Source organism: Panthera tigris, chromosome C1, assembly GCF_018350195.1.
Source record: "Panthera tigris isolate Pti1 chromosome C1, P.tigris_Pti1_mat1.1, whole genome shotgun sequence".
Lineage (NCBI taxonomy): Eukaryota > Metazoa > Chordata > Mammalia > Carnivora > Felidae > Panthera > Panthera tigris.
Genome location: NC_056667.1, coordinates 176,484,328 through 176,772,685, shown reverse-complemented (window position 1 = coordinate 176,772,685; position 288,358 = coordinate 176,484,328). Strand labels below are relative to the sequence as shown.

At 41.4% G+C, this 288,358-nt stretch overlaps 1 protein-coding gene across 4 annotated transcripts; it reads right to left on the bottom strand.

Moving 5' to 3' along the window:
- Nucleotides 1-86,362: 86,362 nt before the first annotated feature.
- On the bottom strand, nucleotides 86,363-273,947 carry MYO1B (myosin IB). Of its 4 annotated transcripts, none has more exons than XM_042994938.1 (31): nucleotides 273,725-273,947; nucleotides 239,207-239,350; nucleotides 219,193-219,308; nucleotides 187,514-187,608; nucleotides 170,780-170,884; nucleotides 166,560-166,606; nucleotides 160,599-160,662; nucleotides 148,947-149,045; nucleotides 147,473-147,576; nucleotides 145,343-145,490; nucleotides 144,945-145,063; nucleotides 138,808-138,894; nucleotides 138,115-138,180; nucleotides 128,751-128,855; nucleotides 125,840-125,902; nucleotides 122,113-122,313; nucleotides 120,734-120,960; nucleotides 117,600-117,800; nucleotides 115,869-115,962; nucleotides 114,860-115,009; nucleotides 111,623-111,691; nucleotides 109,804-109,890; nucleotides 109,471-109,557; nucleotides 107,586-107,672; nucleotides 103,868-103,942; nucleotides 102,401-102,535; nucleotides 99,225-99,331; nucleotides 96,340-96,472; nucleotides 95,831-95,983; nucleotides 93,450-93,577; nucleotides 86,363-87,669 (listed from the first exon to the last, which is right to left on the bottom strand). In XM_042994938.1, exons 2-31 carry the CDS (start codon nucleotides 239,339-239,341, stop codon nucleotides 87,546-87,548), a joined length of 3,411 nt encoding a protein of 1,136 aa, XP_042850872.1. In that variant the 5' UTR covers nucleotides 239,342-239,350; nucleotides 273,725-273,947; the 3' UTR covers nucleotides 86,363-87,545. The 4 variants fall into 4 exon arrangements, with proteins under 4 accessions (XP_042850872.1, XP_007094763.1, XP_042850873.1 ...); XM_007094701.3 differs by lacking the exon at nucleotides 273,725-273,947 and adding an exon at nucleotides 254,493-254,511; XM_042994939.1 differs by lacking the exon at nucleotides 109,471-109,557.
- Nucleotides 273,948-288,358: the final 14,411 nt, after the last annotated feature.

The window sequence follows — 288,358 nt, the reverse complement described above, 5'->3', positions numbered from 1 at the left end:
TCATTAATTTCTCCAACAAATACTTACTGAATGCTGATTACATACCAGACATTTTGCTAGATACAACAGGATTCAATAGTGAGCAAAACTAAGCATGCTCCCTGCCCTCATGACCCCTCAGAAATAGAACATCCTGGGTATACCAGCAGGCTTATAACACATCTAAGAAAGTGACCTGTAAGATGCATTTTTTTCCCAACGTATACATCCCTTATGTTCCTTCAAGAAATAGCATCCTATGACTGCTGGTCCTAATTCTCAAGGGTATAAATCCCTCTAAGAGGAAACTTTCCACATTTTGGACATCACCTGGAGGTGGAGTTTTGCTGGGTGTTGTACATCACTGCCCTGCAGTGGGAAATTTATAAAAGGATGTTCAGGGTCTCATTCTTAGTGTCAATAGTCACTTACGAGGTCACCTTCACTCCTGAAGAGGGAATGCTCCCATTAATATGTCTGAGAAGTGTTCTTCCAGCTTCAAAGGAATACATTTACCTCCAAAAACATATCACTCCCCAAAGTAGATTTTCCCTGATGGCATCATGCCAATTATTCAGAATTACTTGCCCTTAGTGAACATAGTATAATAAAATGACAGATTTCCTTAGGTTGACATTTATCATTTTCCATATCCTGGTCATGGACCTCACTGAATTTCCTCAATCAACTCTACCAAACAAGTAGAATTAGATTCATAATGTTTGAAAAGGCATCATGATTACAGTAATCATATAGAAGAAAATGAGGGGAAAAATGGTCAAGAAAAAAAACATAAAAAAATTTTTTTAAATCAATCCCAAATCCAGTTCCCAGCCAATCCAAAAGACAATTAAACAGAAACAAAGAGATAATATTTAAAAAGTTTTAACTCTGATTTCAGTTCAAATCAAGGGAGAGAAGATTGGGAGGGAAAAAAAAGTTCAGTTAAAGCAATTGGAGGATATTTGTTAAGATTACATAATTCCTAAATAAGCACAGGACCTGGCTGAGGGCCTAATTGTGCCTCATGCCTGCACGAAATCACTATTAAATTCTCCTTTGTCAAAACCTCAGGTGAAAACACTAGAGTCTTAAGGAAAAAATCTAGGGGAAATGAAGGAATTATTTAGTACTGAGTGATTTTACTTTAAAAGAAATCTCCAAGTGCACTCTTAAAAAAAATAGTCTATATCCTGCCAACACAAATATGCATTCTATAAGCCATTAGTCTGTGTTATTTGAAAGCACTTAATTTTCATCATGCCATTTGAACTTTTTATCCATTTAGCCACAATCTCAATAAGGCAGATAATTATTAGACCAAACATAAAGATAGATGTACTTCTGCAAGTCAAGAAGCAACGTTTTTTTCCACTGAATAAATATTTTTTTCTTCCAAAATTTTATTTAAATTCCAGTTAACATACAGTGTAATATTAGTTTCAGGTTTAGAATTTAGTGATTCGTCACTTACATGCAACACTCAGTGTTCATCAAAACAAATGCCCCCTTAGTGCCCATCACCCATTTAGCCCCTTCCCCTCCCACCTCCCTCCAGCAACCCTCAGTTTGTTCTCTATAGTTAAGAGTTTGTTTCTTGGTTTGCCTCTCTTTTTTTCCTCCCATGTTCATTTGTTTTGTTTCTTAAATTCCACATATGAGTGAAATCGTATGGTATTTGTCTTTCTCTGATTGACTTATTTCGCTTAGCATTATACTCTCTAGCTCCATCCAGGTCATTGCAAATGGCAAGATTTCATTCTTTATGGCTGAATAATAGTCCTTTGAATATACAGACCCCATCTTCTTTATCCATTCATCAGTCAGTGAACATTTGGGTTCTTTCCATAATTTGGCTATTGTTGATAATGCTGCCATAAACCTCAGGATGCATGTATCCCTTCAAATCAGCATTTTTTTATCCTTTGGGTAAATACCTAGTAGTGTGAATGCTGGATCATAGAGTAGCTCTATTCTTAACTTTTTGAGAGACTCCATACTGTTTTCCAGAGTGGCTGCACCAGTCTGCATTCCCACCAACAGTGTGACAGGGTTCCCCTTTCTCCACATCCTCGCCAACATCTGTTGTTTCCTGAGTTAGCATGGGTTTTCTGTTGTTTCCTAATTACTATGGGTTAGCCATTTTGACTGGTGCAAAGTGAGATCTCATTGCAGTTCCAATATGTATTCCCCTGATGATGAGTGATGTTAAGCATTTTTCATGTGTCTGTTAGCTATCTGTATGTCTTCTTTAGAAAGATGTCTATTCATGTCTTCTGACTATTCTTTAACTGGATTGTTTTTTGGGTGTTGAGTTTGATAAGTTCTTTATGTATTTTAGATACTAACCCTCAATGAGATATGTCATTTGCAAATATCTTCTCCCATTCCATCGGTTGCCTCTTAGTTTTGCTGATCGTTTCCCTTGCTGGGCAGAAGCTTGTCAGTTTGATGAAGTCCCAATAGTTTATTTTTGCTTTTGTTTCCCTTGCCTCAGACCTATCTAATAAGAAGTTGCTGTGGCCGATGCCAAAGAGGTTCTGCCTGTGTTCTCATCTAGGATTTTGATGGTGTCCTGTCTCACATTTAGGTCTTTAATCCATTTTGAATTGATTTTTGTGTATGGTGTAAGAAATTGGTCCAGTTTCATTCTTTTGCATGTACGAAGCAATAAAAAGCAACTAACTTTTTGCATTTGATTCTGGGTTTTCATTTTAACATGCAATGTAGAGATTTAAACACCAGAGGACAGTGTGTGAATGAAAACAAAGTTCAATTACTATTCATCTAATTCAATTCATTTACTTAGTACATCAAAGAAAAATCTTAATTTTAAGTTCTTTTCCCCAAAGACATTTTATGTCATTTCATGCTCCAGAAATTAAAAGTAGAGGTTGATAGAAATGTGAATCATGAGACCAACTAATCAAGTTAATTTGAATCATAATGGAAATTAGAAAGATTAATTTCATAAGCAATCATTAATAATAGAAGCTCTCATGTACGAATAATCAAAACTTTAAGTATTATATGGTAATTAATTCATTACTATGGGTTGCATATTTTAAAATAGCTCAAATCTTCTTTTCTTTGGTGTACTTATTAATAGCAATCCTGAGGGAAGTAAAGCTAAAAGGTTTCTTTAGAAAAGTTTTTTCCATGTGTCTTTAAATGGGCAAGAGATAAAGACGAGTTGAATGATATAACAAACAGGCTTGCTCTTTGGTAATTTGCCTCCAACCAGAGACAAAGTCAGTTGTCAGCCCTTATGAAAGAGGAGAGAATTGTGTTCTTGATGAAGAGATGGCCTAAGGTGGAGGAACAATCACATTATTTATTGTCCCATAGTGAAACCCACATTTTGTATGTTTCATTTCATTTAAAAAATGCATTTGATTTGGGGCTTGACTTGGAAAGTGGTCTGGTATGCGCTCACCATTTGCCACCATATATGTTACAAAATTAGCTTGATAGTTAGATTTTCTCATTCGCCATGCCCCTGCAATTTTCCCACATTCGAATTCACAAATTCCCATAATCAAATACACAAAACACTTGCTATTATGAGTTATTCATGCAAAAATCAAGGCACAAATGTGCTTGGAATGTACTTTTAAACGTTACTCCTTATCGTTAGGAATATTTTAGTGTTGTCTTAAAAGAGTTGTGAAAAGTATTATATAGTTCCTTGGGGATAGTGTGAGCTCTAGTATATAAGATATTCCTATCGTATGTTAAGATATTTTATATATAAAAACCTTCTTATGGGTAAATAGACCTGACCTTGTTTTCTACATTTTCTTCCTCCATTTTGATGAGTTTTCTGGGTGATCCAGATTTGTCCTGGTCTTGATGACACTTGACTATAATATGTGACTTCTGTCATGCTAACTATATCCTTTCCTTCAGCCAACAAGTATTTATCGAGTGTCCACATCATTCTAGTCACCCTTTCTGGTACTGGAGATATCAGGGCAAATACGACTAGATCCAGCAGAAGAGTTCTGGGCAGAGGTTTGTAAAGGCTCTGTGTTTCTGAGCGTCTGGAAGGAACCTATTCTGACCAACTGACTGAAATACATGAAGGAGAAAGTGACAGAACCTGTCAGGTACCATAGGGTCTTGGCAGACGAGGTAAGGGGCTTGGAAGTTTTTCTAACTGCCGTGGGAAGCCACTGGAGGGAAATGATTCGACCTGATTTATCTTTTCAAAGCATCATGCTGTCAAGGAGGCAAGGGGAGAGGCCATTGAAAAGATAGGATTGGTTGGACTAGGATGGTAACATTGGAAAGGAGGGAAGCAGATAGATTTAGGACATATTTGAGCGTTAGAACTGACAGGGATTTCTGGTGGACTGGCCATAGTGTGTAAGGGAGAGAGCAGAGTTAAGGATGGCTCCTGGATTTTCAGTCAAGAAACCTGGTAGTGGAGAAGCCTGAGTGAGAAGCAGGTTTTGTTGAGGAGGAAGCATTGTTTCGGCCATGATAAATTTGAGGAGATTAATAAATATTCAAGTAGAAAAATTGAGTTAGCAATTGGATACAGGACTCTGAAGCTCAAAGAAGAGGTTGGGGCTAGACAGCTAGCTATACACTCATGAAACTTAATAACTAATGGGAGGAGAGAGAGATTAAGCAAATAATATAAACAAGAGGTCTTCTGGAAAGGACAGTGCAGCAGGAGAACCGTATTTAAATGAAGGGACGGTGTCTTTGACAGCTGAAGTCTCTGAAGACTGATTTCTTCAACAGCGTCATCTTAAAGGGTTAAAGATCTTAGGTTACAGACAGGACCTTTACCTACCAAATGATAATTGCTTAGGGAAATAGATCCATAATTACACATGCTTTCTAATCTGCAGTAGCACCCAAGACCACTTTCCTACCAATTACAAAGATTATCCCTCATAAATATTATATGGAGCATATGCTTCCACAATGGGTTATGACCAAGGAGCTAAGCCCTTGTTTCAATTCTTTTATTTTTCTCTTATTTATAACTCTTTGTAGAAGAAAGAGGGGAACACAGCATCAATGAATAAGGAATGATGTATATATTGAAGTAGCTTATATCATGTGTCTTACCTCTCCCTCCTAGACCTCTCAAAATTCCAAGTTTGCTTTTCCACTCCGAATGCCCATTATTACAAATTAAAGCCAATATGTCAACCTCATTTTTCCGATTTCTCCTTTCTTTGGGAGACTTAAGCAAAGCTCTTACCGCAGGGGATGTCATACTGGTAACAGGTAACAGAACTCTCATGTGGCAGGAATTACAAAAGAACAACTTGCTAAACTTCAGCTGCCACATAATTTATTATCAGTATTTTTTATCTTTTTCCTCTGGAATAAGAAGTTTTCCCCCAGGGGGAAAAAAAAGAAGACTATTTCAAATAATAGTTCATAATTCCTCTTTAAACTCCAATCTTGGGGGGCGCCTGGGTGGCTCGGTCGGTTAAGCGTCCGACTTCGGCTCAGGTCATGATCTCACAGTCCGAGGGTTCGAGCCCCACGTTGGGCTCTATGCTGACAGCTCAGAGCCTGGAGCCTGTTTCAGATTCTGTGTCTCCCTCTCTCTGTGACCCTCCCCCATTCATGCTCTGTCTCTCTCTGTCTCAAAAATAAATAAACGTTAAAAAAAAAAAAAACTCCAATCTTGGTGAAGTGCAGACTGCCATTTTCAAACTAAAAGAGTTCCTTCTCACCTGGAAATTAATGAATGAGCATGCACACAAAAATACATAAACATGCATTTGTACCACTAAATAGTATGTGTGTATTTTTAGGTTTTAGTTTATACTGTCCCTAGAAGCTGTCTCAAAGGAACTAGTTGAACAAAAGAAATACTGGGTATGTGATTGTTCTTACAGTTATTCTTACAGTATGTTACTTTTACAGAGTTGGTGGAAGCAACTAGTTTGTCGCCTCAGATTCTAGCAAATCTACTGAGATGCTCTTTATCTGGTACTCAAATACTTTTTTCATTAATCTTAATTTGTCTTTCATTCATGAATACTAGTATTAAGCCATAAAATTTGACTGTAATTTCTTTCTTTTTTGAGTCCTTGGATTAAACCCTAGCTCTGGACCAGATCACTTCTCACACAACACCCGTCTGCTTAACCTCCAGCCTCCAGACCCTTTCTGATGCAATCCTTCCTGCCCAGCTCCAACAGATTGCACTTGCTCAATTACCACGTCACTCCCCTGCTCCAACATGTTGATGGTTCACTACGTGCCTACGAAATCCAGATTTCTAATGTGATACCAACTAATGCATCTCTCATACACAGACTCTGCAGGCCAGCTAAGCCCAGTGACCCCAGGGCTGTGCCTTATTTGAGGACTCTCCCTCCACACTTTTGTTAAAGTATTAGACTTCATTTAAGGTACAACTGAAATGGCATCTTCAAGATTATCTCCCCAGCCACCAAATCTCTAAAACTCTCTTATATTCTCTGTAGCTATGAGTAGATGGCCCACAAGGCACCACTTATCACACATCATGTACCCTTGTACTGTAGATGCTGCTTTGCAAAGATTTTTGGGTTGTTGTCTTTCTGTGTTTTGGTTTTTGAGCGTTTGGGTTTTGTGGCGTGTGTGTGTGTGTGTGTGTGTGTGTGTGTGTTGTTTAGTTTAGTTTGGTTTGGTTTTTGTGTTTTTTGAGACCTATGGAACGTAAGGTCTTTGAAGGCAGCCCCTCTTTCTTTGTTCGTCACAAGCACACCCAAGCAAACAATTGACGGTCAATAAATATTTGTTAACCTGAATTATAAAGACTGTAACTTTAGTAGTGACATTAATTTCATCCTGATCCAAAAGATAACTGGCTTTAGATTATTTATATAGAAAGGATGATCTTTCCTATTTTCTCTTCCAATACTTCTCTTATTAATGGAAAAAATTTTTTTGTGGTTTATGCATGCATTTTCATATTTGCTTCCTATTTTCATGCATTCCATGAAAACAAGCAGGCTGTCTGTTTTAATAAAAAGAGAACCGTGCCTGGGAGGTTTTCACCTGGATCTTCAGCGCCACTTTCCAGTAAACCAATAGTTAAGCAATAGGAACATTGAGACCTGCTCTTCAGTCTATAGATATTCTATTTCTACCCAGTGCAGGATTTACCTTGAGTCATGAGAAGAATTTACCTGTTTCCTTAAGGTTCTCTAGCCAATAATGTTATCCATGACATCTTTTTACAGCCTTGAGTGTGATTCAAGACACAAACGAGCATCCAGTCACTACTTTTGCAAAACCAAGTTAGTAGACCCATGGCGGCCACACTTGTTAAAATTTACATCAGATTTCTCTCACCTGAGTACTTTTTAGAGCCTCCACAAAGGACTGCTAGTGTCACATTCGCCCAAAGTGAAACCACAATCTGGCATTCTTGTAATAATCCGTGTTCTTCTCCTTCACCCTCCCTCTCATCGATGAGTAGTTTAACCGCCCCCACTCTAATTTCCCATTTAAGTGCCAATTACATCAATGCCCAGCAGGAAGCACTTCTCACTTGTATTCTTTATTTTTCTACGAGGTGTGCTGGGTTTATGTGGCAACAAAGGATAATGAACTAGGCACCAATTTCAAATTTGAGAGTTTTGAGAACAAGAGGTTTAAAAACCGTGTTCACTACGGAAAAAATCACTGTTTCCAGCCTTGAAAAAGAAGCACTGTTGCTCTGGGGATGGTTGGGTAGCTCAACTCAAGGGGGCAAACAACAGAACCTGAGGGAATTTGAGAGGCTTTAAACCAGCGAGTACAATTCTTGAATTTTCAAATCTTTTTTTTTTTTTTTTTTTTTTTAAGTATGCCATTTCACTCCTGAGGGATCAGCTCTTACCTAGCTGTCACCATTGCTGTTGACACAGCTGGTGGGCTCTCCTTATGAGGGATGAGAGGCAGCTTGCAGCCAGCCCCAGGCGACCAGCCCCTCCACCCACACACCTTCATAAACCATTCAGATATTTCTCTGCTCAATTATGTGCGCATATACCTCTATGTAATGACCAGTCTTCCAACCAGATGTTATCGCGGATCATCTCAATAGCACTGTTATGATAAACTAGGAACAAGACATAGGGGCTCAGCCAGGATTGCACAAGAGGGTCTTGGCAACAGATCTTGTCTTGAAGCCAAGAGTGATTATTACTATTACTAATAGCTATCATTTATTAAATTCCACCAGGTGCCAGCTGCTTTCTATATGAAATAATGACAAGAGGTAACATTTCTTGAGGGGTTTAGATGCTAGGCACTGTTATAGATTCTTTATATGTATTTTCTCATTTAACCCCCCTCCAGCCACTCTATTAGCAGACACTGATTTTTTAGCACCAGTGGATACGTAAGGCACCTGGGGTGCAGGCAGAACCTGCCTAAGACACGAGAGTAGTAAATTCTGGAGTTGGCGGACCTGACGTCTGGAAGCGTGATGTCCACAAGCTCCAACCACCATGCCCTTGACCATCATGTTATTTTGTCTTCCCTGTTCAGCCACTTTCACCCTTATAACAACTCTACTGTTATACTTAGTTGGCAGGTGAAGAAACTGAGGGCCAGCACTGTTCATTAATATAGGTAGTGGCTGGGGCCCTCCCCAGGTCCTCTGGACTCCAAAGCCTTGGTGCCTGGGAACAAAACTCAATGACCCCAGAAACCCCAGTGAGTGTCTGGCCTTGGACAAAAGTGCTAAATCACTGACGTTTTCTCCAAAAACTGCCACCTTCTCTCTTCTCCATTCTCTACCCTCATTTCACCTCTGAACTCCTGCTACCACCCATTTCCCCCTCCCTACCAACCCCCAGGCCCCCCATCATCATAAAACTACTCTCTCCTTTGTCTACTTGGGAGGGGCTACAGAAGGGAGCTAATAATTTGTTTATTCCTTTCTAATTTTTCATGGTCAAATGTAGCACTCTAGAGTGAAAACTGAAATCCCAAACCTGACTGAAAACACAAATCCCAGGCCCCAAACATAGTGGTTCTGATGAGGTAGAACTGAACGGGGCTCAGGGATTCACATTTTCAGTAAGGGTCCCATGAGTCAGATGCCGGCAACCCAGTCTCATTTACACGAGTTCAATATGTCGCTACTTTCTGGACACATACTTGCATTGTAGAGAGGGATTTTCCAGTGGGAATTTCAGGGTAGGGTGGGTGAGATATTTTAGAGCAGAATGGCCTTTGTGTTCTCCTTCTGCTATCATATAGGTCAGTCTTACCTATTGATTTTATTTATGTAGATTTTATTTATTTATCTATTTATTTCATTTATTTTTAGAGAGAGAGCTCGAGCATGCATGAGTGAGAGGGGCAGAGAGAGAGAGAGAGAGAGAGAGAATCTTAAGCAGTCTCCAAGTCACAAGGCTCATTCCCACAACCATGAAATCATGACCCGAGCCGAAATCAAGAGTTGGACACTTAACTGACTGAGCCACCCAGGCGCTCCTTATTTACGTAGATCTTAAAGCAAGGGTCTTTCAAGTACTCTTGCACTAAATTCAAAGAATTGATATTCAAAAAGAACAAAAATAGGGACCCCTGGGTAGCTCAGTCAGTTGAGCACCTCTTTCGGCTGAGGTCATGATCCCAGGGTCATAGGATCAAGTCCCATTTTGGGCTCCACACTAGGTGTAAAGCCTGCTTAAGATTCTCTCTCCCTCTCTCTCTGCCCTTCCCCTGCTCATGCTCTCTCTCTTAAAGAAAGAAATAAACATTTTTTAAAAAGAACAAAAATAAAACCTCGCAGATTCATTACCACTGCATCCCAAATAATTCTTTTAATAAATAATAATAAACTTACAAATCACAATGTTTCCTTTTTGATTGTTAGATAAATACATACCTCACTTACGTGAAATAAACGGTGTTAGGGGCGCCTGGGTGGCGCAGTCGGTTAAGCGTCCGACTTCAGCCAGGTCACGATCTCGCGGTCCGTGAGTTCGAGCCCCGCTTCAGGCTCTGGGCTGATGGCTCAGAGCCTGGAGCCTGTTTCCGATTCTGTGTCTCCCTCTCTCTCTGCCCCTCCCCCGTTCATGCTCTGTCTCTCTCTGTCCCAAAAATAAATAAAAAACGTTGAAAAAAAAAATTAAAAAAAAAAAAAAAAAAAGAAAGAAACGGTGTTGGAGTTCATCCTTACTTTGAATCAGGCTTCTTTCCCCAATACTCCCAAAGGGTATACACTGAGGAAGAATGCAGTTTTGTAAGACAGGCTTTCTTCACCAATACCCTAAAAGTTTTGTTTTGAAATAATTGAGCATGTTTCTCTATATTTCCATGCACCTTCCCCCCATAATATTCAACATAAAAAAGCTAAAAATACTGATGATAAGGAAAATGCATAGCAGAAAAAATAAAGGATTAATGCTTAATGCTAATAGAAGGTTGAACATTAAGCATTTTGGACCATCAGACAACATACAAAAGATGAAGAGACTCATTCCAAGGAGACTTAACAGCTGACAAGGACAATCTTCGTATCATAAATAAATTAAGCTAGAATAAATACTAATGTATGCCCTACCTCTTTTATTTTGAGTGCAGAGCTTTCTCACAAGATTATTATTAGTTAATAAATTCTCTATGCTACCATGGTGACCTTATAGTTTAAAATGCTCAGTTATTTTTTTCAGCCAACTTTGGATGTGTTCTGAAGGTTTTATCTGAACTTTTTTTTTTTCCCAGATACTCCTCTGGTTGACATTTGCATAGTCATTTGCATAATGTTATTCCTGATAAAGCTCTGGTTCTCTGAAGAAGAAAATTAGCAATTATTATTTTGCCACGGAATGAATGATAGCACGCGTTGCTAGCTACCAACCTCGCTTCAAAACTTTTGAAACAGGGCATAAAAAGAACAGGGAGATACACAGTATTAAAAACATTACCATCCCATCACACATGGCACAGACTTCTCTTTCAGTGATGAATGGTGTCCACTGGAGGTCTGTGGGGAGCGGGCAAGGGGAGGAGTTGTCAGTTGCTAGAAAGGCAGGGAGAGCAGGCAAATTATTCCGAGCAAACCATTTAATGAGGGCTTTGTTAGCACGGAGGACTGCCATGCTGCATGACAGCTGGCACTTAAGAGTCACGTTATTAAGGCAACGTAATTCTGTCCATCTGCAGCTCGGCAAAAGGGGCAGTTAATGGCCCACGATAGCCCAGAGCAACACTTGCTTTTGATTACAATTTTCCCGTATTGAAAAACACTATATACATACAGGCTCCACACACCCACACGCACATACACTTTTGTTTAGAAACAAGGGAAGATCTTTTATCACCCCAACACATCTTTTCTGTTACTCCACATTTTCTCTTGGCCGTCAGAAAAGACCTCTCCTGTTCCCTGAGAAAGACGTGTCCAGCTGTGCTCTCTCCCCAAGTTATGGGGACAGGCATCAAGTCACATCACTAGCAGGACGGCCAAGGACAATGGGGTGAGGGAGAGGGCTGCAGCAAAAGCTCATCAGCGTGGTGGCGCACACCAAAAATATTGAACAGCTTTAGCGTTTCTAGTGGGTTAAAAAAAACCAGGGTCACCAACACGATTTATAAATGGGACGATAGCAAACTCTTTAATAAAAGGACTCCTAAAAATAAGTTTAGATGTTTCTCTTATAACTGAAGTTACAGAACACTTAGAAAATGAGATGAAAAACTTCACTGAAAGGAAAAAAAGTTATAATTTCATCACCAAAGACAAAGGGTAATAATCTTTCAATGGTATCTTTTTATTCTATATTCTGTCTAGCCATCTATCTATCTATAACTTATTAAATGGTAGTATTATACTGTGATAATGGTTTGTAACCTGCTTTTTTACAATATAATAATATTCTGCGAATATACATATTTTCCTTGTCATTCATTATTTTACTACACAACCAGCTTTTCAATGACTGCCTAATGTTCTAAGTATAAGAACTTAGCATCTGTTATTTAACCAGGCCTCTAATGCTGTAATGTTAGGCTTTTAGTTTGTTTCCTTTCTTTCTTTTTTCTTTCTTTCTTCTTTTTTTTTTTTTTTTTGCTATTATGCAAACCCTTTCTTCAACATAAAAAGAAATGATCAGATATCCACATGACAACAGTCATACTTCTAGTATCTCACTGAAGACTTTTCTAGAAACAAAAGGCTACTATTAATATAGCAGTACTTATCAATGAATTTGTATTTTATTAATCACAATGGTACCTATGCCCATTTAACAAGTAGTGACACCTGCAAACAAGTAGAAAAACTATTCAGTACCCGCATCATTCCCAAACATAAAACTGCGAAGCTAACTGGGGGCGTCTAGCCCGCAGGTAGAAAGATTTAGCCACAGCACGCATCTGGGAAGAATATTCCAGGACGAGGCATGGAAAAGCAGCATTAGCGTTACCTCCGATTTTAGAACCCCAGTGTTCTTGGCCCCTTAAAATAAAAGGCAAGCATTGTTTTCAGCAGTCTGTATTTGTTTTATGCAATGTTTGAGAAAAATCCTTAAGCTTCAGGATTCAAGATCATAATTTCAAACTGGGCACCTCAGAGAAGAGGTCATCTGAAGGAAGGAAAGGGGAGGAGAGAGGTTTTGAGCCAAGTGCTCTGACTAATGCGTTCACATATTTTAACACGGGTCCGTGTGTCTGTTTGTGTGACAGCTAATATTTAAGATCAATGTTTTGCATTAAAAAAGGTAAAGAGTTTGCATCTACCAAGATAATTTATCTATATCCATCTTAAAATATAGTAAGCTAGCCTCATGGCCTAAGGCAGGCTCGTAACTGGTCTTAACTCTTGCCTCCAAAAGTTGAAGAATAATGTGGAAGAGGAAAATAGATTTTGAAGAAAAAACAAAAACAGAACAAAACAAAACAACCACACCAATCTGTTTTAATCGTCCACGCCAATTAAATTCAGCTCAATAAATCTACTTTGAGGTGTTAGCACATTTTATGCAGCTTAACTATTTCAAATTCAAGGGGTTAAGTCATTAGCTATTTCAGCATTTAGTTGTTTATAGGTACACAATAAAAATTAAATATGTGTCCAAACCCCCACTCAAATGAATTTATAAGGGCCATACAAATATCTTTTACTATCATCTAGAGTAGCGGTCCTGTAAACTTTTGTTTGGTATTTTTGAATTGAAATAGGCTGTAACTCATTATAAAGTGTTTAAGATTTCAGATCTAGATAGACTATATTTTTTTAAACATGAAAATGCTTATGATGTATAGGGGGAAAAAACAGTGCATAAAACTATGCCCACTGTCATGGCAATTATTTTTCATTATATCAGTGGAAACCAAGTGTCGGTTTTATTTAAATCTTACCATTCTGTCTATCAGATTTAAGTAAAATTGTTGCTGCCTCCTTTCTAAATCTCAGTGGGAGTTTGGGGCCATCTCTAAAATTCCCGAGCATTCTGGGTTTTACTTTCTTAGTTATTTGTGGTGTCAGGTTTCTTCTACTGAACTTTGGATCTCACCCAAGCATCGGGCACTGTGGCATTTCTCTATCACTTCCTCCACACCGACCTAGTTGTAGAATTCAGCCATTTTCATGTCCCCCAAAACACACACACACAAGGCACTGGGGTGTGACGCAAGACAACACAGATTTGAGGTGACCAAAGAGGATCATATATCTCATAAGTTTAAACTGAAGTCTTAGATGTCCTTGTTCCTCATTCATAAAAGTCGTTTGATCGCCTTGCTGTAGGAATTTCTCATTTGTAACTCAGGCGTAGCTTCCTGCCTTGCCACCCTGCTCGCTTTCCATCTTCCTTCTTTCCTCCTCTCTTCTTCTCTTCCCATAACTACAGTCCTGTTCACTTCACAGGCAAGACAATTTCACTGTCTGTCTGCTGTTTCCTTCCAAACATGCTCCAGAGCCTCATTTTCTGTGTACAAGAGACTTGTTAAGCACTTTTTCTCAACAACTACAATTTCGTTCTACCACCTTCTCTCTCCTTCTCCCTCCCTCTCTCTCTCTCTCTCAGACACACACACACACACACACACACACACACTCAGGTACACATAGGTAATGTGGAAAATGTTAAGTTTTTTATTATATAAAATTACTTTTATAGTCAGAATCATTTAAAACATATAAACATATATTTTGAAATAGTAACTTCACAGGCTTTCTTCTCTCTGTGGGTCTGGAAACTGCTGGCAAATGTGCTTGGGGAATGCCCACTGTCAGACCAAAACATAAAGTGAGGGTACTAAATACTGTTTAATCTTTATAATTCCCTAAGATAAGAAAAGTTGAATTCATAAGGGTTTTCCCTCTCTCCTTTCTAAGAGGTGTTTCATTCAAAGTTCCTATAGGTGTTGAGTATGGTTATTTCTGCCAAGTTGCATGCCAAATGGTTGAGAGGGGGTCTGGACTGTAAATAGGATCCTTAAATGATTTTCAAAAAAGAAAGTATATCCACACATAATTACATGTAGCAGACATTGCTTGCTAACACAACAGCCAGCCCCTCCCCTTGTTTTAAATAATGGCAGGACCCCTATTTTATTCCAGAGGTTATTCCTCTCCCATATGACTGAAGGATGAACCCTGATTGGTTTAATCATGGAGGGTACGATTTCTCTCAACAGTGATTGTTTTAAACATGGACATGTAATCTAGTCCTGGCCAATAAGCTATGAGCAAATACCTACTAGGGGAATGTTGGGAAGTGTTTCCTTCACTCATCGTGGGGAGGAAAAAAGCCTAAGGAAGAGATAGTCTCTTCTTCTATTTGATGTTTTCATGTCTGCATGTAATACCTGGAGCCACAGCAGCCATCTTGTGGCTATGAGGACATTAAGCTAGCAGATGAGACTGTCAGAATGAGATGGCTGAGTGAAAACACAGAGAGAACCTGAATTCTTGATGATATCCTTTTATCTCTGAATTAACCAACCTTGGAACTGCCTCAGCACTTATTTTTTTCTGAGAGAAAATAAATTGCCCCCTTATTTAGCCTGTTGAGCATCCTGATCTGCTGTGCTCAAACCCATTGACTAAAACTAAACATAATATTTACACTAATTTGAACACAGTATTTACACTAAGTCAGTGTGAGCTGCTATCAGAGGCTGTCATTTTCATCTTCACGCTTAAAGATGCCTGCTCTGGTTCACCAGCCACTCTGGAATTGCTCTGTGTTTATGCTGCCTTCTTGGCAATTAATACCAGCTGTTCCCACTCAGAAAAATGACTATCGGACCCCATGGTTTCTTCTCCATTACACCAGATGCTCTTTGAAAGAAGGGTGCCGTAGGAGCCAGAGATTAGTCACGTCACAGGAATGGCTGCTCTCCACTCAAAGACAGATTGATGAGAAAAGGAATCACCAAGGTAATCGAGGTTCTAGAATTTGATGGAGCATCTCACAGTGTCTCTTCATCCCACCTCTATGTGTAGACCTAGATTCGGATCACGATAGTAGAGTGACATTTTATAGAGGTATAGACAAAGGCTGCACCGTGAAGTTTTAAAAGACTGACTTGTTTCAAAAGAGCCTCTGTCACCCCCGTTTCTCGCTGTCTAGCCCCAGGGGTTTCCAGATCAGCAAAGCAGCTTTGTTATGTCATGTCCGTGCTGGCGTGTAGTGTGTCTCACACAGTCAATAGGGCGGGTGTGGCTGGAAGTGCTAATGGAGCAAAAATGACATGAGGCAGTCATCCCCACCTCCTGACATCTGGGTCCCAACTCCCCTTTGTGGCATGACTGACGTCTCTCTATTATTAATCATAACTATGCCAGATTTTAAAGTTTAATTTAACCTGGCAGATAATTACAAAATATGATCGACCCACATCATTTACAAGTCCAATATCTTCAAAATATTTTGATAGAAAAAAAAAAACCTATTATATATTTCTCAGCTCATCTCCCAAAGCCCAAACTTTGGGAACGCATTCAATGTGTGCTTTTGTTATTCTTTATTTCACAGTTTCCACTTATGATCATTGACAGTAATCCAATTTAAACTTCAGCAATTGGTTGTGTGATCTTAAGCAAGTATGGAAACCTCTTTAAGCCTCAGTTTCCTACTAAAATCAGACTAATGATTTTATTGCCAAGAGTAAGTGATATAATTCAGATGAACTGCTTGGCCGGCGACTGGGCAAGGAGCAAACAATCAATTAATAGGAAGTATTATTGTCTTGTGTCATTGTTGATGACAATTCCGCAAAGAACTTTGGACTTCGGTCTAGGAGACATAACTTTAGTTTCATCACGGTCCTCTTTTCCTTTCTTGACCACAAAATGGAGAGAAAACGTCAGGCTAACATTGAAGAGTTAAATAATTTTAAACCAACGCTAAATCTTTAAGCATTTGATTTTACAGGCAAAATTTTGGCACGGCAAAGTGTTAGATTAAAAGTTTATTTCATAATGCCTGTTCAATTCAGAAAATTAAAGCTTTTGCTTTAATAATTACAATAATGCTTCCTTTTCTTGTGTAAGGAAAGGCAATGGAGAGAAAAGGCAACAGGAAGTTCCCAATAGTCTCACTCTGTACATTCTGTACAGCCAAGAGATGAGAGTAAATCCACAAGGGGGAGATAGGTACATGTTAAATTTCCTCAGGAAAATAGGAAAGAGAAGAGAAGAGAAGAGAAGAGAAGAGAAGAGAAGAGAAGAGAAGAGAAGAGAAAAAAGGAGAGAAAGAAAGAAAGAAGAAAGAGGGAGGGAGGGAGGGGTGGGAGGAAGGAAAGAAGGAAGGAAGGGAGGGAGGGAAGAAGAAAGAATGGGAATTAAAGTATGATTCTGTTCAAGAACTTCTCGATATTTCTAAGATGTTTTAGGTTTAGTTATTTTTTTTAAGAATATTAGTTTTCTACTCTATGAAGTAAAATAATCTTAGAACAATTTAGCAAATTTGTGAATACGTACATAGTTGTCTACACACCCAAAAGTCTGCTGGGTGATTCAATTAAAAATACAGTGTGAGGGGAGTGCCTGGGTGGCTCAGTAAGTTAAGCGACTGACTCTTGATTCAATTCGGGTCATGATCTCATGGCTCCTGAGTTCGAGCCCCGAGTAGGGGCTCTGCACTGACAGCGTGAAAGGTAAAAATGCTTTAACCAAATCCCAGCGTGCAGGGCCAACCAGTCATAGTCCCAAGGCTAATGTTGCCTCCACCGTGCTCTGCTGCCTACAGGCCCTGCAGTCTGGCCCATCCCCCAGCCCCATCCGGCAGGAGGGACCTAGGTAAGTGCCTCCATTGACCAGGCTTAGCACCTAGAGATACGGGACTTCACATGCCATCCCTTCTTCCTCTCCATCTGCCCTTAGCCACTTTGCAGGGTCTCTCCTGCCTCCAGAACTGAAGTTTCTCCTGTTGACCTGACATCATCTGTTTCTACTCACCAAGGATGGAGACACGTCCCTCTGGGTCTGAGATAGTTCCCATTGTTCCTTCTGGCCCCCTGCCCTAAGGGTCAGTCTGGGTACACCTTCCCTGGTATCTTACCTTTCAATTGGCCATCGGGGAAAGGGGTCCTGTCTAGAAGGAGACATAATTGAAACCTAGTCCCCAAGCAGACTTTTTAGCAAAGGCCATGCCCATCTCTCATCAGCCTTTGCTCCTCCAGCCTGGCATAGGGCATCCCCACCCCACCAAACCGCCTCCTGCTTGCTCTGAGCTTCCACGGGCACTCGTTCCCTGTTCTCCAGCTGGGCCCTCCTCCTTCACCCTGGGGCAGGACCTCAGCCAGGGGCCTGGAGGGCAGCAGGGGAGGAAGTGAGGCCACCACCACTTGCCTGTCTGTTTTCTGTTAGGCCCTTGGCAGCCTGTGTGTCTTCCCTGCTGGAAGGAGATCAGGAGGTAGAGGAGGAGAGACCCGAGCATAGCGGTATTCCCCAGGATATGAGCAATAACCCCAGTCTGGCTCTGCCTCACTGAGCGTGGCCTGCTTCTCCAACAGCTATAATTTGCTTTGTTTGGGTGTGCCAGAGTGGGTATGCCCACCATGGGGGGGAGGGTGATTCATTTTGGGGTAGTCTCCACAGTTCCCAGAAACCTCCACCCTTCAAGCCGCGGCAGTGTGTGCATCTCTGATGAAGGTCAGTACGCTCAGGGCTGCAGAAGGAGCCTTTCTTGCTTTACCGCTCCCGGGCTGTGGGGCTCTGGCCTCGGCTTCCCCATTTGTTACGTGGGGACAGTGACACGTGGTCTTCAGACTATCGAAAAGGTCAAATAAAGGAGGTTAGACACGTCACGGATTTTCAGATCCTTGATCTGATTGGTCTTACATAGCTGATTGGTCTTACATACAAGAGTTCGACTCTTTGGAGTAGAATCTTCCTCTTCCTTCATATGTCCTTATATGCCAATAGGCTTTCAGGTTGGAGTTTTTTTCTTTTCTTTTTTTTTTAATGATTATTTATTTTTGAGAGAGAGAGAGCACGCGCACAAACAGGAGCAGAGAGAGAGAGAGGGAGACACAGAATCCGAAGCAGGCTCCAGGCTCCGAGCTGTCAGCACAGGGCCCGACGCGGGCTGGAACCCACAAACCCCGAGATCATGACCTGAGCCGAAGTCGGACGCTTAACCGACTGAGCCACCCAGGCGCCCCAGGCTGGAGTTTCTAATCACTAGTCCTATGCAGCCTTTTTCAAAGTGGGCTTCCCTAAAGCCACAATGGGGTTTGGATCCCCCAGTGTTACACCTACCTCGCCCAATCCCTAATGGGACAGAGCAGAACCATTCTTATCTGTCTTACGTTTTAATGTGATTCTGAGTAACATTGATGGGGGAGTGGGGAGCAGTCTAATGCTTTCAAATGGCCTGAGAAGCCCCTGGCAGAGGGCATCTGAAACCACTCAAATGAGCGGTACTGATGTGTGATGCCCAAAAGACATGGGGGCTGCGAGCAAGAATTGGCTGCGTCAAGTGCACTCGGCTTGTTGGCACGGGGTGCAAAATACTTCTCGGTCCAAAGACTTACCACTTGTCAGTGACCTGGGACTGTTCCTTGGCTCATGTCAGCTTCAAGAAGGAAGCCGTTAGGCTTGAGCCAGAACATCACATGTCTAGGGGGAAGCAGCTTTAGGAGGGGCGAGTACAGAAGCCAGGATGGCAGAGGGCACCTCCCACCCGCAGCCAGCCCTGCCTCTGATGGGCGAGACGGTCTGCTGGTGTCAACTCTCTACGCCACTGTGCCCTGCGAGTGACAGAGAGTCTCCTCCTCAACTGTGGACACACAACACACGATGCTCACATGCGCCACATGTTCCCACATGTGCACCTAGGTCCGTGGGCACAGACTTCATGTGGTAACAGCTTATCTCCAGGGATTCTTACTGAGTAAAAATTTGGTTTATTTATCTCTTCCCATCTAGAACTCTCTTGTTATTTATTTATTTTATTTTATTTTATTTTATTTAGATTTTAAATGCTTATATCACAAGACCCAAACGGTGGAAACCATCCAAATGTCTATCGAGGGATGAGTGGATAAACACAAGATAGAATGCCCACACAATGGAATAGCATTCAGCCTTAAAATAAAGGGTGGGGGGTGTGAAATTCTGACATACAGCTACAATGTAGATGAATCTACGAACCTTGCGGACATTATTTTAAGTGAAATAAGTGAGTATCATGAGGATGAATATGAGGCATCTAGAGCAGTCAGATTCATAGACACAGAGTCAGCAGTTGCCAGGACCTGGGGAAAGGGGGGAGTTGGAAGTTAGTGTTTACTGTGTACAGCATTTCAGATTGGGATAAGGAAAAATGTTCTGTTGTATTGTATACTTGAAAGTTGCTAAGAGATCTTAAAAGTTCTCACGACAAGAAAAAAACTTGTAACTATGTGCTGGACTTATTGAGGTAATCATTCTGCAATAGTCACATATATCAAATCATGACGTTGTACACCGAAAACTAATACAATGTATATGTCAATTACATCTCAATAAAAGTGGCCGAGAGTTCCGAAGACGGGTGGATGATGGTAATGGCCGCACAATGATGTGAACACACTCAATGCCGCTAAAGCATACACTTAAAAATGGTTGTAAGCGTGCAATTTTGTTATGTATATTTTACCATGACATTTTTAAATGTTCAATTATGAAATATTTTCATAAAAGTACACAAAAAAAGCCATTTCCAATAAGCTCCTGCACTTAATAAATGCTTACATTTTGCCATGTTTGTTTCATTTTTTTGAAAAGAAATAAATAATCACAAGTGTGGCTAAACTTCCCCTGTCACCCCATTCATTTCCTTACTGTTTCTCCTCCAGAGAGGTAACCACCCTTGTGTATATCCTTCCCGTGTATATTTCAACATTTTATTACATAAGAACATATAATGTTGTTTTATGTGGTGTTGAAATTAGACAAAAGATAACTGTCTTTGCAACTTGCATTTTTACCCATTTTGTGGGGGGAGATTTGCCACACTGACCTAGTCTGTTTTTTTTTTATTTTTTTGAAAGTTTATTTATTATTTTTGAGAGAGAGAGAGACAAGAGTGCGAGCAGGGGAGGGGCGGAGAGAGGGAGACATAGAATATGAAGCCAACTCCAGGCTCCAAGCTGTCAGCGCAGAGCCCGTCATGGGACCTGAACCCACAGAATGTGAGATCGTGACCTAAAGTAAAGTCGATGCTTAACCAAGTGAGCCACCCGGCCCCATTCTGTTTATTTTTAAATCCTGAATACTAATCCGTCATTTGAACCCTCCACTGGTGGACATTTATGTCGCTTCTACTCGCTTGCTGTCAGGACCGGTGCTGCTGCGAACATTCGGCGCACGCGGCCCAGAGAGCATATGTGACAGTTTCTCTGGCACACGGTCGTTCGTACCAGCAGAACTTTGGGATGCAAGGGAACGCACGTGTTCCACTTCACCGGATATCATCAGGCTGGTCTCCAGAGTGGTGCACAAATTAAATTCCCACTTTCACTGGAAAAAGACCTATTGACTTCCCCGTTGTCCTCACCAAACTTGGGTCTTATTACCCTCCCCCCACCCAATCTGACGGGAGTGAAGTGATTTCTCATTGTGAGTTTAATTTGGATTTCCCCCCATCAGTGGGATTCTTCTTTTATAAACTGCTTGCTTCTTACCCTGCAATGTCCATGAGGAGAGGGACAGTCTGCATTATTCACGGTGCGCACTCCTCACCTAGCAAGTTATAGGTGGCCATGACTATTTGCTGGACAAATGAATAAATGAATGGCCGAGCCCTCTGACAGGTGCTACGGAGAAGCATTATTTTAACAAGGTTAATACTAGTAGGTGCTATAATTACTCCTGACCTTGAAGTTCGGGACGGTAAGTGATTTGCCAAGTCCCCACAGCTAATAAATGCTGAAAGCTGGACTCAAACCTGGTCTGTCTCATGCCAGAATTCACACACTTCACAGTTCAGCATCCTGCCTCCCTTCGAAACTCAGCTGGGAAGACAGAAGAACAATGATCAAACGTACAAAGGAGCCTTAATTCTGTTAATAACTCTTTGTCTTACCTTAGCTACCTTATCTTGATTAAATCTTCCATAAAAAATGTGTTTTAATGTCTGAAAAATGCGTTTAATGTGTTTTAATGACATTTGCTTTTGGAAAGCATCAAAGGACTTTATTAATTTGGAGACCCTGCAGCGGCGGGGGGGTGGGGGGGGTGGAGGGGGAATAACCTCCTATTTCCAGCAAAGCCGCTGCCAGCTGCTGCTTCCACTGGGAGACCATTTACATCTGTTGCCCATACACTTCACCCAGGTTGTAGGCTTATACACCCAACTGCCCATGAGATATTTATTTCTTCTTGATATCTAAAAGGCATCTCAGACTTGCCTCTCCGAAATTGAACTTCTGCTCCTTGCCCCCTGCCTCCCAATCCATTCCACCCACAGCCTTCCCAGCCGGTGGTGACAGCCCTATCCTTCCAGCTGCAAAGCAGAAACCTTGGAGTCATCTTTGCTGTGCTCTTTCATTCCCCATTCACAGCCCTTCCGTTCCTGGCTCTGCCTTAACAATACATGGCAGGCTGGACCACGGCTCACCATCCTCCACCGTGTCACCCCGGCCCTATTGCCTTTGCCTCTGCCTAACAGGTACCCCTATTTCCCTCTCTGGCCACCAACAGGCGATTCTCGACACAGCAGTCAGAGTGATCTTCAGATAACTCCGGTCACGTTCCCCCTCTGCTCAAAAGCCTACAAAAGCTCTCCATTTCACCGTCTCGACACAAGAGTCCTTAAAGTGGCCACGGGCCCCACGAATTCCTTCACCGAACTCACCTTCTGCCACTCCGCCTCACTCTTCTCCAGTCACATCAACCTCCTTGCCCACACAGAACACTCCTGCCCGAACACCTTTGCCCCAGCTGCTCCCGGTCTCTGGCTCGCAGTTCCCAGGGCACTGGCTCTCCTCCCCTTTGCTGAAATTTCCCTTTTTCAAGAAGTCCATCTAAACCTTCCTTCCACCTCAAACTCCTACATTCCTAATCCCCTGCTGTAATTTTTCTCTTTCCTGTGTCACTTAACCACATTCTACATGACACATATTAGTACTATAAACCCATTAATGATGCCTCCCCCCACCCCAACTAGAACGTAATCTCCTCAAAGGCAAGAATACTTTTTGCTTGGTTCACCGAGATATCTCAAGCCACTAGAAAAGTGTTACGCCCAACTGTGTAGTTAGTGCCCAAGTATTTGAATAAATAAATATTGTTTGCCTACCCAACAACTTTTCCCCTCGTACGTTCCTAAGAGACTCTCAGTTTGGGTAAAAAGAAAATGCTCACCCCAAAGAATGAATCACAGTCTTCTTGCCAAATAATTGGTGTTGACATATGCATGTGGCTCCAGTTTTGGAAACTGAAAAGTCAACTTCAAAGATGCTTTTGCAGTTAGGATAGAGGCATATGACCTTGGTTTGACTAAGTGGATGTAACAGTATTAGAATTAGATTGTGTACATAGCACCATGGCTCATATTCTGGCATCTAGGGAGATAAAAGCATCTGATTCTTTTTTTTTTTTTTTTAATGTTTATTTATTTCTGAGAGAGAGAGAGACAGAGCACAAGCAGGGGAGGGGCAGAGAGAGGGAGACACAGAATCCGAAGCAGGCTCCAGGCTCTGAGCTGTCAGCCCAGAGCCTGATGCAAGACTCAAACTCACAAACTGTGAAATCATGACCTGAGCTGAAGTCAGACGCTTAACCAATTGAGCCACCCGGGCACCCTGATAAGAGCATCTGATTCTTACCAATCAGCTATGGTAGGGCTCTGGTATCATCAGTGCTGCAAGGTGGCAATCTTAGTCACGTTTCATCTATAACAGCCTAAGGTTTGATAGGTCATTGTTCAGTTGCATTGTTTTTGGTTAGAAAGTCTGTTCTTCTGGCTTTCTAAAAAATTCTGTGAACTATTTACTATTCCTTAATATACCATTTTCTGATTAGAGTGGATTTGGATGTCTGGCTTTAAGAAATGTGACCAATACAAGCTCTCTTCTTTATTTTGTCTCCTTACTACTTTCCCTCCTTTGAACACTATTTTGTAAAAAGATGTTATGTCCAGTGATATAGCAGCCATCTTGCAACCACGAGGTAATGTGTATGAGGAAGAAAGCTAGACTCTGAGGTTAGCACCATTGAAAACATCATTAAACTATCAGATTAACCCTGGGACCGATCACTTCCATATTTCTTGCAATGTACTAATTAACGTCATAGTGGTTTAACAGTTACTGTATTTTCTGGTACTTTCAGTTGAACATGTACAGTTTTAAGCTCTCCACAGTTCTTCAGTTATATAAAAGATCTTCATGTACTCTTGTTTTGTTTTATTTTTTTACTAAGAAAAATAAGAGCCCCTAACCATGGCCTGGATGTGTGAGAATGGGACAGATAAAGAGCTAGATTTTTCTGCCTAATCAAATTGGACCTGGCATTTCTGTTGATACCTTGAAGTGAGGGGGAAGCAAGAGAATCGGAAAGAAGTGAGAAATGTATGGAGGTTATATAAAGAGAAAGGAAATGGTACTTCTGTGTAGATTGTATAAAGATTATGGAGAGCGTCACGTCAACTGCCACAATAACAAGAAAAAGCTGCATAAACTGCAAAATCAAATTTCTCTTGAACCCATCATATAGCTGAATTCACAGTTAACCAATTAACCTAAAATCTAAGAAAAGACAGGCCCCTCCAAGGAGACGAGCAGCAAGCACTGGCTCAAGCCAGAGCAAGGAGAGACACTAGATGCCATATACACAAATAAGAAGAATACAGATAAATGTTTAATAAATTCCTAAATGCCAAGGGTGACTCCAGGAATTCCAGAGACACCAAAGAAGTCTGCACCTACTCACAGTCTCCACAAACATCCACCTGACTCCAAGTACTATCAAGAAAGATGGGCAGGGCAGGAGACCTGAGCAAGCTGGTGGATGTCTAGAGGAGAGAGTAGCTACCATAGTGGGAAAACACAAACCCCACTGGGACCCATCTCCCCACTAGAACAAAAGCCATAAGCTTCTGGGGAAATAGAAGAAAATCTGTCTCTCCCAGGGCATAGGTGAAGACCCACGAGGGTGGGGGAACGGAAGAGACAAACCTCTCCCCTAGATACAGTGTGGGCCCAGGCCTTCTACCACTGGGGGAGAGGCAGGGAATTCTCTCCCTTGTAATCCCCTTCAAAAATACAAAGTAGAGTCTGCCTGCCAGTGGGAGAAGAGGCAGGAGCACTGAAAAATATTGGCCCCCCAGATTCAGTGAGGCAAGGTTTACCTAAGAGTGAAGTTGGATCAAGACATTAGAGGACCACTCTCTGATTCCCACCTTTGGTGGGCTAGTAGGCACCTAATAACAAGCAACAGCCATTTACTGGTGAGGGAGGAGTAAGGGCATGAATCGACCTACCTAGGATACAGATACTCAATGATATAAACTAAGGGTGGAAAAAAAAAGAGCACTAAGAAATACCCACTAGCCGTCCAAATGTCCACCCTAAGCACAAGGTAAGGCTAAAGGAATTCAAGGTTGGTGCCATACTAAAGGTAACCACAGCAATGATACAACACAAAGCCATCAAACTCTGACTAAGATTGCCTCAAATCGCCACATGAATGGCCTTAGTAGAAAAGGCACGTTCATTTTCAGGCATGAATTCAATTTACCTCCGTCTTTCCTGTTCTATACATTATATCTAGAATTCAGTAAAAAATTACAAGGTTGTGTGTGGGGGGGAGGGGGGTGAAGCAAGGGAAAACAATCTCAAGGCAAAGTAATCAAAGCCAGACTCAAAGATGACATGGAATATTGGACAGGGAATTTAAAATAACTGTGATCAATATGTCAAAGCATCTAGTGATAAAGATGAATAAATAGATGGAGACTCAGCAGAGATGAGAAAACTATTGAAACAAATGGAAATACAAGGAATAGAAAACACAGTGTCAGAAATGTAGAGTAACATCAGTGGGCTATCTCCATAGACACAATGCAACTAAGGAAAGAATAAATGAATTTGGAGAAAGAGTGACAGAATTTGCCCAAACTGACACACAAAAATATAACCGAAAAAAAAAATATTGGCAAACTGAATCTAGCAATAAGAAGAATACATTATACCAAGTAGGGTTTATCTCAGAAATACAATTCAATATTTCAAAACCAATCATGGTATTCACCATATTAAATGACTAAGTAAGAGAAACACATGATCATTTTAATAGATTCGGATAAAGCATTTGACAAAATTACTATTCATGTGCAAAACTCTCAGCAAGCTAAGAATAGAGCAGAACTTCTTTAATCTGATAAAGGGCATCATTTAGAAACCTTCAGCTAATATATTTAACCGAAAGACGGATTGCTTTCCCTCTAAGATCAGGAAGAAGGCAAGGATATTTGCTCTCACCACTCCTACCAGTATCCTGCTGGTGATTCTAGGCACTACAGTAAGGCAAGAAGAAAAGTGGCATACACATTGGAAAGGAAGAAATAAAGCTATCTCTATCTGCAGACATGATTGTCTACATAGAAAATCCCCCAAAAGTCTCCAAATATGCCCTATACATAAGTGAGTTTAGCAAGGTTGCACTTTATACAAGGTCAACACATAAAAACAACATTCTTGAATATACTAACAATGACCAATTGGAAGTTGAATTTTTTACATGTGCCACTTATAAATGTATTGAAAAACATGAAAGACTTAGGTATAAATCTAACAAAAATTGTGGAGCATTTGTATATTAGAAACTATAAAGCACTGATGAAAGAAATTAAAGAAGACTTAAGTAAATAGAGAAATTACTGTGCTCATGGATTCAAACACTCGATATTGTTAAGTAATTAATTCTCCCCAAATTTAGCTAAAGAGACAACCTAAATCAAAATCACAGCGAGATATTCTATAAAAATAGACAAACTGATGCTAAAATTTGTATGTAAAAGCCAAGAAACTAGAAAAGCTAAAACAATTTTGAAAAGAACAAAGTTGTACTTCTCTCTGATTTTTAGAATTAATTTATAAAGTAACATTAATCAAGACTATGTCGTATGGTGAAAGGAGAAAAATTGATAAATTAGAATTAATCAAAATTTTAAACTTCTCTCTAAGAGACACAATTAAGACATGTTCTGTTCAATGGGACAAAATAGAGTCCAGAAATGGAGCCACACGTATATGGTCAATTGAGTATTGGCAAAAATTCCAAGGTCATCGGGATAGTTAAATTTATGTGTTAACTTGACTGGGCCAGGAGATGCCCAGAAATCATGTTAAATGTTATTTCTAGGTGTGTGTGAGGAAAATTTGGGAAGAGATCAGCTTTTGAATTGGTAGACTGAGTAATGGGTGAGCATCATCCAATCCACTGAGGGCCAGAATGAACAAAAAGGCAGATGAAGGGAGAATTTTCCTCCTCCTCTGCCTGAGCACTTGAGTTGAAACATCTGCTCTCAGACTGGGGCTTAACAACATCTGCGTCCCTGGTTCTCAGGCCTTTGGACTTGGACTAGAATTATACTACCAGATTCCCCAGAGCTCCAGCTTACAGACAGCAGATGGTGGTACTTCTCAGCCTCCATAATTGAATTAGCCAATTCCGCATAAGAAATAATTATATTTATATAATAATTATACACACACACACACACACACACACATATATATATATATATATATATCCTATTGGTTCTGAGTCTTTGGAAAACCTTGACTAATACAGTAATTTAAGTGAGAAAGGACAGTATTTTCAACAAATTGGGATAGAATGATTGGATCTCCACATGAAAAAACAATAATAATAAAGCTTAACCCATATCTTGAGCCATCTACAAAAATGGATCTAAACCTAAATGTCAGCCCAATACTATAAAGTTGCTAGAAGAAAACTAGTGGGAAATCTTTGTGACCTTGAGTTGGGTAAAATATTCTTACATACCACACTAAAAGTATGATCCATAAAGGAAAAAAAATGATAAATTAGAATTCATCAACATTTAAAATTTCCGTTGAGAGACACAGTAAGGAAATTAATAGACAAACCACACATTGGGAGAAATATTTGCAAAACACATCTGATGAAGCACTTATTTTTACAAAGAATTTACAAAGAACCTTGAAAACTCAATATTAAGAAAACAAACCATCCAATTTTCTTAAATGGGCAATTTGGACGCTTCCCCCAAAAAGACGTATGGGTGGCATATAAGCTCATGAAAAGATGTTTAAAAGTATTAGTCACGAGGAAAATCAAATTAAAAAGCACAATAAGACACCACTGTTAGAATTGCTTGGAGAACACCTGACAGTTCCAAGTGCTGATAAGGATAGAATGCAACTGGAAATTTTATACATTGCTGATGGGAATGCAGTATAATACAGCCACTTCTGAAACCTGCGTGTCAGTTTCTTATAAAGTTAAACACATACTTATCCCATGATTCAGTAATCTCATCCCTAAGTACTCGCCCAAGAGAGATGAAGACTTACATTCACATGTAAACCGTATGTGTATGTTTATAGTGACTTTATTTACAAATATCCCAAATGGGAAACAATTCAAATGTCTTTCAACTGGCAAATGGGTTTAAAGAAAAAACTGCGGTACACTCATCCATGGAGTATTACTCAGCATAGGAACAAACAAACCACTGATTCACATAAAACCATGAATGAATCTCAAATAGATGATGCTAAGTAAATAAAGCCATATACTGTATGGTTCCCTTTTAACTCCTTTTTTATGACATTCTCAAAAAGATAAAGATAGAGAGACTGAAAACATCAGTCAGTGGTAGCCAAGTGCTGGGGGTGAGGTGAGTGGGTGTCTAGAAGGGACTATATGGAATCTGGGTGGGGGGGGGTCAAGGAAATGTTCTTTGTTTGATTGCAGGGACGGTTACACAAGTGTAGCATTTGTCAAAAGTCATGAAACTGTTGCTCACTAAACAGAGTGAATTTTACCATATGTAAGTTGCACCTGAACATACTCAACTTTTAAAAAAGAGGGGAAGAAAAGGGGCAAAGAAGATAGAGGTAATTCAAGGCTGTGACGAGGTTAGGAATTTCCCATGGTAAAATGGCGAAGGAATTTTGAGAGTAATATCTACATCTCATCTGTATCCTCAGCTAATCCAGCTCGTAAAAAACAAGTCTTTTTCCCCCAACACCAACAGCACAGTAGGAAATTCAGGAACAGAATAATGAAGTCAAATGTGGCAGCCTTGCCTGGAGCCCCACTCAGCTGAGGCCAGAGACAGCAGCATGATATCAAGGGGGGATGCCAGAATCCTCAGGGACCAGGATTCAGGTAAGTGGGGGCCCAAGTGAATGGTGCAGCAGGGCACATCAGACAAGTGGGCTGGTTTGGACCAACCCTGGAGCAAAAATGAAGCAAGCTCCCTTTCCTCCAAAAGTACCAGAGAAGATAATCCCTGAATGGATATTGGCAGACACTTGGATTATAATTCCCAAAGAACAATCCAGACTCAAATTTTTCCTCTACTACATATCATCAAGTTGTGTTGAATTAATGTTTTACAACAGAAGTATGAAGACAGCCCTAATTCCAGAATTTGCTTGTTGTTTTTCTGCTTTGTGAATTATCACCACTATAGCGGAGACATTAAACATTTGTTGCACTAAAGTTATGAAAACATCAAAATCCACCTTTGCATGGCTAACAAATATGATGGCAATGCTCTTGGCTCATTTTATTAAAAAATGAATAGCGTCTTTTCATTTTTAGTTTTTAAAATGATATCAGGTTCAACTTGGACAAGAGTTCAATGCTGCTTTTTAGAAATATTCTTTTTTACAAATTAGATAGGCTCAGGATTTTATTTGATTTGGATCAGCTTTTCACAAATACCCTAAGTATAACCTTTCTACTCTGTAAGCTTAAAAACAGAGAAAAGAAGGTAGGGGAGGAGGAAGAAGAGGAGGAGGAGAGTGGTCAAATCAGTTGGGAAAATCTGGCACAGAATTTCCCTGTGGTATTCACAATGCATATTGGTATTGTAGAGGCCCTCAAGAATCTTCCAGAAAGGAAGCCTATTTAACTGTGCTGGGACCAGGTATATTTTTCTCTGCGTGCAGCACAGCTCCTGATACAGGGAAGCCCTCTGTCACTTTTTTTGAAAGAAGCAGTATTTCTCACACTTTCTTTGATCAGAGAATCCTTTCTTCTGAAACATCTGTTCAACAAACTGCCCTATCAGTGTTCTCAGGAACCGCTGATTTAGCTCGTTAAAAAAAATTAAAGCAATGCACAGTTTTAAAATCACAATTTGCATTGCCCAATAAAGAAGAAAAGAGGGAGGGGCGCCTGGGTGGCTCAGTCAGTTGGGCAATCGACTTCAGCTCCGGTTGGTGGTTGGTCGTGTCACCGTTTGTGAGTTCAAGCTCCACATGGGCTCTGTGCTGACAGCTCAGAGCCTAGAGCCTGCTTCACATTCTGTGTCTCCATCTCTCTCTGCCAATGCTCTCCCTCTCCTGCTCTCTCTCTCTCTCTCAAAAATAAATAAAAACATTTTAAAAAAGAAAAGAGGGAGATTTTTATTTAAAAAATCACTTGATGTCCTACTGTCAGACGTAGTCACACCCTTCCTCTGCCACTTAGAGTTCAGCTAAAATGTGGAGAGTTGAGCAGTTTTCAAATTTGAGGACTTTTGTCTTAGACACCAGGAAGTTCATTAAAATGATATTCTGACTTTTTACCACCATCATTTCATGTTTTTTAAATGACAGGGCAAAGAAATAATAATGTGAGAAGCTACAAATTATGTATTTTATAGGGGTTGGAAGAGTTCAGTTAATCACAGTCCTTTTAAGATTGATTTTCACAACGTATCTAGTCCCGGAAGGGTCTGGAAATAGGAACTGTCAAGATAGATTAAGGAAGCCAGTCTTCAGCTCTGTAGATCAATTAGACAACAAGGATATCAAGTCTTAGAGTACAGCTCAGTTCTTTGCATAGAGGTAAGCAGCAAGAGAGTGTTGGGGTGATTGCAAGATCTGGGAAAGCCTTTCGGATGCTAGAAGCTTTGTTCCCACAGGCAGACCCACCAGGATGTATGGCTCTCAGCTTCCCTTATCCCCTTGACTATCCTTTGCTGTCAGAGTTAGGGACTCCTTCTTCACCCGAGGAGTCTTACAGGGAGGTGCCCACAACATGTATTTGCCTGCACACAGCGAAAGCACTTCCTGGTTCCCCTGCTGCCCCTCTGGTTTCCTGGTGGATTACCAAATTCAGGGAGAGGCCAGTGCATTGGCCTGCCCCAGGCTCCTCCTGGAGACCCAGCATGAAGCACTCAGGATTCAGCCAGAGGTGCAATCACTCTTCTACAGGATAAAGGAGCTCTTCTAGGAATTGGTGGGAGGGGCTGGGCAAGTGATGTGAAAGAGCCAGTGAGTTGGAAAAGGCGGGAAGGAGTCATCAACTAGTCAAATAGAAGAATCAGCTCATTCCAGCGTTCCAGAGGCTGAAGGGGGACTTCGAGGTGGGGCCGTGAAGACATCTACGGGAAGCTCTTGTGTCTGCTGCTTCTTCGGTCTTTAGCCGAGGAGCTGGTGGCGGGCTTAGGGCTGCTGTCGGTCAGCAGGGTCAGTGGGCTGGAAGGACGGGATGCAGAGCGGAGTGAGGATAAGCTTTGCCCATCGGTCACCGTAGATAGCTCCGAAAAGACCTTCCGAAAGTAATGGCCACCACCTCTCTCTTCTGCTTTTCAAACCTCATGCGGCTTCCACTTCTGGCCAACTCTAAGCTGGCTCATGCACGGAGGGGGATTTGGGGAAACAAAGTTCCAAGATGAGATAAATTGACGGAGCACAACCCACCACACAGTCTGTATACTTGGCAGGCTGAAAGGATGCCATATGCATGAAGCCCCTCTGGCCAACATGGCCAGGTCACGCTCAAACTCCATACAGATCTGTAATTCCTCTGTTCGTGGTCTTTCTGTTCCTGTCAGTTGCAGGATGGCACTGGAGGCATTGTCTTTGTTCAATGTCACTGATGATCAGAATACTGCCAGACCTCAGAAGGGGAGTCAACAGAGTGTCATTCATTAAAAAAAATATATATATACATTCTCTTCTCTCTAATTACTCTGTGCCAGACTATCAGATGCCCATGGAGACATCCATGTAGCTTCCACAGCAAAAGCCCTGGACTCAGACATCAGTCTAGTCTTTTTATTAACAAACCAAGTTACCTGGTCTCCCTGTCTTAGTTTCTCTCTGTATAATTTGAGAAGATGAAGATTATCCCTAAGGAAATTTCTAGTTCTAACATTCTATAATTCTACATTTGTGGAAATGTTATGTCTGGAGAGGCAAGTCCGCTGCTTCTTGCAGAGGAGGAAAATCAGCCAAAGAAAACCTCCAGCTTGTGGAAAAGAAAAGGCAGTAGTCATCTTTTCTCATTAGCAGCACCAGATTCCGCTACCTCAGCTGGATGCTGGTTAGTCGCCTCCAGTAATAACCTTCATCTCAGCTCCAAGCTGTTGCCTGGGCTCAGGCTGAAGTCTGTGGTTATGAGTCACAAGCTCTGAGAGCCAGGAGTCGCAAGGAGACCACAAAAGGCAATTTGCCTTCCATAGCTGGCTTCCTAAGAACGGATTTCTTCCCCAAAGAGAAAATAGTATCTGTGGTGTACGAAATATCACACAGTAGTTCCTCCTAAACTCATGGCTCCAGAAATGAGTTCTGATCCTCCAACTGGAAAAACTTAGATTTTGGTTTCAGTTATTATTATCAGTTGCTGGATCCACAGCTCCTTCATGGGACATTAAGTCTTAGCAAATGCAGTGCTCAACAGAATACAATCATTGATACAATCTGCTCCCATCTGGGAAGTCTGAGGCCGCTTGTCCTTTGGCGTTTTCCCTTTGCTAAATGTTAAGGCGTGGGTTCAGGCAAGGCTTTGCAACAGCAGCATACGCCTAAGGCCGGACTTCCCTCCCCAACAGGTATGCTCACCTTATCTCCTCGCTGGGCTCCTATTAGGTGTCTCATAAATACTCATGGAGAGTCCTCTCCCTGCTGCTACTATATGAGAAGTCAGGAAGGAGGTGATGCCAGCCCGACTTTTCGCTTACCACACCCAGGTCAGCCTACACTGCCTAACTTCCAAGTTTGAGAGGAAACAGGAAATGCAAGTTGCAGACTATAAAAAGAGCTTGGAGAGGATCAAAGGTTGGATCGAAATGGAAACCCAAGTGGTGTCTTCTGCAGAGCAAGCACAATGGGCCCCAGGGAATGGGGGGGAAGTGGCTGCATGGACAGTGTCACTGCCAGAATTTGGCTAAGGGAGATAAAGGGCAAGGCTGAGGGTGGGAGTGTGATCCTGGGAATTCGGAATGAGTACATAAGAGGTTAGAAACACAGAAAAGAATGAGGGAGGAGGCCATGGAGAGGTGAGGAAGAGCACAAAGACGCAGGGCAGGATTTGAAATCAAGCAAGATGCTACATGATTAGTGAGTGTTCTTGCTTACAGCCTAGGACGCAGTTTCTTCTCAGACGTCCCACAGGAAAGGGAGAGGGGTGGGAAGGTTTTCCCAGAAGATCAATTTCCCTTCCATCTTCCCAAGGCGGGGGTGGGGGGGACATCGTGTTGGCCTCAAAGACTACGTTGGAGTGAGTTACTGATTCCGCACAGCCTAGGAAACCAGACTGCTGGGCTCCAGCCTGTCCCCACTGTGTACTGATTGTTTCATCTTTGACCTAGCCGTGCCTCAGTTTCCACATCTAGGAAATTCATTCACTCAACAAACCTTTGCTGAGTACCGCAATGTACCAGGTAGCAACCCGGTGAATAAAAGAGACAGAAAGTGCTCCCCGCCGTGTACATTTTAGTGGATGAGAATAATACTAATACCTACCTCATGGGGTTGTCTTGAAGATTAAGGAGCAAACACATGTCAAGTGCATGAAAGAGTGACACCATATAATAGATGCTCAACGCTAGCTATTATTATTATTTTATTATTATTGACAGCCCCTGACTTCTAATGGTTCAACTTAACATTTTTTAACTTTATGATGACGAGAAAGCGATATGCATTCAGTGGAAATCGTGCTTCAAATTTTGAATTTTAATCTTTTGTTGGCTTAGCGATATGTGGTGTGGTCCTCTGTCATGATGCTGGGCGGTAGCAGAAAGAAGTCGTTCCTACTCAACCAGACGATTATGAGGGTAAAAAAGCCATACCCATACCACCACTGTTTTTCACGTTCAGTACAGTATTCAATAAATTACATGAGATATTTAACACTTTATTATAAAACAAGGCTTGTGTTAATGATTTTGCCGAACTATAGGCCAATGTGAGTGTTCTGGGCACATTTATGGTAGGCCAGGTGGAGCTGTGATGTTCATTAGGAGGTTAGGAGTATTGAATGCATTTTTGACTTGTGATATTTTCAACTTACAATGGCCTTATCGGGATGTCATCCTATTGTAAGTCAAGGAAGACCTGTAGTATTTTTGTTGTTGCTGCTGTTATAGCAAGACGGTGAGGGCATTCCATTCAGAGGTGAGTATGAAAAAAGCAAGAATTATGGCCATCTGAGTGGGCACCTGGGGTAAAGATACTTAGATAGTTGATTTAGGAGCGCTATTCCCTGACCCCCCCCCCCCCGTACTCCCTGTGTATCTCTGTGTATCTCAAGAGGCATCAGGGCTTAGGCCTTGGAGTTTGAATCTCAGATCTATCACTCACTAACCTGCTTACTATGAGATCTTCAGAAGTAGCTGGAGCTCTCTGTGCCTCTGTTTCCTTCCTCATCTGTATAATGTTCATATAAGATTTATTTCATAAAGCTGGTGAAGGATTAAGCAAATTAATATTCGTTAAGCTCTTAGAAACTTGCTGTCATAATTCAGGAAGCATTTAATAAATCTAAGGTACAGTTAATCATTGTCATTATTATTATTTCTATCATTTGCCTCAACTCTCCAGTTTACCCAAAAGTACTATATTTTCCTTGCTCTATGCCTTTCTTTCCTTCTATTTCCAACACAACTCGCCAGGAAGCTTAGCTTTTCCCTGCATCGGAACACTCCCTTTCTTTCGCAGGGCTTCTTTTCCAGTCTAGTCTCTCACCGTTTAGTTTCAAGGATTTCGTTTCAAGGATAGTTGAAGTCTAGTCTCTCCCCGTTTAGTTTTCCAGTTGACTTCTTTTTCTTAAGCTCTCCTTTGTCCCCGTCTGTTTTTTACAAAGCTGCCAGGAAAAAAAGAAATTTCTTTTTTTAAAAAATTTCTTTAACATTTATTAATTTTTAGAGACAGAGAGAGAGACAGAGACAGAGCATGAGTAGGGGAGGGGCAGAGAGAGGGGGAGACACAGAATCTGAAGCAGGCTGAAGGCTCAAGGGCAGGGTGTGATTATCACAACCTAGAGGAAGGTGGCTGTATGGAAAGGGCTATTTGACATGAATTGTGACCCTTCAGTAGAGGGTCAACTCATAGTGACATAGCAAGAAAGAGATGATTCCGCTTCACATTCCTTTTGCCCCCTGTCTGTGAATACAATCAAAAACCAGAAAACAAGGCAGCCCGTTGGGGCAATTCACACAGGTCTACTTCTTAGGACTCAGAGCAAGGAAGGGTGGGAAAGGGGACCAGGAGAAGCAAATGGCAGTCACTCAACAGGATTGTGAGTATAAATTTAAATCTACGATGTCCCTACTTTTGCACAATAAATAACTTGCACAGCCAAACGCAGCAACTCTAATGCCACACTGTGGCCCGGATTACCTCCACCTCTAACTACATTACACTCCCACCGTAGTAACCTTCACCACCAAAGCCAGTGCTTGACTCAAGGAAGTCTTAGTGCCAATTAGAAAAAAGTATGCCTTTTTCAAGACACTTGACTTTTATCTGATGAAAGGTTTTGGAACATTCTGAGTTTGTTAGAATAAGATATCTTACAGCCATCTGCTAGACAATGTTTATTATTGTGAACACACAAATCTATATCTGCAGTGGGAATGAGGTCCCTCACTTTGGGATGGCAGCCGGAGGAGCCCCACCAACCCCTGCTCCAGAGAGACAAACAAACGGGTAAAAACTATTGAAACAACAACAATAGCACTTCAAGTCTCTGGAAGTTGTCCTCAGGGCATATGGCAGTTGAAGAAACCTTTATTCAAGAAAATGTACTAAAATCCTATTTCAAAACAGAAAGATCCTATAGTATTTGAACCACAACCCACTTTCTTCACCTCCACTACCATCCCCACTTCCCCTGTAGCTCAACTGGATGGAAACAACACTCTGGGCAGGTAGGGTCAACAAGATGGGGCTCCCTCTCCCCTCAGCTCTCGGTTAGGGGTTAACCATATCTCACCAGGAGAAGCAGACCACCAGCTTATCATTTCTTATCTCCTCCAGCTCTGAGTGGAAGAGGCTACATGCCTGGTGAGGGCAGCTGAGAAGATGAGGGCTGTCTTCTGCAACCCAGCTGCCACTCACAGGAGGGGCTGTACCTGCCGCATGGAAGGTCAGGAATCCTGGGACCTGATCGTCCACACCCCAACTCGCTCCTACAGCAGAGGCTCTACCCCAGAAGAGGCAAGCTGAGAAGACTGGAGGCTGTCACCCCACCCAGCACCCAGTATAGTGGCTTTGAGATTTTGACCAGGGACAAAGTCCTCAAGAAAAGGAAGCTGCAATGTTCTTCCCAAAGAAGTTGACTTTCTAAAGGAACGAAGTATAGGAAAGTCCAGCTTTAAGTGTGTTCTTGGAAGCAATAGCTCCTTTAAATTAAGAGCAACAAGCTAAACCATAGATCACGTAGTTCGCCACAGGACCAAGGAAAGAGACAGCTAAAAAGAGTGTTCCCGGGACTAGAACAAACCTCAAAAACTACCCGTGTCAAAGGGCCCAAATTTTATTGGATCAGAATGCTGAATAATTTACACTCCGAGGACTGTTGGGAAAGAATACATCAATCAACCGGTAGACAGTGGACCTTTACAGCTGAGTATGATACCAAATGAGGCAGGCATCTTCAGAGGGAGATCAGAGAAAGAGACAGAGATCCCCACCAAAAGCACCGTCATTCCAGGGTGATCGTGTACACACCTGTCTTCACTCTCTGAAGAGCAACACCAACAGAGGGTGAAACAGAGAGGGAACAGACTTCACTCAAATAGTCCAGCCAAGTCACTAAATAAGTAAAAAAGCAAATTACAGAAATGATCCCCAGAGATGAGGGAAGGGAATCAGGATCCAAAGTTGCTATAATACAGAACCTAAAATATCCAGTCTTCAACAGAAAATTATAAGACAGGCAAAGAAAGAGGAAAGTATAACCCGTACATAGAGGGGGAAAAAGCAGACAACAAGAATTGCCTTTGATAGAACCCAGATGTTGAATCTAATAGAGATTTCAAAACAACTATTATATGGATATTCAAAGAGCTAAAGGAAACCACATTTAAAGAAGGATGCCTATGTCTCATCAAATACAGAATATTAATAAAGAGACAGAAACTATTCAAAAAGAACTAAGTGTAAATTCTCAGGTTGATTTGAGCTGGGAGAATAAAGAATCAGCAAACTTGAACTTAAATGGACAGAGATTATTCAATCCAAAAAGAGAAAAACTAGAATGCAGAAAAATTGATAGAGCCTCAGAGAAATGTGACACACCCTTAAGTGCACCAACATATGCATAATGGGAGTACAAGAAAGGGAGGAGAGAAAAAGCAGCAGAAGAAATAATGTCTGAAAACTTCCCAATGTGAATGATACATCTTGTGTGGTGCACAACACACACAGCCCTACATGGCAGTCTGAGTTCATGGCCACACCCACCACCACCATCACTATCTCTTCACCCCTTTTTAGTCTTCGAGAGAGCAATTCTGCTCTAGTCAAGTCAGTCTCCTTAACTGTCACCTATACTTATCTGAGTCATTCTAGGCTACACAACGTTTCCCTTGACATGTCCTGTTGTTGGATGATCCTTCTGGTTTCTTTTTATCAGTACAAACCCATCATTTCTCCCAAGCCCCCAAGCTCTTGTATTTTTATCTAATTACTTATATTGCTTACATGTTTGTCTTATAGTTGCTCTATCACTTTACTTAGATGCTACAAGTATTTATCAAAAGTCTGTTATATTTCAGGCATCCTGCCAGGCACTAACAAAGAACAATTCAAAGATTCTCTTCTCGCTCACCAAACTCCACACCCAAAAAACAAATAACCCAGTGAAGAAATGGGCAGAAAACATGAATAGACACTTCTCTAAAGAAGACATCCGGATGGCCAACAGGCACATGAAAAGATGTTCAACGTCACTCCTTATCAGGGAAATACAAATCAAAACCACACTCAGATATCACCTCACGCCAGTCAGAGTGGCCAAAATGAACAAATCAGGAGACTATAGATGCTGGCGAGGATGTGGAGAAACGGGAACCCTCTTGCAATGTTGGTGGGAATGCAAATTGGTGCAGCCGCTCTGGAAAGCAGTGTGGAGGTTCCTCAGAAAATTAAAAATAGACCTACCCTATGACCCAGCAATAGCACTGCTAGGAATTTACCCAAGGGATACAGGAGTACTGATGCATAGGGGCACTCGTACCCCAATGTTTATAGCAGCACTCTCAACAACAGCCAAATTATGGAAAGAGCCTAAATGTCCATCAACTGATGAATGGATAAAGAAATTGCGGTTTATATACACAGTGGAATACTACGTGGCAATGAGAAAGAATGAAATATGGCCTTTTGTAGCAACGTGGATGGAACTGGAGAGTGTGATGCTAAGTGAAATAAGCCATACAGAGAAAGACAGATACCATATGGTTTCACTCTTATGTGGATCCTGAGAAACTTAACAGAAACCCATGGGGGAGGGGAAGGAAAAAAAAAAAAAAAAAAGAGGTTAGAGTGGGAGAGAGCCAAAGCATAAGAGACTGTTAAAAACTGAGAACAAACTGAGGGTTGATGGGGGGTGGGAGGGAGGGGAGGGTGGGTGATGGGTATTGAGGAGGGTACCTGTGGGATGAGCACTGGGTGTTGTATGGAAACCAATCTGACAATAAATTTCATATATTAAAAAAAAAAAAACAAAAAACAAAGATTCTATTCTCATTAGCCTATATACAAATAAGTAAGATAATAGTAGTATAGATAGCAATAGGTGCTGTGTGAATGTAAAGTTGGGTGGCAGAGATGACCTGGGGAAGGAGAGCTCTTCCAGATAGTGTCCAAGGAAGGTCTGACTAATATTTAGGCAGAAAACTAAATGAAGACCAGGGCCAGCCAGGTAAGACCATAGAAGAAGGACTTGCCAGTTAGGGGAAACTACAGGGGTGAAGGCCTTGGGGCAGGGACATTCATGGTGGGTATGGAGAAGAGTGAATAAGGACACTGTGATTGGAAGGTAGTAAACCAGTAGGAAGGGGGTGGGAGGTTGGGTAGAGGGGTAATGGAGAGGTCCATCATGTAGGGCCATACTTGGGATGGCTCTTCTTGGGATGTTCTCCTTGGGATGTTAGTCTAGGATTGTAAGCCATTTCCTGGAACACTCAAGTTCTAACTTCATTCTCTGACCAGGCCCAGGACGGCCAGGGAAAGACGGGTAATTTCCATACCCAGGTGTCAGAGTCCCCATTCTGAAAACTGTTAGAGCTAAGATTGACTGAGGAACAGAAGGAGGGGATAAAGAATGATGGGTCTCCCAGCAAGGTGACAGAATACATTTATTGTAATATTGCTTACTGCACACTTAATCTGTGTCAAGCCCTCTATGTACACAGTGCCATTTAAACTTGACCACAACCCCGTGACATTGGCATTACTATCCTATTTTACACAGGACAAAACTGAGACACAAACACGTTAAGTAGCTTGTCACCACCCTGTTGGTAGTAAAGCTAGTTTGGCCATCTGCCTCCAAAGACAGACTTTTAATCAGCCTCTACCACTACCCACTGGAATCTCAAAGATTTAACAAGAGAACCACGGGAAAGAGAGAAGGAGAGAAAGAAAGAAAGAAAGAAAGAAAGAAAGAAAGAAAGAAAGAGATTTAACAGGAAGAATTCCTCAATTCCTATGACCTGATACTGTCTAGACAACATAAATAAATAATGTTGTTTATGGTTAACATAAGTAAGCAATCAAGTAAGAATTGACTTGAGGATATGGAGACCAAATCAGAGACTTTTAATTTTAAAACCAGCAAAAAGGTTTTTAAATTTCTTTCTTGTGTTTTCTTTGTTTGTTTTAGTTTAGAAAACACAGAAAAGGATAAAGAAGAAAATTTAAATCACATAGAGAACATACATTTAATGTAAGTGCTGACTTGAAGGTTTAGAATCTTCCGGGACCTCACTGTAAATTCTTAGGAGAATCTGATTGGATCAGCTCGGATCACATGTGTCCCTTGATCCAGTCACCTGCAGCCAGGGAGGGTTAGGATCATATCTTAGTTGCAGGGACCCACCTCTTTGGGTTTTTAGAGAAGAAGGTCATCAAGGACCCAAAAGGGGTCAATTAAATCTGGTTTGAGAAGACTGTCTCTGATAGCAATGTGGGAAATGGATTGGGGTGCACAGGACTGGAGACAGAGACATGGGTTTTGGGCTGTTGCCGTGATCTAGGCTGGAAAAGAGGCTCCTGAACTAAGTAGTATCTGTGGGATGGAGAGCTGCAGAAACATCTGAGAGAAAATTAAGAAGGGGAATCAACCGTCTTTGGTGAGTAATTTGATACCGGAGATGAGAGTGGGTTTAGGTAAGAGGATGTGAGAATTGGTGACAAGATCTTGATTTTGAGGTGCCTGTGGGACATCTAAGCAGACATGTCTGATAGGCAGTTATGTGCCTTTAGACCTTAGGAGGTGACCTGGGTTGGAGCGAGGTGGTATTAAAGCCAGGGACAAGGATCAGATAACCAGGGAGAATGTGTGGAGGGAAGAGAAGGCTGAGGCTAGAACCCAGCGAGGAACCGTTCATGTGTAAGGGACCGGTAAACCAGGGACGTGCCACCCACAAAGGAGGCTGAGGTGTGACTGGGGAGGCAGGAGAACCAGGATGGAGTGCTGTCATGGAAACCAGCATGGAGTGCTGCCGGGAAGTTAACAGAAAATGCTGCAGCCAAATCAATAACACAGCTCCTGAAAAGAGCCTATTCAACTTAGCAGCAAGGTGGATTCACGGGAGAGGGGAGGGACAGAGGATGGAGCCCGGCCGCAGGAGTGACTGTGCAGTGAGAATGGAGCTGACATTAGGGATGCTTGACCTCAAGGGAAGAAGAGAGAGTAAGGCAGAAGCAGGAATGAAAGGGATCCAGAGGGAGGGGCGTATGTGGGAGAGAGAGAGAGAGAGAGAGGAATGCGGTTCGGTGAATTTAAGAAGCCTCATCAAGGGTAGGATGCCGGAGATGGAACCCTGAGAACAAGGGGGAAAAGATGTATCCAGTGCTGTAGACAGAAAAGGAAGAGAGATGAATGTAAGTGCAGCTAACTGTATAGCGAGAGGAGCCGCAGGCTGAGGGATATTTGCCTGGTGGCCTCCATTTGCTCAGTAAGACCCAGTCATCTGCTGAGAAGGTGGGAGGAAGGTGGAGAGGACCTGGGCAGCGTGAATTCTTTGCATTGTGAATTGGGGACATTGAGAGACGTCCCCTACTGCTGTCGGAACCCATGATCTGAGCAGCAGGATTTCTCTGTAAAACTCAGCATCTGGGCCAGAAGGGAAAAACCCCACACAAAGAGGTTGGTCTGGTTCGGGGTTTTGCTGAGTGTGGGGACAACATCAAAGGGGAAAAACGGGTGAAGCGATATGGCATGGGCAAGGTGTGACCGAGACTGAGGACAGCGCTCATGTGACTGAAAAAAATCTACTTTCTCCAACCATGTGTGATTGTGTTACAACAGCTGACAAAGCCTTGACTCTTTTGCCTTAATGTTGTCACTCTGTATTAGGCTTAGACAGTCTGTCGGTTGGCTAAGGGTTCTCCTTCCCACAGGGATAGTAATAAAATCATAATAAACATTTCTTAGACCTTCAGAACATTCGTGCTAGCGGCTTCTCACATTTTACATTATCTAATTCCCATGATGATCTTGTCCTTATGTCTGGTATTGCCCTCATTTACAGACGATATTTGGACTCAGAGCTTAATTAACTCCAAATTCACGTGAGCTTGGCTGATTTTTTAAAATAGCCCCTTGCCCCAAGTCAACTCCAAATGGGGTGTTTGCTTCAGCTTTTGAACATTCTACTAGAGCTCCTGACGACCGCATGTGTCTCCAAATAGCCCCAAATAAATAAAGAAATCTCAAAGAATACAAATTTCAATTTCCATGAATTGAAGGAACCTGGAGAGAAGTGGTCCTTAAGGCTATGGGGACAGGGCAGGGAAGCAGGGGAAGGGGCAGGAGAGTGAACACTCTCAGAGTGCTGAGCATGCCCCCAGAATTGCAGATCCTGGACCAGTGTATCTGGCAGGAAAGCCCCTGAATGCTGAAAATCTTGAACCCTTTGATCAGAGGCTTTTCTGAAAACTGTTCCTCCCTCCGCCTGCCAGCCACGTGGAGGACTGAGAAATCTTATTAAAGGCCTTTCAAAAAAGCTCCATGTCATGGAGCATCTGCCTCTGGTGTGCGAGAGATTACACACGAGTGATCTTGGCCAGGGGGACCCAGGCAGCTCCAGGCTTTGCCAGGGAGACAGGACTTCAAAAGGGAGGCACTCAATTAAGGAAGCAGCCTTTCCTGGTCGTGGGTCTGAATCTCATTTCCAGCACAGGCTCCTCTGGTAAATGATAAGAAGCCAGGGATAAGAGCCTGCTTGTCGCCTGAATGGCTTCCTTCCTGAGGGAGAAGAGAAAAAGGAAAGAAAAAAGATTAGCACAAGCATCAGGCTCCTGATTTAGCTTCCATTCTGAAAAAAAAAGAAAAAAAAAAAGAAATTACAAAGAGCCCTTTACCGTCTGAGGCTGTTTGGATTTCTCTTCTTGCACTGCCCCATTTAGGTTGTGTTTTATTTCTTATGGTTGACCCTGTGCATTGTGAGGCATTGTGTCCTTTTTCTATGGAAGGCACTTAATGGATTAAACCTGAAAAAAGTCAATGGTAACCAGACATCCATTAGAAGGGTCTATTTACATGCAGTCACTCCTGCAGTTTTTAAAAAGCACAGAATTAAAAGAAAAAATTGCTGGAAAATACAATCATTAGAGTCCTTTGTCCCTCTTGGTTCCTCCCCTTCTTACCCCCTATCTGTCAAGGAGGAGGGGAAGGTATCCAGTAACTTCTTTGAGATGGGACCTTGGGAGCAAGGGCACGGCTTCTGGAGCAAAAAGAACACTCAGGACCAACGAGGAAGAATGGGCCTCTGGATCTTAACATTTTCCATTCTGCTCCTGCTGTATCTGAGGATCTTTCCCCCCTAAGGTCATAGAAAATGTCTTGAACAATTTGATTCAGGACAACTTCTAAAATTCTTTACAAAAAGCAATGGGCCTGATTTGAAATTTCAGATTCAAGCCTATTTTATATCAACAGAGTCCTGGGCCAGAGAGTAACTGACAGGGAAGTTCAGAAATTTCACATCTCTCACTCCATGGAGTATTTGCACCTGTGAATCCTTCCTCGAAAGGACTATTATTATTTGTAATTTTTTTAAGTTTATGTATTTTGAGAGACACAGAGAGATAGCGCATGTGCACATGCAAGGAAGCAGGAGAGGGACAGAAAGAAAAGGAAAGAAGGAGAAGGAAAGAGAATCTCAAGCTGTCAGCGCAGAGTCCAATGTGGGCCTTGAACTCGCACGAGATCATGTGACCATGAGATCATGATCTGAGCCGAAATCAAAGAGTCGGATGCTTAACTGACTAAGCCACTCAGGTGCCCTTATTTATAAAGTTTTTTAAATCTACACATTCAGAACTTGGTCATTTTTTGCTTTCGGCGTGCTTTGTGATCTTCACATGGCTAGCATCGTTGTTAGCAGAACACATCTTACTCGCTAATGGAGAAGGCTGGTAGCAAACACCCGATAAACATCTTTTCCATTCAGTATGGATACAAAAAGGTTTCTTTGATTTAAAGCACATAGCTCACAAAAAATGCAGCATCAAGATTCTCCTTTGGTAAAATATAAATTGAGGCACGTTAAAAAATTTTAAGAGTCTATTTGAGCAAATATTGATTTGAATCAGGAAGCATCCATCTGGCAGAAAGAAAGGAGCTCCAAGAAGCTGTACAGAATGAAAGACTTTTATAGCCAGAAGGGAGCAGAAACAAGGAAGTTCTACTAGGCAAAACGTGGGTTCCTTGATGCACTTTCCTTTAGGGAAGGGCAGGGGTCTATTGGGCAGATTACCTAACTCCTGCTGATCAGGCGACTCCTGATTGACTGGTTTAAGGTTTTATTAATGGGAGAGTTACTTCTCGGTTTGATGACTCAGGGCTTAGTATAAGGGACTCCACTTGGGGCCTGTTGTCTTGCTAACACATCTCAAATTACTTTTTAAAGTAGAAAACCTTGGGGCACCTTGGTGGCTCAGTAGATTAAGCCTCTGACTTCGGCTCAGCATGATCTGGTGGTTCCTGAGTTTAAGTCCTGCACTGGGCTCCATGCGGACAGCTCAGAGCCTGGAGGCTGGTTCAGATTCTAGGTCTCCCTGTCTCTCCGCCCCTCCCCTGCTCATGCTCTGTCTCTCAAAAATAAACATTTAAAAAAATTTTTTTAAATAATGTAGAAAAGCTTAAGGGTTATAGAACATAAAAATAAAAATTCAGAAAGTTTTTGTTGTGTTGACAGCCTAAAACAAAATGCAAAACGAAAATCAATTCAACAAGTATTTATTGACCAACTACGCTAGATGCTTCTAGGAATACAAAGATAAATTTAACACGAATGAATGTCAAGTCCTACATTTAGTTTCAGTCAGTTGCGTAAGCTCACGTTACATGGTACATGGGTGAATTAATTAAAAGTTGATGTAAAATAAGCTTTGAACCTTTGTTGTGACTGGAAAACAGCTGATGAAGACGTGCCTTCTCCAATCGAAGCACAGTATCTAGTATATCTAGTATGAAAGCGGACTTTTTTTTATTTTTACAGTTTGTTTATTTATTTTGAGAGAGACAGAGAGAGTGCACTCAAGTGCTCGAAAGCGGGGAGGGGCAGAGAGAGAGAGAGGGAGAAAGAGAGAGAGAGAGAGAGAGAATCCCAAGCAGGCTCCTTGCCCAGCACAGAGCCTGATGTGGGGCTCCGAACTGTGAGATCATGACCTTAGCAGAGATCAAGGGTAGAGGTCAAGAGTCAGATGCTTAACCGACTGAGCCACCCAGGTGCCCCCAAAAGGGGGCATTTTAAAGCAGACTTTTACAAAGCAGAATCCATGCAAAGGGAGACACATGTGTGGTTAAAGGTCTTGGGAAACATATAATGTGAGGAACACTTGAGGGAATGGAGACTGTTTACCCTCGAGAGGATCAGAGGTAGGAAAGAGCTAGAATCACAGAATTGACAAGAGAGAATGACCAATTTTGCACTTTTTTTGTCTAACCCCTGTCTTTTACAGATGCAAAATCAGGCCCAGAAAAGGGAAATGCTTTGCTGATCTCCATCTACAGCCTTGCCTAAACCTGCTAGTTTTGTTTCTGTAGTACCAAGGTACTGATCCCAGTACTCATTATATAGCTCGGTTTATGCTTCCAGTCGACTGTTGGTTGATTCCTGTTGTCAGAAAGGATGGACCTTCCTTGCCCTCAAAGCCATTTGAGTGTTGGAAAGAAGAGGAAGCCAAGAGTCCAATTCTTTCATCATCCGCCTGGCAAACACCTTCTTATCCTGAAAGGCAGCTCAAATATCATCTCTTCTCTGAGCCCTCACTTACAGTTCTGCAGTAAAAATTAATGACTCTCTCCTCTCATTTCCCCCATCTGGAAATAAGTCACTGTAGCATCTTTCACACTGAATTGTAATTATTTATCATAATTACTTGTACATTCATCTTTCCATTAGACTCTGAGGGCCCGATCTAGCATGTCTCAAAAACCAGGCCTGGCTGACACCATCCCCTGGCATTCCATACAATGTCTCAGTTTAACCATGGCATCCTCACAGCATGACTATCTGAGGGCACTCAGGCTCCAAGAGCAGGTTCCAGTGAGCAAGGCAGTAGCTAGTGGCCTTTTGTGACCTTGCTTCAGAAGTCATTCTCGCCAGGCCTGCCAAGATTCAAAGAGTGGGGCATAGACCCTACTTCTCTATGAGAAAAGTGCCAAAGAATTCGCAGCCATGTTTTAAAACTTCCACAGGTTGATAGGAAACAAACTAAAAAATATGTAAAATACTGTATATAATGTCTAATGGCAATACATTTTATTAAGAAGGAAAGAGTAAAAAAGGCAGATAGAGAATACTGTGACTTGAGGAATTAGGAGTGAAATTCCAGGTAAGAGGAAATTCTGGTAAAAGAAAGCCTTACTGATAAGTTCGAGCAAATGTTTTTCACTGTTTGATCTTTAACCCATATGTTCAACCATCTTTCCCTTTCGTCCATATCTTTAGGCCATGTTCTGATTGACTTCACAGTACTCAAAGTTGTTCCGGCCATAGACTTTTTAAGATTTTACTTTTATGGCATTGTCTATCACAGTCTGTAATGTGAATTCCTTTCTGCCTATTGCACAAGACATGTCACATACAATCCTTGTTTTACACGACACTGTGTTAACAGAAACTCGTGCATTTCAGAATTGTGTCCTTGCTGAGATATGTCATTACTACAGAATCATGCAAGGGAGCAGACAGTTTCTTCCTATCTGCATGAGTATCAATTAACATGATACTCTGTAAAGCAAAAAAATACCTGTCTTCTTTCTTTTTTTTTTTTAAGGTTTTATTTATTTTTGAGACAGAGAGAGACAGAGCATGAACAGGGAAGGGGCAGAGAGAGAGGGAGACATAGAATCGGAAGCAGGCTCCAGGCTCTGAGCCAACAGCCCAGAGCCCGACGCAGGGCTCGAACTCACGGACCGCGAGATTGTGACCTGAGCCGAAGTCGGAGGCTTAACCGACTGAGCCACCCAGGCGCCCCCTTCTTTCATTTTTTAAAAAACACATTAGGGACGCCTGGGTGTCTCAGGCAGTTAAGTGTCTGACTCTTGATTCCAGCTCAGGTCCTGATCTCAGGGTTGTGGGATCCAGCCCTGTGTTGGGCTCCAGGCTAAGCATGGAGCCTGCTTGGGATTCTCTCTCTCTCTCTCTCTCTCTGTCTCTCTCTGCTCCTCTCCCATTCGTGCTCTCTCTCTGTCTCTCTCAAAATAAATCAACATTAAAAAAATTTTTTTAAGTTATTATTTCAAAGCTTCTCTTGAATACTTAAATAGTGCTCCTTTGCAGGCACTGCTTGACATTTTTGAGCCAGGATACTTAGGTGTTTGGGATGTCGAATAAGTGTTTTCAAAGATAGAAAAGTTCACAAGTGAAAGTAAGGTAAAACACAATGCGAGCTAAGGTAGCTGGTGGACGTTGTGTGCATGTGTGCACTTTGGGTGTTCCTATGGGCTCAGCTGGTTGCGGTTTTATGCATTTACCTAATATTTCTCACAGACGACGTTGCACATAAGCAAAAGCAAGATTAGTGTCATGCCTAAATTATTCCCTGGTGTATCAATCATGTGGAAACAAACCCACAATTTCAAAATACGTGTTATAGCAGAACTGATTGTATTGACTTTGAGACTCCTATTGTCATACAAGTAGAGATATTGAAGGAGATATTTGTCTCAAACTCAAGGAAGAGATCAAAGTTAGATATACAAATTAAAAGGCCATCGATGCCTACACTTATAAGTAAGGAAAATAAATTAATAAGTCATTGGTTTATACATGTATTTAAATCCATGAGATCAAACAGAGATTGAATATATCAGGGAATATTGAGAATATTGAGATATTGGGAATATCAGACTGAGATATTCCAAAATACAAGGGTTAAAGGGAAGAGGTTGCTCTTTTGCAACCAGCAAAGGAGACTCAAAAAGAACAGCTGTGATGTAGGAGTAAAACTGAAGATTATTTTAGAAACAAGATGAAAAATGTGTTTTCAAGGAGAAGAGAATGATCAGCTTTGTCCAGTTCTGCTGGTTAACCAAACAAGATGGGGACAGAGATTTAATCATTGATGGAGCAGTAGGAGCCAAAGACTAACTGCAGAGGGTTCCAGAGAGAAAGGAAGGAAAGTAATTGGAGACAGCAAGTGTAGACAACTCTACCAGCATTTTTGCTCCATCAGGGAGAGTAGAGAAGTGGGGTAGTCATTAGTCTGGGATATAAGGTCACAAGAGATTTTTTTGAGATTTTTTTTTAAGATGGGAGAAATTATAGCAGACTTGGATGCTGATAGAAATGGAAAGGGGAAAAGGAAAATTTGATGATGCCCTAGGGAGAAGAAATAACTGACAGAGGTAAGTCCCTCAGTATGAAGGAGGGGATGCAGGTGATTCAGCACCCAAGTAGGGCTCCTTTTTTTCTCTTAGTAAAATAACAAGCAAGCTCATCAACTGAGTAAAGATGGGAGGAATGGAGAGATTGAGAAAAGCCATGAAGGCGTAAAACAGTTATCTGAGAGGTAGGAATAAACTAGGGAAATGTGGGTAGATGGCTGGGTGGCAGTAAGTGGCCCAGTGGAGATTAGTGCTCATGAGATGATCAGTTAGGTAACAATCATATGAAGAGCTTGGAACAGTGCCTGACACATCGTAATGGTGCTGTCGCTGGTAGCCATTTGTTGTTTTTGTTATTACTGTTGTTAATATTATATCACACCTTTTACTCTTAAGAAATTTTAAGCCATCTTAAAAAGAGAGGAGAGGAATTTAATATTGAACTAATATAGCCTCGTTGTAAGAATTTTCCATTACCATTTCCTAGCACAAGGCTCTGCTTTTAAGGAGATCAGGGTTGGTCTACCAAAGCAGTCACTTCCTCTAGGGCTGCTGTACCGATGGTGCAGGGAACTCCAGGAGTGTCATTCGGATTCACTATGACCTAAGTTGGGCCATCACAGAACGCTGTGACCCTGGGAACCGTGGTCAGTCTCATGGTAGATCATGACCCAATGATATTCTTCCCCTATATTGCTATATAAAATTGAGAGCAGGAGAATTTTCTTTCTTTTGGGTTGGCTAAACTGGGACATGCTCTACACCATTGTCTAGTAGATGCTTTCAACTGATCACTGATGTGTCTCCAACAGATGGTGTCCATCCCTTCAGAATGCACTGAGTAATACCCACAGCACTTTCATTACTCACTTGTGGCTTCTAGAATACAGTCTCATTTTCTCATTTCTCCTCCTATTGGTCCAGTTGTATTTCTATCAAAAGTCGATTGCATTTGTTTCCAAACCTGCTTATAACACCTGTTCTTTCCTCTAATTATGTAACATGGTGGGGCACCTGGGTGGCTCAGTCGGTTAAGCGTCCCACTTGGGCTCAGATCGTGATCTCACAGTTTGTGAGTTCGAGCCCCGCATTGGGCTCTGTGCTGACAGCTCGGAGGTTGGAGTTTGCTTTGGATGTTGTGTCTCCTCTTTCTCTCTCCACCTCATGTTCTGTCTCTCTCTCTCTCAAAAAATAAATAAACACTGAAAAAAATTTTTTAATTATGTAACACAGTGTATGCTGTATAAATCAATGATGTATTCAAAGAGACTTAGACCCATGAAGACAAAGGTAAATGCTGAGGAAAGACTTGAGAAAAGCAAAGCACTATACAAAATATTGTTACAAATTTATGTGTGGGCATATAAAATATAAAAGATTGAAAGAATCATAAACTTCAGGTTTAAAAGCATCTTTAGGTTCTCCTTCCATTATAAAGAAACCAACACTAAAAATAATACACAGTGGAATAGTTTACGCAAGAGAGACAACTCAGAACTGTAATCAGAGAGAACTTGGCCCTTTATGGAGAAGTTGGTAAATAAATGTATATTAAAATATTTTAGGTTAAAATAGAATGTTTAAAATAACTACATATCCTTTTTATGATTTTATATGGTAATCAACTTTTTAAATTTACTTACCATCTCCCAGACCTGATCCCATAGGATGAGCATAATTTGATAGCTACTTTTGAAAGCTCTGTCTTTCCAAATATACTAGGAGGTGAAATATAGACAGTGGAGGGTTTCATTAAATAAATTACATGCAAGAGTAAGCACTGAACGGAGAAGGAAGCTTAGGTCAAAGTCCGATCAGAAGTCCAGTTTAAATTTGTGTCAGGGGTGTTCATTGGTGCTCCCAGAGATCTAACTGGGAAAGAAAACAGTTTGCAAGAATTTAACAAAAGCAGGAGGACAAGTGTTTCCAAGAACGATATGTAGAGGTAGGAGGTGATGAGACAGGCTGATGGGTCTAGAGTCAGGATTCCCAAGTCGTGAAGCAAAGACCAGGCATGGAGGGGAGCACAGACCCTAAGGGAGAGGCTTTTTTGCTGTCTGCTCCATTTTATGCTGTTAATGGAACCTACTAACCATGGGCCTCAAGCTGCTATCCAGAGTCAGAAGGATGTTAGAAGACCTCAAGGTGAATCTTGACCAATTTGAGGAAGAGCTGGAGACACTGAGATTAATTCACACTGTGAAAGATTTGGGCACTAATTTTTAATGTGTAGACTTGTTGAACAGAATTATTTGAAGTAGGAAAGCAAAACGTTTTCTATTTTGGAAAAAGTATTCCAGGCATTATTCATGACTGACATTTTTCTCTTCTTAAAGACAAGTGCATATATACTCAATGCCAGCAGGCCTAAGAAAGAATTCCTTTTCAGATGCCATATTAAGACAGCATACCTCATGTACCCACCTTGTACTTCCTTGTTGTCTCTAGAGATAAATCAAAAATGGTTACAGGCTTTAAAGTCCTGATCGCTTTTACTAAAAAGCCAAAGGCCCCTTGACGTTTTGAGAAGATATCATAAAGCTAGGTTGATGACTAATACCATATAAGTCTAAGTTGAATTTTTCACTATTTCAAGATTAACTCTCCAGAGTTTTATTAGGCTTTCTTAGACAATTTTGCCACTAGTCAGGTATAACTGTATTTAGCAATAAATTATTACTTTTCTGAAGACATCCATTCGCTATGCATCAAATTAGATAGTAACTGTGAGATCTAAGTTTCTTCTGTTTCAACAAACGATTTAGCAATCATGTATGTTCCATTTTCTTGGACAGATACTAACATGCTGAACTTCCTATGCTATTAACACTTGTTTAGTGCCCTAATATTTATCTAAGCCTCTGTGAAGTCAAGTTTTTCATCTGCAGAAGAAAATGACTATAATAAATAAAGAAGGATCTGGAGGTGTAACAGACTAAGTCCTCCTAGTGCCCAGTGTATTTGGATTCACTTCTCAATGGAAATCTGGCAACATAATTCAGAGGACAAGTGACAAATTCAATCTAAGGAAGCTTCATAATGATCTTAAGACTGTAATTAAATGTTTTGGGGGCAGTTAAGTTGTAACCTTTCATTCATTCATTCATTCATTGGTTTTCTTCCTTCAACATTAAACATATCTAAAGGTTATATATGCAAGATGTAAAGACAAGATACATATTTATATGGAGGCTTAGAACAGTGCTCAATAACATAAAAACCAAGTAGCAACAAGGTAGTCCATTTTCAATTGCTAGTCATGTGGTATTGGTCGGTGAGTGTTGTGAATCAGAAGAAGGAAGGAATCTCAGAAGCCAATGTGCAGGGTAACACCCTGGGACTTGAGCAGGGTCTTGAAGGATACACTGGAATCAAGTAGGTGAATGGATCCTATGCATATAGGATGAATGAGGGGAAGGAGGGAACAAGGTGTGGGCATGGAAATGACCATGCTTGCTTAGACTGCATGGGCTAGTCCAGCCCATCTGCCTGTGGTAGATGTCTAATATATTTTTGTTGAATTTAACTGCTGAAGCATTGGAGGAGAGTCCTGGGTGCTGGCCTGCAGTAACGGAACGTCTGAAGTCTCTTGAGCCAGGGCTTGGCAGGATGAAATTAGTTAAGTGTAGTTCAGGAATAATATAACAAGAGCTTGGAGTAGCTTAATCAGTGCATCGGTCATAGACATTGGTTGAGGAAAATGGAAATATGTATCAAATTTTTCCATTCAAAGTAAATCCAGGGGCACCTGGGTGGCTCAGTCAGTTAAGCTTCTGACACTTGATTTTGGCTCAGGTCATGATCTCAGAGTTTGTGAGATCAAGGCCTATGTTAGGCTCTGTGCTGGGCATGGAGCCTGTTTGGAATTCTCTCTCTCTCCCTCTCTTTCTCCACCCCTCTCCCACTGGCGCGCATGTGCGAACTATCTCTCCCTCCCTGTCTCTCTCTCTCTCTCTCAAAACAAACAAACAAACAAACAAACAAACATTAAACAAAAAAAAAGTGGGAGCACCTGGCTGGCTCAGTTGTTTAAGCGTTAGACTTTAGCTCAGGCCATGAGCTTGTGGTTCATGGGTCCAAGCCCCATGTAGGGCTCTGTGCTGACAGCTCAGAGCTTGAAGCCAGCTTCAGATTCTGTCTCCATCTCTCTCTCTCTCTGCCCTTCCCTGTCTTGCACTCTGTCTCTGTCTCTCTTTCTCTCTCAAAAATAAACATTAAAAAATAATTTAAAATTTTTTTAAAAAACCAAAGTGAATCCCAGCATTTTTGTGTAATGTCTAGAAGACAAATAAGTCTCTGTTGTGATATAGTTCTGGACAATGAAAAATAAACTAAAGCTTTGACAAGGGGCTCCCAAAAAAACTCCTTTAAAGGTAAGATTCAATAAGCATACACCATTTTTGCCCTTTTTGCTTTTTCCTTAATTCCTGGAAGTGGAAGCTCTGACTGGAGCCATGAAAAAAGGGCCAAGAGGCTCACTGCAACCTTGGCCTTGATGATTTTGAACCACCCAACCCACAACAGCAAATACCTATCCATCTCCTACTTATCACATGAGAAAAAGTAATGTTTACCCTGTTTAAACCACTGTTGAGTTTTCTGCTGCATACAACTAATTTCACCTCTGCTAACTTCTCTTCCTTAATTTTTCAACCTTAAATTTCCAATTCTCCCCCAATCCCATTCCCTTAACCTGCCCTTGCACTTCTCCTGTCAGTAGCACACAATTTTCCGTTTCCCCAACAAGCCGTGTCCGCTCACCTGTAGGCCTTGTATATGCTCTTTCTCCTATTTCTTCTCTCTCCCTCAAACTCTTCTCTTCAAAGTCAATCTTTACGTCTCCCTATAGATGGCATTTCTCCCTTGATCACCCCCACCCCCACCCCCATCCAGATTTGAAGCCTTCCTGTGTATTCCAAAGCACATGTTATTCTCCATTAGAAAAACAACACATCAAAGGGGCTCCTTTGAGAATGCCACGCCTTTCAATATGCTCAACATATGGGAATTACGAGGACCCAAGGCTTCCACATCCATGTTAGCCGTCTACTTTTGGCCTTTCCCAGAGAGCCTCATGGCCTGACAACCTGCCAGAGAACATGTGAAATACTGGATTCCATCACGCCCAAGAGAAGATCTTTTATCCAATGGAGTGGAGAGAAAAAAAAAATGGAGCCACTTCGTTCTTATTTTTTATCATATAGATCTAATAGTCAATTCAAAACATAGGCAGGGTTGGCTTATCCATTTTTTCCTGGTAATTGAGTACGAAGCTTGCTCTATCATGCTGTGATGTAAACATCCAGCAGATTCTGACCTGTTCTACCTTGGTTCCAATATTTATATCACTTTATTTTCCATCTAAAAAATAGTGCTTGTGAATAGATACTTTTCTCCACCTATATTCTTTCCTTCTCTCTCCCTTCTATTCAGGAAATAGCTCCATTCTCATGGCTTTAGGTAGGTTTTGTAGCAGGGCTGGAACAGAAGCAGCTTAGAGAAAGGTCCGGCTTTGTCTTACAAAAGCCTGAATCTTAAGGAAGAGCTCCGTAGCTCTCTTGCCCTCTCTCCCCAGATGAGAAAAGGATCTCTTGGTCTGTTTGTGGGAAGAAAGTGAGAGAGAAAGCAAGTGAGCATGAGAGATGCAGACGGAGGCGAAGTCTGAGAGAGTGAGATCCATAAGCAGAGGGCAACTATGCTGCTCTTTGCAGAAGCTCTGAGGGGAAATGGCTGCACGGGGCATGTGGGCAAAGGACCACGGGCTTCTGAACCAACATCTTCAGCCCCTAAGCATGTAATGGAAACAACAGAGGGCCACTGGGCCTGCAACAATAAACAGACAAGAACGATGGACATCAGAAGGCCACATGTATGGACAACCAGAAGGTGTTTCCCCACTCTCCCACCTCCCCCTCCTGAGGTCTTGGAAATTCACAGAATCCAAACTATGGCACTTACCCAACAGAACTGGGGAGAAGCCCAAGAAAGACGAAGGTTGTCAGGACTACCACACCTGCATGCATTTGTTGCATCTCAAACAAAAGTGCCCGGTCAAAGGGCGAACGTGCAGGCCGGGAGAATCCCATGTGTTCTCTGCACCCCAAGCCCTGCACCTAGAGAAAGACGGTTTTTGTGATTTTTCTACCCTTAAGCTACCCAGAAGAGGTGCTTTGGGAAATTGTTAGCGGAGCCCTGAAAGTTTACTCCTACCAACCCAGAGTCAAAAATTAATGTGAATCTTAGACAAGCTCTAGTCTTCCATACCTAAACTCTACATGAGATCCATAGCCACTATATAATGTTTGCCAGGCCTGCCTGATAGATCACCGAGAATATCAAATGAGGAAATACATATGGAGAAAGTGTTTGAAAACTGATGACATGCGCACCAGCTTAGCGCATTATTATCAACAGCTTTGAGCTTTCGGGCCAGAACATTTCTTTTTGTGTATGATTCACGTGATCAGTATAAAATATCTCATTTCTCTTGGTTGTGTGTTATTTGGAAGTGTGAAGGAAGGGCTAAGCCTAGAAAACTGCATGTGTACTTCATACCATTGCATTTGGCTTGTGGAATGGTCATTCTACGTCCTTAGATCATTTATTTGTTTAGCAGAGACAATGTTATGTTCTATGCACTATTAAATAAAATTGATGATGGTAACACTAAAATTAAAAATGTAAAGCACCATGAATCGCAGTGCAATTGTTCTTAAAGGACTCTGAAAAGCAAACTTCCACAAGGCCAAAATAATTTCCTCTGTTGGAACACCAGACCACGTTTAAAATGAAAATACGGCATGCATATAAAGCTACATGGTTTTGCCCTATATTGTCACAGCAAGATCTGAACCTGGGGACTCTATTTTTGAAATGGAATCCAATAAAACTTCTATTTTGGCCTCGTAAAGGCCTTTCCTTCTTTCCTGTTCCTGCCTCATTTTGTTTTTTAAACTATAACTAAAATGACTTAGAAAAAATGTTTTGAGACATGTGAATTCATTTAGAAAGCAGTTCTGCTGTAAAATATCTTTTTGGCATCATTTTCAATGAGCTCACTCTCCCCTTTTCCTTTTGTTTAAAGACGATGGAAACTGGTAGGAGGAAAGACTAATAGCCGGGGAGGGGGGTGGGGGGGATGGTTGGAGCCCTCAGGACAGCCCGTGACAGGAAGTCCCAGTGGAACAACCCACAGTCACAGGAAGTGAGGAGCCTTTCTTCCCAGAGTCTTCTGCAGCTGTGTGGCTCGAGGAGGCCACATTCCTGGACCGACCTCCACTTAATTACTCTGACCAACAAAGCCCCAAAGTCTGTCCTCAAAGTTGTAAGAGTATTTTCCGATTTAAAAAAAAATGTTTTGACTCCTCACCTCTTCCAGGCCAGCCACTGCTGTGGGCTCCACCCCCAGAAGCGCCTTGGAGCCTCTTCTCCCTGAGTAAACTATCTCCTGGGACTGTTCCCAGGCACTGGGTGGAAGAGCTTGGTAAGACCAACCAGGCTTTAAAGAAAGTCTATCCGGGTGCCTGGGTGGCTCAGCGGGTTAAGCGTCCGCCTTGGCTCGGGTCATGATCCCGCTCAGACCATGACTGGCTCAGGTCAGGTCATGATCTCGAAGTTTCTGAGTTCAGGCACTGCCTCGGCTCAGTGCTGACAGCTCAGAGCCTGAAGCCTGCCTTGGATTCTGTGTCTCCCTCTCTCTCTGCCCCTCCCCCCTTCCTGTGCGCGTGTGTGCGCGCGCGCGCGCGCGCGCGCTCTCTCTCTCTCTCTCAAAAATTAATAAACATTAAAAATAAATTAATTAATTAAAAATAAATAACAAATAAAGAGCATCAAACTGAGAGTCTGCCCAATGTTACACATTCTTACTATCTTCTGTTTTCTCTCAGTAAAAATGTGATATCTCAGGAAATTCCAACCAGTGTTGATAAAAACTTGTATTAATAACTTCTTTTAATGTTCACTAGTTGGAAGAAACAAAAGTTATTGACCCAGAGTCTGAAGTTACCTATATTAGTCATTTTATTGTTTGACCTCTCTAATACCCTGGGCAGGATAAAATGTCCCAGCACGATACGTTTGCTTTTGACCTTCAGAGAAGAAATGGGATTTCAAACCTTTTCAATAGGAGAAATACCCTTAAGCAAAAAGAAACACACTAAGTTGAGAGCAGAATGTGATGTTCCTAAAATTCTCGCCTCTGTTTCCTACATTACAGTGCCCAACTACCAAATAAATTAGGGCCTTTGGGGAAGCCATAAAAACTCATCATTTAAAGGCACATTAATTCTTCTAGGTCACTGGGTGTCATTAAGTAAATCACTGGCCCAAAACATCTTAAGGTGCCTTTGGGGCCTGAAGGAATATATATGCTTTCCTCAAAGAAGGACTCGGTCACTGAGAGCTGGCCTGCCTGCCCTTCTTCCTGGGAAAATCAGGACCAGTCTATTTGAAACTCCTATTTAATTCTAAGAAGTTGCTCTATGCCAACGCTGGGAGCCAGCTTTTGCTGAATTGCAACTGTGTGCTTTGTATAAGGGCTTAATACACTGATTCTTCACCCTGAAAGTTTCCTAACGTTAGACCAGTGCTCCTCGAACTTTTTTTTCATTATTGCTCCCATAAGGAGCCTTTTTTGACATTTTTCCCCCCTATTTTTCTACTCTCCTCCCCAGGAAATTAAATACCAAAGAAGTGAGGAGTACGATTTTTGTCAGGTAGGGTAAGGTTGAGCCATTGTAATACTTAAGTTACTATCCTTGTTGAGAATATAGGCTTTAGACCAGTTCCTCAGCCTTGCCACTGTTGATATCTGAGGCCAGATAATCCTTTGGTGGTGCAGGCGGGGGCGGGGCGGTGCAGGTGACGCACACAGAGTAGAACGTTCAGAGCATCCCTGGCTCTACCCACTAGATGCCTGGAGTTCTCCACTCTTCAGTTCCAGTGTGACAACCAAAAAGATCTCCAAACACTCCCAAATGTCCCTAGAAGACGAAACTGCCCCCATCTGAGAACTGTCAAATTAGACATATAAACTAGAAGGAGATATGTCCATGTGTACGAAAAGTCAGAAGAGCATTTTGGACAAAATTCAGGAGAGACAGTTTTTAAACCGAGAGCTTAGGGGAAGACTGGGACCCAGAAGGTGAAATACAGACGACAACAGTGAGAAAGGTGAAGTGCAAAAGGCAATGCTGTGGTTTGGGGGGGCGGCAAGGGGGAAGGAGTGCAGGCAAAGGGAGCAGGTGGAAAATGAGACCTGGTCACTATTTGTCCTGGAGGGTTGCACACTGATCTCATTCTCCTCACCCATTCTGCCTCCTCTGCTCTCGGGCTCCCAACACGTTGAAGGCCTGATGGCAGTTTGTTGATTTATGTTTTATTTATAACTCTGTGGATCAGTTTCTTGACTTTTAATCATTAACTCTGCAACTTTTAGTGGCAGAGTCTGGGGGACGTATTGGCAGAGTTTGTCCTGGATTGGACTGAGTTGTGAGGCAACCAGGCCTCCGTTTATAGCTGAAGTTAACTGAAGAGAATAAGAATCTTGACTTCCTTGCCAAATCCCTTTTCGTAATCTGTAGTTCTCATCCCCTATTAACTGATTCTCAGCAAGTAAAGTGATGATTTAGACCTGCCTAGAGCCTCACCCTGGCTTCATTCAGTAAAATTGGCCTTTGATCTGTTTGAGGTACACTCACAAGATTTTATCTGAAGAAATAATTCCTCCACTTAAAATGAAAGCATCGATCATTTAGAAACTGTGAATGAGATCTTAGAACCTCACTTTGTACGCAGGGCTGAGACAAGAGCTAAAGGTACCAGAGCAAGCACCAATAAAGTGCTATACACCTGCTTTATTACCTCTTATCCCAAGAATTCCAATAATCTGAGAAATACCTTTTGAAAAGGATGGACATTAATGGTTTAGCATCACCTAGAACATCCCTATTTAGATTGGTGTGAGTAGATTTCATCTCTACCTATAAAACTTGTAGAAGACTGAGAAGGTTTAGAGAAGTACAGCAGAAATGTGTAACAAATAAAAACCAGAAGGAAAAGGTTAAAGAATGTCCATTTTCTTGAAAGAGAAGGCCAAGAGATGATTTAATATAGAAAAGGAGGAAGATAATTAATAGTTTCAATGCTTTCTAGATATTATGAATCTTAGTAATTTAATCTTTACAATAAACTAGTGAGGAAGGCTACTATTTGCTCCTAAGATTCATTCTTTCCTTCTTCCATGGTAATAAAATTTTCAACAGGGCTCATAGCTCTTCAAAGCTAACACTCCATTTTCCGGTCATGGTGTAGATGGCTATTTATCTGAGTTCTAGTGATTGGGATAAATATTTTGGGTCAGACTTTGAGACTGCTTCTCTCTCTCTCTCTGCTTATTCCGTCATTGCTGTTGGCCGGAGAGTAGACATAGTAGCTAGAGCAGGAACTTTAGATGGAACTTTAGATGAACTTGGTAATGAAGCCTTCTACAGACAGAGTCATAAGATGAAAGGAGCCAAGCCTGGGTCCCTAACAGCATGGAATACCATACCCACTCTAGACCAACCTCCAGACTTATTCATGAAAGATAAATAAACTTTTATCTTGTTTGATGCTTTATTATTTGGGATTTTTCTGTCACTCCCAATTCTTTACCCAATTTCAACTAAAAAACCTAGATATGGCCATTTATCATCCTTTCAGATTAGGAAATTGAGTCTCAGAGGTGTTAAATAACTCAATGCCATCTAGCTAATAAAGTTCATAGTACTCTGTCCAACTCCAAAGTCGGTGAGCTTTGTATTATACTGCATTTAAACTACCATATAAATTTAGTGTCGGACAGGTCTTTAGGTAGAATGAAGAATATTTATTGCTGTTCTCCATATCAGGACAGAAAAGTATGGGTTTATCTTATAGTAAAAGCTTAGTATACCTATCCTATTGCCTGATCCCTACTCAGAAGTCAAACTCACATCGTTGAACTTACATCTATAGTTTAGGTATAGACTTGCTTGACAAAGGAATAATCCACATTTAGTCTTTTTTGAACAAATGTCCAATGAACTTCTTCTAACTGCCAGGCACTGTTCTGGCACTGGGGAAAGAACAATGAACAAAAGAGAAAAAACTCTTGCCCTCATGAAGCTCGTTTTTCCCCCATGGAGGTAGATAATAAACAAAAGAGTAAAATGATATTTTAGATGGTGGTGAGTATTATGAAGAAAACTACAACAAAAAATGGAAGTGAGGAATGCCAGTGGAGATAGTGGGGAGGAGAGGAGGGTGCATTTCAAATCGAATGGTCAGGGAGGGGCTCACCGAGAAGGTGACATTTGATTCAGACCTGAAGGAAATGAGGGAGTATGCAGGGTGGATATCTGAAGGAAGAGAGAATGGCCAGGACTAAGGCCTCGAGACAGGAGTGTATCTCTTGTGTGTTAGCACAGCAAGAAGGCAAGCGTACCTAGAGCAGAACATGAGATACAGTTAGCAGGATAAGGAGGGAGCCAGATGGTGGAGCACCTTGTAGGTCATTATAAAGAATTTGGCTTTCATTCTAAATGTAGTCATAAATAAATAAAGGGTTCTAACCAGAAAAGTGAAGCGATATAACATAACTAGTAAAAGGCAACATTGGGCTCCCAGGTAGAAAACAGACTGAAGGGGCAAGAGTACGAGTGAGGAGACCAATTAGGTGGCCGTTGCTCTACTCTAGGGAAGAAACGATGGCAGTTTCTGGTTCCAGGAGTGGCAGGGTAACATGTATCAGACTCAAGCTGTCACAGATCACAAGTGTAAAACTCCGGACAAAATATTTTTTAAAAATCTAAGACACTGTCAAGTGATCAGAAACAGACAGAAGAAACTGGAGAGAACAAAACCCTTGAAAGAAAAGAATCATGATGAGTGAGATTGTGGCTTTTCACTGCACAACAGGCTCCAGTCTGTATAATGGGGGCAGCTAGAACCCCCTCAGAAAGCACAGTCTCACTGGCTTGAAGAGTCAGAGGACAGAACTTGGGGACTGCAAGAGCAGCTGGAACTTGAGCAGAAAAATCGCAGAAAAATCCACAGAGTGGGGAGCCCAGAAATCTATATATAAATTCCACTCCACTCCCCGAGTGACCCCTGAACTGTAAACATACGGGGTGAAAAAGCCCAGGGGAAAACAAAGGAAGAAGACCGTAACAACCAACCAGAGATGGTAACTACCGCTCACAGAAGGGGAGGCAAGCTTAAAGTTTAAGTTCAGCCAAGCGAATTGTTTACTAGAATAACTGGATAACAGAACCAAAGAGTGTGAGATATATCATCCACAACGTCTAGCTGGAAATCCAAATTACTAGATGTGAAAAAAAAAAAAAAAGATGAAAATGTGACTCGTGGCCAAGACAAAAAGCTATCAGTGGAAACCAGCTCTGACCAGATACTGGAATTAACAAAAAACAAACTCATTACAGCTATTCTCACTGTGCTCAAGCCCTTGAAGGAAAATGTGGTCATAATTATTGGTGAACCTCCACAGAAAAATGGAAACTTGTTAAAGGAGGGAAGAGGTTCTAGAACTGAAAAGTATAATATCTCAAATGAAAAATTCACTGAATGGGCTTAACGGTAGACAAGAGAGCAGAAGGAAGAGTCTCTGACTTTCAAGATAGAAATTACAACAATCCATAGAGCAGAAAGAAATTAATAGAAATTATCTAATCTAAGAAACAGAAAGAATAAAGCTTTAAAAAAATAGAGTTTAAATGACCTGCGGGACAGTATCAGGTGGTCTAATATCTGTGTACTTGGCGCTCCAGAAGGAGAAGAGAAAAATTTTTATTTTTCCAAAATGGAGAGAAAGGACAGCAGATGAAAACAGATTTGCAGGAAGAAATAAAAAGCACTGAAATGGTAAATACGTGGGTTCAAAATAAAAGGCCATCTTTTTTTTCTCAATTTATTTTAAAGACTGCTCACTTTTTCAAGCAAAGAGTATGTTGCATTATTGTATTATAGGATTTATAACATATGTAGATATAAAACGAGGCGATAATCCAATTAAGCATCAAAATATATCATGAAAGTAACAAAATGGAACACAATGGATATGTCCACAAGTTCCTACTGACTTAAACAAACACATAATACAAAAACAAATGGGAAGATAGGGAATTTCTTCTGCACAGAATGTTGGCAACTAATAAATGTAGAGATGGCGCATTTTGAAAATCATCAACAGAAGCCCAAACGAGTGGTGAAAGTTTGATGAGAACAGCGTCATCATATATTGTCTTAAACATCTCCCTCCAGATGATTTATTAATTATAAAGGGAAAATTTACCTATTAATTATAAACTTAATTGTAACTTAACACTGAAAAAACAGGTAGATACCACTTTAATCAAGGTTCAGAATAAAATTTATGTATATGTATTTGTGTGTGTGTGTGTGTGTGTGTGTGTGTGTGTGTGATGTTTGTGTGTTTGAGAGAGGGAAGAAAAGAAAGATAAGTGAATGATAAAGTCATTGAAAAATGTAAAACATTAATGACTCTGGGCAATGGGTATATGGGAGTTCTTTATACAGTTTTGGCAACTGTTTTATATGTTTGAAATTATATTGAAATAAAAGGAAATGATGGCAGCTTAAGCCACAGTGGTAGGCATGCATAAGAAATCATCAGATTTCTGAATATATATATATATATATTTTTTTTTTTTTTGAGAGAGAGAGAGAGAGAGAGAGAGAAGAAGAGGGGCAGAGGGAGATGGAGAAGGAAAGAGAGAATCTTAAACAGGCTCCATGCTCAGCACAGAGACCTGTGCGGGTCTCAGTGCCACAACCATGAGATTATGACCTGAGCCAAAATCAAGAATCACACACTTCACCAATGGAGCCGCCCAGGTGCCCCAGATTTCTGAGTATATTTTGAAAATAGTACGTGATGATATTTTGATGATAGATTGGCTATGGGGTGTGAGAGACAGAGAGGTGTCAAGAATGACCCCAAGATTTGGGATTAAGGCAGTTGGAGGGAAGAAGCAGCTGTATGTTGAGATGGGAAAACTGTGGGTGGAGACAGTTTGTAGAGTTGGAAATCGGGGTTTTGGTCTGGGACGTAATAAGTTTGAGATGCCTATTAGGCCTCCAAGTAGAGCTATTCAGTAGGCTATTCGAATTTCTATGTGGACATCAGGGGAGAGGTCTGGGCTGCAGATATAAATGTGATAGTCATCAGTTTAATTAAAGCCAAGAGATGATGCAGGGGATTAACATAGAAGACTGACTTCTGAGAAACTCTGGCTGAAGACCTTCCTGCCCTAAAGCTACAAACAGCACATAAGTCCACAGTCTGTGTTTAACTATGTGCATACTCATGGTGCAGTTTAATATGTTCTTTTGTCTAATTTATTCACTTAAACTTTATAAAACATTTGTTGAGTTTCTTCAGTATGCAAGGCACTGTCTCCATATACCTCTAGTGCAAGTACCAACGTGTTTAAAAGGGTCCACCTAGGTAATATGAATTAGTAGGCACTGAACATAAATAAACAATCCAGAGTCATGTATCTTGTCAGGTGGCCTAATTGGTTCACAGAAATTTATTGCCCTGATAAATTACAAAGATGTTTTAGGTAATATTAAGCAATGCATCTGCAAGAGAAAACACATAACTCTATTTTCTCACCGCTTCTGGGAGAGCAAGGGACAAAGCTTATCACTGTTTTGTTTACTTGTTTTTAAAAATAAACCTATTGCTCATGAAAGGTTACAATAAATTGGAGGAAACTTAACCCAAAGTCCCCTAGAAGCAAGTTTTCTATGTCAGATCAACCCTTGACCTCTGTAAGGCATCGCCTTGCCAAACTAACAGTTATGGAAAAATTCGCTCGGTCTTTTGGTTATTTTGGCTTCTTTCTTTTTCATCTCCTTTTCAATTTTTTTTTTTAATTTTTTTTTTTTAACGTTTATTCATTTTTGAGACAGAGAGAGACAGAGCATGAACGGGGGAGGGTCAGAGAGAGGGAGACACAGAATCTGAAACAGGCTCCAGGCTCTGAGCCGTCAGCACAGAGCCCGACGCGGGGCTTGAACTCACTGACCACGAGATCATGACCTGAGCCGAAGTCGGCCGCTTAACCGACTGAGCCACCCAGACGCCCCTCCTTTTCAATTTTATTGTAAAATAAGACACTAATACAGAAAACCACACACAGCAAATGTATGGCTTTGTGAATCATTAGAAGGCCAACACTTCTAAGGTCATGAAACAGAATTTCATCAGTCACCCCAGAAGCCCTTCAACATGCCCCTCCTTTCCCCATAAGCTGCAAAAATGATGACTGACAAGAAAAAGTTTTAAAAATTATGCAAAGAATGTCTGACTACTGTTCACCTAGTTTCCCTAAATGTTAACATCTTGCATATTAATAGTACAAGTCTCAAAATCAGGAAATTAACAGTGATGTAACTCTGTTATCTAATCTACAGACCTCGCTTAAATTTCATGAGTTGTTCTGCTAATATCCTTTCTCCTACTTGAGATTCAGTCCAGCATCACACATTGCATTTGGATGTTTGTCTCTTTAGTCTCCTTTACCTTTGAACAATCCCTCCATCTTTCATTATCTTTAGTATTTTTGAAGAATATTGGCCACTTATTTTCTAGACTGTACTCAGTTTGGGCTTATCTGATGGTTCCTCACAGTTAAATTTACTTCAGGATATCTCAGTTTTGGCACTATTGACATTTTGGGCCATAAAATTCTTTATCAAAGGAGCCTGTTCTCTGCGTTGTATTTGTTGTATGTTTAAGGGCCCCCTTCACCTTGGCCTGCTTGATGCCAGGAACACTCTTCCAGTCTTGACAATCAAAAATATTTCCAGACAGGTGAGAGGGAAGGGAGGGTGGGGTGGGAGGGAGGGGAGGGTGGGTGACGGGTATTGAGGAGGGCACCTGTTGGGATGAGCACTGGGTGTTGTATGGAAACCAATTTGACAATAAATTTCATATATTAAAAAAAAATATTTCCAGACATTTTCAAAAGCCCCTTGAGTGTGAGAAGGAATCAATTTCAGCTGAGAGCCACTAATATAAGTTACGTATTTGGGGCAAGGATACCACACAAGCGATAGGTGTTCTCATAACATCGCATCAGGAGGCACGCTTTGTTCCATTACTGGTGATGTTAACTCTTGATCACTTCATTAAGGTGGTTCTGTCAAAATTCTCCACTGTAAATTTAATATTTTACCCTTTATAAAAATAATATGTGTCATGTAAGATCATAGTATATAGTGTTTCTCATGATACTTTCACCTACTAATTTTGGCATCCATTGATGATTTTTGCCTGAAACAATTACTACCATAGTTTTTGCCAACATTTCCTTCTACAGTTACTACTTATACTGCCACTTTAAGAAAGTGTTTCCCTTTTCCTCCATTTATTTCTTCATCTATGCTTATTCTTATTGGTAATTTGTTACCATCCTCACGCATTTTATTGCTCAAATTGTCCCTAATATGGCCACTGGGAGCCCCAGAAGTTGACTTTTTTAAAAACTTAACTAAGTTTATTGATGTCTAAAATGTAACCCAAGAAAAAGAAAAGGCGATTTCTCAATCCCCTCCCTTGATTGCTGTCTCCAGTCTCTTCCATGTGGGCATTCTGCAGCTGTCCTGCTGCCAGGCTCTGAGGTTTGGACTTTGTTCAGTCGGTGAAGGTGATGAGAGTCTTCTTCTTTTTTTTTTTTTTTTTAATGTCAAAAGCCAGTTGATCTGGTCTGCAGACCAGAAAACATGGCGCTGAGAGAAGGCAACCACACTCTAGCAAGCGGAGTGAGCACAGAGAGAGGGGGTTGTTTTGAGAGAAGGGAGGTGCTGCATTGCTTAGGTGCAATGAAGAGAGGTCTGTGATATCACATAACACCCAGAGGAAATGCACGTGGAGGTCTCGCTGTGCACCAGGTGCTCTGCTAAACAGCATCTCACCTGTTCTTCCAAGAAACCTGTGAATTCAGTATGATCAGCAGCCTCGCCAAGCACAGCCACCTCAGATGTTTGCCCTGGCACCCTGGGTTTTAGACTCCCTGCAGCAGGAGATTCAAATAATCTCTAATGGGCCTTGAACCTTGCACTGGTCCCCCAAAGGCCCCAAATTCCATGAGTGTCCGGGTCACTGTGAAGGTCCTCTGACCACGATATAGCTTTCAGAGAGGAAAAAAATATCTGCTGCTTTTTACCTTCGGTGGTGGGTCCTGCCTTACTACTTTCTTGTATTTCCCTCTAAATAGAAAAGGTGTTTGGAGGCTGGGCAGCTAAAATGACAAGTTCATAAACTGAAATTGTAGATAACAATGAAAGCAATAGCTCAATGCTTATTGCTTACAGAATTTTTGGAATTGGTATGGCATATTGTATAAGTATATATATATATATATATATATACACACACTCCCTTCCCAAAGGATTATACCAACTTGCACTTAGTGTTTGATGCCATAAACTGGTTGATCCAACAGTAATTTTCAACCTCTTCCTCTCTTGCTACTTTCTGTTATAAAGGCTGGAAGAACAAAGCATTTGATTTTTCTAGTGCTACAGTAGTGACTTTGAGATACAGTTTGTGATGTAAATAAAGATGTGGTTTATACATAGAATGGAATACTCCCGGGGCACCTGGGTGGCTCAGTTGGTTGAGCGTCCGACTTTGGCTCAGGTCATGATCTCGCAGTTCGTGAGTTCAAGCCCCGCATCGGGCTCTGTGCAGATAGCTCAGAGCCTGCTTCAGATTCTCTGTCTCCCTCTCTCTGCCCCTTCCCCACTCATGCGCTGTCTCTCTCTATCTCTCAAAAATGAATAAAAGTTAAAAAAATTTTTTAAAAGAATTTGGCAATGAGAAAGAATGAAATCCTGCCATTTACAGGAACGTGAATGGAACTGGAGGGTATTATGCTAAGTGAAATAAGTCAGTCAGAGAAAGACAGATATCGTATGTTTTCACTCATATGTGGAAGTTGAGAAACTTAACAGAAGACCATGGGGGAAGGGAAGGGGAAAAAATAGCTACAAATAGAGAGAGAGGGAGGCAAACCATAAGAGACTCTTAAATACAGAAAACAAACTGAGAGTTGATGGGGGAGGGGGGTGGGAAATGGGTGATAGGCATTGAGAAGGGCACTTGTTGGGATGAGCACTGGGTATCGTATATGTGATGAACCACAGGAATCTACCCCCCAAACCAAGAGCACACTATATACACTGTATGTTAGTCAACTTGACAATAAATTATGTTAAAAAAAAAAAAGATTATAGGAAGGATTTTGGAAGTCTTTGTTTTCTTAATATCGTCCCAATTTTTTTTTTCCTTTCTGTCTTGAATACATGCATGATATCTGGAGACACAGCATCTACTTTGCAACCACATGGCAGTAAGCATGAGGGAAAGGCCCAGAAAATCCCAGACACACTGCTGTGACATCACCAGTGAACCCAAATCAGCACCTACCTGTCTCCAGACATCTGTGAGAAAATAAACCCTTGTGTGTTTTTGGTTTTTGTTTTTGAAAATATACCTTTCTTGATCTAATTTACTAAACAGAGAAACAGAACCAATAGGATGTGTATGTATATAGAAAGAGGCTTATTTTGAAGAAACTGGTTCACACGATTATAGAGGCTGGCAAGTCCAGAATCTGCAGGATGGCCAGACCCAGGGCAATGTTGATGTTGTGGTTCAAGTCCCAAGGCCATCTGCTGGTAGAATTCCCTCTTGCTCAGAGGACAAGGTCAATCTTTGCTCTGTCAAGTCCTTCAGTTGATTGGATAAAGCCCACTCCATTATGGAGGGCAATCTGCTTCACTCAAAGTCTACCAATTTAAATGTTGATCTCATCCAAAAACACCCCCACAGGAACATACAGAATAATATTGGACCAAATATCTGGATAGCATGACCTGGTCAAGTTGACACATAAAATGATTTAACCAACACAATCACTATAATTCAAATTTGTGTTATTTGTGGCATTCCTCATAATAGTGCTATTTGAAATCTCTAAAATGACTTAGGTATTCAAACATTTCTCATCCTAGTTAACCCCAGTCCCAACCACACAAATTATTTCCCTGCTCTGTCTTTACTTATTCTTCAACCTCCTACAGTCTCGACCAAGATCTGTGCCTCTGAGAATCCTACCACTCCACTGTGTATCAAAGGCCTTAAGAAACACTGGTAAGTATCTCCATATTTTTAGACAGAGGATTAATTTTTTTCTCACTTTTGTTCAAATATTAAGACTGTGGTAATGCATAGGCCTCTGATACAGTAACCACTAGCTATTTATAGGAAGTGAGCATTTAAAATATGGGTAGTTTAGGGGCGCCTGGGTGGCTCAGTCAGCTAAGTGTCTGACTTCGGCTCAGGTCATGATCTCATAGTTCATGAGTTCAAGCCCTATGTCAGGCTCTGTGCTGACAGCTCAGAGCCTGGAGCCTGCTTCAAATTCTGTGTCTCCCTCTCTCTCTGTTCCTCCCCTGCTCACACTCTGTCTCTCTCTCTCAAAAGAAATGAAGATTAAAAAAAATTAAATATAGGTAGTTTGAATTGAGATATGCTATAAGTGTAAAATACATATTGAATTTTGAAACTTTAATTCAAGAAAAAAATGTGAAATATATCTAATTTTTTACACTGATTTCATATTGGAATTGTAAGATTTTGGATATGGGGGTCAAATAAAATGTATTAAATACATTGTTAAAATTAATTTCACTTGATTCTTTTTACCTATTTAATGTGGCTACTAAAAAATTTTAAACTACATATGCAAATTGCATTTGTGGCTCACATCATATTTCCATTGGGCAGGGCTGGTATATATAAATTCTTTTTTTTTTTTTAATATTTATTTCTTTTTGAGAGAGACAGAGACAGAGCGTGAGCAGGGGAGGGGCAGAGATGGAAACAAAGACTCTGAAGCAGGCTCCAGTCTCCGAGCTGTCAACATAGAGCCCGAAACAGGGCTTGAACTCACAGACCACAAGATCATAACCTGAGCTGAACTTGGACGCCTAAACAACTGAGCCAGCCAGGTGCCCCAGGGCTGGCATATATACATAAAAGGATTTTCTGGAAAATTCACTTATTAACTTGTCAATATTGTATGTACATTTTATTTGGATTTAAAATTTTATTTAAAAATATAAATTGGCTTGTTTTATTTTTTTTAATGGGTAGCTGTAGCATTGTTCAAAGTTCAGAAGAATAAGAATTATAATGAAAAATCCTATGTGTAATGAAAGGTTTATAACAGAAAATCAGCACTTTCTGTCCAAAAAGTTTAACAATTTTCCCAGCTAACTGAATTGTGGGAACTCGGCTTTTCCAGGGAATAAATATGCTATTTTTAACATTTTTATTATACAATTTGTCACAGGCTGTCTCATGAGAGTATCAACAATCAGTTTCAAACAGAATCCAACCACAAACACTTCTCCACATGTGACTTGGAACATCTGGCCTGCTCAAGTCCCCATCTATATCAGGCGAGTGCCGGTCTGACTTTGATTCTTAGGCTCCTGAAACCCTTTGTCCCACTTCCCACACTGGGAATGAGGTAGGGTGAAACCATCTTCAAGGGGCCAGCCCGAAGCAAGTCTGAGTGCCAGGCTTGTGTTTCCCCTCACTGATGACCGCAGGCCCTTTCCGAGGGAGGCACGCACTGCGTTCCAGCGATATCACGAAGCAGTAATCTATGTGGCCTTTTCCCTAACGGGCTGAGAGAAAGCTTTTTTTTTAGAAGAACTTTAGCCAGCGCCTCCTAGCTGGATTATAATGCCTGCGCTGAGCAGAATGCTTGAGGCAGGAGGTAAAAATTCTTAAGAGGTACAGGGCTGCTGTGTTGACTATACTTCCAAGGAATGATGAAAAGGCTCATGACAGGAAAAAGGAAGAAAGAAAATGTGCTCACTGAGTCAGGGGCGCTAAAGCAATGAAAGACACCAAAACAGGGTGTTCTAGGTGGATGGAAGAATTATGGAAAGGGAACGTAGGAGTCTTATCTCCCTTTTAAGCAGTATCAGTCTTTCTGAAAGTTGGAAACTCACTATTAAAAATTCACTGATGTTGTTGGCCATCTAAAAAAAGTCCCATAGGAAGGAATCCTTAAGGAAGCAAAACTATCCCTAAATTATATTTTCCAAGTACAGGTATCCATACCAGTTTTTCTCTCTCTTTTTTTTTTAATTTTTTTTTAATGTTTAATTATTTCTGAGACAGAGAGAGACAGAGCATGAGTGGGGGAGGGGCAGAGAGAGAGGGAGACACAGAATCGGAAGCAGGCTCCAGGCTCTGAGCTGTCAGCACAGAGCCCGACGAGGGGCTTGAACTCACAAACCGTGAGATCATGACCTGAGCCGAAGTCGGTCGCTCAACCGACTGAACCACCCAGGCGCCCCCATACCAGTTTTTCTTTAAGTGAGGTGTGCATATAGAAGGTTCCAGTTCATAGAAGAGAAGACTGTTCAGAATAGCACATACTTACAAGTAAATGTTTTGACACATAGGCTTACCCGTATTCACACTATGCCACTCATTACACCATAATTCATGTGAGCATATATACACTTAGGTGTTTTCAGCAATGTTAGCAAGACTCAAAAAGCGTTTGCCGGAGCAGGAAAACAGATTTTGTTTTCAACAGGGTCTTTATCAAAGAATTTGAGAAAATACTTAAGCAGAATTCCTATGCATAAGAAACGTACTGTAGAATTAAATACATTTGAATGAATATATGCCATTCCTTCATTATCTTAAATATAGACATACGTGTTGCCTTTTGCCACACTCAGAATTGTATGCAATAAATCAGAAGATAGTGAAAGCTTCAACCTGAGTTAGGCTCAATTTAAGATTATTGCTACCGTAACTTTTAAATTCAGTCTTGTAACTTTAATGACAATGGAACATGCAGCATATGTATATAGTTTGTGCACAGAGCACAATTTTTATTTTCTGACTTTTATGGGGAGTATTATACCACCTTTTATGCTGTTACATAGTCTTCATAATATTCCTGAGTTTTTGAAAAACAAATGAATAAATCAACTAAAAGGAAGCAATAATGCAGGAAAATAAAGAAAAAAGAAATTCTGCAAAATCAATACAGCATTTTCATTGGGAGACACTGTTCACAATATGCCTTTAAATTTTAATACCTGACAAGAATTCATGTGATTTGTTGGAAAGGTTCGCTACCTCTTCTAGTTGATGAATGGTATTCCACATCAACAGAGGTGACAGAAGTGGTGTTTGTGTTGGTTTTTGCCTTTGGAAGAGTACAAGTCTGGGTCACGGATAGCCAGGAATCGGGGAAGGAGACATAGGACTAACAAACACCTGTGTTGCAGAGTCACTGCCAAGTTCTTCCTCTTAATAGTAATATTATTGGGGCAATGAGTAGATAAAATACTTGCATCTGTTTTTTAAAAAGCCAGGTTACTAGGGGCGCCTGGGTGGCTCAGTCAGTTGAGTGACTTTGGCTCAGGCCATGATCTCACCGTTCGTGGGTTCGAGCCCCACCCTGGGCTCTGTGCTGACAGCTCAGAGCCTGGAGCCTGCTTTGGATTCTGTGTCTCCCTCGTTCTCTGCCCCTCCCCCACTCATGTTCTGTCTCTCTCTTTCTCTCTCAAAAATAAATAAACATTTAAAAAAAAAGCCAGGTTATTAACACTCTGCAATGTTTCTTTCAACATTTCATTGGGTTTGGCCCATGCTGAAATCCCATCTAATCATGCATTGACTATATTTCAGGAGTTAAGTTCATTATGAGACAACTGAATATATTTTCTTATAAAGGTTGTTCTAAATGATAGTTGGGTTCCTATGCTCATAGCCAAAGCTTATTCATATTATAATGTGGCTGACACCACCACATTTGTAACAATGCCGAGTTGAAAATAATAGTATGCAATATTAATCATTAAGAGGAAAAATAATGAAGTAAAAAAGGAACTATTTCCACTTGAAACTGGCACATAAGAGAGATTTAACTGGAAAAAGATGAGGCGATAGAATGTTTATTTTTCAAGGATTTTAGATCTTGATCATACTGGTTTTTTATGATGTCTACTTTTAGTTGCTTTTTCTTTCTCTTAAATGAAGATAATTTGATGCATTTTTCATTTAGAATATAAGCTTCAGGAGCTTTTATTTGTCTATTTTATTGGTCATCATATCCCCAGCACCTAGGTCAGTATTTGACATATAGTAGGTGCTCAGTAAATATTACAAACATTCATCCATTCACTGATTCAGCAAATGTTATTGAGTAGCCACCATGCGCCGGCGACTATATAGAAGCTGGGAGTATTTTTTAAAAAGGAGTGAGAAAAATCAGTCTCTTCTAGGGGAGAGAGAAACTCACAAAAGAATCTCACTAATGAATGTAATGTAAACATTTAAAGACAGCTAAGCACTCTTAAAGGAAAGAGTTACTTTGCCATTATTAGCACACATTTTTGCTCATAAATGTCATAAAGATGGGGGCGCCTGGGTGGCTCAGTCGGTTAAGCGTCCGACTTCGGCTCAGGTCATGATCTCACAGTTTGTGAGTTCAAGCCCCGCGTCGGGCTCTGTGCTGACAGCTCAGAGCCTGGAGCCTGTTTCGGATTCTGTGTCTCCCTCTCTCTCTGCTCCTCCCCCACTCATGCTCCGTCTCTCTCTGTCTCTCAAAAATAAAATAAAACATTAAAAAAAATGTTTTAAAGGTTCCCACGTTGTCTTTCTGAAAAGTTAATTTAATGATTCAGACAAATTATTTCTGATTTAATAAAATTATTTCTATAATTGAATTCTGGAAGGCTAATTGGAAGGAGAAATATAAGGACATAGTTGACACTATATTAATTAGAGAGCATGGCATCCAACTCGAATCGCCTCTGTCGTCACAGCAAGGTTTCCTCCCGCTTGTCACCAGTCCAAACCGGCAGTCTTATCCCAGGTAGCCCTAACTTGCCTGCCGCTCTCTTCACACAGCTTGACCACGTCCTGTCGCTATCTCCATGATGTCATCGTTGCTTCTCCCATCTATCTTACCCTTTCCTCCATTGCTTTGTCAGAATGCCCTAGAGCCACACAGGCCAACACACTGGTCCACCCTGTGGAGACTGGATGGAGCATCACTGTTTTCTTTTTTCTTTTTTAACGTTTATTTATTTTTTTGAGACAGAGACAGAGCATGAACAGGGGAGGGTCAGAGAGAGAGGGAGACACAGAATCTGAAACAGGCTCCAGGCTCTGAGCTGTCGGCACAGATCCTGACACGGGGCTTGAACTTACAGACCGTGAGATCATGACCTGAGCCGAAGTCGGACGCTCAACCGACTGAGCCACCCAGGTGCCCCTTTATCTCTCTTTTTTTTAAGTTTATGTATTTATTTTGAGAGAGACAGAGACAGTGTGAGAAGGGGAGGGGCAGAATGGGGGGGGGAGAGAGAGAGAGAGAGAGAGAGAGAGAGAGAATCCCAAGTTTGATACGGGGTTCGAACCCACGAACCATAAGATCATGACTTGAGCTGAAACCAAGAGTCAAACCAAGAGTCGGATGTTTAATCGTCTGAGCCACCCAGGTGCCCCATGATGGGACATCTTTCTGATGGCATGAAAGGAAACTGCATTTTTTCCAGTAGCAGGGAAGGAATTACAATGACCTCTAGGGGCCTGGCATCTGGGACTTTGGTCGAAGATGGTGGATATAGTCCAAGCCAGAATCATGGAATTCTATTTTGTTCTTTTGCTTTTTAAAATTTTAACCCAAGTGTTATGATCTTTGAGGAACAGGACGTGTTGTTTTCAAGGGAAGCAGAAAGATGCAGCTTTATGTTGCAAAACAGTTACAAAAATATCTCCAGTACTTCCTGATTAGATGCATCACAGATGAGATCTGCCTGTTTGCAAGATGAGGTTAAAGTTCAAAGAAGCAAGCATGAAGCAAAGGTTTTGTGTGTGTGTGTGTGTGTGTGTGTGCGCACGCATGGGTGTGTTTTAATGTAAACCCATGTGCATATGCACGAGGGTGTACACACACACACCCATTCAGAACTGAGGATTCTAGATACTTACTATTTTGGAAAGCAAGTTATCCACAAGAGAGACGGAGTCGTATGGTTTCAAGGAATAATCTACATTTGATTGTTTTAAATATCCGTCTGTCAGTCACAAGCACATGGAACTCTTATGAACAATGCTGCCAAGTCAAGAAAGGCCCCATATTTAAAATTTAAATGCAAATAAGGCTTCCCTGTTGAATAAGGGCCAGAAATAGAAGCAGTAAGAGTCTATGCAGTTAGCTTCTTTAACGTCTGAGCCCCAAGGCTTTAAAGGGGAACAGTGGTAGCAAGCTATTCCCTACAAATCTTAAGTGAAGCATAAATTAAGCTCTGCAGATGCAGTTATTTCTCTTTATGGTCCAAAGCACCAGCTGGGTGGGTTCAAGGGCCATTTGGTGCTCAGGCAACAGTTTGCCATTCTGTGTCCTCTGTGAGCTGTCGTTCACACCAAGTGCCGAAGGACATGCTCAAGATGCTACAACCACTGTTCTCCTACTTCATGCTTGAGGAGTTGAAAAAAATATTTTCAAAGCTGTAGCTATTTTAGCTTATAGAACACAAATCTGATCATGCTATGCCAATTTTCTGCTGCTGCAGAGTCATTTTATTACGGGGGTCTCGAAAATGAAAGGGATCCGACAAAGAGAATCATGCCTTACTTCTTTTTTGTTAAAAAAAACACACAAAACCCGTGTGCTATGCAGAATATAATCATCAATGACAAAATCTATCCCCAGGAGGATAATACAAACATGTCCTTCTTAGGCATGTTCTGGAAAGTTCAGCATTTTTGCCGATTTTATTTCTCATTTTATTATTCTTTGAGAGTTTATTTATTTTTAAATGTTTATTTATTTTTGAGAGAGAGAGACAGAAGAGAGAGCAGGCAGAGAGAGAGAGAGAGAGAGAGAGAGAATCCCAAGCAGGCTCCACACTGACAACGCAGAGCCTGACACGGGGCTCGACCCCATCACTGTGAGATCATGACATGAGCCGGAATCAAGAATCAGACACTTAACCAACTGAGCCACCCGGATGCCCCTAAGATTTTATTTTTAAGTAATCTCTACGCCCAACATGGGGCTCAAACTCCACTCACTGAGCCAGCCAATCACCTCTCATCATTGTACTTTTTAAATTTCTTTTTGATGGCTTTTGTGATTTTTCTCTAACTGGAAGCGGCTTCAAACACGTCAGCTCTTCCGGGGCTGCAGAACCCTGGGTTGTCACATTCAAGAGCACTGTGGGTAGGTCTGGGGCTGCGTTTTCAGAAGGCGGCTGACTGCCTTGCATGAGGGGACCCTAGGGCCAGGATTCATACCATATTTGGGTGAAGGAAGAGGGACGCTGTTGCAGTTTGAAGACAGGCTTCCCCAGAGTTGCTTTAGACGAGAGCCCAGGTGGAATTTACGGTGGCAGTTTTCACAGTAGCTCTCCAGCCAAACTTGCATCTGAAGCACATGTTACTGTGTGCCCTTTGAATCTTCATCAATTTATTCTCAATTTCCCCAAATTATGAATTTTGAATTTCTAATTTCTTGTGAGAAAATTGTGAGCAATCCTCCTTACGTATCTCAGGACTGCTTCAGGGGCAAACTCCAGTGGGGATAATTTGGGCTCCTGCTTTGCACCCGTCCTGAGGAAGCTGCGAGATGGAGGGATTAGAGAGGTTGACACAAGCGAGGGGACTAACAGAGCACGGTGAGCATTAGCGAAGGTTTGTCCTTAAAAAACAAACGTGGGTCAGTGTGTGCTACCGAAGCCCTGGGCTGTGTGTGTGTTTATAAACCGAGGTGAAGACCTAATGGAGCTGACCGACGGTAGCAGGAGCTTCTAAACAGCTCTAAGATGCTCTTCCTAAAAGATAAAACAATGTTAGAGCCTCCGAGTCTAAGCAGGGCAAATCTGTACAAATACCCATCACTACTTTGCTTATCAGAGGTAGCAGGCACTGGTTTATTTCAGGCTCTTGAAATGCTGTCAGTTTCCCTGATCCTTCTTGTGAAATAAATGGCACGTTGCTAGCAGCCACAATTGTTCTTTTTTTTAACGTGTTAATTTATTTTTGAGACAGAGAGAGACAGAGCATGAATGGGGGAGGGTCAGAGAGAGAGGAGACACAGAATCTGAAACAGGCTCCAGGCTCTGAGCGGTCAGCGCAGAGCCCGATGTGGGGCTCGAACTCACAGACTGTGAGATCATGACCTGAACCGAAGTCGGACGCTTAACGGACTGAACCACCCAGGCGCCCCGGCAATTGTTCTTAAAAAAACAAAAAACCAAAAAAACAAAGTGCCAAGTCTCATACAGACTTAAATACTGTTACTTCACACATGGTCAATACCAAATAAGCTTAAAATAACGATTTTCTTTAAGAGACAAAATGTCTAAATTCCCCACGTCTTTTCAGGAGGAAGATGTCTGTTCTCTCCTCTTCCCTTTGGGAGGAATCAATGGAGTAGGAGCTCAGTCTGTCTGGAGGAGCGCTGAGTCCTGCACAGGGCCGTCTGAATTAATGCCTGGCTCTGCCTAACAGAAAGCACTCTTCCTTGGACATCTCTACTGGCTCTTGCACAAAAGAAAAAAAACCAAAACCCAAAAACCAAAAAACAAGTGCACGGGGATTCAAATAACAATATCACGGACGTGAGGAAGATGCAAATGTGCTTCCGGAGTAGGTGTTCCTGCTGCAGGGTAGTTTTACTTACAGTATGAAAGATGTCATTTGATTTTGGACTATTCACCATCTTCATTAGCTTAGAGATAACTCCTATGTTGGAAAGAATGAATGAAGACTAAGAGAAAACTTACTGTTTATCTCAATGTTGCTCTCCTTAGACCCTCAAGAGATCAAGTTTCTTCATGAAACATTTGCCTGGGAAATGAGAACAATCCATTTGCTTGTGTCTACGTCCTGATCCCGCCGGAGGGATGGTCCACAGGCATGGAAGGTGAGTCCCTTAAACAGTTATTATGGGTGGTGGGGAGAGTGGACGGGGGTGGGAACTGAGTTATTGTTGATAAGTATCTTTGGGAAAAAGCAAGTTTAACGTTCAACTGTATAACTAGCATGAACAAGGACAATGAGAGCTTCAAGCCTGAGGGAGGGCTCAGGGAGGGCAGAGTGCTAGTTATGGAAAAAAAGTCGGGTTTCCATCTGCTCCATTTACTGAACAACTACTAGGTGCCAGACACTGCCAGTTTTGGCTTCTACATTGGGATCTCACCTTTCCTGCATATTTTTTGTATTGTGGCATCTTCCATTAATATCCACCACTGTAAATTCATAAAAGAAAACACAGGAGTTTGGGTATCTTTTCCTTATCCTCCTAAGGGAGCCTGTGGTGGAGAGTGGAAAAACCAGAAGACATGGATTACAGTCTAGTGCTGCCAGTGATCATAAAATGTTAGACCAGCGGCGTCTGAGTGGCTCCGTGGGTTAAGCGTCTGACTCTTGATTTCAGCTCAGGTCATGATCTCACCGTTTGTGAGATTGAGCCCCGTGTGGGGCTCTGTGCTGACAGCATGGAGTTGGCTTGGGATTCTCTCTCCCTCTCTCTCTGCCCCTTCCCCCCTCGCATGTGTGGTCTTTCTCTCTCTCTCAAAAATAAATAACCTTAAAAAAAAAAGTTAGACCAATCATTGAATCTCTCTGCGCCCTGATATTTCTTATTTGTAAAGCAAAGGGATTAGAGGATATGGACGGGCAATTCACAAATTTTGGAGGTTTTGCAAGGGATTTATGAATCCACATGAACCAAGGCTGTAGACTGTATTAATAAGACTTGCAGACACATGTAATCCCATTTTGCAAATGTGGTGAGAGGTGCTATAATTAAGAAAATGTGAATTTACTTCAGTAATGCATTTATAAAAATCATGTTATTTATTGAATCAGAAGATGCCAAAAGCATGATCATCACATGCAAGTGTTCATGAATAAATTAAGAAGGATCTTCTTACTAGAAAAAGTTGGGAACCACCCTAGATGACAGAGATAATTTCTTAATATTATTTCACGGATATTCTTGAAATTCCACGTGTAAAGGGAAAATTCTTTTTAGGTAAGAGTTGGAAGTGTTTTTCCTTCACTGACACATTTAATCTCAGCATCCATGTTCTAAATCAAGATGGCAGCCTTTCAGACACTTTATATGTACCTTCATTTGAAGGTCAGCGTAGAGTTTCTACTGTGCCGACTGGCAGTTTTGTCCGATGATACACATTTGGCAAAACTTGAGGTGAAGCCTGAGATAGAGCAAAACGGCCCATTAGGGGATCTGATCTTGGTTTAAAAAGTGTTTTATACTTGAATATTTAAAAAAAAAAATTGTAATGTTTATTTTTTTAGAGAGACAGAGACAGAACGCGAGTGGGTCAGGGGCAGAGAGAGAGGGAGACACAGAATCCAAAGCAGGCTCCAGGCTCTGAGCCGTCAGCACAGAGTCTGACGTGGGGCTCGAACTCACAAGCTGTGAGGTCATGACCTGAGCCGAAGTCATGCTCAACCGACTGAGCCACCCAGGTGTCCCAATAATTGAATATCGAATATATTGAAAAGAACAAATGGTGATGCAGTTATTGAAAAATAAGGGACTTGACCACATCAAAATTGGACTTGATCGCAAAACTGGAAGAATTAAAATCTCCACCCTCAACATAAAGCAGTTCCTATTACTAAAATGTACCATGTCTCAGCAGAACATATTTTAAAAAATGCTGCAGGGGTGCCTGGGTGGCTCAGTTGGTTGTGTCCCGACTCAACCTGTGCCAAACTCAGTGCCTGAGTTTGAGCCTCGAGTTGGGCTCTGTGCTGACAGTGCAGAGCCTGCTTGGGATTCCCGCTCCCTTTCTCTCTCTGCCCCACCCCCACTCGAGCTTTCCCTTGTTTTCATGTTTTATTTAATTTTGAGAGAGAGAGAGAGAGAGAGAGAGGCAGAGTAATATCAAGGGAGGGGCACAGAGAGAGGGAGACACAGAATCCGAAGCAGCTCCTGTCAGCATAGAGCCCGATGTGGGGCTCAAACTCACAAACCATGAGATCATGACCTGAGCTGAAGTCAGACGCTTAACTGACTGAGCCATCCACGTGCCCCAAGAGATCTCTCTAAATAAACAAATAAACTTTTTAAAAAATGATGCAGAGGGAGCCTCAAAGATGAAGTATTCAAAGATAGGTTTGTTTGGGAGGTAAGTGGCAACTATGTGACTGATGATGAATTTTTTTTTTTTTTTTTTTTTGACTAAAGATGACTTCTGAGCAGATCTGTACCAATTTTCCTAATTAGTCTCGTGGACTCATCACAAATGGCTGTTGTTCTGTTTTTACGAATGGAGTGTCTACATCTGTATGTATCAAACCACACTCATGAAATAAACTCGAATAAACCGTGTGTCTGGTATGGTTTGGGAGCAGTTCAAGACACCACCCAGGGCATCTTCATCTGTGGGTTTCTTTTCTAGTGGAAAGAACAAATTGGTGGGTGGATTTCCTTCCCATTTTATAATGTTTCAGCTACAGCTCCCAAGTGCTTTTCATTTAACGTTACTAGATCCTATTTCTTTTTCAGATCCAAGTCCAAATTGTGCGAGGAAGTAAAGACAGCTGTTACCAAACAACCCATGATCATCAGAAAGACTAAATTCCAACTATTGCTGTTTTCTGGATCTCTACCTTAACTCGTGCCAAGTCTGTCCATAACAATACCCAGACATAAGAACTTTTTGCCCGTTCCTTTTCAAAACTACAGTAAAGTGAGGGTGTTTTCCAACAGAAACAAATGCCAAAATAGCTAAGAATATCTTCCTTTACATTAAAAAAAAATTTTTTTAAACATTTATTTATTTTTGAGACAGAGACAGAGCACGAGCGGGATAGGGGGAGAGAGGGAGACACAGAATCCGAAGCAGGCTCCAGGCTCCGAGCTGTCAGCACAGAGCCCGAGGGGGGGCTCCAACCCATGATCAGTGAGATCATGACCTGAGCTAAAGTCGGACGCATAAGTGAGCCACCCAGGCGCCCCTACATTTTTGTTTACAGTCACTCAAATTCTACAAAATAATGCTCAAAATACGAATAACTTCTCTCCTCTCCTGTGCGCATGGTATGTTGGGCAACATTAACTTGTAAAATCCTTTTTGAATTTGATTCTTAAAAATGGTCAGGTTGGGGGTCACCTGGGTGGCTCAGTCGGTTGAGTATCAGACTTTGGCTCAGGTTACATTCTTGCAGTCCGTGAGTTCGAGCCCTGCATTGGGCTCGCCGCTGTCAGCACAGTGCCCACTTCAGATCCTCTGCTCCCTCTCTCCACCCCTCCCCCACTTGCACACTCTCAAAAATGAACAAACATTTAAAAAAATGGTCAGGTTGGTCATCTCAATAGAAATGTACTGATTTTCCTCCATCAGAAAGTATTAGGTAGCTTCATTTGAATAAAACCGTGTTGAGTCAAATCTAACACATACAGTTATATTCTATGAACTTCTATTCTAAAAGCTGTTTTCAACCTTCAGGTCATTTTTAGGGGCTAAAACAAGGAGAGTAAGTTTTGATTACTCTGCTTAAAGATGACATTGCCCCTTATTAGAAGTTAGGATTTAAGGAGGGCACCTGATGTGATGAACACCAGGCATTGTATGGAAGTGTGGAATCTCACTATATTGCTCACCTAAAACTAATAATACACTATATGTTAACTAACTGGAGTTTAAATAAACACTAAAAAAAAAAAAAAAAAGAACGTATACTTGGGAAAGACCATTATCTTTAAAATATAACATTCATATTCAATCACAAATAAATATGCTGTATATGTAGTTTTAATAAATAGTCATGCTGGAAATAGTTTCTGAAAGTAAAAAAAACAAAAAGAAGACACTAGAATGGCAGTCTCACCACATGTTACTGGATACACAAGGAAGGTTGAATTTATAGCTGAAGGACTACTTTCAGGTTTTTAAATGAAGAAACATTTTTATTTTCTACTATACAATGCCTCAACAACTCTGTGGTGTCCCTTCAGTATATATTATTTCCTATTTGACTTATACACACTTGTACCTTCTCGAGGCAATTATTATTGTTGCATATAACATGAAAAGTACACGTTTTCCTTTGTCTACAGTTGGCCCCTCGTGGAAACACACACACACACACACACACACACACACACACACACACACACACACGGGGGGCACCTGGGTGGCTGTTGGTTAAGCATCCAACTTTTGGTTTCGGCTCAGGTCACGATCAAACTGTTTGTGGGTTCGAGCCCTGCATCGAGCTCAGCGCTGACAGTGTGGAGCCTTCTTGGGATTCCCTCTCTCCCTGGCTCTATGCCCCTCGCCAACTTACATGCATGCATGCTCCTAAATAGATAAGTAAATATATATTTTTTTAAGAAGATGCATGTACCTTAAATGCTACTGAAAAAAAAATGCTACTACATGCCTTTTCAGTGGTGTTCCTCTCTGTCAATAAGAACGTTCATTTCAGGAAACTGAATTTGTAGCAATCATTTTAGAAAAGGCCATTCTGAATTTAGCTCCAAACAGCACACGAGAGAAGAGCTTAGGTGACTGCTAGGAAATTATTTAGAAACATTTTTTAAATTAAAAATAAAAGTTTGAGGGTCCTAGGGGACTTCTAGTTCCATCTGGCTTCATCTATAAACTGTCATCACTGGACGAGATAATCCATTGTAAAGACTGTAAAAATAGTTGTAAAAGATAGTTAAAGAATTAGAAAAACCATCGGAGTTCTCTCACCACCAAAGGAAGCACATTTGAGGAAAACAGACAATTTTACCTGAAAACAGAAAGAAATACGTTCATTTATATAAGATAGTAATTTTATGAAGATTTTAGGGAAAACTTAAAGTGGGGATAATTAGTAATATGGATAGAAACTGCTACGTCAATGGAAAACCAAAATATCATGTAAAATTAGACATTAACTGACCTCAAGGAAACACTTAATATTCTCGCCATATGATCCCATTAAGGGACTCCCATGCCCAAATCCCTGTGGCTAAAGAAAAGGGTTGATTTTATGTTCACATTTCCAGGACTCTGATGAACGATCATTACTCCAAATACATGAATGTGTATTTATTTATTTTAATGCTTTACTCCCTGCTTTCACAAGAGTGTAGGACCTCCGAGTTATGAATTTTACTTCCAAATGACCATGCCAACTTGTTCCAAAGCTGTAATGATTGACACGGTTTGGGATTAACACAGAGACAGATAATCAACTTAACGGAAGAGAGAATCTAGAAACAGTACAGTCTTTTTAAGGCTATCCATATGGGGGAAAAAAAAAATGAATCCTCACTCCCTACTTTACATCATAAAAAAAAAAAATCAATTCCAGTAGACTAAAGAGCTAAATGTGAAAGGCAGAACAATAAAGCTTCTGAAAGAAACCACAAGTATCCTCATAACCTTGAGCAAACAAATATCTCTTCAACAGGAAAGAATATGGACCCTAAAGGAAAGAACTGGTAAACCAGCCTTCACTAAAATGCAATGTCTGTTCATCCAAAGATACTAGTAGGAGAGTAAAAAGGTAACCACAGACTGTGAAAGATGCCTGCCACCCCCACACCTGAGGTCTCCTATCCAAAATATAGCTACAAATCAAAAAGACAAGCCCAACAGGAAAAAAAAAAAAAGGCAAACTACTTGAATAGGTATTTCACAAAAGATGACGTGCAAATTGCCTATATTGAAAAGGTATTTGAGTTCATGAGTCGTCAGGAAAATGTGAATTAAAGTCAAGATCCACCAGCGGGACCAAAATTAAGAAGACTGACGACATTAGGTGGGGCAAGGATATAGAGAAAATGCACGCCCCCCTGTCCCCTCACTGCTGGTGGGAGCCTTAACTGCTACAGTTCCTTTGAAAGTCAGTTTGATGCAATCTACTCAAGGTGAACGTAAGTTTACCCCGTGACCCCACAGCTCTATTCCTAGGTATCCACCCCGCAGACAGGAGGGCGGATACTCGCCAAGATGTGTACAAGAACGTCTGCAGGAGCACTACCCGTCATAGCCAAATGCCCATCAACAGTAAGATCGATTACAAACTTGCAGCCTACCCACACTGAGGTATTACACAGGCCAAGCAAATTTTAGCTACAAGCAACAATGTGAATGAATTCCAGTTATAATACTGAATGAAAGAGGTCAGAAGGAAGAGTATGTACTGTAGGATTCCATCTATATGGAGAAAAAAAAAAAAAACAACACCAAACCCAAACCAAACAAACAAAAAGGGCAAAACTAATATATGATACTAGAATACAAGAGAAAGTTACTTCTGTGGGGGACTGTGACTAGGGCGGACAAAGGGGCTCCTTGTTTTGGGTGCTACTACATGGATGTGTTCAGTTTTTCTGGTATGTGAACATTTCTGATGTGTAGGTCATTAAATGTATATATATGTATTTGCAGAGAATATGCGAGATCCACTCATTAGTGAGAGAAGGGATGAAAGGAAAGGGAAAATGAGAAAAGGAATGTTGGAGGGAGTATAAACTAAGTGAAATAATCTAAACAGAATAACCTTGGGGCTCCTGGGTGGCTCAGTCGGTTAAGCGTCCGACTTCGGCTCAGGTCATGATCTCACGGTCCGTGAGTTCGAGCCCCGCGTCGGGCTCTGTGCTGACAGCTCAGAGCCTGGAGCCTGCTTCGGATTCTGTGTCTCCCTCTCTCTCTGCCCCTCCCCTGCTCATGCTCTCTGTTTCAAAAATAAATAAAAACATTAAAAAAATTAAAAAAAAATAAAGAGAATAACCTTAAAAGTTCTCATCACCAGAAAAAGAAAAAAATAACTACATGAGGGGACAGACGTTCACGGAATATTGTAGTAATCATTTCACAATATACACATATATCAAATCATTGTTATCCATCTAAAATTAATACATATAGTATATCCATTAGATATCAAAACTAGACCCGCAAAAATGTTTTTAGGTACGTGAAATAAGGTGGCTGGCTGATCTGTTTCTTTCTCTCAGTATCGCCAGGCCATTGGGTGAATACGGAATTAAATCCTGTTCCCAGTCTCCTCCTTAAATGCTGAGAAGCCAACACTATTTTCCTTGGTTACAAAGTCAGATTTTTGTTGAATTTTACGGAACGGAGCAGAGGAGATCTGGCCACCATGGCGGCAAAAAAAGCTAATGAGAAAGAGGCTGTGGTTTACGCTGTGCTGTGATTAACTCCAGATTTTGAAAATGATCTTCAAACCAAAGAGAATGAGGCAAACAATTCCAAGATTTGCAGGAAACCAACTCAAAAACAATTAATTTTCTACTGAGTGCCTATTGGAACAGAAGCCGGTGAGAGCAGAAAGCAAGTGCCAGCTCGTCCAGGCGGTGGCTTTCTGAGGGTTAGCTGACCAGAAGCTGAGAGTGAAGGGCATGGAGTGGAGTGTTCGTTACAAGGAGATGCAAAGAAAGAGCCCCTCCAGTGATGAAACATTAATCCTCAACATTAAATCTTCAAATGGACAATGAAAACTTACAGCTGTGTTTTCCCACCAGGAGGAAAAGAAGTGCAAAACTACTGTCCTACCTTCTCTTCCTTTTTATCCCCTGCACCTAACTGAGTGAATTTGAATGCTGCGGTCGTTAGCAGAGAACGCCCAGCTTAAAAACAAAGGCTTGTATAAGACTTAATAAACACATTAGGAGTTTTCAAAATCCTTCTCCAGCAACATACACCATTTTAAAGGGTGCTCGTTATCTGAATAAGTTAGAACCTAAACACCTCACTTATTACATGAAAAATAGCACACAAAAAAGATGCTGTTGTCTACTAGACTAAGAATTTTGAACCATATCCTAATTACCGTAATTATACTTAATTATGTGAATTTGAGAGTTCTCACTCTGCATACTAATTGAAATGGCCTAATAAAACCATTTATCCTCTTAGATTTCTGCCAAAGCCTCAAACCTGAGGGGACACCTATGATTCTCAGAACTCTCGACCATGGTGCCTTAGGATCACAGACACACCTCGGAACCCCTGGGGTAGGAGAAAAGCTATTCAAACTTGAGCTGAAGGCTTTACGTCTGAGTGCTGGGTCCAAGTTATTATTCCAAGAGTGGGAAATACAAAACTGTAACCAATCGGTTAGAGAGTGACTTTCCTACCTATGTTCCTTTCTTGCCCCGTGGTGCGTGGAAGTCAAGGTCAAGAATACTCGGCAACTGCCATGGTCTGATTTTTGGTGCTCACTACCTGGTTACCTTTTGCAAGCACCTCTTTTAGTCTAGACCTACAAGTCACTCCAGGGGCTGGGCAAGTAAGTGGTGGCTGGAAACAAGTTAGGGCTGTGTGGCCAGGCCAGAGCACTGAGGAAATCCGGAGTGCCAGTAATACTTTAATCCGCCATTGCAGGACAGCGACAGAAATTCAAAGATAAAGAAATAGTGGTTGCTCACCCATTAGAACAATGCCACAGTTTGTCAGTAACGTTCTGATACACGTGGGCACATGTCGGAACCACCTCCCGGAGGACTTGTTAAGACAGATGGCTGGGCGGCTACAGAGAAACTCGAGGGTTTTTCTTGGTGGTTCTCAAACTTGAATGTGCTTAATCGCCTGGAGATTTTAAGTGCCTATTTTCAAACTCTGTTCTGGAGATTCCCAATTCAGTTGGGAAGGGGTATGGCCCAGGAATCTGCATGGTTGTTTTGGTTGTGTTTTAAAAACAAGCTTTCCTCGTGATTTTGACCCAACTCTAACCTCACGTTTGAAAACCAGGGTTTAAGACTCTATTGCTGAGCTGAAAAGCTCTAAATAATTGCTCTCACCAATTATCTCCCTATGGAAATAATCACTAGCGCTTGCTCCCTATGGGGAAAAAAAAAAAAAAAGGAGGCACCACTACATACACTGAAAACATTAAGAACTCTTGCTTCCAATTTGTACCTTTCAAGGATGCTCTCCCCAGCTGGTGAGCTTAGTTTAGGAAACTCCAAGGATGCGTAGTTCACCCTGGTACATCAGGAGGCTTTCTTGCTAAAGTTCAGAAAAACTTCTCCAAGTCAAGTCACAACCCACCTAGAATGAATTTCATGACCAAAACTTATTATTGCGATGACAAGACTAGAACTGATGGATGTGTATGCAAAAACACTCTCATTTAAAACTACCTTGTAGAGATATTTTTAAATCCTTGCAGAACACCTACAACAAAGTTTGAGATCAAATGGCTTCTCTTTTGGAAATGAACTTTGGAAAATATATTATTGCTAACTGCTATTATTGCTAACCTTCATAATGAACAATCTGCAGATAAGGTATTTGGGAAAAGTTAACAAGTAAGACCCATGGAATATTCGCCCTCTCCATCCCAGACTTAAATTTCCATTCAGGAAAACAACCCAACAGTGATCCGGAGGGGACTGGAGAAATGCATCCATACAATGGAAAATGGTACCACAGTAAAAAAGAATACTGAGCAAAAAAGGCAGAGTAAAGAACAAAGTCTATCTAGCATATTAGCTTTTGTCTACTAAAGCAAGAGGTAAAAATCTGTATTTTTATTTTGTTTTGGAAGCATATGCATACAGCAGGGCAAAAGCAAGTAAAAACAATGGTTAACTTGGCAGGGGGGATGGTAACTGAGCACATGGCTGAATGACAGGATGGAGAATTTGCATTGTATATCTGCTTACATTTATTTGTATGTTGAACAGTATGAATGTATTACATATTTTTTAAACATTTTTTAAAAAACCCTCTCTAGTTCCAATTTTTTTTTTATTTAAAAAAATTTTTTTTAAATGTTTATTTATTTTTGAGAGAGACAGAGACAGAGCGCAAGTTGGGGAGGGACAGAGAGGGAGGGAGACACAGAATCTGAAGCAGGCTCCAGGCTCTGAGCTGTCAGCACAGAGCCTAAAGTGGGGCTTGAACCCATGAACTGAAAGATCATGACTTGAGCTGAAGTCAGACGCCTAACCAACTGAGCCACCCAAGCACCCCTCTAGTTCCAAATTTCTATTCACTTACTTCAGGAACTATTTCAGAATCTATCACTTTTAGGTACATGCTGGAGAAGACTAAGAGAAAATAATGATATCCTCTACCTGCACCAATAAACATAAAGGCTTCTGAGAATTTCTTTATGGGAGCAATCATTTTAAGTACAAAAATTAAAAAGAAAGTCCTCCCCCACCCAAATACTTTCAATGAATGTTTCTGGTTTATAAAAGGCTAAGTGGAATTCAATTACACAGAAAACATACACTGTTTGAATTGTAAAGCCTTTCTATGTGATATTACATTGACACACAACATGAAAAAAGAGCCCGAGATACAAAAATACAGTTGTGATTCAGGAAATGGCACCAAATTAGAATAGTTTTATTATTTAACATACCAATGTATATACATTATCCTCCCAAATAAGAAACAATTTGATTCCAAAGTTTAAAATGTAGTTTCCAAAATGAATCCTTATTGTAAATTTGAAAAAAAAAAAGTCCTGCAAATTAACACAATTTTGACTCTTGACTAAAATATGCACCCTGTACCAATCACCTCGCATACAAAAGGTATATTATAAATAAAACTTTCAAAAAAGATCTTGGATGTTTATTGCACGTTGTACAGAATGCTTGCCACTATCTGAAAGGCTTTTCAGCTCTTTACTGTATAATCTGTTTAAAGGATTTCCTCAAACTTGGGTGAAAACACTCTGCAAATATGAGCCTATATAGGATCATATATGCTGTTTACCAGAAACAGGAAAATACAATCTTATTTGTAGACTTATTTGGACTGCTTCTGCACTTTTTCTGAAATAAGAATGACTCTGTTTTTTAGTGTTAAAAGCAATGACAAGATCCGGACACGTTAAAAGTCCTGTTCAAATGTCAGTTTTCTCTTTTCAAATAGAAACTACGTGGAGAGGCATTTTTTTACCCAGTCATATATTTCTACTTTCTAGGACCAGCCCTTCTTGAAGTATACTTGTTAAAGATCACACTACAGGATTCAGAACAATGCTGTTCGTCAGCAACAGTTACTGTTTTGGTTTCAACATCTCAACCTCTCTCAGCCCTAGTAAAGTTAGCACAAAGCGGCCAGCCTGCCATGGCCTGAAAACCAAAAAAGGGTTCCCAATAAGTTTTCATTGCATCCAGCACAGTGCCTTGCAAAGAGCAGGCACGCAATAAATATCTGATGAATGAATGCACTATCTTCTGGGACCATTTCCTATACGTAATTACTGATTCATGAGTAATATGCTGATTTAAGGTACACAGATCTAACACAATGACTAAACAGAAAACACGTGTGACATGTTACAGGCCAGGACACGCTGTGTATTTTAAGGGTTAAAACTATTCCCGTACTAAAAATTGATTAGTCGAATATTTTTATTTTGCCAAGGGACTCTTAACAGTATTAGCCTTTGGCAATTCCCAAACATACAATGAACCCCAAACAAAACGAAACGAAACAAAACAAAATTGCACTATTACAGGGAAACAAGTCCGTGAAAGCAGAGAGGAGGAGCCAGTTAAGGAACAGCAACTTCAAGGAGACGGTTGTTTTTTCGTTTGCACGTTGGGACGCTCCCATTTTTCTGGTTGCCCTGAATAAACTTCACACATACTTTATCCTGTCTGAACTGAACCAGGAACCTGGAAGAAAAGAATAGGGCAGATTAAAGAAAAGTACACACACAACAGCTGATGATGACACTAACACTAGCTTTTGTTTGTTTCTTTCTTTTTTTAAGTTTATTTATGTATTTTGAAAGAGAGAAAGAGAGGGGTAGGGAGGGGCAGAGACAGAACACAAGCTGTCAGCGCAGAGTTTGATGTGGGGCTCGATCCCACGAACCTTGAGCTCATGACCTGAGCCAAAATCAAGTCAGATGCTTAACCGGCTGAGCCACGCAGGTGCCCCCAACTAGCTTTTGTTTCCTAATGGATATTGACCTTGACAAGTATTGCCTCTTTCCATCAGCACTTGCAACAGCCATCACTTAGCCCCTAAGGAAAGTGAAGTTCATTAACTCATCACACTCCAGTAAGGTAAGAAGGGCTAAGAAGAATTATTTCCATGTTTCAAATGAAGACCAACCTGCTCTTTTCCCATTTTTCTCCATTTTTGCATAGTAAGACCATAAACTGGCAGGGGGTGGGCGAGGTTCCTATTGAATTACCAACAGATTGAGAAAATTAAATGAAAAAATATCATTAAAGAGGTCTAGAGACACTCCAGACTATGATTTCCAAACACTGGTTACTGACATTATTTCCTCAACAATTTTTGTCATATCCACAGACTATGCTAATAGTTGTTTCTAACCCTAAATAAGTAGATTTCAAAGTAGCTGTGACCTATGGAATAATAATAAAATTGCAAGTTTGATATTCCCTTTATATTTTTTAATGTCCATTAAAGTATATATACTATATACTACATATAGTATAGTATATATAGTATGTATATAATAGTATATATATATATATATATACACTATATATTACTAATACAAACTACGTATATACTATATACATATATAGCATATACATATAATCATAACACACACTCTGTCAGTGCACACCCAAAGCCACTTCTTATCCTACAGTAGTAGCACATGTGGTACAACATGTGAAACCGTATTCTAGTTCCAATCTGTCCTTTCATAGACTGTCAGGGGTCAAGTGCTCGTCCACAGGATGATTCATCACACCTTCCTACCACAAACGTACTGCATTCCTGCTGGGCTCAGGGCTGCAAGGGACACCTGGCCATACAAAATGAGGTCCCTGCCCTCAAGGATGGCATCCCTGTGGAGGAAGGAGAGCGGCATGACTGGACCAGAACCCGGGCTTTCCCATCTCAAAGCCAGTGCTCGTCACTCCAGCGTAAGAGTCAGTACAACGTGGCCATATTTGCAATATGTTTCTCAGGGAACAGTTTTCTGAGTTGCTGGCATATAGCTGAGTCACTCTAACAACCGTGTGACAGATCGCATGCTCACTGGATCCACGACAACGGCAAACATCAAAACAGCTCTGTTCCATGCACATTAGTCTCAGCGTCAAGGTCTACAGACCCCGTCCGTGTTTTGCAAACATTGCCTACAGGAGTGAAATGTGACACATACGCTCCTGATTTATCAATTGTTTTAACAGGATAGTACTTCCCTGCTTTGGAATGGTCTATTTCTTTTTACCTTGAAAGTACTGACAAAAAGAATTATGGCTCCAAAATCGCATCTCTCCAGCATATATACTTGTATCTACGTGCCTCAAAGAAAGAAAGCACCTTTCGAATTTAATGCCAATACACATATTTAAAAAAAATCAAATATTTTGACATTTTAATTTTCAAAGACCACTTATAGTGTAATGAAAGTATAGGGAGTTCTCTTCCCCAATAACTTTAGCATTGGCTGTCTTCATGTTCACAATGCATGATTGCAAGATTTATTGAATGTTCACCATGCGCCATACTTTTCTTAGTAAGTTACATATATTAACTCAACTTTAAAATAATCCTATGAGGCAAGTAATATTATTAATTTTTTTTAATGCTTATTTACTTTTGAGAGAGATAGACATGCACGACTGGGGGAGGGGCAGAGAGAGAGGGAGACACAGAGTCTGAAGCAGGCTCTGTCAGCACAGAGCCCGACGTGGGGCTTGAACTCATGAACTGTGAGATCATGACTTAAGCTGAAGTCAGACGCTTAACCAACTGAGCCACCCAAGTGCCCCATAGGCAAGTAATGTTATTCCTCTCCACCTCATAAAAGAGAAAACTGGAGCATGGCCCACAGTGAGGGCATGGTAATCAGAGAATCACCCTCCAGCAAACAATAATGTTGAATGCATTCTTTCACAGCATCAATACCAGTTCGAACATCATAGCAAAAAGAATTTACATGATTTGTTCTGATTTAAAATATTCAGACAAACAACTGCATATGTTGAATGATTTACATGTTTGTATATTATGTGTGTGTACCCATGTACATACACACACACATATTTAAAATGTTTAATAGAACAAATTCACTTCGGTTTTTTCAATACTTTTAGGACTTTGTTTTTAGAAACTGTTTAGAAATATTATACATTTTATTTAAGGTTCTCCTTAAAATGCAATCTATTTATGGACTGAACCGTTTGGGAATAAGAACTGGGAATTACAAAGCGGGTTAAAACTGCTCTAAGGAGTAAATAGGACTCTGACTCTCCTCTTGTAAACTGACAGCCAGTTTATCCATAATGCCTAGGGAGACTGGGTGCATTAAAATATTACTTCTGCTTCTGAAAAGGACACACTGAGGAAGGTTTCGGTCATTGAACTGCACACTGGATATAATACTAATCTGCCGAGGGGCGCCTGGGTGGCTCAGTCGGTTGAGCGTCCAACTCTTGATTGTGGCTCAGGTCATGATTTCACGGTTCATGAGTTCAAGCCCCGCATCAGGCTCTGTAATTACGGTGCAGAGCCTGTTTGGGACTCTCTCTCTCTCTCCCTCTCCTGCACTTGTGTGTGTGCTTTCTTTCTCTCTCAAAATAAATAAACTTAAAAAAAAAATTACTAATCTGTAGAGCTGGCAGTGAAATGGATTAAAGCCACTTAGGACTGCAAAAAAAATACATCATGGGCACCCCTGCCCATGACTTTGTAAAATTTTTTTAAAATTTAAAATGCGCTCCAAGGAGGTGTATGATACTTGCTTAAGAGCTCTAGAGGTTGTGAAACAGGCTACATTGACCGTTGCTCTGCCATGTGGCTCCCTGAAGCCTGGGCAGGGGACCACGGGTGCTCTGCGGGATGCCATCAGCTGTTTTGTTTTTATGAAACCAAACAACGATTAGCGATTGGAAAAGGAAAGGTGTTTTGGACTGGTTTACGATGCGACTAAATGTTTTGTTTTCTTCACATGGCCACCCTGTAAACCTTCACTCCCACAAGCATGGTTTACTGAAAGCTTATGCATCCAGAACATCATACCCCTCTCTCTGACAAGGCAGGGTCCCTGCCACCCACAAGCAAACCATCCCCATCAGTGTTGCACAACTGTGTGCCTCACACACAATGTGAGAACCACGGGAGGGTTCTGTGGTTGATGACGTATGAGAAACAGCACACGCTATCCTGCCCAGCCCCTCTGGAGACTCATGATGTGTGACAACATAGCACATCTGGGGAGACCTGTAGTAAAGAAAGATTGTACATTTCCACGAGCCACTACTTTTTTCACAGCAGAGGCTGTGTTCCTACAATACCAGCTTGGGAAATGCTTAAGAGTAGCGATCCTTTGTGGCCTGGGTGCTGATGTGACTTTCTCTGTAAAGACAACCTCATTAATGTAGTGAGTCAACCGTAAGGCTTCTTCATCCGTATTCCAAGGAGCTCCTGCATCTGGAATACACAGAATCTTCCCGGGATGAGTGGGAATTACCAGTTCCACCAAAACAGAAGCCCTGCATCCCAAGTTATAAAACATTTCAACTAAAGGGAGTTTAAAGTTAGAATAGGTCCTAACAGGTTAAAATCTTAATTGACTAGAACCCAAGTAGCCATTATATTTTTTCCTGATACGTATTCTTTGTTTAATGAGAAAGGACCTAATGACAAGAAAATCTATTTACTACAAACTGCAATTTCCTATGTAGAGTATACATAAAGGTCAATCTCCCACCAAATCTAAATACCACTGTTGGTGTACAATGAGGACAGATGATGAACCCAAGGCTCTGTACATCCTCAAACATCAAGGAGAGTTAGCTTGGCCTACAGAGGGATAAGAATGGGTATGAATTTATTTTGTTTTTTATTTTATTTTATTTTTTTAAGTTTATTTATGTTGAGAGACAGAGAGAGAGAGAGAGAGAGAGAGAGAGAGAGAGAGAGAGGGAAAGAGAGGGAGAGAGAAAGAACAGGAGCAGGGGAAGGGCAGAGAGAGAGAGAATCCCAAGCAAGCTCTGTACTATCGGGGCTCTGCCCTGACACGGGGCTCAAACTCACGAACTGTGAGATCATGTCTTGAGCTGAAATCAAAAGTCAGACACTTAACCGACTGAGCCACCCAGGCACCCCAAGAATAGGTATGAGTTTATTTTAGAAAGACTTTTAGAAAGAGTTGAAATAGAATAGGCTGGCAAAAATCTTAATTAGGAAATAAAATCATTTCTTGAGCAATCTGGTTCCGTGACTTCTTACTGTACATGCAAAGAAGTATATAAACAGGTAGTAAACACTCTATTGAAAAGTAAAGTAACCAGTCAGGTATCAATCAGCACAGTAACTCAAATTCATTCAAATGAGCTCATATCGATAGATTTCATAAGTGGGGGGAATGCTCCAACCTGCATATAAATAATCAGTCTCTATCCTGAGAGCCCTACTGTGAAGTAAAAAGAGCAAAATTTCAAATTTATATATAGCAGTCTTAGCACACCAGTCAACCTTGTCAACATGGAATGCTTATTCTCTATCTATGTCAGAAAAAGGCATAGCAAATATAATACATCAAAAACAGCACTCTTGATTTTAGCCCAGCCACCCAGCCACCCCCAAACCCTTCTTTCTTAAGCGTCATCTGTGGCAGTAAATGGTACCACCATTTGGGCTCGGGCCCCAGACCTACCGTCCAATCTGTTAATAAGTCCTCTTGTTTTCCCTCAAATTACATTTGGAATCTACTTCTCACTACCTCCCACTCCCACCCTAGCCTAAGCCACATCATCCTAGACAGCTCAGAGAAGCTCCCAATTTTTCTCCACTTCCATTTTTGCCTCCCTAGAGCTGTTTTCCACACTGCAGCCAGAGGAATCTTTGAAAATCACAAATCAGATCATGCCACATCCTTGCTTGAAACTTATAATAGCATTCCATCGACCTCAGTAAAATCTCAACTTCTTACCTTAGCTACCAAGCTGCACATGGCCGGGTCTCTGTCTATCTCTTCAGGGTCTTTTCCTACCATTTCACTCTGCCATTAAGTTCATTCCCATCTCAGGGCCTTTGCACCTGCTGCCTCCCTGCCCTGGAAGGCACCTCCCAAGATGGTTGCCTGGCTTGCTCCACTGATTTCAGCCTCGACTCAAATGTCACTGTATCAAACAAGCCTCCCTGACCTCCCTATCAAAAATAGCACACTCTGGGCCTTATCCTGCCTTTTTTCCCTCTCCACAAGCATTTGTCATTAACCAAAGTCATATCACTTATTTATTATGTATGCATATTTGTCTCTTCCACCGGGATGTCAGGGACATGAAGGTAAGAACTTGATCAGTACCATTCACTGCCCGTCCACCATCTAGAATAAATACCAGACGCACACTCGCCACTTAAAGGTAGTGGTTGCATTAATGAGTAAGACTAGAGTGCTCGGCTAAAGCAAGAAAGCAGAAAGTGAAACACCACATTCAAACAGTTATGAACATACTCATCAGAAATTTCGATGCTGAGCTTCTGTTTGGTTTGGCTGAGAGTCGTCCGATACAGCTTTGTGGCCATTTCAATAAGGTGATCGCTGCTGAAGAGAAAGTCTCCTTTACTAGCTGCTTCAGAGCCCTAAAAGGACAAAGCAAGAGTCAGACCATCATAATTAAAGACAGCTTAGAAGGTAAATGTTTACAGGCTTGGCTGAAAACGTATTTACTGGCTCTTTAAAAAAACATTAGTTACTGGAGTCCATTCTTCCAAATAAACAATAATGATGAAAGCCGTATTTCTTCCAACTTGCTCGGGGCACTTTTAGTAAGGTTACCTAACCCGACGCTACCCAAAGTTGGTAGGTAGACCACAGGCACCTTGCACATCACCTGGGAGCTTGTTAGACGAGGAGAACCTCAGGCCCTAGCGCAGGCCCACTGACCAGGATCCCTGAGTGATCTGTTTGCACATTCAGGCTTGAGAAGCACTGACCTAACCTACAACTCAATCTGAAAGGGCTGTTTAAAAAATTCTTCAGTGGTTTGGTTAAAAACATAAGCAGAACAACAACACTCCCAACAAATATGCTAAGGCAGTGGCTCTCCAGCTAAGCTACACAAAATAGGATGGTTGTGCCCCATTCCAAGAAACTCTGGTTTAAGGGGACTGGGGGCATGGCCTGGGCACCAGCATTATGTGTAATCAAGGTTCAGAATCCCTGTGTTAGGACTGGACATGCTCCCTTTAAGTTAGGATCCACAGGGGGGAAAAGAGGCAGAATGAAGCATACGGGACTTTCCTAAGTGTAGAAACAGCAAGCTACATGCACTACCAGATACATGCAGGTCCCTAAATATGATTAATATTCGCCGACATCTGCTTATTCAGTGACTATTTGTTATATGAAAGGCACTATGCTGAGCACTTTACACAGTGTCTCACTGAATCCTTATAACAACGTTATGAACTAGTGCCATTATTTTCACCATTTTAAAGAAGAGAAAAGGGTGCCTGGGTGGTTCTGTTGGTTAAGTGTCCGACTCTCTAAAAAAAGTCTTTTTAATGTTTATTTTTGAGAGAGAGACAGCACGAGCTGGGGAGGGGCAGAGAGAGAAGGAGACACAGAATCCGAAGCAGGCTCTGGGCTCTGAGCCACCCAGGTGCCCCAGTTGGACTCTTGATTTCGACTCAGGTCATGATCTCACGACTTGTGAGATCGAGCCCTGCATTTGGCTTTGCGCTGACAGAGAGGAGCCTGCTTGGAATTCTCTCTCTCTCCCTCTCTCTCTGTCCCTTCCCCACTCACACGTGTGCACACACATGTGTGCACATGTGCTCTCTCTCAAAATAAACATTAAAAAAATAAATACAATAAAACATAAAGAGGAGAAAAATTAGGTAGGCACACAGAAGTTAAATGACTCGGCCAAGGTCACTGTAAAATTGTGAGACCAACTCCAGAGCCTACATTCTTAACTACTTCGTTCAAATCAGGAAGTCCTCAAGGCACCTAGGTGGCTCAGTCAGTTAAGTATCTGACTCTTCATTTCAGCTCAGGTCCTGATCTCACAGTTGTGAGATCAAGCCCCACACTGGGCTCACGCTAAGCATGAAGCCTGCTTGGGATTTTCTCTCCCTCTCCCCCACTTGTGTTCTCTCTCTCAAAAATAAATAAAATTTAAAAAAAAATCAGGAAGTCCTAGTTAAGCTAAAAAAGCACTGAATGTTAAAAAGTCTTTAGGTCAAAGTTATGAGGCAGTTGTTTCATTGTGGTTGCCTTCTTTAATTAAAAAACCACAAATTAAAGATGAATAAGGGGACGAACATTTATCAAGCGGTATACAGAAAAAAACACAGGAGGAAGCAATGAACATCCTGGTATTTCCATGTATTATTCTCAAAATAAAGCACATCACTGTGAGTGCAAACAAAAGCTGCTCAGGGAAATCAGAATTCAATGAACAATAAATGTGATTAATCAGTTCAATTTCAACTAGTCAATTTCAATCACTGAAAAGCCAAGCTTGAGATTTTACATAGGAGCAAATATAGCCCAAATCTGCAAATCAATAACATGTAGAAAATTTTAATGTTTTTGTTTTTTATTTTTATTATTTTTGAGAGAGAGACAGAGACAGAGTGCGAGCAGTGGGAGGGGCAGAGAGAGAAGGAGACACAGTATCTGAAGCAGGCTCCAGGCTCTGAGTTGTCAGCACACAGCCTGACGTGGGGCTTGAACTCACAAGCCATGAGATCATGACCTTAGCCGAAGTTTGATGCCTAACTGACTGAGCCACCCAGGCGCCCCAGATGTAGAAAATTTTAAACCAGTGCCTCGGAAATTGGACAAATGCAGAAATCTTTCAAACAAATCAATAGTTGGACCTTTACCTCTTTGAGATGGATAGCAAAGAAGCCATCATTCTGTGAGCTCATCGATACTTTGGTCACATCCACCAAAGGAACCTCTGACTTGATCTGCCCGGACTTTTGATCGGCAAGAAGGAGATTATTATTTGTTAAGAGGAAAATCCGGGATGTGCTCTAAAACAAAACAAAACAAAACAAAACAAATAAGGATGTAAAACCAATGATGAAAAACACCCCAAGTGGTCCTTGAGTTTAAAGTATTAGTTATTTGCAGAAATGCCCATTTATTCTGTATCTTTCAGCATGCATACCTATGTAAACTGAGAACACACTAAAAACACAAATAACATATCTTAAATCATGAAAGTTTCAGAGAACAAGCAAAATTCCACCTAAGCTTAAAGGGGGAACATCTTCCTCTATAAGAATTCTGCTGAGAAAATGAAATGCAAATTTGAATATTCAGAAAACTAAAATGACTGTCCCAATTGATAAACACTTCTTACAAGTCTTCAGGGATAGCATTTTACCTTCCCATTGGCACGGTTAATTTTGTTCACCACTTCAGCAATGATAATCTTTTCTTCAATAGCATCTTTGAGTTTCTTATACTTGGGATTCTTGTTGATTTCCAGGTAAGCTCCTTGGAATGGTTGCCCAACACTGGAGGGAAAAAAAAATTCCCCTCCCATTAGAAACAGTTCCAGATGGAAGTATTATGGGAGAAAGGTAACACGTTAGCCGATTCTGAAGAGCGATAACTTCATCAGAGTTAATTTTATGCATTTTACACATGTCCTAAATAGTTGGAAATGAAACCTGAAACCTACTTCAAATACATTTTTGATGTCATCATGGCACTTTGTAGGTAGGACTTTGATAAAAATCTTATCACATGGAACAATCAAGATAGAAACCTGTCACAAGAAAGACAGCCAAGGCCCAAGTGCATGGTCTCAAGGAAAAGGCAAATCCTTCTAATCTGTTAATATAAAGTTAACAGCTACCCACAAAGGGCTTCTAATGCCTTTAAACAACATGTGGCAACGGGAAAAAAGAGCACAGATCATTACCATCAGCTGCTTCAAAGAAAAACTTCATTTTCTTGCAGAGAATCAGAAAATCAATAGGCCGCCTGGGAAGAACAGATCCAGAGCAACCGCTTTAGAAGAAAGCTACAGAGCACTTAATATTACCATATAACTCTGGCTCTAAATAGGCAATGTATGAAAGAAGAAACAGGCCTTTCCTCCTAGGATATGCCCCTACTCGGACAGAAGGGGCCAAGGTCACCATTCAGAAGCAGAGCAGTTTTCTTTCAAACAAACTGTATCTTACAAGCCGCACAATCATGTGCTAGGATGTCGATTTCCCTTAAAGGTTTGTGGGGTGACACCTGCAGGACAGCTTCTTCAAAGACACCAAAAAAAACCCCCACAACAACAACAACAACAATAACAACAACAAACTGTGGTTTCACTCTGAGCTGTAAAGTTCTGGCAATTTGCAAATACAACTTTAAATGCTTGTGTTGTGGGTGGAGGAATAGGGAAGAAAAATCCACGTAGGTGGTCAGTGTTTCACAGCTCCCAGCACATAACAGGCTGGCACCCAGAAGGGCCGCTGCTTCCCACAGTGGTGGGAGGCTAAATTATCCCACCCCTCTGACTGCTGCGGGGGGAGCATGCACAGAGAACATTACCCAAAGAGGACCTGGCTTGATGTTAATATTTTTTTCTTGCTGTTCATAGTCAAATGTGTCTTTATTCATTTAATGTTTTTAAAGGAAGAATCAACAAATGTGTTTTTAATAATTAAAAAGTGCTAAGAGTCTCTGAATTTGTTTCTTCAAAAATGCATTTTTCTCCTTTCAGTTTCTGAAGCGTCACCCACAGGGAATGTTAATTAAGATGATTACAAGTGAAAAAGATATAAAGAAAAAGTTAAATCAATTAGTTGCTGGAGAGAGCACAGGGAGCATTTTCGTGTTCGAATGTGCTTTCTTTAGCAGGCACTTTGGACAACTTCGGATGAAGATGCTACGTGGGATTCATGGGGAGTATGTACCATCTCAAGTCACCAGGTCAGCTGACCCAGGAGGCTGTGTCCCTAAAGACACAGAGAATACAAGCACAGCACATGGAGTACATGTGAATATACTCAGCAGATAATACTTTTTATTTCCGGGCCATCCTTTGGAAGAAGCTAAACGTTGTTAAAGATTTCGCTTGAAATTGTACAACCTACTTTTTTATTTAAAAACAGATGAGAAAGGGATAGGGATTCTGGGGAGAAATGATGAACTTGGGAGATAGAAGAATATTCAGATAAGCGGTCTTTACCAAGGGTTTCACTTGGTAAACTTACAACTGATATTGCTTCTTTTATTGAGTGCTTGGTGCCTACAATAAAGGGACCGATCTGACTGCACAGGCCACTAACGTCATGCCCAAGGAGTTAGCAGACCAAAGGCCATCACAGAGCAGTGCTCCCGCAACACTCTTAGAGTGACAGACCAGCTCACTCTTCTTTACAATGCAAATGAGCCTGACCCAGCTGGTTCAAGGAAGAAGACTGGCATGGGGATTACAGTATATTACCAGCAGAAATTGGGCCGGCCTCTGAAAACTATGGAAAATGAACAAGAATTTACAATGAAGATTTACCTTAATAGCCTATGCAATTTGTATTTTAAATGATGACTTCTAATTATTGAGTGAAGTGTTTAGGCTAATGCCAATGAAATAAAACCAACAAATGTAATGTCATTTCGTTACAGTATGCCATGAGAGCCATTGCTCAAAAGTGTTTAAGTGTACTTTTTTCAACAGAGCTGAGCTTTATTTCCATGTTTATCTTTGATGTCGAATACATATTAGAATCAGCATACAACTTGGGAGAAAAGCTGGACGTTCTCCACTGAATGGGTTAAAAAGGAATATAAAACTACAAAATACTCATTTTAGGTCTTCAATTCTAAATTATGGAAAACAGAACAATAATTACCTTGCCATTTTTCTCTTTCTAGTTTTCCAAGATGAATTTCATTATAAAATATTTTTCACTAACAATTAATTTTAAGAAAGGAAATAAGGGATTAAAACCACTTGACTTTAAGTACAGAGTACAAATAGTCTTAACACGGAACTCCTATCTTCTATTTAAAATACAAATATTTCATCATAGTATGAATTGAGAGTGATTAACTGATGTCAACTGGAAATCTAGTGACCTAAGCAAACCCATACATGCCATTTGCTTTTGTCTGGAAGAGTTAGGCTGATCATAAAATAATTCATAGAATTAAAAATCTCTCATGTATCACTGAAATCAAACTCCACTAGAAGCAACCTACAAATATATTTGAGGAGCTTTTAAAATACTGACTTTTATGGGGATAGCAAAGCCATAATACCTAGATGGGTATAAAGCCTTCTTGTCTTTGAAGAGTTCACTGGCTTCTAATTTTTCTTCGTAAATCAGCTTTTGCTGGTCTGTGAATTGGTCTCTGTATTTTTTACACTGTGAAAAATGAAAAGGAGAAAAAAAAAGATATCACTTACATAAGTCATTACTCATTCTTAAATATGCTAAGCCAATTTAGTAACATGAAGAGTAAGAGTAAATGTGTACAAAATATCCATTTAAAAAAACCAAGAGCATTTTTCCGTTTTGGGTTTTAAAAGGTTGGTCTTAGAAAATGCCATAAAAACTATGGTCTGTATTGTGGAACTTGGGATGCTTCTTCAGAACACACGAGGGCCTTGCTAGCAAGGGCCCTACTGGGAGTACTGACCCTCCCACTATGACATCAGCCCCCGCCCCCACCTGACATCCTTTAGGCCTCAGGCTGTCACACTCTTCTCACAAAGACTTAGCCTAAGAATGACATTGTACATCACAACTCATTGCACACATTGATTTACATGCACACACATAGACAACTGACACAAAAGCTTCACAAAACAATTCCTTCAACATGCCCTGTACTCTATTATTTTTTTTTAAACTTTAGTTTTTATTCTTTTAAATTTACATCCAAATTAGTTAGCATATAGTGAAGCAATGATTTCAGGAGTAGATTCCTTAATGCCCCTTACCCATTTAGCCCATCCCCCCCTCCCACAACCCCTCCAGCAACCCTCAGTTTGTTCTCCATATTTATGAGTCTCTTCTGTTTTGTCCCCCTCCCTGTTTTTATATTATTTTTGTTTCCCTTCCCTTAGGTTCATCTGTTTTGTCTCTTAAAGTTCTCATATGAGTGAAGTCATATGATTTTTGTCTTTCTCTGACTGACTAGTTTCACTTAGCATAACACCCTCCAGTTCCATCCAAGTAGTCGCAAATGGCAAGATTTCATTCTTTTTGATTGCTGAGTAATACTCCATTGTGTGTGTGTGTGTGTGTGTGTGTGTGTGTGTGCGTGTATACATAGATAGATATATACACACACACACCACATTTTCTTTATCCATTCATCCATTGATGGACATTTGGGCTCTTTCCATACTTTGGCTATTGTTGATAGTGCTGCTAGAAACATGTGGGTGCATGTATCCCTTCGAAACAGCACACCTATATCCCTTGGATAAATACCTAGTAGTGCAATTGCTGGGTCGTAGGGTAGTTCTATTTTTAATTTTTTGAGGAACCTCCATACTGTTTTCCAGAGTGGCTGCACCAGCTTGCATTCCCACCAACAATGCAAAAGAGATCCTCTTTCTCTGCATCCTCGCCAACATCTGTTGTTGCCTGAGCTGTTAATGTTAGCCATTCTGACAGGTGTAAGGTGGTATCTCATTGTGGTTTTGATTTGTATTTCCCTGATGATGAGTGATATTGAGCATTTTTTCATGTGTCGGTTGGCCATGTGGACGTCTTCTATCCTACTGTACTTCATTTTAAAACGCTGGTCAGTAATCTATTAAATTGATTTCACAACTCACAAATATGCTACAACCCTTGGTTTGAAAAATACTACTCTGAATCCCCTATTGCATTTTACGGTATGGACACCTGACCTGAGAAATCTCTCCTTTGGCTGGATTCTGAGATGGTACTGAAGGGACACAGGGGGTGGCTGGAGGGGCAGGGACAGGTTGTTTTATTTTTATTTTTTATTATGTTTATTTATTTTTGAGAGAGAGAGACAGAGCGTGAGCAAGGAAGGGGCAGAGAAGGGAAGACACAGAATCCAAAGCAGGTTCCAGGCTCAGCTGTCAGCACGGAGCCCGACCTTGGGCTCAAACTCATAAACTCCAAGATCATGACCTGAGTCAAAGTCGGACGTTCAACCGACCGACCACCCAGGTGCCCCTAGGCCAGGTGTTTCAGATGAACTCTAAGACATTCAGTTACAAATGTAGTTGAGACCCACTGATATAATTGTATAAGGGAATGTTAGCATTGCTGCCCACCCTTTCAGGAATAAACACATCCCTCTCATTCTCTATCCCCAAATGCAAGGGAGGTAAGGGCCAGGGGCCAGGGGAGAGCAGAGGCAGAGCAGACTCTTGGCATTAGAAGCTCCCCATCGTTATTTCTGAAAATAGTCTCACTGTCAGACTCAAAGAGGGAGATGAGCACTGAAACACTGGTGAATTTCACCAAACTGACTCACTAAGTTAGGGAACAGAAGGGAGAATCCAGTTCCACATGCTGTGTCACCAATATTACACTATTCAGTGATAATGTCACTCTACATATGTAATTCTGGAAAGGGACAAGCCTACAGTGCCCAGCAGGAAAGAGTTTCCTGGAAGTGATACCCATCAGTCATTCACTTACCAAATATAATAAGCCTTTCAATGATTATATCGTAGGATTATATGATTGTCATATTAATGATTATATCGTATCTGACACTTGTACATATTTATCATTCCATATATCAACTGAACTACTAAAATAAAGTCAACATCTATATAAGTAACCCACGTAATTCTGGGCAACACCTAAATAACACGTTATGCTCTCATAAAATTAAGGAAGCTAAAAATATAAGGCAATGTCAAATAGATTTTTAGCTTCCATTTAATTCAGGTTGAGGGAAACTTAATCTCTTTGATGTCTTGTGAGGCACTCTAAAGCCGTTTTTTTCCCCAGTCCATCAAAACATGTAGTGTTCTCGCGTACGTTTATGCACGTACTCAATACATCTTAGAAAGTAAACTCCTACAATCTTCAAGATTTAACTATATCTTGTGAAGATGTTCAAATTTTATTATTTCTATCTCTGGCAGTATTCCTTCAGGTAAAGATGAATAACAGAAACACATCAAAACAAAACAAAAACCTGAACTACTTTAAAGCAACTGGAATCTGGAAGGGAAAGACACTGGAGCCATGCACACTCTCCTTTCCAGACAAGGATGACAGGTGACAGTCATGGGAACACCTGGCTGCTCTAGAAATTCTCACACAAAGCCAAGTACAGTGCATGGTTCAAAAATACCAAGGTCCTCAGATACGTCTCTTTGAGGTTACAGGAAGAGCATGGTTAAAAATCTGCTTTTACATAACATTTTTCAAACGCTCAAAATATATGTTAAGAAGTCTCTGAAAAAAAAACCTAACAAGGCATTTTTTTACCCTCCACAAGTGGAAAATCCTTTTTAGTTCTTTGTGAGTAGAATCCAAAAATAGGTAAGGTCTTGATGGCCAGTTCTTGTCTATTGGAGATAAGGAAGGCATCTTATTTTTCATTTCCAAGAAGTATTTTTGCACCTGTGTTGAGTTTGACAAAAAATGCTAGATAAGTAAAATATACCAGAAAAGTCATTGTTTTACATAAACCAGGATCAAGCAAACTACTTGGTAGAATTTAGCAAGTTTTAGTTTATAAAATGTTGCAACTCCTCTGGAAAATCTCTTTTTAACTCTCTGTATTGGTTGGGAAAATCTAAGCTCCACTAAGTGGTTAAGAGAAAAGAAGAATACTAATTTTAAAATTAAAATTAATACTTACACCAGCTAACACTAGAAAGCTGCATTGTTTAATAGGCAGCCACTTGCCACCTGTGACTATTTCTATTTAAATCTTTAGTAATTAAAAAAAAAGTTAAAAATCCAGTTCATCAATCATTAGTTAACATTAGTTACATTTCAAGTGCTCAACAGCCACATGTGGCTAGACTTTACTATGCCACAAAGATCTAGAACATTTTCGCTGCTGCAGAAAGTCCTATCGGACAGCACTGCTCTAGAGTACTGAATATGAGCCAGGAACTGTAAGAGCTTTCAATTATCACTCCATTTTACAGGCGACAAGAATGAGGCTCACAGAAGTTAAGTGATTTGCTCAAGCCGTAAATCTGTACATGGCAGAGTGAGCTGGCTCCAGAGTTTGCACGTTACCACTACATATACTTCTCTGGAAGCCAGAGGGAAATGTTAGAATCCATCCTGGAATCGTGGCACAGCCCTGCTCTCCTCGTTGACCAACCTCGCCCTGCAGCAGCTTGTGGCAGTTCAGCAGGGCAAGATCTTGGTGTTCCCCTCAGATTCCTATGTTGAAATCCTAACCCCCAATGGGATAGTGTTAGGAAACGAGGCCTTGGGGAGGCAATTAGGTGAGTAAGGTCACAAGGGGTGGTGCTCCCAGGATTACTGCTCTTATAAGAAGACACGGGAAAGAGCTTGCTTCTCTTTCTCTTCTCCTGTGAGGAAACTAGGAAAAAGCCCTCACCAGAACCAGACCATGCTGGCACTCTGATCTTGGGCTGCCCAGTCTCCAGGACTATGAGAAATAAATGTTTATTAAGCCACACAGTCTATGGTATTTTCATTATAGTAGCCTGAACCAACACACCAGGCTTTCTTGGGTTCCCCTTCCCCAGAGAACGTTCTCTCTGTCAAAGAACATTTCATTGATCACATGTGGGCCGCTAACCTGACACAATTCTACCTGAATTTGAGGGGAAATGATAGAAGGTCACAATCTCTCAGTGTCACGGCTAGGGTTTAATAGTTACCAAACAAGCCATTTATGATTGAGGTGGTGCTATTCACTAGTTAGTCCTATAATGCTAATTAGCCGCATAGAAAGTATAGACTTACAATTCTCTGAAGCGTAAATTCATAAATTTTCTTTCCAGCATTGGCTCTGAAGAATTTCCTGTACTCCCGACGGACCTTTAAATAGAAGCAGCAGAACACAGAGGTTAACGTGTGGCCGGCAGGTGCCCACATGATACACTTCTATCAAAAATGAAAAAAAAGGTGGAACAAGTCAAATTTATAAGTGACTTTCTGGATATAGTAAAATGATTGAAGCACACTGAGACAGTGGATTTTAAATCAGAGAAAAAGAAACGAGAGCTGCAAAGTGGTAATACCAGAATGTTCTAATGTTTTAAATCCTCTCAATTCGTTTTTAAAGTGCCTGAAGATTTGACAAGAAACACTGTACAGGCATGGCTACAAACTCATCACAAATCAAAATACATATCAGAAAAAAAATTACATAGGTAATTTTCACTGCAAATTGTTCTTAAAAGATAAAAAGAAAATGCCTGACGAACTCCAGCACAGCTTCCAAAGCCCTGCATACGAAGACAGGACTTCAGTGCCGTGCGCTGGGAGCTCATTGTGCCTAAAAATAAGAACTTAAAAAGAAGCTTGTGGTCTCCCATTAGAAATCTCCCATTTAACTGCATTAATTTTTCTTTCATCTCTACTCCTGTCCGAGTTTCTACTAACACTATCACAACACTCAGGACATGTTACAGTTTTAGTTTCCCTATTTCTTCCTTGCTACACTGTCCTATGCACTTTGCACACTAGTGTTCAACAAATCAATTCACTAGGTGAGGTATTTACCAAACGAATGAATGAATGATACAGTTAAGTTTTGAAACTGAGAAAAGAAAACTAAACACTACTTAAAATACCGATTGTCACTCGGCTGTCAATGAGAACGTTAGATTTTAGCAAAACACCAGCCTATTTGAATAATTCAGACATGCTTTGCCTTTTTCTTTTGTCTTTACTTTTCTGGGTTTAACTGCACATGTTCAAAATCCAAGCTCACAACCTGCTAGCCAAATTCAGTTTGTAGAAAAATGTTTTATACGCCTATTTTTAAATGAAGCACTTCGCACGGAAAATTCAGGCTACACGTTTCTCTTCAAGTTTTCTAAGATCTAGCAACGGTGAGCCCCATTCCCACATGACAAAGACGAGACCACAGGAGCTGTGGCTGCCTTTATGGGACAGGATGCTCCACACTGCTCAGGGCCCCATCCTTCCTGATCCACCTTCCATCTGCTACTTCCCTCATCCTTGTGACCTCCCTGGTCCCATGGGGCATGTAAGTGCCAGACCCATTCTCTACGCTTACGGATTATTAAGGTTTAAAATTTTTTCCAGGGGCACCTGGGTGGCTCAGTCATTAATTAAGCATCCGATTCTTGGTTTCGGCTCAGTTATGGTCTCACAGTTCATGAGTTCGAGTCCTGCCATCAGGCTCTGCGCTGACAGTGTGGAGCCTGTTTGGTTTCTCTGTCTCTCTCTCTTTCTCTCTCTCCCTCTCTCTGTCTCTGCCCCTCCCTCTCTCAAAAATAGATTAAAAAAAAAAATTTTCCGGGGCGCCTGGGTGGCTCAGTCGGTTGAGCGTCCGACTTCAGCTCAGGTCACGATCTCACGGTTCGTGAGTTCGAGCCCCGTGTCAGGCTCTGGGCTGATGGCTCGGAGCCTGGAGCCTGCTTCCAATTCTGTGTCTCCCTCTCTCTCTGCCCCTCCCCCATTCATGCTCTGTCTCTCTCTGTCTCAAAAATAAATAAACATTAAAAAAAAATTAAAAAAAAATTTTTTTTCCCCCAGATACCACACAGGAAGTTCCTCCTTTTGTTCATATTCTATGGTACTGATTATCCTTTCTCCTTTAGCCAAGGAGTTGCTAGATTCAAATCTCAAACTAATAAAGTTAGAAGGGACAAAGGGAAGAAAAATGGTACCTTTTAATTGGCTCCTGGAATTTTAATAGCATAGGGAAGCAGAGAAGTTAGAGTAAGGTTTCATGTGAACATATCCATAGAAATATACTGGAAGTCCTACCATATGTAGTTGAATGTCATTGTAAGTGAGTTCACTGCAACATGCTTTTTGATATTCACAGGAATATTTCCCCTGAAATATTCTCCAGAAATACAGCTATAAATAGAAAAGGCTGGTGACACGTTGACATATAAAATGGGCTCCCCTCACGGGCCCTGGCAGTCCAAAAATGATCCACTGAACTTTGTAATCAATTCCACAAGAACCTAATCACATAAAAGGGCAAAACTACTGCTCTTATCAACATCATTCTTTAAAAACACAAGCACAAAATTATTACATTCTTGGACTTCAGAGAAGTTTAATCTTATTTCAGAACAATGATAATGGTGACATATTAAAATACTTCTGTTTTATTGGAAACTGGGGGGGGGGCAGTTACATCTAGAGTAGGGCCAGTTAACTTCAGCTACAACACCATTCACCTACAAACTGAATTTGATTTATAGGTTACTAGCATACACCCCTAAGATGGAAAGATTTTCTGAAATCATATGCAGTTAGTTAAACCCAGAAACTGAAGACAAATGTGATTCTGCTGGTAGATATTATACAGGGTAAAAATCCTGACTCAATGTTTGGTTCCTTCCTTTTATGAAAATCAGGATGCAAATCAGAACAAGTGAGTAAAATGGGAAATAAAATCCTTTAAAAAAAGTAGTTCTAGAACTTGTTTAGAATTCTTGAAATAGAACATCTTAAATTCATACTTAAATTACTTCTTAAGTACTTCAAAAATTACTTGATGAATATTCAGTATAATCAAAAAGGTTAATTCACTAAAAGTTTACAGGCTAAATTTTCAGGGGAAAATGCAGATTACTCAAAAGCAGAACATACAGATACTGCTGATGCTGTTTAGATTCAGAGTCAGTGGCTTCCTGGATGGTAAATATTTAGAAGAAGATGAATGGTTATAACAAAAATAATAAAGAGGAATAGTGTCAAATAGGGGCTTAATTATTCCTAAAAGACAATATGGATGGTACCCTAAGGTGATGAGTTATTGAATAACAGGAAGACACAATCTTTACATTGCCCGAAAGTTGTTCTCAATGGCAAAAAGTTGTTTCTGGGGCTCAGTCATGTTTACTTACGCATATCTTGCCTGAAGCAGTAAGCACCACTTTGAAATAAACCCTGCCCTACATTAAAAGGCATTTGAATCTAAAGTTCTCTTTAACCCGAATGAGCCACTGCTGGTCTTAATTGCCAAAATCTGTACTTTTAATGCAAAACCCTTTGGTTTCTAAGCTGAACAATTAGAATGGCAGTCACTTTGTAGAACACTCTGCTCCAGGAGCCATCGTTGGAGCAGAATAGGCAGACAAAGGGGAACAAAAGCCAGATATCCCCTGGCTGGCCACTGTAGACCATGGGTCAGCTTTTAGCTCAACTACTAACTCTGTCCCATGAATTAAAAACAAAAAACAAAACACAAACTTCATCTTCAAAAAGATAATACAAAATAGGACTTGGATAACAAAATGTCTTATTAGATGCTTTAGATACTTTAAACCTATTATTTAAAGAAATACACAACAACATCAGAAAATATTAGTGTACAGGTTTGTTCTCAAAAAGAAATGGAATTAGGCAAGGTGACACTGTAAAAGACTGTGCAGACCATAAGCAAGCATCATCAATCATTTTCTCCGGGTTAGTAAGTGCTAGGCTTCATTGAGTTCACCGTGGACAGAAAGAAGGGGTGGGGAAGTACCTTCAGTCCAAGCCAGTAAGCCCAAATGACAGCGACTGCATGCTTACGCCTAGCCTCCTCCTTCAAGCGTTTCAATTCCCTTCGAGCCTAGAACGTTTTAGATAGTAAATAAAAGAGACGGCCCAATGCAGACAGCACAAATGACCAGAAGAAGATACCCCACCAAACAGAAGAGCCAACTTATGAATAAGGATTTCAGAATGATAGAAGAATAGGGCATAATCACTTAAACCCAAAGAATCCGCATAAGTCTGGTGCAGTCCTTTGTATGTTTAGTGCACTGAGCCTCTGTTCCAGAGGAAGGCAATCTATGTGGTACTGGAGGTAAGCCACGCCTCTGCCCCCCTACTTCCAGTTTTCCCTTTTTCCTCCCTCCTCATTCTCTCTCCTTCTTCTATTCTCCACACTCTCTCCCTTATCCAAGCCTTAGAGCTGTGAGTGGCACCTAGTGACTTCAGCAGACTTCCCTTTGCTGCCAGTACCCAGGACTAGAGAGTCTAGGAATTCCTGTGTTCATTCATTTGCACGTACAAAAAGACAACTCTTGCGAACAACCATTTAGAACATGGAAAGAATAAAGTTGTTTCTTTCCCATTAGCAAATTAGAAGTAGCACATATCAAAATTCAGTGTGAGCTAAGGCCCTGGACAGTGAAATACACTGAAGCAAGATAAAAAGTGAAACGACTTATGGTTTAAAAATTAATCTTAGGGAACAGTCATTCTGAAGCATGCTACTTTGAAAGATGAAACATGCAGTGATCTTTCACCACTTTTGGTACTCAGACTAGGAAATGGGCTACTTCAGTGGGGAAACCCCAGGGATAACTGTCTAAGAGTCCTTCTGCCTCAGCTAGGACATTTCCCTCTGATTACTAAAGGAACTAGCCTGTTCGTCACAGATTTTTCAAGGGGGGGACACAAATGAACAGCTCTGGTAAGTTTTTTTGGCAAATTAAGATCCTTATACAGGCAAATGTTGACTTTTCTCATTTTTCTCACAAGATGGACTTATAATGCTGACAAGGTAAACTTAAAAACATAGGATTATATTGATATTTATGTTTCTAACTGGAATACACATTTTTAGCAGAGATGACCTTTGATTTTCTAAGTAACAAAAACATCTAAAAGTCTCGTCCCTTGGGGTATGTGAAATGTTCACAGAGCCCACGACTCTGCCTGGGGATTAGTGAGAGTATTTCAGGAGGCCTTTGTTTCTGAACACAAACAGCTGAAGCCGAAATTCTTGGGATTCTTCAGCGGCAATGATAGCTAGCTTTGCATGAACACAGCTTTCTGTTCAATCACAAATGATCATTCTTTTCGCATACAATATTTTGCTTATAATAATCAATGGCGGCCACAGTGAGCCTAAAAAACAATTTCATTCGTGGATTAATATTTTTTAAGGCATGCGTTAAAGGTGTTCTTCCTGTCACCATGTTGCAGAAGACCAACTGAAGCCCAAATCTTAACATTCCCAACATGCCCCTCCAACCCCCCACCCAACAAAAATATCTCTAGAAAACTGCTGGTATATGCTGGGGGGCAAGGGGAGAGAAAAGGGAAGAAAAAAAAAAAACAACGAAACATGCATGTTACTTGAGGGTTTTTTTTTTGTTGTTTTTGTTTTGTTTTGTTAAAGAGCAACTGGACCAGTGCCTCATTAATAAGCAATTAGTCTTTTTGGCCTACACATGCTTAGGGCCCCTACTAACGTGCACTACTACACTACCACATCCAGGTTTATTCGATCCGGCGGCTAGGACATGCACCGGGGTGAGGGCCTGTTAACTGTAGGCATTCACCCCCTGACAGGCTAAAGATACAAACTGGTTATTGCCGATTCCGGGACGGAGTAACGGGATGTGCGAATCAAGTACCTTAGATCCGAGCCAGTAAGCCCAAATAACTGCAATAGCATGTTTATTCCTAGCCTCCTCCTTCAGCCGGCTCAGTTCCCTTCGCGCCTGTGATGCATTTGAAAAGGAGTTACAGAAAAGTTTAAGGCAGGAAAGGTTACTGCTGGTTCCCAAAGGAGAGAGAAGAAAGACACCGGTCACCATCACACAGCAAACGCGAAAGCGTGTGCCACCACCCCACACCAAAACGTCAGAGAGAGAGAGACAGGTAAATGCGTGCTCAGTAGCTTAAGCCAGTGAAACAATTTCTGACACCCGCCCCCGCTGCCTTCCAGGGGGCAGTGTCTGGCCTACCTGGGTACCATGCCAATAGGCCGCGATGGTGGTGGCTGCCTCCTCACAGCGCTTTTGGTGCTTCAGTTCCCGCAGGATTTTTCGGGCCTAAGGTGAAGAATCACCCAGAGAAAGTAGGAAGTTAACAAAAAGTGAGATGCCATACTGGTTGAAAAACATACTTGCAGAGAACAGTCATAACATCCACTCTCAAGCGAAAGATCTATCGTTGAAAGGAAAAGGGGACATTGCTTATTCGGCCTAAAGGGACTATGAGAAGGCAACAAATAAAGAGGTCACTAAGCACAACAGTGTGGCCCCCATTCAGACCGAGACAGCGGCCTCCTGGGCCCTAACGTGGGACATGGAGAAATGTGAGCACGAGCCATAGAAGCTGGTGCACGTCAGATGGAAGGAATAGCTCTCAGGATGCGGTTGGAGGATCTCCAGTGCTCCAAAACCCATTTACCACCTTCATCATTGTTGTACACGACGTCACCTCAGCTGTACTTTTTATGCAAAAGAGATGTTTAAAAACTTGCTAAAGAAAATTTCATTAGTCCAAAACCAGTGGCTTCTCCCGGGCAGTTACCAGAAACTGATTTTATGGGGGCCCGGAGGACATGTTGGTTGGGAGGTGGGCTCGGAATGTCTGAAGGCTCTAGACTGGAGACACGGACCCATGATCCAGTAATAAGGTCAAAGAAGGACTTGCAGGCAGTGATTTCACTTACTCTATGTGCTTGCATTTATATTCTGGCATTTACTATCGCACAGCCGCCAAATTGACCCATGGCCTAGACAAAGGTCGATCGATGCTACTGCACTCCCGGCCCAATGTTGTACCCTCTGAAGGGGTTCTGGGCCTGGGAATTGTCTTGAAGTAGCTCCTCTGGATTAGCCCACTCCGCAGAAATCTCCCAGTAGGAAAGTGGTCAGAATAGGCTCTGAAGGTTCTTTGACTTAGAGCAGGGACAGTAAACTTTCTGCAGAAGGCCAGATGGTATTTTTGGCTTTCCCGTTTATAGGTCTCTATCACAGTTACTCAACTCTGCTGTCAGAGCGCTAAAGCACAAGATGTATTTACACACAAGATGTAAATAAATAAGCAAGGGTCTGTACCAATAAAACTTTATTTATATGAACTTTGTACTTCTATTTGTATACATATTTATATACATTTTATATTTGTATATATATTCATATGAAAGTTGTATTCCATATAATTTTTACATGTCATGAAAAGTTCTCGCTGTTATTTTAAACAATGCTTTAAGAACATAAAAGCCATTCTTCCTTCTGGGGTTGTACAAAAACAGGCATAGGCTGTGGACTGCTGACCCCTGAACCAAGCCTTGCAGCCAGGATCTGGAACTAGGTGATGGGTACACTGTGATCCCGACTAGAATGGCCAGAGCTCAGGATGTTTTGATCATGACAGGGCAGCCCACAAGATGGTCACCAGGAAGTTATGGAAGGAGTTGGGCTGGGCAGGACGCACAGGTGCGGAGGCAACAGTGTTGACAGACAGCCTTCTGGACTACCACTTCCCTTGCAAACGGGGGGCAAGAGGATATTGAAATCATGTACGGTATTATTTCAAGACTTCCTGCTTCGAGAACAAAGCTCTTGAGAAGAGAGCCAGTTAGAAGGATGCGGCCAAGACATGGTCACAAGAGCCCCAGTGTAGCCCATAATATTTATTCTTTCCATCTGACTGTTTACAGGGTAGGCAGGAGATGAGGAGCTCCCCCCTGCAGGGTGACCTTAAAGACATCATCCTCCTTTGTGAAGAACCTAAAAACCCCCAATAAATAAGGCTCACTTCTTTTAAACTCACCTTCCAACCCCGGATATAAGACTGAATTACCAAGGCAGAACTCTTTATCTGTTGATACCTCTTTTGTTGCTGTGGGACAAAAGGGGGAGATTGTTACCAGTTCTGTTTACACATCTATAATACCTACTACTGCAAGGATTGAGACAGAGTACTTGCTCACTTAGTGCAATTAACCCTTAATCTCCCATATTCCTCCTGGGAACCAATATGTAAAGAAACCAAAATATCAAACAATCCAAAATTATTACAGTTAATCCGGAGTATGTTTCAAGGGTGCTAAATATAATTAAATGAGTATCACTTTAATTGAACTATGAGGTTATACAAGTGACTCCAACTCCATTCCTGCACTCAAGGACTTGCACTGGGTATCAATCAGCAATGTAAAATAGAAACCACATCCTGGGAGGGTCAAGCGAGCACCAAGTAGGTTGAGATACAGCCAAAGTTACTTCCAGGCGGGGAAGGTTAAAGAAAACCCAGTGCGGCAGGCCATGCATGTGGGCATGGCAAGATCAATGCCCAAAGGCCCTTTTTACTTCTACTCGGAAGAGTGGAGGCCACTGGAATACCATCCCTAGAAAAGTGAGCTCGTATTGTATTTAATGTGGAATATTCACCGGCATGTCGGCATCTGTGATGAAATTTCACAGCTTTTCTAACGAAGCCATGAAGTCATGCTGTGCCTCTCTCACTTTGGAAATGCTGGATTGCTCAGCTCCCTTTTCTGAGGTGGGACACATGCCTTCCAGCCCTCTAGGCTAGATTTGGGAAGCTCAGAGGACACAGAGTGATGTTATCAACACATGAGCAGCAGAACAAAAAGAGAATGCCAGACAGAAAGACAAAGAGAACCCTAGGACTTTGGACAAATCACTGCCTCCTCTGGACTTCGGTTTCCTCATCGGTCAAATGAGGAGCTAGAAACTCGGCAAGATTCCTCACAGAGTAATATTCCGTGGCTATAGAACAAACTATACCTATGATATCTGACCATCACTTCTGACATGCATCTGATACCTTGATGTTTTCTTCTGAAGTTCCTAAATGGCTTGAAAACAACTCTATCTTACTTTAAAATTCATCTCACCCGGGTGGCTCAGTCAGCTGAGCGACCAGCTTTGGTTCAGGTCATGGTCTCACGGTTTGTGAGATCAAGGCTCACGTCAGGCTTGTGGCTGTCAGCACAGAGCCTGCTTTGGATCTTCTACCCCCTATCTCCCCGTCCTTCCCCCACTCATGCTCGCTCGTGCTCTCTCTCAAAAACAAACCTTAAAAAAATTCGTCTCATAGAGCTATAAAATATAACAGAATATGGATTTTAAAATAATCAGCAACTGAAAATGGACATTCAGAAAATCTTTGAGTTATTCGATTGAGAAAAAAGGTTGAGTTTAATCACTAGCTTGGATAACATGTAGTTAACTGGTTGAGATATTTAGTTCAAATTCTAAAACAGATGTAACTAACACTAGAGCGAAATTAATACCTTCTCTAAAAGTTGGGCTTATTATTTGTTTCTATTCTCCCAATTAATACTAGTTATAACTCACCATCATGAGCTAATGATACATTATATGGTGGCTCCTTTTTTCACTTGGAGATATAAAAGTTCTATATAGGGAGGGAAGGTAAAATAGCACCTGCTCTCTTCGTTCATTGCTTTGTTTATTCTCATCCCTCCAATGAAATGCCCCCTTCCAGAGGGTATTCCTTGACCATACTATCCAAATTTATATCCTATCTCCTCACTATTCTTTATCTCAGTAATCTGTTTCCTTCCCAGCTGACTACAGTCTATAATTGTTCTGATTATTTACTTGCTTGCATGCATATTGCCCCTCACTAGGTATGAACTCTATGAGGTCAGGCATCAGTTTTGTTCATGTTGCTATCCCCAGAGCCTGGCAGAGTAGGTATTCCGAAAGCATTTGTTGAATTCAAGACAGATGAATTCACTACACTTTCCAACTTGGATTTTCTTAATGATCTGCAAACAAAAAATGACGAAAAGGGTTCCCTGACCACTGGCTATGTGTTGGTCCTTCCTTTCTCAGGCAAATATAAAACAGAGCATTATGAATCTGCAGAAGAGCCAAGTGCCATTACTGTGTACACAGAAGAGCATCCATCACAGACAGGTTAGTGACAACAGTCCTCTGTGCCTCTGCAGAATATGTATGAATAAATCTCCCATCGTGGCTGGATAGGTTCATACATGAACAGCTGTAGTACCATTGGCTGTACCCTTTCAAACCATTTTAAGGATACTCTCTTAAAGCTGAAGCAGTTTTTTTCCTTTGGCTTCATCATTTAAATATCTCATTAATTTCTCAAACGTGGACATACTACACTAAAATGTATTACATGGGAATAGGTCAGCAAAACTGTGTCCTGATTATATACTGCTTCATAGCAAAACTCTTCCAGAGCAGAAAAAGAGAGTATCCTAAAGGAGATGTGATTGCAAATTCAATTCATCTTCCGATTCTTTAGAGAAAAAGCACAGAATGAAAAAGCATTCAGAAGTAGTGTTCTTATCACAAAATTCACTTGTGAGAACACAGCCTAAGTTTAAGCCAGCCTAAAGGCAAACCTTCAGATTTCCCTCAAACTTGTTATGCCTCCAATGAAATATCTATAATCAAGTAAGGAACAAAATTCCCAAAAGAAATTCCATGTCAATTAACTAAACATACTTTATTTGTAAGTCTTTTCCCATAGATAATAGGGCCAGCAATCTGAGGACTAAAGGAAATCCAATCCTTTCACCAAATCCAGAATTCTACTAAAATGTAGCATCAGTTTTCTGGAATTAAGCCACTTTCAGTGCTGCTACAATACATGGAAAACAGCCAATTATTTTGGAAAACTGAGCCTACCCCATGAAAAGGGTTAAATGACACCATCTCTTCCAATCCGATGAGCAAATTCAAGATTTAGATTTCCCTCTATGTGGACCTATATCACTGGAAGGCAGTGTGATATACTCAACTTGAGCTATGAAATAGTCCTGGATTCAAACCTCATCTTTGCCACTTAGCAGCTGCGTGACCACGGGCAAGTTACTCAACGGCTCATGCCTTAGTTTTCCCACCTTTAACAAAGGTACCACAAAAGCACTCAATTTATGAGGTTGCTGGGAGAACTGAATACGTAAAACTTACACGCAAAGTACATAACAAATACTAGCCAATGAGCATCATTCTTACAGAGTAAAAGGGTGGAGGCTCTTACCGCGTATCTCCTGTACCAGGCAGCTATCACGATTTGGCTTTTTCTCATTAGTAGGAAGTGGGTACGACATTTCCACCCCCGATAAATCTTCTGAATGAGAGTGGCCAAGTCCTCAAGACGCTGCTTCCTCAGGTCTTCTAGCTTGAATAACTAATAAGAAAAGATAGCTGGATTTATCAAAACTCTACCAAAACCTTATGACATACATGAAAGACATCCCCAGGTGGAAAAATGTCATGATGTTAAAGTCAACCCCATTTGAGGAAAAAAATGAATAACTGTCTTGATTATAGATGATATGGATAATAACCCATGAGAAAACTCTTTTCATGAATTCATACAAGATCACTATTTATCTTAGGTGATATAGAATTTATGACAAATCAGAGAAGGGCCGAACTGGGCACTTAGATTTACCTTTACTCTACCCAGGAGAATGCAACTGTTATGGCAGGGAAGTGCTGATAAGGTCTCTGTTTAACAATTCAAACATTCTTCCAGATTCTCCAAATTTCCAAATTACCAAAAACACTGTTGTACTAGTTATACTTCATGCTAATTCATTTATAAAAAAATGCTCCCTTGGACGTTCCTAAGTAGAATTTTAAGCTTAAAATTTTCAGCTTAAAATTTTTTTAAACATGAGTGCTTTCATGTACCTCAAAATAATAGGGCTGTCTTTCCTAAAATTATTGCATAATTCAGGTATTATAAATACAGACTGAATTTACCTCCAATTCCTATGAGTTAAGAAGGTTTTATTGTTGTAACAACAGTTCCTTTATGATTTATGAAGTGTTGTACAATCTAAGATTTTGATATTTCATAAACAAATACACATGTTCTTTTAATGCCCCCTACTCGCCCATCCTCTCGGACATTTGCAGAAAAAACTGAATGAGGCACTATCGGCAGCATCTTGGGTAATGTTATGAAGTTAAATATCCTTTAAGAACTTGCCTATATGATTATAACATAAGTTCAGTCTGTAAAGGTTTGGGTTACATACTGTTCTTGGGTTCCGGATGAATATCTTTGATCTACCAAAGGAGTACTCTTCTACAGGAATCTCTAACTCATTAAAGAGAACCTCCACGCCAGCCCTATAAAAATAAATAAAAATAGTTCTGAGTTACAAAAAGAGGTTATCTTCTCTGAAATCACAGTATCAGGTTCTCAGTGGTATAAAATAATAGCTTTATTTCCAAGTATAATTGGTCTTTTAGTAAGCAGCCTTCTATCAAAGAATCTTCAGACTGAATTCCACGAATTAAACCAAATCCAGTTAACACTAAAAAAGTAAATTTGGGTTCAGAACTATGTAGTCTAAGACAATAGGGTATTAAAACCGTATCTTGATTTCATTAGCAGAGGTAATCTTTGAATCAGATATACCCATCACAAAGCACCAACCAGAACCCAGAGGGTGTGTAAGAAATTCACATCTATTTTGAATGCACATGGTTAATTCTCCAAAATATTTTGAATATTGCGCCTCTGTGTCTCACAGTGTGGGCAGGACCCAAGAAGAGAGTGCTAAGTGCCAGACCAATGGGGTGTCGTGAAGCATAGGCCTTATGTGGTAGGAGCGAGGCCTGCCTGAACTTGGCTCTCACTTCTCCATCCTGGACCCCGGTTTCAACAGCAATTTCTAACTAAACTTTATCCCATCAACCTATGGCCTAGGTGCCAGGCAGGGAGTGAATACATGTTCTGACCTGGAAATTAGCAGTGGGAACAAACAGTACCCACATTCTATATCATCTGTGTATTGAATTTTGTAGCAGAGACCCCATCATGTCTGGAGTTCATCTCCTTGTAGTAAAGGGTGAGTGTCTAATACTACTGATGTCCCTATTAAAGGCCAGTCCAGCGAGAATGTGGACGCAATACCAGTACAGTGAAATCAAATCCCTAGTCTCTGCACGGGCCCGTAAAAGAGGCATGTTGGCCTTCTTGTGGCAGTTGGGAGAGCTTCTACAACCTACAGAGAAGGGGCAACTCCTCTGACTGGTGAGAGCAGAAGAAAGACCACCAGACAGGCAAAGCCCACTTTCTCTTCTGCAGCAGCAACCCCCCCCCCCCCCACCCCCCAACCATCACACACATTCTCTCTGCATGTGGAGAGCTCACAGGGGCTGCTCCATGGGATGGGCCTGTAGTGGTCCAGTGCTCTGTCTGGGACTGGAGGGCTAAGTACAATTCAGGGAAGATAAACTGAAAGCTGCATGGCCCAGATTCTGCCATATTCTTCAATCCCGCTTTATCAGCAATAACACTGACTCTCTGAGTCCAATCTGCTCCTATATCTATTTCTCCATGGGTGCGGACCTCGTGCAAAGAGAAAGACCCTCACCCCCACCTACTGTCTGTCTCTGGGGTTAATTCCCTACAGAAAAAAACCAAAAGGGTGAGAGCACTGATCCAAGATACCTCTAACTCCACCCTTTTATGATTCTACACAAATATACTTAGCAATTACAGATCCCTTCCTACTAACTTGCCACAGCGTATTTTTAAAATTCGTGGATTGGATAAGCCCCATCCAAACTTTACAATCGAGACCTCTATAATCAATCAATAATTAATACAAAATGGTATCCTGATGGAAGATGGTCCAATACAGAGGTTACATCCAACTTTCCATCAAATTCTGTATACTAACAGCACGTGAAGAAAACAGCATGTTATTTGTATCCTTTATAACTTCATTATTAAATGTAACCAATGAATTTCTTACCTTGCTGGTCCTTTCCAATGAGGCCATGTTTGTTTACAAAGCATTTTGTATCTTTCTAGGCAAGGTTCATAGGCCTGCCTGAAGGCATAGCCTGCCCTCCTGACTCGGACATTCTCCAAAAGTCCCAGGTACCTGATCTGATGACACACAAGAGCCTCGTTGAAGATGTGTGCCGCTTTTTTATCATTTGGTTTGATGCACCTAAAAGATCAGAAAGATTTTAGGTTTTAAACTCTGTCTCTTATGGATATATCTGTCTGTGTTTTATAAAATATAGTATATAGTTATTTACTGCTTGGGATAATTATTTATTATTCTTGGGTAACCTAGTCATTTCTTTTGAAATTATTTCAAATCATTTTACAGAAAATACGTGACATACATGTGAGTTAAAAAAGAATAAAATGCCAACCCATACAGTAAAATGGATGAGTATCACTGACATTTTGTTGACTGAAATAAGTTTGACATAAAAGAGTACACTTTTTATGTGAAATTCGAGAAAAATAAATCTATGGCTAGAAACCAGTTTGCTGTTACCTCTGGGGAGAATTAGGGGTACAGATCAACAGGGAAGGGGCATAAAGGAATCTTATGGGATGATGGAAATGTTTTATATCTTGGTCCAGATGGGGTTAAAACTTAAACAAGCTGTACAATGAAGAGTCATACACTTTACTGTATTGTATGTGTATTAGATACTTCAGTGACATTATTAAAAACACTGTTGTCTCCCTATAACCCCGTATCTCCCTCCTTTTCAAAAAAAATTTTTTTTAATGTTTATTTATTTTTGAGAAAGAGAGAGAGAGAGACAGAGCGTGAGCAGGGGAGGGGCAGAGAGAAAGGGAGACACAGAATCCGAAGCGGGTTCCAGGCTCTTAGCTGTCAGCACAGAGCCTGATGGGGGCTCAAAACCACGAACTGTGAGATCATGACCCGAGCTGAGGTCAGATGCCTAACTGACTGAGCCACCCAGGTGCCCCTCTCCCTCCTTTTTAACAGGGCATTTTGCTGCTCAAAGAAAGACAACATTTCCCAGCCTCCTTTGCAAGCAGGTGTGGCCATGTGATTAAAACTGTGGCCACTAGGATCATAGCAGAATTAATATATGGCACTTCCGAAAGTGTCTTTAAAAGGAAGGGGCTTGCATTCCCTTTGTTCTTCTGCTAACTGCTCGTTGGGAATGTAGCCATGGTGGAGAGCCATCTTTGACAATATGGATGAGAGAAACACCCTGGGAATCACAGAGCCACAAAACAAAGATGTCGTATTAGCCCTGGAGTCCTTATACTCAGAAGTTACATAAGAAATAAATGACAATCTTGTTTAAGCCGTTGTTATGTTTGGATCTTATGGAAGCAACCTCTGTATCTTCATTAACACTGCTGCTAAACATTTATGGTTACATTTGCCTACCTACAACTGCTAAATAAATTCTACACACATATGTAATAGGTGAACAATTAAATCTTATGACCTCAGTGTTTTTATGTTTCTCCTTTAACATTTATAAAAATAATGTCCACTCTTTGGCTTAAAAATAGACAACCAGGGGGTGCCTAAGTGGCTCAGTCTGTTAAACGTCTGACTTCAGCTCAGGTCATGATCTCATGGTTCGTGGGTTCAAGCCCATGTCTGGCTCTGTGCTGACAGCCCAGAGCCTGGAGCCTACTTCAGATTCTGTGTCTTCCTCTCAAAAGTAAATAAACATTAAAAAAAAAAAAAAATAGACAACCAGATCAGTGGAACAGACTAGTGTGTTTAGACTTAGACTCTTACATGTGCTTTCAACTGAATTTCAATAAAGACATCAAGATAACTGAATAAAAAATAAGAGTTTTTTTTCTTTTCAATATATGATGCCAGAGCAACAGGTTATCTATATGGAAAAATATGGACCTTAATATGAAATTTGAAACTACAAAGACTCTAGGAAAAAATATGATAATATTCACAAACTTGTAGTTCATTAAGACTTCTTAGAAATACATTAAAACCACTAAAAGGGAAGGGGAATGAAGGAACAATTCTGGGGTAACAGAGTGTTCCATATCTGGACCAGGGTGGTGGTTGCCAAAGTGTATATATACACTGGTGAAAAAAATAACTGAGCTGTTCACCTAGGATCTGTGCATACCATGTCATGTAAATTATTATTAAGTAATGATTTTTTTAAAGTCCACTTAATTGAGAATAACAAAAGCAACTGACCACAGAAAATTTCCTTTTTTTTCTTTCTTTTTTGAAACTAGGATCTTTACCCAATATATGCTCCAACCTGACTGACTGCAATCAAACCAGGGGATTCTGACTCTTTATATTTGTTACTAATATCAATATTTGGTAAACAAGCCAGACACAAAAATGTTCTTCACGCTAGTTTCCTCGCAACTGTATTTGCAAAGGCAATTATGGAAGGTATGTGTGGGTGTGTATGCATTATATGAAATCTGACCTGTTAGACACACATCTCCTATTATCTAGTTCACCAAATACACACATGTAAAACTCTAATCCTAATTGGTCTTTACTGAATCTTGAGATCTAAGATGCCCAGAAAAAGAAAAAAGAGACCAGATGCTTCTTAAGGAATTCTTTCTGTTGCTTTGAAAAATGTAAGATTGTCTGGGGAGTCATTCCTTTCTTCAAATCTACAAGTCTCCTAGGAAAGAAAGAGGCACATATTTTCTAACACCAAAGTTCTAACTAAAGCCCCACTTGCTTTAATGCTGCATTCTAAGTTAATGTAACAAGAATCCAAAACGAATCCAATAAAGAGTATTATGCAAAACCCTTACCAGAAAGAAAGTATACATTTCTGAATTTGTCATTAAACAAAAAAGAGATACAGAAAGTTAAGAACCCTAGGACCCAACAATGCGATTTCATTAAATATCTATTCCCATCCCGCACCACACTTTTTTCCCCCATTCTGAAATTCCTTACTTGAAGGCAGGTAAAGGGCACTGGAGTATTTTTTAAGTAAACCCAAGATACCACATTATTCGACGTGTAAGAGCTTCAGTTATCCTCTGCTGGGGCTAATTCAGATTAAGGCAAACAGGAAAATGATCTTCCTTGAAAGTGCCTTCATGATGAACTTGTCAGAGAATTTTATGTGCCAAAAATACCTAATGTAGTTTGGATTCTTGGTCTGCAGGTTTTTCATCAGCGTGGCCACGGATGCCTTGAACTGAGAGCCTGCTGTAGGAGGCCTTTTCAGGTTGATCTTGGCTGGGTTCCCTTCCGGGAACAAAGACTTGATGAGGGTGTGGCTGGCCTTCCACATGGCTTGGGACAGGTCTCGATACAGAAGGTCATTGTTTTTGTCAACAAATCCTTCCACCTGGTACAGCACCTACGAGTAGCACAAGAGACTCCGCAGCTGATAAACTGTACTCCAGAACGTCATATAACCATTAAAAATATTCCAGGACTATCTCTATTGCCGCCTCCTCTTTCTCCATCAAAAAACCCCCGACACATTAGTCACACTCCTAATACCGAATTAGCCTCCAAGTTTAAATTCCATCTGTCTAAATCACAGAAGAGTTCAAAATAAATTCTATTACCCTTCAGGATTTGCAAGAATAAACTCCAAAAATGCTCTCATAACATTTTCAAAGGATTTTAGGCTTTTTTGGTGTTTGAGCACATTTTTGAGGTTTTACTTTTTTTTTTTTTTTTTTAAGTTCACATATGCCAATTCTAGTCTTAAGTAGATAGGAGAAAATAGAGATAGCACTGATATTTTCAGACATCCTAGGTGAGCAGAGAAATTGAACAGAAAAGTATCTTTTAGTAACATAAGCTGGGGGGGTGGGGAATAAGTACCAAGTTCCAACTTTTTGAAATTAACAGTAATTCAGATACTATATACTTAATTTTTACTAGCTACATAATTGAGAATGTTTTCCTCTTTGAAGTTTGTAATCTTATTTAGAAGAAAGGAGGTATTAATGTCAATCAATACTTTCTCAGGACTCTGAAAATCAAGCTACGGTCAAATTTGTTTTTAACATTTTTATGTATCTTAGATGGTATAAAATTCCCTCACAAAAGCAAATGAATAATGCTTTTTTTAAAAAGTCAGTATTTCCCCACTGTTGTTTCAAAATCTCAATCTAATAACTCATAATATTTGTGTGCTTGTAAAACCTTATTGTAAGTCTTTAGTGTCTCCTAATTTTTACCACCACGTCTCCTTTTATTAATGTTGACAGATCTATTTTTATAGGATATCTCAGAGCTGAGAAACAACAAAATCGACTTTTAAAATACATTCCAACTCTCTCATGAAGTCCACTGGCTTTCCTCTCAGCTCTGAGTATTAGTAAGATTTTGCTCAACATGACCCAGATTCTACTTCTACTGAACATTTACTGATTCTACTCTTCTAGCAACTCAGCTTCTCCTCACGAGTTGGCACTGGTCAGAACGCTACCTCTGAGGCACGGCCTCCTCGGGGGAACAGCCGCAGGCCCGCTGAGCGCTCATGGCTCCCCCATACCTTGCCGGCATAGTGCTGAATTCTGAAACAGCTATGAGGCAGGGACGTGTCATTGAGAAACCGAGAGCTCTTGCTCATCCGGCTCTCGAAGTGCTGGTGGGTGGCACACACTTGGTTGAGCTTCTCCAAGAAGGTCTCGTCGGTGACCGTGCCAGGCCTCAGGCACTCCTCATCCAGCATGGCCAGGATTCCGTTTGTGTTCTGCGAGAAAGGAAGTAAAAAGGTTTCCTTCCTTCCTCACTGTATTGTTTTCATAATGATTCCTAATTACACCGTCAAACACAATTAAAAAACTTAGTCACGAGAAAATTCCGTTCAGTTACAACGAAAAGCAGACAATCAAAACAAGTAACAAAAAGCCACAGAAGTCGGTCCCCTTCCACAGTGTCCCAGGTGTGTGTGTGATGTTGGGGAGGAGGGGTCTGTATCAGTTGCCCTCCCCATTCCCTTCCGCCCTCAGAACAGGACCTATGGAGTCACCTCAGCCACCTCAGCGGGCTGATGACTGCAACTCACATTGTTCGAAAAAGGCAAGTCAGACCTCATATTCAAAACACATTCAAACACAAATCTAAACGTCAGAAACTAATGTGACAATGCTGTCTCTACAACATGTGGTCATAAATCACAAAGCAGTCTTTTCTAAGGCCATTATTTGATTCATAGCTTGAGAAGGAAATTGGTTTCAGATGTTTTCAAATTGTTCATGTGTTCAAAATACGGTTTATTTTGTAGTGTAGTAAAAAAAAAAAGATGTGATTTGGGATCAATGCAATCAAGCTGTATTTCAAGAGTATCTGTTTAGAATAAAATTCGTATTCCACATAAAATTTCAAAACGGGTGTTGAACATGAGTGAGAATTTGTTATGTATTCAGACCCTATGATTGTATTTATCCCAAGAGCAGCCAGCCCAGTTAAAAGGAGTAAAAAATCAGGAATCTTCTACTTTGCTAAATAAAGGCCGTTGTTCCTTGGATTGCCCCTACAGGCTCATATGTCTCCATTCCCAAGAGAATAATCCACTCTACTGACCATCAGCCCCACCCACATCCACCAGGCAAGAGTCCCGGGTTCCTCTCTCCTTCTCCTCACAAGGCCGGGACATCCTCTGACCAGGATTTGTTGATTCCACACAAAACCCAGGGGAAGTGTGGACTCTCAGGAATCAAGTATGTTCATAACAACCCCAGAGTAAACATTACTTTTAGGTAACGCTGGAAGGAAACATTTCCTTTATGTGCCCAGGCTCCTATGTGAACACGAGTTTCTTCAAACATATGTGCAAGGGTGCTTAGGGCTGAGATAATCTAATTAAACTAAGTGTATGAACACTGTTTTCTCTTTTTTTCCTTCTTGAAGGGAAATAATTAAGTTCAAGGTTATTATTTATGAAGGAAAATGTGCTAGTCATGACTTCTGGAAGTCAAGTTCCCACAATTTGGGTTCCACAAAATTTACCAGGAAAACTTTCCAGTCAGTCTACTGATTTCCTAGATATTAGAGTTCTGAACTGCTTACATGGAACATTAGTGTTCACACTCCAACACTGTTCAGATTTTTCAAAACGAAGTTTACTTATTAATAGAAAAACAGTAACGCTTCAGCATATTCAATTTAATTAAAGGTGCAGCTTTCAGGAATATCTTGAAAACAGAGAAGAGATAACTGGCTAATTATATAATTTCCAAAAGGTCTTGTGAAAGGCACTTGTTGGGACATGTAGTGCCTATGATTCTATTCCTAAAACACAGCACTCACCTACCACTGACAACTAAAACCACTGTAGGACAATAAAGGTTATGCATTGTTTCAAATAACTTTGTTATCAAAGCCAGGAGTGAGAGTAATCCTAAGCATAAAATAAGTTTTTCCAGGTTTTCACATACAAATCAATCTTCCTGCAGTCAATTCATTTATAATAAACTACAGACGATGATATAAAAATAAAATATTTAGTAACCTTTTGGAATCTAAGACATATCTAGTAATTTTTTAGACTTCAAAAGCCTTTTCACATATATACAGACAAATGTGGTCACCTGAAAAATCCTATGGCTCTTGGCCACCTGCAAAGTCACACACAAGACATCCCCCGCATAGGTTCTCTGAACCAAGGCTAGGTCAATACTTGAGCCACTCCTGGGGTCCTACTTAACTCAGCTCCCATGACTGTCCCTTCATCTTCCTTTATCTTAACTTGAAGGGCATGTTTTTTTGTTGTTCTTTATTTACTTTAAATTTTTTTTAAATGTTTATTTATTTTTGACAGAGAGAGAGAGACAGAGACAGAGACAGAGCATGAATGGGGGAGGGGCAGAGAGAGAGGGAGACACAGAATCCAAAGCAGGCTCCAGGCTCTGAGCTGTCAGCACAGAGCCCAACATGGGGTTTGAACTCACAGACCGTGAGATCATGACCTGAGCCGAACTCGGACGCTCAACTGACTAAGCCACCCAGGCGCCCCTGTTCTTTATTTACTTAAAATTTTTTCCCAGCTGTACTGAGATATAATTGACATGTAACACTGTGTAAGTTTGAGGTATACGAGGCGATAATTTGGTACCCTTTCAATATTGCAAAATGATTACCACCATAACCTTAGTTAACAGCTCTATCACATCACATAATTACCATTTCTTTTTCGTGATGAGGACATTTAAAAATTACCCTCTTAACTATTTTCAAATACATAATATAGCACTGTTAACTGTAATCACCATGCTACACATTACATCTCTAGAACTTATTCATCTTGCAACTAGAAAGTCTGTACCGTTTGACTGACATCTCCCCATTTCCCCTACTCCCAGCCCCCAGCAATGGCCATTCTCTTCTATTTCTTTGGCTTTTTTAGATTCTACATATAAATGATGTCATGCATTTGTCTTTCTCCGACTAACTTATTTCACTTAGTGTAATGCCCTCAAGGTCCATCTGCGTTGTCACAAATGACAGGATTTCCTTCTTTCTCGTGGCTGAATAACATGCCATTGTATATACACACATCTTCTTTATCCATTCATCTATAGACGGACACTTAGGCTGTTTCCATATCTTGGCTATTGTGAACAACCCTGTAATTAACATGGGAGTAAATATCTCTCTCCAAGATCCTGATTCCGTTTCCCTTGGATATATTCCCAAAGTGGAATTGCTACCATCATATGGTAGTTCTATTTTTAATTTTTTGACGAACCTTCATACTACCTTCTGTTATGGCTGCACTAATTTACATTCCCACCGGGAGTGCACAGAGGTCCTTTTACTTCACATCCTCACCAATAATTATCTTTTTGGTAATAACCATTGAACGGGATATGAAGAAGCTACTAGAGTTTTAGAAATGAAATGGATATTTGATTTGGCGAAAACCTTTTTTTCAGAGCCTCCTCTGACCGGTGCTCATATTCCCAGGAGCCGTGGACCGGACCTGGGTTACCAGTTATACAGAAAAGAATGATGCATGTAAGGCATATTAATGCCCTAAAGGGCTCTGTGATGCGGCCACAAGATGAGCACAGGAAATCCTAGCCAAGGATCAAAATGTCCAGCTGTCTATATGTGTGTTCAAGAACTGTGTATGATTCCTCATGGCTACAATAAAGTCTCTAGAACTCCACAGCTCTCAGAAGTGTCAAAATCATGAAGACACCAAGGCAGTGAGGTCTTCTGTAAGCAGTAAATTATTACTGAGAATTTTTTAGAAAATTATACCTAATACTCACATTTTCTATCAGGTCACAAATGATAGCATTATTGAAGTAGTCAATGTGTGTCCATTCTATGCCCTGAGAAAGAAAGCAGAACAAAATCAGATTCCATACGATGATGATACTACAACACCACCATCTATAAAACAGACTCTGCCATCTTAATATATTTCACTTCCTCTCTGAATATTTCCTTTACACAATAATGCAGCAAATGTCATCTTCCGGTTCCCAAAACTTCCCTAATTGTAGCAGTCCGCCATTGACACGATGTGACTGAAGGAACACCCTTGACCTGTTCTGAGACTGCCCCTCATTCCACTCTGCCATCTGTGACAATTTCCCATGCACTCCCCTGGCTCTGTGCCAAACACGGACTCAACAGGCCCTTGGGTCAATATTACTCTGTGTATATTTACAATGTTTATAAGGAAATAAGTCAGAACTTGATCCCAGGAATCTAGGGCCTACATTTTTCTGTTCTTGATTTGTAATCACAAGGAAAAAATTAATTTTAGAGTCAATCCCATGTTGTAGGGCAGTTGACTATTTCAAATGTAAAAATATCCCAGTGCTAAGACAAAATATTTTCAACATAAGGAAAGACACAAAAACCAACCCACTGGTTCTAATGCTAGCTACAAAGCCAAATCTGTGAGGCTAAATGTAATCGTTCTGGATCTGTTTATACTCTGCCCATAAGTGTAAACATTTATTTTTCCTCTAAGGGGAAGAAATTTAATTCATACAGCAAGCTAGGGATCTTCCTATATATTCTTAGACGTGTCTCAGACAATCTGTACAAACTTTTAAGTTACACATCAAATTTGGGGCAATCTCTTTATGGTGAGAAGACAGGAGGGGAATGAATCTGGCTTTTAGGAAGTTTACGTTAAAAAAGTGCCAGAAAAGTATAAAACATTTCTAAAGCATGATGATCATTCTGAAAGAAAGATGAAATATTTATGATGTAGCTTTCAAGTAGATGGGTCATTTTACTAAGTCACTGGGGATAACAATCACATTAGAAAAATCTATATTGAGGCAAAAAAAAAAAAGGATTCAGTGTCTTTAATGATTTACAACTATGCTATAGAAAATGAAGAAAAATAGGTAGTATCATTATTCACATATTAAAGCAAATAAATGAAAAGGAAACAAAAATATAATACAACATATGCAGAATATAATGATTTCTCCTTTTGTCTGAAATAATTTTATACTTCCAAAAACATTAACTATTTAAAAAATGAAAGGATGAAAACCAAGTATGGTTTTACAATTAAGGATACAAGGACTTTGTAAACACTACTTCTGATTACTTTCAAATTACATTGAGATAATCAATACACAGCACCTGTACAACACCTGGCAATACAGTAAGAGCTCAATAAATATTACCTGTTTTTATTATAAAATTTTAGGAAATCAGTGCTTTTCAAGATTGAACAAAGCCTCAAAATATTTTCAAATTTATAGAGTGATACTGACTTTTTGGGTATATAGTTCTCATAAGTTTTGGCAAATGCATGGTGTAATGTAACCACCAACAAAATTCCCTTGTTTTTCCCCTTGGTAGTCACACTCTCACGACTCCCGTCCTCTGGCAATGACCAACTCTTCTGTCTCTGTCACTTTGCCTTTTCTGGAACAACATATCATGGAATCATACAGTATGCAGACTTTTGAGTCTGGCTTCCTTCATTTGGCATTAGTGCATTTGAGAATCCTTCATTTTATGGTGTTTATCAATTGTTTGTTCCTTTTTCTTTCCTTTTTTTTTGGACAACAGATCGCCATTTTTATTTTATTATTTTTTTCCTTTCATGTTTAATATGTTTTACTCTGGAAAAGCCATGATTAAAATTCTTCAGATGAGCACATGATCAAGTATTTGTTGGCTTAAAAAAATTTTTTTTCGGTAGAGGTGACACACTGTTACATTAGTTTCAGGTGTACAACCTAGTGCCCCAACTTGTCTATACCTTAGTCTATGCCCAACACAAGTGTGGCTGCCATCTGTCACCATGCAACACTACTTCAAGACCATGGACTATCCCACGCTGGGCCTTTTATTTCTGTGACTTATCCATTCCATAACTGGAAACCTGTATGTCCCACTCCCTTTCACCCACTTTGCTCATCCCCCACCACCTTCCCTCTGGCAAGCATCAGTTTGCTCTCTGTGTTTATCAGACTGCTTTTTGTTTATTCATTTGTTTTGTTTTTTAGATTCCACAGGAGGGAAATCATACGGTGTCTGTGTTTCTCAGTCTCACTTATTTCACTCAGCATAATACCCTCCAGGTCCATCCCTGGTGTTTCAAATGGCGTTTCTTCCTTTTTTAAAATTTTTTTTTAATGTTTATTTATTTTTGAGAGAGACACAGAGCACGAGTGGGGGAGGGGCAGAGAGAGAGGGAAACACAGAATCCGAAGCAGGCTTCAGGCTCTGAGCTGTCAGCACAGAGCCCGACACGGGGCTCGAACCCATGAATGCAAGATCATGATTGGACGCTCAACCGACTGAGCCACCCAGGCGTCCCGTGTTTGTTCCTTTTTAATTGCTGAGTAGTGTTTCCTTGTATGGATGTCACAGTTGTTGGTCCATTCATCTCAGACTCTTTTTTTTTAAACACACTATTATTTTACATCATTGCACTAGAATCCACCAGGACTCAAGTCAGTCAACTGATGTTTACTGAGCATCTACTATGTGCCAGGCATTGTTCGAGGCACTAGCAGCAGAGCAGCAAAGATAATCCCAGGTAGCTTAGATGTCATAACAAATGGGTTTTTAAGAGACACAACATGGCTAAACTCAGATAAATCTGATTTTAGGATCATGTTTAGATAGGCTTCGAAATCCACAATTTGTATTATGAGTATAAAAGGAACATTTAAAAAACATATATTTCAACATTACCTCCCGTATATACTCTTCTTGCTCCTCTTTAAGAGTAAGTTCAATGAAGATCTGTTGTAGCTTTTCATTACAATAATTAATAATGAACTGCTCAAAGCTGTTGTCCTATATGGAGAAAAATGAAAACGGCCTTATGAACCATGCACTAGCTGTCCCACAGCAGCGATGCTCCAACAGCTCAATCCATAAGAGACATCACACGCCATCTCGCAGATTTAATTGCAGCCCAGCACACAGCTCCTGGGACACCGAGGCCCAGCACACAGAGGGTTTGCACACCGCAGGCACTCAAGAAATGGCTCACGAGTCAAGTGAATGAATGAGGTATACACACGTTATGCAGTATTTGAAAGATGAAGACTTTTAGTTGACAGAGAAGCACTCTACATGTGGTTTAAAAAAAAAAAAAGTTTCTCCTAAAGGATCAGAAAAGGAACAGTGAGCTTTAGAATCTCTGTCACCCAAGTTCTCAATCTTCCATTCTCAGGTGAAACTCTAGAGCCCAAGAAAGTCTTCCTGACCTGACCACTTATTGCCCCCTTCTGAGGTCAGCTCCCTCATTCAAACTCTTAGATACCAGCACTTTTTAAAAAATCATGCTGTGTGTATATACGTGTGTGCGTGTGCATATGTGTACACATGTATTGATTAGTTTCAGCCTCATCTGTCTCATTAGACTGTATGTTCCTTAAGGGCAAGGGCTGACCACGTGTCTCTCTTGCTGACCAATGTAAGGCCATGCCTTGCACAGGACTTTGCACCTAGCAAGTTCTCCACACGTACTTGATGAGTGAATGAATGAGTGAAGTGCCTAAAAAATAAGAGACCCAAGGGAATCAGCACATCAAAATCATCTCCCCAGCGAGAAACAATCTCTCTTCTCTCAGAAGGCTCACATATTTATCACCCTTCGGCCCCTCAGCAGTTTCTCTTCATGTTAGAGTTACCTCCTATGAACTCCGATGCAAGATCCACACCTAAATCATCTCTGAACAATCCGCAGGGTTTAAGGTACTGACATATATACTGAGGGCACAAAATGCATGCCTGTGGAATGAATACAATTCGCCAAGAACCACACCATTCCGGAAGAGGTAGATCTGGTAAGAAAACATGTTCTCTTCACCTCTATCATATGTCTTTGCAGACAGGAGATGGCAGCCATGGGAGCAAGGGATGGAATGACCTCACCACTGATAAACCTGACTCCTGTCCCACTGAGGTGGCTATTCCTGGCCTAATGAGCTAGGAGTGTCCAGGCGTGAAACTGAAGCTCGTCGCTTCCTGTGAAAACACAGAGCAACTGGCCTTCGAATCTCTCCGTGAGTGACGAAAGCAAAAAAGTCACGCAGTATCTGACCACATTCTTTGCCGGAAGTCAGCTAAGGGTTTCCTATCACCAGTGATGAACTAATTAATCAGGGAAAACTTCTAACTCTAAACCTTAAATGACACATAAACACTATCACTGACTAATCTTTTAATGCTAAATCTGGTCAAGGATAAAAGCTATTTTGTTTTTTGATTTTAATGTTGCAGGTTCTTGCTAAAGGGCACACGCTGATTTTCAAGACAAACACAGTCTTAGGTACAAAGGGCCTTCCCCAATACTCATTTTCACATAAAATTTTAAAAGCTATGTGTTCTAATCTTTGGAACTTAACAATTTTTGTCAGAAGCACAAGCCCATCTGGGATAGATGCCTTATTATGATTATGGTCAGGATAAGGTCATTTCTCAATGAGGAAGTCTAGGTTTCTTAGTTTGGTAAAATATATCCTTATATAATACCACTACCCCAAATTAAACTTACAAATAAAATTAAAGTTTTAATGGGTTTCCATGAAATTCATGGAGTAAATCCTTCCTGTTAATTTAATAAGTCTATGCTCATGGAGCCATTTAAGCAAAATGATGCTGAACTTCATATGGTAATTAATGAGGAAAAGGAAGTGGAGAATAAGTAGTGTCCTTGGACACATCACATGACCATGAACAGCTTGAAGTACGCTCTGCAACAGGACTATGAAATACACACAAGCAGGTTAGAAATCAGAGGCAAAGCTTCACAATTACAACACCACTCAAGGAGTAAGTTAGAACTCAACTAGATTTCCCTTCAACATTTAAAGATTCCTGTATGAATTCTCTATTTCATATCTGCACACAGTTAATCAATGGCCATTTACTGCAAAATCCACACAGCTGGAGAAGCCATTAACACAGGAGCATGCAACAGACTGTCACTGCAAACAGTTCATACTTACTGCATTCTGGTGCAAAAAGGGACAGATTATACAAAATGCAATCAGTTCTTAATTTGCCATAAACTTCTAACAGTAAACACTTATCGACAGTTATTCATTGGTGCAAATGACAGATTTTACCATTCGGGCTATGTTTCTGATTGGCATAAAACTCCGAAATCAAGGCACACGTCCAACCAGTTCAAACCACAGGTCTACAATACCTACAGGTGGTGTCTGAACTGTGGTTCTGCGAGGCGTGAGCTACGCAGGATAAAAAGTCTGACTCAGACAATACCTCATGTGACTTGCTTGAAGTCCCAAGGCTTCAGGATTTAATGCGTCTAATTCTGAATTATCAGGAAAAACGTGTATGTATAACCCATCGCCCCAGGGAGTCAGAGACAGAAGCAATTAGCAGGTCACCACAAGAGTGAAGAGATCCAGCAAGATCCAGAAGCAGCTCCTCTTTCTCACCACCCCACTCCCCCTCACCCCCCCGTGCTGTCCCTGCTATGTCTCTCCTTCAAACATAAACAATGTGGTAAGGAGAGAGCGTTCTGGAGACAGCCTAAGAAAAAAACTGGTCTCTCCTACCTTATCCTGTTGCTTAAAGAACAAAAACAAAATAGAACAGCACAATCACCAAGGCAGAAACCAGCTTACTTCCCCACAGAAATATCTGAGCATTTATTGCAAACATACCTCACAGCCTGCAAAACGTGTTACAAATCACCAGAGCAATCATTATTGCCAAAAATGAAGGCCATCGCATTTCTTATGATCTGTGTTTGAGTTGTTGACATTGTCCAAATGTTTTGGGAAATAGGACTTCACGAATCATTAAAAATAACATGCAAAAGTTTATAATTTGCAAAAAAAAAAAAAAAAATTAAGGAGCAGCCTGGTAGCAGTTCCTATAGCTGCACCTTGCACAGGCTCTGAGCGTGACTTCATGTACACAGGCACTAAACACCGCTGGGTTTTCCACTCGGGTCCTTCTTCCCTTTAGAAAACAGCTAAACTGGATCTAGGAACCATCACATGAATACAAAGGCCCCGAAGCAATTTGATATTTGGATGCTTTTTGTGTGTCGAGAACCGTGGGTGGCCAGAGATCCCTGAGCTGGGCGCTGTCTCCCACATGTCAGTCTCATGAATCAAAGTCTCCTAAGGAGGAAGTGGGCAGGAACTTGAATGACTCATCTCCCCTCCCGTCTCCAGCCATGCCCCATGCATGGAATGTGTCTCCACTGTCTAAGTCACATTTATCCCCAAAGGCTAAGGGAGAAAACTAAAACTTTGGGGAACATCTTCAAATACGCACATCCAGAATTTTCCATTATACCATCTCCCTGAATGGAGCCCAGAACCATCCCACCCCCATTGGACTGCTCTAGGAAAAACAGGTAAACAGCAAGGTGTCTACGTTTGATACTGGTTTACACTGTAGTCACCAAGAGTATACCGGGATAGGAAGAACTTGGTAGGTTTAGAAGTATGTAATATACCAAAACTTTAAAGTCTAGGGTTTCTGTCAAGAATTCCTGAGTTTGAGTCCACCTTTTCAACATCAAAGAAACAGCAAACCATACCCCCCAATGAAGTTCACAACTAGTTTATGCTCTTAAGTATCAACTATGAACTTTCTGCTTGGAAGGATTCTGAAAGATGGATCAAAAATACTGGCCTGTTACTAATTTCTTTGTATTTTCTTGGCAACAGAGGAGGCTAATGATATCTTATACACTAGAAGACAGGGAGACATTTCAGTCTTGTATTCTTTAAATACGTAACATTTTTCTTCCCAGTACACAAACATGGTAAGTTTTAAGAAAAACAGCATGATAGTGCTCTTCTTAAATACTTTAAGCGTTGATTTAAAAGGTTAAAGCAAGAGTAATGACGTCCATACTATTATGAACCATATTATTTCCCTCCATTTTCACTCTAAGGGGTACTTTAAATCTTCTCCTTCCTCTTCAAGTTCTCTTGCATTTCATTGATTCTCTCATTCACATGGAGAATGAAATCAGAGGAAAAAAGCTGGAACAGAAGGGATTGCCTATAACCAGGATCAATTTTCTTCTAAAAACAATTTAGAAAACAAATCTCATAACCACGAGGCACACTTACCAAGCTATACTGACTCTTACCCAACTATTAGGTCATTTGATTTGGAACAATCATTGCATCTAGCCTATCATATCTTTACTGTATATGGTTCATATACAATATATGTATATGAGGTTCATATATGTATATGAGGCTCAAAAGGGCAAGATGAATAAAGAGCTAGCCCTTCAAAACAACTAGCCCTTTGCCTGCACGAAACTAGCTCCATTGTATGAAAAGTGAAATATCCAGCCTGCTGTTCTGTTTTGGCCTATGGCACACTAATAATTTATTAATTTTCCCAGTAAACTACCTGCCAATTGTAGTACTTCCCAGATAAGCACTTAGCAAGAAGCTAAATCGATTCAGATGGCTCAACTTAGTCTTGAATTTAATTTTTTAAAAAGAATAGCTGTTGTTCTTTTATGGTGATGCTACGAACGTCTCTCAGAGATCAGCTATAAGAACATCCAAACTTGATTGTGTGGAATTGGAGTGTCTGGATTATGTAACTCTCTTCCCTTACAAAGTCGGACTGACGTTAAATAAGGATTTCTGGCTAGATTTTTCCTCTCTGTGGATTTTAACTCACTTCCCCTTCTTTTTGGTATCAGTGTTCCACTAATCTGTTTTCCAAACTGACATCAGATCACATGCGGCCAGCAAGGCAGGGCTATTCACACAGCTGGCCCTGGAATGCTTTGCAGTCAAATCCATGTGTCATCATCCCATGGTTTAATGCATCAGTTTCCCTCTTCCGTTTAGAGACGGACCAAAATGGATGAAAGGTTTCCACCAGCTCAGCTGAAAAGTGTTTTCATGGGAACTGTCAATGGGGTCATGAGGCAGAATTAGAGACATTAAAATTTTTTTCTTCTCTGGACCTTTACTGTCCAATTTTTAAAGTGATGCCCAGGGTGTTCTACAAGGCAGAACCCTTAATTCTTGCAGTCAATTTCAAGGAAAGTAAAGGCAGAATTTTCATTATATTCTATCAGTTTATTTTCGCTGGGGTAGACAGTATCACAGAAATCTTCATTTATGCACTGATGAGGATTCTGAATACTTCTCCCTAAGTCAGACCTTGAGCCCTTATATTTCAGCTTGTGGTACTTTTAAGTCCTTAATTATCTGGCTTCCTTATGTTCAACAGTATGAACTTCCTGATGTTTCCATGTTTTCTAATTTTGCTGAGAATCCAGGAAAACTATGGGATGGCATCTAGGGTGCGCATGTGAATAAATCACAAGCAAAAAAACCATTTCTAATTCTGTATCAAAGAGCAGGTAAAAGTATCTAAAAGCACACACCCAAATCTCTATTCTGTGCTCCCCCAAATAAATTTAATTGTAAAATAAATAATGAAGCAGATTACTAAGAATCAAGATGTTTGGAAGATTAACCTGAGAAAGTTTACACAGGAAAATGCAGAGAACAATTAGTTATGATGAAAGACAAGTCTTAATTCTCTCAAGGAAACGGAAAAAAAATCAAAGCATCTATTGCATGGAGAAGGAAAAATAACTTCTCATGATTTTAGGGCCATCATAAGATCTGCTGTAGACATGACTGGTTAATTTGGCCTTGACTGAAATTTCTGGTTTTTTTGAGTACAGTTGACACACATTACATTAGTTTCAGGTGTGCAACATAGTGACTCGAAAAGTCTATACTTTGTGCTATTTTCACCACCAGGGTAGCTACCGTCTGTCACCACAGGATGCCATTAGTGCTCGCTTCGGCAGCACATATACCATAGGATGCCATTAGTGCTCGCTTCGGCAGCACATATACCATAGGATGCCATTACCATATTGGCGACTATATTCCTTATGCCGTGCCAAAAGTTCTATTTATTATTTTTTAAGTTTATTTATTTAGAGAGAGACAGAGAACACGAGTGGGGGAGGGGCAGAGAGAGGAGACAGAGAATCCCAAGCTTGCACTCTCAAACCCTGAGACTATGACCTGAGCCAAAACCAAGAGCAGGACGCTTAACCAACTGAGCCACCCAGGCTCTCCCGAAAGTTCTGTTTAAAAAGAATAAAAATATAACCTGTTTGCTTTTGGGTAAAGCTGCCCAAGTGATTCCAACATGCTGCTAAGTTTAGGAACTACTGAGCTGGAACATTCTTCTGAAGAAGAAAGAAGGGCATTTTCAAATATAATGCAGGCATTTTCATAACTGAAGTCCATAGTTGTAACAGTGTTGAGACAATTCAGGATATAACTTGCAGAAGTGAAGCACAGGCATAAAGATGGGCTTGGAGAGAAACCTGAATTGGCCATTAAGTAAAAAATATTCCCACATTGCTACAGGATGTTTTACCCCATCCCAAGTTACAGGTTGTGTCCACTCAGAACACCTAACTTCGTTGTTGTTGTTGTTGTTGTTTTTAAGTTTATTTATTTGGTGGGGGGAAGGGAGGGAGGGAAGGGGAAGGGCAGAAAGAGAAGAAGAGAGAGAGTATCAAGCAGGCTCTGCACTGACAGAATGGAACCCAACACGGGGCTCAAACTCACGAACCACAAGATCATGACCTGAGCCGAAACCAAGAGTCCGAAGCTGAACTGAATGAACCACCCGGGCGCCCCTCTAACTTCTGTTTGGATTAGATCTGTAGCAAACGCATTTTTAAAAAGTAACCTAGTTTCTTGATCAGACCTTCCTACCAGATAGGATGTGCCCTCAGCCAGGAACAGACCCTCCATCTTAGGGTTGGCTAATATCACTGTAGGCTCCATGCAGGGAAGGAACAGCTGTCTTGTTTACCGCAGGAATATGATTCCTATTAGGCAGTAAATAAATAATGACAAATGACTTCCTCACTTAGGCATGGTTAAACTGCTCATGGGGTATAACTCAGCTCCCTGAGTGCTGTGTGGTCACTTACCACATGGCTGATTAGATCTTAGGACAGACCAGAATGTGAAGACAAGCTGATGTCCCCTCATGACCCCATTATCCTATTAAAAAAAGTTTTCATGTATTGTGACATGACATTAGGCACCTGGCCTAATAGATCAATAAATCTTCTTATGGCAACATAAAAATAAAATAAAACCAGTTTCTTTGATTTTAGATACATCATTAAATGTGTGTGTGTGTGTGTGTGTGTGTGTGTGTGTGTGTGTGTGTGTGTGTGTTTCCTTCTAACTTTCTAGTAAGATCTCTACTTTTGTCCTGTTCATGAAACCATCTAAATATAGATCAGCAGTGTGCTAGGTAAGAAATCATTTTCCCTGCCAACTATAAACAATGATTTTGACAGGCTGCCCTTTGGTAACAGTAACCTGAGGACTTGCTAGAAAGAAACTAATTTCATCACCACGAGTTCTGAGTATACTCAAGCAGTTCTCCTCACACACAAACCTCAAATTCTTCCCTATTGCCACGAGACCAGAAACTTTCTTTTGCGTAGTCTGCTAAAGAGGCATCAATACAAGTGGACATTGTGCTGAAGAACAGTTTTCAATGGTCGGCAGGACAGGGGGCAGCAGGCAGGACACAGCACAGGTGTCCCACGCTTGGCCACCAGCACGCAGAAGAACTCCAGGGGTGTTCCCCATGCTGGTCAGTTTGGAATGAGAACAATGGTACAGAAATAGGGATTGAGAAGCTTATCATGTTTGGGTTTTCTCCTTTATTTCCAGGTACTGGGGACCCTGTGAGTTTGGGGAGAAAAGTAACAAAAAGGCCCTATCAGAGGTTTTTTATTATTTATGAAGGGGGCCTAGGATTTAGGTCCTGAGTCTGCCATTTTGTAGCCATGTAACTCCAGCATAGTGACTTGACCTTCAGAGCCTCACCTACTCACCTGTAAAATAGGAATAGTAGTAACTATTTCATGAAGTGCTTGTGAAAATTAAATCAGACAATATATGTAACACTTCCCACAATGCTTGCATACAGTCAGCCCTCAAGAATGATTTACCCCTGGCTACTAAATACAGTACATGATCAAGCAGGGATCTTGATTTACAAAAATTTATTACAAAAATAAATGTAAGAAAAAGATATTTGTTGGAAAGTCCTGGCTTAGCTGCAGGGAGGGGGCTGATGTTTTTTTTTCTGTTCTGTGAACCTGATAATTTGGAACACATAAACACTTTTGGTGGTCATTCTGGGCAGGGCCTGGTTATTTAAAGGAATTCACAAATCATTACTTATGGGGAGAATGAAGAGAGGAGGAGCCTGATCTACTTGTTATTTTCCTGAACCAAACTAAAATACCACTCCGGAGAAATAAGAGTAAGAGTTTTAAAAGATCCTTACAATGGGGAAAGGAGCAAAAAACAAAAAAACAAAAAAAAACAAAAAAATAAAGCAAAGCGAAACAAAAATTCTTAAAACACTTCTAAATGTCAAAGCAAAAGGATAAATAGGAAATTCCAATATAAGTATATAATTTTTAAGTATTTAATTTGTAATAAGCATGCAGTCTTTTTAAAAAATTCATTATGAAGTTTACCAGAAATTCTTTCAATCTTTGCAACAGAACTCACACTGTAAGATTGCAGTTGGATAAGACCCAACAAATCACGCAATCCAGACCCTGAGCCTGAGCCCATCAGGATGAAATGCCAGCACTGGCCAGGCCAGACTGGCATCTGGCTCTCCTGTCCCTGGCTTTTTCATGGCATCATCCTGTCTCACTTTCCTACAAATGACTGAATGACTACAGGCACAATGTCCATAAACCTTGTTGGAAATTGCCCAGTAAGAATTTTGAATCTGCAATTACAAAAGTCAAATACTGATACAAGAAGTTCTTCCTAAACAGCATTGTCTCCAAAATGCTGGCTGTCAGCACTTAAACACACACACATATAATACACACACACACACGCACACACACAAGTTTTGTTACATCAGCACAGAGGTTTTTTGTAGATTCAAAGTTATATTAACTATATATTAAATGCTGTCTATAGAATATATGATTTAATTTCCAACTATTATGCATGAATAGAAACAATACAAAGAATAGAAAAAAGCTTACCTCAAAAATTTCAAAACCATAAATGTCCAAAACACCCATGACCTTCTTTCTCACTTTTGTCTGTGCCTTAAAAAAAGTTTTAAAATAATGAGTTGAATTTAGGCCTGAAATATAACACTAAAAGCATACTAAGGAAGATAGACTTATGTTACAAGTTAACTGTGTTTCACAACTAGAATAACTATAATTTAGTTGTTGTTTTTTAATCTATGACATAGGATACTGGTATAGAATTTTCCAGAAATTTTAATGATAGATGACTTATTTAAAGAAGGCATTAGTGATACCTAATTATAATAAACAATCACTGAATCTTACAATAGGTCGGGCCTTTCAAACTCCCAATACTCCAATACCCTCATTTTATTGACAAACATATCAGTAGGTTGAGAGGTCAAGTGACCTTTTCAGCCAAGTGTGTACAACTAGTTAGATGAGCCACGACCATGACCTGGGATGCAGACTCTCAGAGTTAACTCTGCAAAACCCATGAGGCCACTGACCGGTGAGATTTCTCACAAAAACATCTATGCAAAACAAAACAGAGTCCTGACAAATTTCAATTCTATGCAAGGTAAATTATTTTCAAGGAACAGTCTTATCTGATTATAAAATTAAAATATCTTTAACTTAACGTTTATAATCTGAACACATCTATTATAGCTGATTTATCTGGTTGCAGAGATTCAGTACCTTAATGCTTTCATTGATTCGATTTACCAACCATGAAAATAACCTGCTATAGAGGTTTTTAGCCAGAGCATCACGGGCATAATATGCCTATTGAAAAAGAAAAAAAAAGACAAGAAAAACTCAACACCCACGATTGTCACAATGCTTAATTTCAATAAAATAATAAAGGTATTTTTTAAATATTTAAAGTTCTTGTATTTCAAGTTATTTTCAGAGCCAGTTTTTACTATACTCTGGATGAACAATTAAACCGTTAAGAGAATTGAGCAAATTATTTATCCTCAATCATTATACTTTTTTGCATCCCAGGAAACTAATTCTAAATATTGCAAACACTTTCTCCATAAAGATACTCATCTCTGTATTACAGAACAGAGAAAAATCAGAGGCACTTTAGAAGTCCAACAACAGGGGAATAGTAAGAAAAAGAAATGAAAGCCTACTGAAAGGGAAGTTACACAGTTATCACAGAATGATCACTATGAACATTAGGTAAGAAAATGGAAAATGCTTATGTTTTGTGAAAATAAAAATCTGTCTATTTAATACAGTGACTATATCTTTTTAACCCCTACACGTAGGAAAGGAAACTCAACGGAAAAACATTAAAATGGTTTTGACTGATGTGATTCAGAAATGTTTTCCTTCATTCAACCTTCTCAACATTAAAAAAAAAATTTAATGTTTATTTATTTTTGAGAAAGACAGAGAGAGAGAGAGAGAGAGAGAGAGAGAGAGAGAGAGAGACAGACAGACATAGAACATGAACAGGGGAAGGGCAGAGACAGAAAGAGAGAAGGAAAATCCCAAGCAGACTCCGCACTGTCAGCATAGAGCCTACTGCGGGGCTCAAACCCATGAACCGCAAGATCATGTCCTGAGCCAAAGTCGGATGCTTAACCTACTGACCCACCCAGGTGCACCCCTTCCGAACATTTTAAAAAAGATATTCCATAACATCTAGAGGCTAGAGTCACGATACACTGTGGGCAATATACTGTATAATACAAATAAATGCTTTTATTTGCTTATTCATTTATTTGAAGCTCTTCAGAGCTACTTGCCAAAGAAGAGGCAGAGGACATAGTCTCTCCACCCCTGACTTAGAAGGCACACCCTGGAGAAAGTCATCCTTGCCAGGAAGCACCTAAGAGTCCCTGCACATATCGGGTGCCACGAGCATTTAGCTAGTGCACACCAACAATGTGATGCAGTGCTCTTGGGGAGGCCCGAGCGCCAGCAGCTTCCGGGGAGGAAAGCGAGATGGTCTGCTGCTGGGATTTTGGGTTTTGTTTTGTTTTGTTTTGTTTTACAAAGAGAGCGAGAGAGCAAGCAAGAGCATGAGTGGAGGAAAGGGACAAAGGGAGAGAACCTTAAGTAGGCTCCACACTCAGCACGGAGCCCGACTGGGGCTTGATCCCACAACCCTGATATCATGACCTGAGCTGAAATCAAGAGTCAGACGCTTCTCTTGATTCTGGCTCAGGTCACGATCTCACAGTTCATGAGATCAAGCCCTGAGTTGGGCTCTGCACTCACAGTGCAGAGCCTGCTTGGGATTCTCTCTCTCCCCCTCTCTCTGCCCCTCTCCTGTGCTCTCTCTCCCTCTTTCAAAAATAAATAAACATAAAAAAAAAAGAGTTGAATGCTCAACTGAGTGAGCCACCTAGTCGCTCCAGTTTGCTGCTGTGTTTAACACTCTGGCCACATGCATGCATTTCACTGCTTATAAGCAGAAATTTGAGCATTACTATTAAAGCTTTACATTTTTATGTTATAAAGAACACAACTTATTAGATTATACAGAAATTCTTTTCCCACATTTCTTTCTAAATGAAGTGTAACAGCTTTAATAACATAGGCCCTTCGTTGGCAACAAATCGTAGCTTTAGAGTACCTTTCCAGTTCATCTGACACTTCCATGCTAATCCTGAACCTCTCCCTAGAAAATCCATCAATTAATTGGCACAAAAAAAATAAAACCCAAGCACACAATGTCATCTTGGAGGGTAACAGTGGTTAATGATTCCACTGCAGAAAATGCATATATATGCTGAAATGGGGAAAGAAGCCTGGATTTAGATGAATGCCTTTTCTCTACCCTCCTTCTAGCTTTTACTTTCTTCACATAGGCCATAGAAGTGCCTAGAACAGCACCTGGCACAGAGTAAGCCTATACATGTATTTATATTACGATTTCTGAAGTATCCTTTTCCTATCCCACCTGTGAGCCTATAGAATTCTTTCTTAATCCTTTCCCCTTTCTTTTCGTAAATTCTAGTTATCTCAAAACACTGCATAACCTCAAAACATTACCTATTTATAAACAGAAATGTCATCATAATGGCATCCAGTTTTTTTTAGCTATGTGCTGATTCCAACAAACCACCATTTCAATATGCAACCGAACTAATAGTGACAACTCATTCTGGCAAACTCCTTTATATTTTTTAAAATGCATTCACAGCCCATGTTCATCTTCTTTATTTCTTTCGAACAAATACTTATTCCAGAAGTCTCAAACTCAAATGTTTCCAGGGACTACATGACAGAAATGAATGGGAAATAGTATGATCTGTAGACGCATTCCACATTAAAGGCACTCAAATTCAAAATTTAAAAAGCAAGCACACAAAACAAAACAGAACAACAAGACAACAAAACAACCCTTTCATCAAATAAAATATGCCTATTGAGCTATATCTGGTACCAGGGGCTGCCAATCTGCCAGCCCTGATTTCTAGAGTCTGATTCATGCCACCAAATCTCCATAATAACATCCTCCACAGTACGGGAAGGAATGTTTATTCTCATTTAAGGATCACTAACAAGGTGTACAGAAATGAAGGACGACACTGACAGCATGGATTCACCATCTCAGATTCTAAGCACAACATGAAGAGACTGCACTTCTACAGCGGCATTGAAGCGCACTGAAAAAATCCCAAGTGAAATGTGCTTCAGCGATGACTGGTATTAGGTGTGGCCCAGGTGGAAACACAAGAGATGCATGGCCATGGGGGGCCTACCCTGTAGCAGCTTACAGTGGAGTGGTGGAGACCAAATCCATGAGTGAAACAATCAGAGAACGAGTGTCCAACAGCAGGGGAAAAACGAATTCCCAGAAGGGAGAAGAGGGGGACTATGTGATCTTCCTGGATGAGGGGTAATTAGATGGACCATTCAGACAGGCAGGAAGAATTAGCCACGCCATGTGGGGAAGGGATAAGGAAGAGCGAAGGCACCGGGTAAAAATAAGCATGGCATTTATAGAAGTAGCAGGGAATAAACTGAGATAAAGAAAGGGTGCAGGGTCAGATTACTGAGGGCTTGGAAGCCAAGGAGAGAGGATGTGGCAAAAGCTGAACTACAACTCTGTCTTGAGTTCCTATCATTTCACCATGAGTCACTGTATCTGAGGAAAGATCTAAATGCCTTGGGCAAAATGAGGAATGGGGCAATACGGATGATGATGGGGTCCAAGAACTGAAGCTATGAGGAAACATTAATAAAACAAATTAGTTCTTGCTGGAATCAAAACGTTTTAGGCAGTAAGACTGGTAGAAACCTAAACCCTACATTAAAAAAAAAAAAAAAAAAAAAAAAGAACTTGAATAAGGAACTGAAAAATCGAGGACCTCAAGCCAAATTCTTTTATGCTAAAGGTTAAAACAATGTGGAAAAGTTTAACCCAGTGATGTAAGGTGACTCAAGCTTATAAAGTAAGACGCACCTGGGCCCGGTTTCCGGAGAGGATGATTAAAAAGCGAGAGTAAAACACACAGTAAAAACAGACCAACATTTACCCACATATATATTCCATATATACCCACGTACATGTGGATATTCTTAAAGGACCTTCTTAAACAGGAGGCATTTTCTCATCGCAATACTTTTTACTTAACGATCCCCACTCTGCCTATTGAAAACGTCTAAACTCAGTGTGACCTTAGTACAGTGGTTCTCAAAATGTGGTCCCTGGACCACCGGCAGCAGCAGCTCTGAACTTGTTAGACATGCAAATTCTTCAGTCCTACCTCAGGCCTACTGAATACAGCAGCCTAGGGGCACAGCCTGCAAACCGTGTTGGACAAACCCTTCAGGTGGCACTGAGGTACACTCAAGTTTTAAAGTTTGAGAACCACCGCCACACTGAACCTTCCCAGCCACGTTACTCTGAATCCCCTTCGCGTGTCTAAAGCTACGGCCAAGCTAGACCACCCCTCCCCCTGATGTGGACTCCAAACTTGGCTTTTCTCAGTTTTCTTTTTGAAACCCCCTACTGCCCATTCTTCATTCATCTAAATCCTTCAAGGCTGGCTCAGAAATTATCTTCTCCATGGCGTCTTCCTTCATCCCTTATGTCCCTGCTAATGGTCTACATGGGGGCCTGTGCTGAGCAGGCTCTCAATGAATTTTTCTTGATTAAGTCAGTGACTCACCATCTGACTTTGCATGAGTGAGACTGACCTGGACAGACATGACAGCAGAAGCAGTAATTTAGGAAGAAGGACACACAACAGTTCTAACCAGAAGAGGATCGTTACAAATCAAATTTACATATAACCGAAGTTATAGTATTTTTCATAGTCAAAGCACCTCACCTGAAATACGAAATCAACACTGAAAGCTACAGACACATAGGCATCCTTGGGTTAGTAGCAAAGACCAGTTCAGAGAGGCAAAGAGAAAGACTAAATCCACCTACTGTCTTACAGATGCTTAAGGCCACTTACAAAGAGGAGGAGAATACAGTTGGACTATAGGCTGAGAATAAAGTAGGCCTCTGTGCCAAAAGTGCCGAATCAGTCATTGAATTCCAGTGCAGATCAGCACAGATGGGTGGGAAAATGTCTAAGCTGTAGAACAAAGGCTTTACATTGAAAGGGGCTTCAGAAGCTTCCTTGGTGTAACATCCACACGTGCATCCATCCATTCATCCATCCACTGAACTTGAACCAAAGGACAGAAGAAGTAAGCAAATCAGACCTGAGTCTTAGAAAGATTTCATTGTCTTCAGATGGGCAGTATACGAAAAGGAAGGCAGGAAAGCCAATCTGGCCTCTCCAAACTGGCTTCTCCCACTGTGTTCTCCAAATTAGTGAATGGCAATCCTACTTTTCCAGTTGCTTGAGTGAAACATGTTGGGAGCCATCCTTGACTCTTCTCTTTCTCTCATGCCACATCTTAAGCTAACAGCATCAAAATGTACCCAGGTGTAACCGCTTCTCACTCTACTGCTACCACCTGGTTCAAACACCATCAATTCTAGGTTAGCACACAATTCCTTGCAGCTTCCTGGTGCCATGAACGGAACGTCTGTATCACCACCCAGCCCCAAATCCATATGTTGAAGCCCTAATCCCCAATGTGATGGTATGTGAAGGTGGGAGCCTTAGGAGATAGATTTAGATGAGGTCATGAGGGCAGAGCTCCCATGATGGAACTGGGGTCCTTATAGGGGGACGAGGACACCAGAGCACACCGTCCCCTCCCCCACCCCTTGCCCTATGAAGAGGATACAGCAAGAAAGTGGCCATCTGTCAACCAGGAAGATGGCCCTCACCAAGAATGCAACCATGCTGGTCCCCTGATCTCAGACTCCCAGCCTCCAGAACTTTGAGGAATAAATGGTTCTTTTTGTTTGTTTAAGCCACCTAGACTATGGTAGTCTGTTATAGTAGCCCAACTAAGACACCTTGCTTTTACCCATTCTCCCCCTGCACTCTGCTCTCCACATTGCAGCCAGAATGACCCTTTGAAATACAAGGCAGATCATGCCAGTGGTATCATTTCCCAGCTCAGTCAGACGCAACTTCCCTGCCCTAGCACAGTGGGTCTCCCTTACTCTGCTCTCGTTTTTCTCCTTGTCTGCTGCTAGCTTGCTGTATAAATTCATTTATATACGAGGCCTACTGGCTATGGCCACTCCTCCTACCAAAATTTTAACCTCTGCGAGGGCAGGGATCCTTATCTGTTTAGTTTACTGCTGTGCTCCCAGTGCTTAGAATGATGTCTGCAATACAGTATGGACAGTTAAGATAACAACCTGCAAAATGAAATTTTTGTGTCCACTTATGTAAAAAATATCACAGACTTTTTAAAAACTCACTTTCTGGCCAGGATGTTTCACTCACCTGAGCCACGTTCAGTGTAGTTGAAACCTTCTCCTGCTTGGCCTCAACAGTTCGGAAACTGAAAGCTCGTTCTAGAACTGATTGATCAATGCCGGTCAACTCACAAATTTCTTTTAACTCTGTTGGGGGACAGACACAAAAAGTGACTACACATGTGCTGCTAAAAATCCTTGTCAAGGCTTAGGATGTTCTTCCTAAAGCACATTCAAATCAAATAGTATAAAATGTAGAACTCAGAAGACTTAAAACTCAGCTCTAATTATGCTTCTGTTCAGTTTCGCTGGAAAGCATTTTCCAGTGAAGTTTTCCAGTGAACAGAAGTTTTCTTTCTAGATTAAGAAGTGGGCAGATGCTCAAAAGCAAGTTTGCTATATAAGGTTGACTCTCCGCTGACTTACCATTTTTATCTTTGATTTTGCTTTCATCTAAACCGTTCACTCGAGATTCGGGCTTGAACTCGATGTTCCCCAGTTTCAACACGGCTGCTACCACCTCCAGGACAGACTCAGCTTCGTGATCCATAAAACCCACAATCTGCATGGCATTCTGGGAGTGGGGGGAGAAAAGCAGCTGTTTTCTTTCTGTCACTCTTTATATTATTTTTTTAATGAATCGTGCAACAGATTTGTTTCTAAACACACAACAACAAAAAAGACAAAGTGCCCCAGAATAAGCCCTCCAAGAGGAAACCTAAGAACAGACCTGACAGCACCAGTTGGGGCTGTAGCTTGTTTAATGGTTTCAAGCTGTGATTCAAGGGTCCCTGGGGCATTCTGCATGCTGGGGCAAAGAGGTGGAGGGGAGCAAAGAGGAATTTGGAAGAAGAGGAGGCTAAGAGCCAAGCCTTGGGTTCCAACCCCCGCTTCATCCGCAGCAGCTCGGTGTGTATATCTCTGTGTCTGTGTGTGTCTGTGTGCACGTGTGCACAATGCGTGTATGCGTTGAGTACGTGTTGTTTTTTTATACCGGGTTCTGCTGCTAGAAATAAATCCGAACAAAAAGCTTTTATGACTCCTATATAAAAACCTCCTCGTTTATTTTACAAGAGAAAAACTGGTCTGCAAAGGTGAAGTGCCCGACCCAAGGCATTACAGGTAACAGGGAACATTCCTTCAGTCATAAGCTTTTATTAAGTGCCAATGATTTGCCAGGCAAGGCAGTTATAGAACTGGACTTGAACTCAACTCTTAATTCATGTCCAGGAAGCGAGAAGCTTGCTGTATGAGGATGCTTACAGAGTTTTTAACAAATGACGTACTCAGAGAAATACTCTTTTTGAGAATAAATCCCAACAGCTTTTTTGTTTTATTTGTTTGTTTGTGATGAGACTACCCAGCCTAGCAATGGGAGTAATATAATTTTTTTGTCACGGAAAATTTCAAACATACACAACAGTAGAGAGAGCAGGAAAAGAACTCCAAGTTATTTTCACTCAGCCTTGAAGATCAACTGATGCCAGTCTTATTTCTGCTAATCTGACCTACTTCCTGCCTCCCCACCACCACAGCTAAAGTACAGTTACCATATCATGTCATAGAGGAGTAATTTTTGAAGCGCACATAAACATAGGAGATAGGATATTGTTTAAAATAATTTATTTTCAGGAGCACCTGGGTGTCTCTTTTGGTTGAGCATCCGACTCTTGATTTTAGCTCAGGTCATGAGCGCAGGGTTTGTGGGATCGAGCCCCACGTTGGGTTCCATGGCATTCTCTCACCCTCTCTCTCTGCCCCTCCCCCACTTGCACTCTCTCTCAAAACAGATGAATAAACGTTAAAAAAAATAAAAATAAAACAATTTATTTTCTAATGAACGTGAAATGCTACTCATTCTGGCTTACATGTGATTTTTGGAAGTTTTCTCTCAAAAGCAGTATTGATTTAATGCTTTCCTGGGACAGTTCTTACAGTTGGAAATTAACTACTAAGCTATGGCTACAAAAATATTTGGAATTTAAAGACGGCATTAAAAGAGTCAGGATAATATAATGAGAAAGCTCCTTTTGATAAATAGCAAAATCGCATGCTCCAGTAAAGCATGGGCCTTTACAATATTGTAGGATTTTAGTAAGAATACAATAAATTGTTGTATAATTCTAAAACCTTAGGGGGCATGAGTTATGGTTTTAAGAAAACTCAGAATTGTTACCAGTTCCAAATGAGCAAAAGAGTGTCACCCATTTTAAAGAGTAATGAAAGGAGGGCGCCTGGGTGGCTCAGTAGGTTAAGCTTCCGACTTCAGCTCAGGTCATGATCTCATGGTTTGTGAGTTTGAGCCTCACGTCGGGCTCTGTGCTGACAGCTCGGAGCCTGCAGCCTGCTTCGAATTCTGTGTCTCCCTCTCTCTCTGCCCCTCCCCTGCTCATACTCTGTCTCTCTCTGTCTCTCAGAAATAAATACATGTTAAAAAAAAAAAAAGAAAAAGAAAAAAGAAAAGTTACTGCTGCTTACCTTGATTATGTTCAGTCACAGAATAAGGTGAAGGCAGCACCTTGTTAAACAGTAATGAAAGGACTGTATCTTACTTACCCTAACAGTTCTGAAATTTGCTGCATCATCCACTCCATTAACTTTGGCAGAGTCCAAACTCAGGTAGTTATATCTGCTGAAATCTCGCTCGAGTGTAAGCTTATCTATTGAATCACACATACGTGTTGGTAAGTTACTCAGTAAGTCCAACCGCCTTTAATATCTCATTCCTTAAAACCTCCAGATGAAAGTGACTTTCATATATTAGATACTGAATCAACAGAACAAAAATTGATACCCAAATACCAACAGCATTTTTCTAAAATCTACCTTTACCACTGTTGTACATATTTCAAACTACTTTTTACATTTATTTGTAGTGAGCCCCCTTCCGTATTTTTATAATACAAAACATCTTCAATATACTATTTCATTGTAACATGATGTCTGCCTAGTGATTCCCGCGCCATTGAACATTAGGGCAGCGATAAAGGCCTTCATATAAAATGTCCTTTGGATTCTTTTGAATTACTTCATTGGGATATATTCTAAAAAATGGTGCGCCTGGCTCTGATCATTTTACAACTTATTTTGGATTGCTAATTAGCCCCCAGGAAGAAGTCCTCACTTTGAAGTGACACCCACAAGCTCTAAGCCGACCAGGGCCTGACAATTCTGCCAGCTTTGTCCTTTTTAATCACTTTTGCTAATACATGTAAATAGTGAACACTTCAGTGCTGTTTTAGCTTACACTTGTTGATTATTAGTGAGAATGATTCTTCCCCAAATGTCATTTACTTTCTATACTTACAATTTGAACTATTTGCTCAAAACTTTTATCACTTAGCTATTCATTATTGGATACTATTCTGATGGACTTATATTAGTTCTCTAAAATAGCCAGAGGTCAGATTTTTAACTCTTTTATCAATTACAAATGTTTTCCCACTATTTTTAAGTTTTCACTGAGCAATTTTTTTTTTTTTAAATAATTGTTCTCCTCTCCTGGCTCCTGCTAATTTCTTCTTCCTCAGTGAAACAATTATATTCTTCCATTTTATTGTTTAAATTTATGATTGGGGTGCCTGTGTGGCTCAGTCAGTGAACCATCCAACTTCTGCTCAGGTCATGATCTTGTGATTTAGGAGTTCGAGCCTGGCATCAGGCTCTGTGCTAACAGCTCAGAGCCTGGAGCCTGCTTCAGATTCTGTGTCTCACCCTCTCTCTGCCCCTCCCCTGTTTGCGCTGTCTCTCTCTCTCTCCAAAATAAATAAAACATCAAAACAAAATTATGATCCACCTCCTCCAATATTCAGTTAGCTCTTTGAGTAAACCATCTGAGACCTATGCACAGCATCTGGTGAGACATAGGGACATACAGCAAGCAAATTCTGGGGTAGGATGACAGAAGCAAACATACCACGTTCTTCACTTCAACCACAGTCATAGAAAATTTTGAAGAAAATTAAAAAGAATGCTTTGGAAAATGCTTTGACACTACAAATTAAATTAAAACACAGAAAAAGGGACTTACTGAGGAGCTCTTCAGAGGCACCAGAGAGCAGCTGATAGAACACGTGGAAGTTTCTTTCACCTCTCGGTTGCTTAACAACTCGAGACTTCTCTAAAAGATCTAAAGAGAAAAGAGTCAAATCATACTATATTATTAATTTGCTTTCAAATCTAGCATGGTTCTTCTTCCCCACCCCCCCCCCCACTTTCTTTTTCATTTTCTGTGTTTAATGAAATAATAACAGAAACTACATTTTCAGTTCTTTCAGGAAGAAGCCTCACTATAACTAAAATTACCAAATTAAACAAACCAGGTTCTTTTCAAACAATAGTAAATATGCAAAATAAGTTCAACACATTCAACAAGCTGATTAAAGACAAAACATTTTCCATATTAATATTCTTTTGGTGTTATATGTGATACTTTCTTTGATTCCAGATACTTTTATCCAGTGATAAGATGTCTTACCAAGTTTTCAAACTTTCATGCAAAAATGAAGGAAGGAAGGAAGGAAGGAAGGAAGGAAGGAAGGAAGGAAGGAGGGAGGAAGGAGGGAGAGATGGAAAAAAAGCCAACCAACCACAAAAAAGACATTGTGGCAGTACACAAGAGGTGGCAAAGTAAGTACAATGGCAGAAGGGATTCCTGTCTGAAGTCTTGCGTACCACCGACCAGTGATATAACAGGGGCTCTGGATTCTGTAGGCACAAGCCAAACTGAGTTACAAAATTCTGAATCAGTGATCCCATTATTAATTTAGAGAACACACACATTTGATTTCCAGTCAGGCTGAAATCTAAACATTATCAACAAATGAGTGAGAGAGAAAAAACGCGCAAGTTCTCTGGGCATGGTCATTGAACTTCTCAATTTGTATCTCTGGAATCCATATGAGCATGGAAAAAGGAGCCTAGGTAGAATGAAAGATTGTGGATCTGGTAAATGAGAAGTCCTAGGGTGTTTCCCAGACACAGGGTCATTTATAAGAATGAAGAGATGGGTTACAAGGACACATTAAACTGACTAAAACAAGAACAAAAATATGTAAATTCAAAACTATAGTAACGGGATGCTCCCGAGTTTTCATTTTCATCTCCAGCGCCCATTTGACTTGGATGACTGCCAACACCCTCCCTCAAATCATACATGGAGGATAATGAAGACTTTATATTAAGCAAAACAAAAGAAAATTGAAAATTGAAAAGCATCAGTGAGACAAAATTTAGAAAAGAAGGGGTTGTGTACTACTCATCATCTCTAAGGACTGACTGTTTCAGTTAAGAAGTAAATACTGACGCACAAAGCAGAAGACAGAACAAGCAGATAAGATAAAAATGCAGTTTGCTTGTACCGATCATGTGACCAAGCTCCTATGGGGTTCTAAGAATACAGGCACAGTTTCAGAAGAAAGAATCTACAGAGCATGAGCAGATTCTTCATGGAGAAGCTAATCCTCATAGGAAACTCCTCGAGCCTCGAAGAAAGTAACTCAACTGCATGAAAAATATAAACAAATGCTACGGTTCACTTCATCTGTTCACACACATTTCCTTCAAATCAGCTCACTTACTGCTCACCCACTACGCGCCAGGACTGGGAATGCACCCAGCACCGACTGCAAATATGAAGACGTTCGAGAGCCACACCTGCTCCCGATTTCTCCCAGGACCCAAGCCAACAGCAGCAACTCTTTCCAAGGTGGGATGGCAAGGCCCTTAAGAAAGAGCAGGAGGTGGGGGTGGGGAAGGCAGAATGACCATGTGGGTCAAAGCCCACAACCCCCAGGCTCTTCCCATAGCGTTAAGAATACTGCCATATACCTTGAGAGTACTGGCAGCCTGCTTCCCTCTCATTTCATAGGCGCACCTTACTAAGGATGACAGCTGTTTGATGTCATTTATCTGGTCACATTCTAACAAGCAAATTGTGGTACTTCAAGACATGAAATAATACCCTCAAAGCAAGACAGGGCCACACTGTACAATGGCAATGCATTGCCAGCCTAATGCTTGGCGCTCTTTGCACAAATGCTGACAGGAAATGAAGAGTATAAAACGGCGACAGCTAGAAGATTTAGCAGAGAATAGCCACCAAGTTCAAGAACAATGTGCACAGCGTGGAAAGGAATGTTGGTCTATGTACTTCTTGAACCACACGTGCTGATACGATCAGTGATTACTATCATTTTCAAATATGAAACATACTACAATGTGTGTTTAAAAGGAAAGGTACAAAGGGGAATAGGAGGGGAACTTTCACTGACCTGCTCTGCATTCGTGCTTCTCATTCGTAATCCTATTCAACCCCAAACACCTCCCCTGAGTTGGCTTTATAATCCTTATTTTATATAGAAGAAAATGAGGCTCACATCACACTGTTACTAAGTGACACAGCCAGAATTGAAAGCTTCAGGTGACTAAGATATCACATTTCTGCTGTTTGTAATTTTCCAGCAAAAAGAATGCAAAATCCATAAACACTAGGAAAGGCCATACTTTACATAAAATACATGACTTCACCTAAGCAACTCAGTCACAAAATAAAAAACCTTTTATTACAAAGCAGTTGAAGGTTTTATCACCTAAAATACTTAGTGTATTACTCCAGAGCTTCCTATTTCTTTATGACTTTTCTCCTAAGTTACAAGCTTCTCGGTAGAAAAGTAATCAGGGAAAAGGTTTGCCCCAAATAATTTGCTGATGCGTAAAACCATTCCCTATTCTACTTTTTTTTTTTAATTTTTTTTAATGTTTATTTATTTTTGAGACAGAAGAGAGACAAGAGCATGAATGGGGGAGGGGCAGAGAGAGAGGGAGACACAGAATCCGAAACAGGCTCCAGGCTCTGAGCTGTCAGCACAGAGCCCGACGCGGGGCTCGAACTCACGGACCGCGAGATCATGACCTGAGCCGAAGTCGGATGCTTAACCGACTGAGCCACCCAGGCACCCCCCTATTCTACCTTTTTAAAGGCGCATGCACCAACATAATCTAAGAGTATGAAGCCATATCAAATAATTACTCAAAGCACAGAACATAAATTAAATTTGCTATAAAGACTTGCTACCCGACCAAATTAATTTACTGAATGTTCCCCTGAATTAAGTCAAAGCAAACACCGGCTAAGCCTTCCTTTTGGCCTCACGTGCTCCTGCCACCACTGACTGAGCCTCTGCTCAGAAGATTTAGTAAAGAACAGTACAGGATATGCCAATATCTAGTGGAGATATCTAGTGGAGAAGACAGTAGGAGTCTCCATGTATTCCAATGCAGATGCATTTCTTTCTCCAAATACAAACTTAAGTTCCCATTAAATCTGATACAAACTTACACTTTAAGGGAATAAATAAATCTATCAAGCCATTCTAAAGGAGAAAACCAACAGACAGGGACACAGGCTCTGGAAGCAGAACTTCCCCACCTACCCCAGCATGGTATTGCCACCTGACTATTACCAGAATGAGCCTGTCATTCAGGGGCTTTCCGAGTCCTGACTAATTACCAGCTAGTCTACGGCAGGGACATGTGCCTGTGCACAGCACAGGCCAGCCTCCCCTCAGTACAAGACATGAAAGAAGTAAAATGTCCGTGTTTTTTGCACCTGCTGGAGAAGGAAGTCTTTTAATTGGCAAAGGAATAGCAGGATAAGTAGTGGTTTGGAAGAAAAGAACATCACATTACTTTAGAACATAACAGATGAAGGATGAGATGGCAAGATTAAATGTATTTTATGTATAGTCTACCTTCCTGAAAAAAAAGAAATGGTCCAAGTCCAAGGCTTAAGGAATCATCAGCTTTTTTGCTAGGAAGGCTAGAATGACAATGAAAGTCCATGATGCACAACACCGACCCACCCCCAGAGATCCTGTGCTCCTCTCCAATTGCTCAGAGATAAATATTATGGATCCAGTGTCCGAGTGGCATTCAGGTTTTCCGAATCCATTTATGCCCCTTCACTGATGCATTCAGCAATACCGATGGGCCTGCGCTCTAAGTAACCAGTGAGTTACAGAGCATGACTGATGGTAGTTTCAGCGGAAAACTCTATGAGCTTAAGTGTGCTCATGGATTAGGGTGTACATTCTAAAGTCAACCTTGTACTTTTCCTGGAAATAGACAACAAAGCCTTCAAGGATGACAATCAGGAAGTTTCACTAGTAACAAATTTTAAAGTCAAAAAGACGGGACAAAGGTCTTCTTACAAATTGCACCGTGAATGCGTGTTACAGGGAGAGCAAATGAGAACGCTCACCATGGGGCTCTCTCTAGCCTGGGGATCACAGGAATCTCCATCCACCCGCAGGCCACAGGTCTTGACACACATGAACCACGTGGCACGCCACAGCATGACAATTTTACCCTGACCCCCACGTCCACTGCAGCATTGTAATTTTTAAGAAATCAGCTTAAAGTTTTCTCAAAAATCAGTGTCCTGGAATTATTAAGTCAACACTATAGGTAGCTGGACCCAGTGTATGAGAAGCTATGCAAGGGTTTCTGTGTCTGCATGTGCAAACTGGGCTTTAAAACACTAGGCAAACTTGGCTTATTATCTCTCTAATCAACTACTGTTTTTTATTATAGCATCTGTTTACATACATATAGCACATGTGTATTTTCACAACTGATTTTTTCTAATATAAATTTAATGTTTATCTATTGATTAAAAATTTACTCACATAGGTATATACCTGAATCTAAAACTCCATACCCAACTCTGAAATAAAATTAATGAGATACAGCCCATGATATCTTATTATTAGATATACTATCCTAATTAATTTAGATATATTTGAACAAACACCTGGCTTCTTCTATATTTGTATATAATCTTGTTTCATGGCAAACATACAGTCTTTCTTCAGAGTAAACATATTTTTTTAAATTTTTTTAAGGTTTCATTTATTTACTTTGAGAGAGAATAGGGGAGGGGCAGAGAAAGAGAGAAAGAGAGAGAATCCCAGGTAGGCTCTACACTGTCAGCACAGAGCCCAACGCAGGGCTCAATCTCATGAACCGTGAGAGAATGACCTGAGCTGAAATCAAGAGTCGGGCGCTCAACCGACTGAGCCACCGAAATGCTCCGGTAAAAATATTTTTGTAAAAGAAAAACCGCCACAGTAAAACCGAGAAAAAGAAAAGCATGGATTTTTATACAAAGCCATCCATTACAGGGTAAAAGAATTGCTCTTGGAAATTTGTCTTATTGCTACGGATACTTCACAACCAATGATTGATTATTTCTGTCTTCTTTGGAAGCTCTGAATATTGAAGCACTAAAAAATGCCCAGCCTTGTATTATAAACCAGACAAGGTGTGTCTTAGTTTCTGGCGAATTTCGATCCTAAAGAAGACAGGTTAAAAAGACACTGTTTATTGATGAATATTCACTCGCTGTTGAGAACAGACTCATGTACAGGTAATCTCCACCTCCGCATCAATATTTACATATTCTCAGAAAACAAGGCAGAGCAGAGTTTCCTTTAGGAAGTATTCCAACAGGCAGCTTTGCTCCTAGTCAGCACCTTGTCATCAATAATAGCAAAGGTATGATCCAAAAGGAAAAAGAAAGTTATAAATCCCAAACCATCTAAAAGAGTAAAACTATATTCCATTTCCTACAAATGGCATGGATGTGGATATATATAAACACGTAGACAGCACATAAAAGTGTAAGCCAATTGTATCATAAATTCAAAAAAATATAAAGAACAGGAGTTCAGAGACTGGCTCCGTCCCCCCTCTCCCCTGTGAGTGGGGTCCTTGTTCCTTCCTGCTCTAAGGATGCCTTGTGGAAGGATCTCCTTAGACTAACTCCCTAGCCTCTCTCAGCCTCTTCCTCACTCTTCACCCAGGCAGGAGGAGGGACTTCTCTGAGCAGTAAGGTGTGGAGAGGGATGTGAGCATGCACACACACTTCAGCCTTCTGGTTCCCCCCACTGTGTTCCCATTCAGCTTACTCTGGTAAGTAAGTAAGCTCTACTTACCAGCGCTCGAAGATAAATGGGGCAATGCACACAAGGAGAGGCCAGGGGTTGCTTAACGCTGTGATGCCTAAGTCTTGCCAGGCTGCCAGAGGACTACTAGCACACCTGCTTGGGTGAGAAACCAAAAGCCACTTTCTTCAACCTTGCCTCTAACAGTAAGAAAGCTGCATCCTCTCCAAAGTGATTCCTGTGCCTATTTCTCAGGATTCCAAACTGGGTGGGGGAAAGTAGATTGTCTATTAGACCACTACATCAGTTAGTTTTTGCTACATAACAAATTTTCCCCAAACTTAGCAGCTTGAACTAATAATACCATTTATCAGTTCATGAGTCTGAGCATCACCTTCGCACTTCTGGTCTGAGCCAGCTTGGCTGATCCCTCCTGGGCTTATTCATAGGCTGGTGGTCTGCAGGCAGCTGGTTGATCTAAGGTGCCCTCACTCACATGTCTGGTGGTACATTCCACGTGGTCTCTCACCATCCAGCAAACTAGCCCAGGTTCACCCACATGGTGGTAATGAGAGGGTTCCCAAGAGGAGCATGGGAGGACACACTCCAGTAAGGAACCAACTTTCAAGTCTCTGGTTGTGCCATGTCTACTATTGTTCCATTGACCAAAACAACACTCATGGCCAAACCCTGAGTCACCGAGACAGGGGACTGCTCAAGGGTGTAGACACAAGGTGAGAAATTATTGTAACCATTCCTGAAAAAAATCTATCAGATTGGAGCTTATTAAAACAAAATGGTGACAAATCATTTGACATTCTTCCAATTGAGAAGTGGGACCTACGTGCCTCACCTCTGACTCTGGGCAAGCTTGTGCCTACTTTGACCTAATAAAGTACAGTGGAAGTAACACTGTATGATCTCTCAGACTACTGCAGGATGTTTCCTCTTGGGACACTCTCTCTCAGAACCTAGCCACCTGTGAGAGCCCACACCACACAAGGCCACATGTAGGTGGCTCCAGTCAACAGTCCCAGTTCAGCACATGCTTTGAATCATCCTAGCCCAGGAGCCTGACATGTGACATATGATCAAGCTTCTAGAAGACTCCAACATCCACTCCACATCCACTCATGCAAGTCACACCCAACCAGTTGTCTTCCCAGCTGAAGTCCCACATATCAGGGAGACAGGCCAACCCTACTGTGCCCTACCTGAATTCTCGATCCCCAGAGTCCAACGGCCTATGACAGGGCCATTGTTTTACACCCTACTAAGTTTGGGGTGGATTAATAAGTGGGCAACAAACTAATTTCAATATTTGCCTTCCTTCATAATTCACAGGATAGTATTTCTCTCAAGCCAAAAAGAGAAGGCAGTGACAGATGAAGTTTGAATACCAATAATTTTGTTGCCTTTCTGGGATTTAGAAAAAGCCTTTAAAAATGAATAGCATAGAATATTCAGATATATAAAATAAGTCAGCCATAGGGATGTACTGCACAGCATATCAATTATAGCTAATTATCCTGTACCGCATATTTGCAAGTTGCTAGGAGAGCAGACCTTAAGAGTTCTCATCACCAGGAAAGAAAAGTATCTGTAACGATGTACGGTGGCCAGATGCTAACTAGACTTATTGTGGTGATCATTTAGCAATACTTATTTGAAATCACTATGTTGTACACTGAAACTCACATAATGCTGTACGTCAATTATATCTCAATAAAAAATTGTCTTAAATATTCCAGATAAAATTACCCAATAAAGCAGGAGCTTTATTTCTTGATAAATCTGTCTATGTCACAGCGATATCACCTGTTATTTCCTGTGTGCTTGCGTTTATTAATTAATTCAAGAAATATATGTTAGGTGTCAGACGCTATTTTGGTTGGTGTCATTCAGCAATGAACCACACAAACTAAGTTTCTGTCCGTATAGGACATATATTTGGCTAGGGGCTAAAGACAACAAGAAAGTAAGTATGTAATAACGAGAAAAAGTAAACATTTACTGAATGTTTACTAGGTGCCAGGCATTGTTAAAAGAGTTCAGATGTTAAAAAATTTACACCTTTTCACAACACTATGAGATCGGTACTCTTACTACCTCATTTCAAAGATGAAAAACTGGGAGACACAGAGAAATAAGTAACTTACTGTCTCGTTGTTTAGACATGAGAAACCACATGATAAGAGTTGCTCAAGTAGCCTCATAGATATGCCCCAAATAATGAAGTAGGGAAAGGTAGGACCTGCCTATATTTAACCAATTCCATCTTCAGTTCTGGATTTACTGAGCACCTGCTGTGTGTCAGATATTACATGAGCTCTTCATACACTCCTGTGAACAGGAAAGCCATACCTCCTGTCCTTAAACTATTAAGGACAAGTATATATGCACACCTGAAACAAAAGGCTTTTTTAGAGCATATCTATCGATGCTATTCTTCTTTTAGGAGATAAAATCCCTCCAGACTTTTCTCACATTTTCTTCACAGTGAAAACTGCCATCAAGTGCCACAGCTATAAGAAAGTACCTAGACTATTAATTAAAGCAACAGGTTGCCAGAAGTTTCTAGTTCATAACACTAGGTCCAAAATCTTCAAACACAAATGTATAAATCGTATGACACCTACAAGCATTAACAAAGTAGCAGAAATACTACCTCATAAAATAAGATGTGCTAACTCTGCTTCCACATTTTATCTTCCCTACTGAAGCATGGGTGCCATTTTCTATTTCCATTATGCCCCTTGCCTAACAATAGTAACCTTAGAGATACAGTTGTCAGGCGAGTTCAAGACTTAGGTTTTCAAGCATCCCTCTTCTAGAAAGAGAGAGTAAGTCATGGGGCTTTCTCTTCCACTCACAGGGAGCCCAACTAGCTTGGCTGATCACGTGTCTTCCTCCAGGTATTAAGTACAACCAACGATGATCTACACCATTACTACACGGCTGCTGGAAGGTGAGGCAAAATATTGACTTCCCACAAAATGGCAAATCTTTTCCTCTTTTCTGGGCTACAAGAAGCTAACTTTTGGCAGTTTAGAGAGAACAAGAATGAGTTTGCCCATTGCTTTACACCCCTGAAGCCAGGAGACAGCAACTCCCACTGACCACCTATGAGTCAGTGCTCTATGTACATAGGGTGAAATTTCCTGCTCTTAACACGCATGTAGTCTTTTCCTTTCTGAAGCAAAGGGTACTCTAAAATACAGGGTGTTCCCACTACCACAAATTTCCATCTAATTTCATTGTGGGAACAAATGGTAACGAACACCATAAAAAATCCATTCATGAGGATATATTAATCTTAACTGGAGATGAAATGAGTGTTTAATATTTATTCTCCATGGATACTGCAAGAATCAGGGGCAGGAAGACATTTCTGTTTGGAACATACTCTTCAAAATGTAAAACCTAAGTTACTTTCTAATACTTACAACACAATAATCCTTAAATATTTTCCTAGAGTCCTCAAAAGCAATTTTGATTCAGTCATTCCACAATGTTTAGATTATTACCCTCATTTTAAAAATAGGGTATTGTTAAATTAATAACTAGAGTTCATCTGTCTTGTAAAAAGTGCTAAAGATATATAAATATCTTTCAGAATAAAAATTAAGCATTCCTTGAAATGGCGGTCTTCAAACCGGGTCAAATCCTTTTTCCTTCACAGCTATCATGAGCCACCAGACGTTGTGCGGAAAGCTTACAAGGGTGGTCATCAGTGCTTCTGGTTACATCATATATGGTTTGCATGAATACTTTTTGTTTCCATATTTGACATAAAGCCATTTAACCTAAGCAGCCAGTTTCATTTCACATTAAAGATTCTCTTCAAACGTTTCTCTGACAAGTATATATTTTTAAAAATATGGCTTAATCCCAATGTATGGCACACAAAGGGGAAACTAAAATAGAAAATCAAACTATGTAAAAACTATAGAACAGTGGGAACGGGAAGAACCATAGAATTCCTCCACTTCAATCCCACTGTTTCAAAGAGAGGAAGCTCTAGAGGAGGCTGGGTGGCTCAGTCAGTTAAGCGTCCGACTTCAGCTCAGGTCATGATCTCACCGTTTGTGAGTTCGAGCCCCACATCGGGCTCTGTGCTGACAGCTCAGAGCCTGGAGCCTGCTTCGGATTCTGTGTCTCCTCCCTCTCTCTGCCCCTTCACAGCTTGTGCTCTGTCTCTCAAAAATAAACATTTAAAAAACATATCCCTCTGCCACATTAAAAACACACACACACACACACACACACACACAAAGATAAGGAAACCCTACCCCTAGGTTTCTCTCTGAAATGTGATTTAAAAACTTAAAAACAAAAAATCAGCTACACATTTTCCTCAAATCACTTAAAATGTTAATTTTCAAATGGCATTCCTCTGGTTCGAGTTCACCAGCAAAGATCTCAGGAGCCCCCAGAGGCGTTCTGGGGTTCTGGCTACTCATCTTCTTTACCAGATCAGATCTTGTTTCCTCTATTTCCTATTTGGGGTTCAGTATACAATCTCATTTGAAGGAAGAATGCCACTGCTATAACAAATCTAAAGGGCACTGTTTTGGACACCTGAGTCAATTTATTACCTTTTTTTCTAGTGCAAACTTAGATTTTTTTCAATCCCAATAGGTGGTGAGGAGGCCAGCGGTGATGGGAGGTTCAGTGGTGCGGCCTCAAAAACATAGAAGGATTCAAGAGGATAACCAGGCTGTGGTTCCGGGAGGAAGTGCACAAACCCTAAGTTGTCATTTCCTATTTTCCAAATGCAGCAACTACGAAATCAATACGAGCAGAAATATGAGAGCAGTGCTGTACATAATGCAGGTTCAAAGTCACTGGAGAAGGGGCCATATTTACAACAATCACGCCCACTTTAGAAAACTCTGGACCTGGGGCTGTTCATTTTTTCACCTTTGACAAGGACATTTCACTTCCATAATCACTAATCATGACTAAGGGAGGCTAATAAATCTGTAGTTATTCCTACCAGGTTTATCACATGTTAATTATCTAATTACACCAAGACAAACAAAATTTCCCACAATAAAATCTGAAGTACAGGTCCACTCATTTTATTGAATAAATGTTACCCAAAAAGTTACTAAAAAGTTATTAAATTAAAAAAACTGTATTTTATTTTTTTTAACTGTTTATTTATTTATTTTGAGAGCAGAGAAAGAGAGAGAATACTAGTGGGAAAGGGGCGGGGGGTGGGGGTGGGGGAGAGAATCCCAAGCAGGCTCCAGGCACACAGCACAGAGCCTGACAAGGGGCTTGAACTCACTAACTGTGAGATCATGACCTGAGCTGAAATCAAGAATCAGATGCTTAACTGACTGAGCCACCCAGGTGCCGCATATTTATATTCTATTTTTAATCATGAAATAATTTTGTTAAAGAAATGAACCATCGCAGGATCCTTTTTGTTAAATAATTAACTTAAAGACCTAAAGAATCTAAAATACGGTTGGACTAATTCTTATTTCTTTAGCAAACTTTTAAAGATTTTCAAAGACAAAGACTTTAAGTGATCTTTAAAAAAGATTTAGACATGCTAAAACAATCTGAAATCACAGTCTAACATAACACATAGTCTGAAACACATTGTCTAAGAAAAAGAAATTGTATTCTTATATCTATCTCTTAAAGACTCAAGTATCTAAAATATTCTAATATATGTTTTGCTATTCTGAACTTCTTTGAAAGGATTCAAGTAAAATACTCACAGTTACTTATCACTCCTCCCAGTGGATCGCCTTTAAAATCAAATTCAATGTCCATATATTTGCCCTGCCAAAGAAAGACTTTGTGAGTTTCAAGTTGACCTCAAAATATTCAGTCAGCACATCTTCTCAGAAAATAGCATACTAAGCCCTTTATACATTTGTTTAAATGTAATTAACAGACAATTTATGTGACCATGAGGCTAACAATATGCCTCCATAAATAATTCATACTAAATACCCCATTAGCTCAAAGCTAACATATCATGTTGCTAATTTAAGAATAGATCTTCTTAGGCAACATGTGACTTTTCCATTTCAGATACGTGTTTCAAATCTCTGAAGTGTGTGGGCATATTCAATTCAAGAATAAAAACTGGGGAAAGGCAGTACTCCTTGTATATGCACTAGTCGGGAATATAAATTATTTCACTTTTATAAGCAAAATGGTTTTAAGCCATGGCTAAGAAACTCCCAAGCATACTGGATAGTGGATAAAATGGAACACATAAAATACTGTTTTTATATCTACTCAAATGAAATGCATGATTATATGGTGTGGCCAATCCAGAATCAAAGACTGATCATTATTACTCTCTTTGGTCTTTGATCCAGATTATACAGCAATATATATATCCCAGGTTCCTATTACATTTTATAGATGGTATTTTAAACACACAGAAACACACATGGAGTTTCATACTATGATTTTTAAAGAACTGGTCTATAACTATCTAGTTAAAGAGTAACAAGTATAACAGAGTAACCCTGACAGCTGTTTTTTGTTTGGAAAAGGGATTGTTGATCTAATAAGTGGTCCTTTTGTTTCATGTTCTACTTTAGTAATAGTCACATAGATGGCTTGTAAATAATTCTCCCAAAGAATTACCACTTTAACTCCTTCTGTTTTCAAAATCATAGTAAGGGGGAAGAAACATGATCACATGGCACTCAGTCAACAATGCAATCTGTGACTTTTTATTAGCTTATATATGCTCCCTCGCCCTTTTCTTTCTTCATTGTCAAGGGTCACCTGTCCTAAGTCTTCTCTTATTCATTAAGCAAATGCCTATTAAGCATTTCCTAGATACTAACATAGACACAAGGAAAAAAGTGAGCACAGTTCCCACCCTCAAGGAACTTACAGCCTGAGGGGAATTGAGGTAGGTAACGAGGAGATTTCTGTGTCTGGAGATAGATCCTACAGGGACACAAAGAAAGGGGGACGAATGGTAAAGTCGACCCTAGCTTAAATGCTAAGTATCAGGGTTAAGTAAGGCAGCAAGGAGGCGAGAGAGCAGGAAGGAGCAGGCATAAGAATCAGTATCCATGGACACCTGGGTGGCTCAGTTGGTTAAGCATCTGACTTCGGCTCAGGTCATGATCTCACAGCTAGTGAGTTTGAGTCCTGCATCGGGCTCTGTGCTGACAGCTCTGAGCCTGGAGTCTGCTATGGATTCTATGTCTCCCCTTCTCTCTGACCCCATCTCACTCGTGCTCTATCTCTCTCTCTCAAAAATAAATAAACATTAAAAAAAAAAAAAAAAGAATTGGCATCCATGATGATGGTGAGGGACGCTGGAGCATATCATGGCATCAGAACATTCACCTGACAGCAAAGTCCTATCAATAAACATTCCTAAACAGGGAAGTCATGATCAGACCTGCCTATTTGCAAGATCACCCTAGATAATGTGGAACGGACTGAAAGGAACAAAACCAGACAGAGCTGATAGGAAGTTACAGTAGTCATGGGAGAAATGTTGGTGGCTTTCAGCAGCAGTAGCGATAAAGGGAAGATTAAATAGGGTTGAGAGTCACAATGACGGATCCCGGTTGGACATACAAGGTTAACACAAGGCAGGGGCAATGATTAAAAAGTCCAGGAATGTGGCCCAGGCAACTTAGTGATCAGTTATGCCCTCCATGATGGCAGCAGACACAAAGGAAGGGAGAAACCATAACTTCATAGGAGAGTCAGAGGCTGACCATATGAGAGGGGGTGATTTTGATGGAGGGTGGTTCCTAGACACAGGAAGTGACCAGATCTAGAGCACAGGTGGAGGGATTAGTGCAAGACAGGAGTTGAGAATCTCCCAGTGTGACAGGAGGGTATCTATGTAGATACAGGGCCAGGTGAGGCACCAAAGCTGAGGACTTGGATGAGGAGGAAGAGGAAGACGATGATGATAATCATTTCCATGAAGTAAGCATAACACCATCAGAGTAAAGGATAGGAGGTTTGAAGACAGTAGACTAAACACTGCAGAGCATGGTAAAGGAAGCTGACCAGGAATAAACTAATGGGCAGCACAGAGAATTAAGATGATCTTGGAATGGCATTCTTCCCATGAGCATGTCATGAGTCTACTCAGAGAAAACCAATTACTTCCCACTGCCTAGAAAATAAAGTCCAAGACCTGAACCTGAAACTCCAAGCCCTCCAATTGAGGCCCCGACCCATCCTTCCAGGCCTTTGGCCCCCAGCTCCCTTCACTGACCCTCTCATCCAGCCACTAACTTGGACAAGTGCAGATCCTCTCTGGTCTCTCCCCTCAGCTTCCCCATACTGTGCTGCCAGCTCTTCCTGCTTTCTACTCAATTTTGGCACATTTCAATCTTACGGGCCCACTCAGAACTGTCCCCTGCCCCAGACTCCTCCAGCTTCTCTATTCTGAACTTCCATAAAATGCAACCTGTACCTTTCATGGGAAACTTACTATTTTATGTGTTGTGTTATAAACACAACACATTTAGACATGTTCATTCTTTCAGACTAAGTCTATAAGCTTCTTAAAAATAGGTATTTATGGGGCGCCTGGGTGGCTTGGTCGGTTAAGCGTCCGACTTCAGCTCAGGTCATGATCTCACGGTCCGTGGGTTCGAGCCCCGCGTCGGGCTCTGTGCTGACAGCTCAGAGCCTGGAGCCTGTTTCAGATTCTGTGTCTCCCTCTCTCTCTGCTCCTCCCCTGTTCATGCTCTCTCTCTGTCTCAAAAATAAATAAACGTTAAAAAAAAAAAATTAAAAAAAAATAGGTATTTATTCATCAATGATTTCTGAGTGTCTACTATGGCGCCAGGCACTGTGGGGCCACCACCGTGAATATGAAGGCTGGAGTACTTGCTCCCATGGCCCCTACTCTCTAAGGTCCATGATCAGAGAGAAACAGAGAAAGTGAATACAGTAATTCCAGAGACGGGGCACCTGGGTGGCTCAGTTGGTTAAGCATCTGACTTTGGCTCAGGTCATGATCTCGCGGTTTGTGAGTTCGAGCCCCGCATCGGGCTCTGTGCTGACAGCTCAGAGCCTGGAGCCTGCTTCGGATTCTGTGTCTCCCTCTCTCTCTGCCCCTCCCCTGCTCATGCTCTGTCTCTCTCTGTCTCTCAATAATAAATAAGCGTTAAAAAAAAAAATAATTCCAGAGACTAATGAATGCCCGAAAAAAACAAAAACAGGATGAAGTCAGAGTCTATAAAAAGCATCATGGAAGTGACACTTGAGGTGAGATCTAAATGATACAAGATGGCAGCTGTGTAATGATCTGGGTACAAGCACATCATGCAGAAGGACCAGCAAGTGCAAAGATCTAAGCAAGAAGGCACTCAGCACTCCAGACAGTCACAAGGGCCTGTGCCACCGAGGCTGGGCATGCAAGGGCAGGGTGGAGCAAGCCCTGGCTGATGTAGGCAGCCATGGGAAGCTCCAGGAGGAGCCTGTACTGCATTCCGGGTCCAAGAGGAAGCCACTGAGGTCTTTCAGCAGGGACGTGATGAGGCTCAAGTTTATAAAGGTCACTCTGGATGCCAACAGGGAAAGGTCTGAAGGCTCCAAGAGGAGATACAGGGAGACATATGCTTAACTGTGTTTAAAAAAACAACAGAGGTTTCAAACAAATGGATATGTTGCATGGGTTTTTCTATCCTTACGGAATGAGAGGTTTGGTAATGGAATTTTCCTGACCCTGTGGATTCTCTCCTCTTAGTGCCCAGCTTGGCTCTCTACAGATAGTAGACAGTCAACTATTACTCCTCTTCCCTCCTCTGAAATCCTTGGTTGGGAAGAGTGATTCTCTTTTCAAAAACGCTGGGTCACTTTCTTAGTAGAAGTTCAATCTATCCAACTAGAGGCACTTGGGTGGGGCACAGTGAGAAGCACTCCACTATGGCGGCTACGACAAGCATGCATAAGTACACGACCTCGGCTTCTATCACACTGCTCAGGGAAGAGAGCTAGAAGTTCATTCTAGGTTGACCCATTAAACACGGTCAAAGGAAACGCAATTCCCTTGGAGTACAAATATATAATACATAAGCCACAGTTATATAGAGTAGGGACTTGAAATATAGCAGAGTCCTACTATCCAATCATAACATGGAGTTCAGTATATTATTGGTCAAGTCACAGGCTACAAAGCAGAGAAATTACTAAAAACTGGGCATGAAATGATTTAGCCTATAATCAAGTATTAATCTCATATCCTAATACCCATATTATAATAGGATTTTTCTGAAGTTACTTATTAAGCCAAATCACCTGCCAAGCCTTTCGCTCGATTTCAAACATCACAAAGTAGTAATGACACTTCAAGCAATATAGTTTTCTGCATTTTTATGGTCTGAAACTAAATATGTTTAGAAATCTTATAAAAATGTATATGTATAATTTGCAAACAGCAAAAATAAAGCCTCCATAAGGAAGCTTGATTTATTGGAATTACTTCTATCTGCCCACACTTTGCTTCTAACTCTATTTATATAAAGAGATTAGCCATGTTACCACAACAGGAGAAGGCCCAGCTCCAATCAGTTTTAGCAACGTAAGGGGGCTAATCCAACGGAAAAAATTCACGGCACTAGAATTGGGAACCACAGCCTTCCACTTTCCGAACTATCAAAACTACCTCTGCCTGAGGTCACTGTCTTGCCTTAAGCACTGGGTAACCAGAAAAAAGCAAAAAGGAGGCTAAAAGTAGTGGGGGAGAAAGGGCAGGAAGAGTCTCCGACAGAGAGGCACAAAAACCACCCCAAATGGTCCCATGTATATGAGAAGAGAGCTTATAAAGTAGATGACCTTTTATTATAAAATGGATATGGCTGGCTAAACTATAGAAAAAGGGGGCCAATTTAAAAATGTCACCATCACACTCAACATGTATCTCCCAGCTGCCACCAGGCAGTGTCTGTGTCCCCATAATGACCAAACACAGGACAGCACGTGTACAGCTGGAGAGACCCCAGCGGGCCGCGGTGCATAGTACGTGCTGCAGAGTGCTGGGGCGTGAGGCCAGGAAGGCTTGTATTCCTGGAATTAGCATTTCCCGCCTCAGCCAAAGCCAAAACATCCATTAGCGGCAGTTTTGACCATCCAGTCCCCCTCCCCATCCCCTGCCGTTGGTCGTCAAACCTAATGGCCTTCCTTCTATAAAGTTCTAGTACGCCCTTCCATCCTCTTCAGTCCCTTGAATAAAGGACAAAAGCTGTAGAGTATACAAGCTTGACACCCAGTTTATCCTTCCTTCTACTTCATTTAATCTGATTCTTAATAGTGATTTCTAAATACCAAAATTCAGATAAGTAAAGAGTTATTCTGAATAGCCTCATTTAGGGGCGCCTGGCTGGCTCAGTCAGTAGACCGTGCGACTCTTGATCTTAGGGTCGTGAGTTCGAGCCCCACATTGGCACAGAGCCTCCTTAAAATAAATAAATAGTCTCATTTAAATTGCCCACGGGGTTGTATGATAGAAGACAAAGAAAATATGAAAGAAATAGCTGTCATCCAAAAAGAATTAAAAAGAAAAACCCCAGAAGGCAAAAATAGGCCTTATAGAGCTTTCTATGTCTCAATAGCAATGGTGTTCTCATTTTTCAAATGTGTATAAGAAGAAACACTAAACATCTACTGGTTGTTTAAACATACATGACCTAAATATTAGTGTTAACACTTATGCTTATACAAATACTTACAAATCTAGAGGAGTTGTCATTCCTTACAGTCTTGGCATTTCCAAAAGCTAGTAAGAAAGAAACAGATGCGTGGGTAAAATTGACAGAAAAATAATTTCAAGCAGCAGTTTAAAGCGAATGGAATATTTGACAGCTATAAATCCTAGAAAATACAACTTGTAGCCATGACATTTCCGTCCAAACTTCCCATAGAAACATACTTAACAGAAGTCTTAAGAAGTTGCTAACGCGTCAAAAAAAAAAAAAAAAAAAGATTCAAAAAAAAGAAGTTGTTATATCTACCATCTCTTATCATAAGTTCACAGAAAAAAGAGAGTCATTCCTCTGATTCATGGAATTTTTTCAAATCTTACTATAACCGTAATCCTGTATAATTCAATACCTTTACCGCTTTGAGAGCAGTCAATTGAGTGGCTGGCAAAAATGGCTTGTATTCTCTTCCACTATTTTCATCGGTGAATAAGGTTATTTCAGAGACATCTACGTAATATTATCAAAGGTTCTGGGGAACTTGATGAGGTTCCCAGATGGAAAAAAGCACAACAAACTTGAATTTTCATTAATTTTAAAACAAATCTATTTCAATGTGATTACATATATAACTGTGAAACACAGAAAGAGTAAGAGATTTGGAAACTAACATCATTTCCAATAGGCTAAAAATGCTACATAGTTTCATTAGTCCACATCCATCAGACCTAAGTAAAACTTTCCAGAAAAGAAAAAACACCAAACTGGCCCATAACGCAGAATCCAAGTCTGTTCCAACATTAGCTGCTGTGTGGAGCCCAACCTCCCATAGGGGTCCCTTTTAAGAAAATGAAGGCACATAAGTGTAAGAACCACAGGCTGATGCCGCTCAGGCACAGAATGATCCTGTTCAATACCTCTGGCTCATAGTGTCATAAGGAGAAAGGGGTGTTTCACCAAGCTTGTGCACAAGGGAGGGGCAAATTAATCTGAGGATGACATGGGATAAATATAAGGTGTAAGAGCAGAGGGATCCCACTTTGATGCTCTGGAAGCCCAGCAGTGTACCTCAAACCTCAACGTGCAAACAGGCACCTGCGGATTCTGTTAAATGGGCCTGGAGGTAGGCATGAAATTCTGCATTTCTACCATTACTACCCCCACTCCCACCCCCCACCCCCAGGCTATTACTAGGATCCATGGGCCCACTGCAGCTAGCAAGGACTGAAGAGCACACAGTGAGATGGCAACCGAAACAAATCTTTGGATTAAGAGGCCAGGCATCAAATCCCTGGAAACCCCCCCATAAGTGCATTAAATTAAAGGGAGGGAAGAAAAGAGTAACAAGAGCTCAAATGATTACTAAGAGTTAAAAGCTGATCCAAGTTTTGAAAGCAGTCACATGATCTAGGTGCAGACCTGTGTTTAAGGTTGAAGTTCATTTGGGGGCGCCTGGGTGGCTCAGTCAGTTAAGCGTCCGACTTCAGCTTGGATCATGATCTCACGATTCACAAGTTCGAGCTCTGCATCAGCTCTATGTTGACAGCCCGGAGCCTGCTTCGGATTCTTTGTCTCCCTCTCTCTCTCTCTCTGCCCCTCCCCCACTCATTCTGGCGCTCTCTCTCTCTCAAAAATAAACATTTAAAAAAATAATAAAGTCGAAGTTCACTTGGGATATTCAGTAACCAAACCTGATGAGTTCTATTTCATGTTAGCTGGCTTTTTCAGGTTTTTGATTTTTTAAAAATAGTTGGTTCCTGCTCACTTAAGACAAAATGTACAAAGTCAACACAGGGAAAGTTCTATGTATCAGAGATTCTGCTTGGGGCGGGAACCGCCTGGCAGGTCCCAGATGCCAAGTTCTCTCTTCAGTAGAAAATAAGCTGAGATGCTCTACTGAGCGGGGAAACCTGCACACAGGAAATACTCCAAAGAGGATGCTAACTGAAGAGAATCGCATCATTATCCATGTCTACCACCAGCTGAGAGGCATTCATAAATGCAACCTTGAAAATGCAGAGCGCTGCTCTAGTTGTCATGAAGACCATGACATCGTTCATGTTTGCACAGGCTGGTCTTCCTGGTGGGTGTGAACATGTAGGCCTGCCAACTTAACTAACTTGCATAGCCCAAAGTCCAACTTGAGATGCTGATGTATAAAGGACAGTTTATTGTGGTCTGAAGGTCAAGGGCAAGTGAAGGAATTGCTTCAAAAAAACTTTATTCAGGGCGCCATTTGCACACCATAAAACCATCTTTTCATCAAACAAATCTGAGCTGCACACACAGCGCTAAACACTAAGGTCTTTTATTGTGAGCCACAGGATCAAAAACAAGTGTTTCATTATAGAACACTTGAGACACATTCCTCAATTGTTTTTTTAAGTTCATTGTTTGAAATGTTCATTTACAGTAGCAGTTCCAGTTAAAAAGTAAAGCATTCCCATAAAAGATAATACATGCCCACAGCAGACATTTCTTCCATTTCCTGCGCTGGGGCCTAGTTCCAAATACCATCAAATAAAGGGTCAGATTCTAATCACAGATGCAAGCTAGAGCATTCCACAGTGCTTCTCCTTTATATCACAGCATTCTTAAAGTAAACAAATACAGAAATACATGTATATCACTCTCACTTAAAAGCAAAAGACAAAGTAAACAGAAAGCCAAATAAAATGAAGATAACAGCACTTTCTATAATAGCTTCTTTATTCATTAAGGTACTGACGAGGAAGAAAGGTCAGTGACAATGGAATAGATGTTTCAGCCTTTGCTTTTCACAGGCTAAAGCATTTTCAGTAGTCTTATTTCACTTTCTGCAGGGATAAAGATGCCTGGTATCTCCTTGGAATAAAGCAGGAAGGAGAGGCTGGGTCTAGGAAATAAAGACAACAGGCAAGGTTCTGTCCCTCCACTCTGGGGAGGGGGTATCCGACTCACCCCAAAGCAGCTCTGCTTTAATCCCTGTTAAGCCTTGACCCTCCATGACTTTGAACAAAGAGTCGAGCCAACCTACTCTTCTAGACCAAAGATTTTAACCAGGCATGGTTCTGACCCTTCCCTGCCAGGTGACATTTGGTAATGTCTGGAGACATTTTCAATGGCAATGACTGGGGGCAGAGGTGATCCTGGCACCTAGTGGGTAGAGGCCAGGGATGCGGCTAAACGTCTTCCAGTGAATGCACAGGATAGCATTCCGTAGTAGAGACTGATCCAGTCCCAAATGAGGCTGAGAAACAACCCATTCTATCCCAAAAACTGTATTAAGTGATAACAAAGACATGCTTACAATATAAAGCAACATTAAGGGCTTGCCATCAATAGGGAAAGACTGATTTATTGTTTCCAAAGCAAAGAATGGTTTATACCTATGTTTTATGCCAACTTCCATGGCATTAGGGGCTCACCTCTGGCTTTTTCTGATGGTTGCATGAGCTAAATGTATGTATATTTTTATGTTGAAGCCCTAACCCTCAATGTGAATGTATTTGGAGCTGGGGCCTTTGGAAAGTATTTAGGGTTAGATGAGGTCAAGAGCCAGCCAGGGTCCCTGCCCCCAACCGCCACACACAAGGAAAAGGTTATGTGAGCACAGAACAAGATGGTGGCCACCTGTAAGCCAAGTGGCCTACTTTGCCAGCACCTTGATCTTGGACTTCTGAGCTTCCTGAAGTCCAGAAATAAATTCCTGTCATTTAAGCCACCCAGCCTTTGGTATTTTGTTATGGCAGCCCAACCTGACTAACACAGATGGCCAACCATAGAATCTGAACTCTAAAGTCAGGTTTAGACTTTCTGTGACCCTCAAAAAAAACTATTCTTTAGCTGTTTCTCTGGCACAGTCTTTCTAACAAAAGAAACAAGCATTCATGTATGCTATCCTGAATGATAAAATAGCACTGTGCTCACGCTGCTCTTTTTCACCAAGTTTTTCCTAGCCATCAAATCAAATGCAAACATCAGTTGATTATTTTTAGGCAAAGTCAAAGTGAGTCAAATAAAAATTGAAACGGAAAAAAGTGACTGTAAGTGGAAAAGCTCCTTTGGGATGAGTGAACGGTTTCCTCCTGGAAGCACCTGAAGGCAAGAGTTCTTAGGACACAGCTCACTTGCTTGGCAGGTCAGGGCCTGAATGTCTTCCTTCCTCTTCCCCTGCAGCCCACCTCCCAGCCCACCAGGTACCTGAAGGGCCCTGCAGGCTGGATCTACTGTTCAAGTCACACTGACCCAGTGTACACAGGAAATCCTACCTTCCAGGACTGGATTGGACTGTAAAAGCTGTTCTTTGACTTGGTTCACTTCTGCTCCTTTTCCACAAACTGCTGCTACGTAGGACATAACAAGCTTGCTGGCCTCTGCGAATGAAACAAACCATATTTGTAAATTAAGCAGAAATCTGTAAAAAAAATTTTTGGAGGAAGGAAATTGGGGGTAGAAGACCCACTAATAATGTGTCAGAATGTCTTTATACCTGGAAGTAAATAATGTTTTGGAAATATTTTAAAATATGGGTGCTTTTCACCGGTCAGAAGGACTAAAATTAATAACACAGGAAACAACAGGTGCTGGCGAGGATGCGGAGAAAGGAACCCTCTTACACTGTCAGTGGGAATGCAAACTGGTGCAGCCACTCTGGAAAACAGTATGGAGGTTCCTCAAAAAGATAAAAATAGAACTATCCTATGATCCAACTGCACTACTAGGAATTTACGCAAAGGATATAAAAATATTGATTCGGAGGGATACAGGAACCCTGACGTTTACAGCAAATATCAACAAGAGCCAAATTATGGAAAGAGCCCAAATGTCCATTAACTGATGAATGAATATACATTCAGCTATAAAAAAGAATGAGATCTTGCCATCTGCAACAACATGGATGGAGCTAGAGAGTATAATGCTAAGTGAAATAAGTCAGAGAATGACAAACACCACATGATTTCACTCATATGTGGAATTTAAGAAACAAAGCAAATGATCATAGGGGGAAATAAGAGAGAGGAAAACCAAGAAACAGACTTTTAACTATAGATAAAAAAATGTTGGTTACCAGAGGGGAGGCTGGGGGATGGGTAAAATGGGTGATGGGGATTAAGGAGGGCACATGCTGTGATGAGCACGGGGTATTGTATGGAAATGCTGAATCCTTGTACTGTACTCCTGAAACTAACATTACACTGTATGTTAACACTGATTTTAAATAAAAACAAAAAATGTAAAAACTAAAAAATAATAAAACATCTGTGCTTTCTATTCAATGACATGTCATTGATTCAGATATAATAGGAACTGTGCTTAAAGGTTATCACCAGGAAGAAGAAAATTTTGCTGAGTAATACAGCCAACAACATGTCAGAACTATCTTCTCAAAGCAATCATTTATACACGATGACTCTATCATACACAGTAATTCAACTCAAAAATAACTTGGTAGCTTTACAAAAGTATTTTTTTTTAACGTTTATTTATTTTTGAGAGAAAGAGAGCATGAAGGGGAGAGGGACAGAGAGAGAGGGAGACACAGAATCAGAAGCAGGCTCCAGGCTCTGAGGTGTCAGCACAGAGCCCGATGTGGGGCTCAAATTCATGAGCTGTGAGATCATGACCTGAGCTGAAGTCGGACGCTCAACCAACTGAGCCACCCAGGCGCCCCACAAAAGTATTTTCAAAGTTTAAAAGAACTGTTCTCCCCCAAAATATTTCCAAATCCGACTGGTCTGCTCACAACTAGACTAAATTAATGACTCTTCAACTCGGTTAAAACACTAACCAGCTAGGGGCGCCTGGATGGCTCAGTTCATTAAGAGTCCGACTCTTGGTTTCAGCTCAGGTCAGGATCTCGCAGTTCATGGGATCAAGCCCCGTGTCAGGCTCTGCACTGACAGTGTGGAGACTACTTAGGATTCTCTCTCTGCCCCTCTCCCATTCATGCTCCCTCTCTCCCTTAAAAATAAATAAATAAGCATTAAAAAACAAAAACCCTAAGCAGCTAATGTAAGGATTTGATAACAAGAAAGATAGCTTTTTCAGGGCACAGTTGTATTCATAGATTTCACTCGTAACTCTGAAAGGTAAACCGCTAAAAGAAGCTGGCTACCTGAGGCACACGAAGGTTTCTTAGCTCAAAGGAGGACAAGATTTGTTTTCGGTGATTTTATTCTTTGGTGTCTACCTATCAGCCTGTGGGCCCTCCCAGCATCTGCCTCCCAGAACCTGATCTTTTAATACTGTGTGCCAAGGAACATTAATAGATATTCAGGGGAAATGAGGTCCAAAGTCAACTGAATTTAGAGTCACAGTGAATTAGAGGAAGTGAAATGGGTTTCTTTTTAAAGGGTTTATCAGAGGATCATGTGCATTGTGGAATTCTGGAGAAGGATCTTGAATGCTACGTTTTCCAAACTGGTTTACCATGGAATCTGTTTCTCACTGAGCTGTCCTCATTCTGATTTTCCATACCAAGGTCTGGGAACAGCTCAACTATTAATTGTCAGCAGAATTCAACACACACCCTCATTTGGGCAGTTGAGGTTAGAAGACCAGTCGCCCAAATCTTGCTTTCTCTGAAGTCTGTGCACTGGTGCCACTGTCCAAGAGCAGGAAGCCTTCCTCAGGTGTGAGTGACAATACCTGTGCCCTCAGGTGTGTAAGGGGGCAAATGTCAACACTGTCATTTCTCACACTATGACAGGCAGGTGGCTTCCAGTCCCACTCCCCACCACGAGGTAATAAATGAACAAGTGGAATGCCACCTTGGGCACATTGCCAACACTTGCTTTAGGGTTTTAGAGCAACCCAAAAGCACTGACTAACAGAGCCACTGAGCACGAAGAATCTACGCAGATCACACAAAGCTCTCAAGGCCTAAGGTGACTGCTCACGGAGTACGAGCAAGTAGGGTTGTAGGAAAGTTAAAGGATCTCGTGGAGCCCTGAGAAATGACATGGGAGGCTGGGGACTTCTGCGATGGTCGGAGTTAAGTCTTCCTCCAATTTGCTTTCTGGGTAAAGAAAATGGGTCCAAATAGATTCTCCACTGGTCTGTGATGACTGATTTCTGTTGTCTCCTTTTAGGGACTGTAACCAAGAAACGCCAGTCTCTTCATCTTTGCGATTACCTTCCTCCAAAGGGCAGGGTGCCTTCCTTCACACACTGTCCACTGTGTAAAGTTCCCAAACCACATTTCCCACTGTTCTCGGGGTTTAAGTCTCTAAAAGCTGGGGAATTATACATGGACAATGGGTTTATATGTTATCACATGTCCTCTGACTTCTGGTGCCACAATTCCCTCTGCCCATCAGTCCAAACTAGAACTCTTTTTCTGGTCCCATCAGGGGATTTTCTTTCTAGACTCTCTGGCTTTCAAGTTCAAGTGACACTGCCCTCCCAATATATTCCTGACATCCGGTGCCGACAGGTCTCCAACTCGGGGCCACCTCTCCTGAATTGCCCACGTCCCAGCTCTGTACCGGCCTCTGAAGCAACTCACCTCCAGGCTTGCTTTCTCATCATTCTGCTTTCTCAGTGTTACCTTCATTCCCCATACTCACCTACACCCTCACATAGGTTACTATATTCTTTCTTGGCAAGAATTTCTGGCCTTTCGACTTAGTATACTATTAGAAGACTAAAAACATTCACAGGCACAAAACCTGTCTCAGATAGTGGCAACTACACTTAGACACACACACATACATAAACATATTTTAGGTGAAAAGGTAAGTTTCCTTTTAGGTAAACTGACAATAAATATCAGAAGTCAGGCTAAGCTGTTTTGCTTATTCCAATGATTATGGACCTCACTGCAGCCAAACCTCAAACTTCAGATACATGACCACACCAAATTCTCTAGAAATCCTGTTCTGGTCCAGGATGGACTCTAAGGAACAAAATGCTGGATGGGGAGGGGAGGGTGGGAATCAACCAAGAATCAAATCTGTCTGGTGGCTGTTGTAATTGACTTGGCCTCTCAGAGAATTTTTAACGGCTAGTATGAAACAGAATCAAGTTTTCTCAGAGTCAAATCTGTTAAAAAACGGTACAAGATGTAGATCTTTCGGAATCTGAATTGGACTTACATTACCTAGCTGTTGAATTGCATATAAACTCACAATATCTACTGAGATACAAAGATGAGTTAACTTCACTGAAATTAGGAATTACCTTTACTGACTCTATGTAAGTAATTCAAATACAATTTTTAAATACTGTTCAAAGATACTTATTCCTAAATTGTTAAAAAAAGTTTGTACATTCAATTCTTCACTATCTTCAGGAAATCTAATACTGGGCTTATTTTAATAATTCATTTCTGGAAGCCAGGATTAAGAGTAGTTTTCTTTAAACAGTCTCATGATCTCACAGAGACAACACTTATAATTTCTTTTCCTGACATAATACTTGCTCTTTAACTTAAGTAGTTCATGAGCTACTCACTACTTTAGAGAATTAAGTAGAACAGTAGGGAGAAGTTGCAAGCTCCAACATCATTTAGAAGACTGTTCTCATAATATTTCACCATGCTGGAAACAGGAAATAAGAGTCATCTCATGAAGCTTTCTGCTTCATTTCCCTTTGGCCCCTCTGTGCTAAAGTTCAAATAAATTTATATCTTCATTCACGTATTTAGATATTTATCTAAATCAAAACTTGCTGCAATAGCCTCTATGAATGAAATAGATTTCTAAGAATCAAGAATTATCATCTTCTGCATTTCAAAGTCTAGTTTTTGAGTTACGTTGACTGTTAACGGAAACCAACTAACCATGACCTTGGCAATCACAGCATAAAATTATAAGCATTTTCCAAAGAAACACAGACTGTGGATACTTTAATCCAGTAATCATACTAACAACAATGCCTTTCATGTATACTGTAAAAATATAAAATGATTCTATTTGAGACAAAAAGGTATATTCTTCACGTGTACTCAAAATTCTAAAAGCACTGCTATTTTAGCCCTGAGTACACTGGCATTTAAAACTGGCAAAACATAACAGCATTTGCTTAGAATCAATTCTCAGCTCATCATTTTCTTTCACTCATATATAAATTTATGTACATATATATGTTTGAATGTAACTTGAACCCTAAAATTCATCAACAGTCAGACAAACAAAATACTGAGTCTTCAAAGTAAAAATTTCTTCTCACCAGAAAATGGTAGAACATCTAGGGCTTAATAGACACTCTGCACTAATGGGAAAATGGCCTACAACATTTTGATCCAGATCAAAATTCATTTCGACAAACAATGTAAAGGGGTTACAGAAGACAGTTTATGATTCTGGGCATTTTAAATTCCTGATAAGAAACACAGGATAACTAATTTACCTCGGTATTCTCTGGTACCTTGCAAAAGGTTGTGAACAATATATATTATATGTTATTAGGCAATTATTACATAATAATTATATAGTAATATTTTTATGAACAAAAGCATCGTGAAGTAGCAGTAGGTGAATGAGAAGGGAAACACAAACATTTCAATGAAAGACATTTGCACCAAAACATCAAAACCGGGGCATGTTCACAGCAAGCTCCCGTGGACTTAGTCACTGTATCATGAAAAAAAAAAGTATGGGGGCACCTGGTTGGCTCAGTCGGTTAAGCCTCTGACTTCAGCTCAGGTCATGATCTCACGGCTTGTGAGTTCAAGCCCCACGTTGCGCTCTGTGCTGACAGCTCAGAGTCTGAAGTCTGCTTTGGATTCTGTGTGTGTGTCTCTCTCTCTGTTCCTCCCCCACTTGCACTCTGTCTCTCTCTCTCTCTCTCTCTAAAATAAATAAAGATTATGGGGCACCTGGGTGGCTCAGTTGGCTAAGCATCTGACTTCGGCTCAGGTCATGATCTCACGGCTTGTGAGTTCGACCCCCGCGTCAGGCTCTGTGCCGAAAGCTCAGAGCCTGGAGCCTGTTTCAGATTCTGTGTCTCCCTCTCTCTCGACCCTCCCCCATTCACGCTCTGTCTCTCTCTCTCAAAAATAAATAAACATTAAAAACTATTTTTTCTAAGGTATGAATATAAGCAAGGCTTATTCTGGGTTTTCTTCCCAGAATTTCTCCTAAATTCATCCAGGAATTAACAGGTATCCGTGTATCCGTTCATTGCACACGCAACACCATCGGTGTCACATATAGATCATATAACACGTACACATCCAGCAAACAGAGAGAGCCACATATTCACACACAAAAAAAAAAAAAACTGACAGATTCATCTGCTCCTATACCTCTCTATCTCCTTGGCTAGGATACCCAAGTTTTTCTAGGGACTGAGCTTACATAGGTCTGCTGGCCCAGGGACTTCAACAGTAAGACTCCCCAAGTCAAAACGAGGCCACCCTTGTGCACAATGAAACAAGGATGCTGCAACACGGAGGAACACCCTTCTTGGCAGTCATCTGTCTGCAATGCTGTCAAATGACCCAGCTGCAGCATATCCAAACTAACCAGACAGGCAACCGCAAACCGTTCCAAGCATGGGACACAACGCATGGGTCTTGCAATGAGAAACGCAGCCTTTACTCTAAGAGGAGTCATGACAGGCCACGTTTTATTGAAATACAACTATGTATACAAGTGGCTTTGCTTCTGAGAGTTGGCCACAAGGTCTCTGATAATTCATATAAAACGTGGATCGAGAGAGGCCTTTCTCACATGGGGAAGAAACAAAACAAAAGCTCACTCTATTTGGGGTTTCTGTTTGCTTAGCTATTCTGCTTCGATGTGATATCTCTGTAAAGAGATGCAAAGTAGTACAAGGTCATTTGGGGTTCAGAACCAAAGGTCTTAATGAGCAAGGCAGGCTCCATAACTCTTTTAGCAGACGGCTAGAGAGTTCCTAGAAACCAATGTAACTGTAAAATTAGAAACCAAATAATTCATAATGTTTTCTCACGTCAGGATCATCTTCTTAGGCCCACAGATTCATTTTGATGTCTTTGAAAAATGTAGTTACGATGATTCCTTCATGTTCTGCCCCCCTGTCCCCCATCAGGGCTTGAATGATTCTCCATAAACTATCTGTATTCACGGTAGTGAATTCTGAGTTCACTGCCTAGAAATACTTGGGCACTTTTATGAGGCATGATGAATTTTTTATTTAGCACAGCAGTAATGAATTAAATAGGGCCCCAAAGGACTCAGAGTTCACGCCTCTCCCTGAGTGCCCACATTATATAATCATGCAGCATAAGAGTGTGCCCGATGCTTAAGCCCAATAACATCACCATCTGCCAAGGGGGTTTATAACCTCGTTAAATTAATTACTTCTTATAAACTAAGCCCTCTAATACTGCGGGGTACTTCTGTATAAGCTGTCAAGTAAAGATTCTTACTGAAAACAGACACTACGTATAAAGCACATAGCACACTCTGGGCCCTCAATAAATATTAGTTCTCTTCTTCTTTCATTTAATTAGTAACAAAATTTTTAGTGACTGTGTACTCAGAAACAATTTTAGTGGATAAGATGACGTGACATTTCAAAAACAGCCTGGCATCCCTCTTCCCCACATAACTAAACCCCCTCTCCAAATTCCTCACACTACCATGCTGCAATCTCTGTATTATTTTCCATCATTTCATTTTCCCGGAAGTAATCTCCATGAAACAGACATTAATTAATACATAAATTCTATACTTTACTGGAACGTATAGTCTAATGACAACTAAAACCTAGATAAAATTTGAAGCAATTTTTGTATCACTGCTTTCAAAATGAAAGAAAAGTAGGAAAAAATGGAATAAGTAAGCAAAGCACGATGTGTCCCTGGGGACAGAGGTAGGAGATGCTGCTGGGATCTAGAAATGAAAAGGAAGAACTTGTTAGCAGCTACCAAAGAGCATAGTTGAGTGGATATTTAAAAACAGCAACTCTTGGGATGCCTGGGTGGCTCAGTTGGTTAGGCGTCCAACTCTTGGTTTCAGCTCCGTCACAATCTCACAGCTTCGTGGGTTCAAGCCGGCATCAGGCTCTATGCTGACAGTGTGGAGCCTGCTTGCGGTTCTCTTGCTGTCCCTCTCTCTCTGCCCCTCCCCCACTCATGCTGTTTCCGTCTTTCTCAAAATAAACAAACTTTAAGAAAAGAAAAGAAAAGAAAAGAAAAACAGCAACTCTCAGGAGTAGGGTCTACCTCCTGGCACTAGGAGGTTTAGTGATAATGGAAAACCAAAGCATCACAGGGTCCAGGAATCACAGCGGATCAAAATGGAGACAAATGCATTAAACGACCTCTAGGCAGTACTACCCAAAGTATGATCCAAAACCTCGTGCTACTGAAAGTTGGTTGTTCCATGGACTGTTACCAGTCTGCACATGAGAGTAGGCTCTCATAAGTTTTTATAGCAATTTGGTGATTCATTTTGCCTGTTTAAGCTAAAAAAAAAAAAAAAAAAAAATTAGAGATTGGTTCTTCCATACCTTTATTTCCTTTTTCTGGCATCAGTCAGGGAGAGATTTGGGAAGGAGAGAGACTGGTGTTCCACGGTAGAGGGTTTGAGAAGCGCTGTCCTAGCATGTGTATGGTACCCTCCTCCAGATTCCCACTCAAAGCAGTACCCAGAATGCTTTATTCTATTATAAACAGAATGGCCCCACTGGAGGGGAAAAGCAAAGGCCCTGACAAGCAGCTGTCTATTCTTATGACAGAGAACAAAGGGATCCAAGGAAGGACTAAATCTAGGGAAGACAATTGGGAGAAAAGGATTCCAAGTGGCAAATGCGATATTGAAACCAAAGGGACAAGTTATTAATTTAAAAAAATATCAAGAGAAGAGAAAACTACAGAAAAGAAGAATGAACTCCACACCACTAGATTTCCCCCAGAGGAATGAGGCATTTTTGTTTTTCTCAGAAAAGGATGAACACCAATCCTCTCAAATAGTACCAGCAACCTCCACTTTGTTTTTCAATAAGGAAGACACACGAGCCCACCAGGCGATAGAATCTTTCTCCAGGAGGGAGCAGTGCAGTTTACGACACTCTGAGGAGGAGAAGGTCATACGCTGACATGGCTAATTAGCAGATGCGCTGTCTTCATGGAATGTATGTTCCAGCGGAGATGAAGACTTGGCCAACACCAATCAAACCAATGACCACAACCCACTTCTGATGACTCACTTAGGAACAAAATGATACAATCAGACCCTTAAAAAATGTATCTTTAGTCACGATGAAGAATGAGTAAAAACTTAAAAAAAATTAATAGGCTTAGGAATATTTTCATCTCTTCCTCCTTCACACTTAAATAAAAAGAAAGGTGTGAAGTGAGTAGGCTTGTAGATACAGTCAAAAGGACTGGGGGAAGGGGCAGGCGGCATGAGAACACCACCGATACAAATGCCTTCTGTCAAGAGGCATAGTTTTTAACTTGCCTTGCTACCATTTTCATTGGTCAACTTGGAAACAAACAAGAAGCTGTACTGCTTCTAAGAATTAAATTGTTTCATAAGAAAGAACTGCTTAGTGATAGAAAAGAGGCAAACACTTTCTCCCAAGACACCAGTGTCCTCTTAAAGTACCTACTGTAAAGAAAGAGTTCTGAACAAAGACCTCACAAACTTCTGAGCAAATAGAGGTTTAAGAGCCCATACCCAGAGATTCAGATGAATGATCTAAAAACGGATGGGACACTAAATAATGAAATACTGTGTATATATAAAAAACTTTTTTTAACATTTATTCATTTTTGAGAGACAGAGCATGAGTAGGGGAGGGGCAGAGAGAGAGGGAGACACAGAATCTAAAGCAGGCCCCAGGCTCTGAGCTGCCAGCACAGAGCCCAATGCGGGGCTCAAACCCACGAACCGCAAGATCATGACCTGAGCTGAAGTCAGACGCTTAACAGACTGAGCCACCCAGGTGCCCCATAATACTATCTATATATAATACAGAGCAAAATTTTTAACAAAAAGTAGCACAAGGTGCAATTACCAAAAAGGAGAAAAGCATGAGAGAAAGGTGCAGACGTAGGTAGGGACAAGATCACACAGAACCTTAACAAGCACACTGGATTTGACATTTATTTTAGTGCAATAGAAACCATTAAAAATTTTTATATAAAAAATACCTTGAGACAAATGAAAACAGAAAAACAATATACCAAAACTTTTGAGAAGCAACTTTTAAGAGGAAAGTTTATAGTCACAAGTGCATACAAGAATAAAGACCTCAAATAAACCTAATATTATACCTCAAGGAAGCAGAAAAAGAACAAACTAAGCTCAAAGTTAGCAGAAGGAAGGAAATAATACAGACTAGAACAGAAATAAATGAAACACAGAATTGGAAAATCACAAAAGATTAATAAAACTAAGAGCTGGTTCTTTGAAAAGATAAAGCAAACTGACAAACCTTTAGCTACATTAACCAAGAAAAAAGAGAGAGGACTCAAATAAATAAAATTATAAATGAAAGAGGAGACATTCAACAAATATCATGTAAATACAAAGAACCTGAAGAGACAGTACTCTGAACAGTTACATGCCAACAAACTGGACAACCTAGAAGAAAAGGATAAGTCCTAGAAACATGCAAACTACCAAGACTGAATCATAAAAAATAGAAAATGTAAACAGATTAATATCAAATAAGATTGAATCAATAATCAAACCCCCCCCCAAAAGAAAAACCCCAAATCAGATGGTTTCACTAGTGAATTCTACTAAACGTTTAGGGGAGAATTAACACCAATCCCTCTCAGTCTTCCAACACACTCAAGAAGAGATAACTTCCAAACTCATTTTACAAGGACAGCATTACCCTGATACCAAAGCCAGATACTACAAGGAAACTGCAGATCAATATCCCTGATGAATACAGATGCCGAAATTCTCAGCAGAATACTACCAAACTGAATTCAACAGCTTGTGAAAAGGATCACACACCATCATCAAGTGGTATTCATCCCTGAGATGCAAGAATGGTTCAAACATATGCAAATCAATAAATGTGATACATCACATTAATAGAATAAGAAGATAAAAATCATCTGATCATCTCAAGAGACGCATAAAAGCATTTGACGAAATTCAATAGCCTTTCATGATAAAAACTCTCAACTAACTGGGTATAGAAGGAATGTACCTCAACATAATAAAGGCCGTAAATGACATGCACACAGCTAATATCCTACTCAATGGTGACAGGTTGAAAGCTTTTCCTCTGAGATGAGGCCCAAGACAAGGCTGCCCACCCTCACCACTCCTATTCAACATAGCAGTAGAAGTCCTAGCCAGGGGAATTAGGCAAGGAAAAGAAATCAAAGACACCAGAATCAGAAAGAAAGAGGTAGAATTGTCTCTTTGTAGATGACATGATTTTATATACGGAAAACTCTAAAGATGCCATAAAAAAAAGGTTATAATAAACTAAGTCAGTGAAGTTGTAGGATATAAGATAAACATACAAAAATCAGTTGTGTTTCTTTATGCTAACAACAAAGTATCTGAAAAAGAAATAAAACAATCCCATTCCCAAGAGCATCAAAAACAACAGAATACTTAGGAAAAATTTAACCAAAGAGGTGAATGATCTCTTCACTGAAAACATAAGACATTGGTAAAAGAAAATTAAAGAAGACACAATAAATGGAAAAATATCCTGTGTTCGTGCACTGGAAGAATTAATAGTATTAAAATGCCCATACTACCCAAAGTAATCTATAGATTCAACATAATCCCTATCAAAATTCCAATAGCATTTTTCACAGAAAAAGAAAAAGCAATCCTGAAATTCATATGGAACTACACAAGAGACCACAAATAGCAAAAGCAATCTTCAGAAAGAAGAACAAACCTGGAGGCATTACAATTCCTGATTTTAAACCACACTACAAAGCTATAGTAATCAAAATAGTATGGTACTTGCATAAAAACAGACACAAAGAGTCGTCAGGGTGGCTCAGTTGGTTGAACGTCTGACTTCAACTCAGGTCATGATCTCATGGTTTGTGAGTTTGAGCCCCGCGTCAGGCCCTGTGCTGACAGCTCAGAGCCTGGAGCCTGCTTCAGATTCTGTGTCTCCCTTTCTCTGCCCCTCCCTCCCTCATACTCTGTCTCTCTCTCTCTCTCTCTCTCAAAAATAAATAAACATTAAAAAAAATTTTTTTTGAAGACACATAAACCAAAGAAACAGAATAGAGAGCCCAGAAACGAAGCCATGTATGTTCAGTCAACTAATATTTAACAAGGGAGCCAAGAATACTCAATGGGGAAAAGACAGTCTTTTCAATAAATGGTGCCAGCAAAATTGGATATTCACACGCAAAAGCATAAAACTGAACCCTTATCTTATACCACTCACAAAAAGTAACTCAAAATGGACTAAAGACTTAAATATAAGATCTTAAGCCATAAAAATCCTACAAGAAAACATACGGAAAAAGCCCTTTGATATTGGTCTTAGCCCTTTGATATTGTCTTGGCTATGACATGCAAAGCACAGACAGCAAAAACAAAACCACACAAGTGGGACTACGTCAAACAAAAAAGCTTCTGCAGAGCCAAAGAAACAATCGATGAGAAAAGGCAATCTACAAAATGCATGAAATACTTGGCAAATCATGTATCTGATCATGTATCTAAAATATGTAACTAACTCCTACAACTCAATAGCAATAAATAATAATCATGATCTGATTAAAAATAGGCAAAGGACTTGAATAGATATTTTCCCACATAAGATATTCAAATGGCTACCAAGGACCTGAGAATGTAGTCAACATCACTAATTATCAGGGCAATGTAATTCAAAATTCCAATTCAAGAATGTAATTCAAAATTCCAATTCAGAGTTACAAAATAATCACCTCGCACTTGTTAGAACGGCCAAAATGAAGAAAAGCAAGAGACAACAAGCGTTGGAGAAAATGTGATGAAAAGGAAACCCTTGCACCCTTGGAGGGGATGTAAATTGGTACAACCACTATGGAGAACAGTACAGAGGTTCCTCAAAAGCTCAAAAACTCCCAATGATGGGATTAGTGTTCTTTTTTTTTTTTTTTTTGTAAGTTTATTTATTTATTTTGAGAGACAGCACACGTGTGTGGGAGAGCAGGAGAGGGGTCAGAGAGAGAGGGGAGGGAGAAGGAGAGGGAGAGAGGGAGGAAGGAAGGGAGGGATGGAGAGAGAGACAGGGAGAGAGAGAGAGAGAGAGAGAAAGGGAGAAAGAGAGAGAGAATCCCAAGCAGACTCCTTGCTGCCAGAGTACAGCCCAATGCAGGGCTCCATCCCACAAACTGCAAGACCATGACCTGAGCCGAAACCAAGAGTTAGACGCTCAACCAACTGAGTCACCCAGGTGCTCTGGGATTAGTGTTCCTCTCTCTCTCTCTCTCTCTCTCTCTCTCTCTCTCTCTGTCTCTCTCACCCTCCCTCCCTCCCTTCCTCCCTCCCCCCCTCCTTCCCTCCCTTTCTCCCTCCCCCTCTCCCACCATCTCCATCTCCCATGTGAGGAAACAGATAGAAGGTTCTCACCAGGAACCAAATCAGCAGGAACCTTGATATTGGATATCCCAGCCTCCACGACTTAAAAATAAATGTCTGGGGGCTCCTGGGTGGCTCAGTAGGTTAAGTGTCTTGACTTCGGCTCAGGTCATGATCTGGCAGTCCGTGGGTTCAAGCTCTGCATCAGACTCTGCTGACGACTCGGCGCATGGAGCTGCTTCAGATTCTATAGCTCCCTCTCTCTCTGCCCCTTCCCTGCTCTCTCACTCTCTCAAAACTAAATAAACATTAAAAAAGAAAGAAAGAAAGAAAATGAAATATCTGTTGTTTAGGCCACCCTGTCTATGGTATGCTGTTAAAGCAGGCTGAACTGGCTAAGAAAAGTGGGGACTCTAGAGCTATATATACTACTTGTGCTCAAAATCTCATCTCTGCCATTTACTCACTGGGAAGTTTGGGCAACTTGGTTAACCTTTGTGTGGCTCAATTTCCCCATGATAAAAATGGGGGTAAGAAGAATACTTCTATGTGTAACACACTAAAGCACAATGCCCAGCACAATGGAAATACTTATGTGGGACAGCCACCCTTATTACCCAGTGGCATGGCAGTGGTTCTACGGGAGGGAACAGAATCAGAATTTGTCAGTTTCACAAGAGGCTATTAACAATGGTCTAAATTTATAAAAATAAAGATTCCATCAGTAAGCTTAAAATAACTTTGTTGGACAACACTAGATTGAGCACATCTGACCTACCAGAAGCTGACATACAAGAAACCTACAGTATCTTGCCTGATGGGAAGACTGGTAAGACTCAATACATACACTATATTATATTAACAGAAGCCTGGTATCCATATTAAGAGAGCTAACAGTTTCCCCCATAACCAAGACCAAGCTTGAAGTATTTATTCGGTTTATTTCTCTCCTTGGGATGTAATTTTATGAGGCATTCTGACAAACAGGGATCATTCCAGAATAATATGACCATGATAGTGAGGGTTTTGAGAATGAGATCTGATCGTATTATATGCTCTTATAAGTACCCCGTACTTTTCCTTTTCTATATAAACTACGTGTATCCATGCGACATAGGTATATGTGTATATACAGTACCCATACTTGTGTACATGCACATGTAACAGAGTGCTATTGTCTATCTCCTGCACTAGATTACAAATTCAATAAGGACAAGGATGGTGTCTGGCTCACCAACGTGTCACTAGTACTTAGTACAGTACTTTCACCTTATTAGTATTCCTTTAAGGTACTCAAAAATTACTTCCTGGATGAATGAGTAAATGAATGTGCATCACACAGGAAATTTTTGAAGGCCAAGGATGTTTAGACCTAGCAAGCTATGATGGATGACTTCAAATAACCGAATGACTGTCCTATAGAAAAGAAAGTACACTAATTTGGGAAGGTTCCAGACTGCAGAGTTAAGGCCACTAGGTAGAGGCAGAATTCAAATCTAGGTAAGAAAGAACTTGTGATAGCTGAATCTGTATGACAAATTTAGCAGGTTGCTTTACAAAGCAGTGAGTCCTCGAGGTGGCTCAGTCAGTTAAGCATCCAACTTCGGCTCAGGTCATGATCTCATGGTTAGTGGGTTCGAGCTCCGCATCGGGCTCTGTGCGGACAGCTCAGCCTGGAGCCTGCTTCAGATTCTCTGTCTCCCTCTCTATCTGCCCATCCCCTGCTCATGCTCTCTCTCTCTAAAATAAACAAACAATTAAAAAAATTGAAAACAAAACAAAGCAGTGATCCCTCCATCACCACAAAACAAGGGAGTTTGGGGGAGCCTGGGTGGCTCAGTTGGTTAAGCATCTGACTTGGGCTCAGGTCATAATCTCACGGTTCATGAGTTCAAGCCCTGCCTGGGGCTTTCTGCTGCCAATGCAGAGCCTGCTTCAGATCCTCTGTTTCTCTCTCTCTCTCTCTCTCTCTCTCTCTCTCTCTCTCTGCCCCTCCTTTGCTTGTGCGCATGTGCTCTCTCTCTCCCTCCCCTTCAAAATTAAATAAACATTTAAAAAACTTATAAAACAAAAAAAGAAAATAAAACAAGGAGCTTGGCAGTTCTATGGGAAGGACCCTACAGTAGGTAGTCTACACCTACAATCCTGGGTCTTCTGTTACTTTACCTTCTTACATGCCAGTCTTTTCCTATTTCTGCCCATCCAGGGCCTAGAACCTCGCAAAGGAAGTGTGTACTTGCTATCTCTCTAAAGTACTCTAGGTAGTTGGATACACTTATCTACACTGGGGGCAGGGAGGGAATACTCCTAAAGAGAGCGGAGGAAGGAACAGGTGCAGAAGGGAAAGCCCTCTCAGAGCCGATAGTGAGATTTTAAAGGCGCACATCTTAGGAGGGGCTCATTTCAGTCAGTTGACTGAAATATCCATGGGCAACTTTCTTAATAATCAGAGACTCAAAGTATGCTAATCTAATCACTTCATAGCCAAGCAAAGTACAAACATTTAAATCCCAATCTGGCAAACTAGTAGAATCATCAGAATCTTGTGTATAAAACAAGAACATTTTACAGATAAAATCGTGAAAATACCATCTCCCTCACCATTCTCCTTCTTCAGGGCTTAGCACTTCCATCAGAGAAGCTCACTGACAACAGCAGTTTCAACCTGTCCCAGTCTGGACTCAGAGAGCACAGCTCTTTCGGACCTTTTCCAGGTGGCTGGGCATCATGTGTGAAATCACTTTTCACTCGAGAACATCAATCATACAAATTGTTTTTATTAAAAGCACATGAAAAACAGCACAATCTCTCCACTCGAGGGTTTGTTTTATGGAACGGTGCCAATCCATCTAACAATATATAGAAAAATCTTGGGGCTCAGTAGGGTTGAGCATCTGACTTCGGCACAGGGCATGATATCACAGTTCATGAGTTCAAGCCCCACACTGGGCTTTGCACTGATAATGCAGAGCCTGCTTTGGATTCTCTGTCTCCCTCTCTCTGCCCCTCCCCAGCTGATGCTCTCTCTCTGTCTCAAAAATAAACAAACACTTAAATAAAGAAATAAATGTAAAAATATATAGAAATACTCAATTCGTTAGGCTTCAAAGACTTTATTCTAGAGTGAAATTAAGCATCTTTCTGGTGCCTTCCCTCCTCACTCTTTAGCAGAGATAAGATATGCCTGTGGTCTCCCAAAGCCCAAACAATTTGTCATTCCTCAGAAGTGGTAAGACTTCACAGGTCTGGTGTCTTACGGGAAAGGTAAGAGACCCTGAAGCGCTCAGACTGCACCAGAAGATCCAGAATCCAGAAACAGACTCCCATATTGGTTGAAATCCCTTTGACAGGTACCTGTTTCGTCATGTGAGAGATGGGGTAAGTCCTTCCCAGAGAACATTCCATGATCCGAATCAGCAGCCTCCCACAAAGGAGCGGTCACAGTGGCCCAGTGCAGCTTCATGCTAATGAGGCCCCCGCCCTCTTTGCTATACCATCATCTGTGCAGCACTGACCTTCTACAGAGGAGAAAGGAAGGTAGGCTGGGGCTGGCCTTACCTGTTTTTCCTGCTCCGCTTTCCCCGGTAATGAGAATACATTGGTCTTTATCTTGATCTCTTAGGGACCTGTATGCTTCATCTGACAGGGCAAAGCTGTAGGGGAGAATGGGAGAGAAGTCCTTAAAATTCAGCTCATTATTCATGTGTTTATGAGATGTAACTAGAGGCTCTTTAAAGGACACTGATATGCTGCAGATAGAAAGCCGAGACGTCAGATTTTATTTCTTTCAAATTCTTAAAGGAAATAAATAAACCCATCCATCCTTGTGGCCCATGGTCCCTTTTCCTTCACATCCTCTAGTAAACAAGGTGGTACTGACTTACCGTCCTCTAAAGATATGCTTTATTTAACCCACATGTGATACTTATGGTTCATTTTATTAAAATCTTGGCAATTCAGAGAACCAAGAAGAAAATGTCGCATCACATGCCCAACACTGGATGATGCAGTGGTTTTCAGGACAATACACTGGAATTTCAAAAAAATTTTTTTGAATGTTAGAAAAAGTTCTATCAAATGCCAAATGGCTGATACTACCATCATTGAGCTAAATACAGAACTACTGCCTTCACAAACAGATAACAAACTATAATGCCCACCAGAGGCAAGGAGGACCATGGGTCGGCCAGGGGTCTGCTCCAGTCCTAGGCCCTCAAGCTCCTCACAGGGCCCTGTGCTGACAACAGGGCCCCCTATCAAGACCAGGCCAGTCCCCAGGTTGATCTTCCTTGCCTCAAAATTTATAAATAAGGTAAAATTTGCCCCCTCCAGCTAAATGAAAAATAATTGTTTGGGTTTCTTTTTTTTTTAATGTTTAATTTTTTATTCTGAGAGAGAGCATGAGCAGGGGAGGGGCAGAGAGAAGCCCAAGCAGGCTCCACACTGTCAGTGCAGAGCCCGATGCGGGGCTTGATCTCACGATCAAGTGAGACCATGACCTGAGCTGATACCAAGAGTCAGACGCTCATCTGACTGAGCCACCCAGGCGTCCTTAAGTGAGAAATAATTTTGACAATATGATACTGTATTTAAAACAGGGGCTCCTGGGTGGCTCAGTTGGTTGAGCTTCTGACTCTTGATTTCAGCTCAGCTCCTGATCCCAGGGTTGTGTGATCGAGCCCTGAGCAGGGACTCCTCACTGTGTGTGTAGCCTGCTTAAGATCCTTTCTCTCTGTCTCTGTCTCTCTCTCTCTCTCTCTCAAACTGAAAAAAAAAAAAAAAAAAAAAAAAAGGTAAAGCCCTATTCATTTATCAACAAGTATTTATCAAGAGTCTACCTTGTATAAAGAACATGCTGGAAATATAAAGGTAAGCTAGACTCAGCCCTTTTCCAGGAATTCTCGGTCAAAAGCAGGGGAGAGAGATACAAATAGAAAACAGCAACCCAACAAGTTAAGAGCAATGAGAAAGATATGTGCACAACATTGCAGAACAAGACAGGGGCCCAAGGGGATGGGGAAGGGAGCCGCAGATTCTTCAGAAGTAGGAAAACCAGTCCTAAGGAATACATTAACAAGGCTAAGGGCTTTTAGGCAAAAAAGCAAAAAACAAAATAATCGAGAGTGTGGATGTTCCTTCTTGCTGGAAGGCAGAACATAAAGAAGGGGTGAGCAATAAGCCAGGGAGATAGATGGGCAGACTCCAAATTGGAGCAGAGATGATAAGGTTGCCACACTCCGGGACTGTAAGCAGGAGAGTGGCAGGATCAGGTAGGATTCAGGTAGTAATTAGAGCTAAAAATGGCAACCTTACCAGCACTGTCTCCAAGCCCTTCATATTTAATCATTTTAACTCAAACTACTAAGGGCAAGTTATTACTAATCCCACTTCCCGATGATAAAACTGTGGCACAAAATAAAGACCTAATTTGCCAAGGTTCCACTGCCGATGGGATACAGTAGAGCCAGAACTGATCCCTGCTCCTGACCACTGGGACAGCCTGGCGCTTCATGGTCAGCAGGGCCACAAGAGTGCATAGGAGACCAATCTGGAGTAAGGAACACCAGTGAAGGGCTGGCGATACGGGGAGAGTTTACATTTCACTGACCAGACCACAGAAAGCCTTTCAGTCAACGACCGGCTTTTCTTGAAACGGTGAGTAGGAGCATCATTAATACTGACAATTTACTGAGCAGGATGAAGTGCTCATATTCATAATCAGATTTGATCCTTAAAACAGCTCTATGAAGTAAACGCTGGCCTCCTTGAGGATAAATGATCCAACTCAGACCGAGAAATGACACAACGTGTCCGTGACCCCTTTCCCAGAACAGTCATAACTTGAACCTGGAAATACTGTGTACCACATTCTTCCCTTCTTGTCACATCCTCTTAGGGCTATCTGTGATCTCATCTTCTGGCAGAGCTACTGTGGGACCTCAAAGACCCACCATGAGCCTTATTCTGTCACCATCATTTCAATGAATCCAATCCCTTGCCCATAATAAGTATATTCTTGAAAGCATTTGTTGAATGAACGTATGAATATGAAAAGAGAAAGGAAAAAATAATGGAACTATCTGGCACAAGGGACTTTTTTGAGTAGCAGGTGGCTTTAACTCATTTATATGACCAGTGCACGGGGTGATCTTCTGCCCAGCAGGTCTTACCCTCTCCTCAAATCCCTCTCAGCTATTCCCTATCTAACCAGCACCTTGCTCACCCCCTTAGACCACTCAGCGGGGCTCCTCCTTCTCTTGTGTTCTCTGATGTCCTCAGGTAAAAACAAGCATGTCCCTGCGCACACCAATGCACAGTAAGGACAGTGAAAAATACAATGACTGTGGGAACAGAAGACACCCTGGGTAGGATTCTCTAGGCCCGGGATCCACAATTCCCCACCTACATGACCGTGAGGCCAGTCCCTCACCCTGGCTGCATGGCAGTCTCTTCACGTACCAATTGGAGAACAGAGCCACATACCACATACTTCAGCTTAGAAGGTTAAAGAAAGGTGTATAAAAGCTCTGGAAGTGTTATAAAGCCCTAAATAAATGTGTGAATTCTTTCTGTGCTACAATCAGTTATGTACACATCTTCCCAACCCCTACCAGGAGGTAAGCTCCTCTAGGGCACCGCCTTTTTTCTAGTTAATCTTTGTGCCGTCCGGCAGAGTTACAACCATAAGACGCCAAAAATACGCAAATAGGAAAGAATAGATGAGTGAATTCTCTCCAAATATCAACAAAGTAAGTCACTATTGGAGTGAGCCCCGCAGAATGGTAAACAGGAAAGTCATTTCTTCTTATGACCTTCATGCAGGAAAGAAAAGCAGAGCTTAGATTTCTTACTAGCTTCACTCTCCCTGCCATTCTTCTCACCTCCAGACAACAGTTCAGAGATGCCACTATCATTATCATCACTGGCAAGAAATGCAGGAAAACACATTATGGCAAATACAAATGAACTTTTCCTACTATATATACATATATGGTGTGTGTATATATATATATATACACACACACATATATATACATATACATATATACATACACATACATATACATACACACACACACACACACACACATATATATTCACTGTACATATTCACTGACTTCCTCATGGGTTGTTCAACACAAGCCTTTCCTATGCTCCTAAGACTGCAAGTTAGGTTTAAATATTACACCATCAGTGATTCAAAATTATTTCTAACATGAATAACAATATATGACTGTGTGTGTGCACACAACACACATAAACACACATACACAAGGCTTTAGAAGATCACCAAATGACCCTGCCATGGGTTTATGTCACATCAAAACACTTATGCTGAATGCTTAGTTTTTTTCTTGTCTGTCCAGACAGAAATAGTTAACTGCTGTCCCCCAAAACTGGGTTTGATTTACAATGGAGTATATTTTAATATAAAGGCTAAAAGGGAGAGTTATTCTTTCAAGACTTTAGACGGCCATGAAAATTTATCAACTGAAGTACTCAAGCACTGGAACAATGGGCTGGGACTGTCGGCACACCCAGCCCAGGCACACTATAAATGTGATCGTATATGTACTTCGTATGAACTCAGACCTTGACTTCACTTATTTAAAAAAATGACCGAAGGGCAGGCCATGAAGGACATAAGCCCTGCCCCCCGCCTTGTTCTCTTCCTCTCCGGCAACATTAGCAGGTACCCATCACCACGGCCAACATTTATAACTATAAACTGAAACCACATGCCAGTCTTCCAAACCACTCTGTAATTAAGGAACCTAAATAAATCTTTAGAAAAGTTTTTCCTTCAAAACACTTGTGACCCATATGCTTCACATTATTTTGTGAGCATGTCAGCATTGTTATTTACCACACGCAGAAATGAATGGTTTATTATAACGCAGTGACGATAACGTCAGGGGCAAGCATGGGTTTGATGCCACCACATCAAGAGCGTGGGTTTCACCCACTTCTTCTGTCTTCTAGTTGAGCTCTAAGAATAGAGACAGCCTGACGCTTGAAAGCAAGTCCCCCCTTCATTTCCAGGTCAGCTGCACAGCTGTTAGCTGAGAGCCAAACTTTCCCGAACACCACCACGCATGCTCACGGCACATTTCCAAACAGCTGAGCTGTATGTATCTCTTGCTTTTCGGTTTTAGATGTTTGGTTTGGGTCATCTGTTATTTTCTGTCGGGGCGCAATGTTGGGTTGCACGTTGAAAAATTAAGTAGCCGGTACGTATGCTTCTCCTCCATCTTATTTCTGCTCAGAATGTCCATCTCCACAGCGGTTCTGCTTTTATGGTCATCAAAGGTGACAGCAGGGCTTTTTTCCCCAAAACTCTAGGCTCTCCACCCTGCCACCTGCTTTCTAAGTTTATTTCATCTACAATGCAAAGCAGGAAAGATGTCACACGAAATACATCACCACCACTACCTAAAGCCAATGTTCTTCCAAGCAGATCTCTATTTTTCACTGTCTCTGGCTCCCTCATAATGAGTCGCTTGAGATCTTTTCCCCAAAACAGTCTGATCCATTTCGTTAGTTTGTTATCTCCATTAGCCAAAGTTCAGCAGAACAAAATTTGTCTAAGAAAACTCTACTGAATGTACGAAACTGTTACTACCTATTTGTTTCATGTCATTTTCTTCAAAAGCTCTCAAGACGGTATTCCCTTTCACCTAATCCTGAATTCTAGAATATTTTAGAATCATACTAGGGAAATTCTGCTTCTGATTTTAACCCTCTTAAAATCACGTGTCTCAAAATTCTCATCTACAATTTAGATCTACAAATCTCAACTATTTCTTCTCTTTCTAGCTCTGGCTCAGCCGTACGTTCGTCTAAAATTACATAACAAAAAAAAATTAATAAGTGTTTTTTTAAAAATTCCTAACCTTCAAGTGTTCCACCAATTTCTAACTTCATACTGAACTCCATTCAAGGGCTGAGACAGTCCACGAGAAGAACAGGGGAGAAAAGGAAAAGGAGAAAGGGAATTATGTGTGGAGTGTATTACATGGAAACGTTGAGGCTTGTTGATTTGTTGGCTTATTATTTTTTTAATATAATTTATTGTCAAATTGGCTTACATACAACACCCAGTGCTCATCCCAACCAAGTGCCCTCCTCAGTGTTGGCCTTCCATGTAAAACATTATTGCAAACATCAATCATTGCCTCTTATTCTTTTTTTTTTTATGTTTATTTATTTTTGAAGGAGAGATAGACAGAGAGCAAGCAGGGGAGAGGCAGAGAGAGAGGGAGACACAGAATCTAAATCAGGCTCCAGGCTCTGAGCTCTCAGTACAGAGCCTGATGCAGGGCTCGAACTTACAAGCCGTGAGATCATGACCTGAGCCGACGTCAGACGCCCAACCAACTGAACCCCCCCGGGCGCCCCCCTCCTGTTTGTAATTCAGAAAATGTTCACCCACTTGAAAAATATCACCTTGTTAAGTTAGTGTAATGCTCTACCACCACACATTCATCATATCACATCTGAAGGAAGAATTTCAGGGAAAATAAGTGTTTGTAGTTATTTATTACAAGTTACTATAACTTTTTATCCTGGAAAGCTTTATTGCATTCTTGTCCTATGCCAGACATGGTAACTTAACATATTTTTCACAGTACAGTTATCCTCCATAGCCATGTCATCAGTGAGCATTCCTCATAACTCAAGCCTCAGAACAACAGAAGATAGAGAACAAAAATGAGTCTCTCTTCAAAATAAATACCAATGGGCAAAATGTACACTATAAGTAAAAAAGGACAGAAGATGAAAACAAACATAAAGAATAGGTTCAGGGGAGATGGATGGTAAATGGACTCAAATGGCTGCAAAGTTCCTTTATTTTACGTAAAGTGATACAGTATTAATTCAATAACAGTCCTGAAAGGTGTATTATAATGCCTAGAACAACAACTAAAGTAATAACACAAGAGCTGCAAAGCAACTAAAAAATTAAAATGGAATTCTAAAAAAAAATTCAAATAATCCAAAAAAAGGCAGGAAAAGAGGAATAAACACAGAGGAGACAAACAGAAAATAAATTATTAAAAGGTAGACCTAAATTCAACCATATTAGTAACTACATTAAATGTTAATGGACAAAAATAGTCCAATTAAAGGGCAGAGAATGTTAGAACAGATACAAAAGCAAAATCCACCTATATGTTGCCCATAGGAGCCACATTTAAAATAGGAAGACATAGATAGGCTGAAAGGAAATAAGATTTAAAATAAGCAATTGCTTAAAAATACAATATTGTACTTTTTTTCATATATTTAAACTCAAAGAAGTCCCTAGTTGTCACCTAAGAGGGATGCTATGCAATGGCACAGCATATGGCAGAGAGCAGGTGAGACTTAATTATCTTAAAAATATGAGCTACAATCATTTTTGTAAGAACACTTTTTTTTTAATCAATACTTAATTTTCCAAATTCATAGACATTTGCATATCCTCAACTTAAGTAGCCACACAGCTTTCTTTCGCTACACAATTGGAAAGGGCCTGTTTCTATTAGCTACCAAACAGAAATAATCTCATCAGGGATGAATCATTTTAAGATGACATCTGTTCTAAAGTGACAAAAGTAAAGCATCAAATAAAGCTCAAAAGTCAGGCTTTAAAATAGGCTATGACAAATAGGCACAAAAAAGTTTCTTCTTCCTTTAGAATTACATTGGTTCTTGAAAAATAGACTCCCACAGGATTTTTGTGAAATTCCATAGATTGCTGAGTCAACCTCAATGTACACCTGGTCTCTCACCATTTCTTAATGGGTCAAAAATATTTTTTAATCTTTAACAATCAAAGGTAATCACCAAGGTGACAAAAATCACGGTATCTGAATGTCTTGTATATATAAAATGAGTCACTTGTGTTATAATGTTTTAAGTAACAGCAGAAATCCCTGCGTAATTGGAGAAGAAACTCTTCTTAGAATTTACAAGCACAGCTCTTTATTTCAAAGGTTCAACATGCCAATTATGGAATATAATCTAAAACAAACAGCAAAGATTACTTTCAAGATTTTAGAAATTTTATTTATAATCCTCCTGTGATGAAGAAGCTTTGAGGTATACACACAGTCTTCTGACCCTATGTGCCTAACCATTATCAAAATCACCATGGAGATCCTCATGTGTTCCCCCCTCTGGGGTCAGCCAGCCATAAGTCACTTCTTCTGGAGACTGATACAAAGGTGGACTGGGCCAAGGGCTAATACTTTTTCAAAGGTGGATTGCAAAACCCAGGTACTGGAGACATGCATTAGGAAGAGACAAGGGGTTTAGAGAGACTAAATTATGCCAGGAAGGAAAAGGACTGGACTTAAGATATGCAAGCAGTTGAGGAGGAAACATCTGCTTTCAGGGTCTGGAAGCTGCTGTTTGGAATTTAGTACTAATCCCTTGTGCTGCTCAGGACTTCCTTCTGAAAATGATGCCCTGAGCATGAGATGCCACAGGGGGAAAGCCCTCACTGGGGTAGCATCCTGCTTTGGGTTTGGCAAGCATCCGGAAGCAAAGAGGCTGATTCCCCTTCATCAGTGTTCACTGCTGCAGGGCCTTATCCCTCAAATTAGCGAAGGGCGAATGGTTCCTACTATTCAAGAATGGATCAATGCCCTAATAAGTAAAATGGAAGAGTGTGTGGAGGAAGGGGTTCCCAGGGAGTTCATGGGCACCCGTGAGAAAGGAGGCATTGTACTCACCAGGCAAATTCTGAGGACAATGGTGAAGAAAATCTGTCCTCTAGAGGCTTAAAATCTAACAAGAAAGACACTAAAGTCCCCCAAAATGGAGGTGGGAGAAGGTAATAAGCACATCAGCAATCTCCTAAAGATATTCATAAAGGGGAGAAATGACTTTTACTGAGAAGGGTATATCACGGAAAGCTGCAATATCTGAACCCCAAGGCAATATGCAAGGACAGAGGCTGGGAGAACACAGACACCAAGGAGGAAATTATGTTATTTCCCCTGTCCAGAAATTAACAAAACACACCTGATTTAGAGGAAAGAACAAAGAGACAATTAGACTCTTAATTCAAATTCAGTAAGCCCTGCAAGTATTTTTAGTATCCGTTTTAACAAAAGAATACTAACAATCACCCAATTCTCATAAAAATAATTACACAGTTATAATCTATAAAAACAGCCTTTCCTGCTCAAGGTAAACACAATTTAAACAAATTCCCAACACAACTGTTCCCAAGCCTTTTGGAAAAATGGATTATTTCAACTAATCTCATAGTCAGCTTTTATGACTTTATTACAGGCAACTAAATCCTGGAAAAAGTTATCCCAAGAGAAGTTACTCCAAAGACCTTCCTAATCACCCATAGGACTCAATGTTTTACTCATTAAAGTAAACAGAATGACTTCACATTCTTAAGATGCTAACTGATTTTCCAGATAGATGTTCCTTACTGATTTAAGGCCTAAAAATGTGCACCTTCTGTGTGTCTTTGTCTAACTTGGAACAGATACTGTGATCTAAGGTACCTCACGTCACCATCCCAAATAGTTAAGTCAATTCAGTGAAGTGAACCTTTCAGGTTTACAACATTCAAATATAAACCTGTATCGTTTAACTTGGATGGCCCCTCAGTGCCTGCTATGGACACAGGATGCAATGAGGCAGAGTCTCAGCTTTCCTCCAAGAGAAGCGGGAAACATAGGGATACTTGTCTACAGTAGAAGACACTATGCTGGGGGCCTTTCGTGGCGCCATGTACTGAATGAAGAAGCGTAGCGAAATCTGGCTGTGGCCATCACAGAAGGACTGGATGGAGACGGCATCTGAATGGGAACCCCAAGTACACACTGCTTTACTTCTTTAAAAATGCACAGAGGAGAGGGAGTGAGCAGTAGTGGGAGGTTACCAATTTCTTCAAGCGTTGGTCTGTGCTTCCAGCCCACGGAGCTGCGCAGATGATGTTTGTAACGCACCCTGAACAGTGTCTGAAATGGAGCAGGCACTCAGGAAAGGACTGGAGGGCCAGCTGGGGCCAAGTTTGCATGTTTAAAGAATCGAGGTCACAAATCAATTCACATTTTGGAAAGCGAGATCTGCCACCATTTCATAGAGTGAATGCAAAATTCAATGAAATCAACAAATATTACCAAGATGCCTGATAATAAATAGACACATGTATATATACATACACACACACACACACACACACACAGACCACTGTGCATATGCAATGAAACATCTGGGTTTGCACACGTTATTACAGAGAAAAGGAAGTAAATACGTAAAATAATAATAATGATAATAATAATTATTATTATATTACTACGGTTATTAGCTAAATTCACTTCATGATACCATAAAGGAGGAAACATTTTGGAAATAATTTTAAGAGAATTCAGTATTCATTTATTCAATAAGCATTCTGTGTGCAGGCAGAGGAATACATGTGACATCAACCCTACCCTTGCACACTCCAGGTAGAGAAATCATCTACTATCTAACTAGATAATAATCTAATCATTTGAGGACAGGTCATTTGGTCTGTGGCTTACCTAAAAACAGCAACAAAACCTTTCTCTAAAGCATGAGGGATACTGGTACCAGGAAAAACATTTTTTGAATTAAAATTTTGCTTGACTCATCCAGATATCCAACACCTTTCAAATCCACCCCTTCCTTTCCTCCCCATCACCAGTTTTTATTGCCTTAGACAAGTTCCTCACTTCTGGCCTGAGCATCAGTAACTCCTAAAGGGGCCTTCTATAACCAGGCAAGATATTTTCACAAGCCATCCTGATACGATACTGTTAAAATATAATGTCATTTTTATTACCATGACTTTCTTTATTCCTAATCCTGTCCTCACTGCAGCCAGGTTTGACTACTTGCTTTTAGGTGTTTCTGTAACCAGGTTTGTTAAAGCTTGCTTCTGTAAAGCAAAATTGTATCATTGCTGTCTTCTAAAACTATGATTCTATGGAGTATTCTCCATTTTAAGTATCACCCACTTACATTGTTTAGGCATCAGAGAGAAGTGTTAGATACATGTTGGAGGATTTCCTAGGAATCTGGACTCAAGTGATCCTTGTGGCCCAGAGATTCCCTTCCCTCCCACACCCCCAATGTTTTAATATGGGGTTTAAAATCTACTCCAATCTTTGCAAATTCAGCACATAAACAAAATGCAGGAACCTTTCCTCCGGGCTTCCATATGGAAAACAAATGAGTCGATTATTACACAGTCAAATCCACGTCTCAAATTAAAAAAAAAAAAAAAAAAGAAACTGAGTGATTGAAAGAGGGAAATCAGAGGACCACAAATCAGACCATGAAGAACTCCCCCACTCCACGACCCCCCCACCCCCACAGTCCCACACAGGCTTTACCCCTGGGATGACTGATGGCCCTCTCCAAAAGGTCCCAGGGTGGGGAACCAAGGGATGACTACTGCTCATTGGGTATGTCTTCCAGACGGTTCTCACTCCCCCTCTCCCTCCCTTACCCCAGTTTTGGTCCTCACCCAGGAGGAAGGGACTTCCATGATAAGGTAAGAAAGAAAGGCTCAAGATGCCAGAAGATCTGTTCTACACAGTAGTTACTGTTTCTTACATGTTGCATTTTTCTTTTAACGCTGAAATGTTTGTCACTTTAAAATGGCTTCAAAGTGGCCACATAAGAATGGGTAAATCAAAAATACCACACGCCACTCCGCCTGCAGGCTGGCTTCCCTGCAACCCTCCTCCTTCTAAAATGCTAACGAGTCACTCCCTCCTGGACGCACTCCCCTGGCTCTCCACCACTCTGGCAGAGAGGGGTCCAGAACTCTCACAGGAAATGATGCAACAGCAATGCTTTGAGCTTCTGCTGGAGGAAGATTTAACGTTGATCCAGAAGAAGTGCCCTAACACTCCCAAAAGGATCGAATACAACTCCTGTATTATTCCATCCCACAAAAGCACAGCTCCAAAGTGAACTCAAATACAGAGCCCTCAAACATCTGCTTTCAAGTACTTTAAGCCATGTCACACTGTCTGCAGAGTGGCCGCAAGAAAATGACATGTCACATACACAGATCACATATTTATTTGAGAAACACTGCAATCTGCAAGCAGGCAGCATTTATTGCCACGTGTCTGGGGCAGGGGGGGGGGGAGCTATCTGATAAAGGCGTTGTCATTAGAGACCAACCTTGGAAAAAACTAAGAATAAAGTCCTGAAAGCCAGCAGCAACCATCCCCTATCAGCTAGGGAGGGGCGAGAGACCCTAGATGAGAACAGACTGTGCCTAAGGCATTCTGGATACAAATACTGGGTCCTTGAGAGCTATGCATAGTGCTGCTGGATGTTTTTGTTACAGAATATAAGCTCAAGACAAGCTTCTATCTTCAACACAAAATCTTGAACTTAAAAACTTCCTTCGTGGGTGTCTCGACTGGTTTCTGGTTACCCAGAGAGGTAAAGCAGTTTCTCACACAGGATCTAGTCTCTAGGAGCTTTGGTTTTCATGGGTGTGTGATGCATGAAAAAGCAAGCAAGATCCTTCCCAGGAGCTAGTCTAGCTCTCTTTCCAAATGGTTCATTTCCTTCTTGGCTCCTCATCTGCCCAACTGCCCCCACCAAATACCCTCTTCCCTGGAAACCCTGGATGATTCCCCTTGTTCCAGGAGCTCCCTGACTCTATACCTGCAAAATCCCATTTATACATGTATTATACCCCCAGCGTGTTTTAATTTTTGGACCTTTTTTTATTACAGTTTCTCTCCCTTGAGAGCAGGAATTATGACTCACCATCTCAGTGCCTGACATATATGCTCAGAATAAATTTGCATAATGAATCCTAACAGTCCTTTCTCCTAGTCACGCAAAAAAAAAAAAAAAAAAAAAAAAAATGGACAAAAATTAATTTATGGCATTTTCAGAGTCTGTGTTTGCTTACCAACTATTTATTAAAAAAAAAAAAAAAACCTAATAAGGGAGAAATCAAGAGAACTGTTACTCGAGTATGCATATGTAAGTGCACATTCATATCTTTACAAGAAAGAACTCTATGGATTTAAAATACTCAAAGAAGAAAAAGAAAGTTAAAGGGAAACTTCATGCTTGCCAGCTGAAATTCTTCATTTAGGTTATGTTTTAGCATTCGGCACTTCTCTCTGATGCTGGTTTGTGCAGGTTCTGTTTGAAGGCACAGGCAAAATGATCACCTAAAATCTTCTGCTTTAGAAAGGCAAAGTGTGATTATATTTGCACTCCAGAATCTTGCCAGTTCCTAAACTAACAGGCAAAAGCAGTCATCTCTAGGGCTAGCTGTGAGAATATCTTGCTCCTACCCTTCCTAGAGACCCACCTGATATGACCTCTCTTCTCTAAAGTGTGTACAGTCGCTTCTCTAGGTCCCTGCTGAGCAAATTATCATGTTTATTCTAACTTCCTTCCCGAGTTAGATAGCCACTAGCTACCTAGTGCCTACAACCAGCCAGGAACTGACCCAGCATCACAGGGTATAAAAATGAAAATGGAGCTGTCTCTGCTCTCCAGACTCTCAAGTTCAAGCCTCTCCCTCCACCATGGCCTCTTGAGAGTCGCACACATCACAGACCCCTTCTGGCCCCCAAACAAGTTCATCTCCTCCCTGGAAGAAGGCACACAGTTAATGTCCTGAAATTTATGTTCTTCAGGACAGATTTTCTGCACCAAGAAAAAAATCACTGGGACTTGCAGAGGTGAGGCACTCAACATTTCTGTTAGATTAATAAACCAACAAATCTTCAAAAACTCCTCACATTAAATCTTCATAACTCAAACGAGTAGAAACAATGCCTGGAAAACCTGTGATAATATCCTTCTGCTCCTCTCCATGTATCTTTCTCGCCACTGAGATCTGGCATAATAGTGAATCCAACTCATTCATTCATTCATTCATCCATTCATTCATTCATTTGAGAGGGAGCATGAGCATGCACACACAAGTGAGGGAAGAGAATATCTAAAGCAGGCTCCACCCGGTCAGTGCAGAGCTCTAAACGACCCTGAGGTCATGATCTGAGCCAAAATCAAGAGTCCAACACTTAACCCACTGAGCCACTCAAGCACCCTGAATCCAACCAATTTAGTGACAGGTCCTAGAATGATGGCAAATAACCCTTGCTGGAGCTTTCTATATGCCTATAGCAGGCTTAGGACAGAAAAGAAAATCTACAATATGTGGAACAAAGGCACACCCCTCAGGTTTCAGAACTGCAAACATAGTGGAGGATGACTTCTCTACAATTTGTATAAACAGTCATTCAAATAGGGAATCCCGATTCCTAAAGATATTTAATGTACCTAACCTTATGGCTAAGGTTTAAAAAAAAGAAAACACACACATGCACACCCACATGCACACGCACATATGTAACTGCTCTCCCCTCGTATATGTACTTCAAAAACCTACTGACTGAGAAAATACCAATGTCTGCAATCACTCTCCAGGCCTGAAGACTGGAACCATGTCTATATCTTAACACAGTTGCTTCATAACCATCATAAACTAGTTCTAGTCTAGGGAATTTTCTATTTATCATGTGTTACGGTCCACCTCTCTACAGAGAGGAGGGGGCCACCTATTCAAACAAGTCTCAGTTTGCGCCATCAATTTTCATAAAATGATGACAGCCCAACCTATTACTTGGTGGGTTTAAAATTGAGGCTCTTTTACAGACAACAGAGACTGTGTACTCTGGGACTTTTCCAGAAAATACAATCTCTAAATGTCTGCAGAAGACCTTTAATCCAAAACCCAGTTATGAGGAAACAGAAAACAAATACGGGAACATACGAAACTGTCACAGACGTATCGCTGGAAAGAGGAAACGCAATCTCTCTGTTCCTTGCATTCCTAAATCAACTCAAACCATCAATAAGCTAGGTATTTGTACTGGTGGTTCGTAGCTTTGGATGCACATTGGAATCACTGTAGGTGCTGATGCCTTGCTCCTTGGTTCCTCCACATTCCACAGATCCTGATCAAATTCTGCAACTGTTCTAAGCAGCCCAGGATGACAACCACTGACTTATGTGTCTTATGGACTTCCTCTTCCTAACCTGTGCTTTGGGTGTTACATCCTCTCTAGTGGCATAGCTTCGGTTAGCTTCCACATAGTGAAGTGCCTAAGAAGTAGCTATATAGGGGCTCCTGAGTGGCTCAGTCGGTTGAGTCCGACTTCGGCTCAGGTCGTGATCTCACGGTTTGTGAGTTCAAGTCCTGTGTTGGGCTCTGTGCTGACAGTGTGGAGCCTGGAGCCTTGCTTCAAATTCTGTCTCTCTCTCTCTCTTTGTCCCTCCCCAACTCATGCTCTATTTCTCTCTCCCAAAAATGAATAAACATTAAAAACAAAAAAATGCCTTTCTTTAAAAAAAAAAAAAAAGAAGAAGTAGCTATATAAAATTCACGACTCTATTTTCTGCAGGGAAATTTTGAGGTGTTGTTCAAGATGACATTCTTCACATCCTAAGTCCCATAAGAGAAATTTCTTTAAATCTAACTGGTAAGGAAAACTCTACCTCTCTTGAGCAACTCAGGTACTTTGATCTTATGTGCAAAAATTATTTTGTAACGGATCGTATTTCCCTTTTTGTTTTGACCACCAGCAAACGAAAATCCCAGTTCAATAAACATGCAGGACATCATGGCATTAACTTTTGTTTGGGCCTCATTCATTCTCTGTTTCCTTTGCTCTGACTTTTAAAAAGCTAGTCACTTTATAATATTGACTGTAAAATAGTAAGCTGCCTCCAGTCAATTTTCGATGTGGGGAGATATAATAATTAGCTCTCATTCACATTCCTCACACACTTTTGAACTATAAAAAGCCAATAACGCGACTAATGTGACTAAAATCCATGTAAACAGTAACAACTCTTCTTTGGGTTTCGTTTGTTTGTTTGGTGGGGGAGATGATACATTGATGGATATACAGACAGGTTAGGTAGGTAGGCAGGTAGGTAAGTAGACAGATAAATCTGCTTCAAAATATGGGAGCTCCTTTATAAGCACGGCTAAGAAAGGCAATTGATCAGATATTTTTCTTTTATTCACTTACAACTATAACATTCAAAAACTGTTCTCCAGTCATCAGTATCAAGCAGAATAAGTGATACCAACACTGAGTCAGGAGAAACTTCATAGGGCTATTTCCCTGCCACATGTTATGGAAACAGGAATTCTAAATGCATGACTGTTCACATGGATTCTGTATCTATTCAAATTGTGCATTCCTAATTCTGTGCTTTATCCCCTAATCCATCACCCAACCACCGCAAACCTCCTCAATTCTTCTGCAAAAATCCAACATTATTATTCTTTCTTGCTAATTCCTAGAGGATTCTTTCCTTACATGCTTTTGTGGAAACACTGCAAAGGAAAAATCTGCTTATGAGAATGTATTGTTCCATTCACTGAAATCCCCAATGTAAATAAACCAACCCTTGGCCACCAATAACTCAAAAACAATTAACATGTATTTCTTGAGAGGCATCTCTAAAAAGAGAATTGGAAAATATTTGCCTACATTTTAATATAAATAACACCCCTCAGTCACATCTCCAAGTTGACAGAAGAGGTTCTGTCACAACGTCCAGTTGACAATGAAGCTGAAAAAGGGCAAAACCAAGCTTCAAATCTAGATTTGTTAACTCATCTGGATTACTCCACTTTAGATCATGACCTCTAGTTTAGAAACTCCACAGAATGAAACTGCCCCACATATGCCCCATTAACTACTCTAGAGAACTGATGCAAATCTTTTCCTCATTAACATAAAAAAAAATTTCTAATGATTTTTCCTAAAATATGCCATACATTTCTCAAAAAGGAAAATCATATACCCACAGAATTTTACATTAGAAAGGAACCTTAGAATTAAGTACTTCCCATTCATAGATTCTTTGTTGAATATTTCCCATTCAAAAATCATTAATTCTTAAACACCACAAATGATTGTACGAACGGTGCAAGTTAATCTGTAAATATTTAGCTGTAACCTCAAGATTCATTCAAAACTCATACTTGAGTAACTTTATTATTTTCTGTTCTCTATTATGAATATTTAGAGTTGTTTCCTATATAACTGAAAATTATATCATTTGAAATTCCCTTCTTTCTTTCTTTCTTTCTTTCTTTCTTTCTTTTCTTTCTTTCTTTCCTTTTGTGGCAGTTGCTAAATATCAAGCTAAGATAAAGTCTTTACAATGTATCCTGGAATTCCTGGAACATGGGACATTTTTGAATGATGTGATTAAGGCTTATTGAATCTACTGAAATGATATTACAGACTGTCTAACCTGTACCAGCCACTGTTCTGGGCACTGGGGATACACTACACATTCTATGGGATGAGATGGAGACGGAAGGTAGGCAATAATAAAGGAAGCAAAGTACAGTTTGCTGGAAGGTGGTGAGAAGAGAAATAAAGCAGGCAAGAGGAATACTGCGTGTTGACAGAGCAGAAAAGGGGAGCAGGCTGCGACTGTTAGAGAGGATACAATGGAAGGACCCACTAAGGTGGCAGTTGAGCAAAGACTTGAAGGAGATGAGGGAGAAGGACATGTGAAGAAGACGGATGGATGGATGGATGGATGATGGATGGATAGACAGAGGCATACAGAGATACACAGGCATACATAGGTATGTAGGTAGGTAGATGATAGACAGATAGGCAGACACATACACAGACACACACACACAGGTTGAGGGGCTAGGGCATTCTAAGCAGGAAGAACAGCAAGTACAAAGCTCCCAACACCCAAGTGTGTTAACAGTTAATTGGAATCTTATTCTAATTATCCATCTTGCTTTAATACCCTATTTAATGCCTTCAAAGAGTTGGTTGACATTGAATTTTAACCATATCTTTGGATACACTGACTTACAAATATTGACAATGAGCAAGATACTGAATTTGGTACCCTTGAATCATTCAAGGAAAACAGAAAGTTTACCCTGTTCCCAAAAGGCGATACTGTGTTGTAGGTAAAACAAGATATATAGACATAAGAACATTGATTTGCTTTTTAATAAATGCTTAGAGATACATAAACTGGAACTTGCTTTTTATATTCAATAAAACTGTAAAAAAAAAAAAAAAAAAAAGTATACTTGTCCAGATTAAGAGGATACAAGAAAAGTATATAAAGGATATACTTCAAGTATTTTTGCAAGTACTTGGATCATGACCAAAATTAACAAGAGAATCATACAAATTTGTAAGTAAAATTCAGAAGTAACATATTATCTACATTGTATAATATGAAAATACAAAGGGACATTATATTGGGGGTTGAAGAGATGGGTTTTGGTTTGCCTACCATGAAAATCAAGATAATTGCCTTAAAAATAAGAATTATAGTTCTGTAATCATTTCTAAAATGTTAATACTTCTTCACCTTCCATCTTTGGCTACATCCGTATTTGCAAAAGAGAATTTAACTAAAGTTATCCTGTAAGCACAGCTTAAACTCCCCAGTACAGGGGAAACTGAGTTTTATTTATTCACCACCCATCTGAAAAAGACTTGAATCCAAAAAAATTAACACTGCACTGGCTTAAATTTCAAAGCTTGTTAGAACTATTCTGCCACAATTCCCAATAGATGAATATGTAATTAATACAGACAAGGTCAGCATCAAATTTTCTAAGACTCCCAGTAAACATGTTGGTTCTAAGAAAATCAAAAATATGGAGTTGCACCAAAGACAGATATATTGCCATAAACTATCAAAGCATGTAAACACATCTTCAAATATTCGCATATTAACTACTCCTGTAAACAAGAACAATGAAATGTGACACTATTAAAAACCCTTGTTCATAATAAACCAATATGCCACTAGCCTCTATGCTGAACAGCAATGTGAAAGAAAAGGAATAACAACAGAAACATGAAAAATGAGTGAATGGTTTTACTTCTGTAGTTTAAATGCATTCACCCCAGGTTGGGTATAGAGATTACTTACAAAATAAATAAAAACTAACAACTGTAAAAAAAAAAAAGATAAAATCCTAAAAATAAGATAAACTGCATCCAAATAAGATTAAAGTGGAAACGTGAAAATGCACCCTAATTACAGTCCTTACAAGGAAAAATTACATGAAAGAGGATCTGTTTTCTTTCTAAATTCTATTACTGAATTCCTATTTAAATTCACACAGAAGTTTGCTTTACACAATACCTGTGAGTTCAATTATGAAATAGTAATAACCCTACTGAAATGAACAGATGATCCCAGCAAACAGGGGGCCCTGCAACACATTTACCAAATCCCATCACTTATTCCCCTTCCTGGGTACGTGGGAGAAAGTACCTCCCAGCTACCTTTGCAGTTAGGCTGAGCCATGTGACCTCACACCGAGTGCCCCGGGCCAGAGAAAGAGGCCTGACTGTGCTCTCTCTTCATCTTCCACAGCAAAGTTAAGAGTCATGTGTTGCGGCTGTTAACAACTCTAAGCTAAAAGCAGCTTGGATATGTGTGACCACTTGCAGGAGAGCCTCTGAGGAAATCCCCTCATCAGACGGGGGCTATTAGTGAGACACAAACTTTCACGTGTTCCATCTTGAGATGTGAAGGTTTGTTACCCAAGCGTAACCTGCCTTATTTAGCCTATAACCCTGATTTTCACTAGGACAGTCAAAAATTTTGTTAGCAACCAGCACAGAACCGCTAAAGGTTAAAAATAAATAGGTGCTGAGACCCTAACGTGTACCTAACACTAGGCCTCCAAAGTGAGGTTTGGGTCCAGGACCTGACCAAGATGAGCCACTGGAGTATGGATATAAAATATTAGAACTTCTATTTTAATGTCTTTATTCATCTTTTCCCCCCTATACATGTGTACGTTTTATAATGCACACAGTACATTTCCATGGTATTTACTTGAATAGTTAATTATGTGCTCAACCGTATATAAATATCCACACTGAATGGATCTTAAGACCACGATCTTAAGGCAACAAAATAAGCATAGTGCATAGTCCCTGCTCAAAAGATGCTTCCTCTTGCTCAAGTCCGATACACAAATAGGAAACAATTAATGAAATATATAAGACAGCACACAATAATGTGCCATATAATCGTGATATGACGCATGCTGTGGAAAATAGGTGTTAGGGCCATGAAGTGGCCTTTTAGAAAGAAGCTGCAGAATGCAGGTGTACCCCTAAGAAAATGCAGGTGTGTTCCTGATACATGTTGAAAGAGGAGGAGCATGTGAGGATATGGAGAAGTGTGGAGCGAGAGTAACAAAATACAAGACCAGGGGGATGGGACGGGAAAGGAGGAGAAACGAAAGCAACAGTGGGGCAGGCGGGAAGAGGCCAAGTAAAGGAGGGCTCACAACCAACTGATCACCAGCCACAACTTCATGCAAACTCAACTTCTCTAGTTCCACAGCCAAAATCTTCACTTAAGACTGATTTTCATCCTCAAAGTTCTGGTCACAATCAATGCCAGATATGAACACCAAAGAAGAGTTGAAGTCCCTAAATACAAAAAAATGACAGATTTTCAAGTTTTAAGATAACAGTTATGCTACCTTAACTGTGCCTGCAAGACAAAGAGTGATTCCCAATCATAGACACAATATTATTATAGTGAAAATTATGTTACATTATGAAAAGGAAGCAAATATGCAAAGCATTATATACCATTTCTATTTGTTTTAGGAACAACGCCCAACAAACACCCATACACATGTCGACACTTCCTCCTTTCTTATACCCACATTCCAGGTAATGAGTAATCAGATGGCAATGACTCATCCATATCATGTTATCTTAAACAGCCACATGTGTTCATTTGATAAATCTATGACTTAACATCTTTATACTTCAGTAACATTTTTAATGAGTTTTTCTGTGACCTCAATGGGATTCTGCCATTTTCAATGTCCTTGTTTTTATCCATAATGTTATTCACATGGGCAAGTTATATATAAGCCTCCATTCTTAATAATGGACAAGACAGTTATAAACACAGAAGCAACAGCAACACTAAAGGACTGAATGTGAGGTTGGGCCTATGAACAGGAGAGTACATCTTTTGAAAGCAATCAAAGCAATAGCTTAAAAATTAGCAATTCTAAAGAAATATCCAAGAGCTCTTAGAGATCCATACTTTATGAAACTATAGAATACGAAAGTGGGAATGAATCCCTCTAATGGCAATCTAAAGTCTTAAAAAGGAGGCAACCTAAGCATATGCCTGCATGCATTTCCCAAAGGTAGACAGATCCATGGTGCAAACCAGCCAAATCCTCCCTCCCTCCAGGTGTTTTCTAATTTTTTGCTGTTGAGGTGGACTGAAGGAACAAGATTAATAGAAAGTGTATGCGTTCTAATTTACTCCTCTATTGCTAATCTTTTTACATTAGGCCAAGCCATCTATAAGGCTTAGAATGTTCCTAATGTAACTGAGAATATGATTTTCAGACCACCAGCTGAACACCCACGCAGCTAGACAGCAAACACTACCTCAAGGGAATGGCTTCATAGCCAAAGGAGTGTGCACCCTTTATGGAAGTCAATAATGGCTGAAATTCAGTATATTGATTTTGATGGTCTGTATCACATGTTCCTCCTCCTGAATAATATGATTGATCACCAATAGCAACTAGAGGTTCTGTCATAAAACATAATGAATTAACATTTGTTTCCACTTATAAGTCATTTCAACATTCAGCCACTCACCACTCATTCATTAAAACACTGCATTTGTACAAATACATATTTAGGCATATTTAACAAGTCTGAACATTTTTTCCAGTTGGTGACTGAAAATGCAAGATGACAATTTTTCCAGACATATAAGCCTGTAATTTTAAGTACTGCCCTCATCTCAAATTCTCCTCCTATTACTTAGGAGTGACCTTCGTAACCCTTCAATACTCCCAAGGATTCAAGTAGACTGGTATCTGAATGTTTTATTAAAAAAAAAAAGTTCTATATGTAGCTATCATCTCAACTCAAACACCTTTTGCCTTCCTAAGATTCCTGGTTCACTGTGCTGTAGCCCAAACTGGCCTATTGCTTTATCTTCTACATAGCTAGTTACCACACTATAGTGGCCACCTATTTCTAGAATTCCTTCTGCAAGACTCAACACAGATGGTGTCTTCAGAATCCCTGAAGCCACTAATTTTTCTGTACTTCCCACTTGTTCCTTGTCATTGCAAGTATGCTATTATAATAAAATGACCCATTTACGTAGCCATTCCCCCACTCCCTCCAACTAGACTGGAAATTTCTTGAAGACAACGACCACGTGTGCCTTTTACACACAGTTTCTAACAAATAGTAGACCCCCAGATTCATTCATTCATCCGCTCACCCAACGAATATTTTATGGAGTGCCCGCTCTTTGTCAGGTGTTATTCCAACTGCTGTGGATACGTGGTTGTGAGAAGTAAACAAAGCCCCTGCTCTCGTGGAGAGGGCATTCCAGCCCAGGAGACAAACAATAAAGACATCACGGCACCTGGGTGGCTCAGTCGGTTAAGCGTCCGACTTCAGCTCAGGTCATGATCTCACAGTCCGTGAGTTTGAGCCCCGCGTCAGGCTCTGTGCTGCCAGCTCAGAGCCTGGAGCCTGCTTCGGATTCTGTGTCTCCCTCTCTCTCTGCCCCTCCCCCACTCATGCTAGGTCTCTCGCTCTCAAAAATAAATAAGCACTAAAAAAACCCACCAAACAATAAAGACATCAATGAATGAACACTAGTGAAATGTCAGATAATGATTAATGAAGAAAAGTAAAATAGTCTGAGGAGATGCCTCTTGGATACCCAAGGAGATACTGAAGAGTTGAATATGTTGAATCGCCAGGAGCTCAGGGGAGAAGTCCAAACTAGACGCCTAATTCTGGGTGCATCAGCACGTAGAGGGCATTTAAAGCCCACAGAGGCTCATGTAACCAATGCCTACAGAAGAGAAAAGGAAAGGTCCAAAATCAGGCCCTCAGACGTGCTCACTTTCAGAGCACGAGGAAGAGGCACATCCAGGGGAGGCTGGACATGGAGCAGCCAGTGGGCTCGGGGAAAACAGGAAAGTGTGGAGGCCAGAAAGCCAAATTTTTAAAAGAGGATTTCAGGAAGGAATTGGTCATATTGTCAAATGTTACTGATATTTAAAGGGAGATAAAGGTTCAAAATTGACAGCTGGATTTGGCAACACGGAGGTCCCAAGTGATCTTGAAAAGAATAGCCATAGCTGAGTGGGGAGATAAAAGTCCAACCCAACAAGTATGTGCAACTTCTTCAAAGAGTTTTATGACAGAAGGAAACTGCTATAGCTAAGAGTCGTAGAATCACAGGAACCATTAGAGCATGTGGGTCAGTAGGAAGGGAACAGGGAGAAGGAAGAGTTGAGGATACAGTGGAGAGAAAATCCTCGAGTGATGTCCTTCAGGACTACAAGAAGGGCTGGATGGGATCCAGGGCCCATGTGGAGGGGGGCGCCTAAGCGGGGAGCTGACAGTTGGGTCTTTATGACATTCAGTGTTTATTGAGTTGAACTGGTGAACTACCCTTAAGATATTTCTTGGAAAAAGGAGGCGCACTGATTCCGGTTTCCAGGGCATCATACAGAAACTCCAGCAGCAACTTGGTTTCAGGAAGCTAACCCTCAAGAATGATGCATGCACATGTCCACATCTGTGGTGTAAGAAACGTATTTGGTCTCCTAGCACAGAGCTCTTAAAACCCTTGGAATTTCCTGAGCGATAGGAATGTTCTTTGTTATTCACAACAAGTGCCTTTCACCCACACCTGAGTTTATGCTACTGAGGTGACTCAAGGTGGACCCCCGGTGGCTCCAGGATGAAGGCTGCTAACCAGAAAGACCAAATGCATGATGAAACAGTGGGAACTTACAGTCCCATCTCCCCACCTCGGGGAAGGGAAGAAGGAGCAGCAGGCTGGGTTATAAAGACTTCCGAACAAGGAGATTCAGGGAGCTTCCGGGCTGGTGGAAGCAGTGATGTGTTGGCAAGCTGGCATGTCCAGAGAGGGCATGGAAACGGTGCACCCCTCCTCCCCCACACTTGGTCCTATGCATCTCTTCCTTTTGGTTGTCCCTGAGTTCTCTCCTTTGTAATAAACCAACAGATGTAAAGTGTTTTCCGAGTTCTAGGCGTCACCCTAGCAAATTACTGAACCTAAGGAAGGTTGTGGAAACCCCCAAATTTGTGATCAGCTGAGCAGAAGTGTGGGTGGCCGGGGCACTCCACTCGCAGCAGGCATCCAAAGCAGGGATGTGAGGCCCTGGCCTGGGAAACCCGCCCCAAATCTGAGTCGTGTCAGAACTGAAGTGGATGGTTAGACACTTGGTTGGTGTCCCCACTTCCACGTGGGGACGTGGGATCCCTGAGACAGGCTGGGGCTGGGAAGGAAGAACATTTTGGACAGTGCAGCGGCAAGAAGACCCCTGCTGGGGCTGGTACACTAGGGCTGTCTATCCCAGGACAGCCCCAGGACGCACCCCTGCCTCTCCAGTCTCCAAAGTGTGGGACCCGACACGCTTCACTAAACTCTGCTTCCATTATCTCTGGCTTTGCTAACTGCCCCAGACTGGATCAGGACTAGTATTGGCTGACCCCTGTTTAGACAAACTCGACACAGCTCCTTTTGCCCTACCTACACTGCCCTGCTGCCACACAAGCCCCAGCAACAGACATGGCCATGCTTCTCATTTCGACAACAAAGGGGGTGCCCCTGGCCACCTACCCTAAACACACTCTCTCTAGACAGGGCTCCCCACACGGGCTCCAACTATAGTTCTCTTTTGGGAGTAAAATGTTAGATTAATCATTTTCAGGGCTGAGGCCTCAGTGCCACTCCTTTGGATGAAATAGATCTTTTCTAGAATGTTGGAGAATTTCTCAGGGCCTGTCAAAGACCTGTAACACTCCAGCAGGAAGAAACCTATTTTCCTAAGAACCAAGCTTTTCCGGGGCGCCTGGGTGGTTCAGTCAGTTAAGCGTCCGACTTCGGCTCAGGTCATGATCTCGCGTTCCGTGAGTTCGAGCCCTGCGTCGGGGTCTGTGCTGCCAGCTCAGAGCCTGGAGCCTGTTTCAGATTCTGTGTCTCCCTCTCTCTGACCCTCCCCCATTCATGCTCTGTCTCTCTCTGTCTCAAAAATAAATAAACACTAAAAAAAAATTTTTTTTTAATTAAAAAAAAAAAAAAAGAACCAAACTTTTCCCTTTAAGAGGGTATCAGTGACATAACCATGCATGCTGGGTAGCATGTGTGCTAGGCATTGCCAACACACTTCTCAAAATAAACTTCCAAGTCTGAGATGTGTACTTTGTGAGAAGTGATATAAATTCTCATTAGGGATCTAGAAATTAGGACTCTGAGACTTCTCAGACATACAGAAACAATGATTTTCATGATAAACTCATTCTGGTGGCATAGATCCAACCTTCCAACTTTAGTTTAGAAAGGTTCTTAATCTGAAAGAGAAATTAGTTGAGGTGTCTTTCTGCCAGGAATATATACCCAATAAAACAATAAACTGAGGGGCACCTGGGTGGCTCAGTCGGTTACGTGTCTGACTGGACTCCTGATTTCCACTCGGGCCACGATCTCACAGTCTGTGAGTTTGAACCCTGCGTTGGGCTCTGCACTGACAGCATGGAGCCTGTTGGGGATTCTCTCTCTCCTCTCTCTCTGCCCCTCTCCCTCTCACTTGTAGGCGTGTTCTCTCTCTCAAATAAATAAACTTAAAAATAAGATAAACTGAGAATAAAGGCTTGGGCAACAAAGGTTGGAAGTCAGTACACGGAGCTTTGTAAAAACTGAGTTTGGGCTAGGCCCAGAAATGGTCCTTCTCACCACGAACTCAGGAAGCCTTCAGCTGAACAGCTGTCCTTCACCCACCTCCACGGCACAGCTGTACGGCTAATATGAAACTCCACAGTCTCTCCAAATCAAGAAGTTTTCTAATCCATGGTTGTCCAGAATCAAACAAATGTCTGGCAAGACTAAAAGCAAGCACGGTGACTGCCTTCTGCTCATCGTGAGCCATGAGAGTCGTGCAGAAAGGTACAAGGCAATTCCAACTATTTTCATGACGGTGTCCTTCCACAGAAATGTCAGCTTAAGGAGCCTACACCAGAACTCAAGATGGAGTGCGGACTCTGTCAAGCCACTCACGCTGGTCACAGGTCCGCACAGATGCAAAATCTTCCAGACGACAACCTATCGGCTCCTAACGCAAACCACCCGAGAGAACGGGAACCAACTGTGCTTTCTAAGAAAACTATCTACATTCACATTGTCTTCCACAAAAGCTTCCTTGCCTTTGCTCTGTCGGTTTCCCTCCTAACTGATGGCTGCAACAATCTGGGTTTCTATATACTTAAGTCAGAAGACTGTCTCCCCATCAAGGAGACAGGAATTTTATCTGCTTTGCTCACAACTGCATCCAGGGCCGGACAGAGAGCCTGGCACAGGGGGAGCGCTCGATAAATATTTGCTCAGTAAATGAGTAACTTTCCTAAAGCAGTAAGTGGAAAGAATGCTAAATGGGAAAGCCCCACATCTGTTTCTGCAAGTGGTTTTTGGAGAGGTACAGAACCAATCAGAGGCTCAGTTACTCCAAAAGTAAGATGAGAGAAATAATACAAAAGCCTCAGCAACATGGTATCGCATCAACTAACTTTCTCTCTCTGTCTCTCCTTAAGAATTAGCACTTTCACACTCTGATACACAAGCAACCTCTATGAGAATTCAGGATCGAACTGTCATAAGAGTTCTCAAAATAAATACAATTTTATTCACAGAATGTCAAGTCGGCTGCAGAGAAAAAATACTGATATCCTAAAAGGGACAACATCTGGATCTTCTGTCCTGGACCTTTATCCTAAGCTTTGGACACTCACAGCACTAGTATATTTTGAAATATAGCCAGAAATGTTCTTTGTAACATTTATCTGGTTTACCTTGAGTAAAAGGATAACAGAAGAAACAAAGACTCAAAATACACAAGCCTTCCAGCAATGTCATTCTACGGGTGATGGCATGTGGTCCTATAAAATCAATCTGGCACTGAATTAGGGGTCAAAAGCTCCCTAGTGACAGAGGGCTCATGTCTGGACCACTGACATGAGCACTGTCCAAATCCTCCATTACTTTCTCATTTTTAGGTGAGAATAACAAAATTTTTCAAAGCCTTAAGCCAGTTTTCTCCGTTTTTAAAACTTGTTGCAGGGTTTTTTTTCATTTACTAAAAGGGAAAGACTGCTTGCTTCAAACAGTGCTTGTAATGCCCCGAGTAATATGGCTACCACATTATATCCTAAGCTACGGACACATTTCAGCTTTCTCTTGGGTTGTGACCACCTGAAGGGGTTGCTGGCTGGGGCTACAACACACTCTCTTCCTTCTATGTCACCATGTCCCTTGGCTAGACACGTCAGGAAAGTGCTCTGTATCATGAATAAATTGGGTCTGAACACCCAGGGTTGAAGGGCACCATAAAAATACTATTTTAGCTTACTTCTTTTATAAGAATGTGAAGAAGTTCCCATTATACTCCACGAAATTTTGAACACTGTAAATATCCTACTAAGAATAGTTTTATTTCATTGAATTGCCAGAGATGAGATAACACAAGTAAAATGTAATGAAAAATTATAAAAGCTCTTTTGCTCTATTGTCACTGAACTCTTAAGAGAAAAAGCACTGAGAGAGCCACAGAGGTATGCAGGACAAGGTTCCTGATCTACAGTAACTTCCATCTCATTAAAGAGGATGACATAGAAACACAACAAACCGCAGTAAGAAAAGTGGGGTGTGGGATCACAGGTGGTTCCGGTAACTCAGAGGCAGGAGAAGTCACTTGTGGTTTGGGCTTTCAGACAGACCCGAGGAGACTGGCGAGGTTTTAACAACAGAGATGGGTATGCAGCAGGAGGAGAGGAAAGGAGGAGACATAAAAGGCTGGGACTCGGAAGGAGGTTGCATGAAGGAGGTTGCTGGTGTGTGGGGGCCTGGAGAAGAGCGCTAACTGAGGCTAGACGGTGCAGAGCTTGAATACTAAGCCACGGAACTTGGGAGTTCACTCAACTAGGGAGCCCAGGAAGGCTTCTGGGAAGGGAAGTAGCATGTGCTGATTTTAGGTGGATCCACAGAATGGTAATAAAGTGGTATCTAGGGCTGCAAGATCACAAAGCAATCATCCACCAAAAGGAAGTGGATTTGGTAAATAAAATCTCAGAAGGTGTATTGTCCTGGTGCTATTCTGAATGGGAAGAGATTAAGTAGGTCGATTAGTCTCCTCATCGCTCTTGCCATTCTTTCCCATCTATGAGGTTCTGTGGTCTGAGGCAGTTCTCCATGAATGCAGTTCGTGAGTTACCTGAAAAGTACTAAGTCCTCACCGGGACGTGGTAAAAAAATTCCTTATGTGCAAAGAATTTGAAAATCACGTGGGAAAGACACTCCTTACACAAAGAGAAAGGCACGGTGTCATCTATGCTGCCCCGTGGAGCCTTCATTTCTCTGGGCATGCCCCCAAGGATAGCCTGCTCAAGGGGTGACTCCAAACATAAAGGGGATAGGAGTTCACAGAAGAGAGGAGAAGGGGTATGACAACATAAAACTACCTTTGAAAAGGAGTGTAGGTAAGAAGCCACTATTTAGTTTCATTTTACTCATTTATACATGTCCGCTATCTCAAAGTCCCATACTTACATGAAATGTAAATATTGTTCAGTTGTCTGGCATTTAAAGAAAGATAAGAGGCGCCTGGGTGGCTCAGTCAGTTAAGCATCCAACACTTGGTTTTGGTTCAGGTCACGATCTCTTGGTTCATGGGTTCGAGCCTCGCTTGGGCTCTGTGCTGACGGTGTGTGGAGCCTGCTTAGGATTCTATCTCTCCACCCCCTCTCTCTCTGCCCCTCTCCTGCCCACACACACATTCTTCTCTCAAAAATAAATAAACATTAAAAAATTTTGTTAAAAAAAATAAAGAAAGATAATTTCTGGACACCTTTAAAAACATGAGTTGTAAGGGAAATATCTGGAGGTTCTGATGGCTCACGGCAAACAACAGGTCAAGTTAATTTCCAAATGTAATCTGAGGTAAATTAATTGGCAAAATTCTCAAAGTATATGTGGTCTGAGCAGCTATTTAAGATTTTTCTTCAAACTGGGACCAAATTCTTGAAATAGTTATGGCTAGAATGCATCAAAAGCCTAAACTAATCTTATCTTTTTTTTTTAAAGTGTATTTCTATTTACTTTTGAAAGAGTGAGAGAGAAAGCATGCCCACAAGTGGGGGAGGGGGGACAGAGAGAGGGAGAGAGAGACTCCCAGGCAGGCTCTGCACTGTCAGCCCAATGCAGGGCTCGAACCCACAAACCATGAGGTCATGACCTGAGCTGAAGTCAGACACTTAACCCACTGAGCCACCCAGAGGCCTCTCGTTTTGTCTCGTATTACTATAACAACTACTACCTGAGAATGTCAGATTAGGTTTTAGTAGGTAATCTAGGTATCACTGACCCTATTTCAGACACTGTCAGAGATGGACATTCACAAAGAATAATGCAGGAAAATGCCTTAAAGGAGAGGAAAATGTCCCACCATGGAGGAGAAACTGGGAAGAAAGAGCGTGTTAGAGGTTTGAAATGGGTCCCACACACAATTGTAATCACTGTGAATAGCAGCCACTATCAATTCACTACAGGGCCCATTGCATACAATTCACTACAGTGACCCATTCCATACTAAGTACTCTCCGTATGCCAGATAATTACCTAAATATCTACCAGACAGTTATCCCTCACAAAAAGCCTAGGAGTTAATAATTATTTTCCCATTCAACAGATCAAACTGCTTAATTTCTGAGTTGAAGTTTTGTTTCCATTTGCTCAAGATTACATAGTTCGCAAGTAAGTGGAGGAAGGAAGTGTTCAGCATGTTTTCAGCACCGAACTTACTTTCGGATGCTGAGAATATTATGGTGAGCTGGCATGGCAGGTGAGGCTGACAGGAATCAAATAATCTCATAAAGCACTGTTAAATTGTAACTGTGACAAGGGCAATAATAGATCTGACCTTGGCCAGAGAGGGTGAGGGCAGGTTCTTCCCCGAGGAGGTCTAATGCAATCTGAGATCTAAAGGAAGAACAGGAGTTGCCTGGGGGAAAAGGGAGGGAAAAGCATTCCAGGCCAAGGCACAGAATATGCAAAGATGACACAGGTAGGAAGGAGTGAAAGAACAAAGGGAGATGGGAAAGGGGTGTGATAGATATCTCACAAATTCAGATTCATAGGTAAACTTGGACCTTGCACAGTCACCCCATGCAGTGTTTTATAGACCATGGAAAAAAGTTTTTGTCACCTAACTCAATCTAATAAACATTTCTTGAGTTAAAAAAAAAAAAAAAAAGATTTTGTTTTTATTCTAAGCACATTGGATATTTATTTTATAGCTGATCGTAGTTGTTTTCCTTGAGGAGTAAAAGGGGTAAACCAGGGATAGCAGTGCCACACAGACTCTTAGAAATCTTTCAAGGGCAGGGATAAACATGGATATAACAGGGCGTGAACCTCTTCGTTCAGAATAGACATCTATTATATATCTAAATATCCCCAAACTGGAAATTAAAGCTGCAAATGGAAGAAGGATGGTCTCTGGAGATAAACGGAGGCATAGCTAAGGTTACCCTGGAGGGCCTCGTGTGTGGACAGAAGTGCACAGCAAGAGTCCCTACCATGAAAAGGGCAGAATCCATTTCTGGCTGAGAGGCACAGCAGATGACTGTTTTCACAGCCTGGCTCCCCATCCATGAGCTGTGTGGCTTTGGTAAAACTTCCCCGTTTGTAACAGTATGTGCCTTACAGAATTATTTTGAGAATAAAATGAGTTATCATACACGTAAAGTATTTAGAGCAGTGCTTGCACATGGTAAGTGCTCAATGAATACAAGCCATTGTTATATCATTAAGACTATTTGCAGTAAAGATCACGATTTGCAATAAGCAGTTAAGGAAAGGAAAACATCTGTAAATACACATCTAGGACAACATGTTCTCAAATGTGCATGTACTTAAGAATCACCTGGAAAGCTTGTGAAAAATGTACATTCCTGGTTTGTTAGAGGTAAGACCTAGGAAGCTAGATATTTCATAAGCTTCTAGGGGATTCTCACACAGCTTATCCAAGCATCTTATTTTGGGAAGCATGGCTTCAAGGCCGAGGATTTAAAATAAATATTCAGGCATCAAATAAAATATTTCACGACACGGACTTAACCTCAGGGATAACTTTATAAAACAAATTTCAAAGCAAAATGAAACAAGATGTACTTGCAAAATCTACTTCTGGAAGAAAACAGAATAATCAGAATCCACTTGACTGGTAAAATAGATAACATTTAGCTTTGAACAACCATTTTAAGGAATTATTTAAATCTTTAGTTCCAAACAGTCCAAAAATGTCACTATGCGCTCTATCAACAAGGGAAACATCTAAGACAGGGGTATGTATATCTTTTAATTATTAGCTTTTACTTTCTATCAAAGTCAACAGAGCCCATAGCTCATCTTCAATCACAGAGAGAAAATTCTTTTCTGCTAGAACACAACTGAAACTCTGCAGGCTCTTTCACTTTAGTGCAGGGTTTTTCAACCTTGGCACTATGTGATTATTGTAGATTATTATTTACAAAAATTCTTTACACTAACAAGTGACCTTCAGAAAAATCAAACAAGTGTCCAGCTTCAGGGAAGGTGAAATCATTGGTCTGATATACACATCTGGTGAAAAATGTCTGTGAAGATTATAAACTGAAGGTACTATTTCTTCCTCTTGCTCAAAAACCATTACACAACTCAACACTTGGGATCTTTCTGGATCCAACTTTATGAAAATGCTGCTTGGGCTCTTTAAAAGAATAAACAATGCACATTCTTGTTTTATTTGCAGAAATAATTAGCAGCAGCTGCTACTTACACAAAATTTTTAACAGAACATATTTTACATACTGAACCCAAATATTTCAGAACTTAAAGGGCCTGACGCCCAATGAAGTATTCTGTCTTTTTTTCTTTAAAATAAGGCAATAACAATTAACTTCCACATTCCTTTATCTAATTTTAAAAAATGACGAAAACATTTTCCTGAGACTCAAAGGAAACAGCTGGACACATCTGTCAACTACACATCTCTGGAGTGAAAGAGAAACTTAATGCTTTAATACCGTACTTACATGTGAGGGCTCAGCTCATAAAAATTTCTATTCCTGTAATCTTCCACTTTCTCTGGTGAATAAATGGGCAAGGACCGGTATGGGTTAACGGATATAACCACACTTCCAATATACGTCTGCAAAAGCAAGAAGAAAATATCCCCCATGATTACACAGGATGTATTTTAACAACTTAGGTCAGTATCTCATGGTTTCACCCTCTTGAAACACAAAACTATCTCTACTCCTTGACCATTCACACTTTTCAAGAACATTTAATATCTCTGAAGACAGATGGCCAATAGCGTTCATTCATTTTGTTGATAAGTGGAAGGCATAGATTTGGACATTGAAAATACCTTTCAAAATAAATCTCCAGATTAATTTATGATCTTGGATAAGAGTTCTCCAAAATCCTGTGACGCTTGCCAAAAATTTCGTCACCAGCCACAGCTAATTTTGAGCAACAGCTAGGCTCTCTCTTACTCATTAGAACTGGTGTTTCCTTCTCTCATCTTTAGCCTCCTGTTTGAGCCCACTGGAACCCAGGGCCTCCCTCCTCCTGAACCACATCCACACCTATCAAACAGGCCTCTACTTTGGCACTGCTCTTACCCCAGCCTGTCAATCTCTCCAAAGGGCTGAGACAGCGCCCAACTCCATTTGAGAGCCACAGTTATCCCTTGGGCCTTCAAACAACATAATTTCATATTATATGTACTGTAATATCAGAATTTAAATGCACTTTGTAAAGGAGGGTACATTTAATGTCGAATTTAAATTTAAGGTAGAATTTAAATGTACTTCTGGAGGGACCAATACTTTATTTTAGCACACATTAACCCTCTCACACTACAAACTGGAACACTATTAATCTTCCCTTCCATTTTGATCTGGAATTCCTGGCAAGCAAGAGTAGTCTGGTTCAGTTCATTTTGTACAAAGACTAGCACAATGCCACAAGCCAAAGTCACGTAACTGGAACTCATTTTAGTGGCTTCATTTTTCCTTTCAGTTTCAACATTACAGGGGACACTAACAAAAATACGTTAAGTGATAAAAACTGCTTTAAGAAAAAGGTGAAAGGAAAAAAAGAAGGGGAAAAAAAAGTCAGCTCTAACTTCCCCACCTTTCCAGTGCATGCAACAAAAGGTGGCATTTTTAGAGCAACAAATTTGTCCAGTATTTCCATTACTGGATTCAAGACTGTCAAGATCTTTCCAGAAAATTGAACAGAATAGAAAGCAGTACGAACATTTTAACATTCTTTAATATTATGATTTCTTTGTAACATGGGTCACAATTATTTTAATTACAAAAGACTTCTCCCCCAACCTGGAAAACTGAACAGGTCATTTCTACACATACTTTTTCATCCTATCAAGCACAGACAAGACCACAGTTATGAAAGAAAACTCTGTTCCCACGCAAGCTTCTCCATTTATTTCTGGCATTCATTTCTGACATTCTATCACAAGGACCAATTAATCTGGCCTGACAAGAGATGACTCCAAGTTTCCTCACTTACCCCATTTGGACAGGACTTTTTCAAGAAGGTTTCTTCACACTCCAACCTACCTGGGCCAGCGGATGCTAGAGATGGAAATACTGTCTCACTAGCTTCGAACTAACACTAGCTACACTGGTAGATATGAAAATATAATGACTGGTTCTTCTTTTAGTATCTGTTGATTAAAAGATCGTCCTTCTTCAGTAGAAAAGTACATGACTCTCCTTTTTTAGGTAATTTCTTGAACACAATAATTGAAATACGTATTTGCTGTTGGCAGAGAAACCAATGATCAAGGTGCTCCCTAAAACCACACTTCACGGTGGCTAACCTCTTGATAAAAATCTGCCTCTATGGCATTCTTACAGAAAGAGCAAACTCTGCTACCTCAACCTCAAAATCAAAAGCCACACTACTGAGTTAACACATTTCTCTTTGTTACTTGTGACTTTTATACGTAACTGAATCGTGTGCTTTTTTTTCCCCAGCTCTTTCCCTACCACCTAGAAAGGGCCTGACCTTTTAATGATGTCCCATAAATACTGGTTAACTGAATGACCAATGCAGACAGGGCCAGTTCATCTAAGAAAGTGACTCACGTGTAACTGTTCTTTTGTTGAAATATAATAGCAAGTACGTATACAGTGCCTAATATTTTATTAAACCTTTATGCCACGTGTTGCAAATCTTTAAAGTATACCCTTTTCCCTCAGGCTCCTACTGTGGGATATTGTTTGCAAAGATGGTGAGAACAATTCCTTCCACCCCTGCAGGCAGACCCCCTTGAAATGTGACTTTGCCACTCTTTCTATCAAGAGATACAGTTTACTCCTCCAGCTTTTCAGTTTGGACTTGTCTATGTGACTTGACTGTCAAATGTCCAATGGGACATTATAAGATGAGACACAAGGGGCACCTGGGTGGCTCAATCGGTTAAGCGTCCGACTCCGGCTCAGGTCATGATCTCACGGTTCGTGAGTTTGAGCCCCGCGTCAGGCTCTGTGCTGACAGCTCAGAGCCTGGAGCCTGCTTCAGATTCTGTGTCTCCCTCTATCTGCCCCTCCCTCACTCACACTGTGTCTCTATCAAAAAATGAATAAATGTTAAAAAAATTTTTTTTAAAATAAGATGAGACACAAGCAGAGGCTTGAATAGTACCTGTATAGGATGAACCCCTTTTTTATGGCTATGGCTGGAAGCCAGGATGTGAATGAACTTGAGCCACGTAGATGGCCAAGGTGCCCTGAATTGCACAGTCTGACAACCAACCATCAGACATATGATTGAGGCCATTCTAAGCCATCCAGTCCCAGTTAGGCCACCAGATGCCTAAGGTCAGATGTGTGATTCCAGGTGAGACCAGGAGAAAATACACCAAGCTGACATCAGCCCAAACTGCGATCCCAGAGAACTGTGCACAAATAAATGGTTGTTGTTTTAGGCCACTCATTTGGGGAGCTGGTTTGTTAACCCAGCAACAATTACTGATAGACCAACAGAGCTCAACAAATCAGTGAAGGGCAAGTTTTATCAATCTCAATAAGGAAACAGTAAAAGTAACTGTGCTATCTCTCCATTCTACTTTATGTATATGTTTCAGATATGTATCCTCTAATCGTGAATTCCTACTAGGTTTGTCCTTTACCATGACACCTGCCCTTACTGTTTATAAGGGTTTTTTCCTTGAAGGGTCTTTATGCATTAATCGAAGATTTAAATATTCCCACACGTACCAAGAGAATAACTCAAATGTTCAGTCACAGTCCTCCTTTGTCTGAGACAGGAAAGAATCCCCAGCAGCAGCTGATTGGCTGGGTGGAGTTTACAGATCTACTCTGGTTTTAGGCAGCTATCCATTCTCCATTCAGGTAACTGCAATACCAGATTAAAACTCCCTTTTGGGGATCAGAACAACAGGGACCAGATAGTTCATGTTTACATCAATTAACACCTGGACTTACAATTGACAGACATTTTTTTTTTTTTTTTAACAAGCAACTGTATACTATTTAAAGTTAGTATCTTCTTATTGCACCATGGTCTAGAAAGAACTACAAACGAACTCATTAAGTAACCACCGGCATCAAGAGGTTGCAGATAAGACACAGAGTTTCTTTTTTTTTTTTTTAACGTTTATTTATTTTTGGGACAGAGAGAGACAGAGCATGAACGGGGGAGGGTCAGAGAGAGGGAGACACAGAATCTGAAACAGGCTCCAGGCTCCGAGCTGTCAGCACAGAGCCCGACGCGGGGCTCGAACCCACGGACCGTGAGATCATGACCTGAGCCGAAGTTGGCCGCTTAACCGACTGAGCCACCCAGGCGCCCCAAGACACAGAGTTTCTTAAAGTCAAGTACATAAAGGGGCACCTGGGTTGAGCGTCCAACTTCAGCCCAGGTCACGATCTTAGGATTCGTGGGTTCGAGCCCCATGTCGGGCTCTGAGCTGACAGCATGAGCCTGCCTTCAATTCTGTCTCCCTCTCTCTCTGCCCCTCTCCAGTTCATGCTCTGTCTCTCAAAAATAAATTTAAAAAAAAATTTTTAATCTTAAAATTAAAAAAAAAGACAAGTACATAAAAGGGCTGGGTGTGTCCTTTTTATTCTGAATATGCCAAGGAGAAAAAAAAGGAAACACAGAAATACTTACAAATCTTACAAAAGGGAGCAGCAACAAGGATCCATCCCTTGCCCCCTAGAGCTCCACTTACTTACTTGACTGGAAATAAGAGGTGCATAGATCCCGTGTCCATCAACAAACTACTACTACAGAGCTCAGATGGTGCCAGCACCAAGGGAGCCCACAGAAAGGTGTCTCACAGCCTACTTCATTTCCCAGCAGGCCACTTCTATGGCTGGGCTCACACTTCAGCCTTGTCCCTGTGCCCCAAAGGACTCACACAGAGAAACTCCTACTGGAATCCAGAGGATGTTCTTCCATTAGGCTAATTACACTGAAAGGGATTCCTTTCACATAATGGCCAAGATCACCTACCAATTACGTTCTATCGACCTCCTCCAACAGAGACAAGCCTGGCTCTCATTAGCCTCATATATACGTATGTATGTACTTGTTTATTCAGTATAACCAACCTAACCATCTCAGCCACTACCTAGCTCACCACCTCCATGTTCCCACCCCTTGGCACCTCCAAGAACTCAAGCATGTGCACTCTACCACCACAACACTGGAAAGTTCCCTTTATTCCCACCGCCCTATGGGACCAGTCTCTGACATCCAGGAGGGAAAAGGGAAGAGAAGGAGAGGAAGGGAGGGGAGGGGAGGGGAGGGGAAGGAGTAAGTTGGAAAGAAAAGGGAAGAGAAAGAGGAAAGGCTCTACCTTCTTACAAAGGGCACAATTAGCAACTTTTATCTTTCACTTCTCAAGGGCAGACATTAAATCAAGAATGTTCAAACATTCCCAGGTCAAAACAATCTCCGTCTTCATACTTCAGATATCTGTAGCATTCCAGAACAGATGCCTTGTGAATAACCAAATAATACTTGTGTATTCCTATTGTGATCACAGTGAAAACTGAGGTCTTTTCTGGAGGACGTGCATCCAGCAATTCAGAACCCAGAAGAAAGACCCCTGATACATATACACCCCAAAGACCATGCATTTTATTCTAGAAGAGAGTTCTTCCAGAACCCCATCCTCAGAGATTCAATTTCAATGGTCTGGGAGCAGACAGGCTCTCACATCTTTTAACATGTCCCCAGAGAAGGCCAGAGGTGAAAACCAGAGGTGAAAACCACTGCTTGTGGTGTTTACCTTCAGGACCCACACGACTGTGTTTTACTCCCAGTGGCAGCACTGGGATAGCGTCACTGTTGACCTACCTTCTATCTTACTTTCCTCTCTTATTCCTATGTAATTAATTCTGTAAATATTTCAAAAAGGAAAGAAAGTCCTTCTAGCTTCACGTCCTTTCATTTTAGCCACATTTCTAATGAACTTGGCGTACGGTCTCTCAGCACACTACAGAGAAACAGCAACAACATCTCTAAATTGGGGTCATTCTATCACAGCGTGTTTCAAATGTTTGACTACGACTCATTGTGAGAAATAAATTTTCATCACGACAAAGTGTGTGTATTTGAGTAGATATTTACACACACGTACACACATATATGAAACCAAACTCTCACAAAACCCTAAATACTCTTACCATGTCATGCACTGATATTATTTGTTCAACTCTATTCATTACAATTTTTTTTAAAAAAACTGCGGGCCCTAACCCATTAAATGGTTTTTATCACCCATTAATAGGTTGAAACTTACAGTTGGAAAAATACTGCTACAGAGCACTTCTTAACCTTTTTTTAGTTGTAGGTCCCTTTGAAACGTCAATGAAAGCTATGACACTTCTCCCCAGAAAAAAAAACAAAAATGTGCATACAGCTGGCTGCCTGCAGGGTGCAGGTGGTTAAGTGCTGGATCTTGATCTCGGCTCAAGTCGTGATCTCATGGTCCCTGAGTTCGAGCCCTGTGTTGGTGCTCTATGCTGACAGCGTGAATCCTGCTTGGGTTTCTCTCTCTCCTTCTCTCTGCCCTTCCCCAGCTAATGCACGCTGCCTCTCTCCTCTCTCTCTCTCTCTCTCAAAATAAATGAATAAAATAAACTTTAACAATTAAAAAAAAAAGTTTGCATACAGTTGATATGCCAGGTTAAGAACTCCTACCCTAAGGGAAGACACAATGGCCACTAATGGAAAAAAGAAAAAGAGACAGAGAAAGAGAAGCAAAGAAAGAAAGAAAGAAAGAAAGAAAGAAAGAAAGAAAGGAAGGAAAGGAGTAAGAAGGGATCAAAATAATTTTAAGAGCATAAATATGAAGAGCTGTTTAGAGTAAGAGCCTGCATCTCAGATCCGCTGGCCCTGAGTGCATCTTGTCAGAACAAAGAAGGATTATGAAAGGCTGAAATGAGACAGAGTATTATGATTTTGAGGACAAGGATATACACATTTTGGAAACATATCCAACCAAAAAAAAAACTTTTTTCAAGTTAAACATTGAAGCGTAGTTTGAATATTTTCCAAGTCTCCATTGCGTGGAAGCCCGCAATGCTAGGTGAACGAAACATTAGTAGACAGACACAGGAAAGTCAGAACAGTTTCACGTCCTTCGTACCACAGCTCTTCCCGGGGCAACATGAAGATCTTTAGACACCTAAAATTCTAAAAGTTTACATTTCTTTTTTAATTTTTTAATATTTATTTTTGAGAGAGAGAGTGGAGGGGACGGGAGGGGCACAGAGAGAGAAGAGAGGGAGACACAGACTCCGAAGCAGGCTCCAGGCTCTGAGCTGTCAGCACAGAGCCCAACGCAAGGCTTGAACTCACGAACCACAAGATCATGACCTGCGCCAAAGTCGGACGCTTAACCAACTGAGCCACCGAGGCACCCCTAGAAGTTTACATTTCAATTCCCCACATGAAATTGAAAATAAAATTGTAACTAAACCATAAAATACGTGTAACGGAAACCCCACAATGACTTGTTTTCACCATGATGACTACTTTGGCACCTCTTCAATACCAGTTTTTTCCAAAATATATTTTTAAAGCCCCTGCTTTGCTGAGGCTCTAACTAGGCATCCCATCTGCCTATCTACCAGTGTCCTTATTTTCTTCAGGATGATTTTCAGTTAGTTGTTTACCATCTCTGCAGCTCCTTAAAAACTCATCCCCAAACCTTAAAGTGCTGGTATAAAATACGCACTTAAACACCTTTTTTCTTTTTTTTTTAATTTTTTTTTCTTAATGTTTTTATTTATTTTTAAGACAGAGAGAGACAGAGCATGAGCAGGGAAGGGGCAGAGAGAGAGGGAGACACAGAATGTGAAGCAGGCTCCAGGCTCTGAGCCATCAGCACAGAGCCCGATGCAGGGCTCGAACTCAGACTGTGAGATCATGACCTGAGCCGAAGTCGGACGCTCAACCTACTGAGCCACCCAGGCGCCCCTAAACACCTTTTTTCTAAACTCTTCTTCAGTCCCCATGAGATGGATATGAAGTCTCCACCTTAAGGTCCATAACGATGGAGCACAAAGAAGTTAAGCGGTATCAGCACACTATCTAACAAAAGTGCAGTCAGGACGAGGAGTCCACTTTCGTCTCATCAGAGCACTCGATCCATGCTATCAGTTAGGCCTCCGAAGCTTCAAGGAAAGTGGCCAAGAACAATGCCTAATCAGAAAAACTTGCACCGTGCAATGCCTTTCGGCAACATCTTCACCTTTGTGTAACAGAGAACCATCTGTAGGGCAGAAGCTTCTTATTTGATCACCTGAGGAATGCTGAAATCCTTATGCCACCAGGGATAAACAAAAAAAGAGGAGGGGGAGGAAAAGACCTAGTTACAGAGAAAATTTTTCATCTTAAAAAAAAAAAAAAGATTTTTTTTTTTTTTAGTGTTTATTTACTTTTGAGAGAGAAAGAGAGAGCAAGAAGGGGAGGGGCAGAGAGAGAGACACACACAGACTCCCAAGCAGGCGGTGGGCTCTGAGTTGCCAGCACAGAGCCAGATGTGAGGCTCAAACCCACAAGCCGTGAGATCATGACCTGAGCCGAAGTTGGATGCTTAACTGACGAAGCCACCCAGGCGCCCCAATAAAAACTTTTTTTTAATGTTTATCCCAGCACACAAAGTTGTGCCTCCATCGTGAAGAAATGCAAAACAATGTATAATAATCATTCCTTAACTTTAGAGAAATAAACCAGGAGAGTGGCAATGCCACAGGTAATATTTAATGAAGTAATCTTACTTGATGCTAATGATTTGGCCTAAAATGGCACCAAGGAAGTATTAAAAGCATGTGTAGGATTCCTCCAAATCCATCTCCAAGCCATGTTCCTCCAAGCCACTTTCACCTGTACAGTGATAACAGTTCAAATCCAGGATGGGTTGGACCCAAGGAAAAATAAACCTTCACATGGCTGCACTGCCTGGACAGAATTTAGGTACAGCCACTGAACAAGCAAGCGACACATTTACTAAGAGCCTTCTTTACGCACAACATCGTGTTTGGCAGAGTGGGAAATAAAAGACGCTCCTATGGTCTGTGCTCTCAAGGAGCTTATAATAGAGCTCAGGAGGTGAGACTTTTACATCATAAAACATAAAATTTAAGAGTTAACTAGTCTGGCCACAAAAAAAGATAAGATCTAAGTGATTCTTGGCTAAATGAGTCATTAGTCATCTTTTTTTTTTTGATGTTCATTTATTTATATTGAGAGAGAGAGAGGGATCGAGAGCGAGCAAGGGAGGGGCAAAGCGAGAGGGGAAGAGAGAATCCCACGAGATCATGACCTGAGCTGAAACCAAGAGTCAGATGCTTAACCAACTGAGCCACCCAACAGCCGCCCCGAGTCATTAGTCTTCTTACTGCCTAGGTGAGTGCTTTGGGTCGGGTCTGCTTGAGGGAATGGTCACTGTGAACTGCAGAGGTCCAAGAATGATCCAGGAAGTCAGAAGATTTGAGCAGGTCTAAAAGGATGGGCGTGATTCACATAAAGTAATGTTCCCCCAAAGAGTGGCATAGGAGAATTCAGGTTTTAGGTAATGATTGAACCCCTCTCTCTTTTTCTAAAATTTTACTAAGATAGTTGCATCCTTCAAAAAAAATTTTTTTTAAGTGTGAATTGCCAGAGACTCAAAACAGTTATCTGTACATCCAGGTTCACTGTGGCACTGTTCCCCACAGCCAAAAGGTGAAGCAACCCAAGCATCTGCTGGTGGAGGAATGGATAAATAACATGAAGTATACAGATACAGTGGAAGATATCCAGCCTTAAAAAGGAAGTTAATTCTGACGCATGCTCCAACATGGATTAAACATGGACAGAGGTACAAAGGCCCACCCACCCATATTTCAAAGACAGGAATGAGACAGCTTGCCTAGAGCAAAGACCTCCTGTGAGTAATCACCCAGACAATAAGACTGGGATCAAATTGCAGAGAGCCTCAAACATCAAAGTGAGGGGCCTGAGCTCCATCCAGTCTGAGAGCAGTCAGTGTGTGTGTGTGTGTGTGTGTGTGTGTGTGTGTGTGTTTGGGGGTGGGGGGGGGTCAGATGCTGAATCAGAGTGACTTAAGTGTTTTTGAGCTCTTTGCTCAGATTCTATGTCATACAGAATTTAATTTGCTTCAAATGCCTTTGAAATATTGTTTAACTATGGTTCCAAGTTATCTGGCAGTTTTCTGGTTTCCTGGGTAATCTACTTAACTTCTCCAAGCCCCAGTTTCCTCATCTGAACAAGGAGGAGAATATTGGTTCCTCCCTCATCTGAGGATTAAATGAGATTCTGTGTTAAAGCATGAAACACAGCACCTGAGATACATCAAGTGTCCCATAAATATTACCTGCTGTGATCACAGAACCTCACAGTTTCACTCTATTGGAATCTGCTGGCCACTGTAGAGAGCCAGGACTTGAAAGCCTATAACATACGTTAGTAACTCAGCTAAATTCGAGGCATCCTATGATGCCAAAGTCTTACAAAATGGTCTTTGTATACAGAGCATTGAAGAGTTATCAGATGAGCATGTGAGGTATGTCTTAATGAAGCTAATGTTAAACGCCTAGGATCCTGAGAAAATGATGATACAGGATAAGCCGATGGGATCTTCAGAAATGACAACACGCGACTCACTTCATGAGGAGGAATTTATCCTCTCCTTGAGTCCCAGATCCTGGGAATCTGATCACAAGACATGAAGACATTACGTGCCACAGTGTTTTTCATTAGACATCCGTTAAGATTTCCCAGATTCCCCCAAAGAGGACTTTTGTCTTATTTGGTTTTTGAAAAACACAGTTTGGTCTAGCCAACACTTTGGGTTTTTTTAGACACAGTCCAAAACTGTGAAAAGCTGCCTGAGTGAAAAAATTACAAACGCAAGGTCAATACTGATGTAGCCTTCTCTCTGGGTCTTATATCCAACACAATGTCATCCAGTGTGTACGTCACACATACCCGGTCTAAGAACGTATTTGTGATACGTATGCAAAATATATAGAGAGAACTCATGAATAACGGCCTATTTTTACTGAAGAAGAAACTGAGGCATTCGAAGGTTTTAAAAAAAATTGCCCAAGGTCTCCCCATGAGTGGAAGAGACGGTTTTATGCCAAAGCTCTACGCCAAAGTCTGTGACATTAGAACAGAGAAGTGGGATTCGGTCAGACTGTTTCAGCCGCTCAGCACAGTGATGCTGTCATGTTACATCAAGTCCTGAGTTCCTGTACCTCAAGTACCAAGTTCTTGAACGAAGGAACACACCCAGGAACCCCTGAGCAGCCTGTGACCCAAGAATGAGTATGAGTGCAGGGCATCATACTAAGGCAACACAAGTTGGTGGTAACTTCCTGTCCAATTCCACTCTCGGTGTGCTCATCCCCTGCTCCTGTTTCTGCTTTTCTCTGGGCCAGTTCCTAACTGGTTTTCTCACTTTCTACTCTATAGCCGGTCTACTTCAAAGAGGCTTACTCACAGTGCCTGCTTGTAGCATGGCCCACCATGGCCCTACCACCTCATGACCGCCAGCATCTGCTTTCATTGATAGTTTTATTTTTCCAGGATTTCTCAATTCACAGTTTGAGGAAAGAATCAAGCGCTGTTCATCTTCTTGTCTCTGCTGTCCCACAAACGACCGGTCTTAGAGCGGGAGCCCACATGTAGTCCGGGGGTCGTACAAATCATGGCTGCCAAGGAAGGCAAACAGGCTTGTCAGCCATGGCCACTGTTAGAGCAGTCCGAGGCTTGACTTAACTACCATCATATTACAACCCTTTCTTCCTGGGCTGCCAGTCATTTCAGACTATGAATTACAGAACTATATATGAGTTCTATGCCACGCTGAAATACTGGTTAAAAATATCACCGCGGGCAGCCTTTATTTTAGAGCAAAGTAACACAATACTATAATATCTTTGTTGAGATAAACTCTGTAATGAGAAAAGTATTTTCCAAAAATGTACCATTCTCCAGACCTAATAAAACTCTTAACTAAGGTACGGAGCAGTCCTGTGTTAGAAGTCTATTACTATCTGAAAATAATATTTGTGGACAATTGAAATAGTAATACAACAAAAATGAAATCTGTTCAATGAATACCAAAGGGGGGGGGCAGGGAAAAGAGGGAGGAAGAGAGTGGGAGACAGGGAGGGAAAGAGAGAGTCGGGGGAGGGGGGAAAGAGAAAGACTGTAATTACAAGGAAATCGCAGCGTCTGAGCCCTTAAAGAAATGTCATTCTGGTTTCCAAGTTTTTCAGATAGTCATGGCACCTACCAGGTACTCCACACCTACTATGTGCCAAGCACCATGCTAAGATGCTCCCTAATCTCCATCACATCTCAACAACATAAGCATCATGATACCTAACGTGTGGAGGAGAAAACTGACTCTCAATTACTCACAGCACTCACGGTGGTTGCAAGTGGCCGAGATTCAACCTTAGCTCTATATGCCTTTTCCAACATGCCACCTCGTATCTTAGCCTCCAACCCTCCAAAACAGAGTATGAGAAACAAAACAGCGTCTCTTTAGAAATTACGGTGCCTGGGTGGCTCAGTCGGTTAAGCGTCTGACTTCGGCCCAGGTCATGATCTCACGGTCTGTGAGTTCGAGCCCCGCGTCAGGCTCTGTGCTGACAGCTCAGAGCCTGGAGCCTGTTTCAGATTCTGTGTCTCCCCCTCTCTCTGCCCCTCCCCTGTTCACACTCTGTCTCTCTCTGTCTCAAAAATAAATAAACGTTAAAAAAAATTAAAAAAAAAAAAGAAATTACGATTCCCATTAATATATACCTGTGCTACAGATCTAACAGCAGAAACAGATGCACGGGGGGAGCTGACTTGGTCACATGAATGAGCCACATGTCCCCTGTGATTTGCTCCTCCTCCTCTACTTCCTGCTCATAAAAGTGATGGGCCACGTGCAGCTGTCAATCTCCTGCCATCCGGTGAACGTGATGAAAATCAATTTCCTTTCAAGATCTTGTCCCACCCTCCAGAAGGAAAAACATCATCCTAACGGTTGCTATCGCTTTTCCTTGACTAGTGGGCACCTGCAACTTTAGAACTGAACACACTCGTTCCATGTCACGCCAGTTCATGTTACTGCATTGTTAAATGCTAACTCAACATGTGGCAGGAATGTTGATTATCATTTGAATTCTTCATCTGGATTGGTGAGACTGCCTTGTTTCAAATCTATACATTCATATACATATACATGTTCATATACGTAATCTATACATATAATTATTTTGAATAGCACATTATAGAATGCGAATACCTGCATATTAATGGTATCACTGAATGCTCATAGCAACCATATACGGTCAACAGGACTATTAAAAGCATGAACTCTAGAGCCAGATTTCCTGGGTGCGAATCCCAGCTTTATCACCTACTTGCTATGTGACCTTGGACAAGTTATTTAGTCTTTCTGAGCCTTGGCTTCCTCATGGTAAAATGAAGATAATTTAAAAACCTACGGGGGTGCCTGGGTGGCTCAGTTGGTTAAGCATTCGACTTCAGCTCAGGTCATGATCTCACAGTCCGTGAGTTCGAGCCCCGTGTCAGGCTCTGTGCTGCCAGCTCAGAGCCTGGAGCCTGCTTAGGATTCTGTGTCTCCCTCTCTCTGCCCCTCCCCTACTCATGCCCTGTCTCTCTCTGTCTCAAAAATAAATAAAACCATAAAAAAAAAAAAAAAAAAACCTACAATGCATAGGACTCCAGTGAAAATTAAATGAACAAATAAGCGGTCGTGCCAGGACCGGGGCTCAGGTCTTTGCTTCTAGTACCCACCATATTGCCATCAAAAGACGACACTTCTGCAGGCCCGAGGTTGGGCCTTAATTTCCTCCAAATAAACTTCAAATATGGCCTTGAGCAGAACATTTAAATTATATATTATAAATATCACACAAACATTTCAAGTACTGTATAGGGCCTGTATGATGAAACAACTCTCTTAAGCTTGGTAAGTAACAGATAAAGATGTGTCCATTTTGCAAGTTCTAAGAAGGAAGAAATTTTCCAATCACCAAAGGCTAAGAGAGCTTACACAGGTTGAAACTGGCAAGTTATCACCAAAAATGATTTTCTGGAAAAACATAAAACTGTCCAAGAGATAGACTATGCTCAGAAATTAGACACAACATTTCTCTTCAGCCTTGTGATTTGCTATTTTTCACCAGCTTTATCCAGCCTTCTAACGCTGTCTCCATTCCAAACACCAAAGCTATACCATTGAAAACACACACAATTCGCTCTTCATGTCTCTTCAAAGATCTACCTTTTCAATGAGCCACGCAGGCAGAGTTTAGTCATGGTGAACCGTTCATACATGATCAAATCAAGGCACTTCCTTTCACCAGGTCAGGGAATCCCTCCTCCTTTCCCTGCTTGGTCTAGATGGGAGGGGAGGGGGCAGTAAAAATGGTTCTTTTTTCACTCAAATATTTTTGGGTCTGGATTCTCTGGGTAAAGAGCCATTCATCTCAGTGAAAAAGAACCTCTTCCTACTTCCAATTTTTAGAACAAAAAAATTTTAATTTTTAATCAAGCTGATAACATAATCTGGAAAATTCCCTACTACTCTCTTAACTACTATTACTTCTAGAAATGAGACTGGGACACTGAGGTGAGAAAATGACATTTTTATGTTATGCATCCCTTTACCATCTGATTTTTTTTTCTAAAAGTAGTTGTTAATTCTATAATGAAAAAAATAGAATTAGAAAAAATTTTTTAATGTTTTTATTTGAGAGAGAGACAGACAGACAGAGTACGAGCGGGGTAGAGGAAGAGAGAGAGGGAGACACAGAATCCAAAGCAGGCTCCAGGCTCTGAGCTGTCAGCACAGAGGCCTGTGCGGGTCTTGAACCCACAAACTGCAAGATCACGACCTGAGCCAAAGTCAGATGCTTAACCAACTGAGCCACCCAGACACCCCCACTACCCTCCCCCCCAAAAAAAGAATTTTTAAAGGAAATTTTAAGAGAAAAAAAGATTGGAGAATGTCCGAGTAAAGGAAGAATAACACTAAAATGGATGTCTAAACTCTAGCTCTCCACCAACATCCCATGAGCTTAGAAAAGGACCAAGCCTCCCATCAGACTATAGTCCTGGCCAAAACCTCAATGACAGCCTGGTAAAACCCAGAGCAGAGAACCCAGGTAAGCCACGCCCAAACTCCTGGCCCCAGAAATACTGAGATAAGGAATGTATGTTATTACAAGTTGCAAAGTTTGGGGGAAATCTGTTATGCAGCAATAGAAAACTAATACATCATTATGCCAAATTCCCAGGAATAGATCTACAGCCAGTAGGTAGGAATTTTCATGTGTGTAAATGAGAAGTGTTTTTGGAACTTCAAATAAGTATATAAATGTTAACCCCATTTACTTTGCACTCTTTTAAACCAAACAGATTGTGCACTTATAGTTGTGTATCTTTGATAAAAGCATCTGATTCCATCCGTATGGGGATCCTAATTCTAGCACCAACTTCTAAAAATTAAGACAATTCTTACTAGACTTGCAAAGCAGTCATTTTTACATCCACAATTAGTTTAACTTAAGATCCTAAAACTATACTAATTCAGCCCTCTATATCTGGATGATCCCCAAACTAACAATTCAGATAGAAAACACACTACATCGACTTGTCAGCGCCAAAAATACTTCTTGTCGGAGAACAGACACCTCGGTTCTTTAGTTTCCAAATTTTCCCTGGGCCTTGTTCTTGCCTAAATTGCAGCCTTCCTGTTCCTGAACAGAACCACAGTCCTGACCAGTCACCCTAAAAACAGAATCATGTCTGGGTGGGTCTCCTACATTACAAGTCCACATGAAATCCTGCCACCATTCCGTCTGGTGGGGGTGGGGAGGCCGGAAGAAGGTCTGACCAAGGCAGCAGAAAGAATACAGAAGAGCAATGCTCAGTTATGTCACGACCGACATTTCCCAACACTGGCCCCACACAGACTGGGAGACCAAAAGGCACATCACATCCTGCAGCTTGTCCCAGCCGGAACTGCACTCAGCCAAGAGGGAGGAATAAAAGCAAACAGAGTCTCTGACCCTGCATGTTACCCCATCAGGCCAACATCGCCTCTCTCTTTTCTCACCTGATCCTCCACTATGTCCAGCTGAACAGCTCTTACTGCAAAGCTCACATCAACGTCCAGAACCGTCCCAGATTTAGAGACGCTGCCTGGCCACACACCGGATGATGAACCAACTCAGTGCTTCAGTGCATGAACCCACCTCAAAGCAAATGATGGATGTTCCTAGAGCGTGCATGTTAAGTATCCTTCGGAAAAGTATCTGATTCCATCTCTACGGGGATCCCAACTGTAGTACTAACTTCTAAAAATTAAGACAATTTTTACTAGATTGTCAAAGCAGTTACTCGCAATTACAATTAGTTTAACTTAAAATCCTAAAATGGACGAATTCACACCTCTGTATCTACATGATCCCCGATCTGACAATTCAGACAGAAAACAAACTAAAGGTACTTATCAGCACCAAAAAAAACCTTATTACTCAAAGGGTTGCAAGGAGCATATTAGATAAAAACAAACCCATATGCGTTACAGAATAGAATACAACTGAATTAGTTTGGAAGCAAGTATTTCGACAAAACTTCTCTGAAGTGGATGGACTTCAACTATGGCCCCGGAGTCCCTGGAGGCAACTATTTACTCTTCCTTGCCATTAGAAGTTCTCCAATAGAAAGTCTGAGAAGCATGCCTTTGGGTATACCTGAAGGCTGGAACACAAATAACAAATCCTTCTCACGGGGCATATCCTTTTCATATCAACACCCACAAAGCTACTTCATTACAAACTCCCAACCCAACATGTGATGGGTTTACAGCAGTGACCTCATGAGCATTCATTCCCCCTTTCCTCTTCTTAACATGTTAATCAATATATTTGGTTGGGTATTCACATACTTACACACATCCCACCTCCTTTGGAAAAAGTTGGCCCTACCCAATCTTAGGAGAGGACATCATTTTCTTAAGCCACTCAGTTCATTCTGGTCAGCAGGCCACAATCAGTGGTCCAAGCAGTAGGTGTGTGAATCAAGTGGTCTACCCAGAGATTCTGGTTTATTATGACAGGATCACAAGGAACTCTACTTCCAGAGTCAGCTGGCTGGGCATCCTGAAAATCACTAAGTATTATAAATGCTCTTGAGAGTTGATAACTCATATCTAGAGACAAACCAGTCCCTTGTGAGAGCTGTGTGAAGGCAGAGACTATTTTAAGAAATAGATATTGGGGGTGTAAGGGCAAGTGGATAGATGGGCAGAATGGAAAAAGAGGGTCCTCTGACCTTGAGCTGGTTCACAAAAGAGGCTACTAAGTCTGTGGGTACAGCCAGAGTTCAAAAGTCTGAGCCAAGGCCTTTCTACTCATTGGCTCCTTTATCAACCATGGCTTCTGAACATACAAATGACTGCTCAATTTGTTCACGTGATGGATCATCATAGACCTCCACCCACTTTTATAGTATTAAACTATGGACCTATGGACCACAAAACAGACTAAAAACAAAACAAAACAAAACAAAAAACACTGCACCTTCATTTTCTGGGAAAGAATTTAAAAACAAGCAAGGTACAAGATAGTAAAATTCTACATGTCATATTAACTTGGCCTTTGGCATCAGGCTAATCAATTCTGCAACAACCCATGAACAAAAGCAGAGGAGGAATATTATTAGAATAAGAGCCAGAAACAGAGTTCTCAAGGGTGGTATACCTGACATTTGGGGTTCCAAAGGTGTGGTCATCAAATTTAGTGTAGAGTATTTTTTTTTTAATTACAAAAACAATACATGCTTGACTTAATGAGTTCTATAATACAGAGGTCTAAAACAGTAACCCTTCCCTGTCCCCGTATCTCAGCTCACTCCACTGTGATGCCCAAAGTTAGCCTGCCTTTCTCTATGTGCAAACAAGTATACAGACCTATGTGCACATCCATAAACCCCCCATTAAAAAAAAAACAGGATCATACTCTACATATTGCTCTATAACCCCCCTCCACCCTTCTTTTTTTTTTTTTGGCTTAAAATAGAGAATGCCCAACCCTCCCATATGACGTATGTTTAGTTACAAAAAATGAAGGCACACATCTCATGGAAACGATAGTCCTAACGTACCATGGAAAACATTAATTGATATGACCATCTAGAAGCAGAAAGCAATTTTCTGCTTTTGTTTTTGTTATACCAGAAAGGGCATTCCTCAAATGGTTAGAAAATAAAATTACGTAGGGCTGAAACCCAGACATTTCGTCTGCTGAAGACTCATGAACATTAACATTTGGCATTTTGTTAAAAAGGGGACTGCTTTATTTTAGTGGGCACAAAAACAATCAGGTATTTGAATGCATGCAATGTTCCAGTCTCCCTCCTATTTTCAAGTCCTCGAAAAGTGAACCGTGTTTCTTAGAGCCAAAAAGAAAAATGATCAGCAACGTTACTTAACGATAGAATGGATTCCTCCTATCTCCATCTCAAAGACCGATGTTTAAAGTCGGTCTTTCATTCGATATCAGACCATACTTTCAGTTAAAGCTGCAGAATCGTAAGGTTTTCCCACCTGAAAGCTGAGCCACTACGCTCTGAGGGAAGGTGACACCCTGGGCCTCACAGCCAAACCAAAAGACACCTCCTCCCTCCCTCCTCTGCAGCGCTGTTTTATACCTTTTCCATTTGAATCAACATTTTACATAACTGCATCTCTCTCTGAACTTCATACATAGCAGTCAAATTAATATTCCAAATGAAGTATCCACATATCTCAAGTGACTGTCAACCTCCCTACTTGCAGCAACGCCAATCAAGGAAGATAAGAAAGTTCAGTTCCCAGAAGATAACCACCACTTCCTTAGGAAATTAATTATACAAAGTTATCCTTGAAACATGACTGGCTAACTGGAAAGGAAAGCTACATGTGGCATAAAATTATATAGCTTTACAGATAATTTTTTTCATATATTCATTCCACAAAAGTAATAAGTGATCATACTTATATGATCTCTCCACTTATTTATTTATATTTCTTCCTACTGTTCCCACAGTGATAGGAAAATATGCAGCATAACCCAATAATCCAATTCATCTGCAAACACAGTTATGATATAAAAAGAGGGGGAAAGAACTCAGGAGCAAGGCAGAATCTAACAAAATTACTTCCACCTCGGGGCACCTGGGTGGCTCAGTCAGTTGAGCGCCCTACTTCAGCTCAGGTCATGATCTCACAGTTTATGAGTTCGAGCCCCACATCGGGCTCTGGGCTGACAGCTCAGAACCTGGAGCCTGCTTCAAATTCTGTGTTTCCCTCTCTTTCTACCCCTCCCCCACTCACACTCTGTCTCTCTCTCAAAAATAAACATTAAAAATTGGAAAAAAAAAAAAAAACCCACTTCCATCCAAAGCATGCTGTTTCTTTCTCAACTGCTGGGACAAGGAATCGGTGCCCCATTTTCTTGGATTAGTTAACAATGCACCTGTACCTGAAGAGATACAAACTTTTGTGCTTTATGCAAATTCCTGAAAAGCTGTATATGAATGTATTTTTTACTCATGTTTTATTTTTTTGTTACTATTTTTATTTATTTATTTTTGAGAGAGAAGAAGAGTGAAAGCAAGGGAAGGGCAGAGAGAGAGAGGGAGAGAGAGAATCTAAGCAGGCACTGCACTGTCAGCACAAAGCCCGACGCAGGGCTCGAACCAACGAACCATGAGATCAGGACCCAAGACAGAATCAAGAGTCGAACACTTAACCAACTGAGCCACCCAGGCACCACTTACTCATGTTTTAAATATATTTAAGGAACAGATAGGTAAAGTAACATTGTAAAATCCTTTATAAAGAATTCTTACAACATAAACTTTCTCCTTTTATCGTGTATCTTCATACGTTTTCATTTTTTTTATATGACGATACGCTTCTCTGTAGCAGGACAGGACTATTCCCAAATCTCCAGGAACCAAACATATATTCTTAACTGATAATCTGTCCCTGTCTCTATTAACTACAAATATCAACAAGGTTCATGTCTTTTTTGACAGTTCACTGCCTTGCATATTAATCGGTGGCTTCTCAAAGGTTAGAATGCTAATTTTATGAAGGCTCCCAAGAAGATACCTATAGATTTTAAAACTCCTCCTGAATATATGTTCCTCAGAGGATAGGAACTCAACATTCTACTTGCTTTAGGATGCCTCCAACACCCGGTACAATCCTCTGCACAGGGTTGGCACTCTATAAATACCACATGGAAAACACACTCCCTTGACTCTAATCGATATTACTCATGTGCCAAATGAGCAAACATAAAACTCTTTCTGAGAGATTAAACACATACCTCTGGACTCTAATAAACAAACAGAAAAAAGAAGAGTCTGGAGAAAAGAAGCCAGCTCTGTGCCACAAAATACAAAGTCCAAACCCCACAGATGACCTTTGGTGTGTATACTCACATAAATTTCATTATGATCAAAGCGCTTCTTGAGGTTGTTGATGAAGGTCTCCTCATTGAGAGGCTCTAAAAGAACCATATCTCCAACCCCAATCATATTGTCCAGAAGTGACGTTTTCACCTCCATTTTGGCCATTGTCTCTTGCTGTAGGAAAGAGGGGGAAAAGGGAAAATTTAAATGGGCAAAATTATTTCAGATGGGTTCTTAGCACCACTGGAGAAATGAAACATCAGTAGTTTCAAATGGCCCTCGTCCGCCTCTCAAATGCCATAACGTCCCCTCCCTACAACCTACAATCAGAAGCCTCTGAGCTAGCCGCAATCCCTGCCAAGCCGCCAGAAGCCCCAGTTGCTTGAACCTCCCTACCAGTCCACCATTCCAAGCTCACTCCATCTACAGAAGGAGCTACTAAGAAACTGGAATCTCCATTTTCTTTTTTATTTTCATTGAAGTATAGCTGACATACAATGTTATATTAGTTTCAGGTGTACAACACAGTGATTCAACAGGTATATATATTACAAAATGCTCACCACAGTGTTATTACAGTATTATTATAAAGTTATTATAGTATTATTAATTTTATTTCCTGTGCTGTATTTTTCATCTCTGTGACTTTTTAGAAGCAGAAGTTTATACCTCTTTAGACCATCCTCTCTCCCTGGCCAGAGGTTGCAAAACTCTAAAAGAGAACCCAACCCACACCATTCCACCAGCCCTTGCATACCAATGTCAGATTTGAACCCATATGAACCTGCTTCCCCCAAGATGGCATCCCTCAGTACTCCATGATGAAATTCAGAATGCATTTCCCCAGGAAATGTTTTTTTAATTTATTTATTTTGAGAGAGAGAGAGAGAGAGAGAGAGAGAGAGCAAGTTGGGGAGGGGTGGAGAGAAAGGGAGAGAGAGGGAGGGAGGGACAGAGGGAAAGAAGAAGAGAGGGAGAGAGGGAGAGAGAATCCCAAGCAGGCTCCCTGCCGACAGCACAGGACTGATGCAGGGCTCTATTCCATGAACCGTGAGATCATGATCCGAGCTGAAACCAAGAGTTGGATGCTCAACCAACTGAGTCACCCAGGCACCAGGAAATAATGTTTTTTTGTTTTTGTTTTTTTTTATTTATTTTTTAAATTTACATCCAAGTTAGTTATCATATAGTGCAACAATGATTTCAAGAGTAGGAAATAATGTTTTTAAAATGATACCACCATTAAGCTACCTATCAGACACTATACCAAGAACTTAACATGCATTAATTCATTTAATCCTCACAAAAACTCTATGAGGTAGATACTGTTAGCATTATCCCCATTTTAAGATAAGGAAGTACAGAGGTAAGAAATTTCGCTTATGATTACTTAAGAGAGTATTACATTTCATGTTAAAGAACTCAATCACCACTTATAATACTGCACTTATGGGGGGAAATTTCATTCCAGGCATCAACACTGCATCATAAAGAAAGGAACACAACCCTGTTGTAAATCAAAGGTTGCTTAGATAATTTGCCAAGAGTGACCTCAATGTTCTTAATTCTCATCCCAACAGACACACCACTACAAAAGCAAAATCAAATGAACATGCAATGAACAGACCAGAAATATTACAGTTTCTATCTAGCTCAGTAAGAAACCCTACCAAGTAGAAACAGAGGCACAATACAAAGGTAGCATTCTACCCTCACCACTAATATGAATGAATGCACCCAAAAGTAGAATGGTAAATCCCCATGCCTTCAGATCTGATCGCTGTCAAAAGTACTAAAATTCTTTCAAATATATGAACACGGGAAAGTAGAGTACATGTGTTTTGTGTTACTCTTTCTAATATTACCAGGATATACAAGTGCATTCATCTGAGACATTCCCTCTAAATGCTTCCAATGCAGAAGTCAATTTTGTATACCTTCAGTACACGAATCCTAAACAATACCTCAAGATACTAACAAATATTCATATATCTTCATGTCCCTAACACTGAGGGGAAGTACATTTAATTCTTCTCATTAAGGTGTCACTCAGGCACATTACATCTTATACAAAGGTTGGTCTGCTTCCTTGAGATAACAATTTAAACAAATGTCTTCCCACTCTAGTCTAGAACATCTAGCAGATCTCCTAGAGGTAACAGAAACTATATTTAGTTGGGCTATTTTCAAGAGAACTGGGAAGGGGTGAGAATTATATAATTCTTTATTATTAATTACCAATGCTTTATATGAATCCACAAACAAATCCTTTATTTCTGACCCTTTTAAGAAAAAAAAAATCTTTTATGTGTGCACTGAAAAGCCAAAGATATAGAGACTAAAAGAAGCAGAGAGGAAAGGCCTCTCATAAACAAAAACAACCCACCAAGGAAGTATTTAATAATCAAAAGAGGAAAAATCAAACTTTTTTGTTTACATATATATATATTTTTTTTTTTTTTAATTTCATGCCAACTACAGCTAGAATAAATGGCCCTAGGTATCACTAAAGCCCAACAATAGAATGGTTTCATGTGCTTAGAACTAGGCCAGATTCTGTTTTAAAACAATATGGGTGGGAGGCAGGGGAGGGGCACCTGCCAGTCTCTGGAGATGTAGCAGAAGCCAGGGAGAGCAGCTGGTCTCATGCCAAGCCCATAGAAAGACTTGCACAGGAACAGGAACATGAGTGCTCAACCTTTGTCGCAATAAATTAACATTTAAATCAAATCTCCAGTTCTCAGACTCATGAAATGCCAAAAGCACTCTAGCTGCGATGCATTACATATAATTTGGCAGATGAGGGAAGAAGGTTTAGGGATTAAGGGGGAAGTCAACCTGAGAATGGTTTCAAAAATAACCACCTCAAACCAGCAATTTAAATTAAGCAAAGAGGCTGAATGGGAACTCTTTGCTCCAGGCTGTATATAAAGTCTATTTATGGAAACAGAGGCAGAAAGACAAGGACTTCGCTGCAGGTAACAATAATTAAGTAATCTTTCTCTGTAATTAAGCCTGCTTTACCATCTTTTCAAATACAAGTTTCAAGCACGTTTGCAGGGGTTCCGATTTTTACATTTCTACCTCAACTTCAAAATCCAAAGTGGGGGAGAAGACACATCAAACGTTGAGTTGCAGACAAAAAAAATTCTGAAAACACAACCTTTGCAAACCAAAATACAACAATAAACCAGCTGATAAGGAGATACCAACATTCATTTAGTTATTTAAGCACAGTTTTGTTCCATTCCCGGTTTGTTTTGTTTTGTTTTGTCTTTTTTAGCATCTAAGTACTTTGGGGGAAGAAACAGTGACACCCTCTCCCTCATTCTCATGGTAAAAATGGACACTGGGGAAACGGCATAGAGGCACTTCCCTAGTTTCCTACACATGGACTGAGTCCCCTTGCTGTGACTACTATATCCAGCCTTGGTTTGCTTCAGAATCACCTGCTAAAACTCAAGATTTCAATAAACTATCAGAAGTCACATGGGAGAATTCAATGGGCACATATATAGAGCACCGAGGATACTTCTTATTTGACACATACATACCCACTCCCACCCTTCCCAAGACCCCCCACAGAAACCCATGTTGTTCTAAGGAAGCCAATTTTATCCCTTGTGCCAGGAATGTAGCACATGATCTAGACTAAGGCAACCAACACATTCCCATCTCCCAGCGACTGTCATTGATTCGGGGCTCGTCATTTAACTGAGCCTCAAGCTTTGGCTTGGTATATTAGGACAAGGGTTCTATCTACCTCTGGATGGCACAATTTACAGATGTGATACTTGAAACTGCCATGGCCACGTCACGCCTGCTTTCACATTGGGAGTGTGTGTAGTCCGAGGAGAATGGCATCACGTGGAGGGAAGCAAGGCAAAAATAACTAAATAAATAGCTGAGAATTAATGCAGGAGCCCTGATAACATCACAGACCTCTGGATCGAATTACAATAGAAACCTGCTCCACAGCTCTTAAGTTTACACACACGGAGGCCAATTAATTCTCCTTATTGTTTAAGTTGTCTGAGTTGGATTTTCCTATTATTTGCAACAGTAAGCATCTTACCTAATAGAAGAAGCTGGTACAAGGAAGTGGAGTGTTCTAAGTAACACGCCAAAGAGCATGGACTGGCTGAGCCAAGACTACGAGGTTGGGGGCCGGGGCCTGAGGAACTACCATCTTGGACCGGAAAGATGATCGTCTTTGATATGTGATAGCAAACAACTGATTAAACCGTGGCTTATCACACCTTATGACTTGGACCTTGTGCCTCCAACTTTAGCGAATTCAAGGAAAATTCAGATGCTGGAGTATGTGTTGGCTACTTCTTAAGGATCTTCAAGAAAAAGACAAGCTTGCTGTGAAAGTGGCCTGTTGGAAAGCCAGAGCGGAGAATATATGGTGGTGCTAAAGGAGTCACTTTGGCTGGAGGTGGGAGATGATGAGGGGATGACCTGCCCACTGTTTTGCCTCTATGGCCTGAGGAAGGGAATAGTACTCCCACCTTGAAGATGTAGCACAGGAGAGGCGTCACCTGTTCTGTTGCTTCTTATGCTTCTTAACTGTTCCCAAGTGGTTTCTATTAACCAAGAGCTAAGACACTCTGCACAGCATCCATGGCTAGGTCCCACTGCCAGGAGACAAGTTCTCAGACCACGTCCTAGGTTCAAAACACTGGCAATTGGCAGATCTCTGATTCTGGTTACTAATCCATGGAAGGCAATAAATCTTAAAAACCAAAACACTCTTTTTTTCAAGTTTAAGAGAGAGAGAGAGAAAGAGAGAGCACAAGTCGGGGAGAAGGGCAGAGGGAGAGAGAGAGAATGCCAAGCAGCCTCCACATTCAGTGTGGAGCCCAACACAGGGCTCAAACCCACAACCTTGGGATCACGACCAGAATCAAAATCAAGAGTCGGGTACTCAACTGACCGAGCCACCCAGCCGTCCCTGCTAAAACACGTTCAAGGTATCCATGCTGCCAAAGAAGTCTGGCTGACAGGGTTTAACAATTACTTGATCCTTAAAACAATCAACCCCTAGACCTCCAACTCAGGAACAACAACAATAAAACGCTAAAGCACTGCAGTCCCTGCCAAAGCAATCTTCCTCAATGCTCATCTTAAATGTGGCCATGGAAGGCCATGGACAAAGAAGATCTTGAAGAGGAGCACCTCTGAAGAGGAAGTGACTAAGCTTTTGGCCATACAGGGGAGAGTCACATCATGTTGGCTGGGGCATGTTACTTGCATAAGCATGGTAAGAAAGGTGTATGTGATTGTTGGGCAGCTAAAGGGGAGAGCCATTGTAGACTTTTGTCTTTCTTTTTAAAGGGTCACTATCCAGTACACAGTCCTGTTCCTATTTGCTCCTAATCTCCCTTGCAGGAAGTCCCCAGTTACCTTGTGCTGACAAGTAACCTAGTGAGAAGCAGGGCCCAATCACCACCTCAGAATTCAAAGGAGATAGATCTGCTCTCCACCCCAAGGAACATGGCTTATGCACAGGTCGATCTCATCCTCCTGGGACTTTGAGTCCTAGGTGATGATGGAAGCTGGGGGTGACAGCTGGAGGTAATACTCCTCACTCAGCAGCAACAGTAGCAGCATGAAGACCAGAAGGTTCCTGCAGCATGGCTTCTGCTATGGATCTTGTTGCCCAGCCCTCTAGCCTTTCTTTGGTTCCTGCCTATCTTCCAAGCCTGTATCCTTCCTGGGCTTCCAACCTCTCTGCAATTCTGTGAGTGTCTACATCCTTCCTGCATTGCAAGCAACCAAGATCCCTAACTGACAGGAACACTACGTACAGTACCCAAATACAGTACGATACCACTGTTACAGCTTCATTATTATGTAAAACCTAACCTTTTTCTCCCCACATTGGTGAAAGCAATCTACAAAATACAATCACTGGGGTAGCCTTTGGAGGAACCACAGAGGAGCTTGGAGGCAGGGTCTCTTTATCTAAAAGTGTTGATTTAGCCCAGGCACCAGCCCATCTACTGATGCCAGATGATTCCATGGGTGCCCCAGCTTTCCACCTGTTTATTCATCCAAGAAAAGCAGAATACATGATTGCAACCATTATTTTCCCAACCTACTATAATCTCATAAACTTCCAAAATTACTACCTATATTTCGATGTATACCAATTCATTTAATGGCATCTTTCTCAGTGTAAAAATGCCATTTAAAACACTGAAAGCATTTCAAAAATTCCTCAAAATCCAAAAGAATACAGCATAAACATCCTATAGCATCTTAAAATGGCCACTTGTAGCCTAATATTTAAATATAAGTAGTCTACCCTTGTCACCACCCTTAAATTACAAGCCACCTACCACGTTAATGTCATCCGTGCCTGGGAGTCAAGACCAGCATTCTCCAAGCCAAAAGCCCCACAGAGACAGCCAGACCAGGGGGCACTTCCCCCGTGAAATGCATGGTCATTCCATTCAATAGCAAAACAGCAACAGCGAAAAGTTTTTCCAAATTAATAATTAATTTGCTAACAATTTAACAACAACTAAGAAAAGATGAAGGATAAACTAAAATACAACATCTGGTGGTCTCCCATGTTATCCAGAGTTCTCAGAGTTAACACAGATGAGAACAAACATATATTTTTAAGTTGAACTGGTTTTATCGTAAAATTTGAAAGGACATTCACAAAACTGAGCTGAGGTTGCCATAATTAACAAAGATTAAGATTGAGTCATTAGCATAATTTTAAATATGAGGGGAATTTTTATTTTTTATGTTTATTTATTTTGAGAGAGAAAGAGAATATGTGTGCATGGGGGCGGGGCAAAGGGAGAGGAGACAGAGAGACAGAGAGAGAGAGAGAATGAATCCCAAGTAGGTTCCATGCTCAATGTGGAGCCTGACACAGGGCTCATGAGAGCATGTTCTGAGCCAAAATCAAGAGTGGGATGCTTCACCGAATGACCCATCCAGGTGCCCCTAAATTTGAGGGAACTTTTAATACCAAGCCATAAAAACCACTTGCTGGAAAACTTAATGAAAGCAGACATCTATTGCACTGGCAACTGTAAATGAGGACATTTGAAACACATCTATTATAATGTCATTAGCAGTATAGTCAGAGGGAACACCTTCGGGGAGTCTTCTTAGCATAAGAACACAATTGTTCCCATCTGACTCTGGTTCCACTCTTGACCTCCCTGCAGGGTGGTCAAGTACGCATGATAGCCCCTCTGCTGGATAAATCAGCTCTTTGGTGTCAGGAGTCACAGCTTATTCATCTTTATTTCCTCAAAGGCATAGTGCACTGCCTTTGCACATGGTAGGCATTCAGACAAATACAAAGGGAAAACAAGTATGCAAATTTACGATTGACAACTGCATCGTTTAGTAATGCACGGTCTCTCGCAGCTGCCATGGTTGGTCTGACCAGAAGGCAAAAAATGACTGTTGCTTCAAGCCACTTTGATCCATTCCTCTGAAAACATAATATCATCAACAAAGGACAGGAAACAGAATTGAGCCACTTCACTCCCAAAGAGATTACTAAAGCTTTTAAGAATAACATGAGAAATATATTTAAGCAACAAAACTGGGCCAGTGTGGCAAGATTTCATGAACAAAATAAATCTCAACAAATCCTGATGGCAAAACAAAGGCAAAAGAGGGGCCAAGTCTATAGGACGTGGTTCAGTACCTAATACGATGAGCTAAGTGACTGAGAAAAACTGGAATTTCCTTCCTAGATCTTTTAAAACAGCACGAATCTCCTCTCTGAGAGCGATTAGATTAAATTTCCACGCAATTGAGCTCAACCACCATTTACAGGATTGAGCCCCTTTGGTCTCCGGCACTGTGTTCAGTGCGAAGGGCACACAGAATAATCTGGCACTTCCTCCTCCCCGAGGTATCCCCTCCAGAAACTCACGGTCCAGTATGAGGCAAGAAAAGAAAATAAACCACTTTTGAAATTGCAGATAACCTTTTTAATGATTAAACACAAAACATATTCACTATAGGAAAAAAAATCAGAAAATACAGATGAGCAAAACACAAGCCAAAGTCAACACTCTCACATTTTAGTCTGAACCCTTTTGAATTCATTAGAACCCTTATGAAACCCGATTTTTATAACCAATGAATTGGCCATCATTTCTGGTTTTATACATTTTGACATAAATTTTGATAAATTTATAAATTTTGATATATTTTTGCCTCGAGGTAGGAATGTGAAGCAGATCTATAGGAGCTGTGAAACTCTTAAGCTCCGCCAATAACGACCCCACCGCTTTCCAATTCAGCCACCTTGCCTGGCCATCTGCCCCTTTATTCTTCACCTTTTCCCCTCCCTGCAAATTAGCAACCCATATTGTTAATAGCCGGCCCATCAACCATCTAGCTCACTTGGCTGAGTCTAACATCTCAACACATGTCCACAACTTCTATCTCCTACCATCCCATACCAAAATATCCCCCAAACAAAAACAGAACCTTCCTATTCCCACCCCCAAATCCCGTAAAGTCTCAACAGATCCAGTTTCTCATCCTTGGCCACTCCCTGTCTCTTACTTCTCCCCTGACCCCCCCCCCACCAGCCAACCTGTCTCTCCCCCTCCCTTCTCATCCCTTCCGCGTTCTTCCTCACTGTGACTGCCCTAGCTCAGCCTTCATCCTTTCTCACCTGGAAGACAACAGCCTTCTCACTGGTCTCTCTCTCTCTGCCTTGTTTTGCTGCCACAGCCTCTGCCATCCCTCTGCTTCCCCCATGCATGGGTCACATTTCCCAAGTTGCCTTTCGAAAACAGCCTGATCAGGTAAGCCGTGCTTTAAAGCCTTCAATAACTCTCCAGTCCCTTTAAGCCAGTATTTAAATTCCTTAGCAGACCATCAGAAAAGAAAAGAAAAGAAAAGAAAAGAAAAGAAAAGAAAAGAAAAGAAAAGAAAAGAAAAGAAAAGAAAAGAAAAGAAACAAACAAACAAACAGAATCACCTCGATATGACCCAGCAATTCCTCTTTGGGGTATAAAAACAGGGACTCAAAAAAGAAACGTGCACACCCACGTTCGAAGCAATACTATTCACAATGGTCAAAAGGTGGAAGCAGCCCAAGGGCCCACCAACGGATGAATGGATAAACAAAATGTAGTATGTGCCTACAATGGAAGAGTATTCAGTCTTAAAACTTGAGGAAATTCTGACACATGCCACAAAATGGAGCAAACCTGAGGACGTTACGTTAAGCGAAATAAGCCAGTCCCAAAAGGGCAAACACTGCATGATTCCACTTACGTGAAGAACTAGAGTAGTCAAATTCCTAGAAACAAAGTGGAATTTCGGTTACTGGCCAGGATGGGAAGTTGTCTCATGAGCACAGCGTTTCAGAAAAAGTTCTGGAGACGGACGGCGGTGAGGGTTGCAAAACAACTTGAGTGCACTTAATGCCACTGAACTGTACACTTAAAAAGGTGAACGTGGCAAGTTTTTTGCTGTATCTCTTTCACCGCCCACATAAAAATTCCTCCTCAGGGGGGCGCCTGGGTGGCTCAGTCGGTTGAGCGTCCGACTTCAGCTCAGGTCACGATCTCGCAATCTCGCGGTCCGTGAGTTCGAGCCCTGCGTCGGGCTCTGGGCTGATAGCTCAGAGCCTGGAGCCTGCTTCCGATTCTGTGTCTCCCTCTCTCTCTGCTCCTCCCCCGTTCATGCTCTGTCTCTCTCTCTCTATCTCAAAAATAAATAAACGTTAAAAAAAATTTTTTTTTAAATAAAAAAAAAAAAATTCCTCCTCAGGGATCGAGACTTCACAACCTGACCCCAGCCCTCCTCCTCAGGCTCTTCTCTCCCTGTTGAGCCCACCACCCATGGCAACACGCACAACACGCAAAGATGCCAAGGCCTTCAACAGTTCCTTGGCCCAGGCCATTGCTGATGGGTAGACAGCAGCCCGAACAATGCCGGCTTCCAAGGATCGGCACGTAGGACAGAGACTACAGTCAGGAGGCTATGGGCAAGCAGCATAGATCCAGGGGATGGGATGTGTCGTTCAGGGGAGCATCTGCCGGACTCCTGCAGAGGAAGCACATCTGAGGAGAGGAATGAGCGCTTCATTGCAGAGAGAAGCAGCATGGAACCTCGTGCAATGCTTTAGCTCCTGTAGTAGCTACTTCTAGTAGTACTTCTAGTAGAAGGCTCTCAAGAGGTTCAGCTAAGCTTCATAAACCCCCTGACCTGGGCTAGAGTGAGTAGCCACTCCTCACAGGCAGCAAGTTCCAAGCAAGCCAGTAGACCTCCTGCACAACGGTGCAGCTGCTGATCCCATCCTCCCTGGAGAAGGCTTGAGTTCTCCGGGTGCTGACGCCCCACTGCCCAGCCCAGCGGCTGACGCCCACAGCTCCAGGGTGGAGAGCAAATGAATGAACGCATGTAAGAGAGACACAAGCCATTTTTCCTTCCAAGACTGTATCCATCACCTCTACCCCTCGCATACAGGCCACAACAGGCACAGGACAATCAGAGAACCCCCAAGAATGGAAAGACTTGGGACAGAAACCAATGGGCAAGACGGTTTCGCAGTATTTACCAGCCGAAAGGGCAGGCAAAGCGGTAGGACAGTTGACCCCAGCAGCATGGTTTTCAAAGGAGAAGAGAGTTGGGGGGCCACACAGAACCACACAGGGTGCTCTGGAGGGCTCCTCAGAGCACATGAGAAAGTGGGCACCGGCATGCATCTGTGAAAGGGCTCGGTGACTGATTCTCACTCCCATCAACATACTTCCTTAGGGAAACTGACATAAGGCATGTCAATTCACGGCATTTACTTCACAAAATACCATTATGTGACTTCCCAATTCTTTATTCCATCATTAAAGCCACTACGTATTGAAGGTCCTCCCTTCTCTATAGCTTTTTGTTACTAATATTTAATGGATTCTTACAGGTTGGCTTTTGTTAGAATCTTGGATTAGGGAAGAAATAGGCCCAGCTACTGGGCAACTTCTATACAGTAAGTTGTTCTCATGTGTTCAAACACTGGATAATACAGAGAACATTAAATTATCAATGATAAGGTAGAATAGATTTGGACAGGGACTTAAAACAAATAGCTAAAAGCATTCGGAAGCCTATAAGCCAGGAAGCCAGACTCCAATCCTAACAAGCTCTGTCTAATGGAGGGGCAATTAAGTCAACATTCTGGTGATCTAGGAGTTAACACTCCATGGGGTATCTCCCCACAGGCAGATGGGGGCCAGGAACCACCCAGCCTTAATGCTAAGGTTTGTTTCAGTCCGGGTATAAAAAGGCTGGCCTACAAACAAACACCTTCAACCAGGAGCTCAGCTACTCTCCATCCCAGGAACAGGCTGCTTATTAAGGATTTAAAGGACAGCACAGAACTTTACAATTCGTAACGTGACAGGTTAAAAGAAAGGCTTTTTTTCCAACTGTGAAAATGGTGAGTATATTACCTAGACTAATTAGAAGGATTTTTGAGTCAAAAATAACAGTGGCTGCTATGACAACATTGAAGGTTTTGGATTACAAGCTACCAACTATCTCTTCTGATGTCTGAGCAAAACGTCTTTAGATCTCAGGCAAACCCTTCTGTGAAGAGAGAAATGGACCCAGAAGCTGTTGCACAGCTGGTTTCTGGAAGAGGCAAGGCGAGGAGGAAGCTTTTCTGACTGGTCTGAGTGGTCTTTCACCCATCTTATATTACATACACTCATCAATCTGATTCCCGAATCAGCAAACTCTTCACAACACACCCAGTTTTTTACAGAGAAGCTTCACCTCCACACTGGGAAGCGTCATTTTCTACAGAAGTTTTGGGGCAAGAGTTTGCCATGACTGAGAATTCCCTTTTGATGTGCCCCAACACGGAACAACACAGGCTTTGGATCACAGACCCGGGCTCAAATCCAAGGGAATTCATCTCTGGAATTTGAACTTCTGATCTAAAACCTCAGGGATGACAACATCCATTCCACAGGGTGATTACGCAGGCTGCTGAGGAAGCAAAGCCCCGAAGAGGGCAGGGTCTCATTGGATGCTAGACCCCTCCCTTCCCAATGCCCACTTCCTCTGGCCCTGAGGAGCTCACGTACTCTTCTTGTGCTGCCTTCTGGCAGGTGTGTCCAAGGTGAAAAAAAAAAAAAAAAAAAAACCTAGAGAGCTGCCTCATTTGCACTAGGCATTCCATGGGGTTCGGTGCCCTGAGGAGGAAATGCAGCCAACATCACTGTCCCACCATCATTTCCCAGAGGAAACTCTACACAGTCATGGCAGGGACAACTGCCAAAGGGCAGGCAACATCGGAGAATGCCATCCACCACCCCACCAAAACTGGGTCTGAAAGCCCCTCCCAAACCCTCCCTCTCCAGCCAGCATCCACCCTGGCACCCCTCACCAGCCAAAACCCTAGAAGATCTAGAATGGACAGTAAACCGTGTGGCTTTAGGGGGAAGTGATGGTCACACTCTCTTACTCCCACCGGGTATTAGGAGAATTAATGAGCTAACGTCTGAAAAGTCCTATGAGTTCCTATGGAACAAGGTAGCCAAGACCCATAAACCTCTGTTATGGCCAGAAACACAAACTCAGCTGCACATGGGATGTGCTAATTACAAGCCACAGACTTCTCGATGTGTTCCCTCAAGGTAGATAAAAAAAAAAAAATTCCAAGAAGCTGACTATGTTTAGATTGGCAAACCTGAGACCCTAGGACCCCTAGGTAAATGTAAAACGGCTCAAATTTAATTGGCACACCAGACAGCTCTGATTCGTTCCTGGCCGGTGCACAGACACCAAGTGCGACCAGTGGTTATTGAACTGAATACAGCCCCCAGGGGAAAACCAACTTTCCTTCCAAATGAATTAATTGGCTTGTTAATCTGAGAGTCCAGATCTCATCCCACAGGCTCATATCCCGACCAAGTCATCCTGTCCCTTGCCCCCTTCATGTGCTTACGATGCTTGTAGATTCTTCCTTTCTCTTCTCTTGATACCTGATCACATCATCCCATCAAGTTACTCCCTTACAATTAGAAGTACAGTGTGTTTGTTGCGCCTGGTACGCACTCACGCAGGGTTTCCCGTCCCTGTCGGATCCCGTACATGGATCAGATTTTGAAGACACCTGGCTGAACAAAGCCACTCACAATAAAACAGCCCAGGGTATGTCAGAGCAGACCTACCTTATTTTAAAAGGTACCTTCCTATCATTCAGGCTCTTTTAAGTGACAATGGAGGGAAACGTACTGAATTTAGTGCACTTGTTCTTTGGGGGAAGGAAGCAAGTTATCTCGCAGGGAAACAGCAGCTGTTGCATTCTGCAACAGACCACAGAGGTTAACATGACTACCAAAGCCGCTCCAGGAAAAAAACACCCAGAATATCCAAGTCGCAGACTCAGCTCTGCAGCTAGCTGAGAGCGAGACCTTGGGCACACTGCCAACGCTGAGCCTCAGTTTACCCACAAAGGGGGAACACATCATCTCCCAGCCCGGTCCTAGTCCGTCATTACTGAGTCAGCAAAAAATGCTCAAATCTGGAAAGACTGAGTTTCTTAATTTTGGGGTGAACATGCATCCTGTGTCTGGTTATAAAGAATGTTGAAAACCAAGAATGCCAGTCCACAAGAATCTTTCTCAATGACATTTACTCAGAGGTTAAGGAAATTAGCTCTTTATTCTGACCTCATCAGCAAAAAAAAAAACAAAAAAAAACAAAAAAAAAATGTATTAAGGGTCTAATCATACATAGCACAGAAAGAAATGGATGGAGTCAACAGGATCTTCATAACTGCAGGCATCAAGGCAGGTGTGAATGCATTCTCTGTTTACACCTATATGGCAAGCTACAGAATGGCACGGACTATTTTAAAAAGTTAATCCAGTCATGAAAGCAAAAAGGGGTCTAAAGATTACAAACTAAGGAACCTATATACTAGTAAAAAAGAGAGAAAAAAATATGTATTACTCAATAGTATGTCTTCGGTAGTATCTTTGTACTTGTGCTTAAGAAAAAAATTGTAGGGGCGCCTGAGTGGCTCAGTCGGTTAAGCGTTTGACTCTTGATTTTGGCTCAGGTCAAGATCCCAGGGTCGTGGGATCAAGCCCCACATGGGGCTCCGTGCTGAGCACGGAGCCTGCTTAAGATTCTCTCTCTCTCTTTCTCTCCCTCTACCCCTCCCTTGCTGCTGCTCTTTCTCTCTCTAAAATTAAAAAAGAATAAAAGATTTAAAAAAAAAACAGAAAAAAGTTTTTAGAATAATAAAAACTCAGAAACTTCCTCAAGCAGTTACCCGCTAAAACAAAGTCTAATAAATAAACTATGTCATCAAAGGAAGAGATGTTTATACATTTACATTAGGATTTCATGAGTGTTTATTAGTTGAGAATTGATCAAACAAAAACAGCTAAGATGCTTCCAAAAAAGACACTGATGATGTAAATTCAGAAGGCAAAACTACTTTGTCATTAAAAAAGAATTTTTAAAGAAAATAGCTAAATTGCAGTGGGTTACTTCACCTAAGTTTAGATTAAAATCAACAATCAGAATTTGGAAGTATTTTCTGGGCCAGTGTTTTTCTAATTTTTCTCATGTTGGAAGCATTACTAAATTTAAAATCAAATGTATCATAACATAATATGTTAGATTGCCTCAAGTACATTCTAAAGTATTTATGAAAAACAAACATACAACAAATCAACCTATAAGGCATGCCATAACTCGTAACTCTTTTTAAGTCACAAATTAAAATGTTTTTTACTAAAATTTGTTTACTAAATTTAAATTTATAAATTTTAACAAAGTTTGAATAGTTCTAATTTCCAAAAGTTCTGTACAATATAGCAATTATTTCAAATATTTATATACAGACACAAACATGCAAATCTCCCCCCTTGCTGCCATACACATACTTTTTTTCCCCTTGAACAGAAGGGCACACTTAACCTGTAAAGCTACACAAAATACAGTTTTTAAAGTTAATCGGCTTGGCCATGTACAAAATAATTTTTCAATAAATTTTTGCAAAAGAAATTTTAGTAAGAAATAAAATATTCAATAGTGAACTGCGCTGTATATGCCTGATTAAGAAAAGTTGATTTCCTTCTACAAGTAATTTATCAAAATAAAAGGTTTTCAAAATAACACATTATTATATTGTAAGTCATCAAATCAAGGCATAAAAACTTAAAATTCACAATCCACCCTTAATCATGTCTCTCAATAGGCAGGCAGACAGATAGATTAAAGGAAAACTATAGAGTTCTTTTTAAATGACATAATTATAAGATCCCCTCATTTAGGAATTAAAACTGCTTACCAACTCTTGTTCTCCATTGTTTTTTCCACTGATTTAACTAGCACTTTAGCATTCGGTTCGTATGAAAGGAAGAGACAAACATTCGTTGTGACAGGGAGAACACACTGAGTACAACAAATATTTTGCACAGAGATAAGAAGGGAAAAGTAGGTCAATATCCTGTGGCCAGGAAGAAGCAGCCTGAGCTTCCATCCAGGACTATATTATATGATTAACCAGACTGGACTCTCTTCTCTCCAGGCTACTGCTCTGACCCATGTAGCTGGTATACACAGACTCTGGGAGAAAAGAATGAGACATGCATCTACTACTTCCCAGTCACTGGAAATCTGAGAAAACAAAATACTTCAGAGCAATATAACTAATAAAGTAAGCGCTCACCTAGGGCAGATGATTCGCCTCCAAAGGAGCAATATAGAGACGAGGGTTTATGTTTAGAGGTGGGGCTATTACGGTGTAGGAGAATCAGAGGAGGATGGCTGAAGGCATGAAACTTGACCTTGGCTTTCTGAGGATGAGCAGTATGTGATCAAGCAGAAAAGAACTTTGAAGCACGAAGTACAAAACATTCAGAAGATAGTGACTAGGCGGAATGGCAGAAGACAGCAGGTGCGAGGCCCTGGCGGGCCATGACACTGCGAGGAAAGGTACACTGAGACAAGACTGAGAGTCCAAGCTAAGGAGCTTACAGTTGGAAATGTGGGAAGGGGTGAGAGAGGAGAGGGAAGAGTATCTACGGTGTCCATGTGGCAGTCAGCACATCCAGAGGGCAATAAGTGTGACTGAGGGTCACTGGTGATAGTACAATAGAAAATAAAATCAAAGACAGCCATTATAGATGATAGAGAGCCATCAAAAATGCCTTGAGCAGCGACAGACAACAAAAAATCTAAAGGAGGTTTTATCAGTGGATAGTCGAAATTAGTTGGGAGAGAGCTAGAAGCAGGAAGCAAGATTGCTCTGTGCAGTTGTTCAGTTTGTGCACTGCATACAAGTGGGCCGGGCCAAGGGGGGAAATGGACACTGACATCAAGTCAAGCTCCTGTGGGATAGTGTTTGCTTTGAAGGGTACCTTTTTCTTTTCTTTTTTTCTAAATGTTTATTTATTTATTTAGAGAGAAAGAGGGAGAGGGAGAGCATGAGTTAGGGAAGGGAAGAGAGAGGGGGAGAGAGAATCCCATGCAGGCTCCACATTGTCAGCACAGAGCCTGACCCGGGGCTCAAACTCTCGAACCATGACATCATGACCTGCTGAGCCGAAATCAAGAGTCAGATGCTTAACCAAATGAGCCACCCAAGCACTCCTGAAGGGTACCTTTGTCTAACTGTGTAAAGGTGCTTTACGAGCTAGCAGCAGGGAAACCAGCGGGGGGCACAAATCTAGCAGTTCAGGAATAAGAACTAGGGTAGAACTAATGGAAATGAAATGAGAGAATAAGTGCAAGAGAAATAACAGATGAATCTATCACAAAAGGTGGAATTCTGATGGAGGGGGCAAGGGGGACAGGAGGGTTTGAGACTAAAGTAGGCTCTCTCATCCAAATGCATAAGGATTGACAGTTTGGCTGCTGGGCTTAAATTTTAAAAATTCAGTCAAAGTTGGAAGTCATTTAAAAAGATAAACCTGGGGCGCCCGGGTGGCTGAGTCGGTTAAGCGTCCGACTTCGGCTCAGGTCACGATCTCACGGTCCGTGAGTTCGAGCCCCGCGTCGGGCTCTGTGCTGACAGCTCAGAGCCTGGAGCCTGCTTCGGATTCTGTGTCTCCCTCTCTCTCTCTACTCCTCCCCCGTTCAGGCTCTGTCTCTCTCTGTCTCAAAAATAAATAAACATTAAAAAAAAAAAAGATAAACCAAAACATATTATTTTAAATCAAACCCTATAATCATACATTTATCTGCCCATCTTTCTGCTGTAAAGCGGAGGCCTTTTCTTTGAGTCTGTGTCCACTGACTATAGTAACACAGCAGTACTTTCTTTGATAAGCCATCTCATGGCACCACCTTCCAGGTCTAATCTCTGTAAAGAAATGGTGAGGCTGTAAAGACACGAGAGAAACGGCAGGGAGCAGACCACATTATTCTTGACAAATGCTCGACACTCCTCCCTGTGGGAAGATTTTACACCCCCACCTCACTGAATGTAAGCGTACGTCCGTCATACGTACCTCACAGCTGTCTTTCCCTCCAGCCCAGGGATCAGCAACGCTCCAGAGGGCGCTGCTCCCTCAGACTCTGTCCTGGGGGACAGAGGACGAGTGAGGGTGACACGGAGCACAGCCACAACCTCACCTACAGTGGATGCACCCTGTGAGTGTGGATTACTCCTCCGAGCCGCTAAGATTTCGGGTTTTATTTTTTACCTATTTTTTTTTAAGTTTATTTATTTATCCTGAGAGAGAGAGAAGGAGAGCACAAGCAAGAAAGGGCAGAAAGAGAGAATCCTAACAGGGGGCTCGATCTCACCAACCGTGAGATCACGACCTGAGCAGAGATCAAGAATCAGACACTTAACCAACAGAGCCACCTAGGCACCTCGAAATTCTCGGGGTTTACATGATCACAACTCAACCCACCTATCCTGAGTGGCTGACAATACCAGCGGGAATACTGTTCTTTCAGGTCTCCCCAAATCCTTTGAGAGTGCAGCCACTCTCAAATCAGCTGCAATCATTTTTCAGAAACGTACTTTTATCGGGTGGCCTCCAAAACATTGAAATGAATTCAAATAAACGTTCACAAAAACAGCAATTCTTTTTGCACATCAATTTCAAACCATTATATTATAGAGTAGTAAGTACAACTGGCATAAGGTTTGGGGGAAAGAAAACACAGCTGAGTCTGGATGTGCACACACCCCCACTGCAAGGAACAGAAACTCAAGAACATACTACAGGGTAGCCCTCTAACTCTGAGCATTTAGCGTGTTATGGGCCACCAGTTGATATGTTTTACAGAGAAAAAGAACACCAACTGATCCAGCAAGTCAGGAGGTCACTAAGACCTTATACTGTTTTCTAAAGCTGTGAGCCTAGAAAATTAAAAGAATGAGTGGTACTATCATATTACCAGGTTAAAAGTTTGGCTGGTGTTTCAAAACTATATCCAACTGCCATATTTTTTTCTGTCCCAAATGTAGTCAGAAGTGCTTAAGTCATGTAAGAAAGCACAAAAATAACACTTGAAACCCACAACCAGACATAGAGTCAAGAGTACAAGGTCACATGTCATTCCATAACCTTGCTCTTAAAGACAGAATAAACACGTAAGTTACTATTAAAAACTAAATTTGAGTTTCATACTTTAAAATTATACTTCTTTAAAACTGTCCACAGAGATAAATGTTCCTCTCAAGGTTGCCCAGCAAAATCTGGGTGTTTCTATTTTAGGTAGCCAAATAGTAAATCTCTCCATAATTCACATACTTTTAGAAATCTGATACTCGGCTTCTTCAATAAAAATATGAACTTTTGTGCAGAAATCCTATTGATACATTTCAATAGGCTATTGAGAGAAACACTGTGTAAACACACATATACCAGAAACCCCAAAACAACCAAACATAGTTTAAATACCCTACTCACAAATCAACCTCGGCCCCTTAACCAATATGCATGTGAAGGCTCCCTCCTCAGCATCAGCTATGATAATCTTAACCTCTACAGCTTTAATTTAAAAAAAAAAAATACTACACCTGGAGAAAAAAGGCAGTCATACCATAGCTGCCAAAATAATTCTGCCTCAGAAGGAGAGAGGGGCAGAGAGAGAGAGGGACAGAGAGAATCCTAAGCAGGTTCCTCACCTAGTGCAGAGGTCAACACGGGGCTCAACCTCATCACTGGGAGATCATGACCTGAGCCGAAATCAAGAGTCTGACTTGACCGACTGAACCACCCAGGCGTCCCCTGCTATTTTTTTTTTTTAACTGTGAGATAAGCAACCATAAGGACAGGATCACAAAATGATTTAGTCTCTCATCAAATAAAACATCATCAAAATAATAGAAGGGTTAATCTGATACCTGGAAGAATGAATACTTTGCTACAGGATGAAAAGCTGCAGTTGAGAAGGAGTTGCAGACAGATGAACTTCATTTCAGGAAGAGAAGAGGGCCAAGGCCCAAACCCTGCGGGACCTGGACAGCAAAGGGTCAGAAGGAGCTAAGGGGTGAGACCAGAGGAGCACAGGTCACCAAAGCCAAGAGATGAGTGTGACAAGAAGGAGATGATCAACCATGTGGAAGATGGGGAGCACGGAGGGAGACATGTGGATCACCAGGCCTGAACCCATGTGTTAGGGGCCGAATTGTGTCTGTCTCCCAAATTCGTCTGTTGAAGCCCTAACCCCCAGGACCTCAGAATGTGACTAGATTTAGAAACAGGGTCTCTGAAGAAGCGATTAAGTTAAAATGAGGCCACTGGGGGCACCTGGGTGGCTCAGTTGGTTGGGCGTCCAACTTCGGCTCAGGTCACAATCTCGCAGTTCACGAGTTCAAGCCCCGTGTCGGTATCTGTGCTGACAGCTTGGGGCCTGGAGCCCGCTTCAGATTCTGAGTCTCCCTCGCTCTCTCTGCCCCTCCCCCGCTCACACACACACACACACACACACACACGCACACACAAACACAGTCTCTCTCTCTCTCTCTCTCTCAGAAATAAACATTAAAAAAAATTTTTTTTAATGAGGCCATTAGTGTGGGCCCTTACCCAATATGACAGGTGTCCTTATAAGAAGAGAAGACTCAGACACAGAAGACACGGATGGAGGGGCAACCACATGAGGACACAGAGAAGGGGGCAAGCCCAGGAGAGGCCTCAGAAGAAACCAGACCCGCCGACCCCCTGTTCTTGGACTTCCAGCCTCCAGAACTGTGAGAGAATACATTTCTGTTGTTTATACCATCCAGTCTGTGGTATTTTATTACAGCAGCCCCAGCGGACTAATAAACCGTCCTACAATCCCTTCTGGCAACTGCCTACTTCCAGTCTCTCCTTCCACCCCTCAGGTTTCTGACGAGGTCTGCCTTTGACACTTGCTACCCGTTACCTGGCACACGCTGCCGAAACAGCCTCAGAAAAAATGTCACCACCTGTTTGTTGCCCACCTCACTCTCTCCTCAAAACTCACTCCTGCCCTGGCTTCCACTGGCCATTTCTCCCTGGCGGCCCACTTCCCACCCCCCTCACTCCTTATTCTCCTTAATGGCCTCTCCTTCCTCTGCCTGTCACAAAATAAGGTTCACCAGAGTTCTATCATCCGCCTTCTTCTCTTCTCATTCCACCCTCCAGCAATCTTAACATCTTCAACCAGATACCCGTGATGCCTCCATCTGGACCTCAGGCCCTGGCTTGTCCCTGAGTGCCAGGCCCTGGACTTCAGTGGTCTGCTCAGCCTCACACACCGCCCTGAGGCCCTGCAGCCCAAACAAACCCATCCCCCTTCGGGCCTGTGTGTGCCAGCCATTCCCGACGTCTCACAGGCCAGAATCCGGGGAGCCATCCCACACTCCAGCTATCGAAATGGTCACAACAGTGTTTGATCCAATCATCTTGTTCTCAGCGTCTACTGTCAGAAAAGCATCCAAACTATGGAAAAGGGTAGAGGTCCAAAAGTGTTTATCACAGTATTATTTACCACGGCAAAATGTGGAAGCAACCCAAATGCCCAACAGTAAGAAATGTTTGGTGTGGGGGGCCTGGGTGGCTCAGTCAGTTAAGCGTCCAACTTTGGCTCAGGTCGTGATCTCACGGTTCATGAGTTTGAGCCCTACCTCGGGCTCTGCGCTGACAGTGCAGAGCCTGCTTGGGATTCTCTCTCCCTCGCTCTCTGACCCTCCCCTGCAAGCTCTCTCTCAAAATATAAACTTAAAAAAAAAAGTTTGGGGACATTATGGTACTCAATGGAATAATACACAATTATAAAATCTATTTGAAAAACTAGGCAACAGTATAGATCTTAAACACAGACATCAAAAGCTTGGAAAGGAATATTCAGAAGTGACTACAGTTGATATTTTAGAGTAGCTGGCTCAAGAGGTGTCTTTTTTAGCTCCATTTTCCAAACTTTGTGTAAGGTTCTTAAGATGACTCTCTAGGACAGAATGTCCATGTGAGAGTTCTAGCAATCTTGGACTTGGTGAATTGCTTGGCCTCAGGGTAAATGGGAAGTTTACTATAGAAGCCCCCTCAGCTGTCTGTCACTCCACCTCCATGCTGCGTCTGTTACAACATCCAGTGCAAACTCCCATGCAATAAACTTTCCCCTTAAATCCTATTATACTTGTAGACCTCAGCATAAGATCCTCGAAAAAGTGATTAATTCTCTCAAGAAATCCAACTGAACATACAAACAGCTGTACGGCTGCGGAACTGAGCTCCCCACATCTGCCACGGTAATTAAATGTTCCAGTAAGAAAAGATCATCACGCACAGCTGCGGCCAGGAGAGCACGCGTAGGGCTGGAAGCTAAATCACAGGTGAAGCCACCTCCCTAGCCAATGTCGCCAGCCTGTGTGCCAGGTAAAGAGGGGCATTTCTCCCGCAAGTTGTCAACTATTCCATCCTGGAATCCATGAGACGGAAAACTGGCCCCTTCCCAGGATGTAACCGGGTACAAGTTTCCTTTAACATTTTACGCATACCGTTTTGTTTGTTTTCCAAATAAGCAACAAAAGGCAAGGATTAAGACTGGGCTGACAGTTTTACCATTATTTCTTCAATGCTCATGCCCTATTCCTGGTACACTTCATACCAACAAACCCAACAAATTTCTCCTTCTCCACGTTTTGGTGCAAATGAAATGAAACAGGCAACAGCCACAAACATGTACAAAGTCCTGCGCATACCTAGGTGAGTCCGTGCGAAAACGGGTACATGCCGCACGGGTACATGTACATACATACCTTCTCCGACCGCTGCCTTACTCAAAAGTCGTATGTGTATTGTTCCTAATTTAAAGGATTCCTAATCACGAATCCTTCTGAAAAAGAAATACTAACTCCTGGTGATACCCATTCTATAAGTCTAGATTTTACTGTAATTGTACTAGACTTCCTCACAGCACAGAAAGAATGCTCATAAATATTTATGTCACATTGAAATTGGGCATTTGTGGTGAGAGATGAAAAACATTATAAATTGTGAAATATGGGATGGGAAGGCATCACCTCATTCAAATCCCCTCAACTAGATTTCACATTCAACTGTGAAATCTCACTGAAATTAGCAATATTTCTCAAGGAAGTAGCTCTTCCTCTCCACGGCTGTCATATCCTCCTTGAAACCTGTATCGGTATTATTTTGAGATACTCATAGAATACCACTGCTTACGCATAAATTCCTGCAGATAAAACAAACTTAGCAGGAAAGACCATTTCTCCACTCACGATTATACAAGAGAGCATGAAAGGAGAGCTGGAAAGCTTGCCGAACTTTTTAAAAAGTAATTAAAAGCAACGGACTTTTGAGGAAATGTGTCAGATTTGGCAAGGTTTTCTTTGTAAAAATGCACCTTGGTAATTGTCCAGAATTCTGTTCTTCCAGTTTGGAAACGTTTAAAAATTCTGACACATAATGAAATGGTAACAATACAGATCATCCTAAGAAAAACAGGGAAAGAGGAGAAATTTAACTTCCTCATCCCCTCAATCTTCCCTTCTTCCAGGCTCCCAATCCCCCATGATTCCTGGAGCTATCAGGAGGCACAGACCCACCTCCCCCCGCCCCCAGAGTTTAGTGATTTAGTTAGAAACTAAGTCAATCAATCAATTAATTACAGGTGTGAGTAAATAAAAGGCAACTCAATTTAGATTTTTGAAGGCAAAAAGTTACATTTAGTTTTACAATTAAAAATAAAGAAAAAAATACTCTTTAAATTGTAGAACGTATGCATCTCCTTTACTGCACGACAACAAGTAAAGGAGAAAGATGGGGGATGAAAAAGAACATATTCGAGGGGGAGGGGAGTATGAGGAGCCCAAAAGAGACTGAGTGACAGATGGCTGGAGGCCTGCTCAGGGAGCGCAAGAAGGAACACAAAGGGAAAAACAGAAGAAGAAACAAAGAATGAAGAGTTTCCTTTCACTAGGAACCACATCCCCCACCTTCTAACTTTCGGGGCCATCTCTACTAAAGACTTTTAAATACCGTTGTACTTCTGCCCGGAGAGACATAAACCGGAAGGTACTCCACCACGTGTCAAAGCAATCTGAGCAGGCAGGACCCAGGCGTCCCTCCTCTTCTGCCCCACTTTAAAGAACCACTAGGGTTAAGTGCCAGCCTGGCCTTTTTCCATAAGATGTTATTATATTATCATCTGTACAGAAGTAACATAACCAGATTATGGGAAACGTGTAAAATAAGAGGGGTAAAAGTAAGTCACCACAATTACACCAACACAATCGCCATGAACATTTTGGTTTATTTCTTTGCCATCTTTATTCCTAATTATTTTTTAGGAGTAACTTGAGTCCCGTATCAAATCATAAATTATGTGCACTGCTCGGATTCAAACAGGTCTGGGTGTCTGGCAGGGAGGAGGGAGAACCCCAGGAATCCATCTTCAGGAAAGACCAAGGAGTAGTAACTAACCTTTACACAGAGTGATGCCTGTGCCTGACGCTGTTTTAGACACATACACGTGTTAACATGTTGAATCCTTACTACAAGCCCCAAAAGAAGGCTCTATTGTGACCTGCATTTTGCAGATGAGAAAGCAGAGGCATAGACAAATTAAGCTACCTGCCCAACGCCATGGACTATTAAGCAGAAGAGTCAAGTCTCCAAACCAATACTTTCTCTAGAACTAGCCTGTCACCACTGCACCACACTGCCTCCCACTGAGGCATGTAAGAAAGAACAGACTCAGTCACACTTACCCGGGTGCAAAGCTTCAATGACCAAAGAGCAGTTAGTCTAGGTGGGCTTAAGTGTAACTCACACAGGACCCCTCCACCTACCCCAAAGCCTTCAGTGTATCTTTGGAGAATGGGGGGGTGGGGGGGGGGTGGTAAGGGCTTAGCCACTGAAAGAGCCAAAGGTGGCCCTGCTCCAAACCCCTCCCGGGAAGGGAAGAGGGCTTGTCCAGACTCAGAGCAGGACCCAGTCTGAGCAGGATTCTGATGTGCCCAGCAGGTGCCAGTACACGGGGTAATGGCAGCACTCAGATGGGAAACTGGGGGTGGAGGATGGGCAGCAAGCAGCCCAGTTCAAGCCGCACCACGGAGGCACTCTCTTAACTCGAGCGTTTTCTCTTCTTCTTAAAAAAAAAACGTTTTTAATGTTTATTTATTTTTGAGACAGAAAGAAACAGAGCATGAGCAGGGGAGGGGCAGAGAGAGAGGGAGACACAGAATCCGAAGCAGGCTCCAGGCTCCAAGCTGTCATCCCAGAGCCCGACATGGGGCTCGAACTCATGAGCTGAGAGATCATGACCTGAGCCGAAGTCGGACATTCAACCCACTGAGCCACCCAGGCACCCCTCGAGCATTTTCATTTGAGGAGGAAGGGGCGGAAGAGGAAATTACTGACCAAAAATAAATATTCCCATGTCATCATAATTTACACACTATTGAATACCACTATCATGATGATTTACTAAGAGGCAGTAACTTGATTTCAGTCACTGATTACTAAAATTTCCAGCAATCTACCATTAACAGCAGAGCCCCATCTTGGGGCTTCTGAGCTTGTTTTTGAGGGTCTGGAAAGCTCTTCGGGCTTCTCTTCCTCCAGCACCGACTCATTCTCAAGACCACTGCACCAATGTCCACGTCCTCAGGCCCTCCCTGGAGCCTCAATCTAACATCACCTCTCTTAGCCTTTCTTATTCTCACAGCCCCCTGTCCTTTTCCTTCACAGCACCAATCACAATTCATAAATCATAAATATCTGCGTTCATTTCTGCAACATCTCTCTCCCCTCATATGCCATGAGAGCGGAAATCATGCCTGTGCTACCACCACTGAAGACTAGTACAGGGCCCAGTCCAGGGTCCGGCACATAGTAAGCACCCAAACATCTGATGAATGAATAAATGCATACACTGAAGAATTTAAAAAAGTCACCTCCCCTTACTTCGAAAAGTACTGCAGTAATCTTACCAGTGGGAAAGGTGACATTTCCACCGCAGGGTGTATTTTGTGCTCTATTAGGTAAGCCACCCAACCTCAGGCTCCAAGCACAAACCCAAGTTTAAGCGGAAACTTGATCAGTCAAGACCAATCTACAAACAAACACAAAGTCAATGTCACTGTTGTACACCAGCAACACCAATCAGAGATATGAGACACAAATCCATTCACAATGACCACAAAAACCATGAGGCACATTGGCACAAATCTAACAGAAGATGTAAGCGTTTCAGACACAAAATGATAAAATTTCATCAGAGGACATAAAAGACATAAATAAATAGAGAAGTATATCAGGTCACAGATGGTAAGCCATGAAGCCCTAAAGATCTCAATTCTCCCTGCATACTATATACATGCAATGTAATAACAATAACACAATTTTTTTAAAAAAAAAGCCACATGCCTAGCTAATGGGAACAAGCTCCCCAGTATGGAGAAAGAGGCAAGAGTGTAATGTGTGTGTGACACATCAACAGACACAAATAGGGAAAGTGTCATTTTTGTGAATTCCAGTAATTTAACTATTAGGGGTGTGCAACATTCCTTCTAATATTTTGACTGTTTTAAATATTTTCTCTTTGTTTTAAGTGGTGAAACAGTAAATGCTCTAAGTTCAGAAGAGCAAGAGTCTGGGGGAAACTGGTTGAGATGAGAACAAACCCGGTTGTGAAAGACGTGTAACAGGGTGGAGAGGGCCTTCCAGGGTGAAGGAAAGCTCCAGGAGAATAATGAGGTCAAAAAGCTTAAGACACATCTGAGAGTGAACCAAGTGTGGGTGGCTCACATCAAACGAATACACATTCTCCTACAAAGTCAGCTGGTAATGGCTCTAGAAATGGTACTATGAAGTAACTATAGCAGTGTTGTCAAATAATGACCCCTGCCAGAAGGGGTTCAGTGGTCACACAATGGGGACATGTGCATACTGTATCTCTCTCTTGGATAGTCATAGTCCGCAACCACAAATGAAAGGCCATAACAAGTCTTTCTGCAAAGAAACCTATTTAAAATGTTATTGAACCAACACCTACTTCTCCAAGGAACCCTTTTTGAAGTACACATCTACTCACTTTATGGGATTTTTTTTTTTTTCAACCTAACTTTTTATGGAACAACCCACTTTGGTAATTGCTACATTCTACTAACCCAGCATTTTAGAGGCCTGAGCCAGAGCAGAGGCTTAAGGACTTGGAAATTAAAGGCAATAATCAACCAAATAAAACAACTGAATGGATGGGTCACAGAAAGTGGAGAAGGAGGGAATGCTTCTGGAATCCCAAGTCCAGATGATGATGGGAATCCTATCAGCACAAACAGCCAAGTCAAAAGAGGATCAACTATTAGGTACTGGGTACTGAGCTTGAATTTAGATGGACTTGGGGAGACAGTGAAATATTCCCCTAGAAGGAAAACTGAGCAAGAAGTTAAAAGACTACAGTCAAGGAGCACCTGGGTGGCTCAGTCATTAAGCATCTGACTTCGGCTCACGCCATGACCGCACGGTTCATGAGTTCGAGCCCTACCTAGGGCTCTGCACTGACAATGCAGAGCCTGCTTGCGATTCTCCCTCTCTCTCTCTGCCCCTCTCCCACATGCTCACTCTTGGGGCGGGGGGGCAGTGAGAAAAGAAAAGAAGACTACGGTCAAGTTCCCAGATCTGTCCCAGGTCAACTTCATGAACCTAAGCAGGTCTCAGATACAATGAAGGGGTTACAGCAGTGACCTTTAGGCTCTTTCAACTTTAATACTCTACTATTCCAAAAATTGGGCACTTGAGAGTCAAAATACCAAGTTCCTATCAAGTTCCTTTGAAGATGTGAAATGTATAGAAGATAGAACAAAAATAAACAATTCAAGAATCTTAATATATGAATTTAAATATATGAATGAGAAGTTTTTAAGAGATCATGCAATTAGAGATATTTAAAGTTATCCATGAAACCTACGAAGCTATGAAATCTAACTCCAGCCCCCTGCCCCGATGTCACAGAATACTGTTAACTTATATTCTGCTGCTGCACAAAGCAGAAGCCTGAATCTCACCCAATGTGACAATTCATATGTTTTTATGAATACCTCTCAACACCCTGAAGATTTCAGGCAAATGAGAACTTCTTCCTAGATGGCTCACCACATCAGGGGTAGATCAAAACTGTGGTCAGCCTATTACAACTGTTAAGCAGAGTGCCTACAAAACACTAGCCATGCACACTGACCTAAGCCCAGGGTTCATAAAAATTAAGCTTTTCCTGGGGTGCCTGGGTGTCTCAGTTGGTTAAGCGTGCAACTTCGGCTCAGTTCATGATCTCACGGTTCATGGGTGGAAGCCTCACATCGGGATCTGTGCTGACAGCTCAGAGTCTGGATGGAGCCTCCTTTGGATTCTCTGTCTCCCTCTCTCTCTGCCCCTCCTCTGCTTGGGTGCCACACACTCACTCTCTCTCTCAAAAATAAATAGACTTTAAAAAATTTTTTAAAAATTAAGCTTTTCCTAAAAGCATTTAGCCTGGGATTCTAAAATGAATAAAATCATGATGATCCTTCTGAAGTACTTTCAAGGGGCAAAAAAAGATCAGCTAAGAACCGCAAGTAGCCCTGTAGGGTCTAATAACAAAGAACTTAAAAGGAAGCAGCATTCAGGGAGAAGAAAGAAGGAAGGCGCGATGGAAAATGCAAGCAGGCTAGCAGGGATTTTTCCATCAAGGCTGAAAAGTTTTTGAAAAAAACAAGAGTTGTTGTTGCTGTTTGTTTTGACTGAAGTGTACAAAAACTACTTTCGTGCAACCCGTGAAAATCAGCAGGGAAATGACATGAACACCCCGTTCACAAAACTCAGTAGTTAACAACCTGTTCCATCGTCTTTTCCATGCAATTTTTGAAAACCTCTTTAAGGATGTCGAATTCCTCTCTTTTCTCTTTAACAAGTTTAAAAATACATAAGGTACAATTTTGAATTGTATTTTCATTTTTAACACAGCAAAATGAAGACACCTGGGCACTTCCAAGCTTCCTGGATCCACCCAGGATCAGTGGGAAAGTCCCTGGAAGGCACAGACCTGGTTTCCTCTTGGCCTCTCAAACTATCAGGGAAAGCCAGGCACCTGGTATTTTTAGAAGCTCAGTGTTGTTTATCTGATAAGAAAAGAAAGAATGTCAATTTTCACTTTTCTCCAGACTTCAACTTCCAAAACTGCCTATCTTGGAAGACTATAAATTCTACACCAACCCTCTTTTTCCCCGCCTTGTCCGACGTCTTGGTCCCTCAGCCCCAGCTCCACAGTGGTGCTCACACCATTCCACTCACACACGTCGGGCCCTGACCTCCAACTGGATGACCAGCAGCACACCGTCTGCCTTCGGACAGACTAGAGACTAGAGACCAGAGACCAGACAAGGCCCCTGCAAAGCCCCAGATGGCCGTCTCATTCCTGCAGATAAAGAAGTGCCAGGAGAGAGTAAGAAAGAGCACAGGCAAGGAACGGGTCTTCACCAGCAGGCTAAATCCTGTTCCCCACGTCGCCCTCATCTGGGGGAGACTGAGGCACGATGGGAGAGCCAAGCATGAGGCCCAGAAAAGAAGGAGAAACTGAGAAGCATTTCAACCAAACGGCCCAGCTCTGGACTGGCCAAGGACACCCACGGGAACCCTGACTCCAGCTGACAAAGGAAGCAAGGAAGGCAGCGGGGAGGGACTGTCAAGGGCAGGCCCTCCCTCCAACTCCTTAAAATATACTCCTTACAAGTGGCCCAACGCAGGACGCCTGGGTGGCTCAGGAGGTTAAGCGTCAGACGACATCTCAGCTCAGGTCCCAGTCTCTTGGTTCGTGAGTTTGAGGGCCACATCCGGCTCCACACTGGTGGTGTAGAGCCTGCTTGAGATTCTCTCTCTCTCTCTCTCTCTCTCTCTCTCTCTCCCCTCCCCCACTCTCTCACACTCTCTCAAAGTAAATAAATAAACTTAAAAGAAAAAAAAAAGTGGCCCAAAGCTTCAAAGAACACTGCACCAGGAGGCAGCATGTTGTTCTGGAAAGCACAGTTCCTGGGCTTACTCAGTTCCCTCATCCACAAATATCTCCTACTGGAGGAGAGCAAGGAGGATTCAACAAAACCAGCTGTAGAGAGCACCCAGCATGAGGCCTGACACAAAGAAAGCACCCAACACTTCACTGACAAGAGCAATGACCGTCATATAAAATATGAATGCTTCATTCTTTGGGGACCTGGCATTTCTTGTCCATAAGGTAAATACAGCCGAAGTCTGTGAACAGCCTCAACGGGACTGAATCGCCAGCCAGGCTGAACACAGGAGGAGGACAGGACACTGGCAGGTGTGAAGGAAAGAAAGCAGGAGGCACCAAGGTCCTACCATACGCCAGGGCCAACCACGCAGGTCGGCACCTTCCCCCATGGAAGGGCACTTTAGACATCCTCAGGATCCACAAAAGGATCCCCCGCGCTGTCCTTCAGGATGCTGCTTCCTAACATCGCAGCCAATCCAACCTTCAGAGGCAGGTGTTGAGACCCCGGGCCCTTGCGCACCATCAAAGGCTGGAGGAAATGAAACCTCCGACAAAGAAGGAGCGGGCACTGTGCTCGGGGTCCCCCTCACTCTCTTGCTTTTGTTTTCAGCTTTTGTCTTGGCAGCAAGTGTTGGCGTGGCCCTGGTCACCACAGCTGTCACAGTCACTTTCTTCGTGTCACCAACATCCACTCTGGGCACAGTGACCCGCCCTGCTGTGCGTCCTTTGAGGCACAATGGATTTCCTTTATTGCTTTTTATTTTTTTTTTTTTAATTTTTTTTTCAACGTTTTTTATTTATTTTTGGGACAGAGAGAGACAGAGCATGAACGGACGAGGGGCAGAGAGAGAGGGAGACACAGAATCGGAAACAGGCTCCAGGCTCCGAGCCATCAGCCCAGAGCCTGACGCGGGGCTCGAACTCACGGACCGCGAGATCGTGACCTGGCTGAAGTCGGACGCTTAACCGACTGCGCCATCCAGGCGCCCCCTTTTATTGCTTTTTAATGCATAGCCTCCCATCACCCGTATGCTTAATAAAATACGAATGGATGAAGAAGGCACTGACAACTGAAGAGAAACCCAGGAAAGGTGACAGGGGCGAGACGCTGCTACGCATCCCTCACCCTGCTCAGCTGCTAAGTTGGAAGGTGCTCCCCAATAGAGCTCAGCAGACCTCGTGTCTGGCTCCCTCCAAATAGCTGGCGAAGAGGAGAAGACAAAAGTTACCGCACCTGCACCATACTCCCTGAAGACCCCAAATGAGGTCCTAGCTTGAAACAATTACACACGTAAGTAGAACTTACAGTTCTCACAGTCTTGTCTTAGAAACAAAACCAATATTGACTTTCCCATTCGCCCAGGAGCATTCTGAGAAAGCCATAAACAAACGATGATGCCAAGTGTTAAAATCCATTCCGCTCCTACACTGGGCGGTCACTGCCAGGTCAAGGACAGGTGCCTCCTGCCCACGACCGCTCTCCATTCCACCCCAAGGACTGGAGACAGCTCCTATTCCCTTCTCACACGGGCAACTAAGCTCGTTCGCTTCCCCTGTGGGGAAGGATGAGCACAGAAGTCCCGTGAAATATGTGTTCCCATGAGCACAGAGATGTGATGATCTCAGAGGTATTGTAAAAAAAGGGCCCTCGACACTTCCCTAAGGAAGGATGTCTTCTGTAAAAGGCGCCTGCCAGGACCCAAAGCATGTGCTGGGAAAATGTACGGCCTGCTGCTGCGTATGTTTCCAATTCTGATGCCCCACTTCCTCTTCATAATCACATTCCTTCCCTCCTTATTTCTCTTCTAAAAAGACACTCTGGCACTGGGTCTCCAAAGTGTGCTGTTCTATGAAAAGGCTGTAAGATAAAAGGAGCTAAAATGGATTTCAATAAATATAAAATGCTTAAACACTATGTAAGATCTATTCTATTCCACCACTTTTAAAGGTCTCCAAAAAAGAATAGTTTTTTTAAGTGTTGGCAGCCTAACTTTTTAAAAATAAAGTTTCCTTCACTTAAAGCTTAGTCACACAGGCCATCACACAGCATAAAGCTTTTTAACAACACAGTTTTAAGGGTTGTGATGTCACTAACTGTGCCTTCCAAACCTATCTCACAGAGGTTCCTCAAAGGATCAGTTACGATAATATACGGGAAAGTGATACGAACTTTGCAAAAGGCGAATCAAATGATCAAACTGTTGTTATTCCTATTATTAACAGATATCATACCATACAATGTCTACACAAAAGACTAGGGACCTTGGAATCAGAGATCAGGGTTCAAATTCCCCGTCCACCACTTACTAGTTACCTACACAAGTAGGGTGTAAGAGGCCAAGCTACTCAATTCCCTAGGCCTCATTTCAACTGTAAAATGGATATAACACCCACTTCATCAAGCTCTAAGGATTCGTAGTTACGTATGCAAAACCCGTCACACATGGTAAACACTTACTAAAGGATAGTGACAATTACTCTTAGGCTATTTAATTAAAATCCAAATATCCAGCTACTGAAAACAGTAGAAGGGAAGGGGAGGAGAGGAGAGTCTCACCAAAAAGAAGGACAAATGTGAAAAACACGGATCTTACACTCTGAAGATCCCTTGTTAGCCAAACCACTCCCACCCCCACTCCTTCCCCACTGACATCCACAGCTCCTCCTTGCTTTGCATAACTGTGCGGCAACCACGGAGAGTCAGTCTTTAACGCCAGGCTTGACAAAGTGATGATTCATCCCATCCCATGAAGGGGGTGCAGCCAGTAGTCAGCCTCAACGCACAACAGGAGCTCCACGGGGAGAGCCCTTGGCCAGAGACAAGCTATGGAAGAGAAACCCCCTACCCGCACCCCGTGTCCCAGCAACAGTTAACACAGTCTCATGCTTTGCTTGTTGTTAATGTATATCCCAAGGAGTACTTGGGAGGAATCCAACTGCGCTACATTTTACAGAGTTATTCACAGCACACATGAAGAGTCCAAAATGGCAACACAACAATAAGGAAGGAGTCTCCCTCTGTTCCCTCTGTTTGCTGCCTGTGGCACAATGTTTTGCCAGGCAATGTGTTAGTTATAACAACAAACAGCTTGATGGTTGGACTACATCCCACTTCAGCTTCACATCATAATGGCTCCTGAGGACAAGTCCCACTGCTTCTCAGCCTGGCCTGAAAATGTGACCACATCCCCCCACGAAAAAGACAAACCCTCAGCAGCAGCTTGCACAGCTCTTTTCCATTACCACTTAGTGGGCAGGAAACATATTTTCCCCCTGGAGTAAGCTCCTAATTCCCATGCTAAGGTTAAGAGGCTTTCAAACTTGGTTGTCCTAACATGAATGCCCAATGGGGTGGTTTCACAGTGGGTCCTCAGAGCTGTCAAAGACACAGCACTGGGTCATCTGCCGCCCCTGCCTGCAGCCAGACTACATTCCTGGCCCTGCCTGCAGCCAGACTACTATACCTGAATGTCTCCTAAATTATCACCACGGTAACTCTAACCTTCAGTCCCACTTTGGGATCCTTCCACTACTGTCCCATAGACACAAACCCACGAACGCCTGGAAATGTCAGCCTCCTCCCAAAACAGGTTTGCTTGGAATACCCCATTCAAACAACACTCATCATTCAATGCCCCCTGGCTCCCTCAGCAGGTCAACCTTGTTTCCTCCTGGGTTTCTTGATTCCAATCTAGAAAAGGGTCACTCAACAAATAGCCAACATATTACATTTAATTCTACCTCCCCTTTAAAAAAAAAAATTCCCATTCACCATAATGGTAAGAGTTCTTTTTCTTATTCCAGGTGGCCCACATGGGGAGAGTGAAAGCACAGAAGCAGTGGCTTTTCAACTCAAAATCCAAACACTGGTGTGCGGGGTGTGTTTTCTGGGAAAGCCTGCAAAAGGGTTTTTCAACTCAAGTGTTACATAATCTGATTCATTTATTTAGCAATGTCTAATTTTATAGTGGTTTCCCCTCAAACATTCCTGGAAAATTGTTATATACTATATTACAATAGAGAAAATTATTTTATGTCAAAATCAATTCTATAAAGTTTGCCTCATACCCATTCAAGCCAATATCCACTGGCTACACACACACAGATCCAGAGGCACACACATACACACAAACACCCTGATCCATAACAAAAAAAGTCTTCCTCCACCGTAACTAAGATTTGATTTCAGCAAACTAACACCGGGAGCGCCTAGAACTCAAGGAAGTGCACAACTTGTTGAGGCAATAAACGCTCGGGCCACAGCCTGAACAAAGCATTACAAAGAAGCTTCAGAAACCCACACGGCCCCTAGACAAAATGTTGTGTGTTTGCAATCCATTCTCCAGGGCACTCTCATCAACGCCTCCCCAACCCTCCTCGCGGCCCCCGCTAGCACCCTCCAGGGCTCCCGTACCTAATCTGGTTTTCATTCCGGCCCCGCTCCCTCCCCTTCCCTCTCAACGACCGTGAATCAATCCCATCCCGGGCAGGAAACGAGACCCAGGGCAGCCCCCTCCGCTGCGGCGGAACAAAGGAGCGAGGCGCAGCTGCACGCGCGGGACGCCCCATCGGGTCCTGGACCCCCTTCTCCCCTGCCGCCGCCGCCGGGGCACGCCGCACCTGAACCCCACTCCCCAGGACGCCCCATTGTTCTCCCTCCGTTTTCCTTCCCGGAGGAGGCCACTTCCAAAGAACCAGGGGGCCAGGAAACAGCTGTGGGCCAGGGAAATGGAGGGGTGTGGGTGAGAACGGGGAAGATCTGGATTCCACTTTGCCCACAGTGCTAGGAGAATAGGGCAAAGTAAGAGCAACTTAGTTCACAAGCCTGCTCTCCCACCCGCCCCCGAAACGACTGCGGAGTCACGACCACCGGGCGCGACCTCCAGCACGCGCGAGTTCTCGCCGCAGCGCGGCCACGCCGGGACGAGAGCGCCGCAGCCCCCTCTGACCCGTGCCCCGCGGGCTGCGGCGGGGCCACCGGGACCTCGGGCACAAAGGCGCGGGGCGCCCCCTCTACCGCCCCTGGCGGGCCGCGGCTGGAGCGAGCGGGCAGGGCAAGGGAGAGGGGGAAAGCGCTCGCGCTACCTCGCCGGGCGCCACTCCGCCTCCTGGTCCTCTTCGCGCTCCGGGGCGCGGGCCCACTGCGAGGCTGCGGGGCTCCCGCGGCGGCTGCTCGGCGGAGGCTGCTGGGCGGACGCTGTCCCGCGGCTGCCGACCCTTGGCGCGCCCCGCGCTCCCGCACCGCCTCCACGCGCCGAGGCTGGGCTCCGGTGCGCGCCCGACTGCAGAGAGCTCGGCGGCTGCGGAGAGCAGGGCTGCGGCGGGAGGCGTGCGGCCACTCCCCTCTCCCCGGCAGACGGAGGGGCTGGCCGAGGGGCGGGGGCGGCGACCTCGCCGCCTGGGATTCGCCCCTCCGCGCGCCTGCAGGACCGGGAGCCGCCGCCTCCGAGCCGACTCACCTCCGGCCGCCCGGTGCCGGCTGCACAGCGCCCCCCGGTGAGCGCGAGCGGCAGCCTCCGCACCCGAGGGCAAGCCTAGATAGGGCCGGGAGGGGAGGGGAGGAGAGGAGAGGGAAAGGGAGGCGTCCCCGCCCAGCGCCCACGGAGAGCACGGCCCTTGTACCTTTTTTTACTCCTGAATTCACTAACATCAAACTAGAAATGTAATAACTGGGGCAGGAGGGATGACGACTAGGAGCCAGCCTGGGGGCACATACCAGCAAACGCTGGGAGTGTTCTCAACAGTTCCTTCTGCCCCAGATAAAAAAGTTCGGATACCCAAGAATATCAGAAAGGATTAATTTGACCGAAACGGAAAAAAAGGTGTATTGAGTAGCCAAGTATGCTTTTACTTACAGGATTTGTAATATCTCACATTATGCTAAGTAGACACTGGCCAGTTCTCTGCTACAAAAAAATGAAAGATAGTTTAAAAGGAATTTCAAATACCCGTATATCTGAAAATAGCATATTAACTGCCATTGGGTAATGATCAGAGATGGGGTATTAGTCTACATATTATTTAGGCATGTTGGAGGGGCCAGAGAGTCAGGACCTCCAGCTTCTCACTCCAGCCCGCCTCTTGCCTCTTTGTGGAATGTAGAACAAGCCACTTAACCGAGGTCCTGGTTTCCTCATCCCGGAGGAAGGAAGGGTGCTCCTCCAACCTTACTCACTGGGTGAGGTGAGGATTACTTGGCTAAGGTGTGAAAAGCAATATAGGCACAGTAATTATTACTCATGATTCTAACTACTTTATCCTATAACGAAATAAATTGCCATAAATGGGGCCAGGTTTAAATGGACTGACCTATATCTGGAAACTGTCACTAAAATGAGGTGAACCAAAGAATTCAGACCATATATAGTAACTCTGTTCCCAGAGCCATAAGAACACAGGCACTGGGATTTGTCAAATGTCACCAGTAGATTTTGGAAAGGTGGCAATTGCCCAGACTCTGTCTGCTTGGAGCCATATCATCATTGAGGACCCTATCCGCATCAATTCAGATCTGCATGACAGTGGTCTAAGTTAAGGCGTATTGAATACCGGGGACTGTTCTGTTCTTGTTTAATCCTCACAAAATCCTGAGATAAGTTACTCTCATTGTTCTTTTACTGACCGGGAAAGCCAAAACCAGAGAGGTCTTCCGACTAATAAGTGGCAAGGATGGTTTGAAGACACGTTCTCAGATTCTTGGGCATCCTTCCCATTGAAGAGTCTAATTGCCTTCCTCTTGAATGTGGGCTGTACTTAGTGACTTGATTCTAATGAAAAGAACACAGCAGAAGTGATGCTATGTGATCTGATTTTAGATCATAAAGGGAGCTACAGTTTTCACCTGGACCTTTATTGGAACACTCACCCTGGGAACCCAGCTGCCATGCTAAGAGGAAGCCTGGTGTACATGGAAGGTCATGTGCAGGTGCTCCAGCTGATGGTGCCAGCTGAGAACCCAGCCTGCAGTCAGGTATGTGAGTTACTGAGCCTTTGAGATGACTCCAGCCTCACTCACTGATTGACCACACTGCATGAGAGACTTAGAAAACCTAACTAAATCTAGTCCGTGCTCAGAATCAGGAGAGAGGACAATAAAAAGAGATTGTCTTTGGAGTGGTCGTTACCTAGCAACTGAAACTGAAAATAGTGGCGGAGCTGGGATTTGAACCCAGGCAGTCTGATTCCACAGTCTCTGCCACAATCCTACCGCCTCGGACCTTGATAACCCAGCCTGATGAACACCAGCGTTCACAACAGTGTATGGGCCTGCCATCTGATGACACGTTGAGACTCACTTTTCCATTTTGCGCATTTGATATCAGGTTCCAAACAGACGCTTAGAGCAGTTTGGCAATGAGGAGGCCCCTGACCTCTCTATCCAGTCCAGCTTTTCAAACATTAACAGAAATTCAAGTGGCAGGTTTGCCAACACAAAACGTGAACAAATGGCTTGAAAGAGTAGGGGAACTCTATAACCTTTTCTTCTTTGAAAAAGGCCAAGTTTTCTTCAAAAGTAGGTTTGGGACAAGTATGTGCTGAATAGGACTACTGAGAGAGGGGCTCTTAGGAAGACTTCGGAGCTCCTGCCCCAAGGTAAAGGTTGGGAATTTGGTTACGTTGGGACAATTCTGCCTCTGGAAGGACCTATCATAGTGGGGACACTTGAGGCTCTCTCCCTCTTTTTCAGCAACCTGAGACAAGAAATTATGAGAAACTGTTGAACTCATCCCAATAAACATTGAGACAATGAACCAAGAAGCTATTAGAAAGCCAAAAGGGTTTCTAGAGCAAAGTTCTGCCTGTCTTTTAAAAACACCATTAGCCTATAGTTTTCATAAATCTCAAAATCCAACTCCTGAAGACATACCATGAGGTTTTTAAATACTTTCACCTTCCTGGCCATTCTTCTCAAAAGTCAATCAATCAACAACTTTCGAATTTAAGAGAAGCAGACCACAGGTATAATAACTGTCAAGCATGGATAATAAATCCACCAACTACAAAAGCATTTTTTTTTTACTTTCCCATCAGTCTATTTAAAGGAAGTAGAATGTATGAAGAAGCAGAAGGACTCACTATGATTTTAGGGTGAGAGACATAAATTGTCAAATTATAGGAGTAAAGTGACTATAAGAGGTGTACTTCACCTCAATGAAAACATGCAGTGATTTAAATTAAAACAAGGGAAATCCTGCCATCCTTGTGGGAAAATGTATATACAAAGCACATTTGTGTGTCCCAGGAAGAGAATTACCACGAAATGCGCAGGATTTCTTGTTCTTCTTTTATCCTAGTTGTTTTTAACTGGAGCTCTCTAAAAAAAAATTATTTTAATTCAATTGTGGGGAAATGAACAACAAAACGACCATATGACCTGCTTCTACCTCATTTTGGTGTAGCAAAAGAAATACTGGGCCGGAAGTCATGATTTTACATGTTCTCACTGGCCCTCTCTGCAGCCAGCTTTAGCATTTTAACCAGAAACTTCATGCTTTCTGTCCTTCGTTATTTTACATCATCCTGAATGTGTTAAGGGATTTCCAGTTCTAAAAAACCTAAGCATCTTTGTTTTTGCCATATTTTCTCTCTTCATCTGCCCACCCAAAGACTTCGTTTTCACCCGCTTTACTTATCCTTTGGGACCAAACTCCGTTCTCCTCTACCCTCACCATCTTCTTGAGACGCATCCTGCATTCTCTTCCAGGGTAACATCTTAATGCCACAGACTCTCGGTACCTATTCTTTTATTCCAGGTTATAACATCTTTCTAGTTCTTCTCTTATGAATGTTTGGCCTCTCCAACTAGAGATGATGGATATCGAGATTAAAGAAATAATTCAGGGGCTCCTGGGTGGCTTAGTCAGTTAAACATCTGACTCGTGATTTCGGCTCAGGTCAGAATCTCTCACAGTCCATGAGTTCGAGGCCCTGCATCGGGGTCTGGGCCAACAGCACAGAGCCTGCTTGGAATTCTCTCTCTCTCTGTCCCTCCCTCAGGCACTCTCTCCCTCTTGTAAAATGAAAATGAATGAATGAACGAATGAATGAATAGAACAATGCAGTCTGAAAGCACCAGGCCCATTACAATAAGCATGATCTCAGAGAGCTTGCTCTGTTTTCAAAAGTGTTCTCAGTGCTCTGAATGTATGTTAATTCATTATTTACCCTCACGACAGCCCAACGAGGTGGGTTATTAATTATAAATTGTTGTTATACACAATAATTACAGCAAATACGATCATTACTTTAATTTTTATTAATCCCATTTTACAGATGATGAAACTGAGGCAGAGAAAAATTAAGTTACTCGCGTGAAGTTACACAATGGTAACATCAGAGCCAGGATTTCAATCTAGCCAGTCTTGCTTCAGGGCACAGTCTCTCACCTCAGGACCCTATACCTCCTCTCACATTTGTGAGCATTTAATCTGTGAGCTCTTTGTTTCTTTTATGTCAAAAAACAAGTACTGTCTTATTTCTTTAGTATTTATCTCTTAGTTTAGAATAGTGCTCTAAATACAGTAAACACTGAATTAGTATTTCTTATGTAGTTTCCTGCGAAAGAAAATCTTTCCTATGTATTTAAAGAGTGCTTTGAAAATAAATGCTTAATACTGAAAGTATTATTTGAAATTCACATTAGGTATTGTAAAAAATATTTCTGTTGGCATTTTCAGCCTCCGGGACAAAAACACTGCTCTTACTTTAAGTATTTAAGAAGCTGTATATAGAAAGCGGCTAGGAGAGTGGATCTTGAAAATTCTCATCAGAAGAAAAAAATACAACAGTAACTGGACTGTCAACTGGTGATCATTTTGCAATATATACAAATATCAAACTATTACATTGTACACCTCAAACTACTTTAATGTTATACCAATTTCAATTATACATCAATAAAAACTAAGATTAATTTAAAAAATTAAAAACTGTAGATAAATGACAACAAGAATGTTAGAGGGTAAAATGACTGATAGAATTTCTCCTGGGCAGGAACATGCACTAAAGCTTTTTTTTTTTTTTTAATTTTTTTTTTTTTTTTTTTTTTTTTTTTAGCATTTATTCATTTTTTGAGAGACAGAGAGAGAGAGCACAAGCAGGGGAAGGGCAGAGAGAGGAGGAGACACAGAATCCGAAGCAGGCTCCAGGCTCTGAGCTGTCAGCACAGAGCCCGATGCAGCGCTTGAACTCATGAAACGCAAGATCATGACCTGAGCCAAAGTCGGACACTTAACCGACTGAGACACCCAGGCGCCCCTAAAGCTTTTTGAAGATGAAAAAAAAAAAAAAGAAGAATTCAAAGGTCTCACAGATAGGGTTCCTTATAGGTATTAGCCTATGTGAAGATTAAAAGCAACTATTCTTTATAAAAATATAACAGTATAATTGAGCACTAAAATCAGGCAGTTGAAACTCTGGGTGTAATTTTTCTCTCCACAAACTGCATTTGTCCATAGCTCAGAATACTCTGATCCTACAAATAAATTATAGACCCATTGCCAGGAAATTTAAATTGCCTGCATTTTTCCCCTGACATTTTTATAATTTGGCATTCTGTCATTTTAACTACTAAAATAATTGTCTTTTTAAATTCCTCTCAAGCTGTAGCATTATGGCAAAACCTTGCTGTTAAACAATAAATCTGTCTGAAAAACAGCCAGACTTTTGTCCAATCTTTTTGAAAAAGTACTTTCATTTTTCCGATGATAACTGGGGAGCTGTCATCTCATTGCTGAGGAGACTCAAGGAGCACCGTAAGGAAAAGCAAATATTAGGGCAGAGGGAAAGAGTACTAGCTGTCTATCCCAAATGAAGAGCAATTTAGCAAACGTGAAAAAATATTCTGTTTCTGCTGTAGGTCCCCAAAACTAGATGCCCATTTATTTGAGTCCAGTGTAGACACTCCTCACTAGTGTTAGCATATGAAAATGCTTAACAAAAAAAAAAATTAATTTATTAACAACCAAGGTGATATAATCCAGGCAGAAGTACTATTGACTAATCAACTGAAATGTAACTTGGAAATATAAACCAAGGCTTCATAGCACGTTCACTCATTGCTTCTGCAGTGTTCTCAATCTTGACATCTGTGTGAGAGTCTCCATGAAGGCAGAATTTTTGTCTCTTTGGTTCACTGTTGTATGCCCCAGAGCCTGGGAACATACAAGATATTCAATAAATATTGTTGAACTGATAAACGAATTTCGTGTACTCTTATTTTAAGTAAATTGAACTGGTCTATAATCTCAGTAATTATTTCCAGATGGATCTCAGAGCAATTTCAAGGACTTTCACAGCAAGGTAGAACAAAACAAGTCCTATGATGGCTTCACAGTGATGATCTACCTCAATTCTGAATAAAGCTGGAAAAAGTTTAAAGAGAATACCACCAAGGCATAGTCCACCCTATACAGAGGAAGAAGGAGACCACATGGGCCAGGACACTAGAAAGTAACTCAACTTCTAAAACAAGTGTAACTTCTATTGAAAAGATGCATACCCTCCTCTCCCATCAGACATTCCAAAATGCGGATGTTTCTCCCCAAATCCATACGTGTCAATATGATTAAAGGAAGGGAGCACAGGCCTATGTCTTTCACCCCCTTGGGACCTTTTTGCCATGCCTAAGCCTCACCTGCACCAGCCCCCATTTCAGCAAGTGGGTGCTTGACAAGTTCTCCCCAAATCTTGAGTCTGCACCTAAAATGACCCTGACACAGCTCAGGGGCCTCAAATGCCTTTTCCTCTCTGGTGCATTAGGCCTATAAATTGCTTCAAGAGTTCCTAACCTCCTGAAGTCGTCTTACAACTCGTATCAAAACTAGCATCGGGGCCCCTGGGTGGCTAAGTTGGTCAAGCGTAGTACTCTTGAATTCAGCTCAGGTCGTGATCTCGTGGTTTGTGGGTTCCGGCCATGACTCGTGCTGACAGTACAGAGCCTGCTTGAAGTTTTCTCTCTCTCTGCCCCTCCCCTGCACGCGTGCTCTCTCTGTCTCTCAAAATAGACAAATAAACTTTTTTTAAAAAAAGCTAAAAATAAAAATAAAAACCCTAGCATCTACTCCGGGAGGGGTCCTGCAGGGTCCAGCATGCTTCCACAGTTCCACTGAATCCGAAAGCATGCTTAAAACTTTTTAATTTTTTTTGTGAATCTTTATCAGCCTAAAGCAGTTGTCACCATCCAGATTTAGCTTGGGCATAGGAAAAAGAATCTCATTACTTCTTGGCACATGGGCTCTCCATGCCTAAATGGTCTGGTCCCACTGAGTGATTTTGATTGCTACATAATTGCTCTAGATTATCAGCCATGGAAGAAGCTCAACCTTGGGGACTCCCATTCTTGCCCCATCATTGGGGACTCCCACCATTACCCCAGGACCAAATAGTGAAGAAGATGGAACTTGACCGACATCAAGAAGTATTTGAGTGCCTGCTCAGTCCTGTGCTGGCCCATAACTAGGATGGGATGGTGAACATGATGGTCAGGGTCTGGAAACTTCCAGGAATGGACGGTCTAGCTTTCCAGGTTTTTCGCACCTTCATCCCATGGATATAACTCCCTTTTCCTTTGTAATGCCCTCCAAGTCCTATAGGCAATGGGAGTCCTGATACTGCCCCTGATACTGCCCCCTATAGGCAATGGATAGTCACCATCCACCTAGCCCTTCATATGCTGCCCCAAGCATTTTTTTGATCAGTGATAGGCAACTGATCGATGGCTACAGTGCAGTCCAGGATTTCCATTCTCAATGGAAGATTAGAAAGCTGCCTTTATGTTCCTCCATTTCATACATTTAAATATAAATTTTCAAATATTCAAAAATTTAGTGGCTAAAAGGCACTCATTGACATTTTTCTAGTCATAAAGTAAAATATTTAAGAAATCACTTGAATTGTCTTTTAAACTATGGCTTCCTATGGGCTTTGGAATTTCAAACTACATTTACTTCTTCATACAAATGATGTCCAAGTTTTTGTAGTAATTAAGCATGTATTAATTTATAATCAGAAAAATATAATAAAGCTATTTTTATCTTGGGCAAAATATGTAGCCTATAAATTTGGGGGGTGGTGGTGTTTTCTGAATTGACCCTAGTAGGTAAACAAACAAATAAATATTGCACACACACTTTCTAAAAATACCTTCCCATCAGTATTTCCGTACTTGGTGATCTCTTCCATCAGGATATGTCAGAAACTGGCAAATCTGATAACCAACCCCTGCCGAGTGAAGGTTTGTGTTAAGGACACACAGCATTTGCTCTAAATGCAAGGTCCTTGGATTTCTTTATTGGACACTCTTCAGTGGAAGAGGTCCTTTCTGCTTCACTCTCTGTCTTGTGCCCACAGATAGTGGGCAGCGTGTGGGAGGGATAAGAGGTGAGAAGGAGCACTCGGGGAAGTCTCTCCATCAAGGTCTTGGTGGTTGGCTATGATGGTCACCTCAAAGGAGAATGATGGCTGTGGAGACACATCTGCCAAGGGCAATGCATCCAAAATCCCTGGGCCAGTGTGATGGCCTTGCCTTAATGCAAAGGAAAAAAAATGGAATCAAGATCTTAGCTAGAGCTGATAGAGATGGGGCATCAGGGCATGTGTCTCTTAGAAACCTCAAAAGTGGCTGGCTCACTACAGACATGGGAGAACTTACATATGGAATCTTCAAATTCCCAATTAGCTGTTTCCTAGGCTAGTTGCGATTGAAGACACCGTAGTTCTACATGGTTTCCATTTAATAATAGTTTATCCATGACTCTTTGCTTTTGTAACTGACCTTGAAACTTAAAGAGTGTAAGCAACCCCCCAAGCCCCTATCACGGTGCTGAGCTGTCCAAGTGAGGTCTCCATTAGCAACCTCGATGGGTAGCAGGGCATATCAAAGTCTTGGGGAGCGGATGATATTTTGTTCTATACTGTAAGTATCTTATTGGAAAAATATTATTTTATAGTATAAATTATTATAAGTAAAGTTAGAAACAATCTGCTTGGTTGACTGAAATATCCAGAAGATTGAGCCATGATCCCCTGCAAGAAGGGAGTTCTACCTGATCAGAATTTTGAGGTAATAAGGTTGCATTCTTATGTTTGTTGAAAAAGGAGCCTGGGTTTTAAAAGCTCTCTCTCCCACCAGTCAAGTTTTACAGAAGTGTAGTAGGTTTTCATCTGCTTACTCACCTCCCTTTCATTCCTCAATCCTTTGCTCCTATGACTGCAGTGAAACTGATCTCACCAACGTCCTCAGCAGTCTTTCAGTTGTCACATCTTAAAGGCAGTTTTAGGTCCTTGTATCACATGACTCCCTACCGCCTTCTTGGACCCTCTTTTTATCGGCTTCTGTTTGCTACCTCCCTTTCTTGTCCTCTTAATGGTCTCACTGCTTTTTCTCAATATTGTTTATCATTCCTTTCTCCCTGCCTTTTTCCTTTGAATATGATGTTATCTTAGATTCTGTTGTCAACCCTCCTTCTCCCTAATTTCACCCACACCCAAGGCTTCAACTACTGATGACTCCCGAATCTGTTATCTCTTCAGCTCAAGTTCCAAATATTCACGTACCTACTGAGCACCTACCTCAAGCTCAATATATTCAGAAGAGAAACTACATGAAAAGAGAAATCATCATCTCCACCCATCCCAACCCCAGTCCTCGTCCTTTATCCCTAGTCATGGTGAATGGCACCTCCATCAATCCAGTAACCCAAGCCAGAAGTAAACGTCATCCGAAATCGCTCTGTTAGTTACCGTCTGACTCTGCCTCTCTGGGAGTTCTGTTGTTTTTCTACCTCCCAGTTGACTCAAGTATCCATGCTCTTTTCTCCATACTCATTGCTCTGCCTTCTTCTCCTAAAGCCTTTGACTTCAGGATATTCCACTGGCATACCTGTGACTGCTACGCCAGTCCCCCAGCCCAGGCTTCTCCCACCAAGTCCTCCCAGCTCCGGACCTCTCAGTACCACTTACCTTTTGCACATGCTGTCTCTGCTGCCTGAGATGCCTCCCCCTCCCTCTTCTCCTGGCCAACGCCTTCTCATTCTGGAAAACATCACCTCCTCTGAGAAAGGATGATGTGACATGAGCGAATGAATACAAAGTTTTTCCAGGATCTTCTTTTGTGGCTCCTGCACAGCTTTGATTCCTCAATTTGAAAGATTGCCACTTTCCTCTTATAGTAAGATGTTTGGTGTCATATCCTCTTCTAATAAGCTCAAATACAACAAATAGCTCTAAATGTTTTTGTAAAGCCAATTTTTCATTTTTAATCCATCTTGGAACTGCCATCTCCTATACTTCTGATGTACATTAAAGAATACTTTAATGCTAAAGCAGTCTTATTTTGATAGAAACAGATACAGTAGGCTGACCTCATTCAGCTTATCACTGATGTTCCATACTGCTTTCTTCCCATCTATTTGCCGGACCAATACGTATGCTTTCCCCAGCCTTCTTGCCCAAGTCAATTCATAAATATTTTTAATCTATGAACTTTTAAACTCAAAAAGATGCATTGGGTCGCTTTAAATACTTATTTCTTGCTTACATGGGATTGAAAGATCACAATGGCTCGGGATCAATTGCATTTCATCTTTTCAGTACTTATTTCACAGCCGAGCACTTCTCAGAGTTATGAACGTGAGTCCGGTCCCTGACAAGCCATAGCAAAGGCCAAAAGAATGAGCAAAATTATCCACCCTGGAAACCACATGGGATAGCAGGGACTGAATAAGCAGCATCTGCTGTGACTTATTACAGCCTACATGTTACACTAGGCCCCAAATCAATCCCCAAACGGAAGTCTTGTGTTATGGGTCTTTCACCACAGGAAAGCAACATAAACATACATTCAACAATAACACTCCATAAATCTCTGTCCCAGTTACAGAACTTTATCTCATGTGGTGCCAATAAGAAAGACAGATATCTTAAAACAGCAGGAAGAAATTACTGTTTCATGTGCAGAAACATTTAATATCGCTGTAGAGAAATCTTTTAACATAAGTAAGACATGGAACTATCTGCCTTAGGATAAGTCCAAAATAAGGAAGACTCTCTCCAAATAGTGTCTAACAGGTTTTATATTTTTTTTAAAAAAGGGGGATGAATGGGAAGAAAATAAATTATTTATAAAACTGCAGCTACATACATAGGCCATAACCAGGGCATCTTGATTATAGATAGAAGAACAATATATGACCAAAGACTATGTGGCAGGGTAGGGGAGTGAGAGATTCTTAATCTGGGATCAATAAGCCTACTGGGATTTATGTCAAAGTATGTGTGTGTGTGTGTGTGTGTGTGTGTGTGCATGTGTGCACATGTGCATGCCCCTGTGTGTGCACATGCTTGCTTATAATTATGGCACATATGCATATTTCTCTGGGGGAGGATTCTGACCAGTCTTCAGATTCTCCCAAAACACTTTCGACTCACAAAGAGTTACCAACCACTGTTCTTTGGCAAATATTTCCCAGGTTCATAAACAAAGATATGCTACTGTCAGCTGAGATTCAAGATTATGGAACACAGCGGTGAACAAAACCACATCACTGGGGTCTTGAGACAGTGGTGCCGAGCAGCTGGGATTGCCCACTCAGATGGGAATGAGAAAGAAAATCACTCACGAACTCCACATAACATTTTGCTGGAAACTCAAATATTAGCGAGGTAAGGCCAGAAAATCTTCCTCTGCATGTTTAGAAGAGTGCAAGCAACAGGGTGCCCCAGGCACGCAGAGGAAAAGACGCTTCACCTGTTTCCCTAGGGCACCCCTCAGAGGCACCCCAACCTACCTTTGACAGCTGTTAGTTTTATAAGGTTTCCTGCCTGGGGTGTCTGGGTGGCTCAGTCAGCTAAGTGTCTGACTTCAGCTCAGGTCAGGATCTCAGGATCTGTGGGTTCAAGCCGTGCGTCAGGCTCTGTGCTGACAGCTCAGAGCCTGGAGCCTGCTTCAGATTCTGTGAATCCCTCGCTGTCTGCCCCACCACCACTCGTGCTCTCTCTCCCTCTCTCTCTCAAAAATAGATAAACATCAAAAAAAATTTATAAGGTTTGTTGCATGTATAAAACCCCCAAAGGGACATGGAATAAGGTTCTCCATAGCAGCATTCCATCCTGGAGAACCATTGATCTGAGATGTCGCTATTTTGTTGTTGTTGCTGTTGTTCCGTTCTTTTTTTTTTTTTAATTCATTTTTATTTTTATTTTTATTTTTGATGTTCATTTGTTTTTTAGAGAGAGAGACAGAGTGTGAGCAGGAGAGGGGCAGAGAGAGAGGGAGGCACAGAATCCAAAGCAGGCTCCAGGCTCTCAGCTGTCAGCACAGAGCTCGATGCGGGACTTGAACCCATGAACCATGAGATCATGACCTGAGTCAAAGTCGGATGCTCAACCGACTGAGCCACCCAGGTACCCCTATTTGTTCTTTTCACATTTGTTGTTTTACTACATCAAAATTATGATTAACCCCTTGTGTCTGGGAATTTTGTATTCCTTTTTCAACATTGACAGACCTACTAACACATTAGTCCAAACACATTTGCCGAGCTGATTGAGTTATACACAAGGAAAATTTCATTACTACATGTAAATTTGATGAGCTCATTAGTCCAAAAGTCAGTAAACAGTTGAATATGTATTTTATGATTATTTATATAAACTACTCTTTTTAAATGTTATTTATCTTTGAGAGAGAAAGAGAAAAACAGAGCATGAGCAGGGGAGGGGCAGAGAGAGGGAGACACAGAATCCCAAGTAGGGTCCAGGCTCCGAGCTGTCAGCACAGAGCCTGACATGGGGCTCGAACTCACCAACCACGACATCATGACTTGAGCCAAAGTCAGATGCTTAACCCGCTGAGCCCCCCAGGCATGCCTATAAATTATACTTTCAAGATTTAAGCTGTTGTCTGAGAATTATCAGAATGATCTTTTCTCCACAGACAGCTCACTTTCTCCTCTAGTGGAGCTGAATAAGCAGTTATAACAAATAACCATCCAAATACACAACTGCACAAAGGCAGTAATAGCTTCTTTCTTGTGCACGGGCCAGTTGGAGGTGGTGAGTGAGTTCGGTAGGCTGCCCTCCTCCATGTGGTCATTTAGGGTTCATTCCATCTTAAGGCTCTGCTGTTCTCTGACTTCTTGTCATCTGGATTCAGTTCATGAAGACTTTGTAAGACTTGAGAACTGAGGGGCGCCTGGGTGGCACAGTCGGTTAAGCGTCCGACTTCGGCTCAGGTCATGATCTCGCGGTCCGTGAGTTCGAGCCCCGCGTCAGGCTCTGGGCTGATGGCTCAGAGCCTGGAGCCTGTTTCCGATTCTGTGTCTCCCTCTCTCTCTGCCCCTCCCCCGTTCATGCTCTGTCTCTCTGTCTCAAAAATAAATAAACGTTAAAAAATAAAAAAAAAAAAAGACTTGAGAACTGAGAGGTTCAGAGAAGGTCATAATCTCTTAAATTGATTTTAGATTACTGGTTTGTATTTTTTTTTACGTTTATTTATTTATTTATTTATTTAGAGAGGTGAGGGGACAGGCAGAGAGAGAGGGAGAGAGAGGATCTCAAGCAGGCTCCACACTGCCAGTACAGAGCCTGATGCGGGGCTGGACCCCACGAACTGTGAGATCATGACCTGAGCCGAAGTCGAGAGTCAGATGCTTAACCGATTGAGCCACCCAGGTGCCCCCCAATTACTGGTTTATTATAAAAGGATATAACTCAGGAACAGCCAGGTGGAAGAGACACAAAAGATCAAGTATGTGGAAAAGGGCACAGAACTTCACACTCTCTTCAAGCACACCTCTCTCCCAAGCACTTCCACGTGTGCACCAATCTAGAAGGTTCTGCCGTTAGCTGCTGTTACCATCGTTAGCCCTCTGTTCAGTCAGGAGCAAGGTGAGAAGATGGAAACTACTGTGGGTGTTTCAAGCAAAGGGATTTTATTACGGGAACTTGTTAAACACGTGATGGAAGAACCAGAACCAAAGAGTTAAGCAGAGATGGTGAGGGTAACCCAAAGTTTAACAAAAATCAGAAAGCGCTAACCCCCTAGGGCTGGAGGAGCCGAGGGAGAAGGTGGTGCTATCAGAGACTAGAAGATGGAACCATCAGAGAGAAGTCGGAAGCGCAGAGGAGGATTCCTGGCAGATGCTGAGACCACGAAGGGAGGGGCTGTCCGACAGCAGTTGGAAGCATGGAGGAGAAGGAGCCACTGCCAGAGAAAGGGCTCCAAACAGAAAGAGAAGAGGAGAAACTCCCTGGCTCTCCCCTCCTTCCACCCCCCGATCTTCTACCTATCCCTCCCTTTGGCTCAGCCTATGTGGGAGACAGAAGGCAAAGAAACCAGAAAATGTAGTCCCCTGTGACACAGCAGAGCAGGGGAAATGCCAGAGCAACCAGGCAAGTGACCAGCGCGTTCTTTTAATGACGACGGTGCTCAGACGAGCCTGAAGAGAAAAGCCACACGGCTATGGAATTCTTTGCTGGTCGGGAGAAGAGAAGGAGGGGAGGTCAAAGGAAGAAAGGTAGGAAAGAAAGAGGAAGGAGCAAAGATTGCAAGTCGAGAAGAGATAGGAGGGAGGGGAAGGATCTCTCTCCAAGTCTGCTCCAGCAACTGCTTAGATCAGAGGCTCCATTTGTATCCCTGCACAGCGGTATCTAGAACGGGCCAACAGAAGAATTACAGAGCCCTAAAAACCAGTAGAGTACTAAAATCCTTACTTTGAT

Excerpts from the sequence above, each read along its gene's own strand:
- MYO1B (XM_042994938.1), bottom strand. The coding sequence starts at position 239,341 with ATGGCCAAAATGGAGGTGAAAACGTCACTTCTGGACAATATGATTGGG. Across the intron at positions 103,943-107,585 it reads CTTACTGGCTTGGACTGAAG|GTCCGTCGGGAGTACAGGAA; the intron begins GTACTTCCCCAC and ends TTCTATTTAAAG. Across the intron at positions 99,332-102,400 it reads GGATTTTCCACTTGTGGAGG|TGTAAAAAATACAGAGACCA; the intron begins GTAAAAAAATGC and ends CATTTTTCACAG.